The 265,147-nt window shown below is 53.6% G+C and overlaps 5 protein-coding genes across 9 annotated transcripts; 3 read left to right on the forward strand and 2 right to left on the reverse strand.

The window, feature by feature from the left end:
- The first annotated feature begins 24,285 nt into the window (after nucleotides 1–24,285).
- On the forward strand, nucleotides 24,286–41,822 carry LOC142819416 (claudin-16-like). The gene is made up of 3 exons (XM_075906420.2): nucleotides 24,286–27,210; nucleotides 38,920–39,055; nucleotides 39,912–41,822. Exons 1-3 carry the CDS (start codon nucleotides 27,148–27,150, stop codon nucleotides 40,208–40,210), a joined length of 498 nt encoding a protein of 165 aa, XP_075762535.2. The 5' UTR covers nucleotides 24,286–27,147; the 3' UTR covers nucleotides 40,211–41,822.
- Nucleotides 41,823–50,418: 8,596 nt separating this feature from the next.
- CLDN19 (claudin 19) lies at nucleotides 50,419–105,526 on the reverse strand. 2 transcript variants are annotated; one of them, XM_089773058.1, is made up of 7 exons: nucleotides 105,161–105,526; nucleotides 100,715–100,879; nucleotides 65,665–65,786; nucleotides 63,924–64,026; nucleotides 60,388–60,552; nucleotides 55,441–55,632; nucleotides 50,419–52,228 (listed from the first exon to the last, which is right to left on the reverse strand). In XM_089773058.1, exons 1-7 carry the CDS (start codon nucleotides 105,381–105,383, stop codon nucleotides 52,137–52,139), a joined length of 1,062 nt encoding a protein of 353 aa, XP_089629184.1. In that variant the 5' UTR covers nucleotides 105,384–105,526; the 3' UTR covers nucleotides 50,419–52,136. The 2 variants fall into 2 exon arrangements, with proteins under 2 accessions (XP_089629184.1, XP_075762309.2); XM_075906194.2 differs by lacking the exons at nucleotides 50,419–52,228; nucleotides 55,441–55,632; nucleotides 60,388–60,552; nucleotides 63,924–64,026; nucleotides 65,665–65,786 and adding exons at nucleotides 90,705–91,100; nucleotides 95,363–95,509; nucleotides 96,292–96,376 and having other exon boundaries at nucleotides 105,161–105,495.
- An 18,127-nt stretch (nucleotides 105,527–123,653) lies between these two features.
- On the reverse strand, nucleotides 123,654–146,541 carry P3H1 (prolyl 3-hydroxylase 1). 2 transcript variants are annotated; one of them, XM_075906856.2, is made up of 15 exons: nucleotides 146,106–146,541; nucleotides 141,045–141,197; nucleotides 139,372–139,561; nucleotides 138,970–139,101; nucleotides 134,243–134,382; nucleotides 133,284–133,373; nucleotides 133,027–133,079; nucleotides 132,670–132,791; nucleotides 132,401–132,528; nucleotides 131,691–131,786; nucleotides 131,228–131,378; nucleotides 129,623–129,764; nucleotides 129,160–129,235; nucleotides 128,391–128,531; nucleotides 123,654–127,799 (listed from the first exon to the last, which is right to left on the reverse strand). In XM_075906856.2, exons 1-15 carry the CDS (start codon nucleotides 146,496–146,498, stop codon nucleotides 127,656–127,658), a joined length of 2,151 nt encoding a protein of 716 aa, XP_075762971.2. In that variant the 5' UTR covers nucleotides 146,499–146,541; the 3' UTR covers nucleotides 123,654–127,655. The 2 variants fall into 2 exon arrangements, with proteins under 2 accessions (XP_075762971.2, XP_075762972.1); XM_075906857.2 differs by having other exon boundaries at nucleotides 129,623–129,740; nucleotides 146,106–146,540.
- Nucleotides 146,542–146,939: 398 nt separating this feature from the next.
- On the forward strand, nucleotides 146,940–163,367 carry C24H1orf50 (chromosome 24 C1orf50 homolog). Of its 2 annotated transcripts, none has more exons than XM_075906854.2 (5): nucleotides 146,940–147,064; nucleotides 147,481–147,560; nucleotides 152,326–152,412; nucleotides 156,452–156,583; nucleotides 158,374–163,367. In XM_075906854.2, exons 1-5 carry the CDS (start codon nucleotides 147,025–147,027, stop codon nucleotides 158,557–158,559), a joined length of 525 nt encoding a protein of 174 aa, XP_075762969.1. In that variant the 5' UTR covers nucleotides 146,940–147,024; the 3' UTR covers nucleotides 158,560–163,367. The 2 variants fall into 2 exon arrangements, with proteins under 2 accessions (XP_075762969.1, XP_075762970.1); XM_075906855.2 differs by having other exon boundaries at nucleotides 146,994–147,055.
- Nucleotides 163,368–166,482: 3,115 nt separating this feature from the next.
- Nucleotides 166,483–209,686, forward strand: CDC42 (cell division cycle 42). 2 transcript variants are annotated; one of them, XM_075906494.2, is made up of 6 exons: nucleotides 166,483–166,639; nucleotides 185,779–185,921; nucleotides 195,916–195,988; nucleotides 200,913–201,022; nucleotides 201,135–201,332; nucleotides 206,735–207,513. In XM_075906494.2, the coding sequence occupies exons 2-6, from the start codon at nucleotides 185,817–185,819 to the stop codon at nucleotides 206,822–206,824; spliced, it is 576 nt and encodes a 191-aa protein (XP_075762609.1). In that variant the 5' UTR covers nucleotides 166,483–166,639; nucleotides 185,779–185,816; the 3' UTR covers nucleotides 206,825–207,513. The 2 variants fall into 2 exon arrangements, with proteins under 2 accessions (XP_075762609.1, XP_075762608.1); XM_075906493.2 differs by lacking the exon at nucleotides 206,735–207,513 and adding an exon at nucleotides 208,242–209,686 and having other exon boundaries at nucleotides 166,484–166,639.
- Nucleotides 209,687–265,147: the final 55,461 nt, after the last annotated feature.

Here is a 265,147-nt window from a genome sequence, read left to right on the forward strand (position 1 = left end):
CACCTGATGCGGTGCCGAGCGGCAGTCACACCGCGGTGCCGGGGGCGGCACCGCAAGTGGTTAAAAAGGGGATCGCGGCACCGGTGGACCGCAGCAGCTCGGTTCCGCCTAAGGCACCGGAGAGTCTGTTAGCCTCCCCAGCAGTATCGCTGCAGCACTCTCCAATACTGCTTTTGGATGATGATGATGATGATGATCACATCTCCAGGCATTCTCCTGTCGAAGAGCCCTGTGCCATGCCTTCGACGGTACCTACAAAAGCCCAAAAGAAGTCGGTTCCTCGAAGATCGTCCCCTTCGCCATCACCGATATTCTCGCCGGCACCGTCTCCCTCCCCCCGCGATACCATTCTCCGAGGGGACCTCGTTATCATCGCGCCTCACGTTCTCCGCACTACACGCATGTCTATAGGCACCCCATACCACATTTCGAGATGCATACTCCTAGATCTCGCTCACCAACTCGTTCACCTTCGAGGTCCTATGGCAGCAGATACAGCGCTGTCTATTCGTCCAGGAGACCATCTCCTGACGGCTCCTATCGCCATGGAGAGATAGAGACTATTCTCCTTATTCCTACATAAGGTCTCGATCTCCTCCTCATTCTTGCTGTTGCCATATCTCGCGGCATAGACACCAGTCCCCAGCAGGTTCTTTGCAACAACCGGTTCAATCCCCAAAGGTTCCGGTGGCTGCTCCCTCGCCTTCTCCTCAGATGTCTGATCCTGAGGAAGGTCCAAATTTTGGACAAGGATGTTCCTCCGCATGCAGTATCTCCAGCTGACGCTGCCTCATCCTCTCCAGACGAGGCGGTATTTCAAGGAGACAATTCACCCCCGGACGACGGTCGGGAATCCCAAGATCTTCTTAAACGAGTGGCGTACACACAGAACGTTCATATGGTGGACGTTCAGACGAAGCAATAAAAGTTACTTAAGAACTTGCACCCCAAACAACAGTCTAGAGCAGCACTCCCAATTGACAAGGCGATTCTTGAACCAGCCTCAGAAATCTGGCACACCCCAGCCTCTGTCCCACCTACGTCAAAGCGGGCGGAGAAAAGGTATTTCGTACCTTCCAAAGGCTTGGAATTTCTTTACACACCCCCAGCTGAATTCCCTTGTAGTAGATGCAGCCCTTAATCGTGCCAAGAATCTGCAGGTAAGGAATGCGGCAGCAGAAAAAGAGGCCAAAAAATTAGACATCTTCGGGAGGAAGGTCTATTTGTCGTCTACCCTTCTTCGCATTGCCAATTATGCGGCACTGCTGTCCAATCACGGGTTTGACAACATTGCCAAGTTGGCAGGGCTGGCCCAGAACGCCTCCGAAGAGGATAAATCCATTCTTCGGGCAGTGGTACAGGAGGGGTATGCTTGCTCCCGGGCCAATCTGCAGATAGCCATAGATGTTGCGGACACGGCCGCGAGATCAGTAGCCACCGCGATATCCATGCGTAGGGCTTCATGGCTGGTTGCTGCTGGAGCTCTGAGAGACTTGCAGGCAAAAGTTGAAGACCTCCCGTTCAACAAATTGAAATTGTTTGCTGATAAAACGGATGAGGTGCTCCACACCGGAAAGGACTCCCGTACGACCCTTCATACACTAGGCATGTACGTTCCACTGTTCCGCCGCCGGAGGTTCTTCCCATATCAGAGGAGATATGACTTCCAATTCCAAAAACAACAACCTCGCCCTTTTGATCACACTTGATCCAAGCAGAGGCCCCAACCTAGGCGCCCGCAACCATCTAGGGCGACCAACGTTACCACATGCTAAACAACAGGTTTGACTCGTCTGTCAAGGGCGCAGTCGTACCAATCACAGTCGCCATCACTACCAATACCACTCCCATCTTCCATCATCGTCTTCGGCCTTATTATCATCGCTGGGCCGAAATGACCACCGACAAATGGGTATTGGAAATAGTAAAATCAGGTTTCACCATCCCCTTCACTTCTATGCCCCCTACCTACCCACCAACCCCATCCCTTTTCAGGGACCCCTCTCACGATACCCTCTTGTGACAGGAGGTTCTATGCCTGCTGGCCATAGGAGCCATAGAAAAAGTCCCGAAAGAGTTCTGGGGGAAAGGGTTTTATTCCCGTTATTTCCTGACGGAAAAGAAGACGGGGATGGAGACCGATTCTCGATTTGCGTCATCTCAATAGTTATCTGCAGAAAAGGCGTTTCAAGATGGTGACGTTAGCTACAATAATTCCATCTCAATCTCAGCGATTGGTTTGCGGCCCTCGACTTGCAGGACGCATATTTTCACATTACAATCCACCCGGCGCACAGGCGTTTTCTGCGCTTTGTAATAAACAACGACCATTTCCAATACAGGGTTCTCCCCTTTGGCCTGGCGGCAGCTCCCAGAGTTTTCTCAAAGACTCTGGCGGTAGTCGCAGCATATCTACGACGACAGCACGTCCTCATATTCCCTTATTTGGACGATTGCCTCATAAAGGCCCCAACACATCAAGAGACCATGCACATGATATCGTTGGCCAGAAGCACGTTTGATTCTCTCGGCCTGATAATAAACGAACAAAAGTTGGCCATTGTCCCGACACAGAATATATGGTTCATCGGCGCAGTCCTAGACTCCATCACGGCAAGGGCATACTTACCTCTAGACAGGTTCCAAGCAATACAGGAACTGGTAAATGTCCTCTATATCGCTCTGACTGTGTCCATGCATACGTGTCTGCGTCTCCTGGGCCACATGGCATCCACCACCTTTGTGGTTCCGTATGCAAGACTTCACTTCAGAGATCTTCAGCAGTGGTTACGAAAGGTATACTTACCACAGAAACACAGCATCCACAAGACAGTCACTCTACCGCCTCACATTCACGACTCCCTGCGTTGGTGGAAATGCACAGAAAACCTCTTTTCCGGAGTTCCATTCCGTCGTCCTCAGCCTTCTGTGCTTATAACAACAGATGCATCTCTCATAGGCTGGGGGGTGCATATGGGCAACGATCGCATTCAGGGCAAATGGTCCTCCATAGAGAAGACATATCACATCAATCTCCTGGAGTTACGTGCCATTTTCCTAGCATGCAAGCATTTCCTTCCATGCATACGGCACACCGCTGTCAGGATATTCACAGACAATGTGGCAGCAATGTACTATATAAACCGACAGGGAGGTGCCGGATCTCGTTCCCTCTGTGCAGAGGCAATACGGTTGTGGAACTGGTGCATAAGGAACAGCGTAACCATCATGGCGTTGCACTTACCTGGCATCCGCAATGTCATTGCGGACTCGTTGAGCAGACGATTCCCGGTAGACCACGAGTGGGAGATAAGATCAGACGTTCTTTAGTGCATCTTTCGCAGATGGGGTATGCCGTAAGTAGCCCTTTTTGCCACAATGCAGAATGCCAAGTGTCCCCACTTCTGTTCCAGAGCGGGGATCGGAAAAGGATCTCTGGGCAACGCTCTTCTCACTGCTTGGAGCGGATCCCTCCTCTGTGCATTTCCCCTGACAGTTCTAATGCCGAGAACTCTCGAAAATAATACTCGAACAAGCGACAGTCATCTTGATAGCTCCGGCATGGCCAAGACAGTCGTGGTACCCACTATTGCACAGGATGTGGATATGCTCACCATGGACACTCCCTCTTCACCCGGACCTGTTATCTTAGCAGGAGGGAGCTCTCCTACATCCCAGACTCGAGTCACTTCACCTCACAGCGTGGTTGATAACTGGCTCAAGCATGACGAGCACCTTTGTTCACAGCGAGTTAAGACGATTCTTATGAGCAGTAGAAAAGCTTCTACTCGGAAATCTTGCCTGGCAAAATGGCGTAGGTTTCTTCAATGTTGCCGAGATCGAAACATACAACCCGTTGTTTCTCCTCTCCAACACATCCTGGACTATGTCCTTCACCTTCACGCCTCCGGTCTCTCTCTGGCTACCCTGAAAGTTCATTTAGCAGCAATCAGTGCCTTTCATGAACCTCTGCAAGGTTCCCCAATTTTTTCCCATCAAATTACAAAACGGTTTCTAAGAGGTCTAACGAACTTGCACCCACCTCACAGACCCCCTCCACCAGCCTGGAGCCTCGATTTGGTCCTACGCACAATTACGCATCCTTCCTTTGAACCGTTGGCATCAATACCGCTCCGAATGTTAACGATGAAAGTTGTATTCCTACTGGCTATCACTTCCGCATGTAGCGTGAGCGAGTTAGGGGCGTTGATGGCAATTCCGCCCTACACATCCTTTTCAAAGAGCACAGTGACATTGCGCCTACATCCAACATTCATCCCCAAGATCAATACCTCTTTTCATATTAATGAACTTATAGTTTTGACTGCCTTCTATCCCAGACCACATGCTTCTGCATCAGAGACCTTGCTTCATATGTTCGATGTGCGATGATCACTCGCCTTTTATATAGAAAGAACGCGCTCATGGAGACGTACGGACAGGCTACTTGTGTCCATAGCAGTGTTCCAAAGGCAATCCTCTTTCCAGTCAACGGATAGCTAGACTGATTACTGATTGCATTTCGATGTGTCACTCGCTCAAGGGAAGGCCTCTCCCTTCTCAACCTATTGCTCATTCCACTAGAGCAATGGCCACCTCCACCGCCTTTGCCCATCTCACCGTCTCAGCGACATTTGCCGGGCAGCCACCTGGTCCTCTAGCACTTCTTTTGTTCATCACTACGCTATAGTACGACGTTGGGCCCCGGACGCAGCAGTAGCGTCCGCGGTTCTAGCCTCTACGGAGGAACATTGACCCGGTGCGCATCTGGACTACTGCGTTGTAGTCACCTAGAGTGGAGCACCCACGGGGACCACTCGAAGAAGAAGGGGAAGTTACTCACCTGGTGTAGTAACGAACTTCCCCTTACGGGGCCAGCAGCGGGGTCGTCCCGAAGGAGTAGCACCCCGTCTGCCACCCCTTTGACAGCCCCCCCGCCTGGAGACAGCTCATCTATGGTGACTGTGCCAAGACCCCCGGTTATTGGTCTGGGGTTGGGGGCTATGTCCCAGCCGGGCCCAACCTATGTGGACATCTCTGCCCAGGGGGAACCAGGGGCACAGATAGCTGAGGAAGAGGCAATTCCCTCGAGGGAGTTCTTGTCGTCTTCACCAGATGAGGCCCTGGCCGACCCCGTGCCCCAGCTCCCGTCGATGGACTCCAGGGTGCACCAGGAGCTGCTCCGAAGGCTGGCGGTCAATCTTGCGGTCCAGCACGAGGAGGTTCATGACGACCTAGATCCTATGGTGGACATCATAGCGGCAGCGGGCCCTGGTAGAGTGGCGCTCCCACTGAATAAAACGGTGGACAAGCTGTCTAAAACTCTGTGGCAGACGCCGGCTTCTATTGCACCGACCCAGAAGGGGGTCGAGAGAAGGTACTATGTACCCCAGGAGGGGCACGAGCATCTTTTTACCCACCCGGCTCCAGGATCCATAGTGGTTCAGGCCGCTGGGCAGAAGGAGCGCTATGGGCCTCCAGGTCCTACTCCGAAGGCGAAGGAGCCTAGGAGATTGGACCTACTTGGCCGGAAGGCCTATGCCACGGGGGGCCTCCAGCTGCGTATAGCTAACCAGCAACTGATGCTGGGGCGTTATGCTTTTAACACATGGGCGTCTATGCAGAAATTTGCCAGCCAGCTTCCTCCCGAATCTCGCCAGGAATTCGGGGCCCTGACGGAAGAGGGACGAGCAGTGGCGCGTACCTCTTTCCAGGTGGCCTTGGACGCAGCTGATTCGGCAGCCCGCGCTATGGCCACAGGGGTTGTTATGAGGTGTAGTGCCTGGCTGCAGGTGTTTGGCATCCCACCCGAGGTGCAGACCACCATTCAGGACCTGCCCTTTGAGGGGCCGGCCTTGTTTTCAGAGCAGACTGATTCCAAGCTGCATAGCTTGAAGGACTTGAGCGACCCTGAAGTCACTAGGGATACATACTCCGGCGCCTCAGAGGCGCTCTGTCCAGGCTAGACCCTACCCTAGAAGGGGGCAAAATGATAGGGGTCGCAGGAGAGGCCGCAACAATAGCCGCCCTGACCTCTTTAGAGGCAGGCGTAGGGGCCCTCGGTCAGACTCCGAGAGGGGCTCAGGTCCGTCACCTGGTCACCAAACTAAGTCCTCATTTTGAAGGTACACCAGAGAGCAGAGTACCAGTACCGCCTATCTGTCCACCCTTTGGGGACAGTCTTTCCCTCTTTTACCAGGAATGGTTAAAGATCACGTCGGACCGTTGGGTCCTAGACCTGGTGAAGCAGGGATATACTGTCCCCTTCCTTTCCTACCCTGCCTCCCACCCCCCATCCCCTTCCCTTTTCAGGGACCCCTCTCACGAGACACTCCTTTGGCAGGAGGTGTCCAACCTGTTGACGCTAGGGGCCATAGAAAGAGTGCCCCCAGACGTAAGGGGAAAGGGTTTCTACTCCCGCTACTTCCTAGTACCCAAGGCGAAAGGGGGCATGCGTCCCATACTAGACCTCCGAAACCTGAACACCTTTATAAGGAAGACAAAGTTCAGGATGGTGACGCTAGCCTGCATCATCCCATTGCTCAGAAAGGGGGACTGGTATGCTGCTCTTGATTTAAAAGATGCGTACTTCCACATTTCAATTTTTCCAAGTCCCAGAAAATTCCTACAGTTCACGGTGGGACAGGACCACTTCCAGTTTACGGTCCTCCCTTTTGGACTGTGTACAACCCCGAGAGTCTTTACCAAATCTATGACAGTGGTAGCCGCGTTTCTGCGGCGGCACAGGGTCCAAGTGTTTCCATACCTAGACGACTGGTTCATAAGGGGCAAGTCTCGAGAACAGGTGCTGAATCATGTCTCAAGGGCCAGGGTTTTGTTCGAGGGTCTTGGCCTCCTCATAAACGAGGCCAAATCACTGCTAGAGCCCATGCAAGTCATAGACTTTGTGGGGGCCCATCTGAACTCGCCTTTGGGCAAGGCGTCCCTACCGAGAGACAGATTTATGACCATTCGCTCTCTGGTAGTGGGGCTGCAGGAGTTCCCGACTACGACAGCGAGGACCTGCATGAGGCTCCTAGGCCACATGGCGGCGGGCACTTACGTGGTCCAACACGCCCATTGCAGGGGTGGCTCAAGGTAGCGCACAACCCCTTGAGGTTGCCGCTAGACGCGGTAGTGACTATCCCTCAGGACATTCTTCGCTGGACTGGTGGAAGGACGAGGGCACGGTGTGTGCGGGGGTCCAATTCACCAAGCCGTCCCCGTCAGTGCAGCTGGTCACGGATGCTTCGGACGTGGGCTGGTGTGCTCACCTGGGCAACCGCAGGACGCAAGGTACATGGCCAATAGAGGAGGCTCACCTCCATATAAATATCAAGGAGCTGCGGGTGGTCAGGTTGGCCTGCAGGGCGTTCCTTCCCCACTTGCGGAACAGAGTGGTGGCGGTGCTGACAGACAACACTACGGCCATGTTCTATATCAACAAGCAGGGTGGGGCGTGTTCCTCTCCCCTGGGCTGGGAAGCCCTAGATCTATGGGAACTGTGTATAGCCCATGGTATTTTCCTGGAGGCATCTCACCTTCCGGGAACCAGGAACGGGCTAGCGGACAGGCTCAGCCGTTCGATCCAGGCGCACGAGTGGGTGCTAAGGTGGGATGTACTTCACAGGGTCTTCCAAAGGTGGGGGTTTCCCTGCCTGGACCTGTTTGCAACTCTGAGCAACGCCAAGTGCAGGGAGTTCTGTTCGTAGATGGGGCACGGTCTGGGCTCTCGGGGAGATGCACTGCAGGTCAGCTGGCCCAGGGGCCTATTCTATGCCTTCCCCCCCCCCGTTCCCTCTGATCCACGACACACTCCTCAGAGTGCAGAGGTTCAGGGCCCGGATCATCCTGATAGCGCCAGTATAGCCTCGACAGTACTGGTTCACCACCCTGCTGGATCTGACTGTGGAGGGCCTGCTCAGGCTACCCCTAGTGCCAGATCAAATCACTCAGAGCTGCGAGGCCGGGGTGGCACTCCACCCGAGCCTTCCATCTCTCCACCTAGGAGCATGGCTCCTCAGTGGCTCTCAGTGACGGAGCGAGCCTGCTCCAGAGCAGTCCAGGAGGTCCTCTTAGAAAGCAGAAAGCCGTCCACTAGAGCCCTTTACGAGGCTAAGTGGAAGAGGTTTACTTCCTGGCGGGAGGGCAGGACGCTCGCTCCAGGTGAAGGGGCGGTTCCGACTGTCCTGGAATTCCTTCTCCACCTGCGGAAACAGGGCCTGGCCACAGCCTCCCTAAGGGTGTACCTGGCGGCCATAGCGGCCTTCCACGCCGGGGGGGACCAAAGGTCTATCTTTGCCAATCCCTTGGTTAAAAGATTTCTAAAGGGAGTCAACAGGATGATGCCATATGAGACACCTCCGGTACCGGCTTGGGACCTTAACCTGGTCCTGACTGCCCTTATGAAGCCCCCGTTCGAGCCCCTGGCTTCATGCTCTTTGATACATCTGTTCTATAAGGTAGCTTTCCTCGTGGCCATTACCTCGGCCAGGCGGGTGTCAGAGCTTAGGGCTCTCACCTCAGAACCACCTTACACGGTGTTTTTTAAAGATAAGGTGAGGTTGCATCCACACCCGGGGTTTCTTCTCAAGGTGGTCTTGCACTTCCACATGTCCCAAGATATTTACCTGCCAGTGTTTTACCCCAAGCCACACGCGTCGCCCAGGGAACAGGCTCTGCACTGCCTGGATGTTAGGAGGGCGTTGGCTTTTTATATAGATAGGACATGAGAGTTTCATAAGTCAACTCAATTGTTTATTTCAGTGGCGGAAAGGATGTGTGGTCAGCCAGTCTCGGCGCAGCGTACATCCTCGTGGATTACTTCCTGCATTCGACTGTGCTACGAGGGCGCGGGTAGACCACCGCCACGCATAACAGCACATTCCACTAGAGCCCAGGCAACATCGGCGGCGTTCCTGGCCTGCGTGCCAATCTTGGAAATCTGCAGGGCAGCAACCTGGTCATCGGTGCACACCTTTGCAGAGCATTATGCAATCACGCAGCTGGCCAGGGAGGATGCTGCCGTCGGGATGGCAGTTCTGTGTTCTGCAGAATAATAAAATAGTAGTTAGTCACCTTCCGACCCTGCCTCCGGAGGGGGGGCATGGCTAGGGACTCACCTAATCAGAATAGACATGAGCAAGCACTCGAAGAAGAAGAGGTTACTTACCTCGTAACTGTAGTTCTTCGAGATGTGTTGCTCGTGTCCATTCTGCATCCCACCCACCTCCCCGTGTTGGAAGGAGCCGGCAAGAAGGAACTGAAGAGTTGGGAGGGCCAGCAGGGGTATATATGCACCGGTATACCGGCGCCACTACAGGGGGCTCCCTGCTGGCCCTATGGATACTGCTAAGGGAAAAAAGCTCCGGAATCCATGCACGCGGCGCGCGTACACCTAATCAGAATGGACATGAGCAACACATCTCGAAGAACTACAGTTACGAGGTAAGTAACCTCTTCTTCTATAGCCATCCAAGGTATCACAGAGCTGCCCTCCTTCCATAAGGTGGTAATTGGTAGGCAGTTTCAGTGAATAGTATGTAGAGAGGCGGTAACAAAGCTAGTGGTGTCAGCAGCAATATAAAGAGGTAGGAGGGAACCTGCCTTGGGCAAAATCAGAATGGGTATTAGATCCAGAATATAATAATTTGTTTCAAAATTTAGTTTTCTGCTGTGGAACTTAGGTTCATTGTAGTATAAAGTATGTGGGCCTGGATGATTATATCCAATAGTCTGCTATGCACAAAGTCCTCTTTGGTTTGAATGCCAGTGTAAATGGTAGAATCGGAGGCTAAAATAGGAAAAGAACAAATAAAAAATTACTTGAGCCTTGTCTACACTACAGAGGTTTGTCAATGCAAGTTGTCATAATTCAAACTGATATAATTACATTTTAAAGTATATTTCTATCAGCGTGTATATACTTGGGCTATGTCTACACTGGTGTGTTCTTGCACAAGAACATCTTGCGCAAGGGTTCTTGTGCAAGAAGTCTTGCGCAAGAACACGTCCACACTGCCATGTCCAAGAATGTGCTTATGCGCAAGAGCGCCCATGGCACTGTGGACGCTCTTGTGCAAGAAAGCTCCGATGGCCATTTTAGCGCGACCACACTGCTCTCTTGCACAAGAGCTGTTGTGCAGGAGAGCTTACACTTGTAAGAAAAGAGCATAGCTCTTGTGCAAGAAGCCCTCTTACCACGCCATACTGTAAATATTCTTGCACAAGAGAGGGTGGGCAGTGTGGACGCTCTGCAGGTTCTTGCACAAGAACGGCCGTACTTGTGCAAGAACCCGCCAGTGTAGATATAGCCTTGGTGTGTCAACAGAGAACAATGTACTGTGGATAGGTATCTTGCTGTGCTATTTGCCACTTTCTGCAGCTAGGAGCTGTGAGAAGGCAGAGTGGATTGCAATGCTTCATGGCTGTGGACTCAACATCCCATGATGCAGTTTTTTCCATCCCATGGGCTTCTGACTGCATTTTGCAGAATTTTTTCAATAGTCTGTTTCTTGTGCACCTGCCATCTGTCTGAAAGAATAAATCCTACTTGCTCTTTACTGTCATCATCACGATTATGAACAAGTTGTGGATGGTCATACTGTATATCTTGAATTCTGAATCTGAACAAGAATCAGAATTGCCTGGTCCCCCATGTGCCTTGAAAATAAGTTTACTTTGGGCATTCATGAAGCAGCTGTGCTTGGTGGACCATCACTTCTGGGCTTGGGGAAGCAAGCACTGATTGGTGGGGTTGTATCATTCTGATCTGCAATGAAGAGCTGTAGAAAACCACCTTCTAGAAATGATGTGCGGCGCTTGTCTCAGCTTTGCAGTGCCGGGGCACTAAATGGGAGCTGCCCCCTGGGTGAAGTACGTGGCTATCTTTGTGTGCAAGCTGACTCCAGACTGCTCCAGGTTAGTTGCAAATCAGTTTGGAGTTGAGAAGTCAACTGTTTGGGCTGAATTAATAGGAGGCTGTGGCTACACGATAGCCTTCTGGAAAAGCTTATGTTTCATCATGCTTCATTTGCATAATTAATTAGCAGCTGCTTTGCACAAAAGGGAGCTGTGTAGACTGCTTCTTTTTGCACAAAACCCCTCCTCTTGCACAAGAGCCGTTCCTAATTTTTTCAGAATATTTCCCGCCTTGCATCATTTGCATAAGCTTTTCCAGAAGAAGGCTACAGTGTAGCCGTAGCTGGAGTGTGCAGAGCCATTTATCAGATCCGGCTGTGAAGGACTTGATTCTTGGCAATGTGCATGAAATAGCGAATGGCTTTGGAAACGGGATTCCCGAACTGCGGAAGGGTGATAGATGGCATGCATATTCCAGTTTTGGTTCTGGATCATCTTGCAACAAAGTACATGAATAGAAAGAAACCCTTCTCTATGGTATGTCGGGTGCGTGTATATCACTGGGCGTTTCACTCCTATCGATGCAGGGTGGTCCATGATAGTGCCACACATCTTCAAGGATATTGACCACTACAGAAAGCTCCAAGTGGGGCCTTTATTTCTAGACCAGAAGATTTCAGCGTGAGATGTTGAAATGCCTAAGGTGATCTGGGGACACCCAGCATACCCTTTACTCCCTATTACTTGTGAAGCCCTACACAGGAAACCTTCAAGGAGAGCTTCAAAAAAAAGCTGAGCAGGTGCAGAATGACCATGGAATGTAACTTTGGCTGATTAAAAGCATGTTGGTGCTGCCTTTATGGCAGGTTAGACCTAAATGAGGGAACTACAGCCATGGTCATAGCAGCCTGCTATGAGTCTAAAGCAGGGGTGGGGAATAACGTTTTTGCCAGGGACCACTTCAAAAATGTTTGGCTTGGTCCTGGACTGCACTGGAAGGTGCGGGGCCTCAAATAGAAGGAGAGGGGGCATGGTTGGTCTAGGGGGGTTGGGCGCCCCCTTTGCCACTCCTTCCCACTAAGCACCCATGGTCCTGGTGGTGGGAGGAGATTTCCTGTGCTCCCCCAGGCCAATCATGGCCTGGGGTTGGGGGTACATACAAAACCTCCTCCTGCCCTGCCAAGAGTGTGGTGCTTCAAAGTGCTGCATGCTCCTGGCAGGGTGGAGGAAGCTTCATGTGCTGCCCCCAGACCCTAATTGGCCTGGGGGTGGGGGAGCGGTAGGGCCTCTGTGGGTAGGATCAACCTGCTTGGCGGCCTGCAGAGGTCCTTTTGCCCACCCCTGGTCTAAGGGTAAAAAGTTCCCCCCTGATTGGAACTTGGAAGCAGATTGCCAGCCTGCTAAAGTGGGGCAGCCAGATACCAGGGCTGTTGGGCACAACAGGGGACTTCAAATCAGGGAGGTTTTGAGGCAATGTTTTGATAAGCACCGTAATACCTTTCTATATGGCACTTTGCCATGCTTTAACTTGCCACTTGCATGAAAATTGTGATTCCTGACCTGGACTGATAGCAAATGATCAAATTGCCCCTTACAAATTAGTACCTGCAGCAATCACCATGTGTAGGAGACCAAGTTTGGTTCTTGCAAAGAGTTTACTAACTAATGCACAAGCCTTGGTGGGAAGCGAGATAAGAGTGCAGAATAGTTTAAGTCCTCATAGCTGTAAGTCAGTGGTCACCAACCAGTAGATCGGGATCTACTAGTAGATCTTGGAGCCTCTGACAGGTTATCCTGACTAGTTTGGCTGGAAAGCTATCAAGTGCTGGCACTTCAATTGCCCCTCCACCTGTTGCCATGCTGCTCCTGCTCTCTGCCTTGGAGCTGCCCCCCGGGAGCCTCCTGCTTGCTGTCAGAGTTTCCCTCACCCCCTCCTCTCTTGTACCCTATCTCCACAGAGAGAAAGGGATGAAGGGAGCTTGGCAATGCAAATCTGTCACTCACTGTCTGTCATTCTCACACACACACGCGCACACTCTATCATTCACTCCCATCTCCCGACCCGACATGTACATGAGGGATTGTTACTTTTACTGCTTGCAAAGTGGGTTAGTTTTAGTGTGACTGGTTTGTGCATTTCGTAGCTTGCATCTCTCACGCTTACATTGAATTCTTTGAGGAGTGAGTTCTAAAATGCCTAACCTGTCGTCATCCCTGTGGCAGTTGTGCTCTTGGAAATGCATGTCCCTGCAGCCCCTGAGAGTGAGAGCAGGGGGTCTCCACATACAGCCCTTGATCAATAACAGAGAACTGTAGGCTGTGGGGTCGGGGTCTGTAGATGAGGGGTATAGGGTTGCCAGATGGTTTCAGAAAAAATACCAACAACAAAAAAGTTTAAGCAAAAAAACCCACCAAAACCCACTGTGGCCCCTTTAAAAACTGCAGGGTGAGGCTTTTTGGCCCTAACAGGCTGCTGGTGGCCGCCCCCTATCCTGCCTCCCTGTGCCAGGCCGGACAGCTCCATGGTAAGCACCAGGGTTGCTGCCTCTGTATTGAGCCGGCCAGCCTGGCATTTTTGCCTCCTTGCTAGGAAAAAATCAGTGCCATTTTAGGTGTCTGGTATTTTCTGAATTTTTGTACTGGACAGGAGGTGAAAACAATGGACTGTCTGGTTCAATACAGGACACCTGGCAACCTTAGAGGGGCAGCATATGGAGCCACTGCTGTACATGTCAGCTGCTTTGGAAAGGGGGTGGTACAGGGCCAGGGCAGGCGTAAGCCTGCCTTAGCTCTTGCAGCTGTCTGGCTGCTCCCAGGGTGGGTGGAGGGAACATGAACCCACCACTCTGCTCCCCAGGTGAGTGCCCTGTCCCCCCCCCAGGCCACTCCAGAACCTAGTCACCCCATCACCAGTGGGTCACTTATCCTGCCTTCCTAATATGGAAGCCAGCTCCATCCCTGGGGTAGCCTGTGTTGGCTGTCTGGCCACTCCCAGGGTGGGCAGGACTTGAGTACCCCACCCCTGGTGAATGCCCTATCTCCTAAGCCTCTTCAGAATCCACCCCACCTCCCTGCCCTCAGTCTCTTATCCTGTGTTGGCTGTCTGGTTGCTCCCCGGGAGGGCCTCAGAAGTGAGGGGGAAGGAAGCGGGGCGAGGGTATTGGGGTTTGAGGAAGATCTTACATAGCACTTAAAGTGATCTTCTTGGAGGCCGCTGCTGTAAGTCTAGTTATCATTTGGGAAGCTGTCCAAAGGGGTGTAGTTCTGTACTAGCTGTAGGGATGAGGGGTGTGTGAGCAAGCATGTGTTCTGCCTGGAGCATGATCAGGGAATTTCTAGCCCTGTACAATGCACTCCTCGCTCTCCTTTGTGCTGTGCCTTATTTTTATGTTTCTTCAGGGTTTCACTTCAGTCTGTCTGTTTTCTTTTTCTAGCCGCTGGAGAGTGGAGTACCCCTTAGAGCCGCGGTCACCAACCAGTAGATCGTGAGCTACCGGTAGATCTCAGGGGCTCTAAGAGTAGCTCTGATGACCCTCCCATGTGCTCCACATCTTCCTACCCCATCTCATCCACTGCTTTGTCTTCAAGGTGGAGTCCACTGCCTCCCTCCCCTCCCCCCCAAGTATCTGCGGGGCTCTTGCGGGTGGAGGTGGGGTCGCCACCAAGGATGGTATCTTGCTCCTTCTGGAAGCAGCCGCTCTCCAGCCCAGCACCAGAGAATGGCAGTTTGCCTTCTTTGCCTGTTTCTTTCCTTTTCTTTCCATCGTCACTGCTCTGTGTCCTACCCACAGGCCTTCTCCAGCACACTAGGGCTGTGTCTAGACTGGCCAGTTTTTCTGGAAAATCAGCCGCTTTTCCGGGAAAAACTTGCCAGCTGTCTACACTGGCCACAAGTCTACACTGCAGGGGGAAGGATCAGAAGGCTTCTCAAGTTCCCTTCTAGTCCTACAGATCTATGATTTTATAAGTACGTATTGCAAATCAGTGGAGAAAGATTACTCCAATTCTGTCATACTCGATTGGCCAGGTGGGCAGTTGCAACAAAAGTGGGCCTGAATTGTTCATGTTCCCTTGCTGCTGTGACAGGTAATTGACTGTAGCTCACTGTGAATAGGAGCATCTCTCCCATTGCTGTCTCCACCATGGAGGGGTGCTAAGTGTCATAGTGTCTGAGTCCCGTCTGTCTTCACCACCTTCAACGTTAACGGGAGTGCTGGGAAAGCATGCTTTGTATCTGTGCCCCAATTAAGGACCAGTGGATCTGTTACATAGGCTACGTCTAGACTGCAGGGTTCTTTTGGAAAAAACTTTTCGGGAAGAGATCTTTTGAAAAAACTTCTTCTGAAAGAGCGTCCACACAGCAAAAGTGCATCGAAAAAGTGATCTGCTTTTTTGGCAGGTAGCATCGACACTGAATGGACACTGTCTCACATTTCAGCTGTGATTACTATGGACAGAGCAGCCACCAGGGCACCTGTGCTTTTTCCTCTTTCCTCTTCTTTTGAAAGAGCTCCCTCTTCCCCGTCCACACACGCCTTTTTCCAAAAGAGCTCTTTCGGAAATGGGCTTCTTCCTCGTAGAAAGAGGTTTACCCATATTAGAAAAACCTCTCTGTTCTTTTGATTTTTTTGTCGAAAGAATGCTATTGCAGAATGGATGTAAGTGAAGTTTTTTTGGAAAAACAGCCATTTTTCTGAAAAACTCTGTGTAGCCATATAGACATAGCCATAGTGAGTAGCCTCTTCTGCTCTTCAACAGAAATAATGGCACTCACTGTTAAGTCTTACGGCAAACAGGTCGCTATTGGGAGTACCCCAAAGCCTGAAGTATACAGCAGTCCTCAGAGTTTTAATGCCGCCTTGCATAGTAGTGAACACCAGGCTTCTCCCTGTTGGTTTACAGAGAACTTCACTGTCAAGTTGTCTGTGGCCCCTTGAATCGTAGCTCCATGCACCGAAGGGGGGAATGATCTGAGCAAGCACACAAAGAAGTAAAGTTTTTCCCTTCCAGGATGCTTTGAGACCTTGCTCTTGTTTGTCAAGTCACAGGGCCAGGGCCCAACAGGATTGTAGATTTGCTTCAAGACAGAGTCGATTAGGGATCGCGTTGATGGGGGAATGGCACTATATAGGAAAGAGAATGTAGAATCAAATGAATTCAAAATCTTAAATGAGCCAAAATGTTCCATAGAATCTCTATGGATAGTAATTCCATGCTCCAATAATAAGAATATAGCAGTAGAGATATATAATCGCCGGACCAGGACAGTGATAGAGACTATGAAATACTAAGGGAGATTAGAGAAGCTATCAAAATAAAAAACTCAATAATAGTGGGGGATTTCAATTATTCCCATATTGACTGGGTACAAGTCACCTCAGGACAGGATGCAGAGATAAAATTTCTTGATACCTTAAATGACTGCTTCTTGGATCAGCTGGTTCTGGAACCCATAAGGGGAGTGGCTATTCTTGATTTAGTCCTAAGTGGAGTACAGGATCTGGTCCAAGAGGTAAATATAACTAGACCACTTGGAAATAGTGACCATAATGTAATAAAATTTAACATCCCTGTGGTGGGAAAAATACCTCAGCAGCCCAACACTGTGATATTTAAGGAGGACATTAAACAGAAATTAAAAGGTCCAGTGATAACAGTCCAATCTCTTCAAGCTGCATAGAAACTTTTCAAAGACACCATAATAGAGGCCCAAATTAAATGTATATCACTGATTTAAAAAATACAGTAAGAGGACCAAAAAAGTGTCACCGTGGCTTGGCTTAACTGAGCAGAAGAAGCAGAGAGAGATAAAAAGGCATTGTTTAAAAAGTGGAAATTAAATCCTAGTGAGGAAAATAGAAAGGAGCATAAACTCTGTCAATATGCAGATGTCACCCAACTCTATTTCCCTGTGACATCAGAACCAGGTGCGGTGGTGAGTGATCTATACCGGTGTCTGGAGGCAGTGATGGTTTGGATGAAATCAAACAAGCTGAAGTTGAATCCAGATAAGACTGAGGTCCTGAGGATCAGGAGGCCATCTGTTTGGGAATGGCACCTGTTGTAGACGGGGTTACGCTCCCCCTGAAAGAACAGGTATGCAGCTTGGGAGTCCTCCTGGACCCTTTTTTAACATTTGAGAACCAGATTTCTTCGATGGCCAGGAGTGCTTTTGGGCAGTTTCGTCTGATTTGCCAGCTGCGACCCTGCCTGAATAAGCATGACTTGGCCACAGTGATCCATGCTCTTGGTACATCCCGACTGGATTACTGTCATGCGCTTTATGTGGGACTGCCTCTAAAGAGCCTTTGGAAACTTCAGCTGGTCCAGAATGCGGCTGCTCGAGTCTTAACTAATACTTGTTCTACGGAGCACATTATGCCAGTGTTTCGGCAGCTGCACTGGCTTCTGGTATGCTTCTGGGCACAATTTAAGGTTTTAGTTCTGACCTATAAAGCCCTAAATGGGTTGAGTCCGGGGTATCTGAAGGACAGTCTTCTCCCCTATGAATCTGCCTGGGGATTGAGGTCAGCTGGGGAGGCTCTGCTCCGTGTTCCCCCACTTATGGAGCTAAGATTAACATCTATGCGGAACAGGGCCTTCTCAGCCTTTGCTCCCAGGCCATAGAATTCTCTTCCTTGGGATATTTGCATGGTGCCAACGCTAACATTGTTTCAACATCAGGCTAAAGCCACTCTTTTTACTCGTGCTTTTATTAATGTTTGAGTCTGTATGTATATGTTCCTCTTCTCAATATGTTTTTAGCAGGTTTTATGTCCCTCTGGGGTCTCATTTTAAATTTTTACAAATATTTGTTTTGTGTTTAAAATTTTTGTAATCTGCCTTGAATATTTTAAAGTGAGGTGGGGTAAAAATATTTAAATAAAATAAAATGAAGTATAAAACTATAATAAAGCCAAAAAGGAGGATGAAGAACAGCTAGCAAAAACTCAACAGCTGCGTCTAGACTGGCACATTTTTCCGCAAAAGCAGTTGCTTTTGTGGAAAAACTTGCCAGCTGTCTACACTGGCCACTTGAATTTGCGCAAGAGCACTGACGATCTCATGTAAGATTGTCAGTGTTCTTCCGCAAATACTATGATACTCCTGTTCAGGGAAAAAGCCCTTTTGTGCAAATGTATTTGCGCAAGAGGGCCAGTGTAGACAGCTCAGGACTGTTTTGTGCAAAAAAGCCCTGATGGCGAAAATGGCGATTGGGGCTTTTTTGCGCAAAACCGCGTCTAGATTGGCATGGACGATTTTCCGCAAAAAGTGCTTTTGCGCAAAAGCATCCGTGCCAATCCAGACGCTCTTTTCCGCAAATGCTTTTAATGGAAAAGCTTTTCTGTTAAAAGCATTTGCGGAAAATCATGCCAATCTAGATGTAGCCAACATGTAATAGCAAAATGTTTTTGAGTACATCAGAAGCAGGAAGCCGGCTAAACAACCAGTGGGGCCCTTGGATGATCGAGGTGACCCCGTTCTTGGAGACTGGTGGTGGTCAGGGTGGCCTTAGCCCATCTCCAGGGCTGGGCAGCAATCCTAGGGACCCAACCCAGTCATCCCTTGTATGGTGTTCCTCCCTCCTGGGGAGGCTGGGGAAAGTCTCTGGCCTGCTCGCCCGCTGGGCTCTAACTGCTCTTATAGTCACAGCCCCACCCTTCCAGTTCCTGTGGGGGGGCTGGGCTACTCAGGCCCTGCCCATCTAGAGGTCTTATGGAGTGCTTCCCCTTCCGGGACAGCAGGAGGCCATACTAACTCACCACTAGCAGTCAAAGATGATGAAGTCATTGTGGAGCAGCTAAACAAATTCTTTGCATTAGTCTTCATGGCTGAGGATATTGTGGAGATTTCCAAACCTGAGCCATTCTTTTTAGGTGACTGTGATGGGATATCCTCGCCCCGCACGGCGACTCCCACCGAGCAGGCATTGCTCGGCACCAAGGGGAAGGCAGCCCGGCAGTGCACAGGTGGCAGGCTGGGAGCGCGGAGGCAAAAGCGGGGACGACACGGAGGCGTTTTCCCGCCCCATGAGCCCAGCACATTGGGGAGCTGGCGTGGAGACGTCAGCCCCGCCCGTTCGATGATGTCTGGAAGGGCGGATGCAGCGCGGCATTTAAAAACGCTGCCGCCATAACTTGGGGGGTGAGAGAGAGAGAGAGAGAAGGTGGGAGAGAGTGGCCTGGTGGAGACTTAGAGACACCGTTGGGGGAGGGGGGGGAAGTCCCCCGAGAACAGTTGGGAGGCTAGAGACGGCGTTAAGAAGCCGGCAATTCCGGTCCACTAACTCCTTTGTTTGTTGTGTGTGTGTCCGCAGCCTGTCCGCCAAAGGGAAGGTGAGCCTTCCAGTGGCGAGACACCGGGGGCGGGGAAAGGAAGCAGCCCAGGGCGGAACCCACTAGGGTTGGTGGGTTTACAAGTTGCAGCAGGATGCCCCGTCAGCTGGACCGGATCCAGACCGATCCGTGTCCTTAGGGCCCTGGGTTGGGGCCCGTGAGTGAGGGTGGGCCTGGGCCCTCCTTTCCCCCGCCCCACGGCCTTGGTGGAGGAGCCAGTATTCGCATGCCACAGAGAGTACTTTCGCCAAGGCAGGAGGATCGTTCTAGCGGCCGCCAGGAAAGGCGTCCGGATGACATTACTCCCTCCTCCCCCCGCGGAGGGGGGGTCATAGGGATCCACTGGATCAGATGGGTACAGTGACAAATCTGAGGAATTGTCCCAAATTTAGGTGTTATTAGAGGAGGTTATGGAACAAATTGAGAAACTGAACAGTAACAAGACATTGGGACTAGATGGCATTCACCAGAACTCAAATGGGAAATTGCAGAACTGTTGGCTGTGTTTTGTAACCTATCCTTTAAATCTGCTTCTGCACCTAATGACTGGAAGATAGCTAACATGACGCCAATATTTAAAACTGGCTCTAGAGGTGATTCTGGCAATTACAGACCGGTAAGTCTAATGTCAGTACTGGGAAAATTAGTTGAAACTATAGTAAAGAATAAAATTGTCAGAGACATGGATGAACATAATTTGTTGGGGGAAAGTCAACATGGTTTCTGTAAAGGGAAATCCTGCCTCACTAATCTACTAGAGTTCTTTGAGGGGGTCCAGTAGATATAGTGTACTTAGATTTCCAGAAAGCCTTTGACAAGGTCCCTTTGACAAGTAAAAGAAGTTGTCATGGGATAAGAGGGAAGTCCTTTCATGGACTGGTAACTGATTAAAAGACGGGAAACAAAGGGTAGTAATAAATGGCAAGTTTTCCAAGTGGAGAGGTAACTTGCGGGGTCCTTCAGGGTCTGTCCTGGGACCCATCCTATTCAACTTATTTATAAATGATCTTGAGAAAGGGATAAACAGTGAGGTGACAGATGATACCAAAGTGCTCAAGATAGTTAAAAACAAAGCAGACTGTGAAGATCTTCAAAAAGATCTCCCCAAACTAAGTGATTGGGCAACAAAATGGTAATGAAATTTAATGTGGATAAATGTTGGAAAAAATAACCCCAACATTGGAAAAAATAACCCCAACTATACATACACAATACGATGGGGACTAATTTGGCTACAACTACTCAAGAGAGAGATCTTGGAGTCATTTTGGATAGTTCTCTGAAAACATCCACACAATGTGCAGCGGCAGTCAAAAAAGCAAACAATGTTAGGAATCATTAAAAAAGGGACAGAGAATAAGAGAGACAATATCTTATTGCCTCTATATAAAACCATGGTACGCTCACATCTTGAATACTGTGTACAGCTGTGGTTGCCTCATCTCAAAAAAAGATATATTGGCATTGGAAAAGGTTCAGAAAAGGGCAACAAAGATGATTAAGGTATTGGAATGGGTCCCATATGAAGAGAGATTAAAAAGACTGGGATTTTTCAGTTTAGAAAAGAGGAGACCAAAGGGGGGATATGATAGAGGTCTATAAAATCATGAGTGGTGTGGTAAAAGTGAATCAGGAAAAGTTATTTACTAATTCTCACAATATAAGAACCAAATGAAATTAATAGGTAGCAGGGTTTTTTTTTTTTTTTAAAGGAAGTTTTTCTTCACCCAGGGCACTGTCAACCTGTGGAACTCCTTGCCAGATGATGTGGTGAAGGCTAGGACTTTAACAGGGTTAAAAAAAGAGCTAGATAGAGTCCTGAAGGTTAGGTCCATCAATGGCTATTAGCCAGGATGGGTAGGAATGGTGTCCCTAGCCTCTGTTTGTCTGGAAATGGGTGACAGAAGAGCGATCACATGAGGATTAACTGTCTTGTTCCCTTCCTCTGGGGCATCTGGCATTGGCCAGTGTCAGAAGAAAGGATACTGGGATAGATGGACCATTGGTCTGACCCAATGTAGCTGTTTTTATGGGATAGAGGCTAGGTGCAGAAGGAAGCTTGGGGAAGGGCATTGAGGGTATGTCTACATAGCAGCATTATTTCAAAATAAGTAGTGTTATTTCAAATAACTTAGTCCGCATTTATACAGCTGGCAGTTATTTCAAAATGATGTCAAAATACTGTCAAGCTGGAGGACTTCTTACTCTGACTCCTGTAACTTTCATGTATGAGGAGTAAGGGAAGTCAGAGGAAGAGTGCTCTATTTCGAAATAAGTGCAGTATTGATGCTCCCAATTTCAAACTAAGCTATGCAATTGACGTAGCTCCATTTGCGTAGCTCAGTGGTCCCCAACGCAGTGCCCGCGGGTGCCATGGCGCCCGCCAGGGCATTTGTAGGCGCCCGCCGACAACCTGGGCTGGCCCCGCCCCCGGCGCACTGGAGGTGCCGGCCCCAGGCGCGCGACACTCACCGGCGCCTGGTGCGCGGCGCTCGGGCGGCCCCAGCCCCGGGGCACATGCGGGCGCGCGGCGCCGGTGCCGGCCCCAGGCACGCAGCTCGGGCGGTGGCGCCAGCCCCGGGCCCACGGCACAAGGGGCTCGGGCGGCCCCGGCCCTGGTGTGCCCCAGGACGTGCAGCCCTGCCCCCAGGGTGCCCGGCGCGAGTGTGGCCCCGCCCCCGGGCGCCCGGCGCATGTGTGGCCCCGCGCCCGGGAGCCCGTAAAGGTTGGGGGCCACTGGCGTAGCTTATTTCGAGGTAAGCCCTGCTGTGTAGTCTCACTCTGAGATACAGGAGAAGGTGTGGAGTCTGAAGGGAGTTTGGGCAAAGGAGGGGGTTATGTCCTGGGGCAGGGGATTGGGGTGCAGGGTCTGGGAGGGGGTAATGGTGCAGGGGTGGATTTTGGCCTGGGAGACAGGGTCTGGGAGGGAGTTGAGACCTGGGGGAGGAGGAGCCTGCTTTGGGGTCTGGGCAGGTAGGCCCCAGGCTAGATCAATAGGCTTGGCATATGGGATGTGGCCAGTGGGCCATATTTTGCCCACCTCAATCTAGATTGTATTTCACACGTTTATAGGAACGTCATACAAGAGAGTATCAAAAACCAAAGTCTACCACTTCTCCCTATCTCAAAAAAAGCTTTTAGTTGGTTTGACATGATCTGTTCTTTATAATTCTATGCTGATGCTTATTTATCATGTTATCTTCCAGATGTCTGCAAATGTATTGCTTACTTATGTGAACCATTATTTCTCTGGGTACTGAAGTTAAGCTGACTGATCATTTCCCTGTTAACCTTATTCCCCCTTTTATAGATGGGCATTATATTTGCCTTTTCCCAGTCTTCTGGAATCTCTCCTGACTTCCATGACTTTTTGAAGATAATAGCTAATAACTCACATATCTCCTCAGTCAGCTCCTTAGATATTCTAGGATGTATTTCATCAGTCCCTGGTGACTTAAAGACCTCTAACTTGTCTAAATAATTTTTAATTTGTTCTTTCCCTATTTTATTCTCTGATTTTTACCTCATTTTCACTCATGTTCATTAAGTTAGAAGTCCAATTGCTACTAAACTTTTTGGTGAAACACACACACACACACACACACACACACACCCCCCTCTAGCACTTATACCGTTTCCACACTTTCTATTATTGTCCCATCCCCACCTTACTGGGTAAGGAGTTTGCCTTGTCCTTGATTTGACTCTTGCTGATAATGTTTTTGTAGACTGTTTTCTTGTTACCCTTCATGACTCTAGCTAATATCTTGTTTGCCTGTGTCTTTCTAATATAGTTCCTCCACACTTTTGTTATTTATTTATATTCACTCTTTGTAATTTGGCCTAGTTCCCACTTTTTGTAGGACTCTTTTTTGAGTTTGAGCTCACTGAAGATCTCCTGGCTATGCCAGGACGGTCTCTTGCTGTAATGTTTATCTTTCCTATGCACTGGGATAGTTTGTGCCCGTAGTGATTTCTTTTTGAAAAACTGCCAACTTTCTTGAACTGTTTTTCCCCTTATGCTTTCTATGAGTTCTTACTTATCGACTCCCTGAATTTGCTGAATGTTCTACATTATGAGCGCTCATGGTGTTTTATTTTTACTTAACTTTAAAAATGTAAAACTGTACCTAACAATGCCAAGAATGGAGAGAAGGCCTCACTTTGTAAAGCATCAGGGAACTAGAGAGCCTGACATTTTCCAGAGTGAGCAGCCACATGGAGTCAGTGTTGTGCTTTACATAGAAAGCTGTAATCAAAGGCCACGTTGGCTCTATCTATAGGCTCTTCCATGGCTGCCTGGAGTCTCTAACGGCATTGCCCGAGGCAAGCTGCTTTGCAGGCTGAGAGTATCCAATTGGAGCAGAGACACATCCCGTCCAGAACTTCCCTAATCCAGTGGAAATCAGTGACGCAAAGTTAATGTATCAGAAATTAGAGCTAATTGGTGGACAAAATACTAAGAGGGTGGGCTGGTCGGCCCCGCTCTCCTTTGTGGGTTCCTTAAAAGGGGAGACCTGGGTATCTACCTCTCCCCCTAGCTTAGTGTCATCTGTGAACTTTCTGAGGGTGCAATCCATCCCCTCATCCAGGTCATTAATAAAGATGTTGAACAAAACCTGTCCTAGAACCGAACCTTGGGGCTCTCCGCTAGAAACCGACCGCCATCCTGACATTGAGTCGTTGATCACTACCCATTGGGCCCAACAGTCTAGCCAGCTTTCTATCCATCTTACAGCCCATTTATCCAATCCATACTTCCTTAACTTGCTGGCAAGAATATTGTGGGAGACCGTATCGAAAGCTTTGCTAAAGGCAAGGTTTATCACATTCACTGACTTTCCCATATCCACAGAGCCAGTTACCTCAACAGGGTTTAGCTGATCGCCATATTTGGGGTCGGGAAGGAATTTTCCTCCAGGGTAGATTGGCAGAGGCCCTGGAGGTTTTTCGCCTTCCTCTGTAGCATGGGGCACAGATCACAGCTGGAGGATTCTCTGCATCTTGGGGTCTTCAAACTATTTGAGGGCTTCAATATCTGAGATACAGGTGAGAGGATTATTCTAGGAGAGGGTGGGTGAGATTTGGTGGCCTGCGTTGCGCAGGGGGTCAGACTAGATGGTCATAATGGTCCCTTCTGACCTTAAAGTCTGAGTCTATACCATAGAAGCTAATCAGACTGGTCAGGCACAACTTGCCCTTCGTGAATCCATGCTGACTATTCCTGATCACTTTCCCCTCTTCCAAGTGCTTCAAAACGGATTCCTTGAGGATCCCCTCCATGATTTTTCCGGAGACTGAAGCAAGGCTGACTGGTCTGTAATTCCCTGGATCATCTTTCTTCCCTTTTTTAAAGATGGGCACTACATTTGCCTTTTTCCAGTCATCTGGGATCTCTACCGATCTCCATGAATTTTCAAAGATAATGGCCGAAGGCTCCGCAATGACATGTTATTAAATGCCTCCTTGAAGGGCAGGAGTGTAGCAAAAAGATTTTAAAGAATGGCAAGTATCTCGCCCCCTTCCCAACTCCCTCTCAAAACTCCGTTAACAGCCTCTGTTCATAAGCTCCCTGGTTGCTGACTCATGCCTTTATAAAGCCCTGGACTGCCTGATAGCTCCTCCGCCTAATTAAGGCTCACCCCTTCTACCTGTGGCCCCGCCCCCATTCCACCCCTTATGTCTACAGTCAAGCCCACGGCCTCACTCCATTTTGCCTTTCTCCATAGCCCCACTCTGTTCCACCCCACCACTGGAGCCCCACAACTCCTTTGCTCCAGACTGTCCCCACCCCATGACGTTCTGTCTCTCTGCCACAGGCCGGGGGCCTGAGCACGGAGCAAGAGCTCCCTGGCCTGAGGCTGCTGCAGCTGCAGCTGTAGTTGGGGCACTAGGGATTCCCCCAGTGCATCTGCCGGGGAGCAGTGTTGTGGGCTTCCCCTGCCGCACGGAGTCTTCCCCCACCCCACCCGCCCTGCGTGTCTGCCAGAGAACCTGGTTGGCATTGGGGGCTTCTTGTGCAATTTTTCTGCCCCCTCCCCTCCTCTCCCTTCCCCTTCCCCCCCTTGGCCAGGGCCCCTGTGCATGGGCCCCATTAGCCAACTGGCTAGTCTGCCCTGCCCTTGTTCCCTGGAAGCAGCTGCATTGCGTCCTGGACTGTGTCACCCAGATGCTCCTCCTCCTCCGCTCTTCGGCTGGGAGCTGCAGGCTGAGGCCTAGCGTCTGGCAATGCAGCTTAACCGTCGGTTTGTAAATGGCAGCCTGAGGCAGCGCTGGGCCTGTTCCTGCAGCAGCTGTAGCCAGGGCACGGAATCATTAGACTGGCTTAAAAATGATGAGAGAACAAATCAGAGAATAGACCAAAAGTTGGTGCTAGATGGTTTAATCAAAAATACTGAAACTGTCCCCCTCCCCCCCCCAAAAAAAAACACTGGGGAAAAAATTCTGTTGGGGGGGGAAATTAGGGGAGACTAAAGTTGTTGAGCCCCCCCCCCCCCCAAAAGGACTCAGTTATTAAGCAAACAAACAAAACAAACAGCATTAAAACAGCATGGTCCCTTTAAGTGCATGCAGTCAGAATAGGGATAGGAACAGCGTTGTGGTTGAGCACTATGACCCAGGGAAGGCATTGCTTTCCCTTGGTCTTTAAGCATTTTGCCAGTGGCCATTTTGTTTTCTTGATCAAACCAGAATGCAGCTTCTCTGTGGAACCAGATAAGTAGGTGGGCCGGGGCCGGGGGCTGGGCCCAGTTGCCAGTCATAGAGTTGCCAGGTGTCCAGTATTTTTGCCTCCTGGCAGGGAAAAAAACCCAGAAAATACCTGACATTTTAGGTGTCCAGTATTTTCTGAATTTTTTTTACCGGACAAGAGGCGAAAATACTGGACACCTGAAAACCCTAACCAAAAGCCAAAGGTATTTTTCAACTCTTAAGGAAAAGTGCCCTTGCACAAGCTCTCTGCCAGGCTGTCTGTCTGTGTCTGTTTGTCTCCGTGGGGGGTAGGAGAGGCAGAGGCACAGCAGAGAAACGGTTTTGCTTTTGAAATGTACCAGAGCCCCCCCCTCCTTCGGCTCTTTCCTGGTCCCTTTCCCCATCCCAAACATCTGCTTGTTATTACAAGCTCCCCCCCGGCCTGGCTGTGACCAGAAGACCTGCTTTGTGGATGTAGAACACGGGCTGCAAGAGCAAAAGCAAGGTGCAGCCTCCATTGTGTGGAACAGAGGTGACACTGGGACTAAAGTGAGGGCAGTCCTGCCCAATGAGGACCGTTGGAGAGGACTGACCTCACTCCCAGCAGCAGCTCAGCCACAAACCCCTGAGCCAACATGAAATCACAGAACCTGAAACAGGCGTTCACAAGATCCCGCAGGCCAGCAGGATGCTGGCTCCTCCATTTCCGTTGCAGTTTAATCCTCACTTCAAATTTCCCAGGTTTGAGCGGTTTGTCCAGCCATCTTCCCGTTCAGTTCTGAACTTTAAGCTGCTCTGAGCCAGAGCTTCCAGGAACCAAGGATTGTTTTATTAGCCAGAGCAGAGCTGAGGTCTCAGTTGCAGAGAATGAGAGCTGGGGGGGTAGCGCGACCCAGTGGGTGGATCATGACTTCCATTAACTTCGCTGTGTCCCCTGGAAACAAAGGTCGTGATACTTGCCCACCTGTGGAGAGGGACTCTGAGATCAGTGCATAAGCGCACGTTAGCTGGTGATTGCACCGACCACGGGCCCTCCCTTTCCAAGCACACTGCGGGGAGATGAAGGCTTGGGCCTCTGCCTGCTGTAATATTTCCTGGGTCTTTGCTCTCCCGGTGGAAGGGCCCTGTAGCCGTCAGCGAGCTGCCTGCGGCTCAGCTTTCTCGTCGGCTGCCTGGGCGGAGGGGCGCTGCTCCAGGAACAGCTGAGCAGGAATGCCCCCCCCCCCCCCCTCCCGTCGCGGTGGCTGGGGATGTGCTGAGGATGGCCGCAGGAGGCCTGGGTCTCCTGTTCTTTGCCCTGTGCACGGGAACGGATTGCTGGCGGGTAAGTCCCTGGCTTTATATCAGGATCAGGGTTTGTCAGAGGGCAGGAGCGATGGTGAGGGGGGTCTAGAAGGGGAGGGATGTACTGGTGACAGGGATGGGCCTGGCTGTGGCGTGGCTGGGGCCTTGCATTTGGCCGGTGGAAGGGGACTTTGGCTGCAGCCACAGGGGAGCCGGGGTGGGTTTATTCTCCCTGGATAGGCATCAGCGGAGGCAGCACTTGGGTTTGCATGCTGGGGCAGGGGTGTTGTCGCACAGAGGAAAGGCGGCAGCCTCTGAGGGCCGGGCTGGCGCGAATGGGAGTTGCTCCCGGCTTGTTTCTAATACTCGATGCAAGCGTCAAAGTGAGAGCTGATGGTTTTTCTGAAGTGCTGCCCGTGCTTAGCTGCCGGGGCTGGGCTGGATGCAGGAGTGAGCCTCTCTGGACTGAGCTCTGCAGATTAGATTCAAGTCACAGTGGGCCCAGGCTGGCTAGAGCCAGATTTTACATTTTTCTGCGGAGAAGGGAGGGAGGCCCATTTTCTTTGCATCAGCTCCACTCCCGGCTCTGAACGTCTACGACACAAGTGCCAACATCGCTGTCATGGCCCAGCCTGGATTCTGGCTGAGCTGGGCTGAATGAGAAATGCTTGGGGGGCTCTAACCATTGGGCTCCAGGTCGGGGCCAGAGCGAGAGCGCACATGAATGAGAGCACATGCCTGAGAATGACTCTGCAGCCTGATGGTGAGAGGACTCAGCTGCCAGATAAGAGCGGCCAGACTGGGTCAGACCAAAGGTCCTGTCTGCCCACAGTGGCCAGTGCCAGATGCCCCAGAGGGAGTGAACAGAACCGGGAATCTTCAAGTGATTCCTCTCCTGTCATGCAGTCCCAGTCTCTGACAGAGGTTAGACACCATCCCTACTCATCTTGACTAATAGCCATTGATGGACGTAACCTCCATAGAATCATAGAGGTCATCAAATCCAGTCCCCTGCCCTCACCGCAGGACCAAGCACCATCTAGCTCAGCGATTCCCAAACTTTTCAGCATTGCACCCCCGTTTGATTTTTGAGACCCTCACGCCCTCCCCCCCAGCAACAAAACTTAACTTACAGCATCTCAACCCATTTTGCACTAATATTAAGCTTAAAGAAAAAAGACACATAGCAAATTGCTGTGCCAATCAAAAAGTCCAGTGGAATACAGGTCAAATCAAACGCACAACAGATTACCAGCATTAGTTAACTAATCAACCAAAGTCAATGCACCAGTTTCTAAGTGGGAAGAGGGATACATTCTAGGGCAGTGGTTCTCAAACTTTTTGATTTTTGAAAAACCCTCGCGCGCTCCCCCAAAATAGCAGCAAAACTTGTTGAGGGGAAAAAAACCCCAAAACACTGTCAGAGGCAGCAAAACTTGATGGGGGGGAGGGGGAGCTGGATCACCTTGCACCCCCCCTGGAATTCTGGCACACCCCTCAGTTTGGGAACCCATGATCTAGATCATCCCTAACAGGTGTCTGTCTAACCTCCTCTTAAATATCTCCAGTGACGGAGATTCCACAACCTCCCTAGGCAATTTATTCCAGTGTTTAACCACCCTGACACTTAGGAAGTTTTTCCTAATGTCCAACTTAAACTGCCCTTGCTGCAATTTAAGCCCATTGCTTCTATCATCAGAGGCCAAGGAGAACAATTTCCCCCCCTCCTTCCTGTGACAACACCCTTTTAGATACCTAAAAACGGCTCTCATGTCCCCTCTGTCTTCTCTTTTCCAAACTAAATAAGTCCAATTCCTGCAGCTTTCCCTCATAGCTCATGTATTCTAGACCTTTCATCATTCTTGTTGTGCTCTTCTCTGGACCTTCTGCAATTTCTCCACATCTTTCTTGAAATGCGGTGCCCAGAACTGGACACAATACTCCAGCTGAGGCCTAATCAGTGCAGAGTAGAGCAGAAGAATGATTTCTTGTGTCTTGCTCACAACACTCCTGTTATTGCAGCCCAGAATCATGTTTGCTTTTTTTGGAACAGTGTCACACTGTTGACTCATATTTAGCTTGTAGTCCACTATGACCCCTAGATTCCTTTCTGCAGGACTCCTTCCTAGACAGTCACTTACTATTCCCTATGTGTGAAATGGATTATTCCTTCCTAAGTGGAGTATTTTGCATTTATCCCTATTAAACTTCATCCTACTTACCTCAGATGAATTTAGATGAATTTATATAGCTCTTTCTTGAACCCTATTAAAGTCCTGGTCTTCACAACCTCCTCTGGCAAAGAGTGCCAGAGACCGACCGTGCTCTGTTTGAAGAAAAACTTCCCTTTGCTTGTTTTAAACCTACTACCTATTAATTTCATTTGGAGACACCTAGTTCTGATATTGTGGGAATAGGTAAATAACAGTTCCTTATTCACTTTTTCCACACCAGTCATGATTTTATAAACCTCTATCATATCCCCCCTTAGTCTCCTCTTTTCTAAACTGAAAAATCCCAGTTTTTTAATCTCTTCATTCCAATCCCCTAATCATTTTTGTTGCACTCTTCTGAACCTTTTCCAATGCCAATATATCTTTTTTTGAGATGAGGTGACCACATCTGTACGCAGTATTCAAGATGTGGCTGTATCATGGTTTTATATAGAGCAATAAGATATTCTCTGTTTTATTCTCAATCCCTTTTCAAATTATTCCTAATATTCTGTTTGCTTATTTGACGGCCGCTGCACACCGAGTGGATGTTTTCAGAGAACTATCCACAATGACTCCAAGATCTCACTCTTGACTAGTTGTAGCCAAATGAGTCCCCATCATACTGTATGTCTAGTTGGGATTATTGTTTCCAATGTGCATTACTTTACATTATCCACATTAAAATTATTTGCCATTTTGTTGTCCAGTCACTCAGTTTGGTGAGATCTTTTTGAAGCTCTTCACAGTCTGCTTTGGTCTTAACTGTCTTGTAGTATCAGCTACAAATTTTGCCACCTCACTGTTTCTTCAGATGGAAGAGCCAGGATCCAGGCTTTCACAATAGGGGAGACACCCCAAAAGCTCAGTGGTTTGGGCATTCAGCGAAGAGATGGCACATCCCTGTTCCGTTCCAATCCCTTCTCTCCCTCAGGTGAGGGGACACCATTGGCGTCTCCCACAGTCATGTGACTATGTAACCACTGTGCTAATAGACATGGAGACAGACCCATCTCATAGAGTTGGAAGGGACCTTGAGAGGCCATCGAATCAAGTCCAGTCTCCCTGCCCCTATGACAGGACCAAGTACCATCCCGGACAGATTTGCCCCAGATCCCTAAATGGTCCTCAAGGACTGAGCTCACAATCCTGGGCTTAGCAGGCCAATGCTCAAACCACTGAGCTGTCCCTTCCTACTGCCCTGGGTCTCTGCCCTCCCTTCCTGCCCTGGCAGGTGCCCTCCTACCACACCTGCCAGATTGGGCCCTGTGTGCGACTAGGCTGGGCCAACACCTGCCTTCTCTGGTTGGTGGCTAGCTAGCCATGTGACTCGGGGCAAGGTAGTAGCCTGGGTGCCCAGAGGGAGGCAGCACTGTGCATGCTAAGAGGCAGCAACAAACGTGCTGAGGTTATTGGCAAATCTTAGGCACCGAATGTGTTTTGGCACCTCTAGGCGTCAATATGAGTTTTGTGCATCATAGCAAAGCCCAAAACTAGGACTTGGCTGCCCAATACTTTGCGTGTGAGGACTTGCCCAGGGTCACACGGCATGTGTGATACAGCTGGCAAATGAATACAGCTCCCCCGATTCCCAAGGTAGCTCATTCACCCCCAGACCTGCCCTTTCTCTGTGGGCTAGTGCTACTGCTGCTTAACATTATTCTCTCTCCCCTAGTCCGTTGGCTCGGTGATGACATTTTCATGCCACCTCTTTGTGTGGATCCTGAGCAATTCTGAGTCCAAAGTGGGATGCTCATGCTCGTCACTGGTCAGCTTCTTGGTAGCTACAGCAACAGGAGGACACTCTCCGCGTGCTGCTAACAGTAAATTATTTCTGTGCTCCTCAAAGCTGAGTGGTGTACGCCACCAGGCTGATCAATCTGATGCAGCTTTCTCGAGATCACCTGGTTTTGTTGTCCCGAAATGTAGGCTGTTCCTGATCTGGCCTTGTAACACTTTCTGGGCAGGCTTTGTCATGTCCTTGTGCCAATTCGCCGTAGAAAACTTTTCTGGGGAGTCAATGTTCAGACATCCCAGTGCTTGTATCAGCCTGGCCTTGATGCTTATGGCATTTGACTTTTGGTGAACCTCCGGGTTGGTAATTTTGACCTGCCAGCGGATCCCCATAATGGCTTGTAGAAGCCACATATGGAAGGCCTCCAGCTGTTTGGTTCGCCATTTGTCCAGTCTCACAGCCATGGGGGAGAGATGTGAGCACAACAGCTTTGTAAAGTTTGATTGTGGGTGATGGAGAGGGCTGTGTTGGGGGTTGTAGGACTTTGTTACATAGCTTTCTTAGTGCCTGAGCAGCTTTCTGGGTCCTGTCTGCCATCTTTGGCAAGAGCTCAATCCCTGGAGATGTTGCTGCGGAGACAGTCAAAACTGTGAACTTGCTTTAGTTGGATTCCACTAATGGCTACGCCAGGAGATGGACAGAGAGTGAGGAAGAAGATTGAGGCAACACCCCAGTTTCCCCCAGGCTTGTTGCAAGGCCAAACAACTGTGATGCTTCAGTGACACGATCTATGACGCCCTGGCGATCTCGCGCCGGGGAGCCCAATTACCTGCAAAGAGTGTTTCTCTTGTCGATCGTCCGGTGCCTTTTGTTTTGCTTTAAGCCTTATAATGTTGAAGACTGAGTCGTGGGCTCTGTACATGCTTCTGTGGAGCCATGGGTGGCAGCCGGCAGACCCCGGGGGCGGGGCTCGACGGGCAGTCAGAAGATGGCACAGGGCATCCCCGCTATAAGTTGCCCCGGTATACATCGGTTCTGCACTAGCATCATTCACACTTGTAGGAACTGATGCTTTATGAGTCCTCCTATTCCCTGCTCTTCTATCACACCTCCCCACACCAATGTGCACAAATGGAAGTCAGGCGCGGGAAAAAAATTCCCCGCTTGACATCGTTTCGCTGTACATCCACGTTTTTTGGACTGTATCCTGGATGTATAGCTGGGACATCCTGTCTTTGCGATTGTCAGGCTGTGTCCTGCACACTTGCCTACAAGCAGGAGACCATGCTCATTTATTCTCTAAAGCCATTTTGTCCAGCTGTTCTCTTTGCCTGCTCTCGCAGTGAAGTCTCCTAGGGTGATTCGTTTGTTACGTTGGGGTGCTGCCTTGCCGAGCGGAGAGCAGCGCTGTTCCTTAGCATCGGACGGAGCTTGCTCAGGTGGGCGCATTGCATGGGGGAGGGTAGCAAATCATGACTTTCTTAGCAGCAGCTGGAGTTTCACGAGTCTGTCCCTGATGCCCGGGAGGAAGTGCAAGAGTTTGGAACAAGAGTTTCCCCCTCCACAGGGTCTTCCTGTGGGTCTTTTCCCTTCCAAAAGAAGGTGCATCTGCCCACCGGTTCTGTGACAACGCCCTCATCTGCCAAGGGGCCCACTGAGTGCTGCAGAGGCAGGGTTGTACCAGGCCAGCTGCTCGTCTTTCCAACTGAGAAGTATCGTCTTCGTCTGTCGGACTCCTGACGTTCCCAGCAGCAATCTCGGTGCTGCTGAGTGATCTTTGGTTTTTGACTGTGTTGTGGACGAGCTGCCAGCCACGTGAGCTGCCAAAGGTGCTTTGGGAGGCATGTGCGAGGCTCCTTGTCTCGCCCCTTCCCTTACAAAGGGAGAGCAGCGCGATCCTTACAAAGGGCTGCTCTGCCACAGGGTGGCGCTGAGCTTCCCTGCGGCCCCCAGGTCATGGATGTATCACCAGTATCCCAGGCTACCTGTGCGCAGGCTTGTAGCTACGACAGCCAGCGGCAATCTTGCCCTGGAGTTTTGCCGCTCCTCCCACCACTACAGACTGTGGAAGAGAAATGTGCCTGAATGACATGTCCAGGAGGGTTGACTGAAATGGGAGACAGCTTGAGGGGGAGCTGAGTTAGTCTGTAACTTAAAAATTGTGAATAGTCTTGCAGCACCTTGCAGCAGGGGTCTCCAACTGTTTTAACCACAAAGTCACTTTTTCAGTTGAAGTGCAACGTAAGATCTACCTCAAACCAAAATACGCTTCCCCCATTTCCTTCCTTGAGGCCCTGCCCCTGCCCCACCCCTTCTCCGAGGCCCCACCCTGCTCACTCCAGCCCCGAATCTCATTCACTTTCACCAGGCTGGGGTAGCGGGGGGGTTGAGGTGCAGGCTCTGGTCTTGGGCCAAGGGGTTCAGAGTGTGGGAGGGGACACCCTGAAGATAGGTAGGTGGGCTGGGTTCAGAGTGTGGGAGGGGACACCCTGAAGATAGGTAGGTGGGCTGGGTTCTGGAGTGAGCTAGGGGATTTGCCTGGGGAGCACAAGGTGGTGGGTTCAAGTTCCATTCTCCCCCTTGACAGCTCAAGTCCCACCCGTCCTGGGAATGACCAGACAGCCAACAAAGGCTAAGGAGCCCTCTGGAGTGGCTTAGGGGATACTTGGAGCTGTGGGCGAGAGCCGGGGGTCAGGTGAGGGCCAGAGAGGAAAAGAGCCACTCAAGGGGTGTGGCAATTTGACTCACACAAATAGAGCCATCCCTAGGGGGTGCAGGGCCTGGGACAACCCCCTCCTCCACCCCAGGCAGCATGGTGAGAAGAGGCCTTGTGCTGCCTCTGGTTTACCCTGCCCCCTCCACAGCTTCCCCCCAGTCCCCTCCCTCAAGCGATGCTGGGAGCAGGCTGGGGCTGGGCCGTTCCACTTCTCACCACCGCCAGCGTGTGCGGGTCTGACCCCTGCTGCAGGCATCAGGCCCCCCGCTAGCCCCTTGGCTGCCCATGTCCCATGCGTCTGCCTCCCCCGAAGCACCGAGTGATGGGGGCTGCCCCAGATTGTCCTGTGCATGGGGCGGCTCTGTGTGCACCACAACCCCCTACATGCCATCAGGAAGTGGGGATGGGGGTGAAGAGTAAGGGGGCGAAACCTGCGGACGCCACGTCCTTCCCTCACCATATTCTCTCAGCCCAGCGGCATGAGAGAGGATGGGGAGGTGCTGCCGAGCCCTGAACTAGGAGCAATTGACGGCAGGTGAAATTCCCTGCCGGCAAATGCTTGGCAGTGACCATCGGGAGGGAGCATTTCAGCTGCTCCCGCGCGTTGCTTGGCTGTAAATTCCTTGTCACTGCTCGTGGCAAGGACCCAGGTGCCCAGTAGAGACCATGTGCAGACAAAACAGCAACCCCCCCCCCCCCCCGGGCTGCCTAAGCAACGGGGCAGGAAGTGCTGCTGAAAATATTGTCATTAAATCCACCCGTGGTTCCTGATGAGTGTGCTCAGTTCCGAGCCCGTTTGCAGGAGTTCACAGCAGAGGCAGGCAGGCCAGCATGGGGGCGGGGCGGGAGGAAGGTAGTTGCTCCAGGACCTGGTGATTCAAAAGGGCCTGGGACTCCAGGCTGCTGCTGCCACTTCTGCAGCAGTGTTGGAGGCCAGAGCCCCACACCGCTGGAGCGCCCCGGGCTCTGAGCGCCATTGAGGCCAGGCGGGGAGCGCAGGTATCCTGTGATCAGGAGGCTCTGAGGGCTGGTTGGCCCCATCCCAACCACTGGAGCCCTGCCCCTTCTGCCCCCTACCCTGCCCAGGGCCCGGCGAGGCTGTCGGCTCCCTGAGCAGAGGGAGCGGTTGCGAAACGGGTGATGTGCAGAGGGTGGGAAGGTTAGGAAGGCTGGGGTTGAATTCAGGCCTGAGAGAGGGATAACGGCAGAGCGACAAGAACAGAGAGAGCCTGGTGCTCCCATTATCTTCTCATCAGGTGGCAGCCAATGACACTGAAAGGAACCGAATTCCAAATGTGGTGTGAAATGGTTTTCACACTAGGCACAGTGCGTTGCCGTTAGACACCAGTGAGTGCAAGAGGAACTTGCTGGGACTGGGGTGTAGTTATGGCAGAATGGGACACCCAATTTCTCCCGATCCACACTGAGCATGTCAACTTGTAGGCTACGTCTATACTGGCATGATTTTCCAGAAATGCTTTTAACGGATAAGTTTTCCGTTAAAAGCATTTGCGGAAAAGAGCGTCTAGATTGGCACGGACGCTTTTCAACAAAAGCATTTTTTGCGGAAAAGCGTCCCTGGCCAATCTAGACGCGCTTTTGTGCAAAAAAAGCCCCGATCACCATTTTCACGATTGCGGCTTTTTTGCAGAAAACAAATCTGAGCTGTCTACACTGGCCTTTTTGCACAAAGACAAAAGTCAGCTGGCAAGTTTTTCCAGAAAAGTGGCTGATTTTCCGGAAAAACTGGCCAGACGAGACACAGCCGAACTGTTCACAAAGGGATGAAAAATGGTCCTGTTTTCGGGCACAGACTAGGGGTGGAATAGTCCAGACTTAAGAGGTTGAGGCACCTAAGATCCATTTTTTAAAAAGTGACTTAGTTCACTCAGGACCCTGAAGTCCCTTTGGAAATTGGCCCTTAGGAGTGTAAGCACCTAAAACTCAGAGAGGCACTTACGGGACTTACAAAAGCACCAGAACGGATTAGGAATCTAACACCAACTGCAACTGGTGGGAACTGGATTGTCAGGTAGCTCCTCCTCCTTATTCTCCCGGTGATGCCCTGGGTCCCAAACGAGCCAGGCCTGGCCCCCGCAGGACAGAGGAGCCTGCTGACTAGCTGAGGAGGCGTCCCGCTGGCTCACATCCCCTTGCTGTGAAATAAGAAGAGTTGTCATAACAACACTCAGCCCTGATGAAAACAAGCAGCTGGGGGCAGCTGGAGACATTCACGCTTGTTGACCTGTTGCCCGGGTGTAAAAAGCTGGAAATGTCACAGGCCCTTCCTTCTCCTCTGGACGAAACTTTCTGAGAAGACCAGCATTCCTGAGCCCCGCAGCCTCCGGAAACGGCCCAGCGGAGGGTCTCTCCAGCTGTCACTTGCATTTCACCAACATTAACTCCCAAAATGGCAAAATTCCCCTTACGTCTAATGGGGCCAGAGCCCCTACACCCTATGGACCCTGTACTGGCCCTGCTCACTCCTCACTGCCCCCGAGGCTGGAACGAGGCAGCCCCAACTCCGCGCGGAACAGCCAGAGATGGCCTGTCCGTCTCTCTGGAGCCAGGGCAGGACTAACGGCCACGAGCACGTGATGCTGCTGCCACAGAGCTCAAGGCAACAGGACTTTGCTGTGACGCACCCGCCAGCGGGCATCAGCTGTAGTGCTCCTCTGTGTCCTCCGATCCGTTAGCCTCCCGCCTGCTCTCCTGCCTAGGCACCGCTTTCCACCTCCCCTTCCCTGCAGCGGCACGGGGGGAGAGGGAGAGAAATACGGGGGGCAGGAGGGGAGGGGCGTTTGGAGGCTACGTTAGAGTGCAGGGCCTTTCCCAGTTGCCACTGCTCCTGCTTCTCCAGTCCCCGCAAGAAACAGGGAGGCAGGGCTGGTTTCCACAGCTGGGGGCTGGTGTAGCCGGGTTCCATTCAGCACTAGGGCGCCTCCTCCTGGCCGCTCAGGGGATTAGCTTTGCCCAGGTCTGATGCCCCTTCTGCTGCTTGTTGCGGATCCTGCTGCAGTTCTCTAGGTCTCAGGGTCATGGCTTGGCTGTGGCCGGGCCACTCGAGTCTTTCCTCCTCCCCCCTTCCAGGACAACCAAGTCTTTCCATGGCAACTGTCTCTAGCAGCCTTCTCATTTACATGGTTGGAGAGGAGCCTGCAGCATCCTCCCATGTAGCCCTCTCTTCCCGCACTCTCCCCAGTTCGCCGCCTTGTCCGGAGCGTGGCCACCGACTCCCTCACCACGGCCCCTGTCTGCTGATCGCTTCTGGGCTTTATACCAGCCCTGCTTGCTCCTTCTCTGCTGGGCCCACCCCCACTGCGGAAAAATACCAGGTTCAACATGGATCCCAGCACCAGGTGGTATGGTCACATGCCTCTCCAGGGCTACCAGGACAAACAAGGCTGTTTACAAGTCCTTGAGCTGATCAAGTCATTAGGCGTCCGGGGCAGGAGTAACGACTCTGCTGAGCACATTGAAAACCATAAACAGACTCACGCGGCGTATTTCTAACTTCCCACACAAGAGTGGTGCAGACTCCAGAATAGGCGACGCGGACCCAGCAGATTGTAACACGAATGTTGATAGGTCACGTGCGCATCTCCGAGTTATGCATATTTCTATGTTCATAATACATGGGGGGAGGGAGGTATCTGTCACGTTTGTGTTGGAGGGGCCGAGTGCAGGGAAATGGGTTCAGCTGGGGTGGGCATGGCAGGGCGGGGCGGGGCTGGGCTGGTGGGGCTGGCACTAGGAGAGAGGGAAAGGGGAATGGGATAAATCCTGTTTTCTGCTGCCCGGCCTTTCCCATGAAGCATCCCAGGGTTTTGCTCAGAGAAGCTCTCACAGGGACGAGTGCGCTGCTCTTCCCCCCTGCTCCCCAGCAGCCGCTTGCCCAGCCACATGCTTCCCTGGGGCGCTCCCAGCCAGCCTTCTGAGTCTTTCCACTTGGGCAACATGGCCAAAGTGCCAGGGAGGGGGCCGGGGTTGCAGAGGGAGGGGGCCGTGCGCTACCGCAGCCCCACCCTCGACTTTGAACAAGAGCATCAACTGCTGTGCTTGGGCCGCGGGTTCCCAGCTTGTGCCGTGACAGAGCCCCGATGAACGTCCGTGGGTGCAGACCCCCCAGGGCTGGGGTGGTGGCTGTCACGCTCTGCCTCTAGCTACTAGGGCTCCGGCTCAGCCCTCTCCTCGCTCTTACATGATTTCAGCTTTAGCAGTCACTGAGCCGCCATTCTCCACTTTAAATCTGATCAGCACTTACCTCTCCTTCAGTAAGCCTGCCCGAGGGTGCCGCTGGGCTGCTGGCTGGGAGCTGCCTAGACAAGCGCCTCCTGGCAGAGCCTTTGTAGCCCACACACCGGCTGGGGGGGCTGTGCTGTCCCATCTGGTGGCACTGGGGCGTCTTACAGAGAGACTGATGAGTCTGCCCTACAGCCTTTGCTGAGCACTTTTTGCTCAAGCACTAAGCTCCAGAGGTCCCAGGTTCAATTCCAGCATTACACCTGCACCTGCCACCCTAACTCTCTGCCCTAGGTCACCACCTACAACCTCTGCATCCCCTATCTCCCCTGCCCTAGGTCACAATTCCCTCCCAGATCCTGCACCCCTCTTACAACCCTCCCCCAGGCCAGAATCTTCTCCTGCATCCATACCACCTCCTAGACCCTGTACTCCAATCCCTTGCCCCAGGTCACAAACCCCTGCTTCGCCCAAACACCCTCTCAGACCCCCCACACTCTCCTGCACCCCAGTCCCCTAGCCTGAGCTCTCTTCTGTGCCCAGTCTCCATCCCAGACCCCACAGCCCCTCCATATAAAAGTGCAGCCCTGGATTACTTACCAAAATTTGGATTATCCCCAAATAATCGCCCTCCCGCACCCCGCACTAGGCGCTCCAGTCATAGACAAGGCCCTCACTGTGCTGGAACAGAGCTGCTGGGTGATTCAGGCAGGGCCTCCGGGTATGTCTCCGGGTGGGGCCGGGGCAGGAAGGCAGCTCGACCTTCTGCCTCCCCCTGGCATGAGAGGGCAGAGCAGAAATGGGGCCCAGCCCTTGGAGAAACGATTTCCTTCTCCTCTGCAGCAGGATGCCAAGGACTCCCACTCCTCCGTGGGGCTGAGCGCCAGGTGCCGGGGGCTGTGGAGCGAGTGTGTGTTTGATAACATGGCCCACCTCTGGACCTGCGACATCCCCGTCTCCTACCTCGGCAAGCACGCTGGTGAGTGAAGCACACTGCGGTGCCTGGCTCAGGGCGGCCCGGGAAGCCCGCTGAGTTTGACCAGCATTTTAATTGAGAACATAAGAAGTATCCGGCAAGGGGGTGCGTTTCTCTAATGGGTCCATCCCCAGGGGATTCCCAGGCCTGGGATCTGCGCCAGACCTGCAGGAATTCTCTGACGCCCCCCACTCTGGGCTCTTGGGCTTTGTCTACACTGCAGGGTTTTTATGCAGAAGCTTTTTGTGGCAGAGATCTTCCGCAAAAACTTCTTTTGCAAAAGTGCGTCCACACCTCAAAAGCGCATCGCAAAAGTGATGTGCTTCTGCGCAAGAGAGCACCATGCTGCATGGACACTCTTGTGCAAGAAAGCTCGCGTACTTTTTCTGATGGGCTCTTTTGCACAAGGCACCCCTGCGGAGTGTCCACACAAGCCTTTTTGTGCAATAGCTGTAGCGCAAAGAGGAGTTATTCCTCGTGGGGAGAGAAATAACTCTACCAGCAAAAGCCCTCTGTCCTGTGGATTTACTGTATTTTTGTGTGTGTGCAAAAACACACTTGACGTGTGGACGCTCTGCTAGTTTTTGCGCCAAAATCTTGTAGTGTAGACATAGCCTTGGAGGGACTGCTGACCACAGCTAGAACCTCTTGGGAAGCTTTCTGGAGAGGGGACTAGTTTTTCCTTCTATGTGTGGACAGAACCTCGGCTACATTGGCTCTTGCTCTGCTGCAGCACCTGGCCTGGCTCTCCTGGCATTTCCCTGGCTTTCGCTGGCTGGGCGTTCAGTGGCGACCATTCCCTGGTAGCCATAACAGTTGTTAGCAAGGTTCAGACCCTGTGTGACTCTTGTCTTTCCAGCGGCCCTGGTGGTTACTCGTGCCTTGGCGATCGTGACCGGCCTTCTGTGCCTGGGCGCGGTGCCCTGTTTCATCGCGGGAATGAAATGCACCAGGCTGATCAGGGAGCAGAAACATCAGCTTTCCCTGGCTGCCGGGACCCTTTTCCTTCTGGGAGGTAAAACCAGCCCATCAAAGGGGCTTTGCTCTGGTAACTCCCAGGGCTGCGGCGCTGGGGAGGGACTGGGAAAGCGCCGAGCCCTGGCCCCAGGGGGTGTCAGTGGGAGTTTTGAACCTGGCTTCAGTAAGAGCAGCTTTTAGCCGCCCCCTGCTGGTAGGCAGGCCCTGGAATGCCCGAAAGGCATCTCGCCTCACCAGCACCTGGCCTCTGCCTGGTGACAGTGGGAGAAAGCCCAGCCCCCCCTGGACTCGTGGCAAGACTCTCTTGAGGTGAGACAAGCCAGGATTTTACCCAGCTGTGGGCCGGACTCAGCCCCAAGGTGAGCGATCCTGGAGTCCCTCTCGCTTGCAGGTGGCATCACCAGTATGCCAGGACGGGGTGATAGTGCAGCCACCTGACGCAGGGCATAAGATCCCTCCTATTTGCTCTTGCACCTTCTGGCACCTCCTGTCTGCTGCTTTCCTGCTCTCAGCCCCCCACTCCCCAGTACAGACCTTTGCATCCCTCAGACTGGCCCTGGGCGAGTGCAGGTCTCATCTCACCACCGTGTCTCTGGAGGCCCCGGTCAGGCCCTCTTCAGCCAGCGGCGGCTGCAAAGCTGGCAGTTCTCAGGTGTGCGTATTTGCTCTACTTCCTGTTTCTTTTCACTCCCTAGCAGCAACACAACCCCGGGCCACCGTGCAGCTGTGGCTGGTGTGTATGTGATGGGAGCTTAGCGCTGGTCTGCTGGGCACACCACAAGGAAGATTTTTACAGCTAAAGAAAAACAATGCTTGAGGAATGTCTGGCCTCTCACATCTGTGGGTCACGCTTAGCTGGGCCACAGCACATGGCCAGTTCTAGGCATTGCTGTGCCAAGGCTTGGTGGAGTGAATTCTAACCACTGTTGCTCCCTACCTCTATAACCGGAGTGGTCCTGGGCTGTGCTCGGAATAAACCTCTTCTCTTTCTGTCAGGGCATGTCTGCACAGGGGAGTTGCTTTGAAATAACTCCTCTTATTTCAAAACTAGCCAATTAGCCCCTCATAAGACTGGATTTTCAGGTCTCTCCTCCACATCGGTCTTCTCTCCTGAGCCTCCAGTCTCTCGCTCCGTCTCTCTCTCTCTCTCTCTCTCTCTCTCTCTCTCCTCCTACTGCCTCCCCCTCTCTCTCAGCTCTCCTCCGCCTTCTGCCTCTCTCTCCGTCTCTCTCTTTCTCTTCTTCCCCTCCCACCTCTCACTCTCTCTCCGCTCTCCTCTGTCTCTGTTGAGGATGTATGCTCATCCAGGCCCCACCCCGCCCCCCTTCGCCTCCCGCCATGGTTCTCAGCTGACTTCTGTGCCACTCAGCCAGGCTGCCGCGCAGGAGCAAGTGGCACAAAAGGCCATTCTCTCTCTTCTCCTCCTCCTGCCTCTCTCTCCATCTCTTTCTCTTTCTCTTCTTCCCCTCCTGCCTCTCACTCTGTGTTTCTCTTCTCCTTTTCCTGCTGTGTCTCTCTCACTCTCTCTCTCTCGCTCACTGTCCTCTGCTTCCTCTCCGCCTCCTCCATTCTCCTCTCTGTCTCCTCTGTGTCCTCTGTGTCTGCTCCACTTTCCTCCTTTTGAATCCGGCGCCCTTTGCTGACATCAGAGACGCACACTCGTCCAGGCCCCGCCCTCTGGCTGTTCCCTCTGGGCGGCGCTGTTGCCTCCTGCTGTGGCGCTCGGCTGACTTCTGCGTTCCCGCACAATGGCCTGGCTGAGCGGTGCAGAAGTCAACCAAGCACCATGGCGGGAGGCAACAGTGCTGCCCAGAGGGAACAGCCAGCGTTTCAACGTTACAAAGTCACAGACATTGGGCTACTATATATGATAACAAGGTGAGACTAAGTCTAGACTGCAAGCTTCTTTCAAAACAGCGTGTAGACTACAACCAGTCCTTTCGAAAAAGCAAGCCACTGTTTCAGAAGAGAGCACCCAGGCAGTCTGGATGTTCTCTTTTGAAAAAGCACTGTTTGCATTACATAGCGCCTTTTTTCAAAAGAGCACTTTCGAAAAAAGGCATTCTTCCTTGTAAAACAAGGTTTTCCGTGGTCAAAAAAACTGCTGCGTACTTTCGATTTACTGTTGACAGAATGCGGCAGCAGTCTAGACACAGGTAAAGATTTTTCGAAAAAAGGCCACTTTTTTAGAAAAATCCCTGTAGTCTAGACACACCCTGAGAGTCCACACAACGAAGCCTGTAATTTCGAAATAATAATTCCTGCTTATGAAGGGGTACGTCTGCACAGTAGCGAAATAGCTTATTTCGAAATTTGGCGCCGACTACACAGCACTTTTCAAAATAAATCCCTGCATCTCCCTTAGTCCTCATGCAACGAGTTTCACAGGAAGATGGAATAAGAAGCTTGTTATTTTGAATGTATTTTGAAATAGCGGGAGTGCTGTTAAGACACGCAGAATGTTATTTTGGGATAACGTGCGTTATTCCAAATTAGCTGCGCTGTATAGACGAACCCAAGCAGAATAAGCTTATTTCAAAATAGTTATTGTGGGAGTTGGTATTTCAAAGTAACTTATCTGGAAATAACCTGGCAATGTAGACATAACCTCAGAGTGTATTTTTTCTGTTGATGGTAATTCACATTAAGAGCTCTGAGGTCTTGCTCAGTATTGTCCCTCCATCTCCTAATAACCAGCCAGGAAGCCAGACACCATAAAGGATGTTCTGCCAAGAGACATGTGCCTGGTCTGTCCTCTATCACCCTAATCACATGCTGTGCCGCTAAAATAACTGGGATTTTATTACATTTGTTGTCCTTGGTTCTCCATAAACTGTCCACTGTTTCCTATTAGATCCTCTCCACACATCATTTCCCCTTACATACTGGCGCAAAATCTCAGCATGTTATTTGCAAAGGTTTTCTGCCATCTTTCTTCCTCTGAATAAGTGCCCAAATCTTACACCAGTGTGAAGCAATAAGCCTTGATCTCTGAAGCTTGGCTTTTCCCAGGGGTGAGTTGGAGCTGGCCATTCCAAGAAGACGATAAGGGAGATGAGTTGACGACGGGCAGTTGATAAGAGCAGCTGCTCAGGGTCAGGTGAGTGCTCAGGGACAGGTACGTGGTGATTCGTGGACACCAAAAGATGTGATCAAAATTCCACCTGCAATGAGACACCCTGAAATATGGAGGCCCCAGTCGGCAAACCCGGCCCAGTGAAATGCAGAAGGTGAGTGATTGTGTGGTGTCTAGGGCACGTTCAGTGACACCAGGTGTGTGATTAACGAATTGCATTGAATGCTGCCTGCGATGCCTCACTGTGGTGTCTGTGGGGAGCACCCCAGGTAGCGTGTCTGACAACCAGACCTGTGTGTGGACACCCCGGGAAATGTGAGCATGACCACAGAGTCACCTGTGCCACGCAGAGCGCCCTGGACTGGACAGCTCTAGCATCGGAGGGCATAGAGTCGATGGCAGGTGGGTTCTTAGTGCTTTGCAGTGTGGAAACGCTCTGTTTTGCCTGGTGTCAGGGATCGCTGGGGTCAGTGCTCCACCCCTAGCCTGGGACCTGTCTCTTCTGAGCCGGTCTGACACTTCCTTCGTTCTCTGCCTCCTTGACTGATCTTCTGGGGCTTTGGTGATCCTGCTTCACATGCTGAGCTCCAGGCTAGGAGCGGGAGAATGGCATGAGTCCGCTGCAAGAAACAGGCCTGGGACCTAGAAGGGAGCGGTCAGACATTCCAAGACCAGTCTGACCTCCTGTGCAGCACAGCCTGAGAGAACTGCCCCTGTAACTCCTACAGCGTTTACCCCAGTAAATGTATCAGACCTTCCTGGTGCTTACGGCCAGTCCCTTGTACCCCACAGAGCTCACTGGCATCCCGGGGGTGACCTATGAACTGGGCTATTCATACTGGATGGCTGCAGCCGGCGTGGTCTGCACCTGTGTGACAGGAATCCTGCTTATTACGGCCCATTGTCCCAGCAGCCAGACACCCAGATGGGGGAGGAAACATCTACGGGTCTCCTTGCCACCTGCCTCCCAGAGGAAAGGCACCTACCTGTGAGGCAGGAGCCGAGCACTTCACTCCCAGCCAGCCACTGGAGACACAGGCCTTGGCTTTGCACGATGCTCTGCAAAACTGAGAGGAAATGTTGTTGTCCACACTGACTGTGCCCTGCCCCCTTTTCCGACCGGCCCCACTGTACAGGCAGTGCCTCAGGGCTGTGAGGTCCCCAGTCACATGCACCTCAATGGGCCACTTATGCTGGCCCCAGAGGGAGACGGGTTTGCACTCCGGCCCAGCGGCAGCCTCAGGGGGGCACTGCAGGAAATGCAGCACAGCACAGCCGAGCAGTAACTATAAAACTGGTAAGGCTGCAGGTCACCCTGGGGCAGGGGGCAGGCCCGATGTCGGTGCATGGCAGGGCGGTGGGACCATTGCAGGGCACCGTGGGCAGGAGAAGCAGGACCAGCCTGGGGACAGAGGGCAGAGCCTGCACACTGGGTTTCATTTTTCTTCACTTGGGGGGCTGTGTGCAAATGAGAGTGTGTGTGTGAACGAGGGGAGCTCAGCATCTCGGCGATGCACGGATTAGCCTTAGATAAGAGCAATTAGAGCATGCCAAGTAGGCGGCAGCAAGTCTTCATTCAACAGTCCCTTTGTTTTCTGCTCATGCAGCCCTTTTTCATATTCCCCCATCAAAGTTACATTGTTACAGTGCTGGACCCCCTCTTCCTTCCTGGAAGAGAGCAACACAAGGCGCTAGTTAGGCAAGACTGTGGACAGCCGACAGATGGCGCACTTAGGAATGAGAGCAACGTGTGTTCGAAAGGTGGAGAAAAACTCACCGTGCCAGTGCTCCCAGGGCAGAGAAAGACTTGAACTAGGAAACATCACCGTGTCCATGGCACTGTGCCCTAGTGTTTTGTTGTGCATAGTCTCTATTGTTAGCTTAACTGACATGCAAGGAGAGGCTGAGGGATCTGGGCATTTAGTCTGCAGGGGTATGTCTACACTACCCCCCTAGTTCGAACTAGGGGGGTAATGTATGCATACCGAACTTGCTAATGAAGCCCGGGATTTGAATTTCCCGGGCTTCATTAGCATAAAGCCGGCGCCGCCATTTTTAAAAGCCGGCTAGTGCGAACCCCGTGCCGCGCGGCTACACGCGGCATGGACTAGATAGTTCAGATTAGGAAGCCTAATCCGAACTATCTAGTCCGTGCTGCGTGTAGCCGCGCGGCACGGGGTTCGCACTAGCCGGCTTTTAAAAATGGCGGCGCCGGCTTTATGCTAATGAAGCCCGGGAAATTCAAATCCCGGGCTTCATTAGCAAGTTCGGTATGCATACATTACCCCCCTAGTTCGAACTAGGGGGGTAGTGTAGACATACCCCAGAAGAGAAGAGTGAGGGGGGATTTGAGAGCAGCCTTCAACTTCCTGAAGGGAGGTTCCAAAGAGGATGAAGAGAGGCTGTTCTCAGTGGGGACAGAACGAGGAGCAATGGTCTCAAGTTGCAGTGTGTAGGGAGGTCTAGGTTGGATATTAGGAAAAACGCTTTCCCTAGGCGGGTGGGGAAGCCCCGGGATCGGTTCCCTAGGGAGGGGGTGGAATCTCCATCCCTAGGGGTGTTGAAGTACCGGCTTGACAGAGCCCTGGCTGGGATGGTTTAGTTGGGTTGGTCCTGCTTTGAGCAAGGGGCTGGACTTGATGACTCCTGAGGTCTCTGCCCGCCCTGGGATTCTGGGATTCTATGCCAGGCCCCAGGCTTCCCGGGACACTTACCAATGCACGGGTGGAAACCAGTCTGGCCTGGCCTGTACTTTAGCATGATGAGAATGGCTATTAGCTGTGAAGTTGATAAGAACGTGCTGAGTGTTTAGACTTTATAAAATGCTTGTAGGATGCTGCCTAGAGATGGGTCTCACTCGGATCCTGTCTAACCCGCGGTGTAACCGTGCTGCGAGTTTGCACATTGGAATTGTGAAACTCACCAAAAGGGAAAAGAATCAGCGATGAAAGGAACATGCTCACCTTGCATGTAAGAATGGCCCATGGAATGCAAATGATGTACCATGTAGCACCACCAAAGGACAGAGACTTTCCCTCCAGAAGGGGAGACCTCTGTAGGAGCTTGTCCTGTCGGTTCTGGACTCTGGAGAAAAGGGGAGAAAAATCCCCGACAAGAAGAAACTGAATCTCTGTTGTGGTGTCGGTGTCTGCGGGACAAGGAGTCCTAAACAGATGCACCGAGATCCCCACATTCAGTGCTGACAGATTTCTACGTTTCTGTCACTTTTGAAATCACAGACTGAATTCACTTGTGTGTATTTGTCACCTGCTTTAAGCTGTAACTAACTTTCATATTTCTTTTCCCTAATTAATAAACTTTTAGTTAGTGTATTACTGGATTGCCAATCAGTGCTGTCTTCGGTAGGAGATCTAAGGTTCACATAAATCCGAGGTAAGTGACGGGTCTCTTGGGACTGGATGCAACCTGACTATTTTGTCATCTTTGGTGTGAGTGAGTGTTTAGCACTAAATCCAGCTTGCCTGGGTAGCAAGAGAGGCGGCGTGTCTGCGAGTTCGTGATCGAACGTGGTGGCACTTTGAGCATTTCCATTTGATCCTGGGTTGGTGACATCTACACTGCCAGTCTGGGGTGTCTGCCCTGCCTTTAAGAGCCTGCCCCCAGGCTGGCATCCTGGGTCACGAGCCACGACAGACAAGGGGCTCTTCGTTCTAACAGAGCAAGTTAGAATGTGATCCAATGGCCCGATGTCAAAGCTAGACACATTCAGCCTGCCCTAAGGTGTGACTTGTAACAGGAGGCCATTAACCATTGGCACGAGGTCCCAAGGGGCGGGGTGGATTGTTGATCCCAGACCACTTTGAATCCAGGCTGGTGTTAGGGGACTAGCTCTGCTCTAGGAAGAGGTTGGGGGCAGTTCTCCAGCCTGAGTGTTCTGAGGTCAGATAAGAGGATCTCAGTGATCCCTTCTGGCCCTGGAGTCTGTGAATTGACACCAGTGGGAGCAGAGACAGGCCAGATCAGAGCACTGCAGAAACCCCTCACTCCCACCCCCGACTGTACGATGCAAGAGAGGAAAGTCCTTGTGCTCATCTCCATCCCTGGCAGTTTGTGACTCCAGAGCTGATGCTTTCCTCTGAGAGCTGCTCTAGATCATGCAGGAAATAACTCAGGGCCGTGTTAGACAAGAAGCTAGAGACAATGGCCACAGAGCCCCTCTGGTTTTAGATTCGACGAATCATTATAGGCCTGGTGCTGGAGCCCTCCGGATGTCGCGTGGCCCTTCTTATGCAAGCAGTGGTATGAAACCAGTGGGATGGCTCAGGCGAGCAAGCAGCATCCATCACGAATACGGGATGCAGAGCTAGACCCTGTGGTAGCATCTCCGGGGCGGGATACAGAGCTCCTAGTACAAAACACATTTAATGGAGGAAACAAAAGGATCTGGCGCTCACTCCCCTGCATCTGGCCTTAAAACGTGCTGCGTGCACCTGTGCTGGTAGCTCCCAGATGCTGTGCAGATGCAGCACCAGAAGCAGCTCTTTCCTCGTGGTCCGTGCAAACAACAAGGCTTTGCACACTCATGTCTATTGTCTGGACGTGCCTGTGTTTGCTGGGAGGCAGCTGCAGATGGCACGTCCCTGTGCTGCTCTCTGGCCAAGAGCCCCCAAGAACGGGTTAGGTTTATGGACATTCCATGTCTTGGATTCTCCAGCCCTGCGACGAGGCTGGAGGCCCCCCTGGCGGGGGTGAGTGATGTCAGAAAGCCTCGATCTGACTTTATCCTCAGCTGGAGTGAACGAGCACAGCTCCACCAGCACCCTGGCAGCTCTTACGGCGTGTGGCAACGCTCCAGCCGCGTCCTGAGGGGCCTGCACTTTGGGTGGACAGTGTTTGTCTCAGAGGCTCGCTGTGACCCTCCACACAGCCCCTTGCTCTTTACTGGAGGCAGGGGTCATGGCCTGCTGAGCCCTTCTCATCACAGGCTGGTCCATCGTTTGGCGTGAAAGCCCCTCCATAGTCCTAGTCTCCCTGCGCGGGGCAGACACTGCAGTGGTGTGGGAGGGTTGGGGGGAACCCAGGCCCATCCGCTGCTCCGTGTTCTGGCCCAGGGACTGGGAGGCAGCGGCAACAGACAGGGTTTCTTTTGCTCCCAGTTTGGCAGCTTCTACCCTGGACCATTTCCCTAAATGACCCCTCCCAACACAGTTCCTCTGGTCCCTGTGCAAGTCAGTCCTGCTCCTCCACGGCCCTCTGCCTTACTCGCAGGCCTCAGCTTGCACCCAGGGCACCTTCTCACTCTCAGATTTTGGGCTAAATGCCCTCCCTTATAGGCAAGCCCCAGCAGGCCTTAAGGGGCTGAAGATGCTCTGATTAGCCTGCAGCTTCCAGCAAGCTCGTAATTGGCCTCAGGTGCCTCCCTGGTTGAGCTGCACTAGACTCAGCCCTGGTTATTCAGGGAAGAGAAAACTGTTCCCCCAGATCCCGGTATGTCTTCCCTCCTACGGGCCACTGAGGCTCTCCAGGACATGCAGGGGATCTGTCTGCTGAAACCTAAAGCAGCTACCACTGTATTTCTCCAGCGGACAAGGGGGAGCTGAGATGCCGCTGGTTGGGGCAGGGCTACTGAGGCTTCGTAGGGCTCCCGAATCCAAAATTCTGGTTTGTTAGCAACTCCCTTGCCAGATTACCAAAGCCTTGAAAGGCTGGGAGAGTGGGATGGAGAGACTCACATCACCCCACTGAACGCTAGGAAGGAGGGACAGGAAAGAGGTGAGCGGAGATGCTGGATTCACGCTGGGGTTTGGCTGAAGGATGTGAGCATGAGAGAACAGACCTGGCCAGGAAGGGTTGTGGGCCCAGGCATTACACACCTCCCCGTGGGCCCCATAGGCTGGGGAGGGCACAGGCGGCTTTTGCCCTCTCTGCTGGCGTCTGTAAGACAGACTTTTGCAGGCTCTGAGTGAGATCCACAGGGATCCACCCAGGTACCACAAATTCCCATGAGCATCCCTACGGACAGCAGCCTTTGTGGGAGCTGTTGAGGTCATTTGAAGTGTGTGTCAGCATGGTATTGGCCAAAGAGATGTTTTCAGGGTGTTTTGCATAAGAGCCCAGAGCACTGGAGTGACCCTTTGGGGATAGTGGAATGGATTAATTAACCCAGGCTGGATCTCCAAAGAAGCCAGTCAGGTACTCAACTCCCATTGCATTTCAATGGGAGCCAGGGCCTAGATTATCTAAGAACATAAGAACAGCCAGACTGGGTCCGACCAACGGTCCATCCAGCCCAGCGTCCTGTCTGCCGACAGTGGCCAATGCCAGGTGCCCCAGAGGGAGTCAATCGCACAGATACTGATCAAGCGATCTCTCTCCTGCCATCCAGCTCCAAACAGAGGCCAGGGACACCATTCTTTACCCATCCTGGCTAACCTCCATGAATTTATCTAGTTCTCTTTTAAACCCTGTTATAGTCCTAGCCTTCACAACCTCCTCAGGCAAGGAGTTCCACAGATTGACTATGTGCTCTGTGAAGAAGAACTTCCTTTTATTTGTTTTAAACTTGCTGCCCATTAGTTTCATTTGCTGGCCCCTACTTCTTATATTATGAGAACAAGTAAATAACTTATCCTTATTCACTTTCTCCACACTACTCATGAGTTTATAGACGCTATCCTATCCCCCCCTTAATCTCCTTTTTTTCAAGCTGAAAAGTCCCAGTCTATTTAATCTCTCCTCATATGGGACCGGTTCCAAACCCCTAATCATTTTAGTTGCCCTTCTCTGAACCTTTTCTAATGCCAGTATATCTTTTTTGAGATGAGGAGACCACATCTGTACACAGTATTCCAGATGTGAGCGAACCATGGATTTATATAAGGGCAATAAGGTATTCTTCATCTTATTCTCTATCCCTTTTTTAATGATTCCTAACATCCTGTTTTCTTTTTTGACTGCCACTGCACACTGCGTGGATGTCTTCAGAGAACTATCCACGATGACTCAGAGCTCTTTCCTGATTAGTTGTAGCTAAATTAGCCCCCGTCATATTATATGTATAGTCGGGATTATTTTTTCCAATGTGCATTACTTTACATTTATCCCCATTAAATTGCATTTGCCATTTTGTTGCCCAGTCACTTAGTTCGGTGAGATCTTTTTGAAGTTCTTCGCAGTCTGCTTTGGTCTTAACTATCTTGAGCAGTTTAGTGTCATCTGCAAACTTTGCCACCTCACTGTTTAGCCCTTTCTCCAGATCATTTATGAATAAGTTGAACAGGATTGGTCCTAGGACTGACCCTTGGGAAACACCACCCCCTCCATTCTGAACATTTACCATTTATTCCTACCTGTTGTTTCCTGTCTTTTAACCAGTTCTCAGTCCATGAAAGGCTCTTCCCTCTTATCCCATGACAACTTAATTTATGTAAGAGCCTTTGGTGAGGGACCTAGTCAAAGGCTTTCTAAATCAAAGGTATTTAGATCTTTGAGGAGCTGGGCCTATGTGCCTAACCCCCTTAGGCCACTTGGGAAATCCCAGCCTACATGTACAACACTAAAAGCCATACTGAGATCTCTGTCCTTTAAGAAAAAGACAAGTGCCTGGGTCTGGAGAGACCACCTTAACGCCACGTTTATTTCGAAAATTCCTACAGAAGCTAAAGAGCCCTATTGTTCATTCGCTACAGGCTCAGGAGGCGAGAATCAATTTTGCTGAAGTCAGAATCCGCTCAGCGATCATGGACATGGGCAGCTTGGAGGCCTGAGTTCCATCTGGTGTCTTCACGGCTGCGTCTTTACTTGAAAGTCAGCCGGCTGCCCTGAGCCAGAACCGGGGGAGGGTGGGGCGGCAGCGAGGCAGAGAAACTGAGAGGTCACAGGAGTCAGCGGTAAGGAGTGCAGGCTGCTAGCACAGAGAGACTGAGGAGGGCGAGAGGGGGCCGACGGGCAGAAGGTGGAAGGCTGTTGCGGGAGGGTTGGTGGTGCTGTCTCCAGCCAGAGGCAAGGTGGGAATGTGGCAGGAAGAAGGTAACGGGCTGGGAAGGATGGAAGCTGAAGGGATAAAGCAGAGACTCTGCCTCACTCTCAGGGTACAAGTGTGCCTGGCCACCAGCTGAGAGGCTGGCCACTGCCAGTATTCAGCATCCCGAGGGGAATGGTTCATGGTTCGGGAGCAGGCCTGGGCCATGCAGGAGGCGGTCAGGGGAACGCCGGGGATGGGAGCAACTCTGGAGGGTGTGGAAGCTTCCAACGCCAGCCCCCTCAGCACTTGTGCCCTTTCCTCTTCGCAGGTCTGTCTGTGGCTGGGGGAACGGAGCCCACGTCCATTATCCGTTGGGATTCCCCAAGCACTTCACTACCCAGCGCCCCTTCGAGTCTGCACTGGGTGCCTGGTCTGCCTGCAGCAACTGGCACGCTTGGGACCTGATTCTGAACAGTCGCCACTGCTCTCAACGCGGGGGAGCTCAGACTCAGGGCAGGCCCCTTCTCACGAGCGGGCAAACGAGCTTTTCCTGCTGGACTGGTGCAAAATGGAATAAGGAGACCCAATCCGAACTGATGCCCCTCTGGATGGATCGTTATTAAGCAGGCGCCGGCCCGGAATGTCTATCATCATGCTGACACACCTTCTCCAGCACATGCTCATAGCTTGCACGCATGACGCCGGGCTCTGTGTGCAGCACCGCCATGCTGCAGACCACTACAGCAACGCCCATTAATTCCCCTGAAAACACAGCCAGGCCCAGGAAAATGGAGTGAGAGAATTGCTTAAGGTCAAAGACAACTAGAATCAGAATCACCGAAGATCAGGGCTGGCAGAGACCTCCGGAACACGTCTAGTCCAGCCCCCTGCTCAAAGCAGGACCAGCCCCAGCGAAATCATCTACATCTCTGTCGCAAGCTGGATTCTAATACGATGCCTTCCCAGAGAAACCCAGAGAAAAGGAGTGATGCTGCATAGAAGAGCCGGCCTCGGCCCCGCAATCTCAGATGCGTTGGTTGCTTTGGGGAAGCAGCAGACACAGAGAGGGACCAAAGGCAGGTATCCTTGGAGGCACGACTATTGAATTACACACGGGAGTTTATCACATACATCCGCCCGGTGGCAGTTCTCCTAGAGGGGTAGTTGGATCTTTGAGATCTCCTGCGGGGTCTAGCATCTGACAAAGAGAAAAGATTTAAAATAATTTGAGAGAGATTATAACCTAGAGCAGAACCAAGTCAAAGGATTCATTCTTATTTACATGCCAGCAGCTCCTAAAGGCCCCAGTGGAGGTCAGGTCCTTGTGACAGGCGCTGCACAGACACAGAGTGAGAAATGCGCCGTGAAGAACTCAGCGTTCACTTAGACTCCAGTGACACGTCCAACCTGGAGTGTAAAGTCCAGCTGGAGGGGCTGTGCCTGCCCTAGATCTACTCATAGAATCATAGACCATTAGGATTAGCAGAGACCTCAAGAATCATCAAGTTCAAGCCCCTGCCCCAAGCAGGACCAACACCAACGCAATCAGCCCAGACAGGGCTTTGTCCAGCTGGGGCTTAGGGTCCACCACCTCCCCAGGGAACCCACCCCAGTGCCTCACCACCTCTCTAGGTTTTCCTAATATCCAACCTAGAGCTCCCCCACTGCAACTTACATAAGAACGGCCGTACTGGGTCAGACCAAAGGTCCATCTAGCCCAGTAGCCTGTCTGCCGACAGTGGCCAGCACCAGGTGCCCCAGAGAGGGCGGACCGAAGACAATGATCAAGTGATTTGTCTCCTGCCATCCCCCCCCAGCTGTTGACAAACAGAGGCCAAGGACACCATTTCTATCCCCTGGCTAATAGCCTTTTACGGACCTCACCTCCAGGAAATTATCTAGCTTCTCTTTAAACTCTGTTATAGTCCTAGCCTTCACAGCCTCCTCTGGCAAGGAGATCCACATGTTGACTACACACTGTGTGAAGAAGAACTTTCTTTTATTAGTTTTAAACCTGCTACCCATTAACTTCATTTGGTGTCCTCTAGTTCTTCTATTATGGGAACTAAGAAATAACTTTTCTTTATTAGCCCTCTCCACACCACTCATGATGTTATAGACCTCTATCATATTCCCCTTCAGTCTCCTCTTTTCTAAGCTGGAAAGTCCCAGTCGTTTTAACCTCTCTTCATATGGGACCCATTCCAACCCCCTGATCATTTTAGTTGCCTTCCACTGGACTCTCTCTCTGGACATTTAGGTGCCTAACTCCCATTGATTTAGTTAGTTAGATGTTTAAATACCCTAGGACCCAGATTCATAGAGCTATTTAGGAGCCTAGGGGGTATTTCAGTTGCATGTAGGGGCCCAAGTGGAGATTTAGTTAAAACAAATATGACCTGGATGAATGGATAGTAAAGTGGATAGAAAACAGGCTAGAACGGTGGGCTCAGTGGGTAGTGAGCAACAGCTCACTGTCTGGTTGGCAACTGGTATCTAGCAGAATGTCCAAGGGTTCAGTCCTGGGGTTGGGTTTGTTCAACAGCTTCATTAATGACCTGGAGGAGGGGATGGGTTGCACCATCAGCAAGTTTGTGGATGACACTAAGCTAGGGGGAGAGGTAGGTAGGCAGGGATAGGGTCCAGAGTGACTTAGACAAATTGGAGGATTGGGCAAAAGGAATCTGATGAGGTTCAAGGACGGAAGAATCCCAAGCATTGTCACAGGCTGGAGACCAACTGGCTAGGTAGCAGTTCAGCAGAAAAAGACCGGGGGATGACCATGGATGAGACACTGGATATGAGTCAACAGGGCGCCCTTGTAGCCAAGAAGTCTGACAGCACATTGGGGTGCAGTAGGAGGAGCCTTTCCAGCAGATCTAGAGAAGTGATTATTCCACTTTATTCGGCTCTGGTGAGGCCTCAGCTGGAGTATTGCCTCTAATTCTGAGCCCCCTAGTACAGAAAGGATGTGGACGCACTGGAGAGGGTCCAGCGGAGGGCAACCAAAATGATGAGGGGGCTGGAGCACATGACTTACAAGGAGAGGCTGAGAATTTGGGCTTATTTAGTCTACAAAAGAGTAGAGTGAGGGGGGATTTGATAGCAGCCTTCAGCTCCCTGAAGGGGGGTCCAAGGAGGATGGAGAGAGGCTGTTCTCAGTGGGGGCAGGTGGCAGAACAAGGAGCAATGGTCTCAAGTTGCAGTGGGGCAGGTCTAGGTTGGAGATTAGGAAAAACTATTTCACTAGGAGGGTGATGAAGCCCTGGGCTGGGTTCCCTAGGGAGGGGGTGGAATCTCCATCCCTAGAGGTAGTTAAGTCCCCGCTTGACAAAGCCCATCTGGGATGGTTTAGTTGGGTTGGTCCTGCTGTGGGCAGGGGGCTGGACTTGATGATTCCTGAAGTCTCTGCCCGCCCTGGGATTCTATAATTCTGTGAGCCCACATGAAGGCTTCTGCTCAGTAGTCAGCAGCTCGGCCCGTCTAGCCTGCTTGTCCTTTCACTGCTTGACCCAAGGGTGGGGGGGAAGGCATTACGGAGCCTGCGTTGAGGTGCATGCCTCCAAACCCGACTTCCCAACGGGAAGCACTTTTTCTGGAAAAGCGTCTGTGGCCAATGTAGACGCGCTTTTCTGCAAAAAAGCCCCGATCGTCATTTTCGCAATCGGGGCTTTTTTGCGGAAAAGACTACTGGGCTGTCTACACTGGCCCTTTTCCGGAACAGTTTTTCCGGAAAAGGACTTTTGCCCAAACGGGAGCAGCATAGTTTTTCTGGAAAAACACTGACAATTTTACAGTAGATCTTCAGTGCTTTTCCGGAAAAGCAAGCGGCCAGTGTAGACAGCTGGCCACTTATTCCAGAAAAGCAGTCACTTTTCCAGAAAAAGTGGCCAGCTGTCTACACTGGCTGCTTGCTTTTCCGGAAAAAGTGGCCCAGTGTAGACACAGCCCTGATGTTTCTGAGCTTCGCCCTCTAATTTATTTCCCTGCCGAAAGATACTAAATAATAATAAGCTTGTATTAAAGCAGAAACACGGTCTGTGCTCTCGGAGGCATGGGCTTGCCTAGGAAAGGGATGGCTGTGTTCTAATTTAGGCAAATCCAGAACTGTAGGTGGGACTCTACATCGGTCTGGGAGAAAAGGCTGAGTTTACGTCCGATTTAGCTTGCGCGTGGCAGCAAAATCCAACCTACACTCCACCATTTTCCCTAACCCCAAAAAGGTCTCGACCCTGCATGCAAAGCAGCACGGTTAGCATCGACTGATCAGGGAGACTCCCCAGTTGTTGTTTCCTCCTGAATCCGGCTCAAAACATTCAAACTGTGCGTCACTACGTTTCTGAAGTGACTGGCGAGTTTGCAAATCTGTAATGGGCGTGTCGCTGGGAGGCTGCTGTTGCCACGACTGACCTGTGAAGAGATACAGGCAGCAGGTCAGCATGACGGAGGCCAGAAAGCAACCAGTTGAACCAACCATTCCCAGCCAGCAAGACCAGCCGAAGTTGTAGTGGATTCCCAGGAATACGTTGTGTAGCACCAGAGTGGCTCTCTCCACATAGACGTCCACCGCGTACCACACAGAGCCCACCATGCCCAGGACGCCTGGACAAAGAACAAAGTCAGCTGAGAAACAGCAGCACGGAACGCCCCCGGCGCGCATCCACCGGCCACTCTCCTTGCGGGGCCGGGCCAGGCCAGCATGGCCAGAGCTGCCAATCCCGAGGCTTCAAACATCCTGAACCACACTCCAAAAGCCAGGAGATTTTTTTAAAAAGATTCAGTGTTGGGGGGGTGAGAGCAGTAAAATCTCCCTGCACCTCTGGGGCGAGGGAACTGGCTTCCTCTCCCTCACCCTCTGCCTCTCCCACGATTGTCCTTTTCATCCCCTCCCCCGTCTCCTTTGCGGCACCCAGCATCACCCCTGCTCACATTTCCCCTCCACGCTCCCGGCAGGCTCCTTCTCCCACCTGCCCATCAGTTTATTGTCCCGCATGTTTCCCTCCCAGCCTCCTACTCCTCACCCTCTGCCTCTCGGCCCCGGCTCTGCCTGCACCCCGCAGCCTCTTTCCGCATCTCAAGCGACCCCTCACTGCCTCTCTCTCCAGCTCCCCCCATTTCCTCCTCCCCCTAAATGCCTAGCTCCCTATTACACTGTGCAGGCCACAGTGGAGGGAGGAGCAGCTGTGGAGGGTGGAGCGACACCGCACATGTCTGTTTTTCAGCCCCAGCCCGCCTTGCCCCGGGGAACAGCCCTAGAAAGGGCTACATTGCCGCGCTTAGGCAACTACTGGTGGCTCAATGGGGATGCTTCACAGTTACCAGGGTCGGCTGGTCAGGAGAGGGACGTGCACCTGCATCTCTAAAACACAAGGGCTCTTTGCAAAGCTGCCAGCAGGGGGAGTCCTTCCTGATTGCAGATGGGCAATACCTGCCATAGGCCAGGAGTGGCTCTGGGGACCCTTGCTCCAGCGTCACAGCATCAAGGACAGAGGCAGCTCCCAGCCCAGCAGGTGCAGAGTGGCAGGTGAATGTTCGCTTGGTGGACTGAGGAGCCCCTGGCAGTGTGTTGGATCCCAGTGAGAAAAATATCCCACTGGGCAGAGCTGCCTGCTGCGTCCTGCAGGACATCTGTGAGGTAAATGGGGGGGGGGGGAGGCTGGGGGAGGAGCTGTCCCCAGATTGGGGGCAGTGACAAAGTGGCTTTTTGCTGACTTTGAGCCAGCCAGACACCAGGCTTTACCTGTAAGCTATTATTACCATGGAGCTATGTGCTTGAGGGAGCACTTCCGTGGTCAGCCACTGTATGTTCTGTGCTGGCGCCTTCTCTGGCCGGGCGCATTTGGTACCACTCAGAAGGGAGTAGCTCTTGCTATATATTTATCCGTGGGACTGGGTGTCTTCCTGAAGCCAGGACTCGTGTGGCGCTAAGCGTGCCTCTCTGCACCTTGCGCGCTTGGATCGCACCCTGTGTCCTACTGCGTTTGCGGTCAGCTAAAAAGACCACTTGATTATCTAACACGAGAACTTTATTGGGTGGAAATAAGCTGTGCTGAAAATCCACGTGCACCATTCTGCACATTTCTCACCCCTCAGAACGGGGTGACAATTTACAATGAGAGTGGAAGTAAACCAGGATTTCCATTTGACACACAGATGCAGTTTGCTGTGGCTTCACATCCCCGGTCGTGGTGCCCGCAGGTCCGTGTGTGTGCAGCGGTGGGTTTCCTCACTGGCCCCCAGTGTGAAGAGCCAGGAGTGAGAACACACGGCCATGTGGGATGCTGGGGGTACAGAGGAATTATCGTGGTTTTCTCTGGAGAACGCAAAGGCTGGAGAATCCAGGGCGTGGGGGTCTGTAGACCAACTGGGGGCTGCAGCTTTTGGACTTGATGCCTGATAAGACCCTTCATGCCCCAGTGCAATTCCCCTTCTTTGCTCTGCTGGGACCCCAGGGCCTCATTCCTATGCTCTCTCCTTCTCCCATTCTGGCAGTCCCACTGGCACGCCAAGCCTCTGTCCACGGTCCCTTGCAGCACTGGCTTGAAGGGTCTTGCAGAACATGTCCCTCTTGGGCCTCCTCTTCCTGCTCCTCCTCAGAGTCAACATTCGGTGAGCAGAGGGGGCGCCCCTCCTGGCCACCATGCTGGAAGCGACTGGTAGAAACCGAGAGACGCACCGTTGGGTTTAAAGCAGGGCCGGGAACCTTTTCGGGCTTGGGGGCCACTGACCCACCGAAAAATCAGTTGGGGGCCTCACACAAGTGAGAAGCAAGAGAACCCCCGAATCCCTACTGCCGTGGCCCCTGACTGAGAAGGAGACATTCCCCTCGCGCACTAAAGCCTACGGGGCCCAGGCTAGTAGATTTTGTGTCTTCCAGCTCGGCAGGGTGACAGGGGTGGGAAGAGGCTGGAGCGCCAGTGCCAGCTCCCCAATTTTGGGAGGGGAGCCCTGAGCCTTGGGGGCCTGACCCAGGCAAGGCAGGGGCTGTATCCAACTCCCAGGCCTTAGGTTCCCCGCTCCAGATTTAACATTACAAGGGAACGGGAACGGGAGGTTTCAAAGCTCCCCTGGCTTATTCCCACAAACGCTGCTAATCAGACCTGTGAATCGACATGTCAGTTTTGCAGACCCTGGCACAGCCCGCTGCCCGGCCCCAGCGGCGGGGGGTGCGGCCTGCCAGCAAGGAGGCAGGGAAGGAGCAATGGCGTTTCAGTCCCTGCACCATGGGCACAGGCAATGACACAGGCCACTGGCTCTAGGTTTGCCAGACAGTGGTAGCAGCCAGTGTCTAACTCCAGAGGGTCACAAAGGCACAGAGGACAGGGTCACTGCTGGCGTCCCAAAGCTGCCGGGCTTGGCTGGCACTAGCCTGCTTGCTGCAGCGATGCCAGCTGAACTGCTGACCGAGCGGTGTGGGGACCTGTCCTGCCAGGGAGGAGGAAATAAAGCACCCTCCTTAGAAACCTTAGCGGGAGGACGGCAGGGCAGAGCCTCTCAGCCGGAGCAAAGGGAGCCCTAGGCACATGCGCAAGGTGCTCCGGGTTCTCCCCACCCCTCCCGAATCTGAGAGGGGCTGTAGCTCTCGCTCTTCTCCGAGGAGTGAACCAGCAGCACCTCACTGCCTCTGCCTCGTTAACACGGGGACGGGCGACTGCGAACACGGGGGAGATGCCCTTGCAGACAAGTCCCGTCTGCTCACTGCTGGGACCAGCTGGAGACGGGAAGCGTGGCTGAGAGCCCTGCCGGGTCCCTCCTCTTCCTCTTCCTCCTCCTCCTCGCTGGTCATGGCAGGAATCTCTTGTCTGAGGGATCCAGAGCAGACGGGGCTTCTGGAGGGGGCCTCTCCACGCAGGGCAAAGGGGCAGGTGTGCACGGCAGCCCCAGGCCTGAGCTGTTCTCCCTGGCCTGGTGGCACACAGGGAAAACACCTTCGCTCTCCCCCAGCTCTGCTGCGGTCCCGGCCCCGGCTCGCCCTGGCTGCTCACAGTGTCCAGGTTCCTGGGGCTGCGCTTGCAGAACCTCTTCTCCCAGAGGCTCAGGAGGTTCAATTCCTTTGGCTCTAGGCAGCAGCAGCGCCCTGAGCACTTTCCTGCCTGTGTGGAGCTGAGCCCGCCAGCTTGGCTGGGCAGCTGCATGTAACAGAGATAGAGGTAGAGGCAGCTTCTGGTCTCCACGACCCGTGGGCAGGGGCAGGGGTGTTTCAAACTGAGCAGAGCGGTCACTGGCGCAGGGAAAGGGACACTGATGGATACCGGTTGGGGTCTCATGGGTCCTGCCATGTCTACCCTGCATGCCCCTGAGCTTGGCTTTGAGCCCTGCAGGGAGGTGGTTTTACTGCATCACCCTAATGGGGTGCTGACATCAGCCAGAGAGATGGGCCTGGTTTTACAGCAGGACACCTACAAAGCACTTTCCAGCAAGCATTGTTCAGACTGTTTTAGGTGTAACCGCCTGCTATGGGTGGGTGGAGGCCTGGCTGGGAGAGGCAACCCGCCAGCCCCACCCCTCCTTATGAGGCACCACTTCTCCCCCGCAGGGGCAGGGCAGCACACCCCTCCCCACCCCCCCTGGCCTGGCCCAGCCACAACCACAGCCACATTTTGTCCCTAGACTGCCTGGGGCAGAGCATGGGCAGGGCCATGCCTGGTCATTTGGGAAGGCAGAGCCTTCCCCTGCCTAACATACCAGGTGCCTGTGCCGCCGGCAGGTGAAATCAAACCTGTTACCTCTGGAGCTTACTGTAGGCACCCCTACAGCTCGAGCTACAAAGCCAGCTGCTTCTCAGCGGAGGCTGTGGAGTTCCCTCGTTCTTATCGGTCGCTGTTCGTGGGCTAAGTGCCGCTCCATGGGACAGTGACCCGCTCCCACTTCCGCTCGGTGGCTGGCTACATACGTACACTTCCCCCTGACATGTAAGTACCCTATTTCGATCGCAGCTGGTTAATGCCGTGCTTAGATATTGAAAAGGGGAGTCGGCCTCGTCTCAGTAGCAATGTGCGGTGACGCTGCTGCAGGGTTATGTCTGACTTTGAAAGCCAGTAGCTGTGAAGGGAGGTGTAGCGTGGGGGTACACGAGACAAATCAGGCGCTTGAAAGGGGGCCTGGGTCTGGGAAGGCAGAGCGCCAATGCCCTACAGCCATCTGCTCAACGTCTTACTCCCTTCAGATAGCCCACGCCACACCCCATATCCCCCCCTCCTGGCCTGACCCCTTCCTGCTCAGCACTCTTCTAGCTGCCCAGCTCCGCAGCCCCAATGGCGCTCCGCCAGCCCCACGCCCGAGGTCAGTGGCCTCAGAGGCCAGTCACCCCCGCTTTGTCACAGCCCAGGCGGGCGGTGGGGGCTGCGGTTCACTTACTGCCAAGGCCCAGCGTGAAGCCGCCCGCATAGCACATCTGCAGCTTGGTCCGGGGTGCGTCCTTGAGGAACTTGATGCAGTCCAGACCCAGCAGCAGCGTGACCAAGGCGGAGCCGGCCAGAATGTCAGCTGCGATCAGCAGGGCTCGGGTCACCACGATCTTCACTGAAAGAGCAACCAAAGCAAAAAAACTGGACAGATCAGCGAGGCCTGGGCTCCAGAGCCCGTCTGCCCTGCTCGACTGGGAATTCCTGGGCTGCTGGAACCCACCGGCCCCCTCGGGTCCGAGCCAAGGGCACAAGCCTGTCACACCCCAGCGGCAGAGCTGCGGCTCTTCAGCTCATGCAGGAACAGGGGAGCCCCTGCTGGAGAGGGCGGCAGTCCCACAAGAGAGGCCACTGCTTAGCATGCTGCCCATTAGCATCTCCTCCTTTCCTTGCTGAGTCCCCCTAGAGTCTGATACTTAGCTCCGGAGCTCTGATTCAGATTGGCACGGTGCCGACCACCCTGGGCCGTGCCGGGGCCCCCTACTCAGTACTATGAACAATACATATAAAGAGAGGTCACAGCGTGATCCATAGCTGGGTCTCATGCTGCTAGCATCAGCCTCCTCGCTGCTGCAAGGATTTCGCCATTGGGTATGTCTACTCTGCAGAGTTTGTTTGGAAAAACGGCCGTTTTCCCCCAAAAACCTTACATCCCCACTGCAATCGCTTTTGTTTGGAAAACCCCCCCGAAAGAACAGAGGGGCTCTTCCGACATCGGTAAACCTCTTTCTACCAGGACGAAGCCTTTTCCTGAAAGAGCTCTTTGGGAAAAGGCGTGTGGACGGGGAAGAGGGAGTGCTTTTGATAGAAGAGGAAAGAAGAAAAAGCACAGGTGCCCTGGTGGCCGCTCCGCCCATAGTTATCACAGCTTACACGTGAGATAGCGTCCATTCAGTGTGTTTGCTATCTGTCGAAAAAGAAGATGTCTGTTTTGATGCAGTTTGGCAGTGTGGACGCTCTCTTTCTGAAGAAGATTTTTTTCAGAAGATCTCTTCTGGAAACGCTTCTTCTGAAAGAAGCCTGCAGTCCAGACACAGCCCATGTTATTTCCCCTTGCCACCACATTTACAACAATGGGACCGCAAACTTGCAGCCTCAGCAAGTTTGCAGATGACACTAAGCTGGGGGGAGAGGTAGATACGCTGGAGGGCAGGGATAGAGTCCAGAGCGACCTAGAAAAATTGGAGGATTGGGCCAAAAGAAATCTGGCGAGTCAACAAGGACAAGTGCAAAGTCCTGCCCTTGGGACAGAAGAATCCCAAACATTGTTACAGGCTGGGGACCGACTGGCTAAGCAGAAGTTCTGCAGAAAAGGACCTGGGGATTCCAGTGGATGAGAAGCTGGATATGAGTCAACAGTGCGACCTGTAGCCAAGAAGGCTAATGGCATATTAGGTTGCATTAGGAGGAGCATTGCCAGCAGATCCAGAGAAGTGATTATTCCCCTTTATTTGGCTCTGGTGAGGCCACATCTGGAGTATTGTGTCCAGTTCTGGGCCCCCCCATTATAGAAAGGATGTGGAGAGGGTCCAGCGGAGGGCGACCAAAATGATTAGGGGACTGGAGCACATGACCTACGAGGAAAGGTTGAGGGATTTGGACTTACTTAGTCTGCAGAAGAGCAGAGTGAGGGGGGATTTGAGAGCAGCCTGCAACTCCCTGAAGGGAGGTTCCAAAGAGGCTGGAGAGAGGCTGTTCTCAGTGGGGGCAGGTGACAGGACAAGGCGCAATGGGCTCAAGGTGCAGTGGGGGAGGTCTAGGTTGGATATTAGGAGAAACGATTTCCCTAGGCGGGTGAGGAAGCCCCGGGATGGGTTCCCTGGGGAGGGGGTGGAATCTCCATCCCTAGGGGTGTTTAAGTCTTGGCTTGACCCAGCCCTGGCTGGGACGGTTTAGTTGGGTTGGTCCTGCTTTGGGTGGGGGGCTGGACTCGATGACTCCTGAGGTCTCTGCCAGCCCTGGGATTCTGTGAGCCTATGACATGTACCAGCGTGTGTGGCAATCCGTGTAGCAGAGCAGCGTCTGGATGCAAGGGTTAGCTGAGATCCAGCTGGTGCCAGGTGAACACACAATTGACGCAGATGTGCAGTCGTTTGGCACAACTTGCATATTTAGATAAGTCCTTCGTCTGACAGCGAACAGGGCAATGACGACTGACAGTCGGCTAGAACTTACTGTGGCAGGTCCTCTGCTGGCGTAAAGCGTCACAGCTCTGAATGCTGCCATGTCATCTCTCCCTGGCCTCCACTGGAGCTGTGGCAATGGCCACCAGCTGAGTTTGGCTCCACTGTCTTTATCTTAATCTGTCTGGTTGGGGAGCATGGCCTAATGGTTACAGCCACAACCCTTGACTACCAAGCAGGTTGTGGGGTGGGGAGGCCAGGTCTTCCTACTCCACTGAGCTCTGACCCAGGGCCCTTTGGGCTACCAGAGGTTTGGCAACCAAGGCTGAAGTAAGGCAGCCTCCTGGGCTACTTCTAGTCCTCTTCCCAGGTCAGATTAGCCCAAGGCCTTTTCTTTTTGGGGAAGTGCAAACCCAACTCAGTTAAGCGGGGTTACCAATCCTGGGGGGAACCACTGATGGAGGAGAGGCAGCTATTTCCCTCGCTGATTGTCCACACTGCCAAAGCGCAGCGAAAAAGTGATCTGTTTTTTGACAGATCGCAAACACACTGAATGGACGCCAGCTCGCATGTCAGCTGTGATTGCTGTGGACGGAGAGGCCACCAGGGCACCTGTGCTTTTTCCTCTTTCCTTTTCTTCCGAAAGAACTCCTCTTCCCCGGCCACACACGCCTTTTTCCGAAGGAGCTCTTTTGGGAAAAGGCTTCTTCCTCATAGAAAGAGGTTTCCCAATGTCGGAAAACCCCCTCTGGACTTTCGATTTTTTGTCAAAAGAACGCGATTGCAGTGTGGATGTGAGGTTTTTTTTTTTTTTTGAGAAACGGCTGTTTTCCCAAAAAAGCTCTGCAGTGTAGACATCTCCTCAGACAGGTCCCCGTTGGGGAGCCGAGACAGAGTGTTTAAGCTTTGTGCGGCTGGGGCCATGGCACTCGGTCCCGCTCTGTTGCCCGCCTGCGCTAATTCCTTGTCTTCCCAGTCCTCCAGCAGATGGAGCGTTTGCTGCTGGTGTTGCAGGGCAGGCCTGGCTGAGCCCAAAATAACCCCTCACCCCCTTGTTGCCCTGAGTGGCTGTGTAAACCCTGCCCCACAATCAAAGCTTCTCAAACCATCTAAAGGGGACTGCTAGGCAGAGGACTTGCTCCTGTACAGGAATCCAAAGACCTAAGAGGGGAAAAAGGAAATTTTCCACATGACGTTTTACTTCACAGTGAGGTTTTAATGCTTCCGATGTTTTGTGTGTGTTTATGTAAAAGTTAAAAAGGGTTTGTAAAGTGTTGGTTCAAACTCCAAACCACAACGGTGCCATGGTTGTATAAAGCCACCCTGTTCCCAAAGGCCCCTGCTCATCACGCCCGCTGGGACTCACGTGGATGGTCGGCTAAAATGGAATCATACTGGTCACAAGTCCGGATGCCGTCTTGCACGTTGGTGACACATTCCCGCCAAAGCCCCCGGCACTTGAGGCTGACCTAGAAAAGGAAGAAGGAAATGAGACACAGCGACACTGAAGCAAAAAGCATCCCATGATCCTTTGGGGCTAGCCTACCCCAAGAAAGTAAAACATGAGCCGCTAGCTGGTGGAGCTTGAAACCCTGCTGCAGTTCACAAGCACAAAACGAGACGGAGCAGAAAAGAGCCATGAAAATGCTTTGAGGGCTGAAGAAATCCCTGACAGCGTTAGTCTGAGAGCTCCAGTTACTGAAATGCTCAACAACGAGATTGAGAGGCGACTGGTTATGACGCTCAAGTATCTTCACGGGGAGGAAATGCCAGATTCACAAGGGCTCGTTTATCTAGCAAGGAAAGATGTTCCAAGGCTCAGTGGCTGGAAGTTAAAGTCTGACAAGTGGAAATTGGAAACAAGGCAGAAGCGCTTACCAGCGAGAGGGGTTAATGTTTGGAACAAACGACAGGGGAAGGGGTAGGTGTTCTATCTCTTGATGTCCTCAGATCAAGATTGGCTGCTTTTCTGGAAGAAACACCAGGGCTCAACACAGGGGGAACTGGGCAGGCCTGCTGATGGGGAGGGGGAGGCGTAAAGGGGGCAACTGGCCCAGGGCCCGACAATTCAAAAGGGCCTAGAGTAGTAGTGGTGGCAGCAACCAGAGCTTGGGCCCTTTAACTCGCCTCCGGAGTGCCGTGTGGTGCCCTCCACAGGCTTGGGAGAGCACGCCATGGTCTGGGCGGTGCGGAGGGCTGGGTGCTCCAGCCCTCCCCCTTCCACCCACAGCTCTTCCCCTTCTGGGAAGGCAGAGCCAGCCACCCTCCCCACCACCACCTTGCCCAGGGCCCAGTGCGGCTGTCAGCTCCCCTGAAAACGGGTGTAATTCTGTGGCGGGAGCTTGGCAGAAAGTCCGACTTTTAGTGAATGGCCCCTTCTGGTCTACTGCTCTATTGTCCATGTGGCCCATGCGAAATGCAAGATGGCGTGTGCTGCCTGCCCAGCCCCGCCCCAGCTGTGATTCATCTTCAGCCTCATGGGCTGCAGCCCGGGGGCAGAGCAGGGGGCGGAAAGAGATGCTATTACTTGCCTCTCGCTTTGCCCACCGTTCCTGGGATGCTGGCTGTGGCAGATTCTCCTGACCAGGGTTAGACTCGGGACTTAGTGATGGAATGGGCCTATCAGGCCAAGGCAACTGGGGAGAAGGGAACCCTGGGGGCATGTGACCCTGCCCTGAGCCTGGGGAAGGGCCGGGACAACCCCCCTCCACCCCAGGCTCTGTGTCTCTCTGTCCCTGCTGTCCCCTCAGCGCCCCTGCTCCGCCCTCTCCCTGCCTCTTCTTCCCCCAACCGAGTGGCCAGGGCCATTGGCAGCTGTGAACCATCGGCCCGGTGAGTTCATGGGCTAGCCACAATTCTGGCTACATTGGGGAAGATTCTGTGAATTCAACACTTGTGTTTAACCCCCTGACGTTTCTATCCAGTTCCGTGTAAGGCAGGGCTACCAAATCGGCGCAGACCGGTTGTGGCCCTGTCCCGGCCTGTGGCAGGGCGTGCGGGCACCACAGCAACACCATCCTGCAAACAGACCCCCTTTGGCCTTGACACTTCTTGAACAGAAGCATCTCCCGAGTCCCAGCACTGAGCACGGAGCCGTCTCTGCTCACCTCCAGGCTGTCGTCAGCATTGACCATCCAGCAGTCGGTGCAGGTGGCTACGACCAGGAGGAAGGCGGAGAGGAGACCCAGGCCAAAAGCCATCAGCTGGAAAATCGCACCCATCAGGGAGGCTGCAGGACCCAAAGCACAGGGAGTTGATATTGACACATCTGCCTTGAAGAGACATGAACTTGCCCACCCTAGCCTGGTGCTACAGGGCTTCCCTGTCCCTTTGGAGGGGCAGTGTTTATCATTTCTAAGGTCTGTAGCCCCAAAGTTCTGGAACTCTTTGGGAATTTTTGTCTTCCAGCTGAAATCGATCCTCATCAGCATGATAGGAATATTCAATCATAGACGCGTGCGTGTGTGTGTGTGGTGTGTGCAAATGCACGTGTGTTAATATGCATATGTGGGTGTTTGTACTGGGGTGCTCGTGTGCATATTCAGAGGAGACAAGTTTTCACAGCAGAGTTAACTCAGGGGACACAGTACTCCAGATGTGGCCTCACCAAAGCCAAATAAAGGGGAATAATGACATCTCTGGATCTGCTGGCAATGCTCCTCTTAATGCAACCTAATATGCCATTAGCCTTCTTGGCCGACAATCTTTGTTCCAGATGTAGAGGTTTACATTTAGTCAACTTTAAATGCCAATTATTTCCTTGTCCCCGGTTTGCCTAGCAATCCAGATCGCTCAAAATCAGTGACCTGGCTTCATCAGTATTCACCATTTGCCCAGTCTTTGTGCCGTCTGCAAACTTCACCAGTAATAATTCTCTCTTTTCTTCTAAGCCAGCGATAAAAATGTTAAAAAGTGGAAGGCCAAGAACGGATTCCAGGACCCCGCTGGAACACTCCCACACAATGATGATTTCCAATTGACTATTATATTCCATTAGCTAGTTTTGAATCCATTTAATGTGTGCCAGATTTGTTTTTCTCTCTTTCTCTGTTCTTTTAAACAAAAATATCATATGCCACCATGTCAAATGCCTTATAGAGGTCTAAGAATATTACTTGGGCACTGTTACCTTTAGGCTACATCTACATTGGCAGCTTCTTGCGCAAGAATTGTTTTGCGGAAGAGTTCTTGCATAAAAAGTCTTCCCCAAGAGCACATCTACACTGGCATGGGCTTTTGCGCAGGAGATGTGCTTTTGCACAAGAGCGTCTATGGCAGTGTGGACTCTCTCTTGCACAAGAAAACTCTGATGGCCATTTTAATCACAGGGGCTGTGTCCAGACTCCATGCCTCCGTCGACGGAGGCATGTAGATTAGCCAGATCGGAAGAGGGAAATGAAGCCGCGATTAAAATAATCGCGGCTTCATTTAAATTTAAATGGCTGCCCCGATCTGCCGATCAGCTGTTTGTCGGCAGATCGGGAGAGTCTGGACGCGATGCCCCGACAAAGAAGCCTTTCTTCATCGACACAGGTAAGCCTCGTGAAACCAGGTTTACCTGTGTCGATGAAGAAAGGCTTCTTTGTCGGGGCATCGCGTCCAGACTCTCCCGATCTGCCGACAAACAGCTGATCGGCAGATCGGGGCAGCCATTTAAATTTAAATGAAGCCGCGATTATTTTAATCGCGGCTTCATTTCCCTCTTCCGATCTGGCTAATCTACATGCCTCCGTCGACGGAGGCATGGAGTCTGGACACAGCCAGGGGCTTCTTGCACAAGAAATTCATGTTGCCTGTCTACACTGCCCTCTTGTGGAAGAGCTCTTGCACAAGAGGGCTTATTCCTGGTGGGAAGAAGAATAACTAAGAAGCCCTGTTTTACATCACTATCCTATAAATTTTCTTCTGGAACAATGGCTGTTCTTCCGCAAGAAGCTGCCAGTGTAGAAGTAGCCTTAGTGTCCCAACTTTGGACTCTCAGAGGAAGTGGGTTAGTTGGACAGCCACTGGTTTTCAGACTTTTGCACACAATGTTTCATTTGTTGGGAGCACTGCTGCATTCATGAAATGCATCGGGTCCCCTGTGTGTACAAACTCTTGCTGTGGTGTCCAACATGCTAACCACTAGCCACAGGTGGCTATTTGGCCAGCTGAATGGGGCTAGTTGATTCACAAAATTATTTACATTTTCAGAATAACATGGCTTGTCTCAGATCCCACGGCTCTATTTGAAGCAAGAAATTCAGGCAGGGCCCTAAGAGAGACCGTCAACTGACTGATGGCACAAGCTGCAAGTTCCTCCCAACACACACTGATCCCTCCCTACTGGATGGGGCTGTGATGCTCAGATTAGGTCTGGGATTTGCAAAGCCACCTAGGGGCCTGGATCCATCCATCCCTTTCGGTAGGATATGGACATCCAAGTCCTTTAGGCAACTTGGAACCTCCCCCATCCGCACCCCTGGGCTATGTCTACACTGGCGGCTTCTTGCGCAAGAACATCTTGCGCAACAGTTCTTGTGCAAGAAGTCTTGCACAAGAACATGTCCACACTGCCATGTGCGAGATGTGCTTTTGCACAAGAGCATCCATGGCAGTGTGGAAGCTCTGCTGGCAACTTTAGCCCTAGGGCTTTCTTGAGCAAGAACCTCCTGCCGCCCGTCCACACTGCCCTCTTGCGCAAGAGGGCTTACACCTATTAGACAAGAGCGTAGCTCTTGCGCAAGAAGCCCTCTCTTACCACGCCGTACTGTAAATCTTCTTGCGCAAGAGTGGGCAGGCAGTGTGGACGCTCTGCAGATTCTTGCACCAGAACGGCCATTGTTGCGCAAGAACGCGTCAGTGTAGACATAGCCTGGGAGTTTAAGCCTCAAAGTTTCTAAAATGTGCTAACAGGTCCTGAACATTCACCGGCGGGGAAGTGACCCAAGGGTGACTCTGTCTGTGGGAAACGGGAGAGTAGCTGGAACCGAGCACTGAGGGAGGCACATTATGAAACATGTTCAGTGGCCTTAGGAGGAGAGCTCATTCCAAGCTTCTGAGATCTGCTCAGGGGTCACTTTTGCTCCTACTCCTTCATGACTCATGAGCAGGGTTTGAACCTGGGACATTCCATGCTCCCCCACAGACACTTGGAGCACATGGTATTTCTTTGCCATTGGAAGGGACGACATCGCTTATCACTCGTGGGTTCTGGGCTAGACACCAACTCCTGTTGATTTCCCTGACTAGGAGAGTGGATGTCATTATTCCCCTTTATTGATGTCATTATTCCCCTTTATTCGGCGTTGGTGAGGCCACATCTGGAGTATTGTGTCCGGTTCTGGGCCCCCCACTACACAAAGGATGCGGACACATTGGAGAGGGTCCAGCGGAGGGCAACCAAAACGCTGAGGGGGCTGGAGCACATGACTTATGAGGAGAGGCTGAGGGACTTGGGTCTGTTTAGTCTGCAGAAGCGAAGGGTGAGGGGGGATTTGATAGCAGCCTTCAACTTCCTGAAGGGAGGTTCCAAAGAGGATGGAGAGAGGCTGTTCTCAGTAGTGACAGATGGCAGAACAAGGAGCAATGGGCTCAAGTTGTGGTGGGAGAGGTCCAGGCTGGATATTAGGAAAAACTATTTCCCTAGGAGGGTAGTGAAGCACTGGAATGGGTTACCTAGGGAAGTGGTGGAGTCTCCATCCCTAGAGGTGTTTAAGTCTCGGCTTGACAAAGCCTTAGCTGGGTTGATTTAGTTGGGATTGGTCCTGCCTAGAGCAGGGGGCTGGACTTGACCTTCTGAGGTCTCTTCCAGTTCTATGATTCTATGATAAGGGGATGGGTTGATGAGAGAATATGATCTTGGTAACTAATTGACCATTCATTTTCAGTGGGAAATATGTCACTGGAGGGATGATAGGAGTTACTATAGAGAATTTCTGGGTGTCTGGCTGGTGAGTCTTGCCCACATGCTCAGGGTTTAGCTGATCGCCATATTTGGGGTCGGGAAGGAATTTTCCTCCAGGGTAGATTGGCAGAGACCCTGGAGGTTTTTCGCCTTCCTCTGTAGCATGGGGCACAGATCACAGCTGGAGGACTCTCTGCATCTTGGGACCTTCAAAATATTTGAAGGCTTCAATATCGGAGATATAGGTGAGAGGATTATTCTAAGAGGGGTGGGTGAGATTCTGTGGCCTGCACTGTGCAGGGGGTCAGACTAGATGATCATAATGGTCCCTTCTGACCTTAAAGTCTATGAATCTATGAATCTATGGAAGGTGTCAGGCCTGACCTCAGAAAGGAAAGGATTTAGGGCATCATAGATAGTGACGTCATGTCATTATGTTATTTCTTGACCAGTCCTGTATCTCAGCCACCAAACGCATTACAACACAAGCTAGGGCCATTGCTTTCTCAGCTCCAGTTTGGGACTCTGCAAGACTAGCTTGGCTCATGCTCAGGCCAACTGCGACTCATTCTGGGAACTTTGAGGAAAATCTGGTCAGCCATTTGAGTTCTGTGAGCACAAACCCAACCCCTCGCTGAAAGAAACGCTCAGTCTTTGCGCTCGGATAACTCAAAACCAAGTTCGTTTCAACAGCTGCATCTGGGGCTGGCAAAGCTGTCAGGTAGGATGCCAGCTTTGCTGGGTTTGAAAATATTTTGTCAAGGAATGATGGAGTTAGAATCCATTAAAAATCACAGCAGCAACTCCTGTTCCTTTAAAAAAAAGTCTAGAGATAGTGCAAAATGCGAGACCCGGACAATCTTGCACCAACAGCATAGGAATCCAACTTCTTTTGAATGAGCATTGCTTAATGAGTCCTAAAAGCATGTGAAACAGACTCACGTGCGAAGCTAGGCATGCACCGGGCCTGTCTGGCCTCGCTGTCTGACTTGGGTTGTTTTTCTAATGCCCCTAAAGGAAGTGAGTTCCCGTGGCGAGGATGAGCAGAGATGGACGCCATTTCTCCTCGTTGAGGTCAATGGAAGGAGCAGCCAGCTCCGAGTTGCTGCCTTTAGGTCCCTTCTGGTGTTTGCCAGAGGACAGGGATAAATGTTGATTGGTTTTAAATCTGTTTATTTTTGTTTACTCAATCGAGCCACTGGGGGGTCTGAAATCGGCATAAGAAAATGAAAAACCCAACTCTCCTGAATGGCCCCAGTGGCCAGCAGAGTGACTGCGTATCCCCAGGGCCACGGGGAGCTGGGAAGAGGTCCCCCTGCCATCTGCTTTCTCTGTCATTGCGTGACGTCACTGGGCCAGGCCTGTTTCCCAGCAGGCACCTGGGTTCTCCCTCTGCCAGCTGGGAAGGTTTTTACCTCAGGGACGAGGGGAGCAGCACACAGAGCCACGCGTCCGGGCGCTGCAGCCGACAGTCTGCACTGCTCGGGCTCTCCCAGCCACGGGGAGTAGTCCCAGCCCCGACCCTCCTTGGGAGTGGGCCGGGGAGGTGGGCTGGGAGGGGCCCCGGGAACCAGGCGGAGCACGCGGCTGTGCACTCACGATGCACACAGGCGTGGCAGCAGAGCGAGAGCCCAGGCCACTCGGCTCCAGGAGAACGCCCACCCCCTGGCCGGTGGACGTCCCCTGCGGCCCAGCCCTGACAGGGAGACACGGGGCCGCCTACAGAGGACGATGGGTAGGACCCTGCGTGACGCTCCTACCAAAGAATAAGAGCCACAAGCATCTCCCACCGTCCTCCACGCAGCAGACTGCCCTGGTACACATGGACTCCCCTGCCCCCCCGGCCTCTGCTGCACCCCCCACCCCCCCTCAGTGGGCCAGGCACATTCGTTGCATTAGTATTTCCCAGTAGCCTGTAGGGTCCGTGTTCAGAGCAGATGTTTTACATGCTCAGTGCTGCGACCTCCTGGGGCAAAAAATTCCTGAACCCTCAGTACTGAGGCCGCTTTCTAGGCTCCCCAGAGGCAGTCGGATTAACAGACCTGCCAGGGCCAGGCTTTGGCTAACAGGATTAGGTGTTGGGAGGGATAGCGTGTGTGGCGCAGAGCGGGAGAGGCCAGGCCCTGGTGCTGCTACCCTGGCTCCGTGGAATGTACAGTGTGTCACCGCCCCGTTAAAGGGATGACCCCTCCGAAATGGGCAGGCCTTGAGGGGCGTTAATCTGCCGGGAGGGCCCAGAGACTGGGCGGGGGGAGTCCACCCTCGCCCAGGACACACAGTCCGAGAGGTGCTGTAAAGAGCAGGCAGAGAAGGCGAGGGAGGTGAGGGGTGGCTGGCTGGGAGCAGTGGGAGCATCCTCAGCGGAAGATTTCCCGGGAGAAAGCCGCGTCCGACGATGACACATCCGCAGGGACATGCCAGCGGCACAATGCGTGAGGGAGGGGGTCGGTGAGACTCGGGGTGCAAGTGGCCAGGGCGAAGGGAAAAGGCAGACAGTGGGGAGGAGGTTCCCGGGAGGCTACGTGCGGCGCTGTGGAGGGAACCGTGCGGTGCAGAAGGATCCTACTGTCGGCTCCTCCAGGTCCTGTTCCTGCTCAGACCAAAGCAGGTTCAGTGTCCGGCCCAGCAGAGAAAAACGTGCACAGAGGGGAGTGCTTCTTGGGGCCTCTTGTGAGAACGTTAACAGGGGCTCAGGGCACCAGGGTTCAGTTCCTGCTTGTGCCACACGCTCCTCGTGCGACTTCAGGCAAGTCACTTGGGATCCATCCCACCCCATCCCTGAGGGCAGGGCAGATCAAGGGAGCAACTGCCCCAGGAGCTCCTGGCTGCTGTCGCCGTTGCCATAGTAGCAGTGGCGGCCAGAGCCCCGAAGTGTCTGGGGGAGGGGTGGCACCCCAGCTCCACCCCTTCCACCTGAGGCCCCGCCCCTTTCTGGTGGCTTCTAGCGCAAGTATGGCTGTTCTTGCGCAAGAATCTGCAGAGCGTCCACACTGCCCACCTGCTCCTGCGCAAGGAAATGTACAGTAGAGTGCGGTGAGAGAGGGCTCCGTGCGCAAGCGCCACGCTCTTTTTTAACAGGTGTAAGCCCTCGTGAGCAGGAGCTCTTGCACAAGAGGGCAGCGTGTTCCATTTCTTGCTCAAGAAACCCCTATGGCTAAAATGGCCATCAGAGCTTTCTTGCGGAAGGGAGCGTCCACACTACCATCGATGCTCTTGCACAAAAGCACAGCTCGCACATGGCAGTGTGGACGTTTTATTGTGCAAGGCTTCTTGCACAAGAACCCTTGCGCAAGATGTTCTTGCACAAGAAGCTGCCAGTGTAGACATAGCCACTAACGCCCACGTTACCCGACAAAACGAGTGCGGCGTGAACCCTCGCAGGCCAGTGAAGCGGAGCAGCCCCTGCCAGGGATCTCGGGCGAGAGGCCCTGCTCCCTGGCAAGAAACACAAACCCCTCCGGAAGCTGCCAACAGATTAACGGGAGCAACCGGAGGCCTGCTAGGCACTGATAGCAATTCGCAGGTTGCCTGGGTCTCCTAGAGCCCAGGTGCCCATATTATACCCAGCCTGGGCTGATCACGGGACTAGCTGCTGGGGCCAGAAGTCCAGACCATAGCTCACCCACCTTCTCCCTCTGCTATCCTGGGACCAACGTGGGTGCAACAAGCCTGCAAACAACAACAGTCCGGCAAGTTGCTTTTGTAGCCCTGAGAGCCCAGGGGGCCTGCTCATCCTGTGCCTGGCTCTGAATCCCCCGGCGCTAACTCCACTCGCCTCGCTGCAGGGTGACGCAGTATGTACTAGCTCATTGTCCCCCGGAAACAAAGGGCAAGCAAAGCTTGTTAAGTCAGCCGGCTCCCTTACGATGGGGCTGGCTTGCATTATGGCTGTCTATGCAAGCCGGGAGTGACTGAGCACACGTTTAACTCCTTGCTGATCTCGCAGGGGAAGCTACTGAGCACTTTCCCCCAACCTCACCAGTGTCATTTAAAGCCATGCACAAGCCTTAGGCTAATGGCTCGCTTGCCTCAGGGAGCCTGGCCAAACAGAGGTCAGAGAAGAAGCTAACCCAGGCTGGTCCCACCGACAGGCACACTCCCCGTAGCAAGGAAGAGGAACTGAAGAGAGTTACCTTTACCGAGCGCGAGCCAGACTCATCGCTGCTGTTCCCTGGCGGGGGATGGAGACACCTCTCGGGCGAGGCTAAGAGAGTTTGTTTCAGGAAGTCAACAAGGCAAAATGAGTTTGATCCAGAAGACTCGGTTGGGGGCCTGGAATCACCTGATTGAGTCTGGAGAAGGCAGCGCCCCTGTGGGCCTGGCAGCGATGAAAGCCAGCACCTGGGTTAGGCTCTTTTCAGTCTTTCCAAGTCATGTCAGATGTGCTTTGCACTGTACGATGTGATATGCGGCCTCGTAATTAACACGGTAATGGGTCAGAAATCAAGTGCAATGCCCATGTGCCGGGGGCTGCCGGAGCCTAGCTGCAGGTTGTGGGGAGTCTCAACCCCGAGCTAAAATCAGGTTCTTCATCTCCCCAACATTGTCATTTAGTCTTTGTAAGTGGCCAACGCGTGTTAGACAGCGAGATCCGTGCCCCAGGGAGGAAGACAAGGCCTTTGCCACGGGGGCTGCCAGTCCCATGTGGGAGGGGCAGGGCACGGGGTGGGGGAGGGATGAAGACTGTCCTTATAAGAGTTAAAGGTGTGTCAGTTGCAAAGTCATGGATTTTAAGACCAGAAGCACCAACGTACTGAGCCCCTCGGAGGCCTGCGCAGCCCAAGCCCGGCGGCGAAGGCCCGTTCCCCACTCGGGGACACCCTGCAGAGGTGGTGTTCATTGCTGCAGCCATCGCATCGCACACACCAGAGAAGGGCGTGAACGAGAGGGAGGGGCCTGAGCCGTGTTCTGAATAATCCAATTAGTCCTCCCTAAGGCACTAGGTGCCAGTTGCCCCAGGCGATCATGAGCCTCAGAGCTGGGTTCACCCCCCCCAAAGCTGTGTTTTCAAGCACCAGGTGAGGCCACCAAGGACACGACTGGGCTTCCCTCTGTACTATTTGCCTGGCTGTAAGGTCTGAGTGCCTGACCATCTTCCTTAGCCCCCTGCGAGGTAGGGAAGGGCTGTCACCCCATTTACAGGTGAGACGAGGGCTGTCACCCCATTTATGTGGCTAAGCCTGCCACAAGACAAGGCCCAGGCTAGAACCCTAGGCCTCCAGGAACATCCTTCCTCACCCCATGAGAAACCCAAGTGTTTGAGTGAGGCAAAGGATCTCAGAAAAGAGAGCTGCCTACTAAAAATCTTACATTGCAGGGAAAACTTCCTAACTGTAAGCACATCTGGACGACGGGCCAGGTGCCCAGGGCGGTGGTGGAATTGCCTTCACTGGAGGGCTTCAAAAGGCGGCTGGAGCCATCAGCCTTTAGACACAACAAATCCCGCAGAGTGGCAGTGAGTTAGACTGGATCCGTGTTTCTCAAAGGACCAGTCCGTGGACTACTGCTGGCCCCTGGGATCTCTCTGATGTGCTTTACGAAAGCAGCAAGTCGGTCCCTGGTATCGAACTTGTTCTCCTTGGCCTCTGAGGTAAAGTCAAGAAGCAATGGACTTCAACTGCTGCAAGGGAGTTTAGGTTGGACGTTAGGAAAAAGTTCCTACCTGTCAGGGGGGGTTAAACACTGGAATAAGTTGCCCAGGGAGGTTGTGGAATCTCCATCTCTGAAGATATTGAAGAGCAGGTTGGACAGACACCTGTCAGGGATGGTCTAGACGGTGCTTGTTCCTTCCATGAGGGCAGGGACTGGACTTGATGACTCTTGAGGTCCCTTCCAATTCTAGTCTTCTATGATTCTAAGGTTGACAAGTCCTGGACGAGGTGACCCTTGCAGTCCCTTCAGGCCTGCGGGTCTATGGAACTGTGAGTTGGTTGGTTTCTCAGCCCCAGGTGGTAGAGATGTGAGCTCTCAAACAAGGGTTATGGTGAGTGCTGTAATAACGTCCCTGGCTCCAGCCAATGCTCAGAGCCTTGCTGGGTTCTGCAAGGAGAAAGAAACAATCAAGAGGAAGAGCCGAATAGTTCTGTATTGCAACCTTGTTCATTTACAAAGACCGTCCAAAGTCCTGACCACAGCGGGACCAAACAAGAGCTGGCAGTTCCAAGCCGGCCCTAAATGCTGTGACTCAGATTGGGTGCCATCCTCTGCCCTGCTCCTTGGACTAAGCAGTCCAAAGGCCAGAGAGGACTGTCTGTCCAGCCACCGAGCTCCGGCTGCCTCATTCACACAGAAACACCCCAAGGTTGTTTGCACCCCACCGTTTCTGACTGCCCCGCCCGGGATGGTGCATGCTGAAGTAGACAGAGTCCTTGCCCTCAGCAGTTGGCAGGCTGAGGTATTGCAGCAGCGCATTACCTGTGCAAACAAGAGAAGGGTTCCCGTCCACCTCGCTGCTCCGTCCCTGGAGAGGTGGTCGCTATTTCTGCACCCTCATTTACTGCAGGCCTTTGGTTGGCTTAACTGTGTCACTCGGTGATAGTGAGAATGACCCAGTTTCCTAGTGTTGCCTCACAAAATACTGGCAAGTTCTTAAATACAGTTTTATTCCTAAGCTGCCTCACACACAAGCTAGTGTCAAAACCAACCTGTGTCAGTGTCTATGGGGTGATGTCATTTCTCAGGCTGGCAGAGGAACTGGCAAGTTGATGTACTTGGCAGAGTTTTTTCCCCAAAAGGAGCCACCTCCCATCTTTAGTCTCCATAAATACTTTGCTGATTCAAAAATTGTCAAGGTATCAATGAGGAGATTAATCTGAAAAATGGAAGGCTGCAGGATTTCTACTTTTGGAGGTACAAGAAGGAATAAAATCAGCTTTCTATGATAAGTCACGTGTCTGTGGATGGGGACCTAAACCTGGCTCATAAACATAAGAACGGCCATCCTGGGTCAGACCAAAGGTCCATCTAGTCCAACATCCTGCCTTCCGACAGCGGCCAATGCCAGATGCCCCAGAGGGAGTGAACAGAACAGGGAATCATAAAGTGACCCCTCCCCTGTCAGCTGCAAATCCAGCCCCGACAAACAGAGGCCAGGACACCATTCCTGCCCATCCTGGCTCATAAGTATTGATAGACCTCACCTCCATGAATTTCTCTAGTTCTTTTCTGAACCCTGTTAAAGTCGTGGTCTTCATAACATCCTCTGGCAAGGAGTTCCACAGGTTGACTGTGCACTGCATGAAGAAAACCTTCCTTCTGTTTGTTTTAAACCTGCTGTCTATTCATTTCATTTGGTGACCCCTAGTTCTTATATTATGGCTCCTCTACTTAAAAGAGAAAAGAGCTTTAAAATAGCAGTTGACCCTCATTGTCCTGGTTACTCCTTTTTCTTGAGCTGGTATGGCTCTGACTTCACCTCTTTCTTGAGCTGGTATGGCTCTGATCTCAGCCTGTTTGGCTTGCTCCTCTGTCATTTATGCATATTCATAAGCATATTTCCATAAAGAGTATGAAATACACCAACACACCAAGGTGAGGGTAGACTGTAAAAGGGAGAGCAGATACTTGCAAGACTGGTGAGTAACCCTGAAGCTAAAGCTCCCCACCAGTCCCCAAACTGTGCTCCTGATTGCCTCACTGGTTAAAGAAGAAATCACCCCCATCCCTCCACTTTATCACACTCCAGAGCTCCGGCTCCTAATTAGCAGCTAAGTCCAGCACAGTGAGATGTTATTTAAAAAACTCCGCTCATATGTGCAAAATGTTCTTCTGGCCACAAAGGATCAACCATGTTTCCAGGTCAGGATAGGTTTGGATCTTACCTAACATACCACGCAGCCAGCCAATCCTTAGCCTCTAAACCGAACGGTTTATTATAAAGAAACAAGAATGAACAAGAAGGGAGTTGTTAAATGGTAAAGCAGCCACCTACATACAAAGACTTCAAAGTGCATATCTCAGATTCCTGGAAGTATCAGTGATTTTTGCTGGCTTGAAAGTCCCTCTGGAACACATCCACAGTTTCAGGGGGTGGTCAGAGTGCTGACAAGAACCCCTCCACCCTTCCTTTGTAGAAAGGTTACTCCCGAGTTAAGAAGCAGGACTGATGACAAAATGGAGAAGATGCAGCTTCCCTTTTATAGTCCTTTGCCATGCAGCTTGTATTTCCTTTGCTCCAAACACCAGCTGCCCAGCACGTGGCCTGGAAACCTTAGGGCTTTGTCCACAGGCCCGCCCCTATGTGCGTAGCCAAGTGTAGCCCTGCACCCTGCCAATGGTTTCATCGTACAGCTGATGTTCCTTGATAGGCATCAAGCAGGCAGTACTGATGCCAAACTATCTGGTGGTGTCGTCCCGAAGCATAACCCAAGTGTGAGCTAGCAACCCAGCTACACCTCACAATACACAGAGGATACAAAGAAGATCATCATACTTGGCAAATTATAACTGGTTTGCCGATCCCTTACATGGCATATCTGGCACAAGTCATTGCAATTTTACAGTATTGGTGTTCACGACTTCCCAAAGTGTCCCTCGGATTCCATCGCAGAGGGAACTCCCGTTAACCGGATACAGACCTGGTTAAACAAATGCAAACAAAGGGTAACTATGAATGGAATGAGGTCAGCGGGGAGGGAGGTTCATGAGGGATCTGCCCTGGGCCCAGTGGTATCTAATATCTTTCGTAATGACCTGGATGTGGGTATGGAAAGCACACTGATCACGTGTGCAGAACACAAAGCCAGGGTGGAGGGGTTCTGTCCTCCAAAGCTAAAATTCAGCGAGATCTTGCTAAATTGGAGAACTGGGCTACAGGCAACCAAATGAAATTCAGCAAAGGCAAGTGGAAGAAAAACCAGATGCCCAAGTCTAGGGCAGAGGAAAACGTGTGGCAGCAGCACTACTGAGAAGGATGTGGGAGTTGTTGTGGGTCACAGCCTTGACAGGAGCCAGCCACAGGATGCTGTTGCAAAAGCAAGAGCAGTTTTCAGGTTGCATTAACAGAGCATGCAGGTTCCAGGGCTGCTCTACTCCACCTGGGTTAGGCCTCAGCTGGAGCAGGTGCCCAGGTTTGGTCACTGCTGGGCAGATAGGATGTAGAGAAACTGAAAAGGATTCAGAAGTGAGCTAGCGTCGCACAAAGGGAATTCATCACTTTGCATATAATGTTGCTCCATACATTTCACCGGGGTATTGTGGACCAGCGCGTTATTAATTTTCAAGTGCTACTTCACTCACAGGGCATATTTTGGTAAAGGATGTGCAGGGTGTGACTACCGGGGTACTTTCAGTCACCCCTTTTCACTTGACGTTTTAATAGTTTCACCTCATTGAATTATGTTTAAAGTCTGTATAATATTGGGTGTGTGTTTGCAGTTCACTGAATGCAAACGTTCAGGCTACAGCTACACTGCCATTTTTTTGCGGAAGAGGATATGCAAATCACACTCTCGTTTGCATATCTTCTTCCAATTCTTTTTGCGGAAGAGGTTTTGCTGCTAAAAAGCCCCAAGTAGATGGGGCCATTTGTCAGAAAAAAAACCCTTTTTTGCAAGAATCCTTGTTCCTCAAAAATCGAGGTTTACAGGATCTTGTGAAATAGGTTTTTTTTGCCCAACAAATGGCCCCTTCTACACGGGGCTTTTTAGAGGCAAAACCTCTGCCACAAAAAGAATCGGAAGAAAATATGCAATTGAGAGTACAATTTGCATATCCTGTTCTGCAAAAAAAAATGGCAGTGTAGCCCTAGCTGCAAAGCACAAACCCAAGTACTATTTTTGGAGACTCAGTGTATTTATTAGTTCACAACAAACATTGTAGCATAAGTAGTGGCTGCCAAGAAATCAATCAATACTTAGAAATGCACAGCAAGAAGCACAGAATTAATATAATTAGGAAAACACCCAGCCATATATATAAATATACAGTAATCACTACACAATTCATAAAGGCATTGTGGGAGCGTGTGATAGAATACAGCCTTCCCACTATTATAATAATCTTCACACTAAGCATACCTTGTATGGTATCTTTGGAAAATTCATTATTAGCTGTTCAGTATCGTCCTGATAAAATGTGTGTGACGCTTTGTATGTGGAGTTAAAGATTCCCCGGACTGGTGTTGTTAACTGTCATGGGGTGGGTATGTTCAGCCCCCATGGTGCAGGGCACAACAGTGCTCCTCTCTGTGTGCAGCCTGGTCCCTGTGGCTCAGGGCCAATAAATACACCCTGTCTCTAATGAGGCAGTCCGGCCTAGCAGCCAGAGTCAGTAAAACACCGCCTCTCGGAGGTTAGTGAGGCCCAGTGGCCAGAGTTCGTAATCATTCCCTTCCCTCAGGGAAGTGAGGCCTAGTGGCCAAAGTCAGCAGCAACACTCCCTGCTCTTAGGGCAGTGAGGCCTAATGGCCGCAGTCCCAAAGTCTGAATCAACCCCCTTTCACACAGGGCAGTGCGGCGTATCAGCCCGAGTTACCAATCCCAGTTTTATGGGGGTAGAGTAGGGGAACCCAGGCCCACCCGCTCCACTGGGTCCCAGCCCAGGGCCCTGTCAGTGGTGGGGTGGCCCACTACTAGCTCAGCAGGGAATCCGCCCAAAACACACTGAGCTCTCATGGATCTATCTCCCCACACTGGGCAACTTCCTGCCAGACTCGCCGAAGGAGCCTTCTTTGTCACTTTCCTCCGGACTGGGGGCTTCTCCGCTGTTTTCTGCTGACCGGCCTCTGCAGTTTGATCCATCCATAGCGCCAGAGCTCGGACAGCAGCTCCTTCCCCAGCGCCGGTCAGTCCGGACTGAGCTCCTCCACCCGCATTTATATCGGTCCCTCAGCCGGAGCATGGCCAGCAGGGCTGTAGGGCCAGTGCTCTCTCGGCCCAGTAACCCTGGTTAACCCTTACAGGTCCAGGGCAGGGTTGGTACACTTCATCACATTAACACATGCTGCAGAACTCACAGCCCTGCCCAAGCAGAAGTCAGGCCTATTGTAAGAAAGGCTATGTCTAGACTGCAGGCTTCTTTCGGAAGAACCTTTTTCCGGAAGAGATCTTCCGAAAAAACTTCTTCCAACAGAGAGCATCCACACACGATAGCGCATTGAAAAAGCCATCTGCTTTTTCGACAGAGAGCATCCACACAGAATGGACGCTCTCTCACATGTCAGCTGTGATTACCATGGGCAGAGTGGCCAGCAGGGCAGCTGTGCTTTTCCCTCTTTCCTCTTCTTTCGAAAGAGCTCTTTCGGAAAAAGGCTTCTTCCTTGTAGAAAGAGGCTTAGCAACACCGGAAAAACCCCTCTGTTCTTTCAATTTACTTTTGGAAGAACGCGATTGCGTTACGTGGACGTAACTCAGGTTTTGTCAGAAAAACGGCTGTTTTTCCGACAAAACCCTGTAGTGCAGGCATACCCCAAGGAAGGACTGAATGCTTGTCTTAATTTGCATGTAAGAGGCAACCAGAGTAATCAAGCAGGGAGAGAAAACAAAGGAAGTTCAAGCAGGTTGAAAAAACCCAGCAAGGACTATTCTTCCACACAGGCTCTTGAGCACCCAGATCTCAGCCAGAAATGTTTCCCAAGAGAGAGACTGAAATTATAAAACAAGACGGACAAATTCCAAGTCAGTCCTGTCGCTCTCCCCTCTACCTATTGCATTCTCAGTACTTAAGAAGACAAAGGGAAACAGCAGTCAGCCTTCAGGGGAAGAGGTCCTAACCTGAGGAGTTTGGAAAAACTTAAAGAACAACAGTGATAGAAATGTAGCCGTGTTAGTCTGGTGCGACTGAAACAAAATACAGGACTATGTAGCACTTTAAAGACTAACAAGATGGTTTATTAGGTGATGAGCTTTCGTGGGCCAGATCCACTTCCTCAGATCAAATAGTGGAAGAAAATAGTCACAACCATATATACCAAAGGATACAATTAAAAAAATGAAAACATATGAAAAGGACAAATCACATTTCAGAACAGAAGGGGGATGCAGGGGGGGGAAAGGAAGGTAAATGTCTGTTAATATCATTAACTCACTGACATTTACTTTCCTTCCCCCCCTCCCCCCGCATCCCCCTTCTGTTCTGAAATGTGATTTGTCCTTTTCATATGTGTTCATTTTTTTAATTGTATCCTTTGGTATATATGGTTGTGACAATTTTCTTCCACTATTTGATCTGAGGAAGTGGGTCTGGCCCACGAAAGCTCATCATCTAATAAACCATCTTGTTAGTCTTTAAAGTGCTACATTGTCCTGCATTTTGTTAAAGAACAACAAACAGTCAAGCAGCACCTTAAAGACGAACAAAACATGTCGATGGGCTCGTGAGCTTTCGTGGGCACCGCCCACTTCTCCAGATGACTGGAGTATTAAAAGTTCAGTTCCAAAATAAATGGGGGGGGGGAGCGCTCCAGCCAGGCCTCTCCTGCGCTACAGCTGGAGCGAGAGGGAGGGAGCCTTTCCTCCCTTCCAGCAGCCTTTATTCATACAGCCCTTTGCTGGGCCCTACTTGGCTGCTGCTTGCGGCAGCTGCTGGCTCCACAGCCCAGCGTGGGATTTAACCCTTCTTAGGCCAGTGCGGGGCAGACGCCCCATCACAAGCTGGTCTCATTTCGGGCATAATCTTCAGGTCAGACACAAACTCTTGTTCCCTAGCCTGGGTCTCCAGCCCTTTGGATTCCTCAAGGGCTGATTGCTTCCCCTTGCTTCCATGGGAAAATACCAGGTGGCCATGGAATCCCAGGACCAGGTGGCCTGGTCACCTTTGGGCTTACAGGATGAGCAAGTCGTTCTGTTGATTACCTGTCATTCAGGCTTCCCAAGGGGGGCACCAGTAATGGCTCATTAGCACTTGTCAATCTATAAACGCTCTCACACTTGCTAGTTCTGGCTTCACAGCTAATGCCAGCTCCAACTCTGGGGAAGATGGAGGTGGCTGCTTAGCTGGCTGGTACCTGGGCGGGTGGCTTGCTCTGGGGCAGCAGAGCTGCCCGGTTCAGCTCTGGCACGTGACCGGGGGGAGGGGCTGCCCAGCTGCTCCTGCCCTGGCTGCATCCCCTGCAGAATGATCCCTGCACCAGCATATGATGTACAGATCCAGCAGCTAGTAACATTACAGTGGAGAGGTCACATGAGGTGTTTTGTCTACTGCATCTTTGAGTCATGCATATTTATATTCATAAGCCACATTTCATAAAGCATGGGGGAGGAGAACCGTCACCCCCCCATGCCAGACATCATTCATCGTACTGGATTCATTAACCGCAGCCACAAGTGCGGGGAGTGGCAAGGTACAACAACATCTAACGCATTCGATTTTTTTTTCATTTTCAAAAATTGAAATGAAAAATTTGATACAAAATGAAAATTGTGATTTTTGACATTTCGGGGGAGGGGGAGGAGGAACCCGAGGTTCTTCCACCAGTTTCCGTGGCATCTCTGAGGCCACTAGCAAAGCCCTTGTAAGTCTCAATCCCAAGGCGCAGTTGCATCCAGCTTCTGGAGGGGTCGTGTGTGCTGCCTGTGATGGTCATTTGTAGTGGCAGTTCCTAGTGATCGGTGCGGATAAAACGTAACCCCTGGGGTGGGAACAAGTGTTTGGCAGACTCTGTACCTAGCTGGGGAGAGTGACCCACGTTCAGGTCCCTGTGGCTGTAGCCCTGTTTGTGCAAAGAGGAACGGCCTGAAAAGCAAAGCCTGAGAAAGCCCCTCCCCATCCCGAGCCCAGCCAATGGCTAAGGAGAGAGACCATGTACGTTCCAAGACCATTGTGGGGGGAGGGACTTGAACATCAAAAAGCCTGGAAGCTAAATGAAAACGTTCGCGTTGGACTAAAACAAAGGGGTTCGTTTCAACCTGACTTGACCGTTTCATCTTTTTAGTTAACCAGAATTTTCAAAAAAACCTTCATGTTTTTGGTTCAACATGAATCGAGACTTTGCCTTTGATGTGGCAGAACTGCCTGGAAGCTGGAGAACCCCCAGTCAGCTAGTCCCACGGGCGCCCGCTGCCTAGGCCGGGAGACGAGGGGATGTGCCCTTGTCAAAGGCAGCCCTGTTCCAGCGCTGGCCACTGGGAAACCCCAAGTGCGTGCGTCTGGGTCTCACGTCAGCCAGTCTTGCCTTGCACAAGCGCCCGGAGCAGTAAAATGTTCCTGCTCTGTGTAGTGCCGCACCAGTGTATTGTTATCATTCCTGGCCCGATCATGCCCCTTTGAACGCTTGGCCAAGGCCCCGACGCCGAGGAGGCTGCTAGATGCCCTGTCCGATATCTTGTTTGGGAAGCGGAGCCTTGAACCAGCCCTCCGTTTTCCTCTTTGTGCTTTGCGGGATGGCCCTCAGCCAGTCAGTTCCCAGCCAGGTCAGCAGAGCTACATGAGACACATTGTTGTGAGGGCAAAGTTCTTAGCAGTGGTGCCTCGGCGGAGGGAGAGGGTGAGAGGGGGCCTTTTTCTCAGGACTTCCCTGCACTTCCACTGCTTGCCCAGGAGCCTGAGTTCCCAGGGCTGTGGGTGTTGTGGGGACTTCCTCACTATCGCACTGATTTGCTACGGCTGACTTGGGAGTCACTGGGGATGTTTTTCCCTTTTGCTCAAGCGTCCATTGTAATATTCACGTGTGTACCGGGGCTGTTAGCTTTTGCTTTGGCCAGGGTAGAAAACATTTGCCAGGCCTGAGGCCTTGGTTCTCTCTGCTATCCCCAAGGCCAGCAGATAATCGCTGAGGCCCAGACCCATGAAGGTACTTAGGTGCCAGGAACCCAGATTCTGGTGCTACTGCAGCTGTTAAAACTGCTGCCCAGCTGTCTCATCCCGCGGGTGCTTAAATGTTCAAAATCAAAGTTCCAAGTGTATCTGTGTTTCTGCCTCTGCACGCTCATGCTGCTGCCTCCCTCTAGGCACCCAGCGGCCTACGCTCCAGCGTGAGCCACAAGCCGGGGGGAGGTGGAGACCCCTTTGCCTATCTTGCCCGTGGGGCGTAGCTGGTGCACACGCTCAGAGCAAGCCTCCAGCGTTAGGACCCTTTCAAATGCTGCGGGCGAGGTCAGGCTGCCTCTTTTCTAACATGTCGAGATCTGCTTAGAGCCTCGCCCAGTGTTTTAGGCCTTGGTTTGATTCCCTTCCCTTCCTGTGGGGACGAGCATGAGAGGCCTGAACCACTGGGCCATATGGGATGCTCTGAGCCCTCGTCGCTCCAAGTGAAGCTATTACACTTGGGCTAATATTTACATTGCCAATGGGGGGAAATGTCTCCAGAATCTGGTGGCGAGAGCACCCATGGTCCAGTCCCGGCTCCAGTAAAAGCTGAATTATTTGTACCCAGTGGAACAGCTTCAACAGGAGACATGGAGGAAGTCCCAAGGACATTTTGTCAGACCACGGTGCAAATTCCTGTCTGTAGTTTTCAGAAGCTACTGGGACTTGCATGCAGTGAGGCATGCCACAGCTGCCCCCCAGAAGCAAACAGTCGGGGGGAGAGATGTAATGGAACGTTGAAAGTGATGCTGAAAACGCATGTCACTAGATGAAAGAACGACTGCATGCAGAAATGCACCCCAAGAATCTACTGGTGTTCACCCCTTTGATCGCCCAGCACACCCACCCCCATCACTGACCACTGAACCTCACCCTCCCTGCACATTCAGTGTGTGGTGAGCAGGATCCAGACAGCAGCAAGATCTGCCAGAACTAATGCCCTGGGGTGGGGGGAGGGGGAGACATAAAATACGGGACAATTTGCCCATTTTTAACAAAAAGTTGGGACACTTGCAGGAGGGCTTAAAAATGGGACTGTGCCTTTAAAACAGGACAGCTGGCCACCAGTGTTCCCTCTAAGATTTTCCATCTGTGCGCTTGTTTGGATGGGTGCCACCCACCAGTTACTAACAACTATCGCTAATATAGTTGTAAACGTTATGGAAGAAAGAATACTAAAGCACGGGATAATTAACAGCTTTAAATAACTTTAAATAATATGAAAACAAATAAATAAAGTTAATGCTGCTAAATTTTCAGTAGCCACGAAGGAAACTACTTGTCTGACAAACAATGGGACTTATAAATCTGTTCAGTCAGACGTGTCGATTATCTTACATTTCCTGATAATGTGACTCAAAATCCTATAACTGAAAACAGTTTACTTTCAACTTTACTTCCTTACTTTCAACATCAAAGAAGCTATAATTATGAATAGAGGGAGATACTCCAGCTATTGCTCTCCTGAGCAGTGCACTGTTTGATACGTGTGTTTGTTTACTGCTCTCATACATCTACCTACCTCCATACACACCCCCAGAAATGCCTCTCTCCCTCTCTCTCTCTCGTTCTCGCTCTCGCTCTTTCTCACGCTCTCTCTCTCTCTCACACACACATACACATATTCATTCATTGATTTTTGTGCTGGGGATTGAGTTTGCATCGCTGAGTCATGTGTTTCAGTGATTATCACTGATTTTGTAAGGAAGTCGTTTTTAAACGTGGGGGTACACAAGCTAAACCAACCTCCTAAAAGGGGGGTACAGCAGTCTCGAAAGGTTGAGCGTCACTAATCTAATAGTCCTTTTTGGGCTTTTGAATTTGTGAATTACATGCTTGATGGTTGGCATTCTGATTTCTTCAGCTATTGTATCTCGGGCAGCCCTGACATCAGTTATGGTTGCCTTGCTCTATGCTATGTCTTCCTCATGTTGTGATGAGTCAGTAGATTATGAGTTAGAAGTATATTCAGAAAAGATACAATTTGTTTTACAGCTTTGATTGTAACTTTTGACCATTTGAAAATGTTGCATTAAAAGTGCAACATTAAGTATGATTTTTAAAAAATGTAAAGGCAGGCAATCTGTCCAGTTAAAACTGACCCAAATGAGAGAGCCTACGGAGTTTGACATAATAATTTAAGAAATTCAGCCATTTTAATAGAACCAGTTTGTTAATTAAGACAAAGAATACAGGGCAACTCAAACCACCGCGCATTTGAGTTCGAGTGATGTCCTCATTGAAGTGTAAGTGATGACCCACCTGCCGGAGCTGGAACCGGAGCCGGTAACACGGCCCCAACCAGAGCAAAGGGGACAGCCGCCCACTGCCACATTCCATTGCCGGAGCTGGAACCGGAGCTGGTGAGGCTGCCCCAGGCCAGTAGGGACTGCTTGTCTCACCGTGCATACCCCAGCTCCAGCCTGCGCAAAGGAGGCAGCCGCTTACTGCCACGCGGTTGGCCAGAACCCACCAGGCCGCCGGCACCACCGCTCACCTTCCATTACAGCCAGAAAGTGAATGGTGGTTAGTGCAGGTGTGCACCCCGCTGCCCCCCAACTGTACCCCCTAGAAGTGCTCCCCCCTGGCTGCCCCGCTAAACCTTTAATTCTCCCACTAACCCACTCTCATTTAAAATCAACCCTAATTTTACTATTGTGTTTGAAAAGAAGGACGTTATCACCATCGTATTCCTGAGAGAGGTGAAAAAACACGTGGAGTAGTAAAGGGAGCCAATGGATAGATACTAAGATGGAAAATATCATATTATCCCTATAGAAAGCCATGGCACACCCGCATCTTGAATACTGTGTGCAGATGTGCTCTTCTCATCTCAAAAAAGAAATATTGCACTAAACAAATACAGAGATGGGCAACAAAAATGACTAGTGTTATGGAACAGCAGTCTGGACTCTCAGGCTATGTCTAGACTGCAGGCGGATCTTTCGAAAGAGAAATCCGCTTTTTCGAAAGAGAGCACCCAGCGAGTCTGGATGCTCTCTTTCGAAGACGGCCTCTTTACATTGAAGAACGCCTTCTTTCGAAAGAGGAGCTTTCGAAAGAAGGCGTTCTTCCTCGTGAAATGAGGTTTACCGCCATCGAAAGAAAAGCCGCGTTCTTTCGAAATAATTTCAAAAGAACGCGGCATGAGTCTGGACGCAGGGGAAGTTTTTTCGGGAAAAGGCTACTTTTCCCGAAAAAACCCCTGAGTCTGGACATGGCCTCAGAAGGGCTGGAGCTAAGAGACAAAAGCAGAGACCCCCAGGGTCCCACTGGCTTAGCCATGAATGGCATTCGGTGCTGGGAGATTACTACAGCTCTGTCACCTTTTGGAACCATAGACTGTAACTCACTCATGCCTGCTTTAACCTGTGAATAACTTTCCCTTACTTTTCCCTAGTTTATAAATTCATGGTTAGTTTACTATAGGATTGCCTGCAGGCATTGTCTCCGGTGTGAGATCTAAGGTACAAATTAATCTGGAGGAAGTGACTGGTCACAACCTATTTTGTGATCTTTAGTGTAAAAATGAGCCGTTATCTCAAAATCCAGCTTGCCTGGCTGATGAGACAGAGGTGTGCCTGTGACCCCACAATACGATTATCGAAGTACTTTGGGAGTTCACATTTGTTACCGGGTTGGTGAAATAAAACATAGCACCCATCTGGGTGTCTGCCTTGGGGTTGGCGCTCACAGTCCATGCTCCAGGCAGCATGACACGTGCTCTCTCCACATCGCAGAATCCCAGGGCGGGCAGAGACCTCAGGAGTCATCGAGTCCAGCCCCCTGCCCAAAGCAGGACCAACCCCAACTCAAGCATCCCAGCCAGGGCTTGGTCAAGCCAGGACTTAAAAACCTCTAGGATGGAGATTCTACTAGGGAACCCAGCCCAGCGCTTCCCCACCCTTCTAAGGAAATCATTTTTTCTAATACCCAATCTAGACCTCCCCCACTGTAACTTGAGACCACTGCTCCCCCCCACTGAGAACAGCCTCTCTCCATCCTCTTTGGAGCCCCCTTCAGGTAATTGAAGGCTGCTCTCAAATCCCCCCTCCCTCTTCCATAGACTAAACAAGTCCAAAATCCCTCAGCCTCTCCCCATCAGTCATGTGCTCCAGCCCCCTCATCATTTTTATTGCCCTCTGCTGGACTCTCTCCAATGCATCCACATTCTTTCTGTAACAGGGGGGCCAGAATTGGACTGATACTGCCCATAACTGACATAGGGAGCTAAGCACTTGAAAACCTGATGCTTAGGGCATGTCTACACTAGGAAATTATTTTGAAATAATCACTCCCAAAATAACGGTTTGAAAATAGCACGTCCACACTACGGGGAAGCCTCAAAATTAGTCCGAGGCAGGCCCCCTTAATGTGGACACGCTACGTCGACTTACAGCCCTAGGAGGCACTGGGGAGTAATTACTTTGAATTACTTTGGGGAGTCGTTATTTCGAAATAGCAGCCGTGGCGCATCCACACTTCTGCTATTTTGAAATAACCATTTTGAAATCAGCGTTATCCCTCGTGGAAAGCAGGAATTATTCCTAAGCAACCAGCCCGTGTTTCGAAACAACGGGCTTGGTAGTATGGACGCTCCGCTTGTTATTACGAAATAACGCCCTCGTGTAGACCAGGGCTTATTGTCCTGCATGCAGCAGTGTCCAAGGCCTCGCCCCCTGACAACCTCCTGGGACCCTGGTCCCTTGCTGACCTGAGCTCTCCAAGCTCTGCTTTACTTTGCAGGTGGAGCTGCCAAACAGCCGCAGGTGGCAGATGATTGGTTAGTGACGTGGCCAGCGACCATCAAGACAAGCAACACTGCCTCCTAACCAGCATTGCAGCCTCCTGGCACAGCTGATAGGACAGGGCTTGCTGGGCGGCTGAACCTATGGCCCAGCGCACAGGAAAAGTCCGTTTAAATTAGCGAAGCCCAAAGCATCACACCCAATTAGGCACAATCTAAACTGTGAACTGACTGAACAGATGTTTTTATGCCCCACAGCTTACAGGCCACTGCCCTGGCAGCCTCTGTTAATTAAGGCTTCGTTTAGCCACAAGGCTGAAAAACGTAAGTAAACAGGGAATGAACATTCTGGCCAGAGAGGCCAGCGAAGGGAACAAAGTCCCAGGAAGAAGGAGTCTGGGCTGAGCTGAGGGTCGGTGTCAAGTCAGTGAGCGGAGAGGAGACGTAGTGTCAGGATCCTGAAGCCAGGGCCTGGCTAGCTACAGGCCTCTGCTCCCACCACAGATCTTCTCTGCCTTCCCGCCTCCCACCGGTGCTCGCTCCCCTTTCCTTCTTTCCCCATACAGCTCCCACCGGCTCATTGCTCTGCCGAGCCCCCTCTCTCGCCTGCACAAGTCCAGAGTCCTGGATCTCTTCCTCCTCCACCATGGACAGGTCTGCCCCGCCTGGAGGTGCCTTTGTCCCCGTCCTCTCTGCGCCTTCCACCCTTCCCGGATACCTCCACTTCTCTCTGCCTCCCACTATAAGCCCAAACTTCTTCCCAGGCTGCCTTCCTTTACCCCAAAGGGTTCCCACGGGGGCAAATTGCCCCAAACCACTCCGTCCTCCCCGGCCTTGCCAAATCAACCAGCTCAGCCTACATTGGTCCTCTGGGCCTGCTCCTTCCCCAAACCTGGGGAGACCATATTCCCCTAAACTCACGTGAGTCCAAAGGCAATCACTCGTACAAAGGTTCAAATCCACACCGAGCTGACTGAGCCCGTTAAAAAGAAACACTGCGCACTCGGGATCTTTTCATTTATCTTCTGATCTTTAAGGCTCATGGGGAGGGGTAACAGATCCCCCCCATATCTCCCCTCATGGAAAGGGGTGACAGACATGGGGGGATGCCTCCCCTCATGGGGAAGGGTAACAGACTTCCCATGCTTCCCCACATGGGGAGGGGTGACACACACACACACACACACACACACACCCGTACTCCTCTGTCCCCTGGATTTCTTAGTGACAAGCTACCTCGCTTAGGCCCGGACCTCCGCTGACTTTCAGTGAGGCTCAGGGCTTATCTATATGGCAGGTTAGCAAAAGCCAGGCTGGGGGATGAGTCAGACACTAGCCTTATGCGCACTGTTTGTGCTACACATGGGCACCGACCCCTCATTTTAAAAGGCCCTTGGGCTTCCAGTGGGTGAGTCACTTTTGAAAATGTGACGATAGACTAGAAACACTCAAATGATGGTTTGAAGACCCCAAGATGCAGAGAATCCTCTAGCTGTGATCTGTGCCCCATGCTACAGAGGAAGGCGAAAAACCTCCAGGGCCTCTGCCAATCTACCCTGGAGGAAAATTCCTTCCCGATCTCAAATATGGTGATCAGCTGAACCATGAGCATGTGGGCAAGACTCACCAGCCAGACACCCAGAAAATTCTCGATAGTAACTCAAATCATCCCGCCTGGTTCAGAGAGGGTCAGAGCCTGGTTACAAGAATTTTCTGGGGGGCTGCATAAAAGGAGCTGCAGTGTTAAAGAGTAAAAGAGAGACCAGCAGTTAGAAAGATGGCAAAGAACACAACTATTTTAATAACCTCCGAGTTGTGATTTTTAGTATAAACAATCAAAAGACATTTGAAATTCCAAACAGTATAATTCCCCTTAAGTACATTTTGGACCATAGAAAAGTTAAATGGTCAGTTTTAAATTAAAAGAATAAAAATGTTCATATACACAGTTCTGTACTCTTTGTAACAAAAGACCTTGCAGAAAATGTATCACAGCTTTCTCGTCAAATCCTTACTATACTTATTTCACTTAATTATTTTAGACTTTTTTGAAGGAAACATAATAAGCTGGGTTCAGACAACCAGCCACTGTTCTCCCCAGATGGGTGACGATAGACTATAAACACTGCTCTCCCCTGATGGGTGAAGAAGACATTTTTACATTGGGTCTGAAATTCAAAAGAGAGAGAGGCCATTAGTGCAGAGTTATGTAGAAAAAAACCAAATAGCAAATAGGGCAGAAAGATCATCCTGCTATGTTCCCTTCTGATCTTCAGTGCACTCAGGTCTCCCTAAAACACCTGAGAGTTTGGCAACATTTAGCTTGAAAAATGAATTTGGATTTGGCATAGATGTAAAAAAAAAAATCTCTCCTGTGGACTAAAAACTGGCTGCAACCCAGAGACAATAAGAATTTCATGCTACTTCTAAAAGCTCGGAAGACTGATGTTATAACAGTCACTTGAAACCTCCTTGCAGGAGGAATAACAGGTAGTTCGAATTAGGGCTTTAATTCGAACTATCGGGTCTCTGCTGCGTGTAGCCGTGGGCAGTTTGTCCGGACTAGTGAAATTTCAAAATGGCGACCGGACAGGAAGATATAAATGAAGCCCAGAATATTTAAATCCCAGGCTTCATTTGCAACTTCGAATGCCTACGTTAGCCTCCCTAGTTCGAACTAGGGGGCTCGTGTAGACATACCCTCACAGATTACATGCGAGATAGTGTCCATTCACTGTGTGTGCTCTCTTTTGAAAAAGCAGGTCTCTTTTTCAATGCGTTTTGGCAGTGTGGACGCTCTCTGTCGGAAGACGTTTTTTCAGAAGATCTCTCCTGAAAAAAGTTTCTTCCGAAAGAAGCCTGCAGTCTGGACACAGCCTGAGTGATTCACAAGTGATGCAGAGAGCGTTCCTGCAGTCTAACGGCGGTGGGGCTCTACATGCAATTGTGCTGAGTGATCACGGCCCCCGGAGGGGGCTGCTGCTTGTCACTAGCAAAGCAGTGAGAGAAACAGCCCCGGCTGGGGGTGAAAGGGGCAGAGTGGCCCCACAGTCCCAGCTGCACCCTGGGATCCTGTCAAAAGCATCACTTTCAAAATGCAAAGTAGGCATGGGGGGCGGGAGGGAAATAAATCAAAACATTCCATGGGAGCCGATTGGCTCCCCTAGCACAGGGAGGTGCTGGCCATAGGCCAGATGTTTAAAGGTATTTAGACACATCAAGATCCATGTAGGCACCTTGGTAAATCCTACTAGTCACCCGACCCCCATTGCTTTCAATGGCATTATCTCAAGAGCACGTTCTACCCGAGCGATTCCAGATTCCAGAACGGGGCCCTACATCCGGACCTCACAAGCTGTTTGGTGTCTATTTAATGGAGCAACTTTTGCATTTCTCAGGTGAGCTGGCCTCACAGACCTTGTGTTACTTTTCCAGAGTATTAGATGCACTTTTTAAAAAGAAATATTGTTCTGCTGTTTCTGTGGGGAGGAGGGATCAGTAGAGAACTGACACTTGCATGTGACCATTTTGAAAGCTATCGATAGATTTCTAACTAGGCAGAAAAGTGTAACACTCAGTTTGCTGAAGGCTGGCAGAAAGGTATGTGTGTTTCCAAGGGCTGCGAATGTTACTGTGTTAACTATTGTATGCATTAACACCGCTGACCATCATTGAAAAAGTCAGTGGTGTAATCTAACCCTAAGCATTTATCTACTTTAGGACATTTTCAATATTATTCTGTTGTTAGACATATACAACAGCTAATATAGGGGAGTGTCACATATGCGGAGACTTTAGTACATAGTAGTATAAGAGGCTACATGTATATCTAGGGGGTTAGAAAAGATAGGCTATGATACAGTAGTTGCTTAATAGTACTTGACATGGTTAACACCTGTATGAATGTACATGTATAAGGGGGCAGAGTTAAGGTTAAGGTTAAGTGCACAGGCACTTCCTCACTTAAGTGCTCAATTGTGCAAACTTAGTGACATTCTCCTAATGCGGGTCCAACTCCAGGACTTTAACATTGCAACTACCAAAACACCCGTAAGAAACTTGTGCTTATCCTATACCCTTGAGCTGTTTGCCCTCGGAATACTGACATTCTTCTCTACAACTAGGGATGTAATAGTATAGTCGATTAACCAAAGCTTATAAGTTGATGCGACAGGCTACACACATTTCCTCCCCACCACCTTTGCCGGTACACTTGTTTGCAGGTTTGCCAGCAGCCCGGCTCAGTTCTGGCTCACACTGGGTCCAGAACCTGCTCCCGCTGCGGCTCTGCATTTCAAGTGTATTAGGAGCCAGGCAGGCAGGCAGCCCAGCTCACTTCCAGCTCATGCCGGATCCAGGAGCTCAGACCCGCCTTAGACAGGGGCTGCTGCCACCCCATGCTGCTGCCTTTTTATCAGAGGCAGCAGCACAGGGTGACAGGCAGCCAGTCCACGAGGGGAGCTCTGGTCTGAAACCCTGCACTGCTGCCTCTGATACAGCAGCTGCTGGCCCCGCCCCTGAGGACTATAGAATAGTCAACTAAGCAATAAGAATTCACGAGGTCACTCGACTATTCAATTAACGGATATTTAACATCCTTGTCTACAACCACCAGAATCCAGTTGGCTTGACCAAGAGCTGCCAGCTGCTGAGAACACCTGCTCTATATTCTTTCTGATGCTCCTTCTGTAGCCTGGATGTGCCCAGATGTCCTGCCTGAAGATCTACCGGGACCACTGGGGCTTTGGCAGGAGGGGAAGGGACCTGCTCCGCTGAGTTCCTCACCTGTGCTAGGGCAGAGCCCCTGCTGTGCTATCAGACCTCAGGTGCTCCCCTAGTCAGATGCCTTTTCCATTTGCGGCTCCAAAGCCAGTTACCAAAGTGCAAAGGAGACTCTCCAGCCACTTTGCTTTGCCAGCTCCTAAGCTCGGTCACGTGGCTCTGCTCACCTCGTGCCTCCTGAGCTAGCTATGCCAGGCCCTGGGTTTCTGGAACAGCATGAAATTCCCTGGTTGGCTTGGAACAGGCACTGGATCAAAAGCGTTAGAGCCAGATTTGAGAAGTGATCCAGTGTTCTCCTGTGGAGGGACAGGACCCTCCATTGTTCCGGGGGAGCTGGTGAGTATAAACCCCCTTTGAAAGTCTGACTCGGCGCTCAGCGGGTTCCACCCTCCCTGGGATACGTACGGAGCAAAAAAAGGGGGAGGAAGGATTGTACCAATTCAAAACCCCATTTTTGAGTGCTCAGAACTCAGCCAAATCAAACCCTTTTCTCTTCCTCCCCAGGCCGGCTACTCCTCTCTCTGGGCTGACCCCGGCCAAACTTCAGCTGCCCCTCCACAGGCCGCTCAGCTCTGAGACTCGAAAAAATAAGTTTTGCCGGGATTTTTCCTAAGTGCTCAGATGGCACCAAACGCTGCCGAATTTCAGTCTGAGAGACAGAAGCTTCAGAAATGTCCTCTAGCTGCCTGTGAACAGGGTGTGTAAAGGTGCAACCTTTGCATTGTGGACACTGCTGTGAATGCCGCTATGTAAATCGGTGGCAAACTCTCCAGAAATGCTGCCGTCAGGTCCAGCCGGGCCATCCCGAGGAGGGAGGAAAGAAGGAAAAAGGCCAGAGAAGAGCAACAAAACCTTCAGAGGCCTGGAAGGCCTAGGAGGTAAAAGAGGTGACCTGGTAAAAGTATCTTGAGTGATGACTGGCCCAAGAACCTCAGCCAGACCCTCCCGTTTGGCCTCTCTGACCCACAAGGGGCAGGGGAGACCCAGGGAAGTTAAAATACAATAAAATGTAAACGAAGCAGAGAGACTCAATGTTACACAACACGAAACCAACCTGTGGGACTCAACGCCCCAAGATACCAAGGAGCAGGAGAACGAGTTACGGTTTTTGAACACGTAGCTAGGTAACAGCTGCATTTGTATATAGGAGGAATCAACCCGTATCTGGCAGGAATGAGGAAAACCCATTCCCAGTGGGTTCTGGCCATTCTGGGACTTGCCTCTGTCACACACAGGGTGCTGGCCTGGCTGGGCCCCAGTCTGGCCAGTCCTGTGTTCTCACTGGTGGGCTGGCCGGCATGGCTGAGGCCAAGCAAAGCTGGCATGAGGATACACCTGGCCGTGAGACCAGCACAGACTGAACTAGAAGGAGAAGAACCTGGCAGTGGCTGACGCAAGAGCTATGTGGAGAAACACATTTTAGATGCTTGTGCCGCGAGTGTAGCTGCCCTCAGGCTATCTGAGACACCCCTGAGACGTGTGTGTTTTACAGGAGTCAGAGTTTCATGGGAAGGGCCCTCCCCCAAGGCTGCAGGGGCAGCACTGGCAAAGGACCCAGTGTCTCTCGGGAACACCCCGGTCTCTAGCAGGTGCTGGAGCAGGAAGGGAAGCGTTGGGCGGCGGGTGGGAGGCCAGGGCTCAGACGTACTCCCTAGCTGTCGAAGGCTGCGACTGCCTGTAGTACTGCTGTCCTTGCCTCTCCTCGGCGGGGCAAGAGCAGCACAGGAAGGACCCTCCCAACATCATCAGGCTGGCAGACGCCCAGCCGACAAACAGGGCGGAACCAAATTCATACCTAGAGCAAGAGAGAAAAGAGCTGGTGGAGACGCGGGAGCACGTGGAGGGGCCATTCACCGACACATCACCCGGGGCCCACGTAGGCACAGATGTGGCACATGGCCCCTGCCTCTCGGGAGACTCGCATTCACCCCCTCAGGCTGCTGGAGTAGTGGGCGTTCTGGAGGAAGCCAGGCCAGATGGGTCCCAGAGCCAGCGTGCGGCCGGACCGCAGGGTGGACAGCTCTCCAGAATGGCTGGGGCTGGGGGAGGAGGCCGGGCTTATTCACCATCTTCATACATGGCAAATGCCAAGCACTTCTGAGGGGGCGGTGACCCACCTGGGCCCCGCTGTCTGGCTCCCCAGATGGGACGGGCCCTGTGCTGATGGCACAGGAAAAAGGACTTGGGAAGCAGGCTGGCCAAGGGAGAACTGGGGCATTGACACCGGCAGGGGGTTGCTGCCAGCTAGTTTGACAAAGTGATGGAGTCTCCTGGAGGACGTATGGGGGCCTACGGGCCCTGCTGTGGCATGAACACAGGGGCAGGCGCCCAGAGGAGCGAGAAGGGTCATGTGAGCCATGGCGGGAGCAGACAGGGCCGTGCAGGGGGTAGGACTGTGCATACCACTTCTTTACTTGTGTCTCAGGAGGCCCAGGGGCAGTGGGGCTGAGGCAAAGGGGCACCGGGCTCTGAGAACCATGCCCAGGGCTGAGCACTTTTGTCACAATGCCACCAATGAGCTACAACCCCAGGAAAACAGCTTCCCCCCGAACTGCCGATTTATGGAGAAGATCTTACCGGGCATTGACTGGAGTGCTGGGGTTGAAGAACTCGTAGGTCACCTGCGTGGCATACCATGAAACAGCTGTTAAGGTGCACAGACCTGGGGACACACAACCAGAGCCCAGGAATCAGCCCCCGGAGGCCTTTCCAGGCGTTCTCCCACTGTCAGCATTACAGTTTAACACACTCATTGGCTTTGAAAAGCTCTCTGAGCCCTTTAATAGTCTGTTCTTATCCTCTCTAACTAATAAGTTCCATTGGTAACAGCAAATTGGACTCTTGGGCTATGGACAAACATGACCCAAAATAACAACAGGGGTTTCAACAGCCTTTGGGATTTCGGTGCAAGTTGGGATGCAGACCCACCATCCCACACGTAATACGCGGCAGGAAGGGACTTTCCAATAAAGGGCTAAAACTGTCCCCATGCTACTTAAAAACAAGGAGGAAGCTTCTAAGAGGCAGCTGGCCAGGCAGGAGCAACAGGTAGTTAATGTGACCTGGCTAAAACATGCTTTCAGTTTACATACATGAATAAGAACGGCCCTACAGGGACAGACCAAAGGCCAGTCTAGCCCAGGGTATGTCTACACTACCCCGCTAGTTCGAACTAGCGGGGGTAATGTAGTCATCCGCAGTTGCAAATGAAGCCCGGGATTTGAATTTCCCGGGCTTCATTTGCATGAAGCCGGCCGGCGCCATTTTTAAATGCCGGCTAGTTCGAACCCCGTGCCGCGCGGCTACACGCGGCACGGAGTAGCTAGTTCGGATTAGGCTTCTAATCCGAACTAGCTGTACTCCTCGTGGAACGTGGAAGCCTAATCCGAACTAGCTACTCCGTGCCGCGTGTAGCCGCGCGGCACGGGGTTTGAACTAGCCGGCATTTAAAAATGGCGCCGGCCGGCTTCATGCAAATGAAGCCCGGGAAATTCAAATCCCGGGCTTCATTTGCAACTGCGGATGACTACATTACCCCCGCTAGTTCGAACTAGCGGGGTAGTGTAGACATACCCCCAGCGTCCTGTCTTCAGACAGCGGCCAATGCCAGGTGCCCCAGAAGGAATGAACAGAACAGGGAATCATCCAACGATCCCTCCCCTGTCACCCATTCACAGCTTGGCTACGTCTAGACTGGCATGATTTTCTGGAAATGCTTTTAACAGAAAAGTTTTCCATTAAAAGCATTTTTGGAAAAGAGCATTTAGATTGGCACGGAGTTTGCAGTATAACGATGCGCTTTTGCGGAAAAACGTCCATGCCAATGTAGACGCGCTTTTCCGCAAAAAAGCCCCGATCGCCATTTTCGTGATCGGAGCTTTTTTGCAGAAAACAAATCTGAGCTGTCTACACTGGCCCTTTTGTGCAAAAGTTTTGCGCAAAAGGGACTTTTGCCTGAACGGGAGCAGCATCGTATTTCTGCAAAAACACTGACAATCTTACATGAGATCGTCAGTGCTTTTGGGGAAATTCAAGCGGCCAGTGTAGACAGCTGGCAAGTTTTTCTGGAAAAGCGGCTGATTTTCCGGAAACACTGGCCAGTCTAGACACAGCCCTTCTGACAGAGGCTAGGGACACGATCCTGCCCAGCCTGGCTGATAGCCATTGATGGTGCTGTCCATCATAAAGGTAGCTAAGTTCTTTTTGAACTCAAGTCAGAGGAGATACTCGGTGTGGAACTGGGACCCCAGTTTAGGCCCCATTTTCAAGAGACAAGATCCCTTTGAAGCAGGAATAAATATAAGGTGCAAAACAGTCAAATTAGTTCTCTTTCCTGCTGCGAAACGGCTATAAACAAAGAGGATCCCAGACCAGAAGAAGTGATTTGTCTCCGGAGTTCTTAAGGGTAGCTATTTAACCATGGAAGACCAGGGAAGTTTTCCCAGACTGGATTCAAAGCCCAGGGGTCGGAGCACAGATCTGGACTCTGAAGGCACAGCAAAGGAGTCAGTCAGAGAACCTTTGCTGACATTGTTAATGAGGACTCATCGGTAAGTAGGGATGTTCTAGTCTAGTGACATCCCACCGGGACCTGTTCTTGGCCCAAGGCTATTCACTGTCTTTAATCTGGAAATAAGACAGGGTTGGAGATGACACAGAGACTGGTGGACTGGTAAATAATGACTAGGATGGTCATTGAGACGGGCCAGTCTGATCGCTTGTTACCTGGGTGCAATTAAACAACATCACTGAATTTAGCCAAAGACAAAAAGCGCACAGTCGGAAACAGACTGTAGGGCACACTTTATGGCTGGGGGGTTGTGTCCTGGCAAGCCGTGGTGCTAAGTGGGTGCCGCGGGGAACTGGTGCTAACAGGATCCTTGGCTATATAAACAAGGGAACACAAAGTAGGCGTTGCAGGAGTGACCATAGGATAGGGCCGGGCGAGATCATGAATGACACTGTCTTGTGCGGGTACTCAGCTGTGGTGAATGGGCCTACCCGTGTCCCCTAATTGTGAGGTAACTGTAAGAAGCACGTGTAGGTGCCTCAGATGTCACCAGGAGCTGTAATGTTGCTGGGAAAGTTATTGTCACTAACAGATGTTATAAACAGCTGCAGGAAAATGAGACAGAGGATGGATGAGTCCAAACCACAAAGGCCTCCGGATATTACCCAAGCATTGCGCTGGTCTCATGCCTGGTAGACAAGAAAATCTGGGTCTGAAAACTGAAGAACCAAGATCCATGAGTCAGACACAAGCCCTAATCAGTGGGCAAAATAACGAGGGGCTGGGCTACTCCGCCCACCACTCCCATTTCATGCCCTTAAGAGACTGGGAGGAGGGAACACACGGAGCCTTGGGGAAGCCAAATGGCTCCGCTGGAAACAAGTGCCACTTATCTGAACGCCCCTCAGCGTACACTTTCCCACATCCCCATAGTTAAAAGGGGAGGCCCCCTTTAGAACCACTAGCTGGGCTGGAGAAGTGGAGATCATAGAATCCCAGGGCTGGCAGAGACCTCAGGAGTCACCGAGTCCAGCCCCCTGCCCAAAGCAGGACCAACCCAACTCAATCATCCCAGCCAGGGCTTGGTCAAACACTTCTAGGGATGGAGATTCTACCTCCTCCCTAGGGAATCCAGTCCAGGGCTTCCCCACCCACCTAGGGAAATCATTTCTCCTACTATCCAACCTAGACCTCTCCCACTGCAACTGGAGACCACTGCTCCTTGTTCTGCTATCTGCCACCACTGAGAACAGCCTCTCTCCAGCCTCTTTGGAACCTCCCTTCAGGTAGCTGAAGGCTGCTATCAAATCCCCCCTCACTCTGCTCTTCTGCAGACTAAATAAGTCCAAATCCCTCAGCCTCTCCTCGTCGGTCATGTGCTCCAGCCGCCTAATCATTTTGATTGGCCTCTGCTGGACCCTCTCCAGTGTGTCCACATCTTTTCTGTAATTGGACGCAACACTCCAGCTGTGGACTCACCAGTGCCAAATAAAGGGGAATAATCATTTCCCTGATCTGCTGGAAATGTTCCTCCTAATGGACCCCAGTATGCTGTCAGCCTTCTTGGCTACAAGAGCACACTGGTGACTCATACCCAGCTTCTCATCCTCTGTAATCAACAGGTCCTTTTCTTCTGTACTGCTACGTAACCAGTCGGGCCCCAGCCTGTAACAATGCTTGGGATTCTTCCATCCTAAGTGCAGGACTTGTTGAACCACATCCGATTGTTTTGGCCCAATCCTCCAATTTGTCTAGGTCACTCTGGACCCAATCCCTGCCGTCCAGCGTATCTGCCTCTCCCCCTAGCTCAGTGTCATCCGCAAACTTGCTGAGGGTGCAATCCAGCCCCAGGTCATTAATAAAGATGTGGAACAAAAGCAGCCCCAGAACGGACTCTTGGGTCACTCTGCTTGATACCGACCGCCAACCTGACATCGAGCCGTTGCTCACTACCTGTTGGGCCCGACGGTCTAGCCAGCTTTCTATCCACCTGACAGTCCATGTATCCAACCCAGACTTCCTTCACTTGCTGGCAAGAATCCTGCGGGAAACCGTATCAAAAGCCTTGCTAAAGTCAAGGTATATCACATCCACCGCCTTCCCCATGTCCACAGAGTCACTTAACTCATCATAGAAGCTAGTCAGGTTAGTCAGGAATGACTTGCCCTTGGTGAATCCACGAGGACTGTTCCTGATCACCTTCCCCTCTTCCAAGTGCTTCAAAATGGATTCCTTGAGGGTCCCCTCCATGATCCTCACAGAGGCTGAGATGAGTCTAGTTTATTAAGTCCCTGGAGGAAATCACACGCTCTCTCTCCTGAGAGACATATGACACACTGGGTTTGAGGCTACTTGCCCATTCAGAAGCTGTGGCGAAGTCATCAGAGCCGCTGCCCCATGTTTGTGCTCCCCCACATCACGCAGACCAGTTCAGACGATCCTCGGATGGTGGAAGTTTGTGGGTACAGGGAGCCCCAGACTTTGACTTACCTGCGAGGATGAAGAAGATGCCGCCAGCCACAGCAATCCGGCTCTTGACAACAGGGTTCTCGTCCGCCACTTTCGTACATTTCATCCCCACCACGCTGACAACGACCCCCACAAAGCCCATGAGGGTGGAAACCACCATGAGTGCCCGGGAGGTCTGGAGATGAACTGAAAAGCAAATGAAGTGCAAGTCACTGGTGCTGTAGAGCAGAGGAGCAGAGCCAGACACGAGAAGGGGCGTTACTGGGGAGTAACAGCGCCCCGATTCTCTGCGCTGGTGAGTGCACCTATTCGTGTCCCTAAGTCGTGGGTGCCAAGCAGCCATTCCCCACGGTCACCTTGTCTGGTGGGGTCTCCCAGGCTTAGTGCTCCCTGGCTCTTCACTGAGGAGCCGTTCTGCACCAGTGGTCACATCGTGACCCGTCCAGGAGTGGTTCTCCCTCAAACAGGTCACTTCCCAACCTCCGGGACCCTCCTTCTTGCCAGCCACCCCCCCATCTAGTGTCCACAACCCAACCCCCGCTCGTCAAGCTCCCAACCCAAGGTGGAGGCTTCGGAGGCTGGCGGGGCGGGGGAGGGGGAATTTAGCCTCCAGCTCCAGTTCTCCCACCTCGCCAAGGCACCATGACCAGCACAGCCCCCAGGGTGCCATGTATCCCACGTGCCATGGGCTGGCTTGTTTCCCCTGACTCACTGATCAAATTCCCCTTGGCTGATTTCTCTCACAACAGGTGTCTTTGGTGCAACCTCCCTTGCTTACGTTTTGGCTCTGCCCTACCTTTCCACCTCTGTCTCTGAAGGGTTTTCAGGGGGATGTTTCCATTCTATTTATAATATTTACGTATCTTGGGCGGCCCTCTTGGAGTCCTCAGGTCGGGGGAGAAACAACTTTCCAAATGGATTATCCCTTTTGTTTTCCCCGTTCTGTCTCTCATGCTGCCTGTTCATTTCACTGGCCTGTGATATTGGGGAAGGGGGGGGGCGGAGTCAGTGTCAGCAGCAACCTCCGTCCATCCTGGGGTGGGAGATCTGAGAGTCTGGAGTGTGAAGTGGCTACTAGAACCTTGCAGCGATCCAACACACACTCTGGCGTGGGACTGTCAGCCGCTGTAACCTGAGTTACGGAGCTACCCACCGAGTGGCTTTGAAAACCCTCAGTGTGGGCAGCAGGAAGTCTTCGGCGGCAGACATCTGAGACTAAAAAAGCCACTGAACTTGCCCAGTGTGGCCACCCCCCTGCCATCTTCCAGCCTTGTTCCCCAGGGCTGTAGGGTGTGTGGAGTCAAGAGCCGCCCAGCTGTCTGGGAGCAGAAAAGACACCAGCTGTGGGAGCACTGAAATTGTGGCCCCAGAGCACTGGGCTTGGATTTGATCCATACACACAGTCTCACACGAGCCCAATGCTCAGTGCTTTAGACCAGAGGTGGGCAAATACTGGCCTATGGGCTGAATCCAGTCTGCCAGGGTGAGCTCCTGGTGGGCCCCACGACCATATTTACCTGCACAGACATGGGCCATCACAGCTCCCATTGGCTGTGGATCATTGTTCCCAGCCAATGGGAGCTGCAGGAAAGGATATCCTGGTCCACACTGCTTCCTGCTGCTCCTATTGGCCAGGAATGGCGATCTGCAGCCAATGGGAACTGCAGTCTCCGGTACCTGTGTCCACGCAGGTAAATGTAACTGTGGCAGCCTGCTGGGGGCTAGCTCTGGCAAACTGCCGCCATATTATTACCACCCCTGCTTTAGACTCTGTTGTTTTAGCCCCTGGAGCCTGGGATAGATTTTAAAACCTGTCTGAGTGAAAGGGACAGAAGAGGACAAAAGGTCACCCTGAGTCATCCCTTACGCAGGCCATGTAAAACAGGTGACAAAAATAAGCGCAATTTGGCCAGGAAGGAGCTGCATGCACTGAGTTAGTTAAGGCTAAAATACGAGGGTGAAAATGCCGCCAAGTACTTTATATCCACTTGTGACCCCAGAAAAGATGGACAAGAACCGTCTTAAGACAAAAAGAAACGTGGTCTGGGGTGTGGGAACGGTCTTAACTGGACAAGTTGGCAGGAAAAAGTTGCCGACGCCATTTCCAGGCATTTTGTGAGAGAAACACAGTGACCTTGTCAGGGGACAACATCGCCGCCTGTAGGCTCGGGGAAGACTCCTGTGGACATCCAGGTGTGACGTAGTGGGGGTACTTGCTGGGCTGTGGTGACCTCTGCTGTCTGGAGCAAGACCCAGCAGGGAAAACCTCATTATGCAAAGGTGACGCCAAACCTGTTGAACCAGACACCCCCCATGGAGAGGAACAAAGGAAGGGGGAATGCTGCCCTGGCTGGGGGGCAGGGCTGGAAGAGTGTTGGTTAGTTGCTGTCTGGGAGCATGGAGGAGACAGCCTAGGGAAAGGGGCTGGAGTTTAGGGGCCCAGTCTCCCCCATCTCAAGGGGGCCTGAGGCATCCTAGCCCAGCTCTGTGACCAGATTCCATCTGTGCTGTGCTGTATCCTGGAGAGGCAATAAACTTCCTCTATTCCACCGGCTGGTGCAGTCTGTTTGTGCCATTTCGGGGAGCAGGAGACGGGGGACCCCCAACGCGCCGTCACACCAGGTCACCCTAGCGCTAGCAAGAACAGCAGGCCGGCTGAGCGAGCTCCCTACGCAGGAACGCCTCCCGCCTGCCACTCATTGGCCTTTTGACAGGTGAAGAGGGGAAAGGAGCAAGTAGACGCCCTTTATGCCATGCAAGCAAAAGAACGCAGCCCGGTGCTGCTCACACAGAACCGTGAGCCTCCGGCAGGAGCTGAAATTTGGACGCTGTGTTGGACTCCTCACCGAACACACACGTAACGTGGGGCCCTGAGGTCCTGGTCACTGTTGCACTGAGCCTAAAAATTCTTCGTCTGGGACTAAGGATTTATTACACCAGCCTATTGAACGCCATCGTGTGCCAGTGGCAAACAAGGCATGTGGCCTCCTATCCCCACAGCTCGAAAACCAGGGTGGAAAATCCCTCAGCAGGGCAAAAGTGAGAGATCAGGGAAAGCTCCGTGAGCGGGGAAAAGCCCAGCCCTTCGTGTGCTTTGAGTCCCACTTCATGGCGTGATGCTCCTGCTCAGTTGCACAATGAGCTCTTCCCAGCAGGAATGGGAGCCACACGCTCAGCTCAGACACCTGCCTTCCCTCGGGTTCCAGCCGGCTGAGCATTAACGGGGCTCCCCAAAGCAGAACGCCCCTTCCCGTCCTCAGGGCCTGTTTTCACTCATTTACCTTCTGCTCCCACATTGTAACAGGCCTGGGATGCTGCCTCTCACCCAGCCGTGCTACAGGCAAAGGACGGAGGTCCCAGGAGCGGGATGTGAGCTCCCTGGGCGTGTAGACTCCTCTCCAGCAAACTGGCTCATCTCATTTCCCACTTGGCTTCAAATCCCCAGCAGCAGCAGGCAGCGTTTGCTGGGTATTTTTAAGCCAGGCTTGTGGTAGGAACCAGGGCACCTAACTCAAAGGTGTTAAGGCACCTAACTCCCACCAGAGGACCAGGTGCCTAAATACGTCTGGGGAGCCGAGCCTCAGTTTCCCTTCTGAACAGCCCTGCCCGCCCCCCCCCCCCGCCGATGTGAGGATAAAGGCATGAGTAGTGCGGCGCCGGGACACTGCGGGCACTGGGCGATCAACCTGCCTGCGCCTCTCACACCTGGCGAGCGAGCGCCCGTCGGCAGCGCGGTGCGAGAGGCAGGGGATGCGGGAACCCACCGCCCCTCGCTCCCTTGGCGTCCGGGAATCGGATGGAGCCAGCCGCGTCCCGGAGCGCACGGCTGCTCCCCGCCCCCCCCCCCGCCCGAAATGGGCCCTTGGGTCCCCCCCGGCCGGACGCCTTGGGGGCCGGACACAGAGCCTGGGTTGCACCTGCCCGGAGCGCCCCTCGCCCCGCATCTCCTGCGCCCCCATCCCCGCGGTTCGCGCCTCCCGCTCCGCGTATCTCCCGCGGTCCCCCGGCTCCCGCGCTTCCCGTTCCCCGTATCCCCCGGCGCCCCTCGCCCCGCATCCCCCGTGCGCGGCATCCCGGCAACTCCCAGGTCCCATATGCCCCGAGGTTTTCCGGCTCTCGCGCCTGCTGCTCCACGCATCTCCCGTTCCCCGTATCCCCCCCGGCGCCCCGCGTCCCGCATCCCCTGCGCCCCCATCCCCGCGGTTCCCGGCTTCCGGACCTCCCGCGTCCCGCATCCCCTGCGCCCTCATCTCCGCGGCCCCCGTGCGCGGCATCCTCGCAACTCCCAGCTCCCAACCCCGCCCGGTTCTCCCGCTCCACTTATCTCCCGCGCCTCGCATCCCCCGGCGCCTCTCGCACCGCATTCCCCACGACCCGCAGCCCCGGTGCCCCTCGGCTCCCGCTCCTCTCGCCCCCGAGTCCTCTGCGCCCCGCAGCCCCCCGGCTCCCCGCGCGGGCGGGACGCACCGTCCAGCGAGAGCAGCGAGTCGTGCATCTTGCACTGCACCTGGCCGGTGCTCTGCGCGGCGCAGCTCATCCACAGCCCCTCGTACAGCCCCACGGCCGTGATGATCGCGTCCCCCGCGTACGAGCTCTGCCTCCACTGCGGCAGCGCCGCGCTGCACAGGGCGCCGACCCAGCCGCCCAGCGCCAGGAAATAGCCCAGCAGCTGCAGGCCCGCGCTGGCCATGGCGGGCGGCTCCGCTCCCTGCCCGCGCTGCGCCGAGCCCGAGCAAGCGACCGCCCCGATCCCACCCGACGGGGCGGGCAGCCGCGCGCGGTGCCAGGGGCGGCCCCCGCAGGGCAGGAGCCGCCCCGAACCGGCCGCCGGGCGCAGAGAGGCGGGGCTCGCGCCTGGGGGCGGCAGGGGGCTGGGCCCGGGGTGGGGCCCGCTCAGAGGGGGGGCGGTGGGGTCCTGGGCTGGAAAGTAGCCAGAGCCCCTCGGGGGCCAGGACGCCTGGGCAGAGACCCTGTGCCCACAGAGGCGCCTCTCTCGCCCCTTTTCCGGCCCCTGAAAGCCCGACCCCCTCCCATGCTGCGCCCGAGGCAGGTGGTGGGACCCGATCCGAGGGCAGAAGCGGCCGCAGCGGGGCTAGGGACGGGGCGGCGGGCAGGGGCGTGCCGGCCGCCGGGTCAGCCTGGGGCTGGGTACAAGCTGCGTTGGACCTGCGCCTGAGACTGAGCAGCCAGGACTGCAAACCGCTAAGAGCTGGCGGCCGGACGGGCCCACACAGCCCAGCTGCTGCAGCGATGTTTTAAGGAGCCCCTTAAAATGTTGCCACGTCAGCACTTTGACGTCGCTGACCCTTCCCCCGACGGCAGCACCACCAGGCCCTACCTGCAGTGCAGCCCACGGGGGGGAGGGGGAGAGCCCCAGACCCGCCCCTTCCAGGGACCCAGAGCCACGCCCCACCTTGCCAAGGACTCTGGGGTACCAGTAAGTCCTGGCAATTATTTTCCCCCATCTAAGGACCTGTCTGCAGAAATCTGGGAGGAAGAGAGGCAGGAGACCACGCTGGCTGCTGGCAGAACTCTGCATCCAGCCCCAGCATCATGAGAGAGCCAGGAGAAGGGACGTCGGCCACCTGCAGTCCAGCAGCAGCACCCAGGATCCAGAAGCTCTACCTGCCCAACCTATCCCTGCCCTACAACATATCTACCCCTCCCCCTAGCTTGGTGTCACCTGCAAACTTGCTGAGGGTTCAATCTTGACTAGGGGTGCGAAGGGTGCCTAACAGGAAGAAGCAGCAACGGGGGGAAGAGGAGGGTACTTCAAAGCTTGAGGCCTGAGGCCAGACCCTGGGCTCCACATGGCGCTGCCGCTTTGAAACACTGTGTGCAGCCGGGGGCCAGCAGGGGTGTCCCCAGGCTGCACACGGTGTTTCAAAGTGTTAGCGCTACGTGGAGCCCAGGATCAGCTGGTGAGTCCCCTGGTGACCATGGGCTCTGTACAGCGCTGGTGCTTTGAAACACCGCGAGAAGCCCAGTGTCAGCCTCCATGTGGCGTTTCAAAGCGGCAGCGCCCTGTGGAGCCCAGGATCAGCTGGAGTCCCCAGCTGATCCCGGGCTCCATGCAGCCCTTTTGCCTTTCTGTTGCTACACTCACCCTATAAAATGCATCGACTATTCGATTAGTTAATCCATTGATATTTAACATCCGTAATCGCGTGTTTGCATTTATTTGTGTGGCGTCGGTCCTTGAGACTCAGGGCTTGGAACGAAACCTCAGCTGGACTCTGGGGGCATGTCGCCTGGCGGAGCTGCCCACATAGCTCAGCACTGAACCCTGCTAATGCAGGTGAGTTCTTAGTGTCCCAATGAGGAAAGTGCCCAGCAGAGCAGACGCTCCCCCTTGCTTCCCGGCTTCCCTCCGCCTGCCCCAGGCTTCACAGGGGACAGAGCAAAGGGCCTAGATTACAATGGTGTCAAAAGTGAGGGTGTGGGAGGGGAGCTGGAGCCAGCAATACAGCCTACTGGCAATTCTGGACTGACTCCCCTAGTGGTGACAGTCAGTGGCCACCTCGCCTAGCGGAGGGATGCAACGGCTGCGTTGTCCAATGGTGGGAGTTGGTGGCCAGGGCTGGGGCGGCCCGTCCATATAGGTGAACTAGGGGTCGCCTAGGGCGCCACGTTAAACGGGGCACCAAATGGTGGTGCAATATTGTTGAGGAGTTTGGGGGGGGGCGCCGATTGCAGGGTTCGCCTGGGGCGCCAGTTACTGGCAGCTAGTCTAGGGCCGCCCCTGGGCCAGGGTCAGGGGAACACAGGCCCTCCCTGCACCACCACATTCCAACCCAGGCCAAAAGAAACAATCATTCAATTGTGCCCCACGCCTGCTCCCTGGGCCACATCCTGCCCCAGCTCCAGATCCTCCGCTGCTCCCACCAGACTCTCTCGGGATCCCCTTGGAGAGCTCGCAAGCTACTTCCCAGAGGTCTCCCCTCAGCCTTGCTTCCCGCCTTCCCCCATGGCTGAAGGTCACTTGACTGCAGGGCCTGCTCCCTGCCTGGGGAACTTCTGCAGCTTCTCTTCAGGAGGCTGCAAGTCCCTCCTGCTTTGCCTGCACAGACCGAGCTGAGCCCTTCCCTTCTCCGCTCTGCCTCTGCCGGAGCCACTCCTTAACCCTCGCCTTGCCAGGGCCTACCCCTCCCAAATAGAGCCGGGGTGCAGAGTCCCTGGGACAAAGCTGTCCAGGTCCTGCTGTTCTGTGTCAGAGACACTCTGAAAGGGCTGGGGATAAGTGCAGAGCAGCTGGGTCTGAATCCTTCATTCACACTCCCGTAGACCAGGAAGAACTCCTTGGAAGTCAATGGAGTCACATCAGGGCAGGAGAGATCAGAATCCAGGCCCATATTGCGGACGCTCTGCGCACTCACCGCGCCAGCAGAAGCCGCAGGGAATTGCAGCAGCTCAAGATGAAATCGGGGCCCCGTGTTTCTGTTTCACAAGCGGCCTGGTGTCACTGAGGCCTCTCGGGAATTTGCAAGGGCTGAACCCTCTTTGCGCCGACTGCAGGAATTTGTTTCCCTTGGACGCGCAGAGAGAGCCAATGAGATGCATGTTAATGAGTTTAACCTTTGCCTCGCGTTTGCATGTGTCCAAGAGCTGCTTTGTGCTGAGGCCGGCTCTGTGGGCGAAAGTGGCATTCGGGATGGAATCCGGGCGCACCGCATTTGTAAACAAAACTCTCCTTGACGCAAGACGGGTTTGATCGTTTTGTTCTTAGGCAGAGCCCCGGGAAGTTGCCTGGAAAATCCAAGTGCTCCTTCCCTGTAATGCTGCCGGGCACCTGCGCGGCTACATTGGGGTAACCCGGCCCACCCTCACGCCGACATGCTGGAAGGGGACAGAACCAAATCCCCTCAGAAACTGTCCAGTAACTTGTAGGCATGGGCAGTGGGTGAAGGTAGGGCTGGGGGAGGCTGTCCTACAGCCCGGTCCCTCCCCGCCACTTCTGCTCAGGCCACCCCCCCCATCACGGAGAGGTGGGGCGGTGCTAGGCCCGCGCCTCCCCGCCCGGACCACTCTTGTCCCTCAGAGCGGGGGTGCACTGTGATAGTCACAATCGCTTCTGCTCCCCTGTGCTCCGGGAGTCAGGAGGCGTCACCCCCAGAGCAGGGGGAGAGCAGGTGCGCGGGGTCAGCAACACTCCGCCCAGTGCGCCTATTGTGGGGATGGAGCCTGGATGGGGCCAGGCTGGTGGTTTGGGAAGGCAGAATCCTAGAATCCCAGAGCTGGCAGAGACCTCAGGAGTCATCGAGTCCAGCCCCCTGCCCAAAGCAGGACCAACCCAACTCAATCAGCCCAGCCAGGGCTTGGTCAAGCCGGGACTTAAACACCTCTAGGGATGGAGATTCCACCCCCTCCCTAGGGAACCCATCCCGGGGCTTCCCCCTCCCCCCCGCTTAGGGAAATAGTTTTTCTTAATATCCAACCTAGACCTCCCCCACTGCAACTTGAGACCATTGTTCCTCAGTCTGCCTTCTGCCCCCACTGAGAACAGCCTCTCCCCATTCTCTTTGGACCCCCCTTCAGGAAGTTGAAGGCTGCTCTCAAATCCCCCCTCACTCTGCTCTTCTGCAGACTGAACAGACCCAAATCCCTCAGCCTCTCCTCATAGGTCATGTGCTCCAGCCCCCGAATCATTTTCATTGCCCTGCACTGGCCTTCCTCCAATTTGTTCTCATCCTTTTTGTAACGAGAACATTATTGGGCCCAAAACTGTACACAGCACTCCAGCTGTGGACTCACCAGAGCCAAATAAAGAGGAACAATCACTTCCCTAGATCTGCCGGCAAAGCTCCTCCTAATGCCCCTAATCTGCCATTAGCCTTCTTGGCTACAAAGGACTCATATCTAGCATCTCGCCCACTGTAACCCCATGTCCATTTTTGCTGAACTGATACTTAGCCAATCAGTCCCCAGCCAGTAACAATACTTGGGATTCTCCCGTCCCAAGGGCAGGATTTTGCACTTGTCCTTGTTGAACCTCATCTGATTTCTTTTGGCCCAATCCTACAATTTGTCTAGGTCACTCTGGACTCTATCCCTGCCCTCCAATGTATCTACCTCTCCCCATAGCTTAGTATCAATCGCAAACTTGCTGAGGATGCAACCCATCCCCTCATCCAGGTCATAAAGAAGTTGAACAAAACTGGCCTTAGAACCGACCCCTGGGGCACTCCATTTGAAACCGACCGGCAGCCAGACATTGAGCCGTTGCTCACTACCCATTGGGCCCGACAGCCTAGCCAACTTTCTATCCACCTGACAGTCCATGTATCCAATCCATACTCCCTTAAGTTACTGGCAAGAATCCTGTAGGAGACCGTATCAAAAGCCTTGCTAATGTCAAGGTCTAGCGCATCCACCGCCTTCCCCATGTCCCCAGAGCCAGTTACCTTGTCACAGAAGCTAGTCAGAAGGCAGAGCCTTCCCCCACTAGGATACCGGCCACCTCGGCTTGTAGGGGGAAAGGAAACATGAGTCAGGCCAGGTCTGGGCTGTGGCTGCTCAAGGTCAGTCTGAGAAAAATCTCCTGCAGAGTTTCTGCCCTCTTAGAGGTTGTGTTGAAAATGAATCCCAGGACAGGGCAATGCAGGGCGAGCAGCAGGGCCGTTTCCTCCTGCGGCTCAATAACCACAGCTCCCGGGGGAAGTATTTTTCCTTCCTGCAAAAATGTGGTAAAAAATGGTCAAGTTTTCATTGTCACCTGCATTCACTGTCGTCTGCAATAGGGGCTGGGTTTGCAGCAACTCCTTTGGGCTGCTGGGACCAGGACGGGATTCTGGACAAACCCCCACAACTCTGTGTCTGAAATGGACCTTTCCCTGGTTTCCTGTCCTTTGACCAAAGTACCCCCAACCCCCGCTAAGTTTGTTTAAACAAAAGTTTAACCCCCTCCCCCAACTGTTCCCTAGGTCTGTTCATAGCAAGAATAAAAAGAAACTACACAAAATTTCCCATACAGAATAAAGACAAAGAGGGACGGATGGTTCATTAGTTTGAGCACTGGCCTGCTAAACCCAGGGTTGTGAGCTCAGTCCTTGAGGGGGCCATTTAGGGATCTGGGGCAGATCTGTCAGGGATGGTGCTTGGCCCTGCTGTGAGGGCAGGGGACTGGTCTCAAGGGCCCTTCCAGGTCTATGAGCTAGATCGAGATCCCTGCAATTCTTGGGGCTCAGGCTCAGAGGGCTATTTAGCAGTTGGGTTTTCTCCCCCTTTCTACACTGCCTGTGGCCTTTTCCAGCTGCTTTGGTGCCTGCATTATGGTAGAAAGGCAAAGAAATACAAAAATCTCCATGCCAGGGAGCCCTCCGCACTCAGCCTAGCCCTTCCTTAATCCCATCCCTTCACTCCGACGTATTCCTTTGTGGGTGGGGGCTGCCATGGCTTTGCACAGTGGTCATGGGGCTTCCGTAAAGCAAATCACTCATGAACAGCTCCTCTCCACCAGCTGGCTTCGAACCCGTTCCACTCTGCCGGCTGTCCGCATGCCCCAGCTGGTGCTCAGGTAGCTGACACGTCTTTCGATCTTTTCATCTTCCTGCCAGTCCCCTGACGCTGGTGTGACGTAGTGGGGGGAACTTGCTAACTCACTGGCCACTGTCTGTAGCACCACCGAGCAAGACAGGTGATGAGTCATTATGCAAAGAGGCCCTCTCAACCGGTCCAACCAGCTAACCCCCATGGAGAGGAACAAAGGAAGGTGGATGCTGCCCTGGCTGGGGGCAGGGCTGGAGGAGAGGGAGTTAGTTTCTGTCTGGGAGCATGGAGGAAGCAGCCTCAGCAACAGGCTGGGGGGTTTAGAAGCCGAGACCCCCCCCATATCAAGGGGGGCTGAGGCATCCTAGGCCTGCCCTGTATGACATCTGTGCTGTGCTGTATGCTGGAGAAGCAATAAACCACCTCTATTCTACTGGCTGGTGGAGTCTGTTCGTGCCATTTCGGGGGTGCAGGAGGCGGGGGACCCCCAACGTGTTGTCACAGCTGGTGATTCCTTCTCTTTCTGGCATCGTGCTAAGCTCTGAACCCGGCACTCCAGCAGCGGCACCGCCTTTCGAATAGCACAGAGCCAGACACCGCTGCACTGCCCTCCTGCCCCTCCCCTTTCCGCACCCCCTCTCCCCCACTGCTTACTCTCTAGCACTCCCACTTTCGTTGGGCTGGCGCAGTGGGGCCGGGGCTGACGGCGTTTGGGTGCAGAAGGGGGTTCCAGGCTGGGGGTTGGGGTGGGGCAGAGGGGCAGCGTGTGGGCTCCGGGAGGAAGTTTGGGGGAGGGAGAGGACTCCACGTAGGCCAGGGGGTTGGGGTGCAGGCACCTGACGGCATTGAATGTGGTTCCCAGCAAGTGGCTCCAGGTCCCCGGCACCTGGGTGGGCTCGGAGGTTCAACGTGTTGCCTTTGGGCCTGTAGGCACCGCCCCACAATGGCAGTTCTCAGCCAATGGGAATGGAGAGCCAGTACTGGGGGCGGGAGCTGCATGGAGGAGGCCTGCCTCAGTCGCACGCCCCCCAGCGCTGCCAGCCAGACTTTAACGGCCCGCTCCGCGGTGCCGACTGGCGCCGACAGGCTCCCTTTCCAGCGGCCCAGTGCAGGCAGCCTCTGTTCCCGGGGCTGCCGCACCAGAGGGAGCATTTGGGGCCCAACTGCGCATTGGCCTGGTCCTCGGCTGTCCAGTCTCCGTGTCGGAATCCCGCGTCCGTCTCTCCCGCCTGCGAGGAGCCGTGCTCCGGGGTGTCCTGGGATTTCAGACAGCCAGGGAGGGGCACGGGCTCCCAACCCAACGGGGGCTCAGGGCAGAGCCGCTTCTCCTGCAGGGGGCCAGGGAAGGCCTGGCAGGCAGAGGGCAAGCCCTGCAGCTGCTGAATGCTGGTCAGAGGCAGCAGGCCCGACTGGCCAGTGCACCCCTGGAGAGCAGCGTTTGCGCCCGTGGGCTGGCAAACGGGGGGCTGTGATCTTACACCGACGCCTGACAACTCCTCTGGGCCTGACCTTTTTGGACCCTCCCCCCAGATTTCCCCGGAAGTGGCGGTTTCCAGACGCTCCCTATCCTTGCTGGGGGGGGGGGCGGGGGGGTGATCTGGGGCAGTTGATTTCAGTTTCCCCGTTTCATGATTGGCCTCTCTCCTCTCTGCATTGCCGGGGTTTGCGCAGCCCCAAGTGACAGAGAGCCCGGTGCCGCCAGGCCTGAGCCTGATGCCTTCCAGTTGCAACACCCTTTCTCCTTTCCGAGTCTCGGCCTGCAGGGAGCCGTGCGGGAGCTGCACCTCCTGCCATCACAGGCCTTGCCCAGGCCTCCCCACTCCACAAAGCTGCAGCTAATCCCTGCCGTGGTCTCTGCTCTCTCCAGCTGCCAGCGTATGCTCGGCTGCTCCGCCCAGCTGACAGGGCTCCTGCCGTGCAGCTGGCAGGGCTGAATTCCAGGCTGGTGGTGGAGATCAGAGACTCGGGCGCAGGCGGTAATACCGAGGCAGGAGGTGTCGGGGCGAGTTACTGTCACGCTGGCTGCCAGGCAGAAACCGGCTGCTCATTACAGATTTCCTGCTGAGTTCCTGAGTCGACCCAGCAGCGCTGCTGGGAAGGGGCGGGTCCAGGAGGGGGCATGGAGTGCAAACTGGCCCCCGGGAAGAGGGAGACTCCAGCCCCTGGACACAGCTGGAGGAAGTGGATGGAAGAGGGATGTGCTGTGAGTGCTGCGGCCAATGTCACTAGTTCAGGTACCGGAGAGGTGGGCTCTGGCTGGTGCCTGCAGTTCTGCCCCGCTCCTCCTTGGCCATGGGTGGGTGCTGTTGGGAGGATGTCTCTGTGACGGCGCGTTGGGGGTCCCCCGTCTCCTGCACCCCGAAATGGCACAAACAGACTGCACCAGCCAGTGGAATAGAGGAAGTTTATTGCCTCTCCAGGATACAGCGCAGCACAGATGGAATCTGGTCACAGAGCTGGGCTAGGCTGCCTCAGGCCCCCTTGAGATGCGGGAGACTGGGCCCCTAAACTCCAGCCCCTTTTCCTAGGCTGTCTCCTCCATGCTCCCAGACAGCAACTAACCCACACTCTTCCAGCCCTGCCCCCCAGCCAGGGCAGCATCCACCTTCCTTTGTTCCTCTCCATGGGGGGTGTCTGGCCATACTCGTTTGCATAGTGACTCAACCTGTTTTGCTGGGTCGTGGTACCCACGGCGGCCAGTGGGGGTTACCCCAGAGCCAGCAGCATAGAAACCAGCCAGGTACCCCCACTACGTCACAGTCTCATGGACCCCCAACCTGGTCACATTCATATCAGACTCGGCCAAACCCCACCCCACTCTCGTGTGCCTTTGCTGCCTGGTTTCCTTTGCCACCCGGTCCCCGAGGGCGGGGAGTCGCGGAGTAAGAGCCCTCAGGGCCTGGTAACTGGTTAAAAGTCAGGAACCAAAGGGTAGGAAGAAACGGTCGGTTCTCAGAGTGGAGAGAGGTAAGTCGAGGTGTGCCAGGACCAGTCCTATTCAATGTATTGAGAAATGATCTGGAGAAAGGGGTAAACGGGGAGGTATGAAAACTGCTCATGATAGTTACGGCCTAGCCAGACCGGGAAAAGCTTCAAAAGAATCTCACAAACCTGAGTGACCGGGCAACAACATGGCCGATGCAATTCAATGTAGAGAAATGTGAGGTAGTGCCCATGGGAAAACATCGTCCCAAGGATCCATCTACCGCCACGGGGGCCGAAATGGTCTGTGACCTCTCGGAGGGGGATGTTGGAGTCCCTGCGGACAGTTCTCTGAAAACACCCACTCAATGTGTGGGGCAGGCAAAAGGGCCAGCAGACTGCTGGGACTCATCGAGAAAGGGACAGGGAATGAGACAGGAAATGCCTCTGTGGACATGCACAGGGCGCCCGCATTTTGACTCCTGTGGGCAGATGCGCTCACCCCGTCTCTAGAAAGAGCGAGTGGGAGTGGAAAAGCTCCAGCGAAGGGCGACACACATGAGATGGGGTTTGGAACAGCTCAGACCCACGGGAAAAGCTCATGACTGAAGGCCTAATTCATTATCAGCTGTTGTGTCCGCTGAGCCAGCAGCCGTGGGGCAGGAGTTAACGTTCCCTTGTAAGGACAAGGCCCTTTTCTGGAGGCATCTTGGAAGGCCTGAGGCCCAAAGCCTTTATCTGCAGCCAGATTAAAAGAGCAGCAGCCATTAGCTGAAGAGCGGGACGTTGCAAATTCACATTCCATTTCCATTGCGTTCAAATGGTGTCACACCAGACTGTGCGGAGACCCGGCCCTCATGGCCCCCACTGCCAGCAGATCGAGAAGCAGAGCTCAGGGTCGGTGACAGCAGCTTGTCTGAGGAGACACGGCTTCGCAATCGCTGGGCTGGAAACCCCCGTCCTCCATTCTGTCACCATGGTTCCCACTTTTCCCCGTTTGTCTGGAGGGTCTGGCTGGTTTGTAATGGGGTTTCTCTGCTGTATAATTACGTTGCTTGGTGGAAATCAGTTCAGGAAAGGGGGTAGGGTTGGTTAGATCGGGGCAGGGAACCTAAGGCTGGATGCAGTTACACGTGAGTCCCCGGAGGGGTGAAGGGGGTGCCTGTCTTAAGAGGGTAACCCCTGAGCCCTGGGAACAGGTAAGGGTAGGTGCCCCTAGAGTGTGAGTGACAGATGTTTGTGTGGGTACCCCCCAGGCTCTGCGTGGTGCGGGCAGCGGGGCGGCGGGGGTTGGCCCCCCAGAGCGCAGGCCTTGTGTTAATACCGAAAGGAAACACGGCCGGTGAAGCAGCAGCTCATTCGTCGATTCAAGTGGACACATGCAATGGCCGTTCAAAACTACTAACTAACCCCCCCGCCCCACCCCCGCCCCGTTCCTTTGTTACGTCAGTCTGGGCCTTGCACCACCTGCACAACCGCCCGGGGCACAGACGGGCTGGGGAGGGGGGCACCTGCCCTGGTGCTTCCCCAGCATTTACAGAACTGGGATAAACCAGCATGGAGACCTTGGGACGCGGAGGAGGCCCCACCCAGGCCTTCCACTGAGGCACCCGGGAGCCATTTCCACTGGCTGCTTCTTCAGCAGCTGGAGCAGGCCAGGGTCTCGTGCCAGGACTGTAGGTCCAGGCCACGCGGGAAACAGCCCACGAGAGACCAACCGTGTTCCCGCGGTGGCAGCTGGAGAAGTCGTCGGGGTGCCAGGCCCTGTCAGGCACGGGGCTCCTGCGGGCCCTTCAGCCAGACCTAGGTCCTTGGCTTGCAGGGCAGCCCGTGTTTTCGGGCCGAACGGCTGTGGGGCGGGGAAGGGGCGGAGGCAGCCATGCCCAGCACGGGGCAGGCAGTGAAGGAGGCAGCTGGAAGGGAGACGAAAACCCATGGGTGTTGTGGGTGTGGGGCCGACTTGACCCCTGACAAAGAGGGGAGGCGGAGGAGGGAGCCCCTCTCCATGCAGTGCCTCCCCTGGGCCCGCGTGAGCCCTGCTGCTCTTCGTGGGCTCTTCCTGCCCGGTCCTCGGGGCTGGAAATGTTTAACGCGCCTGCAAACGCTCATTAGCAATCTGCTCACACCTGCATTCCTGAGCACACCTGGGCACCGCGCTCCCCTGCACGGTCTCCGGGAGGCCATCACCCGAGGGCGGGAAACGCTCAATGGACTGAGAAGGGAATTGCACCTCGGCTGCGCTCCAGCCCCTCACCTTGAGATCTCCCGGCCCCAGGAACCGACCCCTCCCCGCAGTGCCCCTCAGCTCCCCGGCTCAGCGCGAGGCTGTCCCAAAGGGCCAGAGTCCTCCGCAGCGCTCTGCTGCCCCCCACCCTGCAGCCTCTTGTCTGTGCGAGGGACTCGAAACCCCAGCAAGCGCTCCAAGGCCAGGCTATGGGCCGAAGCGGCTGCACTCTGGATGCACAATGGAATACCCTCGGGGAGAGAGGAATTGTCAAGGGGGTCAGAGACTCCAGGCCAGGGGTGGGCAATAATTTGTGACCAGAAGCCCCAGGCCGGCCTGGAAGGGGCGGAGCCTCAGGTGGAAGGGGCGGGGTCAGGACACGTCCCTGCTCCCCCTCCCACAGACCCTGATTGGTGAGTAGGGGAGCGCGTGAAGTCTTTGTCCCCCCCCCCAAGAGAACCGGCACCCGTACTCCTGGCAGCGGGAGGAGACGTCACACATTGTCCCCCAGCCGGTCCCCGGGCCACTCTGGGTTTGGAGGGGAGTGTGCAAAGTCTCGCCCGTCCTGCAAGGGAGCAGCAGGGCCTCCTCGGGCCGCACCAACCCACTTGGCGGGCTGGATCTGGCCCGCCGGGGCCCTTTGGCTCACCCCGCTCCAGACCCTCCTCCTGTGACTATTTCTAGCAGCAGCGAGGGAGACCCAGCCCAGAACGCCCCAGTGCTGGCTGGGGAGCCCCTGGTTCCAACCCCATCTCGTGGGGTTAGGCGTGCGCTGCGGCCCCCCCAGGCACCGCGTAGATGCCTGAGCTCCGGAGCCAATTCCCAGCTCAAACAGGAGGCAGCAAAAGCCCTGAGCAGGGCAGGACCCCCCTGTCCTCGTAGGCTGGACGGCAGCTCCGGGCATAGCAGACTGGCGCTTGCTGATCCTACACCCAGGGGCCATCTCCGCCACCCACTGTCCATCTGCCTCGGGCTCTGCCAGTTCCACAGGGCGGGGCACTTGGAAGCCAGGTGCTGACTTGGGCCTTGCAGTGGGAACCCTGCACCTTGGCCCAGCCTCACGCCCAAGGGGGTTTCTGTGACACTCCAATCCCAAAGCCAAGGGAAGGAAAACCCGCTCCCGGCTCCGACCGGGCTCCCCACGCGCCCCCCGCCCGGCCGTGTGACAAGCCGGGTTTGTTTATTAAACTCTTTCTTCCGTCTGTCTAAATATTATTCAGCTGCCCAGCGGGGCAGTGGGGTGGCGCTCGCTCTGCGCTCACATTCTCCGGATGACTATGCTAATGCCCAGAGCTGCGGCCCCAGAGGGAACAATCCTGGCCCCTGTTCGGGCCCACGGTGCAGAATGTTCCCCTTGTTCCCGGGGGCGGCGGCGCCCGCCTCAGAGCTGGGGGCGCAGGGTGGAAGACACAGGCTGGGGCTGCCCTTGCCCTGCCCGTGCACACGCTGATCCCCAGGGCAGGCCGCCCGCCTCCTCAGCCCGGCCACCCTGGCAGCTGCTGTGCCCAGGGCCCGGCTCCCTGGGTCCCTTTCAGCCTGGGGCGGCAGGGCCTGTCAGTACGGGGTGAATGGGGGCCGGTTACATTGGCAAGGCTCAGAGTGCAAAAGGCCTGGACCCTCCCGGGGTATCCAGACGGCCCAGCAGCCCTGCGCCAGGCTCAGGGGCGGAGTCATGCTTGGTGGGCCGGTGCCAAACACATCGGTGGGCCCCTGCAGTCGTTACGGCGCGGGTCTGGTGTGGCAGCACTACGGGATCCCCAGCCGGGCTGACACCATGGGCCCCTGGCAAGGTGCGGGGGAGGGGGAGCTGGCTCCCTCCCTGGAAGGGGCGGGGCTTGGGCGGAAGGGGCGGGGCCAGGGCAGCCAACCCTCGGCGCCACCGGGACCAGTGGCCTGAGCATACCCAGTACTGTGTCTCGGAGGCGTTTTCACTTTGATCACACCCCGCTGCAGGATGGTACCTGCCCGGCTTCCTCAGCCCCCTCGGTCTCATTGAGCTCGTTTATCGGTGTCCACAGGGAGCAGGGGAACCCCCCCCCCTTCATCTCCCTCCTCGTCCAGTCTAGAGCCCTGTCCCCAGCCCCAGCCTGCGCCCGCCTCAGCCCAGGAACCTTCCCCAGCCAGCAGCTCCCGGCTCAGCTCTGCCATTTCCTCCCCCAGCGCCCAGCCTGCCCCGGGAGCCAGCCAGCCCCACTGCCCCCAGTGAGCGCTGAGCCCCTGGGAACCCGCTCTCCCCTGCCTCTGTCCCCCTGCTCCCCTCCGCCTGCCAGTCCGCACCCGGCCCCGGCGTTCGCCTCCCCGCTGCTTGGCCCTGCTCCCCCTTTCGCCCCCGCCAGCCTGGCCTGCTTCTGCTTGCCCACCCGCAGCGCCTCTGGCTACCGCCAGGGCCAGCCTCAGCCAGCTGCAGCCACCAGCCACGGACGGGGCGGCCATCCCGAGACCGAGCAGGCCTGGACCCGGCAACGGCTGCACTAGGGCCTGACCCCTCTGCGCCGGGCCTGGGCGGCTGCAGACTCCCCACTAGGCCATGGCGTTAAGCACCTGAGACGCCTCTCACCTGCAGCCGGGCCCCGCTTCCCACGGACTCTGCCCCCCCACCCTTAGCCTGGGGGAGGGCCCACCTCTTGCTGCCCGTGTCTCACCCCGCCTTGCCCATCCCCCACCCCCACCTCACCCCTTCTAGCCGCCTCCTCACCCCCATTCTGCCTCGTGCCTCATCTCTGCTTCCCCCCCACCCTGCCCCACTCCTGTCCCCACCTCACCCCCACTCCTGCCTCTTCTCGCCCCCAGCCCACCCAGCCTCCCCCCACTTTGCCTCTTCCGACCCCCGCCCCTGCCCGCCCCCGCTGCACCCCCACTCCGCCCATTCACGCCCTGCCGCACCCCTGCTCTGCCCGTCCCCCCCACTTCTGCCTCCCCCCACTCTGCCTCTGGCCTTGTTTCCCGCCGCTGCTAGGCCCCAGGGCGGTTGCCCCCAGCCGGGCCTGCTCTGTCAGCAGCTGGCCCCTTGCCCCATCCCTGCCCAGCATTTAGGGAGCCCCTGCCCTTCTGTACCCCCCACGATGCCCCGGCTAGCGGGGAAAGTGCCGGAAGGCAGCGGGCTCCCTTGAGAAGCCCAGGCGAAGGGCTGGGCCTGGAAGCCGACGCAGCTTCTACTGTCAGCTGGGAGCTGATCCAAACCCTCCTCGGCAGCAGCTTGTTTGGCGCCGGTCGAGCTGGGCCCATCCCTCCAGCGCCTGAGCCGAGCTGTAGGCCCTGCCTGCCACGGCCCACTCCCAGCAGGCCCCCTGCTAGTGCAAACACCCCTCCCTGCGAACAGGCGCTGATGCCAACGCCAGCTGTGCGCCCCCCCCCATTCATCTCCCCGGAAGCCGGAGAGGCGCAGAGACTCCCCGCTGCGGCTGGCTGCTCGGCGAGCATGCGGGGAGAGGACAGGGTTGTCTGGGGCCCAAGGCCCCCCTTCCCACGCGCTCAGCAACGAGGAGCCGGCTGCGTGCCAAGTGCGGGGGAGCCCCTGACTTTCCGGGCTGTTCATTCTAATAAAAGCCTCTTGCTAACTCTGCGTGCAGCCCGTTAGCACAAAAGCAAGCACAGCTCCCCCACCCCCTCAGCCCACCGCCTGTGGGGAAGGCAGGGCCTGGGCCCTCGCTGCCGGGCCGCCAGGGTCACCTTCTGCCAGGTTCAACCCTTCACATGCTCCCAGCCAGCAGGGCACGAACCCACCCCCAACGGCACCAGTACAGCAGGGACCAGACGCAGTGAGAGCAGGGCCAATCCTGAGCAAGGGAATAAAACCAGCCAGAACTCTACCCTGGAGACCCGCTGCTAGGCAGAGCGCGCCAGAACCCACGGCCCCCACTACGCGCTCTCGCCCCTGCCCCCAAGCCTGCTCCTTAGCGCCTCTCTCGGCACAAGTCAGCGTCTCGACTGACGCAGCCGGCAGCTGGCTGAGCAGGAAGGCAGCACAGGGCACGCCTCCTCATCCCCCCACCCGTAGCTCTACCCCCGGTAAACCCAAACTTCGGCACTGGGCATCGCTCTGGCTGTTCCAGGCAGCAGCCAGCTAAGTCTAGGCCAGGGCCTGTGCTGTAGGGTGCAAACAGGCGGATATGAATTACAGCTTCTGAAATTCACCAGCACGCCTGCTCTCTATCCCACACTGGCTACCACTCTGCAAGGACACAGCTGTCAGCCCTAGGTGAATGGACTGTCAGGTGGATAAAATGCTGGCTAGATTGGTCAGGCTGAGTGATCAATAGCTCCACGTCTGGCTGGTGGTCGGTATCAAGTGGAGAACCCCTGGGGCCCGTTTTGCTCAACATCTTTATGACCTGGATGGGGTGCATCCTCAGCAAGGCTGCAGTCGATACTAAGCTAGGGGGAGAGGTAGATACATTCCAGGGTAAGACTAGGGTCCAGAGTGACCTAGAGAAATTAGAAGATTGGGCCCAAAGAAGTTGGATGAAGTTCAACAAGGACAAGTGCCGAGTCCTGCCCTTGGGACGGAGGAATCCCAAGCATTGTGACAGGCTGGGGACCGACTGGCTAAGCAGCAGTTCTGCAGAAAAGGGCCTGGGGACGACAGTGGATGAGAAGCTGGATATGAGTCAACAGTGTGCCCTTGTAGCCTAGAAAGCTAATGGCAGATTAGGGGCATTAGTAGGAGCGTTGCCGGCAGATCTAGAGAAGTGATTATTCCCCCTTTATTTGGCACTGGTGAGGCCACATCTGGAGTGCTGTGTACATTTTTGGGCCCCCCATTACAAAAAGGATGAGAACAAATTGGAGAAAGTCCAGTGCAGGGCAATGAAAATGATGAGGTGGATTTAGCACATGACCTATGAGGACAGGCTGGGGGATTTGGGCTTATTTAGTCTTCAAAAGAGAAGAGTGAGGGTACGTCTACACTACAGCACTAATTCGAACTAACGATTCCAGACTAAAAAACTAGTTCGAATTAGCGTTTTGCTAATTCGAACTAGCATGTCCACATTAAGTGGACCCTGAACCGGGGTTAAGGCTGGCTGGAAGCAGTGCCGGCAGCGCATCAGGGGAGGACTTAGAGCGTGGAGCTGCTGCCTCAGGCTAGCCGAGGGCTGTGCTTAAAGGGACCCGACCCCCACACTGGACAGACAGTTCTCAGGGGTGCCCCGCTTGCAAAGCAGTCCTGTCTTGGAGTGCCCTGAGTGCCCACACTGGGCATATCAGACTGGCTGCACTTGCCGCAGGCTGCCATCTGGGGAGAGGGGGCAATTGGGGGGCTGCAGGAGAGCTTCCACCCCCAGAAGCCCGCAGAGCCAGCCCAGTCCCCCCCATAGGGGGCTCGTACCCCATTCCTCCTTCCACTCACCCTTCCCTAGCCCCCCTTCCTGATGTACAAAATAACGAAAACGTGTGGTCAAAAATAGAATCTCTCTTTATTGAACAAAACTCGGGGAGACTGGGAAAAGGAGGTGGGAGAGGGGAAGAGAGAGGGTGGGAGAGGGAAGGGCAACTAAAATGATCAGAGGTTTGGAAGAGCTCCCATATGAAGAGAGGCTAAAGAGACTGGGACTTTTCAGTTTAGAAAAGAGGAGACTGAGGGGGGATAGGATAGAGGTCTATAAAAGCATGAGTGGGGTGGAGAGGGTGCATCAGGAAAAGTTCTTCATTAGTTCCCATAATAGGAGGACTAGAGGACACCAAAGGAAAGGAATGGGTAGCAGGCTTCAAACTAGTAACAGAAAGTTGTAATTCACAAAGCAAAGAGTCAACCTGTGGAACTCCTTCCTGCAGGAGGCTGTGAAGGCTAGAACTAGAACAGAGTTTAAAGAGAAGTGAGATAAAGTGATGGAGGTTGGGTCCATGGAGTGGTATTAGCCAGGGGGTAGGAGTGGTGTCCCTGCCCAAAGTTTGTGGAAGGCTGGAGAGGGATGGCACGAGACAAATGGCTTGGTCACTGTCTTCGGTCCATCCCTTTCAGGGTCCCTAGGGTTGGCCACTGTCAGCAGACAGGCTACTGGGCTAGATGGACCTTTGGTCTGACCCAGTACGGCCATTGTAAGCTCAGGGCTCAGGTTCGGGGGTCTCAGTGGACCACCTTGAGGGTATGTCTACACTACCCCGCTAGTTCGAACTAGCGGGGTAATGTAGGCATACTGCACTTGCAAGTGAAGCCCGGGATTTGAATTTCCCGGGCTTCATTTGCATAAGCGGGGAGCCGCCATTTTTAAATCCCCGCTGGTTCGAACCCCGTGCAGCGCGGCTACACGGGGCTCGAACTAGGTAGTTCGGACTAGGCTTCCTATTCCGAACTACCGGTACACCTCGTGGCGGCTCCCCGCTTATGCAAATGAAGCCCGGGAAATTCAAATCCCGGGCTTCACTTGCAAGTGTGATATGCCTACATTACCCCGCTAGTTCGAACTAGGAGGGTAGTGTAGACATACCCTGATTTTCATGCACACCTGCTCCTGGGTGGCCAGGCTGGCAGCTCTCCTGCCCTAGACGGCCACTTTCCTGTGCCTAGTGCGGAGGTCGTTGATGAGGTCCATGATGTCCACACTAGACCAGGCGGGTGCCCGCCTCTTGCGGTCCCGGTCATGGTGGCTGGCTTGAGCCGTGCCAGGTGCAGGGTCTGCTAGCTGGGTGCTGGCAGGCTTGCACCTGGCATGGGCATCGTAGCCAGCCTGTGCCCCTTTAAGGGGTCCGGGGCCGGGAGGGGGGCATAGAGTTTCCCTGGTGTTGGCCAGAGAAGGGGCTACACACCCCTTCATTCGAACTAGTAAGTTTGAACTAGGCTTAGTCCTCGTGGAATGAGGTTTACCTAGTTCGAACTAAGCGCTCCGCTAGTTCCAATTAAGTTCGAACTAGTGTAGCGCTAGTGTAGCGCCTATCAAAGTTAATTCGAACTAACGCCCGTTAGTTCGAATTAACTTTGTAGTGTAGACATACCCTGAGGGGGGATTTGAGAGCAGCCTTCAATGTCCTGAAGGGAGGTCCAGAGAGGCTGGAGAGAGGCTGTTCTCAGTGGTGGCAGAACGAGGAGCAATGGTCTCAAGTTACAGTGGGGGTAGTCTAGCTTGGATATTAGGAAAAACTATTTCCCTGCGTGGATGGGGAAGCCCTGGGATGGGTTCCCTAGGGAGGTGGTGGAATCTCCAGCCCTAAAGGTTTTTAAGTCCCAGCTTGACAAAGCCCTGGCTGGGATGATGTAGTTGGGGTTGGTCCTGTTTTGGGCAGGGTTTGAACTAGATCAGTGTTTCTCAACCAGTGGTATGAGAACCCTTAGGAGTACTCGAGAGAAGTCGAGGGGAGGAGGAAAAGGGGGTACGTCAACACAACTGAAAATTGGAGAAAATGGAATTTTTATTTTAAGTTTTACAGCACTTTATTATTTTTGTACTTTTTACACCCAAAAATGTAATCACCTGCCCAGCTATGATTAAGCTGTTTAAACAAATGTGTTGCAAAGATAGAAAAAAATGGTGTGTGTCTGAAAACTGTAAGTACTGGGGGGACTTTATAAAAAAAGGTTGAGAAACTCTGAACTAGATGACTCTTGAGGTCTCTTCCATCACTGTGATTCTATGATCAGTCATAACCCTCCATGCAGTTTAAGGGTACTGGCCTTGGGCTGATGTTTTGAGGCAGCTTTCTGAGCCAGCACAGATGTTAATGGGTGGCTAAGGCAACCACTAACAACGCAAGGGGCTGGATCCAGCTCTGCCCTAACGAGATGTCTACACTGACTTCTCCCACAAACCTCGGCGCAATATTTCACTGGAGCAAATACCAGGATTGAGCCTCATAATCCAGCAGCCTCTGGTTCTTGCCAGCTCCCGGATTGAGGTAGCGCAGGAAGTGAACGTTCCCCAGAAGCGTTCTGGATGGACCCGTGAGACCGCCCGGAGCCCAGTCTGACTCCTCCACGAGTGACAAGCGGCTGGGAAGGGAGTGGCCGGCGCTGACTGGCCGGCGATTGTTCGCAAGTGAAAGTTGTGGCCACGCTCTTAGCCTCATTGAGCGTACGACTCCACTGATGGAGGCAGGGCCTGGCTGAGCGCGCTACCCGCATCACTGCGCCTGACCTGTCCCCGGCCCTCTCACGGCGGGAGCAGCGCAGAGCACGACGGCAAAACCAACCCACATTTACTTGAGTCCCCTTCCCGGAGGGAAACAGTCGCTGTGGCAGGAGCCACTGAGCTCGCTCTCCATTGGGCTGACTCCACCCTGTTTGGAAACCCCCTTCAGGGAGCTGAAGGCTGCTACCAAATCCCCCCTCACTCTGGTCTTCTGCAAACTGAACAAGCCCAAAACCCTCAGTGAAGAGGGAGAAACAGTAACAGGAAACTTGGAAATGGCAGAGGTGCTTCATGATTTCTTTGTTTTGGTTTTTGTCAAGAATACGGATGATGACAGGATGCCCAGCATAGTAAGTGGTAGTGGGAAGGGGGTAGGTTTAGAAGTTAAAATAAAAAAAGAACAAGTTAAAAATCACTTAGAAAAGTGAGATGTCTGCAAGTCACCTGATGAAATGCATCCTAGAATACTCAAGGAGCTGACAGAGGAGGTATCTGAGCCTTTAGCTATCATCTTTGAAAAATCATGGAAGTCAGGAGAGATTCCAGAAGACTGGAGAAGAGCAAATCTAGTGCCCATCTATAAAAAGGGAAATAAAAACAACCCAGGAAACTACAGACCAGTCAGTTTAACTACAGAAAGATAAGAGAGCAAGTAATTAAGGAAACTTTCTGCAAACATCTGGAAGACAATAAGGTGATAGGGAACAGCCAGCATGGATTTGTAAAGATCAAATCATGTCAAACCAATCCGATAGCTTTCTTTGATAGGATAACAAGTCTTGTGGAAAAGGGAGAAGCGGTGGATGTGTTATACCTAGACTTTAGTTAGGCATCTGAGACGGTCTCGTATGATCTTCTTATCAATAAACTAGGCAAATACAATTTAGATGGGGCTACTATAAGGTGGGTCTATAATTGGCTGGATAACCGTTCTCAGAGAGTAGTTATTAATGGTTCACAATCGTGTGGAAGGGCATAACAAGTGCAGTTCTGCAGGGGTCTGTTTTGGGACCGGTTCTGTTCAGTATCTTCATGGATGATTTAGCTATTGGCATAGAGAGGACGCTTATTAAGTTTGCAGATTATACCAAGCTGGGAAAGGCTGCAAGTGCTTTGGAGGATAGGGTCATAATTCAAAATGATCTGGACAAACTGGAGAAATGGTCTGAGGTAAACAGGATGAAATTTAATAAGGACAAATGCAAAGTGCTCCACTTAGGGCGGAACAATCAGACTCACGCATATAGAATGGGAAGTGACTGTCTAGGAAGGAGTACAGCAAAAAGGGATCATGGGGTCATAGTGGACCACAAGCTAAATAAAAGTCAACAGTGTGACGCTGCTGCTGCAAAAAAGCAAACATGATTCTGGGCGGCATTAACAGGAGTGTTGTGAGCAAGACACGAGAAGTCATTCTTCCGCTCTACTCTGCACTGATTAGGCCTCAGTTGGAGTGTTGTGCCCAGTTCTGGGCACCGCATTTCAAGAAAGATGTGAAGAAATTAGAGAAAGTCCAGAAAAGAGCAACAAAAATGATGAAAGGTCTAGAATACATCATCTGTGAGGGAAAACTGAAAGAATTGGGCTTGTTTGGGACCAGTTCTGTTCAGTATCTTCATCAATGATTTAGCTATTGGAAAAGAGAAGACAGAGGGGACATGAGAGCAGCTTTCAGGTATCTAAAAGGGTGTCACAAGGAGGAGGGAGAAAAATTGCTCTTCTTGGCCTCTGAAGACAGGACAAGGAGCAATGGGCTGAAACTGCAGCAGGGGAGGTTTAGGTTGGACATTAGGAAAAACGCCCTGCCTGTCCGGCTGGTTAAGCACTAGAATAAGTTGCCCAGGGAGGTTGTGGAATCCCCATCTCTGGAGATGTTTAAGAGCAGGTTGGACAGACACCGGACTGGGATGGTCTAGAATTGGTGCTGGGTCCTGCCATGAGGGCGGGGACTGGACTCGATGCCTCTCAAGGTCCCCTCCAGTTCTAGTCTGTGATGCTCTAACTCCAGCCAGAAGGACCTTCAGCCAATCAACCCGGAAGGGACCTTCTGTGCCAGTGCAGCTTCCGCCCAACCTGCCTGCTGAGGCTTTGACCATGGAAGGGTTTTGATCCCCAAAGGCAGCTCCCGCAGGCCCCGTAATCCCCAGGCCGCCCCACTGGCTCTGAGCATGGCAGGGAACAGGAGGGAGCAGTCGAACAGCGGCTCTGGGGCCACGCAGACAGGTCGCAGAGCTGGGATCCTGAACCCTCCTGCTGCAGGGACGCCAGCGTGTGCGGCGTGCACGGGGGCCCCAACGCTGCGCACGGGGGTGGGCAGGTCTGGCCTGTGCTCCACGGGGTGAGACTAGGAGAGCTCAACGGGCCCTTCTCGCCTGGGAAGCCAGGGCCCTGCGTGCAGCCCTCTGCAGAGCAGCAAGGACAGCGGCTGCAGGCACGAAGCCTGGCGGGTGCAGAGGAGAGTCCCGCCTGGAGGGAAGCAGCAGACAGAGGAGAATGGAGACAGGCAAGGGAGGGAGGGAGCCGGGGACACGGGCATGGACAAATCACAGGGCAGCTCCAGATGGTGTCTTGGCAGCAGGAGCCATTGGGGGGCCAGGGCAAGGGGGGACAAGACCTGCAGTGGCTTCCCAGATACCCCCCATCCAGGCCCTCTGGGGGGAGTACAGTGCAGAATCCACAGCTCTCTAGCATGAACCCCAGGTGCTGCGACCCCCATCTCTGCAGCCTCCCGCAGTGCCCGGCGCCAGCCAGGGCCCGCCCGGCAGCCTAGCCACGCAGCAGACACACCCCACAGACACCAGGCTGTGGCCTGGGGAGGGAGACACCAACCGATTAGAAAAGAACCCTTTATTCCCGACTGCCATTGGCACGTGTTCAATCCAACGGGCTTTTCGGGGTCCCCGAATGTCCCCTGGATCCAGGCGCCCACGTCCGTCCAGGGACCCAGAACGGTGCACCCGCCACGTGTGCGTGTCGCACGGCGCAAGGCTGGGCCACGGCGGGAGACGGGGGGCAGGACGAGACTGGCGTCCCCGGGCACTTTGCAGGTGTGTGGCCCGGAGCTAGCCCAGAAAAGCTTCCTCCCGGCCCTGCTGCGCCTTGGCCCGCGGGTGCTGGAGCAGGCCAAGGAAACCAGGCTCCTGCCCAGGCCTTGTAGGGAACTGGCCGCTCTCCGTCCCAGGCCCGTTGCTCTGCCTCCACGAGCGGCGGTTCCCAGGGGTCTGGGTCCAGAAACGCCATCGCAGTCCCACTCCTGGCGCCTGCGGCTTCACAGCTCGTCCTTCCCGTCCACGCCCTGCCCAGGGACACCCGCCGTGGCAGGCGGCGCCGCTTCCGGCCCCTTCACCTCCGACAAATCCACCTCTTCCGTGCTGAAGAGCATCTTCACCAGGTCGTCGGCCTGCACGCGCTCCTGCAGGGCACGGACCAGTTAGCGCCAGCCCTCGTGGCACTGGGCGGGATCCCCGGGGAGGACACAGGCCTCGGCAGGACCTCCTGGGTCAGCGATTCGGCCCCTGCTATGGCAGCAACCCCTTCAGAAAAGCCCGTTCTCTCCCTCCTCGGATGGCCAGAAAGCGCCTCCCATCCGGCCCGGGGTCCCTCCTCGCCTCTCGTGCCCACTCCCTTCTGCAGCCGCGCTAGCGCCCTGCTCCGCTCCGCTAGCCAGAGCCCACAATCCGCCCCCCCACCATCGGCTTCCAGTCCCCAGCAGCCTTTCCTGGCCTCCGCCCAGCACAGCGCCCCTCTCTGGACTGTGGGCAACCAGAACAGCACACGCCGCTCCAGATGGGCCTCATGCAATGCCCCCAAAACGTCCCAACCTTAGAAACACCCCCCGCCCCCGACTCAGCCCAGCCCTGCCATGCTCATCCCACAGCCTGACTCTTGCACGGCAGCTGCGGAGGGAAACCCACGTCCCTGGAGATCCCAGCCTGCCGGCTCCCGGCCCCAGAGCCCGTCCCAGCGCTGGGGAAGGGGCGGTGCCGAGGGGGGCAGCGCTTACTCGTTCGCTGTGTCGCGGGTCCAGAGTGAACCACAAGGCGATGGCGCAGCGCTGGCCCTTGGTCACGGCCTTCACCCCATGCGGGTTCTCCGAGCCGGAGGAGAAGCCGACCGCCCGCCCGCACTGCGGCTGCACCTCCGCCTGCCGGGGACAGACGTGGATTAGGCGCCCGCCATCTAGGCAGCGGCGAGTAACGAGAGGGGGCGGGGAGAGCCAGGAGACAGGCCAGTCGATGGGGGGACGGGCTGCTCGCCAGCAGGTGTGCAGCAGGGGAGGGAGCCCGGGGGGCCGACATCCTGGGGCACTCAGCGTCCCCATGCGGGACAGCCGGCCCCTACCCCTGCCCGCCTGGCTCCCGGGAGGAGGCTTCGCTGCCTTGCCCCAGGGAGCTGGCCAGGCGTTCAGCTTCCTCTCCGCCCCAGCCCTCAGCAGAGCGCAGCCACCCCCCAGCCGGGTAACCTGCGCGTGGGCCAGGCCGGCTCAGAGAGGCAGGGCCCCGTCTCTGCACCCCTGCTGCGCCAAGGGCGAGTTCGTCCCGACTGCCGCCCTGCACCGACGCTAACGGCCTGAACTCACCCGGAGTCAAGCGTTCTGGAGTCAGAGCATCCGCACAGGGAGCGGTTAACGCACTTCGCGTTCACACCCGACCTCACTCCGGATTAACTCTCCTGTGCAGACAAGCGCGGAGGGCGAAGCCGGAGTGCCAGCCCCGGGCAGGGAGGAGCAGGCGCTGGGGGACTCTGAGCCCCGGGGCAGACAAGCGACTTACGGTCACCGTGGTGGCGTCCAGCTTGGTGAAGTAGAAGGCTCCTCCTTCGAAGTCCCCATTGAGATACAGGATGGCGCTGGAGGTAGACAGGGCAGAGCAGCCGGTCACTACCCGGCGGCCGAGGGCTCAGCCTGGCCCCTGCCCCCAGGCTGCCAGCAGGAGAGGAGACGGCATCAATCCCCAGGCAGGCCGGGGCCTTTCTGCAGCCCAGCTGCTAGGGACTCCGTGCCAGAGCGCCCGTCGCACGCCCTGGTGCCAAGGAGCAGGCAGGGCGATGCTGCGGAGATGGCTCTTGGTAAGGGCCCTGCAGGGCAGGTGCCGGCAGCCTGCCTGTTACTGGGGCAAACGGGGTCCCCCGAGGGGCGGGAAGGCAGAGATCGGGCGACCAAAGGCAACCAGGCAACTGTGAAGGGCAGGGGGACTGAGCCTGGCTCCAGAGCGTCTCGGCTGCTCTGGGCTGTACCTGTAATCCCGGAAGGTGTACGCCGGCGGCTCCTTGACACACACCATGGCCTCGGCGTTGAGGATGCAGTTATCCACGTGCACGGCGTGGCTGGAGTCCGTCCGGTCCGCCTGCTTATCTGAGATGGAAGGCAGAGCCGGCCCTGAGACACAGGGTGTCCTCTGATAGTCACCAAGCCCTGCACCCCAGGGCGCTCGCAGCAAGGGGGCCCCACCCCCAACACCCTCTGGCCTGCGATGCCACCGGTGGGCAGCAGCGGCTGGCAGAGCGCTGGTCCTTTGTCCCCCGGCCTACAGGGAGCTGCCCTGCTCCAGGGGTTAGGGCTGCAACACCCCAAAACCTGCCCGATCACCTCCCTGGACCACACGAGGCTAATTCAAACAGTGTCCCATTAGAACCATCCCACTGCGCACCGGCCACGTTCCTGGGGTGGGGGGCAGCCCCCAGAATTCCCAGTCACGTCTGCCCTGCCAGGAGAGCAGCCCCCCCCAGATATGTAAGGGTACGTCCCTGCAGCAGGGCTCAGTGTTGCAACGGCTACCTGATTCAGGAGCCTAAAGCCACTGGGATGACGGTGGCTCAGTTCCTAAATCTCTTCGGAAAACAAGAGTCTCCTAAGCCAGCTAGGCTCTGCAACAGCATCACGTTAACAATCCCGGCCAAGAGCTTCCGGCGCCTCCGAACGCTGGAACCTGAATTGCGTCCCTCGTCTCCCGCCCCTGCCCCTCGTCTCCTCTGCATCCCTCCCCCGCCGCCAGCCCTGGGGCCGCCCTGCGCGTGGCAAACGCAGAGGTATTTGGGGACGGACACCGCTGCGAAGTCCAGGGCTGAGCTCTGCTGAGGCGACAGGGCTCAGCTTGCAGGGAGCAGGCAGGGCCTTGGTCCTGTCAGTACTGATTAGCCAGGACAGGCAGGGCGGTGCGCCTGGTCTCTGGCTGGGGTCACGTGGTGATGCCCTGCTCTGTTCCCTCCCCCTGGGGCACCTGGCCTTGGCCACTGTGGGCAGACAGGGCGCTGGGCCAGAGGGACCTTTGGGCTGGCCCAGCCTGGCCGCTCCGACGTTCCTGTTTAGGGCACACGGCCGACACACCCACGGCGCAGCTCTGCTCTAGCAGGGACTATGGCTGGTCTCCACTGGGCCGGGGGCGAGCTGCAGCGATCCATCCACCGTCCGCTTAGACGCGATCAACTAACGGCCGAACTCCTCCCGTCCAGCCACAGCGCGGCCGGGACGGGGGAGCCGCCGACCCGACTGCCGCTAAGGACGTCGATTTCAGCTCCGCTTTTTGATTAGACCCACGAGGCCTGCGACATCATCTTCTGCCACCGCGCAGCTCGCTCCCCACAGCCCCTGCGAGCCCTGCAGAGCCAGCCCGGCCCAGCCCGGATGGGGCAGCTGGGTTCCCCCCGCCCGCACATCAGGACTGGCTCAGAGGCTGCTGGGCTGCAGAGGGGGCAGAACCCACGTTCCTGGGCAGAGGGGGCCAGGCCGCCCACCGGAGAGTCCCCCGGCAGCAGCCGCCCAGAGGATAAGGGAGACGTCCTCTCCCCGGGGCCGTGGGAGGGGCCCTGCCAGCAGCAGCAGCACCCAGGCCAGCTGCTCACCCTCGATGGCGGTGCGGCACACCAGGTGAGAGTAGGAGAAGTAGAGCGGCGAGTCCAGGCGGAAGTAGGACTCGGCCAGGCGCCGCACCTTCTCCGTCACGTTGTAGTAGAGCCGGGCGCTGCGCATGGGCACTTTGCCCTCCTGCCCCAGCTGCGGGGAAAACGGAGCATCAGCAGCAGCCTGGCTGCTCCACCCCCCCCCCCGAGGCCGGGGCTGGAGGGAAGGGCAGCAACGGGAGTCGGGGATGGGGGCAGGTCTGTCGGCTCCCCAACTGTGACTCTGGGGTCCCGGAGGGGCAGGGCACGCACTCGGGTCCCCCATTCCCCACACTGCCCTTCCTCGGGGCTCCCCGCATCCGTTCACACCTCCGGGTGAGAGAAGAGACGGGGGAGAAGCATCTTGCTAACGCCCCCTTCCGGCCCATCCTCCCCTCCAGCCTTTCTGCCCTGCCCGCGACCCTACCTTGAGGGCCTTGAGAACCGTCACGCCATAGAAGGTCTCGCTGGGAGTGTGGGGGGAGGTCTTCCCGCGATACCCATCCCCCGCAGACGCGGCTTCCTGCGAAACCGAGGGGCAGATGTGAGACTGGCTCCCGAGGAAAGGGCAGGAGCAGGCTCCGGGCAGGCCAAGCCCTCAGAGCCCCTCGGCAGGTTGGATGGGGCTGGAACCCGCGCCCTGGAAAGAGCACTGGGGCCTGGCCCCACTGGAAACCACAACGTGGTCCCAGTGAATCCTTCCGGGGCCCTAACCCCTCACCGTGAGCCACAGCCCCCCCCGCCCCGCGCCCGCCTTCTCACCCACCCCCTCACACCCTGGCCTGGCCCTGCTATGGGCAGGAATCAGCCGCCCTCATGCTGCTGCTCCGAGGCCCCACCCTGCAGACCCAGCCCTGCCCCCGCTGGCCAGGTACCCTGGGAGCCATGCCCTGGGGGTGCCCTGAGCTGGGGGCGGGGGACAGGAGAGCTGCCCTGGGGAACTAAGGTCCTGGCTTCACTTCAGGGTTTAATTCCTCCTAGGGGTTCTCTCTGGTTTGCATTTTTAAACAGGTGGCAGCCTGGCCCCTCCCTGCTCTCCACACTCCAGCCCTCCCTGGTCGCCTTGCCGGCTCCCCCCCAGCTCGAGCCGTCCTGCCCCAGCCTCCCCGTCTGCCCGGCCTGCGACCAGCTGCTCACGTTGGTGAGTTTCTGGAGCTCCCGACACTCGTCCTCGGAGATGACGCCGTCCACCACCACTCGCTGGGAGCCGTTCAGCTGCCTGGAGTTCATGGTGACGCTCAGCCCCTCGTACAGCAGCGGCCCCCCTGCAGGCCAAGGGCGAGACTGGGGTCAGGTGCCCGCGCGCAGAGGCGGCCCCAGCTCCGGCAGCGTCGAACGCCCTGCTCCCTGCGCGGAGCCCCCAGCTGCGGGCCGCAGGGGGCACTTTGCACCACGCTCCCTCTGACCTTCCCGCACGAAGCTGCTCACGTCCACAGACTCCTTGGTCTTCTCCTCCACCAGCGTCTCGATCTCCTTCATCAGGTTGCCGATCTCCTCGGAGATTCGAGCGGCCGTCTCGCGCTCCACCCTGGGCAGAGACGCTGTGAGAGCCTGTTCCGGCCCCCGGGGCAGCCGCCTTAGTGCCTGGCTGGGGGCTCGGCAGCCTGACGTGCCCAGGCCACCTCCTGGCGCAGTCACTCCAGCCCGAGCGCCGTGAGCCGCCGTTACCAGCCTCCCCCCGCTGGGCACCTCCCGCCCGGCTGGCCGAAACCCCCCGAGCGACCGCCCACGCCAGCTGCCAGGGCTCCCGGCACAGTGCTCACTTCTGCTTCTCGCGCAGCCTCTTGGGGATCACCTCCTCCGGGGTCCACGTGTCCTACGGGCCCAAAGAAACTGGCGATGAGGAACCGCGTCCTGGCCCGAGGCACCCTCCCCTGGCTCGGCTTGGGGCAGGGCACTGAAAAGCAGTCAGCCCGTCACAGCGCCACCTCCTTCCAGCACGGCTCCTCCCGCCACTGCCCCACGGACCCCACCCCTGCCCCCCGCGGGTCCAGTCCCAGGCCAGGGGAGCCGCACTCACCGGGTCCACAAATGGGATCCCGAAGGCATCGTAGCTGAAGAAGAGCAGCTCCTTCTCCAGCAGGCTGCGCTGGCGATACCACTGGATGTGCTGAAAGGGGGCAGAGGCGGAGGGGTCAGAGCAGCCTACACGGGGCTTCCCACTAGGCAAGCTGGCCTGGCCGGCGCAGGGGCACCAGCAGGCACAAGCCCAGCTAGCAAGAGTAGCAGAGCCCCGCGGCAGGGATGAAAGCGCAGGATCCTGCAGCGCCACGGCTCGGTCCCGCTCAGTCCGCCCCGGCCCCCTCCCGAGCGCCAGCCCTGGAGACAATCTCCGGTCGGAGAAACGTACAAGTTGAAAGCAGAAAGCTGGTCCCGTCTCACCCAGATGCTCCGCAACCCCCCCCCCCCATTAACGTCTACTTTGTACGGGTAGCAAATAAAGCCAACGGGTTCCTGGGGCAAGAGGGTTTCCCGCCCCGTGGGGCCGCATGACCCCCCAGGACAGGATCCTGTCGCACGTCAGCCGTTCGGCAGCAACGTCCCTCGGAAGGGTCTGCTTCGGGCTGGCGGGACGCTTTCCTTTCAGCCACTTTGGCAGTTTCTGCAATGCCGGGCAGGCCCTGGTGTTTCCGAGGACGGGGCGGGAGCCTGGACCGGATCAGCACACGTGGCCGGGACAGGCTTCTCCCTAGCCCTGCAGCGAGCACCTGGCTGGGCCCCGGGGCAGGAGGCCAACGTATGCTTATTTCTGGCCCACAGAAATCTGCCTGGGCTGAGCTCTGATCAGGGCCCCAGTCCCCTCCCTGCAGCGGCGCCTGGAGCCCACGTGCGAGGAATGAAGAGGGCCAGTCCTAACGCTGACCGGCCATCTGCCCTCCCGCCTCCAATCCCGGGACTGCAGATGCTGCTTCAGCAGGCCCCTGAATCCCTGGAGAGCAACACGGGCAGAATCCCGGGGACCGGCTGGAGCTCACTCACTTCTCGAGGGCCGATGGGCGCAGCCAGGCCTTCCCCCAGGACAGCCGTGTAGTAGGCCAAGTTCTGATTCATCACTTCGTCGCTCGGGAAGAAAAGCAGGTAGGTCTTGGCGCACTCGATGGCCTTCTCGTAACTCCCACCTGCCAAGAGAAACCCGCTCTGGAGAGCAGCCTCCCCCGTGCTCTGCGCTGGCAGGGCGGGTGCTGGATGGGAGCAGCGCTCGGAGGCCTTCCGGTGCGACCCAGGCTCTGCGTCAGACACGTGACCAGCCACACGGGGCAGGCCGAAGGTCCACCCCGCCCAGCGTCCTGGCTGCCCACAGGGGCCAGTGCCAGGTGCCCCAGAGGGCAATTATCCGGTGATCCATCCCGTTGTCCTGTCCCAGGCTTTGGCAGTCAAAGGGCAGGGAAACCCGGCACATGGGGCTGGCTCCCTCAACCACCTTGGCTAAGCACCTGCTGGGCCCAGCCTCCACAAACCTGCAATGGGAAACCCGGGGTTCCACTCCATTCCTCTGGATAGCTACTCACATTCAGCCTTACTCCCAGGGCTCGTCCGATTTCCTTCACTTGCCTCGTCTCCCGCTTCACAACCACGGGGAGCAATCCCCCCTGCGCTGCAGACCCCTGTGATGTGCAGCCGTCCTAGTGCTGCCCCCCAGCGCCCAGCCAGCAGATGAGGCCAAGCGGCTTGCCATGTACTCCCCCACGGGAATCCCTCATGCTGGGGGCACAGCTCTGCAGCAGGAACTGTCCTGGCTGCGCTGGAAACGGGAGTCTCTCCACTTGTGATTCTGCTCTTCCTCCTCCTCCCCCAGTCTAGACACCAGGGCTGTGCACGTCCCTCTTCCCAGCAGAGGCTCCCTGCCCAGGGCTGGCAGCTTGCCCCGGTCGCTGCTCTACTTTGCAATGCCAACAGAGCCCACCTGGGAAGGTAGCAGAGCAGAAACCAGCCCGGAAGCCACAAAGGGAAGCAGACAGGAGCTCAGAGTAATCGGAGGACACCCAGAAACGAAGCCGCGCTGCAGCCCGAAGGGGTGAAACGATGCACCTCTGTGTGTGTGCACCACGGGAAGAGATCTCGGTCCCTCCTCCTGGGCCTGGCCAGTCTGCTCCGGACACAGGAGACTTCTCCTGACGTTAGAGGAGTGAGCCCTGGAAACGCCTCCCTCGGTCCTGGAAGGAGCTTTCAGGGAGTGTCGAGGGAGCGCACAGCGGGACGGGAAAGGCTGCCAGCATCGGGCAAGACCCTTGTTGGGGGTCAGCAAGGGGCGCCCATGCCCCTGAACCGCTACGGCTCGTGCTGGTCCCGCTGCCTGTGTGTGAGGAAGGAGGGCGGGGTTGGGGGGGATGGGAGGAGACCCCATGGTAGTAAGTTGAGGGTCGGTCACCAGTGTTGGCAGTCAGGGTTTCAGGGTTGTCCCGGTGGGTTCCTGACAGGTCCTGTGCTCCGTCAGTGATGAGAAACTCTCGGCTGCCTGCATGCGCTCCCTCTATCTAAAGCGCTAAACCTTGAGCCCCTGGGTCAACACAGCAGACCTCAGAGAGCCCCTGGAAACGACAGATTCAGGCAAGGATGAAAGCAATCAAGCAGGTTCGTTGCAAAATGCCAGGTATTAGCAGTAGTTAGCAGACTGTGCATTCTGCATTGGCTACGACGCCCTCCTACACAGGCCTATTGCACTCCCCCCCCCCCGGTCGGTCGGCGCTCACTCGTTGTGGTGCCCTGTTAGAGACAGATACAAACCAGTTACATCACTTCTTTTGTACCAAGTTGCCACCCTCTGTTACCTAGTTACCACCCGTCACCTTGCAGGAGGGGGGCTTCCTTACTATCCCTCATGCTGTCAACATCCACCCGGCCCTGAGCCTCGGTCGGTACGTCCACTGGATTTTGGGGAGTCGGTCAGCACCACGACGTTTCTCCTTGAGATGTTCTGCTCCGCCCCTCTGGCTTGATCGGCACCCGGTGCCTGACTTGCACAATCATGCGATTCTCAATAGGGCCTCTTTGCCGTGTCCCTGAACCAAAGTCTTGCTCACGCGATTCCAGGCCTGTTGCGGTTTTCATGTAACAGGCCTTTATCCAGGCCTGCCGACTCCGTGTCCCCACCCCCGACTTCCTGCAGCGAGAGGCAGCCCCAGTTACGCAGGCGGCTGGCGCTCCGGGTTGTGCAAAGCTTCGAGAGGAGCAGGGTGGAAGGGGTCTGGAGTCCAGGGTCCCCACGCAGCCCTGGGGTGAACGCCCTTGCCAGACGCGTGGCTTGCCCCCCCCCCCCCACAACTAGCCTTGCTCAAGGTTCCACAGAAACCAGCTACTGACGCGCGTCTGGGCTTTGTGGCAAGAGCATCCCTGGGCTTGGCTGCTCCTGTGCCCGACAGGCTGCTCCAGGGAGGGGAGGAGCCCTGCTGGACCTGCCAAAACCTCCCTGGGATGGCTGCCCGTCACCCGCCAGCCTAGCAGAAAGGAAAGTGCGCCACCTGCTGGGGAAAACGAACGGCACGCCAGGGTGCGGTGGAATCCCGCCACGCTCACGGGCTGACAAGCAGGAGCCGTTCTAAAGCACCTGGAGCAATGCAGAAGCACCCTGCCGGGTGGTTTCCTAGACCCCGGGCGGCTCAAAACAGGCTGCAAGAAGGAACTCAGTCAGAACGGGGAGGAGAAACACTCAAAGTCGTGAAGGGCCCCGCCCGGAGACGGGAGCGACAACGACTGGATGTTACCAAAGCAGGGGCCACACTGAGCTCTAGGAGGGGCAGCGGACATGGAGGCTCAGCCCAGCTCCATATCATCGGGCAGCACGGCTGCAGGACGACAGGCTTCCAGGCTTAGCATGCCCCTGTAAGCACTACTTCCTGGCAGGCACGGAGACACCCACACGCTCCATTATCAGCGGCTGCTAACCGACAAACTGTCCGTTGGAACTGAGGTTTTCCAGGCTTTGGCTCTTCCCGGGGCTGATTTTTCTGGAAAGCGTGTGCAGCAGCTGAGGGGCAGTTCAGCGGTTCCTGAGGAGACTGGCAAAACTGCCCATTTTTCACTAATATTCAAAAAAATCCCAACTGTTTTCTGAATTCTTCTAAGGCACCGAGGTTTAGAGCAGGGGCCTTAGGAGAGGGGGCAGCCCCAGGACCAGGAAGGGGCCTTTCATCTTCCAGATTTGGCCAACGTAGAAGCCTCAGAAATTCACTGCCACAACCCTATCAGGAGTGGCTCAAGATTTAGCCCTTGATTTCCGGAATGTTCCAACTGTGCTGGGCCTGACACCAGCCCCCCCGAGCCTCCTGCACCCAGCCCGTCTGGTGAGCTAGTGCCCCAGGTGGGATATGGACCAGAGAGAGGATGAGCCCCCGGAGCGGCTACTTTCCTCCACCAAAGCAAGTGTACCTTGGGCCAAGGGCAGGTTCCCTGGTCAGGAGACCACAAGTTCTAGTCTCACCTTTCCCCCGAGTGAGCTTAGGAACCTGGCACTTCAAGGCTTCTCAAACGCCGTCGTTAACAGAGGCTCCTGCTGGGCCCCGGGGCGGGTATGGATAGTCCCTCCCAAGGTACACGCGAGGTAACCCAGCGACAGGGAGTACAAGAAGGGGCGACACCAGACCTGGGTCTGCCAAACTCAGACATGCGGCCTGAGGGCGAAGCAACCCAATCTGTGACGTTAGCTCAGTGACGTGACGTGGCCTGGCTGGGAAACCACCATGCAGGTGAGGCCGCTCAGGCAACCGCTGGGAAGGGTTAGGAAACAACCCGAAATATTCACTAGGACCAGTCCACTGCTTACAGGACCGTCAACTGGTCGCCTCCCCCCACCCTCCTGTCTCTATCAGAGAGAGGCAGCAAGGCGGGGAAGGGCCCTAGGGCTGTTGCTACACTTCAAAGGCGGAGGCGCCCTATCAACTAATCAAATAGTCGATGCAAAAATGCATCGACCATTCGATGAGTCAGTGATCCGATACTTAACACCCCAACATTAGCCTAACTCCGCAGCATGTTGTGCTGTCTCCGCCCCCTCGTTTGTTAGGCCTAGGGGGTCCCATCTCCTGTCCTTGCTTTGTACAGCCCCCAGCACGACGGACCATCACAGCCCAGGTTGGACCCACCAGGCTATTCCTGGCTCTCCGGCTTGCTGTATGAAACTGGGCAAGTCACTTACGGGTGCCCGGATGCCATTTGTCAGAGGGGCCGCGGACCCGCAGCTTTCACTGACTTCAGCTGCAGCTGGGAGCGTTCAGTGCTCCTGAAATCAGGCTCCAGGCCTCCAGTTGCTCACCTGGAACCCGGGGGCACGTGGCCTTAGTCTCTCAGAGGCTCGCCCACTGGAACGCAGCTCCGGGTGCAACAGAAAAGCCCAGGAAGGAATAAGAGACTCCGCAGCCACAGTGGCAGCTGGATAACGAGCAGGAAATCAGGCCGGGGGCTGCTCAGCAAATGAAAATACTGAACAGCCGCCTCCTTCCCTTGCACTGCCCCCCGGACACTGGCCGACATGAGGGCAGGACGGTGGGATTTACGGTTCTCTCGTAATGCACGTCCACAACGGGGCAGAAAGTTGCCTGGACAGCGGCAGCTCCGGCCTTTCCCGACTCCCGAGTGCCCCTGATCATCTTCTCCAAGGCGGCTCTACGGATCCCGCCGCTGTCCGTGCAACTGGAGGAGGGACCGAGGCAGCCAGGTTGGGAGTGACTCCCGGCCCCTAATGGCAGAGAAACACGCGACACGCTGCTTACTGTTGTAATAGGCGAACTGCAGGTAGTTGAAGTGGGACGGAAGGAAATCCTCCACGGGCTTGCCCTGGCCAGGCTGGGAGGCGAGTTCGGTCACACAGCTCTGCTTGCAGCTGAGAACCTGCACGTAGTGATCTGCGAGAGAAAGACAGCGTGTTCCACGGACCCGGCGAGACCCGCCCTGGAGCCGCAGTCTTCAGCCAGGAGGCGGCTTCCCTCAGGGCCAAGAAAAGAGGGTTGGGAAGTTAAACCCCACTCAGCCCAAGCTTGTACTGTCTCCTGAGCCAGCAGACGCCCAGCTCTTGGGCAGAAAGTGCCCCCCAACCAGACCCACTCAAAGGGGAAGCCACGTCAGTCACTGGAGCACGCAGGGGCTCAGGGCAGGCACCCTCATGCTGCACCCACCCGTAATGGCCTGGACCAGGTCAGCATTGTATTCCAGGTAGTTGTAGCCTTCGTAGTCGTAGGGCCCCTCGCAGAGAGCGCGACATTCGGCGTCAGCTACGAAATATTCCTCCAGCGCCTTCTCCAAATGCAGAATGGCCGCTTGCGGCTGCTCCTCGGTGTAAAACTTCACCCCCAGGCGGAACTCGCCCTGCAAAGAGCCAGGAGCAAAGTGAACCCTGAGCCCAGCCCGACACATTCTCCCTGGGGTTCAGCACTCGCCCCCTCTCAGCACGGAGCCCAGGGGCGGTAGAGTGTGGCTGCACCACTTCGCAGGGTCCCTCACTCAGAGAGCTCTCCAAGCAGAGGCAGGCCAAACACCCCCCCACCCGCCATGGGCCAGACTACACATCAATACAGCAGCTTTCAGAGCAACACTGCCCAGCCGGCGAGGGGCTCCGCTTTCATGGGCCAAGGGGTCAACCCCGGCCACTTGGGCATGGAACCTTCTGGGTCTCCCCCGATGGGTCTAGGGAGGGGGAATCCCCCACTCCAGTACTTGCTGGGCGTGTCGCCCTTCCACATTCCGGGTATTCCCAAAGACGGGTCTGTGCGTGCGCACGGGGATGGGCTCTCGGGTCAGCAGACTGGCCCAGGCACGGTGCCCTGCCACGCTGCTGCCGCGTGGCAGAACCCTGCTCTCCCCGGCCATGCTACGGCTGCCCCAGCACACGGAACTCTGCTCATTCGGCCGGCCAGTCCCAGCCCCACTAGCCCGGCCCCGGGCAGTGGCACCGCGGGGTCTCTTGGGACGGGGGCAGCGCAGGCTGCAGGGCGTAGGAGCCCCGGGTCCAGGCCTTTTCAGTCACGTTAAAGTCATTACAATCCACATTTATATTCTACCCACTAGAAAACCTCCTTGGAGGATGCTCCTGAATATCCAGCCCCCACCACAGTCGTGGGCTTAGCTGCAGACTGACACGGCAGGAGGGAACTGGGGGCGGGATACCAGGCTGTCACCACCTCCTCTTGGGAGCCCTTTTGCTACAAGCTCACAGCCAAGGCCTGAGTGAGACAACCACAGCCTCAAGCCTGGGGGGGCCGGCTTAGGAAATAGGTTTTGGGCCTGGGCCCTCTGGTCCCTTACGTGGGGCGTACCCCGAAAGGCCTCTCCCCCATCCCTTCCCGAATCGCTCCTAAGAACGGGTACGGTCTCCTTTGCTCTTCTCTGGCTTCAGCTGAGCTGAGGGGTGGGGGAGTCGAACCTGTAACCGCGACACCCTCTCTCCAGCATTCACTGGGCCTCGGCAGCGGCAGGGGTGTTTCAAGGTCGCAAAAGGCTGGAGGTTTTACAGCACGGAGCCTGTTACTTCTCAAGCCCTCGGCGGTCACCTCCGTGCCACAGTCTGACTCAGTCTCCACCACCAGGCAGGACCTGCCCTTCCACCATGGAAGCAGGGCCCTTCCTCCAGCCTCTTACAGGGTCACAAACCAGCACATAGGACATCCTTTTATGCTAGGCCAGCTCCAGGGGCCCACCTCGCCCCGTAGGTGCAGAGGGAGACTTTGCTCATTCAAACGCTCCTCTCAGACTCTGAGTGCCGAGGAGAGGCCGGTGCTGGGCTGGGAGCAGAGGGCGGAAGCCGCGGCCGACGGGGGAACCCAAACGCTTGGTGGAGAAGGATTCTTCCTACCATGTGGGGCTTGGCCTCCAGGTCTGTGAAGTCCGACTCTTTGACTCCTGCCATCATCTGGTAATACTCCAGGTTCTGCCGCATCTCCATGTGGTCAGGGTTCCCCACGAAGAAGGTATGAGCAGCAGCCACGGCCTTAGCGATCTTGTGAATCTAAGCAAGGAAAACGTGGGGAGAAGTGAGACCAGACTCCCCATCGCACAGGGACAGTGTGCGCAGCCCCCCGGGGACATGATCTCCCAGTGCTCCATCAGCTGGGCATCAGTCCCATCCCCTGCCCAAGGCAAGGCCAATCCCAACTAAGCCATCCCAGCCAGGTCTGACAAGCCGGGACTTAAAAGCCTCTAGAGAGGGAGATCCCCCCCGCAAAGGTTACCCATCCCGGTGCCTCACCACCCTCTTTGTGAAATAGTTTTTCCTAATATCCAACCTAGACACCCCCCCGTCCCCCACTACTGCAACTTGAGCCCATTGCTCCTTGTTCTGCCCACACCGAGAACAGCCTCTCTCCAGCCTCTTTGGAACCCCCTTCAGGGAGTTGAAGGCTGCTCTCAAACCCCCCCTCACTCTTCGATTCTGCAGAGTAAACAAGCCCAAATCCCTCAGCCTCTCCCCATAGGCCATGTGCTCCAGCCCCCTCGTCATTTTCATTGCCCTGCACTGGACCCTCTCCAATGCGTCCACCTCCTTTCTATAATGGGGGGCCAGAACTGGACACAATACTCCAGCTGTGGCCTCACCAGAGCTGAATAAAGAGGAACAATCACTTCCCTAGATCTGCTGGCAACGCTCCTCCTAATGCTCCCAATCTGCCATTAGCCACCTTGGCAGTAAGGGCTCCCTGGTGACTCACATCCAGCTTCTCATCCACGGACATCCCCAGGGCCTTTTCTGTCCTCCCAGCATGCCTCAAGGCAGCCACTCTCCACAGGCCCTGCGCATGCCCACACCAGTTAACAACAGGACTGCTAACCTCACACACCTCACCCCTCCCACAAAAATGCCATTTCTCTGTGCCCACCAGAACTCCAGGTCAGGCACCTAGTCCGGGGGGGCCCTCGGCCTGCTCTGTGGGGCAGGAACCACTCCAGGTTGACAGATCACGCCGGGACCTGCCTCGCCTCCCTGCTTCCTGCTGCAGTCACAGCCAGAGGCAGCGGGGCTCCCTTGCCAATAGTGTCCTGTGGGCTTCATAAACATTCCCTGCTCCCCAGGGACAACGTGGCAAGAGGCAGCAGGACAGCCCTGCGGTGCGGGAAGCAGCACGTCAATGGAGCAGGTTTCGGTGTTGTGGCTTGTTTTGCTCTGTCACGCTGACTCTTTGGAGCGAGCAGACAGGACGCTGAACTGCACATTGCCTGGTTTCCTAACATGTGGGTTGGGGGTCTCGCCCCACAATGCTCAGATTGATCTGGGCCATAACTAAGCTGCTTGGACACGAATCCATCACCCAGCAGCAAAAAGGGCAAGAGCAGAGTTTGGTAAATATTACAGGTCAATGCTACACAGGGACCCACAGCCTGACGCACACGTAAACCAGCCCGTGATGTTGGGATGCTGGAGAGGGGAAAACCCACAATGCTTTGGGGCTATGCTAGGGCCAGACAACCTAAATCTACTGGGGAAAAGCAACTGGCTACTTCAACAGCTTGGGTACTAAATACACAAGAGCACGTCCGTTCAAGACAAAGGTGTGTCCGACCCGCTTTCCCTGCAGGGTGCAAGGCCGCCGACTCCCCGGGAACATGTCTCCAGGACCCAGACTGAAAGAAACTCCATAAACTGCCAGCATCCCTGCTGGAGATCATTCCCACTAACCCCCCAAGCCTCTGCTCTCTGGCTCTGCACACACACTTTACACCTCGCATCGAACATTCCCCTGGTGTTCCAGAGCCCTAGGCTGGGGGCTGACCTGCAGTAGCTAGGCCCAGCTGTCAAAGTCTGTCCGTCCTGGAGGAGCAGCACACACTCTAAACATTCTTGGTTCATTCCCAGATTTCAGGAGGCTTTGCCCAGGCTCCCTTATTTCAGAGTTTTGCGGTTAAGGCACTGGACTGAGACACAGGAGATCTGAGTTCAGTTCCAGGCTCTGCCACAGACTCTTGGTCTGATCTTGAGCCAATCTGTGAGCCTCATCTTCCCCGTCTGTAGAAAGGGAATATCGCTCTTTCCTTCTCCCACCGATTATGTCTCTTTAGACTGCTACATCTTACATGTACCATGTGCAGCACTTAACACTGTGAGGCTCTGATGTTGGATAGGGTCTCTAAGTGCGACAGTCATTAAAAGGATAATTTAATACGAGTCTCCCAAGAGACTTTCCCTTTCAGGGAGAAGAAAATGGAGAAACACCATATAGGATAAGCATGTTGTTTAATGCATCTCTGGAAGGTGCTTAGATACTACATTGATGGGCTCGGTATGAACACCTGAACGGAACATACTGGGCAGTAGTGAATACCGTTTCCTAGGTTACTTAAAATGGGGCTAGACAAAGCCCAGACTGCACCATAGGGACCAATCCCGCACTGGCAGGGGCTGAACAAGCTGGCTCAGTAGGTCTCTTCCGTTTCTGCCTTTTGTGATTCTATGAATTGCACCTTATCCCAAGAGTTTAATTTTCATAAGAACTTAAAGAAGGACCATCCCGGTGAAATCGAATACCAAACCAAACCAAAGTGAATCGAATAGTTTCAGGTTAGGGATGTAACAGTGCAAGTGTAAATGATTAATCGATAAACATAAGGCTATCGAGTATCGTAACAGTTACACAGCAGCTCCTGGCTCTGTTCCCAGGAAGCCACCTGGGCTACGGGCTCTGCAGTATAAGCTTCATACGGCAGAGCACTAAGCATGCAACCGTGTAACCACTAAGTTGTGGGGTTTTTTACGGTTTCTCGGTTACCTAATTAACCCTTTTTAACATCCCTGTTTCAGGTTCTGCATCTATGGAAAGTAGCCCTGCCAAACTTTTAGTTTTTTAAGTGACATTTTTCCACTTTAAAAATATTTTCTCTTGCAGTGTAAAAGACAAGTAACACGAGACACCAACGGAGTATAAAGCTGAGAGTGAAACTGTCAAAATGCACAAAGTAAACTGATTTTTTTCCTCTCATAACTTTCTGGTACTAGCTGTTACTTCTAATGCCAGTAGCTAAAACTCCAAACAGAAGTGTGATTAAATTGACAGTTAATTAACATGAGCCAGTTTTTTCTTTAAAGCTTTCTTGGGGACAAACAATTCCTACTCTTGGGTTAGAGGAAATTTCCTGTGCCCCAGAGAGTCAATGAGATCAATACAATACAAAACTCCCCAAGGAGAGGGATACCGCAACACCGTGTAAGAACATTCCTTGACGTTGTTTCCTTTAAGTGTCCATCGGAGCACAGCGTTAGCTCTAGAGCCCGTGTTTCCCAACATCACGACTAAACACAGACCGAATGGGTGTAAACGCACTTCTCAGTAAGATCACTGACTGAGAGACACACAAGCAGCAGGGAAAGGGCACATACAAAGAGGCTGTTTTTTCACTTTTCTGAAATGTGAGACCCTCCTGGCTCATGTTACAGTGGGCATGACGGATGAGACAGCCCCCAGCTTACTACGTGGCATTTCAGCTTCTGAAGAAGGAAGTTTCTTAGAGGGGGTTGGGCTTTCAGCTGCAGGAAAAGGAGGGGAGAAATTTGGAAGCAGCTGGGACTGCACATGTGGCATGAACTCTATGGCCCTGCCGTGGGGAGAGTGAGAAAGGAGGATGCAGAGCTCCTTGGCTGGACTCTGATACACACGCTCAGCTGGGAAAAAGGGAATGTGCTAAATACAAAGTAATGCCTAAGGGATGGGGGGGATGTTCAATTCACTGGCAGGGGGTGTGCATGTGATGCTGGGGCCAGAGATCTCCCCTCACCATCCAAGCCCACTTCAGTCACAGCACAATGTTGGCCTTATACTAAATCCCAGAGCCCTCTTCTGCCCACCTCTAGTGCTACTCCATGTTCCCTCCCGCACTCCTTCAGTCACAGCCGCACCTTCCCCAGCCCCTTCCCCGCAGCCTCTCTCCTCCCTCCAGCCTGTTCCCTTGCTGGATGCAGCTGCCTCCTTTCCTAGCACCATCCAGCACCCCTGCTCAATACAGCTGCACGCAAGCCCTCCCTGGGAGGAATATCCCTGCTCCAAGTGCGGGGCACAACTCCTCTGGATGGGTGCCTAGGGAAAGGACGAATGGGCCTGCATGCCCTCTGTTTTGACCTGTTAAGTCGCCCAAAGTGAGTAAGGGAATCTCTTTTATGGGACCAACCTCTGTGGGCGACAGAGACAAGCTTTGAGCTTACACAGAGATCATCCTGGGGTCTGGGAAACACATGCAGAGTCACAGGGAGAGACCCAGGGCAACAGACTGTTCAGCATGACTAGTTAACACGTTTCAAGGGACCAGTCAGGTCTGCACACTCTTCCCAGATGTCACCCAGCCCCGTCTAGACAGCCCTGAGAGCGCGCACGCCAAGTGTGGCACGGACAAGGGCTTTGTGCTGGGCCACAGCTCACTAAGACACCCGACTCCACCGTCACTAGGAGTGGATGCACTGGGTGGTGTCCGATGGGAAGGGAACTCCCTTCCTTACTAGCTGGTAGCAGACAGACCAGATATGGTGCTGCAGCCTTTCCGCTGGACACAGAATTGAGTGCCTGCATGTGCTAAGGGCTCTGCTCTGCCCATGGGCTTGGTTCTTAAACCCAGAGGGCCTAGTGGCTGCGAAACAGCCCAGTGCTGCTGCTGCAGCTAGTGGGTGACGTGTGAGCGCCCAGCTCTGGGGTGGCGCGGAGCCCCCTGTGCATCCCAAGGCAGAGCACCGGGACCCTGCCCCAGGAGACGCTAGGCTTGGATTCCCACCTGCCTGCAACCTCACCTGGGCCCCGGCCCATCCCACCCCTGGGCCCCCAGCCAGGCTCTGCCTCCGCTCCCTGACTGTGTCCCGGTGCCTGGGGCGCCGCATGGAGACAGCGCCCTGTGCAGTGGCGGGGCCCGGGCCCTGCCCCTCGCTCTCCGCCCCGGGGCGCACCTTGAAGTAGGCGACCTGCAGGTAGTTGTAGGGGCTGCGCTTGCGGAACTCGAGCTCCAGCTCCTCGCCCAGCAGGTAGCGGGACGGCGCGCCGGGGGCGCAGGCGCGCAGGCAGGCGGCGCGGCGCAGCAGCTGGCGGAAGAAGAGCAGGTCGCGCAGGGCGGGCGGCTCCGCGGGCCAGGCGGTGGCGTTGGCGCAGCGCAGGCGGCAGCGCACCAGCTGGGCGCGCAGCGCCGCCCGGGCCCGCAGCGCGCGCTCCATGTGCAGGATCACGGCGGCCCAGTCCCCGCGCGCGTAGGCCTCGGAGCCGGCGGCGAACAGCGCGTCGGGCGGCTCCGGGGGCTCCGCCGCGCACGGCGCCAGCAGCAGCAGCAGCAGCGCGGCCAGCGCCATGGCCGAGCGGGCAGCGACAGACCGGCCCGCGGCGGAGCCCCGCCCCCCGACAGAATCCCGCCCCCTCGGGCCACGCCCCCCGACAGAATCCCGCCCCTCGGGCCCCGCCCCCTCAGCCCTCCGCCCCGCCCCCCCCGACAGAATCCCGCCCCCCAGCGCCCCGCCCCCCGACAGAATCCCGCCCCTCGGGCCCCGCCCCCTCAGCGCTCCGCCCCGCCCCCCCCGACAGAATCCCGCCCCCCAGCGCCCCGCCCCCCGACAGAATCCCGCCCCCTAGGGCCACGCCCCCTACAGAATCCCGCCCCTCGGGCCACGCCCCCTCAGCGCTCCGCCCCGCCCCCCCCCGACAGAATCCCGCCCCTCAGCGCCCCGCCCCCCCGACAGAATCCCGCCCCGTCAGCGCTCCGCCCCCTCGACAGAATCCCGCCCCCTCGGGCCACGCCCCATCGGCACTAGAGCGCAGGCCTGGGGCGGCCCCACCTCTCGCCAGCCACGTCCCTCGCGCCGAGCCCCGCCCATCGCGGCGATGGCGGACGGCCGGGCTGAGGCGGCCGCAGGTGCGGCGGGTGAGTGAGGGGGGCGCGAGAAGGGGGGGGCGCGGGCCGGCGGGGGGGCGCGGGAAGGGAGCATGCCGGGGGGGGGCGAGGCGGGGGAAGGGAGCGGGCGGGGGGGGAGCGGGGGAAGGGAGCGGGGGGGCGGGGGGAGCGAGGGGGGGGGCGGGGGGGCGGGGCGGGGGGGGGCGGGGGAAGGAGCGGCCGGGGGGGGGAGCGAGGGGGCGGGCGAGGGGGAGCGAGGGGGCGGCCGGGGGGGGGCGAGGGGGCGGGGCGGGGGAAGGGGGCGGGCGAGGGGGAGCGAGGGGGGGGGCGAGGGGGCGGGGGGGGGGGGGGGGGGCGGGGGAAGGGGGGGGCGGGCGAGGGGGAGCGAGGGGGCGGGCGAGGGGGGGGCGCTCGCTGACGGGCTGGCGGCCGCGCTGTCTCCGCAGGGCCCCTGGTGGCGCGCGGTGCCGGCCGCCGCAGCGCGGAGCCCGGCGATCTGGTGGCGCTGGCGCAGCAGGTGCAGAAGGTGAGGGGGGGGGGGGTCGCAGAAAAGTGGCCGCAGGGCTCGTTATTGTTTTGAAACTGGAGGGGAGGGGGGAGTTTTAGGAGCCACCCCCCCCCCCCGCACATTCCCGTTGGCCGGTTTCTGGCAGTAACCAGCCGATGCAGCTGCTTGGTGGGGTGACAGGCAGCTGAGACAATCACACCCCCTCTCCTGGGCTCAGTTATTCACGAAGCACATGGCCTGGCAGGCTGGGAAACATTTTGAGCTTGCCAGGCAGGCTAGTTTGGCAGCTGACAAGTAAGTTTCTTGGCCATAGCCTGCTTCTGGCACTGCAGCCCTTTTCTGTCTCACCCCCCCCACCCCTCTCATACCCTTCCCCCCCAAAAAATCTTTTGTCCTTCTCTTACACCTATACCCCCAGCCCCTCCCCCCTCCAGATCTGGCACCCCAATCTCCTGCCTCAGATCACAATCCCCTCCTACCCTTGGTCACATCCCAAACCCCTGCACTCCAGTTCCCTGACCTAGGTCACAACCGTGTGCTTCATCCCAACTTCCTCTGAGGCCCGTCTCCCTTCTGCACCACACTCCCTTACCCCAAGCTCCCTTCAGCATCCAACCTCCATTCCAAACTCCCACATCTCCATTAATATCACAGAAGAGTGTGGCCCTCGACCACTTTTCAGAATTTTGGAGTGACCCTCCTATCTAAAACTATTGCCTACCCCTGGCATAGAGAGACAGAATATTTTATTGCCTCTATCATTAAACCCATGGTACATCCATATCTTGAATACTGTGTGTGTAGCTACCACCGGGTTGCTTTGAATCTGGGACTATGGAGCTTAGTATAGCAGCCTCCATGGCTCTCAGCTTAGGCTGAATAGCTCCCTTGTTCTTATCTCTTGCTGTAAGTGGTCTAAGTGCCACTATAGAGAACAGTGAACCACACTAGGTATGTGGGTTATATATGCAGATGTGGTCATCCCATATCAAAAAAGATATATTTGGAATAGGAAAAGGTTCAGAAAAGGGCAACAAAAATGATTTGGGGGTATGAAACAGCTGCCCTATGAGGAGAGATTATTAAGACTGGGACTTTTCAGCTTGGAAAAAGATGCCTGAGAGGGGCATATGATAGAAGTCTATAAAATCATGACCGAGTGAATAAGGACAATTATTCCTTCCTGTGGCACAAGGCTCAGGGATCACAGAATGAAATTAATAGGCAGCAGATTTGCAAGCACATAAATAAGGAAGTATTTCTTCACCCAACACAGTCAGCCTGTGGAACTATTTGCCAGAGGATGTTGTGAATGGCAAGATTATAACTGGGTTCAAAAAAGAGAAATTCATGGAGAACATCAATGGCTATTAGCCCGCCTGGGCAGGCGTGATATCCCTAGCTTCTGTCTGTCAGAAGCTGGGAATGAGCAACTAGGAATAGATCACTTGATGATTACCTCTTATGTTTATTGCCTCAGGGGAGGCACCTGGCATTTAGTTGTTATCGACAGACAGGATACTGGTTTAGATGAACTTATGGTCTGACCTAGTATGGTCATTCTTATGTTCTACAGTCTGCTAGTATCATTTTGAATTCTTACCCTGTCCGCCACATTCCTTGCAACCCTTATAGCTCAGTATTCAAACAAAACAAGAACTGAAAAGACCTTGAGATGTCATCGAGTCCAGTCCCCTGCTCATATGGCAGGACAAAATTTTTCAAGGAGGCACTTGGATTTGAACCAAGGACTACTTAATCTACTGTCAAAGGCTCTGCCACTGAGCTATATCCCCATACTGTTGCTTCAGCCCCTCTTGTTAACCAGAACTGGTAAGCCTCAGTTAATAAGGGTGAGGCTTACCTGTTTAACCATTCACATCCCTAATGCTGTCATACTGTTCAGCTCACCACTGCCTACCACAGGATGTTTTGGGAAGCATCTGTGGTGCCCCAAAGAGGCAGGCTCTGCATCTCATGATGCCGTTTTATACATCTCATCATTCCATGGGCATCATAGTACATTTTGTGCTGCTTTTCAGCAGCCCTTGTCACTTGCATGCCTGCCCTTGGTGTCAGGAAGCATGGACTCCGGATTGCTCTTCGGTATTGTCATGAACACGGTGCACCTGAACCTTCAGCATTTCATGAGCTGCAAATCTGATTCTTCTGCTAGCCTGTGCACTGCAGTAGTACCCGCTGAAGTAATTTCCCAGTAACGTGGCAGTGTCTTGATGCAGCAGAAGAAAAGAGGCAGCCCTCCTCAGAGATCTTGGGAGAAGACTGCAGAGTACCTCCAGGAAGGGTTCCTGGCAATCTCTATGGAGGCTTCACAGGACTGCCTGGTGTCCATAAACAAACTGTTGTGCCGGGCCCTTTTTTGGTTAGCTGTACAGGGGAATGAGAAGCAGATAGCAACTCTTCCTGTACTGGTTACTTCAGGACCTTTTCTAGCCTGATTAAAAAAGCTTAAGTGTCCCTGGAGTCTTGGAGCAAACTGAGTAATTACCTAGCCATTGCCTCCCCTGTATCAGGCTCTCTAGACCAGGGCAGCTGGGCATGACTAGTCTGCTCAAAGTCCGAAAGGGCTGCCCATGCCACTGGGTCTCTGACGCCTGCCCTCATCCTCATTTGCCTCCACTTGCTCATTCTCTGGATTTGCTCCAGTGGCCAGTGACTCAGCCCTCCCAAAGTATCCGCGGGGCTCTTGGCTGTGCAGGTGTGGACTGTGTAGACAATGGCATGCCCCTTCTTGTAGAAGCAGCATGTCTGTTGCTCTGTACCAGAGCGTGTATTGGCTTCCCTTGCCTACTGGTACTCCTGCCTCAGCGCCTTGATGGGCTTTTTTATTATTATTTTTTTTACACTGGGTATTGCTGTCAGAGACCTTGTTCTCCAGGCCCTGAACAATTTGACCGTCGAGATGGAATCTCCTGTGACTGAAGCAGGGCTGTGGCAGCACAAACTCCTTTCCCTGCAGACCCAGGAACTCTGCCACCTCCAGTGTACTCCAGGCTACCCAGGGCCAGCTTCATCAGTGGGGCAGCTGCTGCTGTTAGCTCTCCATGCCAAGCAAACAGGAAGAACAGTTTCAAAACCTCCCAGGACTTTAAAAGGGGAGGGGCACATACCTGAGAACCTGGCTGCAGGACAGCAGAGTCCAAACCAGTGAATCCCAAGAGAGGGACAGTTTCTCAAGTGACACCATAATAGGACTGATCATGTCAGCAGTTATTCACCTGCACATCTGCTCTTGTGATCTGTGCCAGCAGTGCCCCTCTGCCATGTATATTGGCCAACCCAGAGAGTTTCTATGCAAAAGAATAAGTGGACACAAATCAGACACCAAGAATGATAACATACAGAAGCAGGGAGGAGAACTCTTCAACTCCAGTCTCCCTGGACGCTCAGGAACAGTTGTAAAGATGGCCTCTTTCAACAGGAAAACTTCTAAACCAGATTTCAAAGAGAAACGGCAGAGCTACAATTCATTAGCAAACTTGCCACCGTTAATCTGGGTCTGGCTGGCTCAGTACACAAGCAGTTTTCCCTCTCTTGGGATTCACACTTCCTCCTCACTGCTGGGAATGGGCCACATCTGCTCTGACTCAATTGGCCTAGTTAGTACTGGTCTTCCACTTGAGAAGGTAATTCCCTTTCATGTGCTAGTACAGTGGTTCCCACCCTTTTTATGCCGTGAGCCAGCAAACCCATTCACAGACGTTTGGCAGACTGGTAACATTGTATTTGCATATTAATTGTGCAAATAATGAATATGAATAAAATGTTACCAGCTCACCTAGCCCTAGCCCAGTCCCTTGCTACCTAGTGCCTGACACCACCATGCCCTTTGACCCTTTAATCTCTGACCCCTGCAGCCCATGCCAACACCCTCTTGCCCCGTGATCCCACCACACCCTCACCTATCACCCCTGCACTCCCTAGAGTGAGGCTCCCCTCTCTAGGGAACATGGCTACTACTGATGTGTGGGAAAGGGGAGTGACCCTCCTCCTTTGCACCCCCTCCCTCCCCAAGCACGTCTCGTATCCCCATGGATGCAGTGTCTGGAGCCCCGACTGGTCACCGTTACTGAGGGGAAAGGAGGGTGGGAAGCACCTCCTGTTGCATGCCATTGGCAGCATGCACCTCCCTTCCTAGTGTGGGGAAGGGAGGGAGGGAGGCTCCTGCTGCTGCTACCTGAGCCACCACAGCTGCGGGAGCTGAACCGCCAGGGTAGCCGGCTTGAGCTCTGGCTGCCACCATGGCCCGGCAACAGTCTGCGGCCCGGCAGTTGGGAACCGCTGTGCTAGTATATTTATCCCTGCCTGGGCAGTCTCTACTCCATATATTAACAAAGTGGGTCTTTGCCCATGATAGCTAATGCCCAGCTAAATCTGTTAGTCTGTAAGATACTGCAGGACTTCCTGTTTTTAAAGAAAGAATAGATACCTGCAAAGGAAGTGCATCTTCAGCTGCTACTTTCCTGGCTCTCAGTTCCTGTTTCAGCGCATAAACCTCATCATGCAGTTTCAGAAGGTACTTGCACAACGCAGGCTGTATGTGGCAAGTTTTCATACTAGTCTTTAGATAGTGGTGCACACTGTGTGGTTTCTAGAACATTCCCTGGAATAAGCAGCTTGAGTTTTGGTGAGGTCACAGGGCAAGATGGTGCGAGTGGAGCTGGAGGCATTAAACCTGTAGAAACTAATCTCTCTGTAGAGGGTGAGATCCAGTCAATTTCCCCTAAAGTCTGCTTATTAAAATTTCCCTCTTTCTTAACAGGGAGATGAATTCATCCGAGCTAATGCCTGTAACAGATTGACTGTCATAGCTGAACAAATCCGGTATCTGCAGGAGCAGGCCCGGAAGGTAAGGAAGAATTTAACATAAGTGCTTATCTGTCAACCCTGCAGGTTAAACAGATTCCTAGTACCTGTCGGAATGGTACATGGTTTGTAGTTGTGTATCCATTTCATGGTACAGAGAGCAGGGAAAAACCAGACAGCAGAACAGTTGTACCTTCTGAAATGCGTTCCATCTGTCCAAGAAATGTTTCTCTTTCCAGGAATAGTGAGAAGTGTGTGAAGGCCAGCTAGCTGATTAGCAGAGCACCCACAGCCAGCAGCATGTGTTTCTATTGGTGGTGCACATCTGCACATGCTTCAGTGCACTCCATGTATGCCATACATGGATGGAAAAAATGTATTCCACACATGGATGGAAAAAATTGAAGTAAACGCTGTTTGTGACATAACCTCCCCTACCACAGAACTGTGCTCCAGTATGTAAGCTAACGTTGTTGGTGTTACGGAGGAAGAAGCAACAAGGTTTGCATGCAGCCTGAATGTGTGGCGTGCGGGAGAGAGTAGTCACTCGCAGACTGTATTGTCAGGTGACAGAAAGGGCAGTAGTAAAGAGAGTTTGGGAAGCTCGGTTTTAGCTATATCAAGTTAATTTTGATTACAGAATCCTAAATCTTCCCCTGGATATTTTGCAGAGTGGAGAACTAGACCTGTCCTCATAGAATCAGAGAGCTAGAAGAGACCTCAGAAGGTCATCAAGTCCAGCCCCCTGCCCAAGTCAGGACCAATCCCAACGAAATCAACCTGGCCAGGGCTTTGTCAAGCTGAGAGTTAAAAATCTCTAGGGATGGAGATTCCACCACCTCCCTAGGGAACCCATCTCAGTGCTTCACTACCCTCCTAGGGAAAGCGTTTTTCTTAATCTCCAACCTAGACCACTCCCACTGTAACTTGAGACCATTGCTCCTTGTTCTGCCATCCGTCACTACTGCGAACAGCCTCTCTCCATCCTCTTTGGAACCTCCCTTCAGGAAGTTGAAGGCTGCTCTCAAATCCCCCCTCACTCTTCTCTTCTGCAGACTAAATAAACCCAAATCCCTCTGTCTCCCCTCATAGGTCATGCGCTCCAGCCCTTCATCATTTTGGTTGCCCTCCTCTGGATCCTTTCTATAGTGGGGGGCCCAAAACTGGATACGCTACTCCAGATGTGGCCTCACCAGAGCCAAATAAAGGGGAATAATCACATCTCTGGATCTACTGGCAATGCTCCTCCTAATGCACCCTAATATGCCATTAGCCTTCTTGGCTACAAGGGCACACTGTTGACTCATATCCAGCTTCTTATCCACTGTAATTCTCGGGTCCTTTTCTGCAGAACTGCTACTTAGCCATTTAGTCCCCAGCCTGTAACAATGCCTGGGATTCTTCCGTCTACACTTGTCCTTGTTGAACCTCATCAGATTTCTTTTGGACCAATCCTCTAATCTGTCTAAGTCACTCTGGACCCTATCCCTGCCCTCCAGCCTATCTACCTCTCCCCGCTAGCTTAGTGTCATCCACAAACTTGCTGAAGATGCAATCCATCCCCTCACCCAGGTCATTAATAAAGATGTTGACCAAAACCAGTCCAAGAACAGATCCTTGGGGCACTCCGCTAAACTGACCACCAATCTGACTTTGAGTTGCTGATCACTTCCCGTTGGGCCCAACAGTCTAGCCAGCTTTCTATCCATCTTACAGTCCATGTATCCAATCCATATTCCCTTAACTTGCTTGCAAGAATATTGTGGGAGACCGTATTACAAGCTTTGCTAAAATCAAGGTATATCACATCCACCGACTCTCCCAAATCCACAGAGTCAGTTACCTCATCATAGAAGCTAATCAGATTGGTCAGGCATGACTTGCCCTTGGTGAATCCATGTTGCCTGTTCCTGATCACTTTCCACTCTCCCAAGTGCTTCAAAATGGATTCCTTGAGGATTCCCTTAATGATTTTTCCGGGGACTGAGGTTAGGCTGACTGGCCTGTAGTTCTTTTCCCCTTTTTTTAAAGATGGGCACTACATTTGCCTTTTTCCAGTCTTCTGGGTTCTCTCCCCATCTCCATGAGTTTTCAAAGATAATGGCCAAAGGCTCTGCAATGACACTTGCCAACTCCCTCAGTACCCTCAGATGCATTAAATCCGGACCCATGGATTTGTGTATGTTTAGCTTTTCTAAATAGTTCCTAACTTGTTCTTTCCCCACCAAGGGCTGCCCACCTGCTTCCAATACTGCGTTGTCTAGTGCATTTGTCTGCGTGCTGACCTTTCCATGAAGACAGAGGCAAAGAAAGCATTGAGTACTTCAGTTTTTCCCACATCATCTGTCACTAGGTTACCTCCCTCATCTAGTAAGGGCCCCACACTTTCTCTGATCACTCTCTTCTTGCTAACATGCCTGTAGAAACCTTTCTTGTTATCCTTTACATCCCTTGCTAGCTGCAATTCCAGTTGCGCTTTCGCCTTTGATAACTCCCCTGCATTCTCGAACAATATATTTATACTCCTTCCTAGTCATCTGTCCAAGTTTCCACTTCTTGTAAGCTTCCTTTTTGTGTTTAAGCTCACCAAGGATGTCCCTGGTAAGCCAATCTGGTAGCCTACCATATTTGTGTTTCTTGCTGCGCATCAGGATGGTTTCTTCCTGTGCCTTTAAATAAGGCTTCTTTTAAAATACTGTCAGCTCTCCTGGACTCCTTTCCCCTTCATGTAAGCATCCCTTGGAATCCTGCCCATCAGTTCTCTGAGGGAGTCAAAGTTTGGTTTCTGAAGTCCAGGGTGTGTATTTTACTACTCTTTTCTTCCTTTGGCCAGGATCCTGATATCTACCATCTCATGGTCACTGCTTACCAGGTTGTCACCCACCTCTACTTCCCCTACTAGTTCCTCCCTTCATTTAAAATGCTAAATGAAGCCATGTGAGTAGATAGATTTCCAGACAGGATGGATGTTAAGGGAGAAGAGGCTTGGGTTTAGGATGTAGGCCTGGGGTGCCTGTAGAGAATAGGAGGGTGGTCCATCAACGGAGATACTGATTGAATGACCAGACAGGTGAAAGGTGACACTATTATAAAAGCCACTGGAGGGCCAAGTTTTGTGGTTGGTATGACTGTGTCAAAAGTAGCAGCAGTGTCAAGGATGGGTGTGTACCATGATTTTCACAGGGGGGATTTTGTCTGGCTGGTTAAGAACACAGTTTCTTATAGATACCCACCATAGTAGATTTGATCTCAGCTCCTTGACTGATTTATGATCCTGAGACAGATTTGAACTCATGTGAAAGTCAGGTGCTTTGTCTAGTAAAGACAAAAATCTGTGTGGCTTCCCTGAATTCTGTATCCATGAGTCTTTGGTGATCTGTTATTAGCAGTTACTAGCCCAGAGGTGCCATTGTAGACTCCTAGGGAAGCCTCAGAGTTAACACTTATTTTCCTTTCCCTCAACTTCTAAGAAGAAAGTGCTGGAACTTTTACTTTGGAGCCATTGAGCCCCGTGCTCACTAATAAACCCGTGGCCTTTTTCTAGCAGGTCCCTTAGATGGAATCTAGTTCGGTTGCTCCAAGGGAGGAGTCACATTAGCACAAATCAGCTCACATTGTTGAGCAGGCCTCACTGAGAGTACAGCTGCACTATGAACTTTTCTGGAAGAGGAAATGCAATTGGAGCATTCATTTGCATATCTTGTGCTCTCATTTGCATATTCTTCTCGGATCCTTTTTGCGGGAGAGGTTTTTGCACAAAGGCGCCATCTATACAGTGCTTTTTTTGTGCAAAAACCTCGTCTGCAAAAAGGATTGGAAGAGATTATGCAAATGAGAGTGCAAGATATGCAAATGAGCACACAATTTGCATTTCCTCTTTCGGAAAAAGTTCATAGTGCAGCCATAGCCTGAGGAAGGTTCTTCCGTTCCTTTCCACATCTGCAGCCTACTGCTCTTGGTGAAGAATTGTTGCTGTTTGGGTGCATGTTCTAGAGTCTGAAGTGTTTAGTGTTGCATTTTTCTTTTCAGCTGTGTTGATTTCAGAGGGGGCTCCAGGAGTCTTATAATTTTGTTGTGTATAGGTTTTGGATGAAGCTACCAGAGATGCTGATCTGCATCATGTGGCCTGCAATATTGTGAAGAAACCAGGAAACATCTACTACCTATACAGGCGGGAAAATGGCCAGAGATACTTTTCCATCCTATCCCCTCAGGTACATGGGAATCAGAGTGAGCATGAGGGGTGTGTGGCCAACATGTGTCGGGGGCTGGCTCTGGGGTCTCTCAGTGAAGGCTTAAGCTCTTCGTAAGCATAGTTTTTGTTGGTGACTTCATTTGTGCTCATAGGTTGGCTTTGGAACTGGACTGTGAAATAGCCTTTGAGAGAACCTGAAAAGAGTTTGTGGCACCTTATAGATTATATATGCATCTGATGAAGTGGGTATTTGCCCACGAAGTCTTATGTTCCAATACATCTGTTAGTCTGTAAGATGCCACAGGACTTCTAGTTTATGCAGATTCAGATTAACACGGCTACCCCTCTGATACCTGAAAGGAGTTAAGCTGTTTAGAATGCAGCTCTCACCCCTGCAAAAAAAAAAAAAAAAAAAAACACCGAACCCCAAAACCAGGGTGTCCTGAGAACTGACTGGAAGATTTTGAGAAGTCCCCTCCTGGAGGAATTAACTCTCATGCTTTCAGGTCCAACTCCTCTGAACCCCAAGTCAGTGAATCTCCTTGGGACAACCTTTGCCAGTGGTTAAGCCCACAACTTGATTCACTGACTCCTCATGATTCAGCATTTCATGTGTTCAGAAACTGGGGCACTTAACACTTAGTGTGGGGGAGAGGGTGTCTCGGAGAAGCTCCCCTGGTCCAGCCAGCCACAGCTGCCTTTGCTGGGGTCTGAGCTAAAGAAGTTCTGGCGTTTTCATGAAATGTGAGGTTGAGGGTTCTTGTCTCGTAGCAAGAGGGTTACCTATGACATGCTGTGCTATGATACACTATCTCTGCCTTCCTGCCCCGTTCCTGGCAGCAGCTTTCTAAGTAGGCCCCTTTCTGAGTGCAGCTCGTTACACACCTGTTTGGTGATTTCTCAAGTACAGATCACAGCCTGCTGGGGCTTTGCTCATGATGTTGTTATTCTGATAGACTTCCTCAGAGAGAGAGCACAACTCTACCTCAGAAGTGTCCAATATCCATTCACATTCTTTAATAAAAGCAGATTGTAATGGCACAGTCTTTCCTGTAGTAAGTGAGGCCTATGGCAATAAATGCCTCCAGTTAGCTAAGTACTGCCCTGTCATAGAATCCTAGGGCTGGAAGAGACCTCGGGGGTCATTGAGTCCAGCCCCCTGCCCAAAACAGGACCATTCCCAACTGTCACGTCAGTTCTGTCACTGTGCAGAGCTTGTATTGGAAAATATGGTAATGGGTCTTACCAGTTGCCAGCAGCATTGCTTAATCGCTCGTACCTGGGTGATCACAGGCTCCAAGTAGCCTGCTATTTGGTGTAAGTTTTTGAAACCAGCATTTGGGTGTTGCAGCACTCCAAACCAAACTGAGTTTGCTTGACTCCTCTAACTCATATGACTCTGGTTACCTGTCTCTTCCCTCCTACCTCCCAATAGATGTCTAGGCAAAATCCTGTGTCCCATCCTCCCCTCCCCGATATCATATGCATAGTTATTCTATGCTTTACTATTTTAAACATACACCTTCCGTTTGTATTTGCTTGCTATTGTCCACACTCTCAAACGCACTGTATTTGTGCCTAGGTACAGCTTTTTCCTTTGGAGGGTTATTAACCAACCAATAATGCCACAAGAAGGAAACAAACTTTCAAAACTAGACCAGGTCCTCTGTTAGAAAGTGACAGCACTCTGAATACTAAAATCTTGCAGTGCCGATAGAGCTAGTATACAGACCTGTGTGCAATCTGTGTAACAGCTGAATTTCTTGGGAGACCAAATCTTGACTTGAACATGTCTCCTGTTTTCTATAGGAATGGGGGGACAGTTGTCCTCATGAGTTTCTTGGTGCCTATAAGCTTCAGCATGACATGTCCTGGACTTCATCTGAGAACATTGAGAAACGAGATGCTGAAATTAGCATCCTTGACAAGCTGCTGAACCAGCAGGCAGCGTTACCACAGTGTACGGAGCCCAACTTCCAAGGTCTCACCAAGTAAAGTGGCCTTGCTGGAGCGGCGAAGGCATTCTGAGCAGCTGTGGAAGAGGATGGGTTGTCCTTACCTGACCACTACAAAAGGAGTTCCAAGAGTAAAGACCAAGAAATGAAAATGGACTTCAGCAGCTCAGTTCAGCTGCCCCTCATTCCAGTCTTTCATGTAAAATGCTAACACAAACCATTTCTGCTTTGTCCCACAGCGTCTGATAACCTGTAATTTGGTTAATTATCAGCTCTAGGAACAGACATCTAGACATCCTCTAGCATCTTCTCCCATGATTTACTTGGGCCTGGTCTGCACTACAGAGTTAGGTTGATGCAAGGCAGCTTATGTTGATCTGATTGTCAGGGTCCACATGATAGCTTTGTTCCTGCTGATGTAAGTGGCCTATTACACGGACATAGTAACTGTACCTCCAAGGGAGTGTAGGGCTTATGTCTGCATAGTTAGGGGGAGAGAGACTACAGGCTATTTACGTTCGCTGTTGGCTGTCATTCTTGTCAATTCCACAGTTCCCTGCTGGAGCCAGAAATTGACAAGAAAGCTGATCAGAGTTTGGCCTATCACCCTAGGACAGATGTGGGAGGCAGGGGGAGGATTCAGCTAGATCTGGCAGCTCTTTGGGTTCCCTGCTCACGGCTGTGCTCCTGTCTGCTGCCCCTGGTCTCTGCTGTCTGTCATGCTGCCCTCTACTTCCCTCTGCCCTCAGCTCCCCCACCAGGAACTGGGGAAGCTGCCCCTTTTCTGGTAGGTAGTTGCACAGAGTTGGAAGACTGGGCTCTCAGTACCCCACACTGCCCCTCTAAACCAATGAAAGAGCTCTTGGTGGGGATGCACATCCCTAGTCCATGCTAGCCTAATTCTGTTGGTGGTGTAAGTGACTAGTCGACAAACATTAGCTTATTGGATACTTGATAGTGACTCAACTAGTCGCTTTATGGCTCCGCAGTTTCCCCCAACTAATTGACAAATTCCATTGACTAATTGATTTAAATGCAATTTAACATCTAGTGTGGACACAAACCGTTGCATAATTGGTGCAGTGGTCATAAGTTGACCTAACGAAGGATTAGATCTCTACATGTGAGGCTTTGATAATGTGGTATCCCAATCTTCTGTTGTTTCTCTGTAACAGCTTTTGTAATTATACCACTTTGCCCAAAAGTCTTAGGGCTTATTTCCCTCACCCATTAACAGCCATGCAGAAAAGGCCAAGTGTGACTCTAGTTTTCTTGAAATTTGTAGTTTCACTTGTGCCAGATGGTATTGAGGTCCGTAATATCCAGCACAGTGAATGTAAGCACTTTATTCTTGGAGAGGTCCCACTTCCTCGCTGCTGAGCAGATTCCATCTGGCCTCATCATACATGAGCCAGACTCAGGAAGGAGTAGGCTACCAGAGAAGGTTCAAGAAACTAGGCTCTACTGGGCACCTTTTGTCGATGCCTTCAGGAGGATGAAGCCTGGGCAAGTTGAGGAGGTGCCATTCTGACCAGGAAAAGAAAAAAAATGTAAATAAAAACTAAGGTTAAAATGATCAAATACTTGGGTTAATGAGGATAGCTGTTGCCTGCATAAAATGCTTCAATTATCCAAAAGTACCAGGTTTGGTTTCATGTCAGAAAATGCATTTAGTATGTAATCTAGAACTCTGCAAAAATACTTAGAATGACCTTCCTATGGATCTGCATGGGGCTCTCTCAGCATCTAATGACTGGATGCAGGTCTCCTAGGTGCTCAGATAAGTGTTATCAGGGTTTCCTTCTGTAAGAGAAAAATAAAATTTGCTCCATCACAAAACTATTCTGGCAGGCACTGGGAGTCAAAGCACTGGTTTAAATCACAGTGCTTATAGGATTTCTGGCAGGAGCAGTAGGTAACAGTGAAGATATTTTTCTCTTATTTCACTTCTATAGAAATTGAGAAGTGAAGTAAAATATTAGGACTTAACTGCAAATTGTTTATTTCCTCCAAGGCCATGTCTACACTGCAGGCTTCTTGCGCAAGAACTGTTTTACAGAAGAGTTTGTGTGCAAAACGTCTTCCACAAGGGCACATCCACACTGCCATGAGCTTTTGCGCAAGACAAGTGCTTTGTGCAAGTGTGTCCATGGCAGTGTGGATGCTCTCTTGCGCAAGAAAGCTCTGATGGCCATTTTAGTGATAGGGGTTTCTTGCACAAGAAATTCATGTTGCCTGTCTACACTGCCTTCTTGTGGAAGATCTCTTGTGCAAGAGGGCTTATTCCTCAAGAGGAGAGGAATAACTCTTCCGGAAGAAGCCCTGTTTTCCAACGCTGTACTGTAAATGTACTTGCGCAAGATCACGTGTGCACTGTAGACGCTCTGCAAGTTTTTGCACAAGAACAGTGGTTCTTGTGCAAAAAGCCTGCAGTGTAGACATAGCCCGTCTGTCTTACAGGTGATGCAATATTGTTTACAGAGAGAGAAGGTACACATGGGATTCACTACACAGACTGGAACAATAGGTCTGTGCTCTGGCTACTTGCCAATCTTTTTAAAAAATCACTTCTATCCAAAGTTTCAATCATTGTTAAAAGAGTCTTAATGATTTACGTCAGCCAGTTGCATGCTAGTATTGATCTCTGCTCACTGCACAGGAGACTGGCGCATTTCCTGCCCAATTGGAGAGTCAGGAGCTGGCTGCCTCTGGCCATGCCTTACAGCACCTAGGCTACGACTACGCTGCTGGCTTCTTGCACAAAAGTGTGTCCATACTGCCATGTGCTCTTGTGAAAGAGATGTGCTTTTGTGCAAGTGTATCCATGGCAGTGTGGATGCTCTCTTGCGCAAGAAAGCTCTGATGGCCATTTTAGCCTGTTCCTGTCCACACTAGCCTTTTTGCACAAGAGCTCTAGAACAAAAAGGCTTATTCCTCATGGGGAGAGAAATAATTCTTGTGCAAAAAGCCTGCTCTTCTGATGAGCTACTGTAACCTTTCATGCACAAGAATGGGCTTGTAGTGTGGATGCTCCGCAGGTTTTTGCACAAGAACAGCTGTTCTTGTGCAAGAAGCCTACAGTTAAGACATTGCCCTATTGTTCATGTGAAGTATGGCTCCTGCCCTGGAGAAACATTTAACAGTGGGAGCCCCCTCGAACCTGGGCTATGATTAGAGTCTCATGCACGGACTCTGCAGAAAGCAAAGGAACGGTTTTGGGTTTCCCTCCCAGCCTGTGCCCAGGCTCCAGTGGGTGACTCCTCCCTGTTTCCATGCGGTGGCAGCACAGAGCATTTCTTGCTGGGAGGAGTTAGCTCCTTCACAGCAACTTTGAGTGGCTTTTAAAAGGAATGTGACTATTGTGGTCTCAGATACTAGTGGCCTCTTTAAAGCATAGGTTTTAACCTAGAAAGCCTTAAATGTATCCTGTCTTGAACACTTGCAAGGCTGGCCTGCCTCCCTGTGCTATGGCCGGTAGCGCAGACAATCCAAGCTTAATTCTCCCCGCCAGGGGCTGCCGAAACAATGCTTATAGTGAGGGGCCTGAAAGCCATTGACCCCACTGTAAGTCCTGTATATAAATAAGGGGAACTTAATTCAGTGGGTGCAGCAGCATCTGTAGCTCCTGCACCTATGGCCCCAGCCTATTCAAAGGGAAGGGAGGTGGAGGGATGTTCAGAGAGGCCACGGAAAAGGTGGAATCTGCTTCAGTTTCCTGAAGTTTTGAATCTTTTGCTGCTCAGAGCATGTGGCCAGGTCCGTTTGCTCTTGTGGTGGCTTACAGCTGAGCTGCTAAGAGAACTCCCATCCCCTTCCTTTGGGAGCTGGGGTTTGGGTGAGAAGTTTGTTGGGGGACCCTTGTCTTCCACTGCATGTGAACTGAATGTGTGTCCCTAGAGCACTTAACTGGGCACTGCAGGAAGTGAAATAAATCAGTTGTGTTAAATAACTAACCATGTAAGCACCTTATTCTTGGAGTGGTGGCTCTTCCTGTCAGCTGAGCAGGTTTCCACTCTCGTGATTAGGGATCTGAGAAATCCATTTGCTGTGGGGAAAAATTGGCAAAATGTGGAATTTGCATTTTTACAGAGAATCTTTAGTTTTTACATTTTGTGAGAAGAAAAAAAAACTACACTGTAGAACCTCGATTTGCTGATCTAATTGGGACTGCAGCCAGATCAAATAATCACAAATTGGGATAAAAGGGAGAGTTGGCAGGGCTTGGACTGTCTGCTTATATTTATTATTTTTATCTATAAAACACTGTTTGACAGATAACGGTATATAATGTGGCTCGGGAAATTGCAGGAAAAACAGTTTTGCTCAAGTGCGTTTTGTCCATGAAAGCTCATGATACTGTATATTCTTGTTAGTCTCTAAATGCCATGGGACTACTCCTGATAAAAAACAGAGGTTCTTATTTTTTTAATTGGAGAATTTTGGGGGGTTTATTATGGAAACGTAGAATCACTGCTGATGGTACATGAGCCAGACCCCATGGAGGGCAGCTTGTTCCTGCTTAAAGCTCAAGAAATTAGGGAACTTTTCATCTGGTGCCTCTTTCAGGGGAGTGAGGCCTTGGGGGAGTCCAACTGGTGCTGTTGTTGGGTTTGTTTTTTGATTAGAAAAAATTTTTTTACTCTAGAACTCTGCCAAAACCCTTCAGTGCCATTTACCATATACTTCCCTGGGTTTGCAAAGTGTCTAGTGACTTAATTGCAGGGTCTTCTGGATTTGTTTCATTCAGTCTACATCCACCTAGAACTGAGTTTTGAATGTGCTTCTAAGCAGGACGTTCATGTGTGGCCTTTCTTTGCTCCAGGAGGTGAAATAAAGTGGTAAACGTTACTGTTTAGTGCCATTAAAACTTAATTCTGGGTTTGACAGAGCCTCATGCTTCCCTCCTAGCTAATTCAGTCTCCATGCTTGACTAAGGAGGCTAATACCGGTGCTGTGTGCTTATATAACTAAGAGTATTGTGCACACAAGTGTGTTGGTACCCTAACCAGATCGGTGCTGTGCCCTGCTGCCTAAGCCATTCTGTTGCCAGATAAGAACGTACTGGAGATCAGCTTTGTTTCTGGAGACAAACTTTCGGTGTTGTCACTGGTAAATCACTTAAACTCAGGATCAGATTCTCAAAGGTAATTAGGCTCCCAATTTACAAGGGAATTCAATATCAGACTGCAGCATCTGAGACTCTCCCAATATTTACTGTACTTATTCTTCACCACCCCTGAGAGGCAGGCCAGGGCGAATATTTTCTGTGGCACAGTGAGAGTAGGGGTATGTCTACACTACCACTCTAGTTCGAACTAGGGTGGTTAATATAGGCAACCGAAGTTGCAAATGAAGCCCGGGATTTGAATTTCCCGGGCTTCATTTGCATCTTGCCGGGCGCTGCCATTTTTAAATCCCCGCTAGTTCGGACTCCGTGCCCGCGGCTAGGTAGTTCGGATTAGGCTTCCTATTCTGAACTACCAGTACACCTCGTTCCTAAGTTGCATGCCCAAAGCCACAAAGGGAAGCTGTAGCCAAGCGAAAATGTTAACTGCTCTTTCAAGCCCCAGGTTAGTGTCCTAACCATTAGACCACCCACTGCACAAGGGCCCTCACCAGTATCTCTTAGAGAAAGTTGTTGGGATAAGAGGGAAGGTCCTTTCATGGATTGGTGAGAACATAACAAAGGCCATCCCGAGTCAAACCAAAGGTCCATCCAGCCCGGTACCCTGTCTGCCAACAGTGGCCAATGCCAGGTGCCCTAGAGGGAGTGAACTGAACAGGTAATAATCCATCTGTCTCCTGCCATCCATCTCCACCCTCTGACAAACAGAGGCTAGGGACACCATTCCTTACCCGTCCTGGCTAATAGCCATTAATAGACTTAACCTCCATGAATTTATCTAGTTCTCCTTTAAACCCTGTTATAGTTCTAGTCCTAGCCTTCACAATTTCCTCAGGCAAGGAGTTCCACAGGTTGACTGTGCTGTGTGAAGAACTTATTTTTATTTGTTTGCCCATTAATTTCATTTGGTGGCCCCTAGTTCTTATATTGTGCAAATAATAAATTCTTATTCACTTTTTCCATACCAGTCAAGATTTTATAGACCTCTATCATATCCCCCCTTAGTCTCCTCTTTTCTAAACTGAAAAGTCCTAGTCTCTTTAATCTCTCCTCATATGGGACCCTTTCCAAACTCCTAATCATTTTAGTTGCCCTTCTCTGAACTTTTTCTAACGCTAGTACATCTTTTTTGAGATGAGATCACATTTGTACGCAGTATTCAAGATGTAAGCATACCATGGATTTATATAAGGGTAACTTGTTAAAAGACAGGAAACAAATGGTAGGAATAAATGGTAAATTTTGAGAATGGAGAGAGGTAACTAGTGATTTTCTCAAGGGTCTGTACTTGGTCCAATCCTATTTTACCTCCAACATTTTCAGATGATACTAAAATGCTCAAAATAGTTAAGACCAAAGCAGACTTTGAAGAACTCCAAAAGGATCTCACAAAACTATGTGATTGGGTAACAAAATGGCAAATGAATTTTAATGCTGATAAATGCAAAGTAAAGACATTGAAAAATACATTGGAAAAAAGATTCCTAACTATACGTACAAAATGATAGACTAAATTAGCTATTACCACTCGAGAGATCTTGAAGAGTTCTCTGAAAACATCCACTCAATATGCAGCAGCAGTCAAAAAAGCAAACAATGTTAGGAATTATTAAAAGGGTCTGGAAAATAAGACAGAATATCTTTTTACCTCTGTATAAGTCCATGGTATGCCTACATCTTGAATACTGTACAGATTTGGTTGCCTCATCTCAAAAAAAGATGTCTTGGCATTGATTCAGAAAAGGGCTACAAAAATGATTAGGAGATTAGAATGGGTGCATATGGAGAGAGATTAAAAAGACTGACTTCATTTTAGAAAAGAGGAGACTAAGGTGGGGTATGATCGAGGTCTATAAAGTCATGACAGGTATGGAGTAAGTGAAGAAGGAAAAATTAATTACTTATTGCCATAACCAGGGCTTGTCAAACCCCAGCGAGAGCCGCTCGCCAGCTCTGCACTGCGCATGCACCAGACCGGCACTGCTCGTGTGCAGTGCCGGTGAATGGGGCACACGGAGCGACCGGCTGAAATCTACTCGCCACGGGTGAGTAGATTCAGTGGTTTGTCGAGCCCTGCCCATAACACAAGAACTAAGGGGTCACCAAATGAAATTAATAGGTAGCTGGTTTAAAACAAACAAAAGGAAGTATTCATGCAATGCAGTCAACTTGTGGAACTCCTTGCCAGAGGATGTTGTGAAGGCCAGGACTTTTAAAAGGGTTAAAAAAACCCCCCATAAAAAACAACTAATGGTCCAGTGACCTCTTAGAGGGTTAAAAAAAAAAACAAAACAAAACCCCAAACCCTAGATAAATTCATGGAGATTAGGTCCATCAATGGCTATTAGCCAGGATGGGTAGGAATGGTTCTAGGCATCTGTTTGTCAGAAGCTGGAAATGGATGACGTGGAAGGGCACATCTACACAGCAGGGCTAAAGCCTAAATAAGTTACACAAGGTGATCCATGTCAATTGTGTAGGGGGATGGGCAGGGCCCTATAGCCATGTCTGCAGTGGGGCGGGAGGGGGGATGGGCAGGGCCCTATAGCCATGTCTGCAGTGGGGCGGGAGGGGGGGATGGGCAGGGCCCTATAGCCATGTCTGCAGTGGGGCGGGAGGGGGGGATGGGCAGGGCCCTATAGCCATGTCTGCAGTGGGGCGGGAGGGGGGGATGGGCAGGGCCCTATAGCCATGTCTGCAGTGGGGCGGGCAGGATGCCAGGCGATGGGGCGGGCAAGGGGGCGGGGAAGCGTCGCGGGGCCGCGTGTAATGGAAGTTCCTGGACAGGCGGGGGGATGGGCGGAGCCGTAAGCCTCAGTGGGAGGGCGGGGCGGGCAATGGGGGTGGAGCTAACTTCAGGGAGGCGGGGCCAGGACATGCAGATACGCCACGAGCCCAGCCCACGGCTCGTGCGCGGTGACGTAGCGTACGTGCCCCTGCTCCCCAGCGCAGTAGACCCCGCGCAGAGCTGCCAACGCCCGGCGGAGACTCTGAGGTGAGGGACTGCGGCGGGGACCGGGACCCCGCCAAGCCCGGGGGGAGCCGCGACCCGCGCTCGTCGCGGCCCGCAGGAGCCCGGCATCTCCCGCGCGTGGCTGGGGGTCCTGCCCCCGGGGGCGGGCCGGGCCCTGGGGTGTTCGCGGAGCCGCCCTTGGGGCGCGCCCCTCGGGCGGCGGGGTCCGGGCCTGCCGGGAGCGGGGCCGGTGGGCGGGGGCCGCTGGCTGCGGGCGGGCTGCGGTCTCCGGGCCCCGGGTAGCGGCCGTTTCCGGGGGCAGCGGGCGGATGCGGGGCGCCCCCCCCCCCCGCGGCGCTGACTTCCTGCTTGTGCCGAGCCGCCGACATTTTGCAGCGCGAGAGGGCCGGGGAGCCGGGCCGGGCCGCTCGCTCCTCGCCCCCGGCCCTGCCCGCGGCCGCTGCCTGGCCCTGCGCGAGCGGCCCGGCTGCCAGAGATGCCCGAGGAGCCCGCCGGGTAGCAAACCGCTGGCCATGGTCTGTGCCCGGCCCCCGCACGGCAGCCTCAGGCCGAGCCCATGGGGGCAGGCTGCGGGGGGGCCTTGGCACAGTCCATCACCTAACTGCTGCGAGAAGGGGCACAGACCATCCCGCCTGTGTCAAAAGAAGATGCCAGGCACCCAGCAGCCTCCTAATAACGCTGGTGCAGAGCGGAGCTGGCCTCCTATTCCATTACACGCCTCGTCCTGATTCTGGTTCATTGAAATCTTATCTGTAACGTGACACTAACTTTTTTGTATGCTTCGTGGCAGTGGGGTGCTCAGAGGGGTGGGGTAGGGTCCTGTGGCAGTGGGGCATGACTATGCTGAACCCTGTTATGGGTCCAGCCTACTGGTCCACGATCCCGTGCCAGAGAACATGTGGCTACAAGTTTGTCTAAAAGAATTTATTTTACTTAAATAATGAACAAAAGGAGAATGAATGAATGAAAGGAAGTAATTTCCTACCTAGAAGCACTTGAGATGCAACATTGAGTTCTTGTGAAAAGAACCAGTAGTTTCATTGTAAGCTTGCTTCTTGATTAAAAATAGTCATTGACTCTAAATCACAGACAGACTGGAAAATCTTGGTTCTGATTTGTCCATGGAAGCAGTTTTCTTTGTCTTGTTCTCGCTTGTAGCTCAGTTGTGGGCTGTGTCAGGTAGTGTAAAAGCAGGTACACATAGGCTAGCATACTTTTCATTATCATGTACATTTTTGAGCACTTGTATTCTTTCATTTTTTATTTTTTTTGGCTACAACTATCAGTGAATGAGATTCAGTGCTGTTTGGTGGACCTTTTATAAATCTCCTTTACTCCTTTCAAACCTCAAATGCATTGTGGAAATGATACTTATGAACAATTGTAGTGCAAACTATTCCCCTGTTGGTATTGAAAGTGTTCTTTGGGCAACTTAGGTTGTGCCTGCCTTAGTTCCTTTTTGTATATGAAAAACTTCATGCTGTGTTGGGTATTTCTAGTACCCAACAGTGGAAATACTAGCATAGACAACACTCCAAGCCTTAGCCTTTCTTCAAAGTGCCATATAGTGAAAACTCTTGGAGCAGATCTCCACAAAAGAATGGCAAAAAAAACCTGTTGCTTTGCATACAGTAACACTACATCCAGTGAAGCTTCACCAGTGTTAACAATGCTGGGAATTTTTTTCTGTCAAAAGCATGATGTCAACAAAGCGTAAGTGAGGAAGCCGTGTTGGCTGACAGTAGTACATTTAAATAGTTTAGTTTGGGCCATTTGTGATCCGGTCCTTTTGTGTCTCAGGTTTACCTGTGGATATGGCTTGCTTCTAGGAAAATGAAGTACATTTAAACTGCATGGCATTATAGATTGCAGTGCACAGGAAATCTTTTGTTTTTGAAAGTGGGTTTGAAAAAATGGGTCAAGAAATATGGTATTGCTTAGAATAATGCAGTGAGTGAAAATAAGGTAGTGCTGAACATTTTATAATCAGTAAAAGGTAGCTTTTTCATAATAGAAATTATTTTTACTGTTCTAAAATTTATATTTCTAGCTTCTGGTCACTGAAATACATGAATATGGCAAACTTCAAGGTGTGACTTATGCTAAACCTTTTTCCTTTGAGCGTGCCGATGAAAAAGCAGTATAGAAAAGTCTGAATAAAAGAGCACATTGACATAAACAAGATGTTTACATGTACAAGCACGGAATTGACTCAACATGTTGAAACCAATAGATCAATATTTTGATTAACTTTTTCTGTAAAGAGTAGAGACTTTTAAAACAGCTGCATAGAGTAATTGAACAGAGTGGTGACAAACATGGCTTCTAATGCAAGATGGAACATGTCCAAGATTTGTTAATTTGCTTATATGGTGAAACTTTGACAGAGCTGTATGTGCATATATGTAATGTCTTATGCGTGTGTGTATTCCTGACGTGTAACTGATGCATTTAGTCTGATTACCTTATAGCTGGGTGTAGGGTTGGCATGTTAAGAATAAATTTGTTTGCCCTAAAGTGACAGTTTATTGCAGGAAGTCAAACTAGGTTTTTTCATTGCTAATACTGTACAGATTCCCTAGAATCTTTCTGGTACACAAAATCTGTTACAGGACTGTGATCATGAAGTAACTCTGCCTTACTGAGGTTTGAAATGATTAGTAATAAATAATGTAGCTGGCAATATAATTTTAAAATGGGCTCTTTTGCAAGATTAGAAGCACACTGAGAACTAGAAATAAGGAAGATAACATGATTAGGAGACCTATTCGTTATTTTGTATGATTATTTCAGAGGAGGTAATTGGGGAATTTTTTATTTGCCCGTTATCTTAGTACAACAATGAATTGAAAAGGGACTAATAAAGAACTAATTACTTGAGCATGTGATTCTATAAGTATCCACTATGGAGTATTTTGCTCCTTGTAAAATATCTATTATGGGTCACTGTCAGAGAAAGATACAAGACTTAAATGTGTTTCTGAATAGCAATCACTTTCTTCCCTCTAGATCTTTGACCTGTACCAAAGCTAAAACACCTTAGATCTTGTTGGCTATCCTAAATTTATAATTTTAAATATTCTAAATTTAACTTTCCAGGATTTGAATGTATGCATCCCTGCAAATCAGGAAGATTTGTCCTTATCAAAGCTTCAAAACATGCTAATAATATTGTCAGAGGCTCTTGACCTTTCCAGACCACTGTCTTGTCTTGTATACCCCCAAGTTTCATCTCATTTAAAAACTACTTGCTTATGAAATCAGATATTTAAAAAACCCAAGTGTCCCAGTACACTATTACAGACAAATTACTTTCTCATTTTATACCATGTAATTATAAAATAAGCCAATTGGAATATTAATGTAGTGCTTACATTTTTGTGTATAATCTATAAACATTCATTGTATGAAATTTAGTTTTTACTGTTCTTTGCTAGTGCTTTTTTTAATGTAGCCTGTCAAAGGAGGCAAATATCTAGATGAGTTATTGTGCTCCTTAGACCTCGCAGTTGAGAACCACTTCTATTAGTGATGCATTATCACAATAACAGTAGTCTACATGCATTTTGTTCAACTGGCTTGTAATATCTTTTCGATTACTTTCATTTAATTGCCCTTGGATCACACATACTTTTGGTTCCCTTTTTTCATCCGTTTTGATTGCCTACATCCCAAGATCTTATTTTGTTTGTTTTTGGCTCAGATGGCGTGATCTTCAATTTGTTTTTGAATAGTAATTTGTAAATAACAATTTAATATGAACTCCTGAAAAGATCTGAAGTAAATTCACTTGGACTTGAAGACTAAATATTTAAAGACAAAGTTAGGGAGTTGTCAGATTTAAGTACATAAACACAGAGTTGTTTGTAACTAGACCTTTAAGTAAACTGTCAAGAGGCAAGGACTTTTTTTAACACCGCATGGAGGTCTAAGGTAGCCCTGTGATAGAAATGTAGCCGTGTTAGTCTGGTGTAGCTGAAGCAAAATACAGGACTATGTAGCACTTTAAAGACTAACAAGATGGCTTATTAGGTGATGAGCTTTCGTGGGCCAGACCCACTTCCTCAGATCAAATAGTGGAAGAAAATAGTCACAACCATATATACCAAAGGATACAATTAAAAAAAAAAGAACACACATGAAAAGGACAAATCAAATTTCAGAACAGAAGGGGGATGCCGGGGGGGTGGGAGGGAGGTAAATGTCTGTGAGCTGATGATATTAGAGGTGAAGCTATCTTTGTAATGGGTAAGATAACTAGAGTCTTTGTTGAGACCCCCCCGCTCAAAGTGTCAAGTTTTAGCATGAATAACCGTTCAGAGGATTCCCTTTCAAGTGCAGTTTTAAAAAGGCTCTTGAAGCAGGATGCAGGTAATTAAGTCGTTGAGACAATGTCCTTTCTGGTTGAAATGGCAAGAAACTGTTTTTTTCTTTGTGATCCTGTCTGATATCTGTTTTGTGGGCATTGATCCTTTGGCGAAGTGTCTGAGAGGCTTGTCCAATGTACGTAGCAGACAGACACTTTCGGCACGATAGCATAAATTATATTTCTGGATGCGCAGGAATATGTGTTCTTGATCTTATAACTTGGTTAGGTCCAATAATGGTATCAGTAGAGTGAATATGTGGACAAAGCTGGCAACGGGGTTTGTTGCAAGGGAAGGTACCAGAGTTGGTATTAGTGTGGTATGCCCTGTCTTTCTGGATCACATGGGTGTCAATGACTAGTTTAAATGTACATTATCTTTTCTGAGATAATGAATTACCAAACTCAAGAGTCTCAACCATGTACCTTTATGCAGCATATTTCAAAGAAACCTTAGTTAGGAACCCACATTCCGTTGAAGGAGAGTTGGCATCTAATTTCTTTAAGCTCCTTTGACAATCCCAGACATAGTGAATGGGTCCTATGCTGTGGTAGCGAAAGGAATCAGAGGTAAGGAATTGCTACCAATTCTGCTGAACTGTGATGTGTATTGTAAGGTTTAAATCTGGTGCAAAAATGTTGTTTTGACTTAGCCCAGCCCATAGCCTATGTTAGCGTCTAACGTGGTGGAGGCCAACCTGCAGCCTACTTCATGTGGCCCTTCTTGTTCTACATGTGGGTTGCCAGATTCTGCTGGTTTCTGTCTGCATAGGTTTTTTTTTTTCTCACTGGTATTACTAAAGTGACACTCATGAAGTGAGGTGCATGCTGATTACACACAACGCTGACTGAATGATGGGTGTTCTTTTTGCATCCAGTCAGAGCGCTGCTCCAGTTCATTTGCCAAGCCCTGCAAATTCTAGGCATGCAAATGCAGTTAGCTAAACTGCCTATCCCAGGAGACAGTCTTGCAGCCCACTGAGATAAAGGAAGGCCACTCCTGCGTCCCACTCACTAGCTTAGGTTGCCCCTCACTGTTCTAGCACATCTCTAAAACCCACATTACTGATGGGAGGAATGTAAGTTCCCGTTTAATTGGTTAACCGGTTAAATGTTAAAAGGGGGGGTAGGGGTGAGTGGTTCCTGCCTACAACGCACCTGGGCCCCTCTGTTAACGGGCTGGTCCGGGTGGCTGGAGAGCCACTTTTCTGTGCTTTGAAAATTTAAACTAGGGATGTAAGCGACTAGTCACTTCACTCGCCTCCCCAGTCCTGCCACCTCTATCAGAGGCAGTAAGGGGGGGAGCTGGTTTATAAGCTGGTTCGACCAGCATCATTTCCATGGGGGGAGGGGGACAGAGGCATGCCTGCTGCTGCGCCTCTCCCCTTCTAATGTACAAGAGCCACAGGTGGCTCTTGTACATTTCAAAAGGAGAGGTACAGTAGCAGGGACCCCCTTGTTGTCTAATCAAGTAGTTGATGGAAATTCCATTAGCTACTTGATTAATTGAAATTTAACATCCCCAATTTACAGCAATGTAAAGAAATCTAGAAATTCCAGTGTACTTTTGCTTAATATTGGCAAAGGTGTAGAAGGCCTGGTTCCTGCTCCAAATAGCTTGCCAAAGATATAAGATGAGACTTTCCATATTAATGTAACAAAGTGGGAGAGGACTAGACAAGGGACTAGAAGAGGATGACTGTAGCTGTGCACACAACCTTACATACAGTTCTGAACTGAAACAAATCTTCTGTCTTTCTATATAATCTAGCAGTAACAATGGCCAAGGTTGTCTGTTACGTCCATTTTAGCCATCTTTCAAATGGATATTTTACTGTGCCTGGTTTCTTTCCAATAGTGAAATTGTGCTTGGAAAAGACAAGCAACATTTTTTGTGAAATTAATATCTTTCCCTGTCCAAACTACTTAAATCTGCAATTTTAAAAAACAGCTTTAGGCTTATAGAAGCAGGTGAAGGAAGTTGAAACTTTTCATGGGATTAGTCCTTAAGAAGCTAGCTGCTTGGTAAAAATCGGTCTTGATTTGGTTGCTTTTTCAAGCTTTTGTTTTTGTACAGTAGAGTTGATCTGAGTTAAGCAAGCTTGAATTGCAAGTGCAGTGTGGCCATGCTGTGGAAATGCCAGATCATCATGGAAGTATAAGCTTAACTCCTTTCTCTTCTGACCTGTTGTAGAGATTTCCAAGCAATTGTCAGAAACATGAGCTCATAAAAATTTCTGTTTCTCTCCTTGATAAAAGGCCTTTTTTAGCTTATGCAGCAATTCTCAAACTTCATTTGCACCATGACCCTCTTATGACAACAAATGTAGAGCAGAGCCTGAGCTGTCATATCAAGCATATGTTGGGGGTGGGGAAGGGAAGGCAGAGCCCGAGCCCTAGCCCTGCCAGCCTGGGCTAGAGCCCTTCAGCTTCGGCTTCAGCCAGGAGTGATGGGATTCAGGCCTGGGCTTTGGCTCTGGGCCCACCAGCTCTCGCTGACCCTGGAAATCACATTTAAAATGGAGTCATGACCAATTTTGGCATCCCAGTCCACGGTTTGAAAACCACTGGGTAATGAGCACAAAACAGGGAGGCAAGATTTCTTCCTCTTTCTGGCATCAATTGCTGTTCCTTCATTAGGGTAGCCTCTGCATACCTACTCCTGGGATAAATCCTGGGTAAACTTCTGAATCTCATCAGGCCCTTGTGCACCATGGCACTTGAATGGTTGACACCTGGTGTTGCACAAGGGAGGCATGACTCAACTACTTCACTTCCTTCCTGTGGTTAGGCTGCATGGAGAGGAATCTTTCTCTTAGACTGGCTTTGCCCAGCCTTCTAGCCCTCTTCAAATTGAGTTGCTAGTTTTTGACCATGTTAAATTATGTTTAATAGTCTGGTGCTTTCAAGATACTTTTTAAATTCTTGAGTGAAATCTGACGCCACTGTTCCCACAGAAGGAGGCACATATGTCATTTTACTTATGGGCCTTCAGTTATCTCGCAGATATCTAACATCCTACTGTTGCTATCGTGTAATTGAATAATTGTGTAACTGCATGAAATCTTAGCGGTTACATGACTATTCAATAGTCCACAGGGTCGGGGCTGGCAGCCAGTGAGTTCCTGGCCCCACTCCCGGGGAGCCCTCTGCTACCCTGCACTGCTGCCTCTGTATTAGAGGGTGCTCCACGACAGCCTCTCCTGCCCCCTCTCCTATTGCTGCCTCTGATAGACTGCAGTGTGTGGGGAGCATAATCAGCTTTTAAGGTCATCCCGCCCAGCCCCAGCACTGGCTCCTGCCTTCCTCTATAGGAGGCAGTAAGGTGGAGGGGTGGGGGGGGAGGTCCATGGTGCTGGCGCTCACAGGGAGTCTTCTTGAAAGCCAGTTCTCCACATGTACTGGCTCCAGCCTATCCTCCTCACCCTCTGCACTACTGCTTCTCTGTCAGAGGCGGCAATGTGGGGGAGGGCAGGTGGATCCAGTGCTCCTGGGGAGCTGTCTTTTAAGCAAGCTTCTCGTGGGCACTGGCTCCTACTCCCCACGTATGTATCGGGCAGCAAGGGGGAAGTGCTTGTACTCAACAAGATTAAGCAGTACATCTAGGCTTATTGGTTAATCACGTAGTTGTCTACATGATGACATCCCTAACCAATGCTGCCTTATGATGGAATAGAACAGTGCTTTTTTTAAAGAGAAAAGGTCCTGGTACTCCAGGCTCAAAGTTGTTGAGCGCCTCCCCCTCTGCCCCCCCCCCCCCCCCAAAAAAAGCCACGCCAGGGGCCGAAATGCTGTTGTGGCCCCTTTAAGAGCCACATGTCCTGGGCACATTTCCTTTGGGAGCCAAGCCCCCCCTAGGAAATAGGTACTGGTATGCCAGAGGGTAATCCCATTCAATTCAAGTAAGATGGGAAAATAGGTGCCGGTGCGCCGTCCCAGGGCATACAGTCACAAAAAAAGCACGGGGATAGAATGTCTAGAACAGTGGTTCCCAAACTTTTTGGCATCACACCCCATTTTTGAGAAACCCTCACGCCCTCCAGCAAGACTTGTTGAGCCCCCCAAAAATTGAACCGACTAGGGCTGAAAAACAAAAATAGCAGCAAAACTGGGGGTGGGGTGGCCAGATTGACTGGGGGCTGGGTCGCCTCGTGCTCCCCTTGGAATTTCTTCAGGCCCCTCCAGTTTGGGAGGAAGGGTGATCAGCTGAAACCAATTACATAGGCATAGTCTTAGCAATGCTGCAAAAAACGTGTGCACAGCCAGTGAGAGGAAGCCAGTATATAACAGTAGGGCACTGGCAGAATTAAACAGTGTTAGCTGCCACAGTTATTAATGATGTTAACCATGGTTTAAGCAGACACAAATAATGTCAAGAGCCAGACCAGCAACTAACCAGACTAAGGATGTTAAGAAACAGGTAATTATCAACTAATCATGTACTCGATACTAATTGTATCGAGTACGTGATTAGTCAAAGGGTCCTGCTGTGGCTCAGCAGTTTAAATGTAATAGGAGCTGGGCTGCCTGCTTACCTGGCTCCTCCTACATTTAAACTGCAGAGCCGCGGCAGGGTAGGTTTGGGACCCAGAGAAAGCTGGGACTTGACAGTCACAGCTCATGCTGGGGGTCTGACCGCAGTGCCTCTGCTGCCTCTCTTTCTCTCCCTCCCCCTCCCCCCCATACCGCAGAGATGGTGCTAGAGGGAACAGGCTTTTAAGCCGTCTCTCTTCTCTCTGCCCCCCACCCCCCCAAGCTCCTGCTTCCCCTTGCCGCCACTGCCTCTAATAGAGGCAGCAGGGAGGGGGGAGCAAGTAGTCAGCTAATCAACTACTTAGTCTACATTCCTAAACCAGACTAGCTCAAAAAGTTGTGAATAGGTATTAGAATTAGTAAACAAATAATTACATCTACAAATTGTAAAAGTACAAAACTAATAAAAGGTTGTTTTTACTGTTGTTGGAATTAACACCAGATACCACTTTAAGTTAAGAGGCGAAGCATTTTAATTTTTATTGTATGCATGGTGTGTGACAGCACTTCATTTATGGTTAGTTTCTTCTGCCTTTCACATAGCAGTAAGGCAGAGAGAAAGCTCTTTAACACACACAAAGAGAATTGAAGGAATGTGTACAATATGAAATTACTTGTCTATCTTTGGGGAAAGGAGTTGAGTTAATGGAGGTGGGAGAAGGGGGTGTTTAAGGCACTGAACAAGCATTTATGCCATTTTACTATAGCTACTATTGTTAATGATAAACCTCTGTTTCAATTTTTTGTGGCTGCTTGTAAACTGCTGAAATTTTCCTTGCTTGGTTTCAGTTTAAAAGGCACTTCTTAAAGGGAGTTTTGTTCAAATTAGCTCTAAACCAATTTTAATCGTCTGGGGGAAAATACTGTTTGTTTTTTGGGTAGCTTTTTTTCATGCAAAATAGGGATGTAATAATGTAGTCAATTAACCAATAAGCTTCTGCAGTAAAATTTTTTAGCAGGCTGGCCAGCAGTGGGGCTCAGTCCTGGCTTGCCCTGTGTCTACCCCCACTGCAGCTCTTCATTTAAAGTGTATTAGGAGCTGGGTGGGCACGCAGCCCAGCTCACTCCTAGCTTGTGCCAGGTCCAGGAGCTCAGACCCCTCCTGGACAGGGGCTGCTGCTGCCTCTGATAGAGGCACCAACATGGAGTTACAGGCAGCTGGTCTGCAAGGGGAGCTGGTTTTTAACCTGGCTCCCCTTGCGGACCAGCTCCTGCCTGGCACCCCGCGTTGCTGCCTCTGATACAGAGGCAGTGGCACAGGATGGCCGGGGGCTCCTTGGGAATGGGGCTGGAGTGCACTGGCTGCTGGCCCCAATCCTGGGGGCTATAGAATAGTCTAGTAACAATTAAGAATTCACGAGGTTACTCAAATCAGTTAACTGAATAGCCAACATCCCTAAGGAAAAATGTCAATATCAGAAGTCTGCTGGTAAGAGAATTGTTGGCTACTTTGTGAACTTGCAAAACAAGTACCAAAAGTAACAGTGGTATAGCTTCCCAGCAAAATGTGTTTCTGTGCTTAACTTAGCTTGGCTTTAAAGAACAGTGATGCCATGGCACCTTGGCTTTTAGCTCTCCTTAGCTGCTAAAGGTAAAGCCTGGAGGGGAGTGAAGGGAGGGGAGTTGAACTTGAACTGCCAACAATGTTCCCTCTAATTTTTCCTTAAGCATGTGCAGAATTAAATTTATGTGCAGCATCACAAAGGTGATGTATGGTGGTGCTGGGGCTGAGGAATTGGGGCCCCTCTCCCTGCTGAAGCCCTGAGCACATGGCACTTAGTAGACTGCTGTGAGATTAGAGGAACTTAAACTGCTGGTTAAGACTGCTGGTTAAGGGCAGTTGCCTTCACTGTTGTTTCATCTTAAGGTAGGAATGCTTTTGGGATCAATGTGATTGCATTGTGTCTGAGTCCATGCATTATGAAGCAAATTTAGCCTTGGTTGCTAGAAAAATAATACGAATGCTGGAAGTTGGCTGAGAAGTCATTTAAAATACAACTTTGCATCTAAAACCAATTTAAAAGACCATTTCCCTTTGTTCTAATGTGGACAGGGCTCTTAAACTTATTGAAATACCAGCAGACTTACTCGGTGTGGCCTGGATCCTTTAGGGCAGTGTTTGTTTTGTTTTTTTTAAAGGTAACCCTAGCGGTTCTGTGGCCAAATAAAATTGGGAAACACTGCTTTATGGGGAGTGCAGGAGTAAGGGCCCCCCTGGCTGCCAGGGGGGTTTTCTTCCCGTGCCAGGCTCCCCCTCCTTCCTGGCCACCAGGAGAGTTTTCTCTTCCTCCCTTCCCGGTGCTGCAGCCAAGGGTTGAGAGAGGGAGGAAAGGGTTGGGCAATGGGGTTATTTACTAGGTGTGCTGACAGGCAAGATGGTGGAGCCCCAGCCCTGCTGGCCATTCCCTTGTTAGTACAGCTTGCCACACTCATGTTGTGGGCCTTCAAACAGCAGTCCCTCCCTTTGCATGATAGGGAAAACAGTCCTTTTCCCTACAATCATAGGGCTGGAAGAGACCTTAGGAGGTCAAGTCCAGCCCCCTGCCCAAGTCAGGACCAATCCCAACTAAATCAATCTAGCCAAGGCTTTGTCAAGCCGAGACTTAAAAACCTTTAGGGATTCCACTACTTCCCTAGGTAACCCATTCCAGTGCTTCATCACCCTCCTAGTGAAATAGTTTCTCCTAATATCCAACCTGGACCGTCCCACTGTAACTTGAGACCATTGCTCCTTGTTCTGCCATCCCTCACTACTGTGAACAGCCTTTCTCCATCCTCTTTGGAACCTCCCTTCAGGAAATTTAAGGCTGCTATCAAATCCCCCCTCACTCTTCTCTTCTGCAGACTAAACAAACCCAAATCCCTCTCTCTCTCCTCATAGATCATGCGCTCCAGCTCCCTAATTTTGATCGCCCTCCTCTGGACCCTCTCCAATGCGTCCACATCCTTTGTGTAGTGGGGGCCCAGAACTGGACACAATACTCCAGATGTGGCCTCACCAGAGCCGAATAGAGAGGAATAATCACGTCTCTGGATCTGTTGGCAGTGCTTCTCCTAATGCACCCTAATATGCCATTAGCCACCTTGGCTACAAGGGCACACTGTTGTCTCATATCCAGCTTCTCATCCACTGGAATCCCCAGGTCTTTTTCTGTAGAACTGCTACTTAGCCATTTGGTCCCCAGCCTGTAACAACGTTTGGGATTCTTCCATCTCCAGTGCAGGACTCTACACTTGTTTTTGTTGAACCTCATCAGATTTATTTTGGCCCAATACTCTAATCTGTCCAGGTCACTCTGGACCCTATCCCTGTCCTCCAGGGTATCTACCTCTTCTCTCCCCCCCCCCCCCCCCCCCAGCTTAGTACAAGACTAAGACTTATTACAAGTCCAGAGATGCAACAGTGTAGTTGATTAACCTATAGGCTACGTCTACACTGGCCCCTTTTCCGGAAGGGGCATGTTAATTTCAGAGATCGCAATAGGGAAATCCGCGGGGGATTTAAATATCCCCCGCGGCATTTAAATAAAAATGTCGGCCGCTTTTTTCCGGCTTTTAGAAAAGCCGGAAAAGAGCGTCTACACTGGCCCCGATCCTCCGGAAAAAGCGCCCTTTTCCGGAGGATCTTATTCCTACTTTGAAGTAGGAATAAGATCCTCCGGAAAAGGGCGCTTTTTCCGGAGGATCGGGGCCAGTGTAGACGCTCTTTTCCGGCTTTTCAAAAGCCGGAAAAAAGCGGCGGACATTTTTATTTAAATGCCGCGGGGGATATTTAAATCCCCCGCGGATTTCCCTATTGCGATTTCAAAAATTACCATGCCCCTTGCGGAAAAGGGGCCAATGTAGACGTAGCCATAAACTTTTGCTTAGTTTCTATAGCATTAACCAATTTGTGCATTTCTCTTCCCTCCCCCCCCCCCCCCACCAGTAAATTTTTTAGCAGACTGGCCAGAAGCCCAGCTGCTAATAGAGGCAGCAGCACAGAGTGCCAGGGGGCTCCTCGGGAGTGGGTCTGTAGCACACTGGCTCTTGGCCCTACCCCTGGGAACTATAGACTAGTCGAGTGACGAATAAGAATTCATGAGGTTTATAGACTATTCAATTAACTGGTATTTAACATCCCTAGTTCGCATTTACCTGTAGCGAATTCATTCCATGCAATGAAATGGCTGCTGTTACGTGGTCACATAAAAGAGGAAGCTGTGATGTAGCTGTCGCTCAACAGGAAATAAATACAGGATGTGTTCACAAATTTGACGTCTCAGTTTCCTCAGACAGCTGTATGTACGTTTACCTAAAGAGGTATTAATGCAAGTGTAGGTTATCAAACTACTTTTCCATTTTCAGACTTGATTCTGTCTTCCTTAGCCATTTTAATTGCTCATACTGCATATGTCCAGGTAAAAACTTTATAGCTTATAGAATCAGATTTTAGGGCTAAAAGGGATTACAGTGTTTGCCTGTGTGACTTGCTTTATTTTTTGCTAATAGCACATCTTAACTAGTCTGCAGTTTGTGGCTGACTGACTGCCTAATGAACCTTTTACTTTTAAATTACTGATATCTAAGAAATCAAGGCATCTAGTTCTGTAACTTTCAGCTGCACATCGGCCTGTTTTGTGTGCTAATGGAAACTAGGTGACGCTTGAATATTCCTGTTCACTGAAGCTCCTTCCATAGGCATCTAGTAGTTTTGTCAACCTAAGGGGATGGACATTATTAATGTTCTTAATATACTTTCTAATTCATGGAGCAGACAAATGATCTTTAAGTAAAACGGAAAAAACTAGAGATGGACTGTGTAGAAAGCATGGAGAAGAGGCAAACATAGGAGGGGAGATTAACTAAATGAAGATGAAATGATCACCATCCAGTACCCCATCCTACTAGATATGTGTACACACATGCTATTGCTACCTTGAGATATTATGAACAAGTATTTCCCTGATTTTTTTGTCTGCAGATAATGCAGTTTTTGTTCAGGGTGAAGAATAAAGCACCTCATTGTATTTAATACAAGCTATTGAAATGAGTTATTTCCAAGTTACTTACATGACAAATATTCAGTTACAGGTTTAAATTCCACAAAGGAATTTCCTTTATCTTTGTTCCCTGTTGTATTTCATTACTGCACTTGTTATCTTTCAGGGCAAGTGATGTTGGAACTCTTCACTATCGCTTGTGCCTCACTCGCCTGTCTAAGGAGATTAGTTCACTACCCATTTCATGTCACTGAGGCTACAGAGTTTATAATTAAGTAATGTGGAGCTTCTTCGAGTGTCTAACATGTCTAGTTGTAGAAACAAAAACCATGAGTGGCCTTCAATGGAATTTGGGAGTAGGATTCCAAGGAGAGAACTACCTTGCAAGGACAGAATGGGAGGTAAAGGAAATGAAGGCCTGGAAGCTGCCCTTTGCCACAGTTTCGTTCTGGTGCTTGTGGGCTGTCACCAATAAGTGGAGCACTGTGAATGGAGAAGAGCTGTCTTGTTCTTAATCTTAGTATTGTAGTGGCTGTCAAGGATGGCCAGGAAGAGTCATTGCAGAGGAAGCCTTGCTGGGTGGGTGGATAACTGAAGCTGGAACAAGCATACAAAAAGCAGAAGCCATGCAGCAACATGCATTTTCTTATATTTTTAAACTTACCCTCTTAAAAACAGGAAGTAAGTTCCACGTCTCACCCAGTCCCTAGCCAGTCTCTACCAATGTGGTCCAGCCACTCAGTTTGAGAGCCTACTCGAGAGCAAATCCAACAGGAGAATACCGCTCAACCTGTCTTCCTGATTAGATCCCATTGGAGAGTTAGTGAGTTATTCATAATTTAGATCTGTTTTAAATTGGTTTATACTTAGTATTTGAACTCGTCGTTGGACACCTGGTGTCACTTTTGAATACACAGAATAACCTAGATGGAGTCTTATACTCAAGACTGTTCCAAAATTAGGATCCATTTTGGTCAATTTCACTGTCAGGAAAATTGTAAATTTTATGATTTCAGCTATTTAAATCTGAGTTGTCAAGGTGATTATAGGGGTCCTGAGCCAGAAAGGAGTTGTAAGGGTTTGCACTGCTGCTATCCTTCTGCACTGCTGCTAGCTAGGAGCCCAGCTTTGAAGGCAGAGCCACTAGCAAGGCAGAAGTAAGGATGCCATGGTATGGCATTTCCACTCTTCTGCACTGCTGTCTGCAGAGTTGAGCTCTGTCAGCAGCCACTACTTTCCAGTGGCCCAGCTCTGAAGGCAGCACAGAAGTAGGATGGCAGTCCCTCACTCCCCTAAAATAACCTTGTGACATCCACCTTTTGGGTCAGGACCTCCCCTTGCTGGTATACCTCATGAAATCTGTATAATATAGTGTAAAGCACACAACCAGATTTCATGTTTCATGATGCATTTTTCATGGCCACAAGTTTGTCTGCACCCTATTTATACTCTTTCCCTTTTTCATATAGAAATTGAATAAAATGAGCCAGTAAATATCACTAAAGCTTAGTTTGTTCACTTCATTTTAGGGATGTAATAATATAGTCGAGTAACCGATAAGCAAAAGCTTATAGGTTAATGCTATAGACTACACGCATTTCCCCCCCCCCCCCCCCCGCCAGTACATTTTTTAGCAGGCTGGCCAGCAGCCTGGCTTGTGATGGATCTGCACCCTACCCCTGCTGCGGCTCTGCATTTAAAGTGTATTAGAAGCTGGACGGGTAGGCAGCCTGGCTCCATTTTGGTTCGTACTGGGTCTGGGAGCTCAGATTCCCCCTCCCCAAGACAGAGGTAGCAGCACAGGGAAACAGGCAGCTGGTCTGTGAAGGGAGCTTGTTTTTAAACTGGCTCCCCTTGCAGACCAGGTCCCACCTGGCACTCCATGCTTCTGCCTCTAATAAAGTGGCTGCCACTCCCGCGGAATATAGACTAGTCGACTAACCGATAACATTTCATGAGGTTACTCAGCTATTCAGTTAACCAATATTTAACATCCCTACTTCATTTCCTACACAGCTTTCTCTTGTCCCTTATCTTCTCTGATCTTCAGCTTCTTCCTTTGCCTTATTTCTTCAACAGCTAACCATTGGGTATGGTATTGCCAGCAGTTACAATGGTGTTGCTTTTGCATCTGAGTCCATGTATGTCCATAATGCAATTCTGCATCCTAGATTAAATGAATCACCGTAAATCAGTGGTTCTCAAACTGTGGGTCAGGACCTCAGTGTGCTGTGATCCTATTTTAATGGGTTCACTGGGTTGCTCTTGGACTTGCTGGGTCTTAAGGCTAAAGCTGGAACCTGAGGACTTCAACCATGGGTTTCAGAGCTCAGGCTTCAGCTTTGGCCCTGGGTAGCAGGCAAAGTTCCTGCTAAGCTGCCTGTCCAGGCAGCTTTTCATTAAGCCCTATGCAGGGGCTCAGGGCCACAGTGGGGAGAGATGCCTCTCCCAAGCACCAAAGATGCTACTGCAGGCAGAGAGGGATTCCTGCCTGCCAGCCCCAGCAGGAAGCAGCTGGGGCAGCTCTGTGATGGGGCCAGCAAGGAAGCGGCCAGTGCAGCAAGTCTGGCTCCTGGGGAGGAGGAGCAGGACCATGGGGCTCTGCATGCTGCAGAGCCTCATGCTTCCCCCTTCTCTAGGAGTCGGACCTGCTCGGTCTTTCCAGGGTGCAGCACAGTTCCCTAGCATAGGCAGAGAGACCAATGAGCAAGAGCCACCTCCCACAAATCCCTCATTCCTGGTCCCATGCCAGAGCTCTCATGCTCTCCTGCACCCCAACCCCTACCTTAGCCCTGCATGCCACCTGTGTTTCCTCTAACTTTTTCCATTCACGTGCTGAATACATTTTGTGTACCTAGGCGTGCATGGACATGCACCATCAGTAGAAATGCATGCTGCTGACTGTCAGTGCTCTGCTAATCAGCAGGGTGGCATTTGTAACTCTCCTGAATGGCCACTCAAGTGCTCAGTTTATGGGGAACACTATAGCCCCTCTGTTCCAATCCTTTGGGTTCATCCCCTAGCCTGAACCCCTCTCCTGCACCCCAACCCCATATTCCCAGAGCACTTGCATCCCATCTGTCTGCTCCAGGCTCGAGCTCCCTCCTGTACTCAGAACCCCCGGCCCATTTCCCACTATATGAATTTTATGTGCACCAATATGGAGGTGATGTGTTGCACATCCCTTCTATAGTGTGCATAAGAAATTCATTCTGCTAAGGGATGGGGAGAAAATAGAGGGAACCCTGGTGTCAGGGCTTAGGTTACAGGTCTCTGCATCCAAGATGGCAAAGACTTCATGTGCTTCCCCACCCCCAGGCCAATCAGGGTTTCTGGGAGAGGGAGCATAGAAGTGTTCTGGCCCTGCTCCTTCTGGGGTGGCCTGGGGCCACTTCAAAAATTAGTAAAGTCTTTCTCTCTTCTCTTCCCCCCCCTCCCCCAATCTAAAATTATTGCCCACTCCCGTGCTAGTCTCTTAACCTTAACCTCAGCTATATGTAGGCAAATTGACCTGAATGAGAGGACTAAATCCATCAATAATCATTTTGAACACTAACCCTGCACTTCCCTCAGGCAAAATTATTGAAACTAAGTATTGAGCACATCAGTGGAGTATGGTTTGTCATTAGATTAGTTGTTGGCATTTTTGCTGCCTATGTATGTTTCTGATTTTATCACGTCTGTATAGGTTAGCTAATTTCTATTTCTTTGGTTTTTTTCCTTTTCTGGTACTAGCCAAAGAATGATATGGAGTAGAGGATTGATGTCATTGTCTAGCATGCCTACATAATTCTTCCAAAGAGTAGAGTTTAAAGTGTATGAAAGAAATGACAGTGTAGGAGTGAAAAGTCAGATGTTTTACATCTTGTTCTGAGTATATCTCTATCATTTCCTAAAATTGGCTTAATTGTTATGCACCCATGACAGTTGGCTCAAAAGATAAGGTTACAGTGAAGATCCCATTGGAAGCCTTATTTTTACTAATCACTGAAAATGTTTGATCTACATTTTTCCAGATCTATTCAGAAGACAAACATTTGAAGGAAAACTTCATTACTTTCACACTGATGAAGAATCACATTATGAAAATGCAGAGTGCATTGAAATACTCAGTTCCTTTCAGTTATTTAAATTCAATCCATCTAAACAGAAAAAAACATTGACTCCCTAACTAAGGCTGTGTCTACACTACAGACCTTACAGCAGATGACTGTACTGATGAAATGTGTCCCTATCAGGATATCCTGCCAACATAGGACTGTCCACTCCTGTACTTTTCCCAGTGAAACTTGTTAGTTGTGTGTGTGGTGTGTGGTGTGTGGTGTGTGGTGTGTGGTGTGTGGTGTGTGGTGTGTGGTGTGTGGTGTGTGGTGTGTGGTGTGTGGTGTGTGGTGTGTGGTGTGTGGGTGGTGTGTGGTGTGTGGTGTGTGGTGTGTGTGTGGTGTGTGTGTGTGTGTGTGTGTGTTTTTTAAAATACCCTGACCAAAAAAGTATTAGACAGAAGTGGTAGTGTAGACCAGCTGTTCTCAACCTTTTCTTTTCTGAGTCTCCTTCAACATGCCTTTAAAATTTCACACACCATCTGTGCCGCCACAACTGGATATGCAAAGACACAGTTGACTAAAAGCTGGGCCTGGCAGTAGATGGTGGAAACAGGGCAACTGTCCAGGGGGCACTAGGAAGATAAATTGCTCAGGCTTCAGCTTTCTGTTTTGGGCCTCATTGAGTTTAACCAGCCCTACTCTCTGGATTATTTTGGCTGACCCCCTGAAATCTGCTCACAGCCTCCTGGAAGTCCCAAGACTGCTGTTTGAGAACAACGATGTAGTTTGTAGACAAAGCATAAATTAGTTCTGTCGTGGTCCAACCCTGTACTCTTCAGTTAATTTGCTTTGCTATGTAGGTAAGTAAAATGGATCTCTGGACATGCTTCTGAGAAGGCTGCTTTTCAGACTCTCTCCCATGTGCGCCCCCGCTTTCATGCTCCCTCCCTCTTTCATGCTGTTTGTCACCATTTGGAGGCAAGATGCCATCTAGCACCTTAAATTGACCAATAGGTGTGCTGTATAGAACACTTTTAATCTTAGTCCAGTGGATATTGTCTAGCATGGTTAAATCAGTATCTTCTGGCCTATTTGAAGTTTGTGTGAAACTGAGTGGCTACAGTGCTTGGAGATGCTCGCTCTGTTGTTGAGTCTGTTCAGTGAAACTGGGTTGCTAATGACAGTGCTTTTCTGTTAGAAAGTAAGCAAAAACTCTATTTTCTTTTATTCCCTTAGATTCATTATCGGATTTGATATACTAACGGACTTCAGCTATGCAGACAATTAAATGTGTAGTTGTGGGTGATGGTGCTGTCGGTAAAACATGTCTCTTAATTTCTTACACAACAAACAAATTCCCATCAGAATATGTACCAACGGTGAGTATAAAGGGTGACCGTTTCATTGTTTTTTTTGAGTGTTCAGCGTGGGGGGAAGGAAAAGCATAATTCCTGTAGTTAATGTATAATTTATATGCCATTATGTTCATATGCTCCTCCCAAATCTTTCTTTATCGCATCTCTCTCTCTACTTGGTACCTGGATCTGACCTCTCATGACAAATTAGGAAACAATGTGTTCAAGGCACATTCTGCTTATAAGCAAAAGTTGCAGTAGCTTCTGTATTGCTTCCCTGTGTGTGTGCGCGCGCACGCATCTGAATGATCTGTTCTTGCTGCATAGCCTTCACCTGACAACTAACCCTCTCATTGTTTGACAGTACAAGTGGGAGCTGTATGTGGATTATTTCAAACTCAGTAACTTTATGAGCAGAAAGAGCACATGAGCTCTTAAACTAAGAATGGGGAATTTATGGCAAGCCTTGAACCAGCCTGCCAGGCTTGAGGCTCCCCCTTTTCCCCAGTGGTGCGGGTGCTTCAACCCCGTGGTGAGTTTGAGCCTTGGCACATCCCTGAGAGACGTTGAGCATGCTTCTCTGTTGGATGCCAGGTCAGTGAGGGTTTTTCCCTCCTTCATTGGAGGGCCTTGTCAGTGAGATTTTTATCTCCTTCTGACCTGTGTGTGTGGTCCTGACCCCCAAAAAGATTCCCCACTCCTGTCTTATACAGAGACAAAACAGCAACAATTGTTTGTTTCCAGTCTTTGGAGACCCCAGACTTGTGAGAGCATTCTTGAAGTAGTTCTCCTTAGGATGTCCATCTTCGCAGCTGTGCAGGAACATGCATTAAGTGGTCATGAATATTCCAACTGCCATAGTTTCTTGCAACTGTAATATGCAGACCTGGACCCCACTGCCTAGTGTCTTGATAGCTTCCTATATTTTACCAACTCTGCCTGTAAATTGTACCTTTTTGTAGTATTGGTACTTTAGGGTAGTGTTGACTTGCTAAACTGAAGTTTTAGAAACTGCAGGCCTCATTCACAGAGTTCAGACAAGGACTGACATGGTGGTTCTATGTGCTTAAAATAGGGATATTTCCAGGTCATTTTTTCCAGCCTCAAATCCACATGCTCTCACAGTGAGCATGTGCATTTGAGGCTGTCTTTTTGGAGTCATACTCTTGAGTCCTATTCAGTTTGCAAGATCTTGAGTCTGAGAATAGGAAAAGAAGCAGAACCACATACAGGCTCTCCTACTGCAAGAGATTTTGGCAAGCAAGTCTTATGGTTCTGAGGCTTTCATTACCTTATTTTCTCTGATGGACTCTTTACTCATCTGGGGGCTAAGATGTGGTAGAGGTAGCCAGATGCTTAAGATTCAGGAATCAAGGCAAAAGAGTTTGACCAGCAGGATTCAGGTATCCATATAGTTCCATCTCCAGTTTAGATTCAGAAGAAACATTGAAAGGTTGTGGCTGCAGAAGATCTATCTGGTAGCCGTAGTAAGGGTTGTCTGAGTGGTTCTAATCCCCTCTCTGGTCCTGAAATCAGAGCTGAAGGAGGCATCTAGAATCCCTTCTTCCTTTCTTTTGGAGGAGGAAAAAAATCACTAATTGAGAGTGCAGAGGTAGCAATACAAGCTTCTGGTTCTGTGGGAACTGTCTACCAACCCTCGGTTTGGATTCCTAGTTCTCCTTCAAGTGATGGTGCACACGTACATTCCATTGTAGATATGTGCACACACAATGCACTTGTGTTGGAGACTTGTCAGGAGTATCACTAGTCAGTGCATGTGTCCCTGTTCTCCTTATGCTCCCTCTCTTGTTCTCTTACTGTTTGTGGCAAGAACTGGGGCTCCACTTCAGTGTAGCTTTGGTCAGCCAGCTTTAGAAAACTTTCTGTTCAGTTATTACACTAAGTGTAGTTTAATGTCAGTAGTGTAGTGTAGAATAGTATAGTTAGACACTATTACTACCAGAAAAATTTACTAGGAAGAAATCCCAGGTTCTAAACATTTTGCCATGCTATCCTTATCAGGTGGGCTCGAGTTGTCAGTAGGAGGTGCTTTTCCATTGACTTCCCATATGCTTCTCAGAGGTGGAACACAAACTAGTGGGAGTGCGCACTCCCATTGATTTAGCATGTTTTCGCCAGACCCACTAAATCAACAATGCTGCATCAATAGCAGTGCCAGTTGAGCTGATAGTGTAGACATGGCCTGAGAAGCAGTGAGAGTATCACTTTAAGGCACATCTTGTGCAGAAGGCAATAAGGGCAGTGTTGGACATATTTCTCATTCATGGTCCAGGGATCACTGGATTGAGTTAGTGTGCTCCTTTAGCTTCATCTGACTCTAAAGATAAGTCTGGGAGTGAACACAATGTTGTCTGGGTTGCAGGGTTCTAAATGATCAGATGCCTGAAAGACCTCTAAGTCTAGGGCCTCTCTTCTAGTAAGTCCTCCAGTACCAGTTCAAAGCGTCACAACTTGAAGCACTCACTAGTTTGGTCAGAGATGGCGGCATCGTCCCCACCGCCATAATGGCGGTTGGGGGGGAGGGGGGGGAGGAGGCGCAGCAAAGTTGAAACCCAAAGACTTCAGTCCCAGGTGGGTGGCCTGTAACCTAAGCTTGCCACTCAGGTCTGAAGCCCCAGCTTAGGCAAATTTAATGCCAGTCTTGATGATCTCATTAAAATGGGGTCATGAACCACTTTTGGATCCCAACCGACATTTTGAAAAGCATTGCTCTAGTCTAGATCCTCTTTCCAACTCGCATCAGTTTCCCCATAAGAAAGTGACCAAGATGTCCTATCTTTGATGTAGTGGGCCTTTCTCATCAGACATCTTCAAAGCAATCCTTTTTGACATTTTGGTCAAGGACCGTATACCAACAATATCATTTGGGTCAGATCTCTCCCATTTATACTGTGCTTGATAAAACAGCATCACATCAGACAGGTGTATGTTCACCATGGTTAAGGACGGCTATGCTATCAGTTCCTTTTAAGGACCCACATTCCTGATCCCTCTTCAGAGACCCCCGTCATGTTCAAGTGCAATGGTCTTTTCTGGAACTGAGAGCAATGAAGAAATTCCTTACTAACAGGACAGGAAAGGGTTCTATTGCTAGTACTTTCTGATTTTGAAGAAATCTGGGCTTCTTAAAGAAGAACAGATGCATTAAAAATATCATGTTCAAGATGCTTGCCATTGCTTTTGTCTTTCCTTGGTAGTTGTCCTTGATTTGTGTTTTAACAAGAAGTATACTTGCACACTGTGAGATGCCCTTCCCACATTAATTGCTTTCAGTTTGCACTAGGGACCAACCGCTTACCAGTACACAGTGATCTATTTTGCTTAGTCATAAGTCTCAAGGGTTTTCACTACTTGTACGTAAGTGTTAGCCGCATGCCTGTCATTTGGGCATTCAAACTTTCATACCTTGGACAACTGGTTGATGTGGGCATCATCAGGAGACCAGATCCAGAGTCCTAGTCATAAATGACTGTCATGGTCACATCTTTAAGCTGTATTGTTTCAGACAGACACTAAACTTGAAGAGGTCTTAAGGTGCAGCCCACTAAATGTATGTCTTGTACAGGGGCATGCCTCAACAGCCATGGTCTACCTCCGTCTGGAAAGGTCTCAGTTTATAGCATCCCTTTCCAGTGACCTCAGATCTAGCCATATAATGCCTGCCTGCAGTCCCTAGGCTATGTATCCTTGTGCATCTAGGAAACTCCTTGCCAGATTTCACTATCTCTGTATGCAAGCCTGGCTTCCATTGGTATATTGTCCTACCAGGCATTGTATAAATATGCAGATATGCGTACCTGTCCAGGTTCTTCACTTCTGGACTGTTTGCAAACAGATTTCCCTTTTCTCCTCCGAATCAATATTGACCTACCACAGTCCCAGTCCCATTTTAGTCACCTTCAAACACACACTCTTTGGTCATGTGACTAGGCATCCCTCCAAATAAACATGTTGGAATTTGGAGCTGTTTGTCAGGTCTCTGAAGTATTCAAGCTCTCCATTGAAAACCAGGTTTCCTTTGCACAGACAACAGCACTGCCATGTTTTATCTGAATAAACAGGAAGGTATAAGATTGATTCAATTAGTCCAGCAGGCAGTTCTCTTTTGGAATCTGTGCATTCACCAGTGTTTCTCTGAAGTCGGTTCACCTTCCAGGTGTCAAACACACAAGCAGATTCCCTTAGCAGGATTTTCACAGCCTGTCAGGCCTTTCTGACATCCTCTCCCGATTTCCACTGCCTCCTCCCCTATGCTGTAGGCACATGGTAGTGGACTTGTTTGCAGCCATCCTTCACAACAGATGCATGAGTTTTTGCTCAGACAGGTTCGATCAGAGATGCATTTCTTTCTCATTGCTTTTATTACCACAGTTTTCAGGAACCAGAAACAGGACAAAACATTTCACTGCTGTGGCCAAGACCAATGTTGGTACATGGATTGCCTCTCCACAGGCTCACTGATAACGTCACCAATAGTTGTACATGTTCTTCACAGAACTAGGGTGAATCTGTGTATTCAAATCTCTCTCTCTGCCTTACTTCATGAATGATCCCAGGTTGAACACTCATGAGAAACTATGATCCTAGTAGGTTCAGACTCTTCTGGTGAGTAGCAGAAAGGAGCTTGCCAGAGCTACATTTGAAATTAAAGTTGAGATTCCCCCTCCCCCCTTTGGGATCAGGCTTTCAAAATATTGCTGCATCCTAGTCCAGCTGTGCATAACTGCAGTATCTTCTACATTTGAAATCCTCTGGTTTCTTGGCTCGTTTGAGAGTTTACTTGGCTTCTGTTTTGGTATTATCTGCCAATATGTGGGTTTTCCATTTTTTTCCTTACTTTTTTGTTTTGAGATTTTTTTTCAAAAGGCCAAGTTAGTACTTACCTTCCATGTCTGCTCTGGTAGCTATGAGCTTCCCTATCTGTATTGTCTGTGAAGATCACATTTTTAGTGGCAATTGCTTCCATGAGGAGGATTTCAGAATTTGAAGTTCTTCTTGCTGATCCTCCTTTTACAGCCTTTCGTAATGACAAGGTGTTCCTTAATACACGTCCTAAGTGTATGCCTATGGTAGTGTCAGCCTTCCATCTAAATCAGACTAGTAACCTTCCAATGCTTTTCATTAAATGGCATTCCTGTAAGGCTCAGGAAACTCCATTGGATGTTCATAGAGTTCTGGCATTTAATTTGGGCTATACTAGATCCTTTAGATCAGGGCGACTCAACTTTGGAAGCCCCGGGGGCCACAATGATACTCACAGCACATGCTGAGGGCCATAACTTAAGTGTGGTTGCATATACATACAAATATATATGCAAATAGCTTATATCACACTGGGGTCATGAATACAACAATTAAGGCAAGATTACACAACACACAGGTCCCATTTAAGTCAGTTCTGCTGATATTAATAAAATGCAATATTTACCAGATTTCCACCCATATGACAGCCCAGGAATTTAACTACTAAAATGCATATCAACTGAAGACCATTATATTGACTACATTTTTTTGTCTCCCACCTGTGGGCCACGTCTTGAGTCCCACATAAACCCAAACCACACTGCGGGCCGCAAACAAATGTTGAGTAGCCCTGCTTTAGATCCATAGAGCTGGAAGAGCCCTCAGGAGGTCATAGAGTCCAACACGAACTAAATCATCCCAGCCAGGGCTTGGTCATGCTAGGACTTAAAAACCTCTAGGCATGGAGATTCTAGCACCTGTATAGGGAATCCATTCCTAGTGAAATGTTTCCTAATATCCAACCTAGATCTCCCCCACTGCAACTTGATCTTCAAGATTCTCTGTAGCCTTTGTTGAAAGCCACAGATCACCCTCGATTTTGAGCCTGACCTCCCAACATTTCAGATTCACATTGGATGTCAGAGGCTGGTCTGGCGAGCCTCAAGGTTCAAGGTGAAGAAGGCAAGAAAAAAGTAGAGAGCCCTTTTTGCTGGCTGTGCTCAAGGAGAGGCATATAAAGCAAGCTGACAAGATAGAGTAGAGCAAGAATAGTCGATTTATTTTTCCCACTCCTTTTCACTTTACTGCATCTAACCAGCTTTCATTATTTCCCTCTAAGAGCATATTATGCAATGAAGGAAGGGAAAATTGCAGAGAAGTCCAGGGTATTCACTATCTCTTGATAATACCTTGGCAGCAAAGGAGCTATAGATGTATCCTTGAGGAGAACTGGGGGAAGGTCAGGGTCTCGGATTCTACCATAGGTGTTAGCCCTTCTACCTACAGTAACAGCAATCTGAATCTGAGATGGAACAGATCCATCAAGTCCCTCAAGTTCAGGATGCTGAGCTTGAGCAGTCCTATCCTAAGATGGTTAGGCAGGTCTTCATCTAAAAATACTAGCCTCTCCAGAGCCATCTGACAATTGCACCAGAAAGCTCTTGACTGTTGGGAAAGATTTTGTTGGTACAGAGGGTAGCCTTTGCTCTATCCATGGCACCAATGGTGTTCAAACTGCTTATCTAATGTAATTCTGTATCTTACCCTACCTGTACCTCTGGCCAATTCAAGCATGATTCAGCCAGGCCTTTGCTGAATGACATCATGTTCTCTGTTGCAGATTCTTGGTCTGCAAATAAATTGGGGTGGGGAGAACTTAAACAGTTGTATGTTGGAGAAAATCCTACAAGGAGCAGTAGTTCTGGACCAGTCTCTGGCAGAAGCCTTTCTGCTAGAGCCGCCCTTCATCCCCCCCCCCCCCAGCCCCTCCTGCTGCCGCGAGGGAGGGGGCAAGCCCTGCACTGTTCTCTCCCTCTTCCCTCCTCCCCTTCCCCCCTCCGTCTAGCCACAAGGAGGGAGGGGGTGAGGCCCAGGCTGGAGGATTGCACTTTAAAACTCTGGCAGTCACCCACCACGTGGAGGGCAGCTGCTGAAGGTACAGCCAGCCCCGGGGTATCTCTCAGTTGGGGGGGCCTCTTCACCAGCCCCCCATTGCTGGATCCCCACAGTTCCCCCCTTCTCCCCCCCCAAGCCCACCAGCAGCAACAGCTTACCTTCAGTGCTGCTGCTGCTCAGGAACAGAGTTACGTGATTGTTCCACAGAGGATCCTTTTTATGTATATAGGAAGATATCCTCTGTGCAGGGAAAATATTTCTGGTGAATACTTTCCTTGCATTTGAAAGAGGAATTCCTTCCAACTTGGCTCATTCCTCTGGTCATTGAAAAGATAACGTTGAGAGAGAGCAATTTTTTTCATTTCTGCCAGCGATGCCATAGCCATCCTGAAGATCAACTTTATAGAGCAGTCACGTTGTTCGTGTTTGTTTGTGTAGTGCTAATACCTAGAGGCCAGGACACCATTGAGTACCATCCAGACAGATTTTTTTTCCGCAATTTCACAATGTAATTGTAAGGATCATGACCCAAAAAGGAGTTGAATATGGGGATTGCCACAAGATCATTGTAGTGAGGGCTTGTGTACTGTTAAGCTTCTATGCTGCTGCTGGTGGCTGGGCAGTTGGAATGGCAGTGGCTGGCCAGGAGCCTAGCTCTGAAGGAGGAAAAAGAGCGCTAGCAGCAGTCCTGAAATGAGGATGGCGTGGTATAGTATTGCCTCTGACTTCTGTGCTGCTGCCTTTAGAGCAGGATCTTCTGTCATCAGCTTCACTCTCTGGCCGTGGTGCTGCCTTCAGAGCTGAGTGCCCTGGCCAACAGCCGTCATTCTCCAGCCATGGACCTCTGAAGGCAGCACAGAAATGAGGGTGGCAATAGCCTTACAATGTCCTTGCACCCCTCTGACGCTCCCTTCTGGGTCAAGACTCCAATTTGAGAAATGCTGGTCTCCGCATGAAATCTGTATAGTATAGTTTAAAAGCACACACAAGACCAGATTTCATGATCCGTGACAGGTTTTTTGGTTGTGAATTTGGTAGGACCCTAATTATGGAGTTAACTCTGAAAATACTCAGTGGTACACTGCTTAATTGCTGACTTTTTGAATCCTATGCATACCATAATTCACCTAGGAGTTGTACTTGACTCCAAAGGATGAATTACTTGGCTGCCAGCAGTTCAGATTTCAGAAACTCCATTTCATCATAGAGAAGAATTTCCTGGACCTTTATGGAAAATATGGTTATTGTAGCAGCATTTTCTGTTCACCTAATGGCCTGATAAATGTTCCTTCATAGAGAACCTGTTTCATATCTTTGACTCAGGAAAACTCACCTCTGAAAGAAAGGTATCTAAGGTTTTTGAAAGGATCTAGTAACATATCAAGGCAGGAATGCAATTGAGCAGCTAGTTGCTACCAAAGGAAGTGTGGCGTTCACATCCAGTTCAGACCTTTAGCATGATGTCTTCTGTGATGGGCACTATCTTAGGAGAATGAGAATATCACGAGGAATCTCTGGACAAGAGAAAGTTCAAAGAGTATACATTTTCTGCAACTGCGACTGGCTGTGATTGTCGTGATGCCAGTCTGTTGGGGGAAGAGCTGCATAAATGAAATTAGGTAAACACGAGAACAAAAGTTCATAGGGCTACAGTAGTTTGAGGCCAGAAATGATCAATCCCCTTGTCATGTGTCCTGAACCCTGAAATTGAGAGACAGCACAGTTGTACAGTACTTGGTCTTAATAGGCATCGCTCAGTTGTTGCTTTCCCTACATTTTAAAATTTCACCTCAGAAGCTTAGTTGAAAGTGTGGAAACTACATTGTAGACTTTGGGGAGGTGCTGGATATTTTGACAGTTGGATAGGACAATTAAATAAGAACAGCCATACTGGGTTAGACCAACAGTCCATCCAGCCCAGTATCCTGTCCTCCAACAGCGGCCAATAGCAGATGCCCCAGAGGGAGGGAACTCCACTTGCCTCCAGAGAAACAGAGGTTAGGGACACCATTCCTACCCATCCTGGCTAATAGCTATTGATGGACCTAACTTCCATGAATTTATCTAGGTCTTTTTTTTTGAACTTTATTAAAGTCCTAGCCTTCACCACAACCCTGGCAAGGAGTGCCACAGATTGACTGTGCGCTGTGTGAAGAAAAACTTCTGTATGCACTATTCAAGATGTGGGCATACCATGGTTTTATATAGAGGCATTAAGATATTTCTGTCTTATTTTCTCTCCCCTTTTTAATGATTCCTAACATTGTTTGCTTTTTTTGACTGCTACTGCACACTGAGTGGATGTTTTCAGAGAACTATCCACAAAGAGTCCAAGATCACTCTTTTGAGTAGTTGTAGCTAAATTAGTCCCCATCATATTGTACATGTATTTGGGATGATTTTTTCCAATGTGCATTACTTTACATTTGTCAACAGTAATACGTCTTTTGGGTCCTAAAGTGTAGGGAAGGATGGGAATGTGTAGTGGCAGGGTAGATGGGCACTGAAGCTTGTGGTATCTGAGAGGTGTATATTTCCCTCCCATTTGGGGGTGTAGTGACTCTCTTGAAGTGAAGTGCTTTGAATGCCCTGCTTCCTTTGTAGACATCTAGCTGCCCAGTTGCACTCCTGTCCTGATATCTGCCACTACATCCAGCAATAATGGAGGAGCACATTAACTTAATTCTGCCAGTGATTACAAATGAAATCGCTAACATTGATATTTTAAATTGTTCCAGAACTCTCACTCCATTGAGATCCTGTTTAGAGCTGCATGCTTAAGTATCTCACTCTATTAATTTATGCCCTGTTCATGTTGGGAAGGATTTCTTGTATGTATATGGCCTTAACTTTTTTAAAGGAAAGGTGAGATTGTTGATGTACTGTTTTGTGACAACTTAAAGGTAAGTATAGAAATACTTTGCTATAATTTCTCATTTGATAAGATGGGCATGTGTCTATTTTTTGTTCTAGGACCCTTACCTAAAAGGAGTTTGAAAAATATTGATCTTATTTTAAAATTAAATATTTCTAGAGCAGCAAATTGAGGGGATCTGAAATAGGAATAGGATATCCTATAATGGACAAAATGGCTTGTTTTCAATTCATATGTTGCTTGCTTTTTTCCTCCCTTCTCTAGGTGTTTGATAACTATGCTGTAACAGTGATGATTGGTGGGGAGCCATACACTCTAGGCTTGTTTGATACTGCAGGTAAGACTGTTAACTTTGGCCTCAATCGTTATGAGGGATGGTTGGGACACTATCAACCTAATATTCAGTGAAGGTGCAAACAGCTCTCTGTGTGTAGATTCCTGTTATTGCCATTGATTCTTATCTCCTTTGTTTTAACTACCCAATCGTCAGGTGCTTGCTATTCCCAGTTCTCTTCCTGTTTTTTCCTTTGATATTTCCATACCCTCTGCTCCTTGTTCTCCCTTCTCCCCCCCCCCCAATTTATTTTGGGTCTGCACATGCTAAACTCAAAACTCCAGTCATCTGAAGAAGTGGGCTGTGCCCACGAAAGTTCATGATCCCATCAACATATTTTGCTGGAGACCAGGGAGACGGGCCCCGTTCGTAACTGCAGATCCGACGTAAGGGGACTGCCTGTAGTCTTTTCTAATATCCAACCTGGACCTCTCCCACCACAACTTGAGACCATTGTTCCTTGTTTTGCCATCCATCACTACTGTGAATAGCCTTTCTCTAGCCTCTCTGGAATCTCCCTTTAGATCCCCCCCCCCCCGTTCACTCTTCTCTTCTGCAGACTAAATAGACCCAAATTTCCCCAGCCTCTCCTCGTAGGTTATATGTTCTGGCCTTCCGCTGGACCCTGTCAAATGTGTCCACGTCCTTTTTATAATGGGGGCCCAGAACTGGACACCATACTCTAGATGTGGCCTCACCAGAGCAGAGTAAAGAGGAATAATCACATCTCTGGATCGCCTGGCAATGCTCCTCTTAATGCAACCTAATATGCCATTAGCCATTAGCCTTGGCTGGACATAACTGTTGACTTATGTCCAGCTTCTCATCCACTGTAATCTCCAGGTTCTTTTCTACAGAAGTGGACCCAGGAGACCTGGGAGGGAACACAGCCTAGAGTCTGTATATGGGGCAGGGAGCCCAGGGCTGGGGTGCAGGTTGGGGTGGGACCGAGGGGCACCCGAGGGACAGGTTGTAACAATGCTTGGGATTCTTCCGTCCCAAGTGCAGGACTCTACACTTGTCCTTGTTGAACCTCATCAGATTTCTTGTGGCCCAATCCTCCAATTTGTCTGTCACTCTGGACCCTATCTTTGCCCTCCAGCATATCTACCTCTCCCTCTAGCTTAGTGTCATCTGCAGACTTGCTGAGGGTGCAATCCATCCCCTCATCCAGGTCATTCATAAAGATTTTGAACAAAACCAGTCTCAGAACCGAACCTTGGGGCACTCTACTAGAAACCAACCACCATCCTGTCATGGAACCGTTGATCACTACCCACTGGGCCCGACCTTCCAGCCAGATTTCTATCCATCTTACCGTCCATTTATTCAATCCACGTTCCCTTAACTTGCTAGCAAGAATATTGTGGGAGACCGTATCAAAAGCCTTGCTAAAGTCAAGGTATATCACATCCATTGGCTTCCCCATATCCACAGAGCCTGTTACCTCATCATAGAAGCTAATCAGATTGGTCAGGATGACTTGCCCTTTATGAATCCATGCTGACTATTCCTGATCACCTTCCCCTCTTCCAAGTGCTTCAAAATATATAGTTCCCTGGATTATCCTTCTTCCCTTTCTTAAAGATGGGCACTACATTTGCTTTTTTCCAATCATTTGGGATCTTTCACGATCTCCATGACTTTTCAAAGATAATGGCCAAAGGCTCCTCAGTGACGTTTGCCAACTCCCCCAGTACCCATGAATGTATTAAGTCCGGACCCATGGATTTGTGTACGTTTAGCTTTTCTAAATAGTTCCTAACCTTAGCTTCCCCCCCAAGGGCTGTCCACCTTCATCCCATATTGCGTCACTTAGCACATTAGTCTGGGAACTGACCTTGTCCATGAATACAGAGGCAAGGAAGGCGTTAAATACTTCAGCTTTCCCCATATCTGTTGTAGGACTCCTCACTGTAAATGAGCAAATATGAAGAAAACACAGAGAAACGGGGGGATGTTGCCCTATAACAAAGCTAAACTGATTCTTCCCACTTATGTTCTTCACGAGCCTAGGATTTCAGCACAGAAATTATATAGTACAAACTAGATTGAACTACTTCTCATTGCTCCCCAAAATACACAATTGTTCAGATTCAGATAGTGGGAACATTAATGACACTTTATGTTAAATGACTATTACTAGAAATAAAGGGAAAGAGGACTGCTATTATTCAGATCAGCTTATGGGGAAAGTTCAATGCCATTAATGCTATAAATGCTTTACAGTTGTAGAGCAAGTCTTTGCATGTCATGAGAATAGACGAGTCTGTCATGAGAACGACCATATTGGGTCAGACCAAAGGTCTATCTAGCCAGTATCCTTTCTTCCAGCACCAGTGCCAAATGCACCAGAGGGAGTGAACAGAACAGGGTAATCAAGTGATCATTCTCCTGTGATCTGTTTCCTGCCCCTGACAAACAGAGGCTAGGGACACCATTCCTACCCATTCTGGCTAATAAGTATTGATGGACGTAATCTCCATGAATTTATTTAATTTTTTATGAACCCTGTTAAAGTCCTGGTCTTCAAAACATCCTCTGGCAAGAAGTTCCACAGGCTGACACTGTGCTGTGTGAAGAAAAAGATAACTTTTCATGTTAATGGGATAGACAAGCTCAACTCTGTGACGTAAATTGTCAAGAAAGTTATAATCAGTCATTTGTACGTGTTGCAAAACTAAGTATAACTGATGTCATTGTTAAATATTCAGTGGGCCTCAGAGCACTGTTTTGCCACTAGAGGGAGCTCCATAAACTAGTTTGCTGAGTATGCATTTGTTGTTGCTTGTTTGTTACAACTATCCAGGGATAAACAGGTGACATTGTTCTCTAAATCTGAATCCAGTACCTTTCCACACTTAACTATCTTAAAATCCGTCTTTAAATCTGCACCGCATGTTCCAAGGACAAGGCTAGGAGCTTAAATTTGTAACTTTGCTAGATGCTAAGTCATGATCTTGATAGATAAATGTAATGACTGTATGGCTAATTACAACAGTCTTTAACCCTTAAACATGTCTCTGTCCAATGAGCAAAGGGATGTTAATGGGCACCCTCCCCTTAAATATTTCCTTTAGTTTAGCATTAGTAGTTTGAATATATTCTCTGTTCAACCTTGTATTATCTGTGCACCTTTTCCAGATCTGAGGATGGGCTCTCTGCAGCTTGGAAGCTTCTAGCTTGCCAACAGAAGTTCGTCCAACAAAAGATATTAGCTTGTCCACTTTGTCTTTCTAAAAAGGCAGAGAGATACTGATCATTAAGTACCAAGCTATTGAGTTGGACAAAGTCTGAGAATTAACTTTGTTTGCCCCACAGAAAGGGAGGAACTACTTCATAGTTAAGTTCCCTTTAAGCTGCATGGCCACGCAGCAGCTAGGATATGAATGTTTAATCTGTTCACCTCACTCTTAATGGGTGAGGCTTGTGGGTTAAGGTTGACTAGTGGGAGCTGGAGCAGCTCCCTGTCTGCTATGGGTAAGGGGCTGCTTCCACCCCACGGATGACTCACTGTGGACAGGGGCTACTCCAGCTGGGCTGGTACATAGGGAAGTAAAACATCAAGTGGTTGGTTAAGGGTATTTTCAATTGAGTGTTTCTGTGAAAGTGCAGCAGAGCCCTGTAGAAACTGGAAAAGTTCTCTTGGCTTCATATTATAATTTGGGTTTCCCCAACTTACACTTTGGAGTAGGCTAACTCTAAGTTTTTACAAGTGCAGGCCTTAAGTAACCGGAGCACATGAACACATAGCTTTGGCTTTTGAAGACAGACCCCTGCTTCAGAGAACTTGCAAATGATGCGAGGTGTTCTGTAAGAAGATGGACTTTAAGTCAATTGGAATATTCTGAAGAGCCAGAACTATAGCAGATAGCAAAGAATTGGCCTTAACAGTTTTCAGTACCTCTCCCCAAACAAATTTTGAAACTTTGACATGACAGGTTAGAACAAGGGCAGGCAAATACCAGCTATGGGTTGGAACCAGTCCGCTAGGGTTTACTCCTGGCAGGCTCCCACCGCTGTATTTACCTGCACGGCCTCAGGGACCAGTGATGGCAGCTCCTATTGGCTGCCGATCACCATTCCCGTTCCTCTTGGCTGCTGCTTGCACTGTTCAGCCTAGCTGGGTCTGCTTGGGAGAAAGTGGGACTCTGAGGCTACATCTAGACTGCACTGCTAAATCAGAAAAAGATACGCAAAGAGGCTCTTTCTTTCGCAATTTGGCACCTGTAGACATGTCAAATTTCGAAAGTGCTCTTTCGAGCCATCCCTTATTTCTCGTAGAATGAGGTTTGCAGGGATGGCGAAACAGTGCATCCGTTCTTTTGAGAGAAATTTCAAAAAAGCAGACGTGTTCCTTCTACGTGGCATTGTTATTTTGGGATCCCTCCGGGGGAATCCCAAAAAAGCCAATGCAGTCTAGACATAGCCTGAGTCACCTTTCTCCCAGCACCCATTGCACCATCTGATCTCCACCCACCCGCTATTACTGCTACCAACCCCATCAGCTCTGTCTTCACTGTCTGTCTGCAGGATCAGGATTCAGGAGGAGACACCTGATTAGTAGAGCCCTACTGCTGGGCTCCAGTAATTAGGCAGTGCACACCTTTGTTCTCTGATGCATGCCTGCGCAGCCACGCACTTTAGAGGGAGCTATGGTCTGAAGGCTATGCTTTCTAAAAATTGTTGATTTGATTGCTATATAACCTGTATGATGTAACTTGACTTCTCCCAGAGAAAGGACAGTGGGTGGTGGACTACTGATGGTTATCTAATGGTTTAAGGTAAAGCAAAATGTCTTATTGGAATTCAAATTGAATATGCAACTCTTCAATGTATTTGTTTTCTGACTGAAAGGGAATCCCTCTCTAGGAGACTTCTGAAGGCTCCCCTTCTAATGCTGCTGTTCCTCTTTTTTTTTTTTTAGGACAGGAAGATTATGACAGATTACGGCCCCTCAGCTACCCACAGACAGATGTGTTTCTGGTTTGTTTTTCAGTGGTTTCTCCCTCTTCATTTGAAAATGTGAAAGAAAAGGTTGGTCAGATGTTACTACCTGCAACTGAAGTTGTAGCAAGGCTTCGAGCAATATTATTTGAAGTGACCTCAGGGACTTGAATAGTAACCATACTTGTTTTGTCTCCTTTAGTGGGTACCTGAAATTACTCACCACTGTCCAAAAACCCCTTTCCTGCTTGTTGGGACCCAAATTGACCTCAGAGATGACCCCTCAACAATTGAGAAGCTTGCTAAGAACAAGCAGAAGCCCATAACTCCAGAGACTGCTGAAAAACTGGCCCGGGACCTGAAAGCTGTCAAATATGTGGAGTGTTCTGCACTCACACAGGTGAGAATTGTCCATGAAACCTCTCTTGTGGCTATGTTCGCTTCTCACTTTTCTTTCTCCCTCACAGCTATGGAATACAGCCTGTTCAAAAGGTAAGGAGAATACACTTTCTGCTGGTACAGATGCAAAATGGTTGAGTAGAAAGGAAGTTTCTGAGGAATTAGAAGTGGCATAAAGAGAATCCTAGCCTGGAGAGTAAGCGATATCTAGAAGGGAATGGGAAATGCGTGGTTGGAGAAGGCATCTCATGCCTGGCTTGTTTTTTGTTGGAGGAACTGCAGTGTAGTGTTAATCACTTTGAGTCCTTTTACATTTGGACAGCGTGTAGATTAGGTACAGGATGACTTTTATCATTTAGGAAAGCAGAGACTTATTGCCAAGGCAAGTTTTATTTAGGGATGCAAAATCCCATTTAACTGGCTAGCGGGTTAATCATATTGTTTAACCAAGAGGGGACAAGCGGAGGGGCTGCTCCATCCCAGTGGGGGTAAGGGGTAGGCCACTCCCACTGAATGACTCCTGCTCACTGTTAGGGAGGAGCGGCCCTCCCACCACAGGCAGGGGCTGCACTGCTTGGGCCACAAGCAGCCCCTGTCGGTGGCAGGCCAGGTCATCCTGCAAGCAAGGACTGCTCCAGCATCCCGGTCTGAGCAGCCGCTGCCTGCAGGGTGCTTGGGCCTGCCGTGCACAAGCTCCCGGAATGCCAGAGCAACCCCTGCCTGCAGAGTGCTTGGGTCTGCTGTGGACAAAGGCTGCACTGGTGAGGATTGGTGAGCCATTAAGGACGAGTCTTCTTGCTTGTGTTCCAGCTTTGTGTATGTGCGGAACTGTAGAAGGATCTGAGATAAGAAATACTAACTTTTCTCAGTTCCATGCATTGCCTTGCCCAATATCTAGAGTCTGCAGCCTTGTCTGTTACACATTTTGTAAATTCCACCTTACTGTCAGATTTATTGAAAGCTTTCAAGGGCAAAAGGGAACATTATGGTCATTTTGTCTGACCTCCTGTGTGACCCAAGTCATAGGACATCCCCAAAGTAGTTTATAGAGCAGATCTTCAAGGAAAACCACCTTTATTTAAAAAATGCAGCAATGAAGAATTTACCTTGACCTTTTGTAAGCTATTCCAAAGTTTAATTACCCTCACTAGAAAGAAAGATTATGCCTTCGTTGTTCAGCTTTCAGCCTTTGCTAGATCGAAAAGTCATCAGTTACCCTTTGTTTCCTGTGTGGGTATTTACAGGTTGTAATCAAGGCCCCCCTAACAAGCTGTCACAATTGGGCATATTTTTAACCCTTTCATCATTCTTGTGGCACTTTCCTGAACTCTCTCCAGTTTATCAACATCCTTGAATCGTGGTCACCAAAACTGGGCACTGTGTTGGAGCAGCAGTTGCACCAGAGCCAAATGCAGAGGTAAAATAACTTCTGTGCTCCTACTCAAGTTTCCCTTATTTGTGTGTCCCAGGATTGCATTAGTTCTTGGCCACAATGTTATATTGGCAGTTTGAAGTTCAGCTGGTAGTGACTCAAATAGGCTGTGGTAAACAGTTTCCCAAGAAGATTTAAATCAAGGTTTTCTACTTGCTACTGGTTCTACAGCATGTGAACCAGGTTCTAGTGCATTCTTGCTGAGCTGTATGTCCCAGGAACTTTTTCTTAACCGTAGCAGTGAAATGTAGGCAACTCTCCTGAAATGACCTTGAGTTCTTTTACTTACATTTTGCAAGCTTTGAACAGATGCAGCATAAAGTCGTTGTTTTTAAATTATATGGCAGCACTAGAGTTGTTGGAGCAAGAACTCCTTTCTTACCAGATTCAGCTGTCATCAGTTCTGTTCAGTATGCTCCAGATATTGAAATAGTAGCGTTATACTCAGATTTGCAAGAGAAGACATTTCTGTATTTCCTGGGGTTCTGTTTCTTGTTTTCCATATGTTCTAGAAACAGTAGGTTAGTTTGTAAGACACTGACTTTCCGATCATCTGAGAGCTTTATTCCTCAGGGGTTCCCCTTTTTTTAGAGAGCATCAAAATATGCATGAATAGCAGTCTGGAGGTGAGAGCAAACAAGTCTTTACTTCAGATACCCAAATGCATGCACAGTGGATCCATAGCGTTCTTGTTATTCAATATGAGGCTTCAGATTCATGCCCAGTAAGAAGCAGTGTTGCCTAATGCATAGAGTAGCAGCCTGGGGGATCTGAGTTCCTGGCTCTCATTGGCTTGCTGGGTGACTCTGGGCAAGTTGTTTTTCCCTTATAATGAAAATACAGAAAATGTGAATGGCCTCTTGTAAAGCACTTTGAGATCTATGGATGAGAAATGCTACATAAGATATGGTGGTATTGTGTTGACATTCCCATCAATAGATAGAAACCTTTCATGCCTCATTTCCATGGATTGCTGTTCTACTGACTGTCTGCTCCTTTAAAGTGAGTAGTTAGTGGTTTTTTCCAGAACTTTGAGAGAAAGGGGATGGGTAAATATCTCTAAATGAAGCTGCTCCCCTGTGCACTAATATCTTTTTCACCACAGTTAGTTGGTGGTTAGCAGGAGCAAACAAAGTGTTTTCTTAAGGTCTTTTGTATGACCAAATATGCTTTCTTGTTATGCACCTCTAAACTTGTCCAAGAATTCTTAATGGAAAAAATTGTAGGTCCATCACGTTTTTTCTTCTCTCTTCCCCATCTTTTAAATTCCCCATTATTTTTAATTTGCTACCATATCTTTACTTTTTTGTTCTGTTTTTTTCTTGATCAGCAACAGCCACTGAACAAAAACTTACCCATCGGCAGTCTGCAGAGGGAAGCTGAAGTTCCTGGTTAGCTTCCACCTGCTGGTCTGTTGTCTGTAAGCTAAATGCAGAGGGAACCTGACTTCACTTGGTTAGGATTAGTCTGTTCCTTTCCTTAAGGGAAACTCAGCAAATCTGGCATCAGGGACAAATGGATTAGAATTGCGTAACCCTTGTTGGCTTCCCTTTGCAGTGGATTCTATATGTAAAGCGCTTCTCCACTGTTGGCAGTGTATCATGGCTAGTGACATTCAGCTAACTGGGAATCCTAGTGGAGTTGCTTCCATGTGGCTGACACAATGCTTGATGAATAGGATTTAGTCGTTTGAGGGGAAAAGTACGTTTTTCAAGCTCCATTGTTTCCATCATGGTGGAGGGATAGCTCAGTGGTTTGAGCAGTGGCCTGCTAAAGCCAGGATTGTGAGTTCAATCCTGGAGGGGGCTGTTTAGGGATTTGAGGCAAAATCTGTCAGGGACAGTACTTGGTCCTGCTGCGAGGGCAGGGGATGAGGCTTGATGACCTCTCAGTATCCCTTCTAGCACAGGGATGGTCTAGACAGTATTTGGTCCTGCCATGGGGGCAGGGCACTGGACTCTCCCTTCCAGTTCTAGTATTCTGTGATCAGAGCAATAGTGAATTCCAGGCAGATAAGTTCTGGCACTTTGTGAAGATAAATATGCTTCTATCTGGTACGCACCTTGTGTTGCCTGGATGAGTCATCTGTATAGCACTGGAGATTCAGTAACAGAATGTGTCATACAGGAGGTCCATGGTCAATTCTCAACCGGTGCTTGGGTGTTTCTCCTGATTCGAGAGGAGGATAATCGTTTGGTTAAGACTGTTCCTAACTGGCATTAGACAGCTCTTGTTAATTCAGTGTCTCAGTCAATCTGTAAAAAGCGTGGAATACGTCCCTATGTCATAAGAGGTACAAATCAGTGAGGGGAGAAATGATTTTTGTCTTGGGTGACTGAATTTCTTCCCTATGCACAAATGGTCTCCGTGAAATGAATTTTACCTTTTGTTTCTCTGTTTCTTACCTTGTAAACATTTCTTTGAATTTCTGCAGGTCACACTCATGACAGTAGGGTTAAGCAAGTCCAATCAGTATAAACTGAGCAAGGTTTCTCTTCTGGTGCCCATGTGTAATTTCTTAGAATTGTATGGCAGTGAGAATATGTTGTAGAATTCCGGTTTCCGTAGAGCAAATGCGGTGGTTCTCAAACGGTGGGTCAGGATCCCAATTGAATGAGGTCACCAGGGCCAGCATTAGACTTGCTGGGGCTCAAGGCTGAACCTCAAGGAAGCCCCTTCTTGCAAGGCTTGGGTGCCATCTCAGTCATGTAGTAATTTTATTGTCAGAAGGGGGCTGCAGTGTATTGAAGTTTGAGAACCGCTGAGCTAATGCATGCCTTGTGCTCAAGTGTAACCCTTGCTAACTTCTTAAAGCTTTTGACTGCTTTCTTGATGCTGGATCCTATAGTGTCAAAGCAGCATTCCAATTCTAACACTATTTTCCTGTCTCCCTGTAACTAGGGTTGCCAGATGGTTTAACAAAAAATACTGCCACTCCCTCCTCCCCCGCCCCCCCTCCCCAAAAGAAAGAAAACCGGGGAAAAAATTCTGTTTAGCAAAACAAACAAAAGCCTAGCCAAGCTTGCTGAGCAACCCAGCAAAAGTTGTTGAGGGACTGACGGGCTGAAATACAGTTGCGGCCCCTTTGATTCCCAGCCCGCTCCATCCTCTCCCACCTAACTCAAGCTACACCGCATGTCCCGGGAGCTGGAAAAAATACATGTCCGCTATTTTCTGATATATTTTTTTTTAAGCCAGGCAGAAGTCACAAATACCAGGCTGTTTGGGTTCAATACTGGACAGCTGGCAACCCTACTTGTAACTGGAGTGGTTATGATACTTACTTTAGAAACATGGCTGACTCTGAAATATGATTTCTGTAGTTGGCTCTGTCAGAATGATAGCACGGATAAGGCATTGCCTAGGTGTTAAATGCCTGAACCCTTACTTTGGAAGAGTGATTTACCAGACAGAAATCCTGCTTCCATCCCTGTGTGAACATGGCCAGCAGTCTGTGTTGGAACTCTTCATTTATTCAGGGGCTGAATTCACATAGCAATCCAGTAATTTGAAGGTACCACTTAGCAAAATCAAAACTCTGCATATCTAAAATGCTAATGTATCTAATATGGATAGGAAAGGTATGTACCTGACTGTCCAGCACAGCCACCTGGGATGAGCTGCTTTTGTATCGCTGCTTTTTTTCGTATGCAAAAGTCATTGGAAATGTTCAATCTAATAGGTGGCAGCAAAAATTGTTAAGATTGTGGTATTCTCCCTAACGGTTTCATCCTTATGGGGTGTAGATGTTTCATCCAATTCTGGCTTTCTGTACATTTGCCTTGTTTGATCTTCTGATCACCTAAATAGTGACAATGATTTTCTCCAGGATCTACTTTGTAACACCAAAGTAAATCTGCTTGCTGCTTCTGTGAACTCAGCCACCTTACCCTGAATGCTCTTTTATCTGCTTGTTTTTCTCTAACCCTCTAACCTGGCTGCTGTTTTTTCTCCTCCCCTCTGTCTTGTAGAGAGGTCTGAAGAATGTGTTTGATGAGGCTATCCTAGCTGCCCTCGAGCCTCCGGAAACTCAGCCCAAAAGGAAGTGCTGTATATTCTAAACTGTTTTCTCCTTCCCCTCTTGCTGCTGCTTCTTCTGTCCCACTTCTGTAGAAACTTGGTTAAAATGAATAAAACCATCTTGACTGAAAGCTTCCGTGTCTCTGCTTAACATCTTAGAGCAACCTCTGTATTAGCTTTTGGACTGAAAACAATTATACAGTTCCTTAGTCAAACATTTGTAACTGTGGAACGTGAACCTGGACTCCCTTAACTCTCTGCTGCTTGGGTTGCCAGATGTGGATAGCTTTACAATTTAGGCTGTTGGGGAAAAGGCCTTGAGTGTGTCATTTAAAATAGAACAACAACAAATAACCCAGAAATCATGTTAAATCTTCCTGAGCATTAAATGGAAAAAATGCACACTTCATTTTCTATTTGAGTCTATTGTTAACTGTAGTTGCATGATAAAGATACATGAAAATGATCTGCAAGTAATGGTGTCATGTGAAGGATTTTCTGGTTCTCCTTTGTGCAGTGAGACTTTCTGTTGCTACTGCTTTGGCTGTCTGTGCTGTAGTGGAGTTTTGTCAGTCCTTGGGGAAGGAAATATCAATGTATCTGCTACTGCTTTACAAAGATGTTAAATTCTTGCTTTTACTAATACCAGTAGACCTCTTCATTTTAATAATTGATTCTTAAAGCTTGTTAATGTAACATGTAAAGTTTGCCTTTTAATTTCATGCTTCTGATTTTTGTCTTAAGGGGAAAAATTTCCATTGTAGTTACTTACATTTTGGAATTAAAAATTGTAGTTGTTTGTATAAATGACTGATGAAGCTTTATTTCTGTTTGCACTCACTGGCTTCAATTTCACATTTATACAATGTGTAATACCCATTTTGTAACTCTTCCATTTGAATTCTGTAATGGATGCACAGCTTCTGAATTCTACCTGGCTGCTGCTAAACATTTGGTGTGGGGAACAGAAGCTTGATTGAAATATACCAGATTGTGGTCCATCTTTGCATGCTTACCTCCTGTATAACTCAGGTGTCATTGCACCATGTTCTGGAATCATTACCACTTTGTTCCAGATCAGCTGATTCATCTGAATGCAGTAATTTTTGCTTTGTCATTAGCATGTGAAATTTGTGAACAGCAAACTAATCATAAAACGTCCATTGATTGAGGTGGTTATTTCTGTATTTGTTTTGTTTATGAAATACTACTCTGCAGAAAATTGTTTTCAAAGGACTACTGTACTATTCTGAATATCAGATACTCTGCTAAAGAACTCCTTAATGCAGCACCACAATTTGAACAAAGCCAAGTTTAAACAGAATTACTTTCTGGAAATTGTAGATCTCAATATTCTATTCACCATTATTGGGATTTAATTCTGTTTTGGTTTTATTTTTGGTTTTATAATAACCCAGAAAATGAGACCCCCCCTTTTCTCTCTCTGCCCCTTTTCAGAAAGGCCTAAAGAATGTATTTGACGAAGCGATATTGGCTGCCCTGGAGCCTCCGGAGCCGAAGAAGAGTCGCAGGTGTGTGCTGCTATGAACGTCCCTCCACAGCCCCTCTGCAAAGCTGATGTTTGATGTCATACTAAAAGCAATGTTTAAATCAAACTAAAGATACAAATTTTAAAATTTGTTTTTGCAATAATGACAAATGCCCTGCACACCCATCTCCCCCACACTCTCCCTGTATGAGTTGAGAATGTTAGTGTTCATTCCCAGTGCCCTTCCTAATTCAGTTAAAGACTAGTTAATTTTGAGTAATTATGTATTATCAGAAAATACTGATCAGTACTAGTTTTTTATTTTGTTTACTGTTTCTAATTTTCGTTTAAAATCCAGGCATGCTTGTGACGACTTTCTCTATAACAGACTAATTCTAGGCTATGTTAATGAAGTCTTGTCCCAAGTTGGCAAGAATCAGATTCATTGACTTTCTGGGGCTATATTCAGTCAGCCTGGGTGTGAGCATATTTCAGTCCTCAGAACTGAGTCGGAAACTAATATGTCCCAAGCTGGTGCTCCTGCTTTAAAAATTGCCTTGTTACCTCTCCCCCTCACTTTTCCTCTGAGCAGGTCAGAACTTCCTACCCTGTCCCTTAAGTTATGAAACCTTTGAATTGTTTCATAGGGAAGTGAATTGTTCCTTTATCTATGAATGCACCATCAACTTGTATTTTAAAAAAAATGGTCAGTTATAGGGGGGGAATGGGCCGTTTTCTCTCAAACGTGACATAAGAAGTTTTCATCAAATGTGAAGAGAGAACTGTGCCTTTTTTTAAGCACACCCAATTTATAGTTTTTTGTTTTTGGTTTTTTGTTTTGGTTTTTAACAAAACCCTCCAAATAAACTTACTCTCAATCAGCGAATTGTTTGGCAGGCTTACAAAGTACCAATATGGTGTTGCTAGGACACTTCTAAAGAGCCTGGGATGTATTACGGTGATTTGGGGAAGTGGTGCTGGTGGATTCACATCTTACAGAATAGTTCAGCATCCTTTGGGGGGGGGGGGGGGGGGCGAGGGTGGAAAAGTAGACCTGCTTCAGTAGGAAAGAATTGTAAGGGAGGGGGGGCATGTCTAGTGTTTGGTATGGCACCGTAGGGACCACTTACGGGAAACCTCTTGATCTGCATCGTGCATGTAAGTGACCCTGTAAGATGGGTTCCAGTCTACTAAGGATCATGTATGAGATCTTTAGACTCCAGTGTTAATAGGGTTTTTACCAAAACTGTTTTGGCTTGCAGATCCAAATTTTTGTAATACATGGGGAATCCTCTCCACTTCCCAAATTCCTAATTCTTGTAGACTCATTAATGTTGAACCAATGCTTTTTCATGTCTGAGTTCTTTGTATATGCATTCTTTTCAGATGTATTAAACATAAAATATCTTCACAAGCCCGACTAAGGGTAATTTTTCCTCCCTCACTCTCAGTATGGTTCTTTAAAAGCTTGCAAATACAACCAACTTATCCCTTTTTAGCCCTGCTCTCCAGTTGGGAGTGGTTTTTCATTCCATTCTTTCCACCTAGTTGGAAATATTTATCCTGTCCTTGCTCTCCTCCTCCACAAAGGACCTCATTTCTATCAAGCTTGCTGTAATGTTCAAAAGTAACCCTTCCGCATCAGAAAATTGTCAAGGTCAGGCTTGGTAAAGAGAATGCACACTATTCTCTTAAGCTTAGGGCTGTTGAGATTTTTGCCCTTTAGTGTTTCACGTGTTCACTTCCAAAATCTTTTGTAAGAGATAACATCTTCAGATTACTGTTGCTGGAGAGAGATGCTGTTCTATTGCAGAAACTCCATGTTGCTTTCTGCCTGTTCATAGATCTCAGGAAACAAAATTGTGTCGATCCCCTATCCAAGCACACATTTTGGTTTTGTTAGCAGTTTGCCTCAGCAGTGGAGATCCATTAAGTCTTGCGATGTGGAAGCTTTATTTTGTATTAATGATTAAAACACTTGCCACAGAGCTTTGTTGAAAATTAATTTTGTTTTAAGAAATTGAAGAGAATTGTACAACAGTCTTAAGTAGCCAAGCTTAAAACGTGTGTGGCTTCCGCCATTGAGCTCTGCCATCTGTGCTGCCACTCAGCACTGTTCTTGAAGCATTCAGCTTCTCTGGTTGCGTTCGTGGTAAGTTTGTGTCTCAGGCTTTCAGAAGCCTGCATCCCCCAACCTTTGGTGGCTATTAAGGCCGATGTTTCAATGTCCTTGACAGACTTGTATCTCTCCTGCTGTTCCTCAGATCCCAGAGCTGGCTGGACTGCTGCAGAACATGCCAGTTTCCCTGTTGGATTTAGATAGCCATTTGCTTCAAGGCAGGTACTAAAGCAGCAGTGCCCAAACACTTTCTTGTGCTTCCTCCTTCCCCTTACCAGTAATGGAATCTGTCCACGCCACCAAGGTTTCCTCAGCAGAGGGGCTTGGGCTGAAGGCAGGTGGTGGGGAGAGAACTGGTGATGGGTGGGGCTGGGGATAGTTTGGCTGGGGCCAGAGTGTAACTGCGACTGCAGTCAGATCACAGCTGGGTGGCGCTCCCTTCCTGCTCCATGGAGGCTGGTGTGGGCCCTTGGCCTTGCTCTTCAAATGTTCCTCTGTGCCTGCAGAGGGGTGTGCCCCACGTGTTTGGGGACCATGCATTCGGATGGCTTACTGGAACAAAGCTTGGGACGGAGGCAACTCTTTTGTTTCCTTGTTCTTCCTGAAGTAGCTGCTTTACTCTCCACAGCTGTTCCTCAGAAGCGTCTCACTTTTCACTTGTGTACATTCTCCTGGAGGACCTGTGTGTGCAGCTAGTTGGCTGGTCTGTCTCATTCAAGGAACAGTAATGTACCTCCTGTTACAAGGAGATTCTTAGAAGGGTGTTCACCACAGGTTTATTACCTTATACCTTCCCCACTTCCGCTTCACCAGTAGTGCTCAATCCCCACCCACCCCTGAGTCCGGCCCCTGGACCCCTGCCTGGGTGGGTGCCCGCCGATCCCCACAGACTCTCTTGTCTCTCCGACACAACCTTTTAGTCCTTCTGAGTCAGAGTCCCCGTTTGTCCACAATCCTCAGCCCCAAGAGGCAGAGTAGGGGGGACCTAGGCCCGCCCTCCTCCTCAGTGTCCTGTCCCAGAGCCCTAAGGTGGGGTCACAACGGCTCCCCTGCCTGTTTGACAGGGAATCCTCCCGAAACACGTCAACCTGCATGACATAAAACACCCCGCCCTGGACCACTTCCTATTCCTTGCCCTCGGCTTGGTCAATTCATTATACATGGTGTAGTCTTACCCTCAGGGCATCTCGGTGCGGTTCTCATTGCAGAAGTGGCTCTGGAGTCTCATGCCTCTTCCCCAAGTCCACTCTTATTGGGGTGTTCACACCTGGGGCTGCAGGGCCCGTCTCTCCATCCTCCTGAGTGTCCCGCGGGTTTCTCACCCGCTGGAATCTGACGCAGGCACCCTGGCGCGGTGCAGATGTCACGCCGAGTCTTCTCCCCCTTCCCAGCATCCGGCAGGTTTAAATCCCCCGCCAGGATGTCCCACAGGCATCGTGTCACAGCGTGAGTGCCTTGCTCCATGCTGCCCGTCCTTCCCTGTGGCTTTGGGAGTCTTCCTCCGCAGCTGGATGCCTGGGAACAGGTGCCGCACTGCTTCCGCCCCAGCGTTGGTGCTCCTCCTCTCCCCCCCCCCCCCCCCCCACGCCAGGACAAAACCGGCGTGTGAGCGCCCCGTCACACCGCCTCCCTTTCAATGTGGGATATGTTAACCCAACCCAGGAACATAGCTGGGAAGAAGGCCTGCAGTTCAGACTTCAGTGAGTGCAGGGCCTCTTCCCTGGAGTAGCATCTCCTAATATGTTGCTCTAAACCAGCAGTTCCCAAGCTTTTCCAGATGGTGACCCAGTCTGACAATTCAGGAAGACTTGGTGACCCAAGGCAATTCAAAAACGGGGGGAGGAGGGAGGGCAGAGCCACCTGGGGAGACACTTGGCAACCCTTTTGAAATGTAATGGTGACCCATAAGTGGGTCCCAACCCATAGGTTGGGAAACCCTGCTCTAAGCATATCCCCTCTTTAGAAGGGGATGAGATCCTGGGTAACAGCAGCAGCTTAATATCTGGCTTTGATAACAGCTGCTCCCTCTTTCTCTTACTTTACTTGCACTGGTGCTGTGCGCTGTGTTTTTTAGGATGGATATCAGAGCACCAAGCCTTGTCACCTGGAATTGCTACAGGTAGCTTCTTGCATTTGGCATGACTCTGAAGGCTACTTGGACCATCTTCTCTTCCTCTGCAAGAGGAAGATGGGAAAAACTGTTTTGCTTAATCGTAATCGGTTCTCTTTTGGAATGCAGCTGTCCTAAAAATCTGCAATGTGCCCCCAGTGGCTAGCACTGACACTAATGCCATCGTTCTGGTAGACTAGCACCTTGCATGCTGAGGGCTGCAACTTAAGTGTGGTTACATACACATACAAATAGCTTCTTTCACACTGACTGACATGAATACAAAGGTTAAGGCAAGACTACACAATGCACAGGCCCCATTTAAATCAGTTCTGTTGATATTAATAAAATACAATATTTACTTGATTTCCACCCATATCACAGCACTTTTAATGAGCAATGACAGTCCAGGAATTTAACTACTAAAACACCTATCAACTCTGCCCCGCGGCCTGCAGCCAAATGGGCCGCGTGTTGGGTAGCCCTGATCTAAAGCAATGTTCATGCTCTTTCTGCTATTGATTTCTGATAATTTACTATTTTAAAGGGTTTTTTTTCCTACAGCTTTACAAAACTGTTGCAACTAAGGGCTTGTCTACATTGGCATCTTTTGTCACCAAAAACTGCCTTTTGGCAACAACAGTGAGAGCGTTTACACTGCAATGTGACTTTTGTTGGGGAAAAACCCTGAGTTTTGGTGACAAAACTTCCACCTCTGGGAGAGACTTTTGTCTCTTTCCCTCCCTTTGTTGTCTACAAGGAGCCAGAGTGGACTCTGCTGTTTTGTTGAGAGAGCTGGCTTCCACCAGTCTCCCACAATGGCTGTGCTCAGTGTTTAGTGATCTCTATTGCCCTGAAAGCATGCACCTCTCTCCTGTCAAAGCTCCTGGGTGAAAGACCTGCTCCTGTGGTGGACAGACCGCCAGTCTTTGGAATGCTTCTGCCTTGCTAGGATCACAGTGGCCGGCATGCTGCTGCTGCAGCAGCGGGGTGAGGGCTGCAGCGACAGTTGATGCTTGGACATTCCTCAGCACGGAGAGCTCCCAGAGCTATGAGAGGCTCCCAAGAAGCGCAGGGATCGGCGCAGTCTTCCCACTGCACTCCCGAGGTCAGGCTGAGGTTAGCCTGGTTGTCCCCGTGCAGTCTAGGCAAGCATGGAACCCTTACTGCTTTTAACTCTTCATCCAGCAGTCAACCTGCTGTGCTTCTATGACTTCCCTCTCACGATGGCAATTGACTGGGTCACGCTGCTGACTCATAGGCCTGGAGCTCACCTGTGGGTGCTACGGGCGTTACTAAATCGCAGGAAGGAATCGACTCCAAGTATTTACCTTAACAAGTGGAAATGATTTGGCTGCTGGTACAAATAGCAGGAAACTGGCCCTGACACTGTCTCTGCTGGGTTACCGACTGCACTTAGAGAAAGTTGGTTGCTCACTTGAAGGTTCATCTGGCTGCCGTATCTGTGTCCTTTCTCTGGGTACAGGGCTGGGGCTTTGCCTTCAGGCTGCATCTGCTCTACAAGTTTTTGCACAGAAACCTGCGGCGCGTCCACACCTCAAAAGAGCTCTTGCGCAATTAAAGGGGCAGTTAAATGGCAGAACAGGGCTTTTTCCGCCGTAGGTAAGCCTTTTCTGAGGCATAACTGCTTTTAGCACTACAGCTCTTGTGCAAGAAGGCAAGTGTGATTGCACCAGAGGATGGGAAAAAAGCACAGGTGCTCTGATGGCCATTCTGTGAATGGCGATCAGAGCTTTCTTGCACAAGAGTGTCCATGAAGTGTGGAGAGACTCTTGCACAAAAGCACATTGCGATGTGCTTTGAGGTGTGGATATGCTCTTGCACAAGAAGTTTTTGTGCAAAAACTCTTGTGCGAAAGGCTTCTTGTGCAAGAAGCATGTAGTGTAGATGTAGCCTCAGGCAGAAAGCCTCCCTCTCTATTAGGGGATCTCTTTGGCACCCGGGGTGACTTTGTTGTACATGCGCAATCCAGAGGTGCCCGTCTCCTTCCTCGCAGTGGAGCAGAGCTTGGCTGTAGCTGTGACACTAGGCCGACCTGCTCCCTGCAGCCCTGGGAATGTTCCCAACACTTTGACTTAGAAGCTTGCAGGGTGCGGTTCAGGAACATGCTTTCACCGCAGAGTTAAATACACGGCTCCTTAGACTTGGCATGCTGGGGGCCACAGCTGCTTCTCCTGGCATGCTTTAGGCCCTGCAGAACAGCTTCAGGCAGGATGGGGGGAAAATATTAGCAGACTTTCTCCTAGTGTTCTTGGGTAAAGTGCCTGCTCTTATTTGCTCTTGAATGCTGACCAGCCAGCAGTGCTGGGTCTTGCATCATGCCAGCACAGCTGCGTGGAGACTGCACAAAGTGCTGGGCATCTTTTAAGTCTTCTCTAGGAGGGGTAAATAATTGCCCTGCAATTGAGAACGGGGTGGAGGAAAAGTGCATGTGGTAACTGCCGCCATGCAGGAGGTGCGACCCTACCTGTCATCCCCTCCCCTGCGTGGCTTGGCTGAAACCCCTTCTCCAAAGCCGTGGGGCTGCAGGAGAAGGGGCCCTGTCTGCCTCTGGGGCATCTTACTTCTTGGTTTAAAGTGCCAGAGGACATGCCAGCTGTTCTGTGCTTTGCTCCCTGGCCTTTGGGTTTGAGATGCCTCATCGGTTAGGAGAGAATCCTTCCTGGATCTGCTCTTCAGTTTTTTAAGCACTTCTGTTCTTTGGCTGTGCTGGAGCAGGTCCTGCAGGCTCCGCCTTGTAGCTTTTTCTTTGGTCTGGTCGCTCACTGCTGAGTCAGTGGAAGTGCACACTGGCCTAATTAAAGTCATTTCAAGAGCTTGAGTAGCGCTTTGGTGCTGGGCTCAACGGGCTGTTCCAAGCCGCGTGGAAAGGGCCCTGAGCAAGCTTGTCTCAGAAGGAACCAAGCGACCAGAAAAACAATTGGATTTCAACAGCCCCCTTGAGCAGCTTCTCCCACCCCTAAAGCCCCTGGGCCCTGTTCCTTGGCTGGGGGGAGTGTCCCCTTAGTCCCAGCGCTATTGCCTGTAGGGATGTAAGAGAGGGGTCAACTAATCTAGTCAACACCCCCCGCCTGCTGCCTTTGTGTCAGACTGCCCAGTTGCTCCTGGGGCTGGGGGCCCCCTGTATCCCTTTTCCTCCCTTCCCCCTCACTGTCCTCCAGCTCTGAGCCCCCTGCCCCATTGTCCCCCTGCTGGCTCCCCACGTGACACTTTTCACCCCCAGCACCCCACTCCCTGCAGACCCTGGGCCCTGGTGGCAGTTTCCCTCTGCCCCAGATGGGGACTTGCAGCCAGCCCTGTGGGGAGCAGCCTGGAAGAGCCCCTGCCCTGCGCACAGGCTGCCCTGGGAGCAGTGCAGTGGGGGCGTAGGTCTCATCTTCTCCCCGTGAGGGGGGAGGTACTGCCTGGGAGTTAGGTTCAGGACCCCAGCCGGGTGCAGGGAGGGGCAAGGTGGAATCTCTGCACGGGGGGAGAGTTGGGGAGTGGTGCCATAGTGGCACCCAGCCCAACAAGCACCCATAACCACACTATTGGGGCGCAAGACAAAACTGACTCCGCTTGTGGATGAAGAATCTTAGCGGGCAGGCGGGTGGTGTCCCCATTTTGCAGACAGGGAGGTGAGCCACTGAGGGGTTACGTGGTTTGGCTGACGGCGCTGACCAAGCAGGACTTGAGCCTAACTCTCAGGTATCTCCGAGGAACCGCTCTAGGCACTGAACTGTCCCTTTCCATGTAATTGTCCTGAGCAGGCCAGGACATCTCCCGCAACTGACCATGAAATGCTTCCCCCATCTGAGTAGAGAAACCATCTGAGCATCACCTGGACAACCCCGCCTCCTACAGGGAGTAACACACACAGAGCTTGGCCCTGGTAAAAGCCTGGGCCAAAGGGTGTTGCACTGATGTTAATTTTGGAAAGGGGAAGTAGACGAAAAGGAGGAGGTTAATTACACAGAAATTAAAGGTCCAGTGACAACAGTAAAACCTCTGCAAGCTGCATGGAAACTTTTCAAACACACCATAAGAGAGGCTCAACCTACCGTAAATTAGCGTATATAACTGCGCACGTGTTACCCGCACCCCTGTATAACTCCTGGGTTTTCCTGATTGTGTAAAAAAAGTCTTAGATAACCCGTGCACGTGTATAGCTCATGGGAGATGAACCACGGGTACTGTTAATGAACGATAACGAGGGTAATTAACTCAGGCATCAGGGTCTGAGCCTGTCGCACAGAAGCATTTGAGCTCCAGATACATCATTGCATAACTGCCAAAGCGCAGAGTAGATGGCCACAGCCCAGCAGGGCAGCCCGGCAGTGTCACAGGAGGCTACATGGGAAGGGAAGGTGACTGGGCTTACCCCTCGCACCGTCTCCAACCTTCCCCAGCTGCCTTCTGCCCATGCTGTGCACTTCCCCGGGGGTGAGCTGTCTGCCCCAGGCAGCCAGAGCCAGGAGCTGAGCAAAGGAGCTGTGTCCTTAAACAGAGCACACCCCCCCTCCCCCCCACACACACACAGAGTCAGCCACGTTCAGACAGATGCATCAGAGGGAAGAAGATCGCAGGGTATTCCCTGACTTCTCATCCCCCTCTGCTCTGCCTGCTTGGTCCCTCCCTGTGACAGCTGCTCAGGCTACCATGGTGATTCTGATTTGGCACCTCAGCTGTCACCGAAGTAAAAAAGAAACTTGTATAACACACGGACGAGTATAGCCCGCCGGGGGGGATGGCATTTGTAAAACTTTACATAACCTGCGGGTTATATATGCTAAAACACAGTAAATGTATACCCTGCATTAAAAAACACAGTAAGAGATGCAAAAAAGTGCCACTGTGGCTTCACAATCAAGTAGAAGAAGCAGGGAGAGATAACAAGACATCTTTTAAAAAGTGGAAGTCAAATCCCAGTAAGGAAAATTGAAAGGAGCATAAACATTGTCAAATGAAGTGTAAAAATATAATTTAAAAAAGCCAAACAAGAGTCTGAAGAACAGCTAGCCCAAAGCTCACAAAGCAATAGTAAAACGTCCCTCAGAAGCAGCGGGGCCCTGGGATGGGGGAGATGCTGAAGGAGCACTCACAGATGTTAGTCATTGTAGAGAAGCTAGAGGAAGGCTCTTAAGTAAAGTAAGTTGTCATGAGATAAGAGGGAAGGTCCTTTCATGAATTGATAACTGGTTAAAAGCCAAGAAACAAAAGGTAGGAATAAATAGTACGTTTTCCGAGTGGAGAGAGGTAACTAGTGGGGTCACCTAGGGTCTGTCCTGGGACCCATCCTAATCAAATTGTTTATAAATGATCTAGAGAAAGGGGTAAACAGTGAGGTGGCAAAATTTGCAGATGACACCAAACTGCTCAAGATAGTTAAGACCAAAGCAGACTGTGAAGAACTTCAAGAAGATCTCACCAAACTAAGTGATTGGGCAACAAAATGGCAAATGAAATTTAATGTGGACAAATATAAAGTAAGGCACATTGGAAAAAATAATCCCAATTATACATACAATATGATGGGGATTAATTTAGCTACAACTAGTCAAGAGAAAGATCTTGGAGTCATTGTGGATAGTTCTGTAGGGGTCAGCAAATGAAATGAATACGTTTAAAACAAATAAAAGGAAGTTCTCTGAAAACATCCATGCAGTGTGCAATGGCAGTCAAAGAAGCAGATAGAATGTTAGGAGTCATTAAAAAAGGGACAGAGAATAAGACAGAGAATATCTTATTGCCTCTGTATAAAACCATGGCCCGTCCACATCTTGAACACTGCGAACCGATGTGGTCGCCTCATCTCAAAACAGATGTATTGGCATTAAAAGGGCAACAAAATGATTAGTAGTTTGGAAGGGGTCCCATATGAAGAGAGATTAAACTTGGACTTTTCAGCTTGGAAAAGAGGAGACTAAGGGGGATATGATAGAGGTCTGTAAAATCATGACTGCTGTGGAAAGTGAATAAGGAAAAGTTATTTATTTATTCCCACAATATAAGAACTAGGGGTCACCAAATGAAATGAATAGGCAGCAGGTTTAAAACACAAGGAAGTAGTTCTTCATGCAGCGCACAGTCAACAGGTGGGACTCGTTGCCAGAGGATGTGGCGAAGATCTTTAACAGGGTTCAAAAAAGCTGGATGGATTCATGGAGGTTAGGTCCATCAATGGCTCTTAGCCAGGGTGGGTAGCGATGGGTCCCTAGCCTCTGTGTCTGGGTGACAGGAGAGGGATCACGCGATGATTGTTGTGTTCCCTCTCTCGGGGGAACCTGGCATTGGCCACTGTGGGCAGACAGGATGCTGGGCCGGATGGACCTTTGGTCTGGCCCAGTCTGGCCATTCAGGCAGCCATGGTGCTGAGCAGAGTCTGTAGAAATCACAACCACACTGGAGGAATTCTGTAGCACCTGCTCCGCAGCTCAGGCAGGTGCAGCAGCCCCACCCATGTCCACTCACTTGGGCTGGGTTCAGAGCTGATCCCAGCCAGCGTCAGCTTCCCCACCCTTTATCCTGGCTGCAGCTCAGCAGGCTGGGGTAGAGGGCCGGCACACAGACCCAGTCTGCGGGAGGAGCCCCTGGGACTGCTGCTGTTTCAGTGATGGACAGTTACATCGAGACTCCTCCTTCCCCATGTGTCCTGGGTACTTCCCAGAAACAAGCCAAGACTGCTTCCTGCCGCAAGCCGCTTTCAGTTAGCGCCATGAGATCCTGTCTACATGAGGCACAAACCGTGGGACCGGGGCTTGGTTCCACCAGTTCCTGTGATTTACATAGGGCCTAGCCCCTAGAACTGGGTGAGAGCCCACCTGCAGAAGAGCCAGGCCTTTTGAGGCTCCTGTGGTGCTGCTGAGCCAGCAGGGTCTGGTTCCACCTAACCCAGCAAGAAGTGTGAGGAGCTGGCAGTGCCAAGGGGCTTCCTGGCAGCTCCGGCTGGTTGCCAGCTGTGATGCCCGAGGGGGGGGGGAAGGAATCTCTGGCAGCCCACAGCTGGCTGATCAACGTGGTTCAAGGCGCCCTCTGGTGGCTTCACAAGAAACAACTGGGCTCCCAAGGAAGCGACTGACAGAATCGAACCGAAGAGCCCGGGGCTGAGCGAGGGGTGCGGCTGAACGGGACAGGGCAGGCTCTTCCCCACGAGCAGGTGTCATGCTGGGAATCTATCTGCCAGGCCTCCTAGTTGACGTGGCCAAGGGTGGGTCGTGCTTCAAGGGAACCTCCTTCCCATTGCTGTCGGGCGTAGGGGTGGCCAGGCTGGCTCAGACCTGTGGGTCACTATGCCGTCTGCATGAGTGGCCAGAGCCAGCTGCTTCATTCATCCAGTAGTGGACTGGCTCTTTATCCAGCATCAGTGAGCATTTAGAGCACAGACCCCATGGCCTGGGCGGCTGAGCAGAACTATCGGCTCCTGCAGCCCAAGCCTGGGCCAGTCACTCTCCCATGCCCTCCCGTACACAGACCTCGCTCCCCTAGCTACAGCTGCCGACTGCCAGCTGAGAACCCAGCCTGAAGGGGATCCTAGGAGAAGCCGGCAAGTCTTGACTTTCCCCTGCCCCTGCCAACGCCAGCTGGGCATGCAGTTCTCTCCATGGGCAGCGGCTGGGCAGGGGAGTATGGCTGCTCCTTCCTTCTTGGTTTTCCCAGGCTCTGCACTCCCTTGGGAAGTGTTCAGGGGACATCATGACAGAGGAGCCCTGGCAAGGAGTCTGCAGTTGTGACCGGGGTTCCATGTGGACAGGGGCGGATGAGAGTGCCGTGGGGCCCAGGGCAGCGAAATTTTGCGGGGCCCCTCCTTTGACACCTCACATGCGCGGGACCTCGGGAAGTGCAGGGCCCAGGGCAGCCGCCCCGCTCAGCCTGCCCTAAATCCGCCACTGCATGTGGAAATTTCTCAGCCTTTTACGTCACTGCCCAGTGCTGGCACCAGCAGGCGCGTGTCTGCATGTCCACGGCGGGAGACAGGGAGAGGAAATATTTGTAGTTGTCAGTTCGGGGGTCTCCCTGCCACCTTAATCCCCTTCCCCAGGGTATGCCACGCTCCCCAGGGTGAAAAGCCTACAAGAGCTGCGGAAGGTGACACTCGATTGACTTACGTGTCTGGGTGAAAGTGCCCTTTCTGTCGGTGCTTTTGTCCAAAGGAGCGAGGGAAGTGCTGTTCTGATCCCAGCTGGCCCAGCATCGACCTGGCCCCGGCCCCGGCCCCGATGCTGTGTCGTGTTCCTGCTTCAGTACAGGATGCCGCGGTGCCATCGATACACTCTGCCTGTGGGCATCACTCCCCTGCTCACCAGCTGGGGACCGCACCATGGCACTGCTCCTTATCTCCAGGGCAACGCACATGGAAGAAGCCAGTCGCTTACCAAAGCTCTCAAGTGGGGTGCGCTTGTTTCCGGTCACCCACAGGCTGCACTGTAGCTCCCAGGGCTGGCTCTGTAGTCGAGTCTTGTTGGTCTCCGTGTCTCAGGAAACCTGGAGGACGACACCAGCCACTCATTGATGTGCAACACTTTTGAAGCTGCGAGAGACCTCACCGCCATCCCCGGCTTGTCCAGGCGCCGTTTTGGCACTGGAGAGATTGTACCCTTGTGGCTGCAAGGACCAGCATTGCTACCTCCCAGTTTGCCAGGGGTGCCAACACGGGCACTGCACATTCCGGTGTTTGTGGCAGCGATGGCCGCCCCGCTGCCTGCTCAACGTAGGGGCAGGCCCCTCCCAGTACTGCTCTCAGGCGCTGTCGGGCTCAGCGCCTCGGTGGGCCAGCCCAGAATTCTCTTCTGGCTCTGGGGAGACTCTTCGGTGTCCTCCTGTGGTCAGTATTGCTCTTGTTCTGGGCACCACAGACCACAAGATGCCCCGGCAGGCTCCAGCACTTTGGACCCCCAGGGTCTGGGCACACAGACTGTGTCAGTGGGGTCAGCGCGGCAAGCCACCGCAGTACCAAGATGGGACCTGAACATGGAGCATGGTCCCTCACCGGCACTGTGCATGGGTCTGGCTTTGGCAGCTGTCCCCACGGAGCCCACGCCTCGCTCTGCCACAGTCCTCCCCACACACTGCTTCGGCCACTGAGCCCCCCACGAGCGAGCTTGAAGGAGAGGAAGCCTCCACCAGGGCAGCCATTTCCGGAACATGCTTCCAGGCCCTTCACCTCCTCATTGAGAACCTGCCATCACCTCTCAGTGCATCTAGGCATGGACCATGGCCTGCATCTTGAATCCTGCGGGCAGACATGGTCGCCTCATCTCCAAAAAGATATTTTGGAATTGGAAAAAGTTCAGAGAAAGGCAACAAAAATGATTAGTGCTATGGAGCAGCTTCTGCGTGAGGAGAAATGACTAAAACCGGGACTTTTCAGCTTTGAAAAGAGATGACTGAGGGTATGTCTACGCTACAAAGTTAATTCGAACTAATGGACGTTACTTCGAATTAACTTTCATAGGCGCTACACTAGCGCTCCGCTAGTTCGAACTTAATTCGAACTAGCGGAGCGCTTAGTTCAAACTAGGCAAACCTCATTGTACGAGGACTAAGCCTAGTTCGAACTTACTAGTTCGAATTAAGGGGTGTGTAGCTCCTTAATTCGAACTAGTGGGAGGCTAGCCCTCCCCAGCTTTCCCTGGTGGCCACTCTGGCCAACACCAGGGAAACTCTATTGCCCCCCTCCCGGCCCTGGACCCCTTAAAGGGGCACGGGCTGGCTACGATGCCCGTGCCAGGTGCAAGCCTGCCAGCACCCAGCCAGCAGACCCTGCACCTGGCACGGCTCAAGCCAGCCACCCGATGCCCCCCAGCCCTCCCCCTCTTCCCGGGACCAGGCTGGCGGCTCCCGGGAGCTTGCCCGGGACCGCAAGAGGCGGGCACCCGCCTGGTCTAGTGCGGACATCGTGGACCTCGTCCACGACCTCCGCACTAGGCACAGGAAAGTGGCCGTCTAGGGCAGGAGAGCTGCCAGCCTGACCACCAGGAACAGGTGTGCATGAAAATCAAGGTGGTCCACTGAGACCCCCGACTCTGAGCCCTGAGCTTACAATGGCCGTACTGGGTCAGACCAAAGGTCCATCTAGCCCAGTAGCCTGTCTGCTGACAGCTGCCAACACTAGGGACCCTGGAGGGGATGGACCGAAGACAGTGACCAAGCCATTTGTCTCGTGCCATCCCTCTCCAGCCTTCCACAAACTTTGGGCAGGGACACCACTCCTACCCCCTGGCTAATACCACTCCATGGACCCAACCTCCATGACTTTATCTCACTTCTCTTTAAACTCTGTTCTAGTTCTAGCCTTCACAGCCTCCTGCAGGAAGGAGTTCCACAGGTTGACTCTTTGCTTTGTGAAGAACAACTTTCTGTTACTAGTTTGAAGCCTGCTACCCATTCCTTTCCTTTGGTGTCCTCTAGTCCTTCTATTATGGGAACTAATGAAGAACTTTTCTTTATGCACCCTCTCCACCCCACTCATGCTTTTATAGACCTCTATCCTGTCCCCCTTCCGTCTCCTCTTTTCTAAACTGAAAAGTCCCAGTCTCTTCATATGGGACCTGTTCCAAACCTCTGATCATTTTAGTTGCCCTCCCCTCTCCCACCCTCTCTCTTCCCCTCTCCCACCTCCTTTTCCCAGTCTCCCCGAGTTTTGTTCAATAAAGAGAGATTCTATTTTTGACCACACGTTTTCTTTATTTTGTACATCAGGAAGGGGGGCTAGGGAAGGGTAAGTGGAAGGAGGTGAGGGAGGACTGCTTTGCAAGCGGGGAACCCCTGAGAACTGTCTGTCCGGGGTGGGGGTCGGGACCCTTTAAGCACAGCCCTCGGCTAGCCTGAGGCAGCAGCTCCTCGCTCTAAGTCCTCATCTGATGCCCTGCCGGCACTGCTTCCGGCCAGCCTTAACCCCGGTTCAGGGTCCACTTAATGTGGACATGCTAGTTCGAATTAGCAAAATGCTAATTCGAACTAGTTTTTTAGTCTGGATCCGTTAGTTCGAATTAGCTTAGTTCGAATTAACTAATTCGAGCTAAGTTAGTTCGAATTAGCGCTGTAGTGTAGACATACCCTGAGAGACTATATGAGAGAGGTCTATAAAATCATGGAACAAGTGAAGAAAGAAGACAAGAATTCGAGAACCCCAAAACACAAGAACTAGGGGTCTCCAAATGAAATGAGTAGGTGGCAGGTTTAAAACAAAGAAAATGAAGTATTTCTTCCCACAACACAGTCAACCTGTGGAACTCCTTGCCAGGGGATATTGTGAAGTCCAAGACTATAACAGGGTTAAAGAAAGAGCTAGATAAATTAATGGAGAATAGGTTCCATCAATAGCTATTAGCCAGTATGGGCAGGGCTGGTGTCTCTGTCAGAAGCTGGGAATGGTGACAGAAGAGGGATCATTTGATGATTCCCTGTGCTGATCATTCCCTCCAGGACACTGGGCTAGTTGGACCTTTGGTCCGACCCAGTAGGGCTGTTCTAATGATACAAAACAAGGGATGTTGCCAATACTTTGAAGGCTAAAGCTAAAATTCAGAGGGATCTTGTTAGATTGGAGAACGGGGCTCTGGGCAGTAAAATGAAATTTGACAAAGGCAAATGTTAGGTGTTATTCCTGGGGAAGAGAAACCAAACCGAGAGCAGGGGGCAGCAAACTTGGCAGCAGCACTTCTGAGAAGGATCTGGGAGTTGTTTTGGGTCACGACCTCGGCACGAGACAGCAACAGGATGCTGTTGCAAACGAAGCAAGTGCAGGTTTAGGTGGCATGCGAGTCCCGGGAGGTGACAGGGCTGCTCCACTCAGCGCTGGTTAGGCCTCAGCTGGTGCATGTGTCCAGCGTTAGTCACCGATGTATAGAAAGGATCCAGAGTGGAGTGACAAAGATGATCCAAGGGTTGGCCTGCAAGTCAGGCAAGTCAAGGCGAACTGAAGTAGCTGTGCTTAGTTGGGCAGAGAGGGGAGTACGGGGCGAGATGGGAGTGGGAAAGTCGGATACCGGGAAGAAATGCAGAGAGGAATGAACAAGAAAGGGAGGCCCCTGATTCGAATGGAGAAGGTAGGGCGATCAACTGGTTATCTGAGGTGTTTGTATACTAATGCGAGAAGCCTGGGAAACAAACAGGAAGAACTGGAGGCCCTGGCCCAGTCCAAGAAATATGATTCTTTCTGCCCAGAGATGTCATTATTCCCCTTTATTCGGCTCTGGTGAGGCCATATCTGGAGTATTGTGTCCAGTTCTGGGTCCCCACTACAAAAAGGATGTGGACGCATTGGAGAGGGTCCAGCGGAGGGCAACCAAAATGATTTGGGGGCTGGAGCATATGACTTATGAGGAGAGGCTGAGGGAGTTGGGTCTGTTTAGTCTGCAGGAGAGAAGAGTGAGGGGGGATTTGAGAGCAGCCTTCAACTTCCTGAAGGGAGGTTCCAAAGAGGCTGGAGAGAGGCTGTTCTCTGTAGTGACAGATGGCAGAACAAGGAGCAATGGGCTCAAGTTGTGGTGGGAGAGGTCTAGGTTGGACATTAGGAAAAACTATTTCCCTAGGAGGGTGGTGAAGCACTGGGCTGGGTTCCCTAGGGAAGTAGTGGAGTCTCCATCCCTAGAGGTGTTTAAGTCTCAGCTTGACAAAGCCCTGGCCGGGTTGATTTAGATGGGATTGGTCCTGCCTAGAGCAGGGGGCTGGACTTGACCTTCTGAGGTCTCTTCCGGCTCTATGGTTCTATGATTCTATGAGATGGGAGTGGGCCCGATCCTGCCATAGAAAAAGGGGAAGAAAAGCTCTCTTCTCTTGCCATAGGAGGCAGGGCAGCGGCAGTGGCTCCAATTCTAGCAGAGCAGAGTTAAATGAAATCTGAGGGAAAACTCCTTGATGTAAGACCAGCAGGACACTGGGACAGGCGCCCAGGGAGGTTGGAGTTTTCAAGAGGAGGCTGCAGCCATCTGCCTGGCATGGTTTGGACACAACACGCCCTGTATCCGGACAAGGCCTGACCCTCGGGGCCTATGGTGCCTCCTGGCGGAGAGGGAAAGTCACCCTCAGCTCTTGGCCGTACAAGCTTTGTTCTGCCCCGGGCGCCACATTCTCCACATGGAGAACGTGCACCTGAGTGAGGGGCGCAGTGCCCAGTGAGGGGGAGGTATGAACTGTGAGAGCACAAGCAAGGAGTAAAGCACTTTGGGGGGGATGTGTGAATAGATACAGTGTGAGTGCGTCTGTGAAAGGGCACGTGCGAGAGCTGGAGCGCAGTGCTGGGGTGAGTGAACACACAGGTACAGTGCGTGTCTGTGAAAGGGCACGTGCGAGAGCAGGAGCGCATGGCTGGAGTGTGTGAACACAGATACAGCGAGTGTGTCTGTGAAAGGGCACGTGCGAGAGCAGGAGGGCAGTGCTGAGCGAGTGAACACACAGGTACAGCGAGTGTGTCTGTGAAAGGGCGCGTGCGAGAGCAGGAGGGCAGTGCTGGGCGAGTGAACACACAGGTACAGCGAGTGTCTGTGAAAGGGCACGTGCGAGAGCAGGAGGGCAGTGCTGGGCGAGTGAACACACAGGTACAGCGAGTGTCTGTGAAAGGGCGCGTGTGAGAGCAGGAGTGCAATGCTGGGCAAGTGAACACACAGGTGCACGCGCCCTTTCACAGACACACTCGCTGTACTTGTGTGTTCACTCGCCCAGCATTGCGCTCCTGCTCTTGCACGCGCCCTTTCACAGACACACTTGCTGTGAGAGCAGGAGCGCAGGGCTGGGGCGTGAACACACAGGTACAGCGAGTGTGTCTGTGAAACTGCCTCAGTGCTCTGCAAAGCCAGATACGTACGAGGTAGCCCCTCCTCCCTACCTCTTTTCCATATTTTGACCGTGGTGTGAGCACGAGCCTGAGCCCTTCAAGACCTTGGCTCGTTGTTACCCTGGGCAAGGCACCAAGAGAGCGACACCGAGAGAGAGAGCCCGGCCCAACCGGAAACCAGCCCCCTTGGCTCCATAGATTCCCGCCTTTATCGGTGTCTAATGCCAACACAAGCAGAAAAACAGCTTGGCACCAGCCCTCCTGCGGGTAAGTGTTGGAAAAATGCAGAGGCTCAGGCTTGGGCTGTTGGCGGGGGGTGGAGGGAGGCAGGAGAGGAGCCAGCAGAGGTCAGTGGAGAGAGGGGAGGGATGAATGCAGCTGTGGGAGGCGGGAGAGGAGCCGGCAGATGTGTGGGGGGGGGGAGATGAATGCAGCGGCGGGAAGCGGGAGAGGAGCCGGGGATGTCTGGGGAATAGGAAGGAGACTCAAGATGCATTGAAATAAACAACCCCACTTGGGTGCTCTCCCCCCACCGTGCAGCCGGGGGCGGCGAGGGGCCCTGTCCCCGCAGGGGGGGCGCATCGGGAACGATGCTGAAGAGAGCTGAGGGAGGGGGCACTGCGGCGGAGACAGGACAGTCTCCAGGACAGCAGGTCCCGTGAACTTCCTGCGGGCTCCACCCCCCGCCCTGGGAGGTCCGAGGCGAGCGGTGGGAACAGACCTCTGGCCTCTTCCCTGCCCCAGCCCGGGAAGGCGCATTTGCTCCCGTGCTCACGGGGGTGTCGGGGATAAAGGTGCTGGCTCAGCAGCCCTGGAGACACCGGTCGGATCCCGGCCCGGGCAGCAGCCCAGCTCCGTGGCTGAGAGGCGTGGTCCGGGCTCACGGCCCAGGGGAGCTGCTGCCACTGCCAGCTGGAGGGGCTGACTCAGGGTTTTTGATCTCAAGTTTGGCAGGGCCCGTGGGCCCGGCCCGATGGCAGCAGGGCTGAGCTGCCAGCCTGCCTGTCTCCCCGGCTGGGCGGGCGGAGCAGAGGGAGGCTGGCTGGACAGGCCTGGCCTGCAAGGAGGTGACAGAGCTTGGTCGCCTACGCAGCAGCAGCCCCGGGTCTTTCCCCACTGAGGATGTGGGAGAGGAGAAGGAGGAGCGGGGGAGGGGAAGTGGGTGTGCCCGGGGGGGGCAGAGGGGGTGCACTGCAGCGGGAAGCTCTCTGGCATCGCCGCGTCCAAGGGCGGGGGCTGAGCGCCGCTGGGATGGGGCACGAGGGGCCAGCAGAGACCAGGCGCTTCCTGGGTGGTTAATAATGGACTTGGACCAGGGCTGTACTCATCTTGTCCAAGGGTACTTTGGGTCTTCAGACAGGCGGTTGCTAAGCAACAGGTACAGGTCTGACCATGCGAACAGCTGCGGCTGTATTTGCTGCTTGAGCCTCCGGCGTCATGGGGGTGTTGGAGGGAACGACCACTTCCGGGACGCACAGAACTGGCCACAAACATGGGGCCACCCACAGAGGGAACTTGCACACACGAGGGTTCAGCCTTTCTCTGCGGCCATCAGCATCCCGCCCTCGCGTTAACGGAGCCGCCCCGAGGAGCTGGGCCACGAGGCCACGTTTGTAAGTGGACGAATCTCTGTCTAGCAGCTCGGGCTGGAAAGCAGCTGGGAAGCCCCCGGGCACACGGGCTGCAGAGCCCCCGGGCAACCTGGCCCGGGAGTGTGGGCGGAGGAAAGGGAAGGCACCGGGAGCTCAGGGCTAGAAGGCTCTAGCGGAGCCGCTGTGAACCAGCAGGAGGCTGCCCTCAGAAAATGAGGTTTCGCGGGAATACGGGGGTAACAAGCCACCTCCACATCTGGCAGGGTGCCAGCCGGAGGGACGGATTCGCTGGGGTCTCTGCATTGCTGCAGGAGACCCCGTCCTTAGGCTGCAGTCCGGGAAACACCTGCCTGGCAACGCAAGCACATGGCCACGCAGAGCTGCAATGGCTGCAGATCCGCCGTTGCGTGGCCAGGGCAGCGAGGCCACACTGTGCGTCACAAGAGCAGCAGTGACGCAGGGCGCGAGAGTCCAGCTGGCCCTGCCCCGCGCAGTGTTCCCAGCAGGCAGAAAGCCGGCTCGTGCCAGGCTATCGGGTGCGTGGAGGGAAAAGAGGCGGGGGGGGGGGGGTGGGCCGCAGCCCTGCCCCCACGCTGGTTCTCTGAGAACGGCCACGCTGGCCCAGCAGGCTGCCTGCGACCCTCCCACCCCCCACGCCGAGGCTGTGTGGGCAAACCAGGCTCAGTGGCCGGAACAGGGCAATTCCGGAGAGATCCCCTCCTCGCCTCCCACTTGCCGGCTGCCCCAAGCCTGGGCCCCCATCCCTGACCGTCCCGGGTGACAGCTACCGATGGACTGTTCAGTTAAGTTCTTTGAACCCCAACATCCCCCAGGCCTGTTATGCTTTGTGTGCCGGCTTGCTGGGGGTGTGCTGGCACTGGGGCCAGTCCCCCCTTCTCCCCAGTCTGCCACCCGCGGGAGTCCCCCTGTTGCTGTTTCTGTCACGTTCACACTGCGCCGAGGAGGAAGGCGCATGCGGAAGGAAGTGAATCCAGGTAAATTGTTGCTGAAAAGTCTCCAATCGCTTGGGAACATGCAGGGCCCAGCCCTGCCGCGGTTCAGCGTGGCTCCCTGCTCGTGTGCTGAGCGCCGACGTCTCGCTCTCACTGAGCACATAAGAAAACGATCCAAACTGGCAATGGTTCTGTTTGCCGAGAATTAAACCCCGAGTATGTGAAATAGGACGCTGCTCCTGTGAGTCTGTAACAACCGGCCCAGGGAGCAGATCGGGAGCCCAGCGCTGAGTGATTTTTAAAGCCCTGTTCAAACAAACAGTGAAAGGTTTGCACAATTGCATTCCCTTTGTCATTTGAGAAGTGCAGCCCCGGGATTTAGTGGGCAGCCGCATGCCAGAGACGGCGATTTGTGTCTCCCTGCCGCACTGGGATGGGACCAATCTGGGATTTCTCATCTCGGCGCAGCACATCGGCCCGTTACCGCCCGTGTCGCCTCGTTCCCCGTCGTCCCAAACCTGCTAGAGGGTCCCCGGAGAACTGATGCCATTTTCCCACAGTCCAGACCCTGCATCGCTTAGAGCAGCTGCTTCATCTTCCCCTCCCTGCCCCGCCGGACTGTGGCTCCAGGCAGTGAGATTCGAAGCTCAGGGAGCCTTGGGCCCTTTTGTTAAGGCTGATGGCACCTGCTGATCATCGGGGGACACGGGACACGCTCCCGCTGCCAGGTCAGGCGTGTTCTAAAGCAGTTCCACGGTGCCTGGCCACCTCCCAAGCCAATGGGGAGCGTGGGCAGGTCGGGTGTGCAGGCTTCTGGGTCCTAGAGTGGCCATGTCAAGGAGCTGGATCACGTCTGTTCGGGAGAGCAGCAGTGCTGTGAGTGGAGATCCTGGGAGCAGGTTTAAACTGAGACATGCCTGTGCGACAAGCCCACAGAATCCCAGGGCTGGCAGAGACCTTGAGAGTCATCGGGTCCAGCCCCCTGCCCAAAGCAGGACCAACCCAACTCAATCATCCCAGCCAGGGCTTGGTCAAGCTGGGACTTAAACACCCCTAGGGATGGAGACTCTACCCGCTCCCTAGGGAACCCAGCCCAGTGCTTCACCCCTCTCCTAGGGACATGGTTTTTCCTGCTATCCAACCTAGACAACCTCCCACACACAACTTGAGCCCATTGCTCCTCATTCTGCCACCTGCCACAACGGAGAACAGCCTCTCTCCAGCCTCTTTGGAACCCCCCTTCAGGCTGGAATTGCAGCTGGCAAGGGATGTGAAGGGGAACAAGAAAGGCTTCTACAGGCATGTAGCAATAAGAGGGTGATCAGAGAGGGGGTGGGGCCCTTACTGGATGAGGGAGGTAACCTAGTGACAGATGATGTGGGGAAAGCTGAAGTACTCAATGGTTTCTTCGCCTCTCTCTTCACGGACAAGGTCAGCTCCCAGAGTAATGCGCTAGGCAACGCAGTATGGGAAGAGGTGGGCAGCCCTCGGTGGAGAAAGAACAGTCAGGAACTCTTTAGAGAAGCTGGACATACACAGATCCATGGGGCCGGTCTAATGCACTTGAGGGCACTGAGGGAGTCGGCAAATGTCACTGCGGAGCCTTTGGCCATTGTCTTTGAAAAGTCGTGGCGATGGGGAGAGGTCCTGGCTGGGTGGGGAAAGGCCAGTGCAGTGCCCATCTTCAAAAAGGGATGATTCCCCTTTATTCGGCACAGGTGAGGCCACATCTGGAGGGTTCAGGGAGGTTAGGTCCGTCAGTGGCTAGTAGCCAGCATGGGCGGGGGGTGACCCTAGTCTCTGTTTGTCAGAGGGTGGGAATGGCAACAGGGGAGGGGTCACTTGATGATTCCCTGTTCGGTTCGTTGCCTCTGGGGCACCTGGCATTGACCGGACCCCGGGCGAGAGGGGCCTTTGGTCTGACCCAGTCCGGCCGCTCTGATATTCCCTTGGCCAGCAGGGGCCGTAGCTGCATTTCTGCTTCCTCCCCTGCAGGGAGACAGGCCCGGTGCTGTGTGTACAGAGGGTGAGTCCTTGCAGTGGCACCCAGCATCCCTGCACATGGCTGAGCATGGTGGTGCTGTTAGTGTAAATTGCAGGGGTGGGGGGAGGGACACACCTCTGCAAAACCTACCCCTGTCCTAAGGCACTTGGTGCTGATTTATGCCCCCGTCAGTCCTCTTGCCACAGGACACGTGTCCATTCCTAGAACCCTTGGGCCCATGACCATGTGCTCAAAGCAAACTTGCCCTGGAAAAATCCTTAATCCAAACCCATCCCAGCGCCAACGCAGCGGCCGGGTGGGCTGGGGGGACCGGCAGTGTCCCGGGCAGACACCGGTCGTAGCCACTGGGTTTCCATGGTTTTAAGCTGGCTTTGTTTGAGATGGAATTTTCCCTTTGGATTTCCAGGCTTCCCAAAGGCTAGTGGCTGTTCCTGGTATTTTGTGTGTCTTACATGGCAACATGGCTTTAAGGCGTTTCCCCCCCAAAAACGATTAGTGTTATGTTTGTTCAACCTTAGCTGCAGCTGAACAAACTTATTTTTCTGGGAATTATTATTATTAGGGTGAAAATTAAAGCAGTTTACTTGTTATTGCAATTATGTAATATCGTTTATTTTTCTTTCTCCTCATCTGACAGTCTTTGTTTTACAATTCCAGAGCTGCTCTGACTAGCTAACAATAAGCAATAGGTCAGCAAAGCTTTGCGTGGCCAACAATTTGCCAGTGAACACAACCCAACGCATTATTAATGTATGTCCCAGCCAAGTGGTTCCAGAAACAAGTCCCCGCCCTGCCTGCTTTGCAGTCTAAATAGACATCCCTCCCCCCATATTGATTCTACACATAACCCTGAACAATTCGCATCTTCTGCAAACACACAAGCCTCTTCCCCCCATAATGTAAGCGGGAGCCTCATTGTACGGTGGGGGCAAGGAGGCGGAAGGGAACTGGGCTTTGCTGCAGGCGTCCCTGTGGAAGCTGAAAGCGAGAGCTTGTATACAAATAACTCCATGTCCGGATCTGACATTTGCCGACGGTTAATTTGCAGCCCATGTAGCAGGTGGCCGTGGCAGCAGGAAGGGGCCAGGGCCTGTGCCTCCTTTCCTACAGTACAGGGAACTATGGCCCGTTGCCCCCCACCCTGCCCTCTCTGGGGCTCTGACTACACTCCAGAAGTTTGTTTGACAAATAGCCGTTTTTCCAAAAAAAAACCTTGATTTACGTCCGCACTGAAATCGCATTCTTTTGACAAAAAACCGAAAGAACGGAGGGGTTTTTCAGACATCGGTAAACCTCTTTCTACAAGGAAGAAGTCTTTTTCTGAAAGAGCTCTTTGGGAAAAGGGGTGTGTGGACGGGGAAGAGGGAGTGCTTTTGGAAGAAGAGGGAAGAGGAAAAAGCACAGGTGCCCTGGAGGCTGCTCCGTCCATAGCGATCACAGCTTCCATGCGAGAGAGTGTGGACGCTGTCTGTCGAAGAAGCGATCTGCAGGGTGGATGTTTTGGCAGTGTGGACGCTCTCTTTCAGAAGAAGGTTTTTCGGAAGATCTTTTCTGGAAAAGCTTCTTCTGAAAGAAGCCTGCAGTCTAGACACAGCCTGAGCTGCAATTCTACTTGGGGAAAATAAAACGAACAAACCCTCCACTTCTCCCCGTGGCCAGCACTTAGCGGCCTTGGGACATGAAGCGAGAGGATCTTAGGGGCAAACGTCAAAAGAAGCACGAAAATGCCAGCCTGAAGAAACCGAGCACCCACCCGCCTGTCCCGCACGTAGCCGGTCTGCAGGACTCCACTCCCCACAGCCCCACCCGTGGGTTGACTTACAAAACAACAAACGGTCTGGTCGCACTTTCAAGACGGACAGAACTTGTAGCTGGGATCATGAGCTTTCGTGGGCAGAGCCCGCTTCTTCAGATGAGTTAGTCCTGGTGGTAGCCCCGGCCACCCGAGAGTGACTCTCCTCTGCTGAGCTGCTCTTGTCCCAAGGGCCCCTTGCTCCAGTGGACCCACAGCTGGAGCACGAGCATCGCGGGGGCCTGGCAAGTTCCACGCCACTCTGAGCGTCCGGCCCCCTGTGAACAGGAAGGGGTGCGCGGCTGGAGTGAGAGCAGCCCGGCTCCGCTATGCCCGGCACCCCCATAGCAACACCCACTCAGTCTCACAGATCCCCCGAAAGGTGCATCAGCCCCCAGCAGGCAAAACCTCCTGAGCCCTGGCTTTGCCACCCAGCCAGTCTCAACGTCGCCCCTCGGCCAGGGACCATCCTGCACCAGCCCGAACCGCATGAGAGTCTCTTGTCGCATTTACTCATCAAACCAGGAACCAGTCCTGGCCAGGGCAGCCGAGCCCTGTCGGGGCCGTGGGCGAAGTCCCATTAGAACCCAGGCCTGGAATCCCTGGGCTCCGTTGCGGCTGCCTGGCTCTGCCATTCCTGGGCTTCCTGCACCCTGGACACTCCTGGGGCTGGCGAGACCTCGCATGCACCGCGCACGGGAGAGCGCAGCAGTGGGGGTGGGGCACCCCGGGCTCGTCTCCCAGGGCCGGCGGGGGACAAACCCGAGCTCAGACTGGCCTTTGGGCCTTAAACCCAAAGACTCGAAATGAAACTGCCCACGTCTGGCTGGTCCCCTCCTCCCCAGCAGAGGCAGCAGAGCCCCTGGTCCTGCTGGGGCAGCCCGTCCCCCCGCCTCGCTAAGGCCTCCCGTCCCCCCGCCTCGCTAAGGCCTCCCGTCCCCCCGTCTCGCTAAGGCCTCCGTCCCCCCGCCTCGCTAAGGCCGCCCGTCCCCCCGCCTCGCTAAGGCCTCCCGTCCCCCCGCCTCGCTAAGGCCTCCCGTCCCCCCGCCTCGCTAAGGCAGCCCGTCCCCCCGCCTCGCTAAGGCCTCCCGTCCCCCCGCCTCGCTAAGGCCGCCCGTCCCCCCGCCTCGCTAAGGCCGCCCGTCCCCCCGCCTCGCTAAGGCCTCCGTCCCCCCGCCTCGCTAAGGCCGCCCGTCCCCCCGCCTCGCTAAGGCCTCCCGTCCCCCCGCCTCGCTAAGGCCTCCCGTCCCCCCGCCTCGCTAAGGCCTCCCGTCCCCCCTCCTGGCTAAGGCCTCCCGTCCCCCCGCCTCGCTAAGGCCTCCCGTCCCCATGTCTCGCTAAGACCGCCCGTCCCCCCGCCTCGCTAAGGCCTCCGTCCCCCCGCCTCGCTAAGGCCTCTCGTCCCCACGCCTCGCTAAGGCCGCCCGTCCCCCCGCCTCGCTAAGGCCGCCCGTCCCCCCGCCTCGCTAAGGCCTCCCGTCCCCCCGCCTCGCTAAGGCCTCCCGTCCCCACGCCTCGCCAAGGCCTCCCGTCCCCCCGCCTCGCTAAGGCCTCCCGTCCCCACGCCTCGCTAAGGCCTCCCGTCCCCCCGTCTCGCTAAGGCCGCCCGTCCCCCCGCCGCGCTAAGGCCTCCCGTCCCCCCGCCTCGCTAAGGCCTCCCGTCCCCCCGCCTCGCTAAGGCCTCCCGTCCCCACGCCTCGCTAAGGCCGCCCGTCCCCCCGCCTCGCTAAGGCCTCCCGTCCCCCCGCCTCGCTAAGGCCTCCCGTCCCCCCGCCTCGCTAAGGCCTCCCGTCCCCACGCCTCGCTAAGGCCTCCCGTCCCCCCGCCTCGCTAAGGCCTCTCGTCCCCCCGCCTCGCTAAGGCCTCCCGTCCCCACGCCTCGCTAAGGCCTCCCGTCCCCCCGTCTCGCTAAGGCCTCCCGTCCCCACGCCTCGCTAAGGCCGCCCGTCCCCCCGCCTCGCTAAGGCCTCCCGTCCCCCCGCCTCGCTAAGGCCTCCCGTCCCCACGCCTCGCTAAGGCCGCCCATCCCCCCGCCTCGCTAAGGCCTCCCGTCCCCCCGCCTCGCTAAGGCCTCCCGTCCCCACGCCTCGCTAAGGCCTCCCGTCCCCCCGCCTCGCTAAGGCCTCCCGTCCCCCCGCCTCGCTAAGGCCTCCCGTCCCCACGCCTCGCTAAGGCCTCCCGTCCCCCCGTCTCGCTAAGGCCGCCCGTCCCCCCGCCGCGCTAAGGCCTCCCGTCCCCCCGCCTCGCTAAGGCCTCCCGTCCCCACGCCTCGCTAAGGCCTCCCGTCCCCCCGTCTCGCTAAGGCCGCCCGTCCCCCCGCCTCGCTAAGGCCTCCCGTCCCCCCGCCTCGCTAAGGCCTCCCGTCCCCACGCCTCGCTAAGGCCTCCCGTCCCCACGCCTCGCTAAGGCCGCCCGTCCCCCCGCCTCGCTAAGGCCTCCCGTCCCCACGCCTCGCCAAGGCCTCCCGTCCCCCCGCCTCGCTAAGGCCTCCCGTCCCCCCGCCTCGCTAAGGCCTCCCGTCCCCACGCCTCGCTAAGGCCTCCCGTCCCCCCGTCTCGCTAAGGCCGCCCGTCCCCCCGCCTCGCTAAGGCCTCCCGTCCCCCCGCCTCGCTAAGGCCTCCCGTCCCCACGCCTCGCTAAGGCCTCTCGTCCCCACGCCTCGCTAAGGCCGCCCGTCCCCCCGCCTCGCTAAGGCCTCCCGTCCCCCCGCCTCGCTAAGGCCTCCCGTCCCCACGCCTCGCTAAGGCCTCCCGTCCCCCCGCCTCGCTAAGGCCTCCCGTCCCCCCGCCTCGCTAAGGCCTCCCGTCCCCACGCCTCGCTAAGGCCTCTCGTCCCCCCGCCTCGCTAAGGCCTCCCGTCCCCACGCCTCGCTAAGGCCTCCCGTCCCCCCGTCTCGCTAAGGCCGCCCGTCCCCCCGCCGCGCTAAGGCCTCCCGTCCCCCCGCCTCGCTAAGGCCTCTCGTCCCCCCGCCTCGCTAAGGCCTCCCGTCCCCCCGCCTCGCTAAGGCCTCCCGTCCCCCCTCCTGGCTAAGCCCTCCCGTCCCCCCGCCTCGCTAAGGCAGCCCGTCCCCCCGCCTCGCTAAGGCCTCCCGTCCCCCCGCCTCGCTAAGGCCGCCCGTCCCCCCGCCTCGCTAAGGCCTCCCGTCCCCCCGCCTCGCTAAGGCCGCCCGTCCCCCCGCCTCGCTAAGGCCTCCCGTCCCCCCGCCTCGCTAAGGACTCCCGTCCCCACGCCTCGCTAAGGACTCCCGTCCCCCCGCCTCGCTAAGGCCTCCCGTCCCCACGCCTCGCTAAGGCCTCTCGTCCCCCCGCCTCGCTAAGGCCTCCCGTCCCCACGCCTCGCTAAGGCCTCCCGTCCCCCCGTCTCGCTAAGGCCGCCCGTCCCCCCGCCGCGCTAAGGCCTCCCGTCCCCCCGCCTCGCTAAGGCCTCCCGTCCCCACGCCTCGCTAAGGCCTCCCGTCCCCCCGCCTCGCTAAGGCCTCCCGTCCCCCCTCCTGGCTAAGGCCTCCCGTCCCCCCGCCTCGCTAAGGCAGCCCGTCCCCCCGCCTCGCTAAGGCCTCTCGTCCCCCCGCCTCGCTAAGGCCTCCCGTCCCCCCGCCTCGCTAAGGCCGCCCGTCCCCCCGCCTCGCTAAGGCCTCCCGTCCCCCCGCCTCGCTAAGGCCTTCCGTCCCCCCGCCTCGCTAAGGCCTCCCGTCCCCCCGCCTCGCTAAGGCAGCCCGTCCCCCCGCCTCGCTAAGGCAGCCCGTCCCCCTCCTCGCTAAGGCCTCTCGTCCCCCCGCCTCGCTAAGGCCGCCCGTCCCTCCGCCTCGCTAAGGCCGCCCGTCCCTCCGCCTCGCTAAGGCCTCCCGTCCCCCCGCCTCGCTAAGGCAGCCCGTCCCCCCGCCTCGCTAAGGCCTCTCGTCCCCACGCCTCGCTAAGGCCTCCCGTCCCCCCGCCTCGCTAAGGCAGCCCGTCCCCCTGCCTCGCTAAGGCCTCCCGTCCCCCCGCCTCGCTAAGGCCGCCCGTCCCCCCGCCTCGCTAAGGCCTCTCGTCCCCACGCCTCGCTAAGGCCTCTCGTCCCCCCGCCTCGCTAAGGCCTCCGTCCCCCCGCCTCGCTAAGGCCTCTCGTCCCCCCGCCTCGCTAAGGCCTCCCGTCCCCCCGCCTCGCTAAGGCCTCCCGTCCCCCCGCCTCGCTAAGGCCGCCCGTCCCCCCGCCTCGCTAAGGCCTCCCGTCCCCCCCGCCTCGCTAAGGCCGCCCGTCCCCCCGCCTCGCTAAGTCCTCCCGTCCCCCCGCCTCGCTAAGGCCTCCCGTCCCCCCGCCTCGCTAAGGCCTCCCGTCCCCCCGCCTCGCTAAGGCCGCCCGTCCCCCCGCCTCGCTAAGGCCTCCCGTCCCCCCGCCTTGCTAAGGCCTCCCGTCCCCCCGCCTCGCTAAGGCCTCCCGTCCCCCCGCCTCGCTAAGGCCTCTCGTCCCCCCGCCTCGCTAAGGCTGCCCGTCCCCACGCCTCGCTAAGGCCTCCCGTGCCCCCGCCTCGCTAAGGCCTCCCGTGCCCCCGCCTCGCTAAGGCCTCCCGTGCCCCCGCCTCGCTAAGGCCTCTCGTCCCCCCGCCTCGCTAAGGCCTCCCGTCCCCACGCCTTGCTAAGGCCTCCCGTCCCCACGCCTCGCTAAGGCCTCCCGTCCCCCCGTCTCGCTAAGGCCTCCCGTCCCCCCGTCTCGCTAAGGCCGCCCGTCCCCACGCCTCGCTAAGGCCGCCCGTCCCCCCGTCTCGCTAAGGCCGCCCGTCCCCCCGTCTCGCTAAGGCCGCCCGTCCCCCCGCCTCGCTAAGGCCTCCCGTCCCCCCGTCTCGCTAAGGCCTCCCGTCCCCCCGCCTCGCTAAGGCCTCCCGTCCCCCCGCCTCGCTAAGGCCTCCCGTCCCCACGCCTCGCTAAGGCTGCCCGCTCGCGGCGTTTTGGCTTCAAGCGACCCAGCCTGGCTCCACGTTGGTGGACGGGGGATGCGAAGTTCTAGGCGGGTGCCCTCCTCTGCCTCCTCCCTCCTGCCGACGGGACACCACGACCCTAACCCCAGCCTGGTGCAGAAGGGGGGTGAGGGGGGCAGCTGGCTCCTAGCAGCGAGGGCCTGGCCCCGGGGCTGGCGCAGGCTGGGCAGTGGCCTGGCTACCGCGAACGTGAGTGATCCCAGCACCAGGCGGCTTGCTCTGAGCTGGCCCCACCTCAAGACCGAGTTGCTCTGGCATCACGGGGTGGGGCCGGGCCCTTGTGTGGCCACCCCGGGCGGGGGTGGGCTCCGGACTGTCGCTGCAGGTGAGTGCGAGGCAGGTTCGGTCTCCGACCCCACCCCCCAGCCGCCCTGCTGCATTGGGTCTGCAACACACCTGCACCCGCGCCACCCCCATGGGGGGCTCAGCCCACTGCTTGTGTGGGCACCTGCGGGGGAGGGGGATCCCACCTTGCTCCTGCCAGGGAGGCTGCACCCAGACCTGACCCAGTGCAAGGACCTGGCCTGCCCCGGCAACACCCCAGGTCCTGCCCCTCATAGCAGGTGTGAGCAGGCAGGACCTCAGTGTGGAGGGGCTTCGTGTGAGGGCGTCCAGAGGCGGGTCGAGAGGGGGGCAGTCTGGGTGTGGGGGGGGCTGGCTGCGCGGGGACTTGGTGGGTTCTGGGTGTAACAGTGATGGGGCTCTGTGGGGGGGCAGGTGGAGACAGTTGTGGCGAAGTGGAAAGGGTCGGGGTCCATTCACTGAGGGAGCAGGGCTGGGGGGGCTGGGGCCCAGTGAAGTGGGAAGCCAGGAGCAGGTGGCTCACGGGGGCAGTCCAGGGGCAGGGCCGTGGGGCTCACCGGGGGGTTCTGAGTCCAGGGGGCTGAGCCTCGGCGGGAGGGTCTGGGTAAGAGGGGTCGGGATGCACAGGGGTTGGGCAAGGGGGGGAGCAGCTCCCCCCACAGGAGACGGGGTTTTCAGAGCTGCTGTAGTGGGGGGAGAAATCTGGGGGTGGGTCTGACCCTCCCTGGATGCCGTGCAGGGGGAGAGAGAGTCCCGTCCTCCTCAGCCCGGCCAGGACTAGCCCGGAGCCTAGCGCAAGGCAGGAGCCTCCGGCAAGGTCTTCCCTGGCCCTGCTCACTGCCCCATAGAGATGGCTGCCCCGGGCCCCTGAACCTCTGCTGAGGGCCCGGCTCGTGGCTCCCCGTTGCTTCCTCAGACAGTGGCGTTCCTGGCGCAGCACAGGGATGCCTAAGCCGCGGAGTCAGCCCGCCACGCGGCTCTGGGCTCTCGTTCCCGGAGCGTCTGCTCAGGCCAGCTCTGAACCCAGCCGCCCGCCGCCCGCCCGCTTTGTTCTCCAGCGGGCCCTGGGCCTGCTCCCCTGCCTGCACTTGGCCTGGCCTCCCCTTGTCTTTGTGTTTCAACCCCTGAGCTGGGCGGGTTTCAGCCAGACCGCGGTGACCTGTTCTGCCCCAGAGAGCCCTGCCCTGCTCTGCCCTGAGAGCAGCCCCCCCCACGTGTGCGTAACACAGACGGGGGGACGAGGCGCACGCCCGGCGCCAACGTACGAGCAACGTTCCCACCTGGACACGCCCTCGCCTGGCACCGAAGAGCAGCGCCCCAGGGAAGGCGTCCTAGGCCCTGTCTGTGTGGGGCTGGAGTCCGACCCACCCCTCAGTCCCTGCACCCCCTCCAGGCCACACACCGGGCGGGGCAGGGCCTGCTGTGAACTCGCTGCTCCCGGCTGCCCCCAGCTCCGGCCGGGGCTCGTGACCGGCCGACTTGACTCCTCAAGGTGCTTTGCTGCCCTGGTGGGGGCCTGTGACTGGGTTCTTGGCCCTAGATGCTGGCTGCTGCTTGACCAGGGGCTGGGAGGGGTCTTGTGTGGCTCAGGGTGGACACCGGCCCTTGTGGGGTGCCTGGCTCCTCCCCTCAGAGCCCCCCATGGGGAGGCAGGGCTGTAACACGTTCACCTCATGCCCTGCGTTGGGGCGGATGAGAATTTTGCGGGGCCCAGGGCTCAGGGCCTATTGAAGCGTGGGGCCCGGGGCAGCCGCCCCGCTCGCCCTGCCCTATATCCGCTGCTGCCCTGGGTCTCCCATGGGTCCCAGTCCAAGGAATGAACCAGCACAAGCAGCTGGCGCGAGAAGTTGTCTGGCTGAGACGCGAAGGGAATCGGGTGATGTGCTGGTGCTGCTGGGCTGTCCCTGGGCTCCACTCGCTCACCGACGGAACGTGGCAGAGCCCCTGACACACGAGGGGACCTGCTGAGTCCCAGCCCTGTGGGAGGAGCCTGTGCTGGTGTGACGGCGCGTTGGGGTTCCCCGTCTCCTGCACCCCGAAATGGCACAAACAGACTGTACCAGCCAGTGGAATTGAGGGTGGTTTATTGCTCCTCCAGCACAGCGCAGCACAGATGTAATCTGGTTACAGGAACTGGGCTAGGATGCCTCAGGCCCCCTTGAGATGGGGGAGACTGGGCCCCTAAACTCCAGCTCCTCTCCCTAGGCTGTCTCATCCATCCTCACAGACAGCCAGCCACCAACTCACTAACTTCCAGCCCTGCCCCCCAGCCAAGGCAGCATCCACCTTCCTTTGTTCCTCTCCATGGGGGGTGTCTGGCCACTGGTTTGCATAGTGACTCATCCTGTTTTGCTGGGTCGTGGTACCCACGGCAGCCAGTGGGGGTTCCCCCAGAGCCAGCAGCATAGAAACCAGCCAGGTACCCCCACTACGTCACAGTTCTCCCCCCTCCGAGAGCGAACTGAGCAGGGTCACTCCGCTCGTGACCTAGGGAAGTTCGGGTCCTCTGCGTGGGAACCCGCCCTGGGGACATGGGTGCTCCCCTTGACTCGGGCCGGCCGTGGCTAGGCCCCACATGAATTGGCTTCCCTCTGTCCACTCGCCGCCCCGCTCCAGGGCGACTGGCATAGGCCTGTCCTCGGGGGTCACACCCACCCTTCCGCTGGCCTTGATCTCTGGCCAGGGTCTCTCGGGCTGGGGCCATGATCCCAGCGAGCCTTCTCTGGACAGCCAGGGCGGCTTCCACCCCCGATGCTCCATCCAGGGAGGACTTCCCCTCCCATAACTCTCTCAGCAAGCCCAGAGGGTCTATCTGGGGTAGAGACCCCCAAGCCGCTTTCCTCCTGTCTTGGGCCTTCCCGCCCCTCTGGCAGGAGTCACAGGACCGGCAGTACCGCTGCACGGTTGTAAAGATTCCCGGCCAATAGAAGTGCTGGAGCAGCTTCAGCCGGGTGCTCCAGATCCCCCGGTGGCCCCCAACGGGGACATCGTGGGCCAAATACAGCAGCTCGAGGCGATACTTTCGGGGGACGACCAGCTGCCACTGGACCCTCCATGCCCTCGCCTTCCTGGGGGGGAGCCACTCACGGAACAGGAGCCCACGCTCCCGCAGGAATCTCTCCTGGCCACCTCTCCCCCGGGGCTGAGCTGCACGGAGGCCAGCCTGGTCCCTCAGCCTCTGCAAGGAGGGGTCTGCCTGCACCTCAGCCTGGAATTCAGCTGCTGAGGCAGGGATCGGGACCTGTCCCCCACCTCTGCCTAGGTCCGGAGTCCCAGCCTGGCTGGACCCCGTGTCCATTGGGATGGGACCCTGAGGACGCTGCCAGGAGTCCTTCCCTGGACCCACGTTGTCAGCCCCCCGCTGGCTCTGGCTCCGGGTAGTGACTAGAGCCCGCTGGGATTCATGGGGCCACTCCTCTAGGTCATTCCCCATCAGCACCTCGGTGGGCAAGTGCGGGTGCACCCCCACTTCCTTGAGGCCTTCCTTCGCCCCCCATTTCAGATGCACCCGGGCTACAGGCACCTTAAACGGGGACCCATCTATGCCCTTCAGGGTCAGCTGGGTGTGGGGTAGTATCCGGTCTGGGGTCACTATGTCGGATCGGGCCAGAGTCACCTCTGCCCCCGTGTCCCAGAAGCCCGTCACCTTCCTACCATCCACCTCCAGGGGTACGAGGCACTCGCTCCGCAGGGGCCGTCCTGCCCCCACCCGGTACATGGAGAAATCCGCCTCCTGAGAATCAGACCTCCCAGGGGAGGTGCACTGAGCATCCTTCCCCTCTCTCTGAGCTGAGGTTTGCCTGCCAGCCCCTGCCTCTGGGGCAGCCTGCCCTTCCTCCCGCCCCAGCCAGTTAACCCTGGAAAGTCCCCGGTCCTGGGACCTGGTGCACTGAGCCCTCTTGTGGCCTTTTTGCCCACAGCGATGGCAAGTTAGGCTTTGGGCTGTCTCTGTCCAGGCCCTGGCTGGTTCTCTGGGGCGCAGACGACCTGTTCCTTGGTCTCGCCCCGTAGTTGACTCCCTCCGTCGCTCAGCCGAGATCCGGTCTCTGCGCGGTTCCCTCTCTCTCCGGGACTCCCGTTCACACCCGGACCGGCTCTCCGTGAACTCGTCCGCCAGTCTCCCGGCCTCCTGGGGGTTCTCTGGTCTCCGGTCCTTGAGCCACAGCCTCAGTTTGGGTGGGCACGCTTCATAGAACTGCTCCATCATGACCAGCTTGAGCAGCTCCTCTGCGGTCTGGGCTCCGACTCCAGACACCCACTTGCGGCAGTATTGCGCCAGGCGGGAGGCCAGGTCCACATAGGTCTCCCGTGGCCCTTTCTGTACCCCCCGGAACTTCTTCCTGTACATCTCGGGGGTCAGCCCGAACTTGTGCAGCAGGGCCTCCTTGACTCGGTTGTAATCCCCTGGCTGTAGGTTCTCCAGCTGACTGAGCACTCCGGCCGCCTCCTGGTTCAGTGCGGGGACGAGCTCCTGCAGCCAGTCAGCCGGGGGGACCCGTTGCAGTCCACAGGCCCTCTCAAAGGCACTGAGGAACCCGTCTATGTCACCCATGTCCTTCAGTTGGGCCACCACGAGCCTCTCCAAGCGTCTGGCAGTCCTGGGACCCTGGGGCCCATCCGCACTTGGCGCAGCCGGTGCCCCGCCGGTTCTCCGCTCTGCCATGGCCAGCTCATGCTGCCGCTGCCTCTCTCGATCTTGGCGCTCCTTCTCTCGATCTTGGCGGTCCTTCTCTCGGTCCTCTACTTCCAATTCCCTGATCCGCAGCTGGATCTCCAGGCGCCGCAGCTCCGCTGGGCTGGCCCCTGCCCTAGATGGGCTACGGCTTGCAGGCCTCCCGGGAGACGCTGTCTCATCTCTCCGTTGGGTTCCAGCGCTCCTCCCTCTCTCTGAGCCTGACACACTCTCAGGGGGGGTCTGGCTGCTTCCCCTGGGGACAAGATCCTGGCCCTGTGGCTGGTCATTCTCTTCCAGCTGGGCAATCAGCTGGGCCTTGGTTGCTTTCTGCACAGGCAAGCCCCTCTCTCTGCACAGCCCCACCAGCTCTGCCTTCAAGAGTCGGGCGTAGGCCATCTGCCCGCTGGGCCCCTCGGTGCAGACTCACCAGTCTAGTGCTGCAGCGCCCCACGATTCCCAGGAACCGCTTCGCTCCGTCTCCAGCACGCCTGGCTCCAGGGCTCTTGCTTCTACTGCGCCTTGTCGCTTGCCGCTGGAAGCTCCATCCACGGGGTGCAGTGCATCCCACTTCTGACACCAGTGTGACGGCGCGTTGGGGTTCCCCGTCTCCTGCACCCCGAAATGGCACAAACAGACTGTACCAGCCAGTGGAATTGAGGGTGGTTTATTGCTCCTCCAGCACAGCGCAGCACAGATGTAATCTGGTTACAGGAACTGGGCTAGGATGCCTCAGGCCCCCTTGAGATGGGGGAGACTGGGCCCCTAAACTCCAGCTCCTCTCCCTAGGCTGTCTCATCCATCCTCACAGACAGCCAGCCACCAACTCACTAACTTCCAGCCCTGCCCCCCAGCCAAGGCAGCATCCACCTTCCTTTGTTCCTCTCCATGGGGGGTGTCTGGCCACTGGTTTGCATAGTGACTCATCCTGTTTTGCTGGGTCGTGGTACCCACGGCAGCCAGTGGGGGTTCCCCCAGAGCCAGCAGCATAGAAACCAGCCAGGTACCCCCACTACGTCACAGCTGGGTGCCCTCAGTGGCAGCCGCGACTCACAGCAAGCAGCACGCGGAGGTTGCAGTAGCGTCACTGTTCCCCTGGGCAGCCATGTGCTGGCTCATTACCTGGCAATCCCCGGCCCCGAGTGCAGCTCAGTGGCCTTGGATGGATCCCAGCTCAGGAGCCAGAAGAGCCCCAGGCAGCACGAGGCCTTGGCTGTCCTGCTGCGACCACACTGAACAGCAAAGTCAGATCCAAGCGTCCCCTAAACACAGGGGGCAGGGGGGCCTAGAGCCGCATTCCCGGGGCGGGGCAGCTTTGCTTCCCAAAGGGCCCGTAGCCAGGGAGCCCCACGGCGTTTGCCGTTTCCAGCCAAGGGGAGCTGCGAGGTCCCTGGCTACGGACCCTTTGGGGAGCAAAGTGGCGCCGGCTGGCTCGCGGCTTCCCCCAGCAGCCCCAGGGCCCACCCTGAGCAACACTGCTCTGTGGGGCCCGAGAGCCGCTGCACCAACCTAGCCCCATAGCTGGGGAGACTCACTTCACCCCCCCCCGTTCCAGCGGCTCTGACGTGGGGCGACGGCTGGGCCTGGCAGCCGACCCAGAGCCCCGGGCCTTTGGGGAGACGTTCGCAGCTCTGCCGAGAGGCCACTAGGTGGCAAACGTGGACCAGCTTGGCCCCCTCAGGGCCCTGCAGCCAGTGCCAAGGAGCCGGCCGGAGGTTCAGCCTGAGGCTGCTTCCAATAGCTCCATCGCTGTGGTTTCCAGCCCCTGCTCCAAAAGCAGCAGCCTCCCGCCCGGGCGAGCAGAGCGCAGGTGCAGGGTTAATTCTGACCCCCCCGGCTCACACCGAGGCAGGAGGCAGGGAACGGAGCTGGGGCGGGGGCTCTGGCGGGCGACTCGTTTGCAATGGCAGCCCATGCTGAGCAGCCGGGACCCTGGCGTCATGGGCTCTGCCAGGCGGTGGCTGTCTGTAGCGCCCTGTCCCCTCGTCCCACCCGCAGCCCGGCTCCCATGACAGCAGCGTGGGCTGGGTGGGGCGTGTGCCCCGGAGCAGAAGTGCTGGGCCCCCCATTTGTGGGCATGTGAGGGCGGCACCACTGCCCGCAGGCCCCGCTCCCCGTTTGGGGCAGATCACCTGGCCTGCGTCGTTCTTGGTGGGCTCTGCAAGTCCTGGAAAGTGACCCAGTGGGACCACCCGGCTCTGCTGCCGATGCCTTCGGGGGAAGGAGCCGGGGGCCAGATGACCCAGAGCTGCCTGGCAGTAGCCCTGGGAGCCACAGTTCTCACTGGCGGAACTTGCTTTCGAGGGAGGCAGCGAAGGGAGTCTCTGCTCTGTAGCGGTGAGGAGGAGGGTCACCAGCATGAAAGCACTACGGGCCGGGGGACAGGCCGAGCGACCCCACCGAGACCCGCCAGTCACTGTGTCTGGGATGGGACCGGTGCCTAGGGCTGCCAGACGGTGTCAACAAAAATAGCGGACACACTGCTATGACATCACCATCGACATCCCAGCTGCGTTAGAAAACACCCGACAGTTCTATTGTCTCAGTTCTATTGTCTCCATTTGTTTCCCGACCAGAAAGCTCAAATTCTGGACTGTCCGGTTCAAACCCGGACACCTGGCAGCCCTGGCCAGCACCCGATGCACCAGCAACCTGCAGGGCGAGGCACGGGGGGTCTGCCCCCGCGTTCGGGCTGAGCAGCCCTGAGCAGGAGGGTTTCCTGTCCCACCCACGCCTTTATTAGCAGCAGACTCCGGGGACTTTGGGTCTTCATGGCCACAGGCCTCCTGGCTGGTGGGGTAGGCCCAGGCACGGCTGGTTTCTTTAAACCATTGCACCAGTTCTGCACAGACTTCAGGGGAGCAGCAGATGCCCCTGCCGTAGCTCCCAGGCAGGGCTGGTATCTTGCATCTACCACGCCCCTTCCAGAGAGGCCGCAGGGGCTGAGCTGCCCAAGGGCCGGGACACACAATTGCATGGTGAGGTGGCACGTCACAGAAATCCTGCCCCTCCCCTCTCCGCAGCCCGTGACTCTCAAGCCACGTGCCAAAGGAGGGAAAGGCCCAGTTCTCGGCTGCCTGGAGCGAAGAGGGGTGTTGACAGCTGCCTGGCACCCAGGGGCAGGCCCCAGGCCCAGGGGGAACATTATCAGAGCGGCAAACGGGCTTGGAGCCTGGGGCCAGGTTTGCAAAGGTGTTTTGCTGCCAAAGCTCCAGAGCCACCTACCGAGCTTTGGAAAACTCCCGCTAGGCCTGAGAACCTTCACACTCCGCCCCCCGAGGGGAGGCAGCATGGCGGGGCCTCGTTCTCCTTCGGCGTCCATGGGACTTAGGCCGGGCCTACGCTTGCCAGGGGAGCAGCACCGCCGCACGGAGGCAGAGCGCTCGTAGGGCCTCGCCCGGCTCTCCCGGTGCCAAGCTACCGCCAGCGAGCCAGGGTGCCCCGCCCACACGCTCTGCGCACACAAGCACCGGTGTCGGCAACACTCCTTTCGCTCAGGGGCTGCGGGAGAAAAGTTTTGCCGACATCAGCATGAGTGCAGGAGGGACCCGAGGTTCCTAAATCACTTTGGTGCTTTGGAAAACGAACCCCCTTGGCTCCTATTGTTGCTCCCAGCAGGCCAGAGAGCCCTGTCTGCTGCAGGTGCGTGCCGTTCCATTTGCTCCATATCTGGGCTCAGGGCTGGTCTAGGCCCTGCAGTGATTTTTATTACTCCCCTACCTGTGTCCCTGAGTCCTCCCCATGTATACTCCAGGGCCCCCTCACCTGCCCCAGGGCCCCCTCACCTGCCCCAGGGCCCCCTCACCTGCCCCAGGGCCCCCTCACCTGCCCACGGCAACGCCCCCTTTAGTGACATTAACTTTTCCCAGTTGGGTTTACCTCTCTCACTTCACTTGTTATAAGAACCACTGACCCCGTCCCCGGGTTATCCTCCCCACCCCCGCACAGGATGGCCATGCATTCTGGGCCCATCAGCCAGGGTTTCTGGGCCACAGATCAGGTCAGACAAATTATATCCTTGTTATGCCACCGTTGTCAATAGAGGTGAGGGAGGTCACCAGTTACCCAGTTAACCTTCCTGGCTGATGCTTACTCGTCACCGTTAACCAGCAGCCCAGCTGGGCTGGAGCAGCCGGGTTCACCATGCGGCACCACGGGCTGTGGGCACCCCAGTCTGGCCAGGCCCCCTGCCCACGGGATCCCGGATAAGCGGTTAACCAGTGAAACGTAATGTTTAACCGATTAACCGAGTAAACGTAATTTTACATCCCCAGTAAAGGTGGCTGTTGTGCTATGATGGACTTACCCTCTGTAAGGAACATGAGTGTGTGCTGCATTACAGAGCTAGCCTCCTCCACACTGAATGCAGCGCACGGGAAAACCGACTAACCATGGCCAACTGGTAGATCTCAAAACCAAAACCCATCATTGAAAGACGGTTTCCTCAGAGAGCTTCCCGGAGCCCTGCTCTTTCAGCTGCTCCTCAGTATGGGCTTCGGTTGAACCTGCCCCTCGAACACGGCCCTCCGGGGGATGGCGAGTGAGGCTAAGGGCAGCTGCGTTCCGCGGGGCTCTCTGGAGCAACGTGCGTTTTAACCCGGACCGAGGACAGGCCTCACGCCTGGGCACAAGGCTGGGGGACTGTGTCCTGGAAGCAGTGACTGGGAAGAATTTAGGGATTGGAATGGGAACCAGCTGCCTGTGAGCTCCCGATTCCATGCTCCGGCTGCAAGCGCGACCGTGAATCGCGGCTGCACGAGCAGGGAAAATCAAGGGGGTGTCGGGACAGGCGGTAATCGAGTCCAGTCCCCTGCACTCAGGGCAGGACCAAGCACCATTTGATCATCCCTGATAGATGTCCAACCTGCTCTGGAATATCAGCTCCCTAGGCAATTGATTCCAGTGTTTGACCACCCTGACAGGCAGGAAGTTTTTCCTGATGTCCAACCTAAACCTCCCCTGCTGCAATGTCAGCCCATCGCTTCTCGCCCTGTCCTCAGAGGCCAAGGAGAACAATTCTTCTCCCAACTCCTTGTGACCCCCGTTTAGATCCCTGAAAGCTGCTCTCATGTCCCCGCTCAGTCTTCTTGTTTTCAGACCCAACCAACCCGATTCTTTCGATCTTCACCCAGTGTCCAGCCTTCGGGGGCGCTCCGTGGCAGTCGTGATGGGCAATAGGGCCGCTATGTATTACATCAATGAGCAGGGAGGAGACGGGTCATCGTCCCTTTGTACTGAAGCCCTTCACCTGTGGGAGTTGTGCAGAGCCCCCTCTATTTACCTGCCCCCTCTATTCACCTGGAGGCGTCTCACCTGCCGGGGGTTCAGACTCAGCGGGCGGGCGGCCTCAGCGGGTGCTTCTTAGCCCTCGGCTGGTTGCTTCGGCTGGGTGCCCTCCGCACTGTCGGCCAAGCATTGGACTCCCCCCAGATAGACCTTTGCCGCCCGGGACAATTGGAAATGCCCACAGTTGTGCGCCCTCGGGGTCGTTGAGATGCATAAAATACAAGGCCTGGCAAAGTTCCTGGGCTGATCAGCCACTTTCTTAGGGGAAAAGCTTCGGGCTCCCGGCCTGCTGGCCCCTCCCGGGGCCTGGGCAAAGTTTCCCTGAGCCTGGGCAAACTCACATTGCAGGCTGCCCCCCGAACCCCCAGAGACACTAACTGAGGAACATCATCGTACAACTCACCGGGGCTCTTCCAGCCTTTCCACTGCCAAGCTCACGGGGCTTGGGGCGGGCCTTGGGGAGGGTGGAGCAGGGGTGGGAAGGGGCGGCAGGAGGGTGAGCCTTGGAGGAAGGGGAGGAGAGGGGGGCAGGGCCACGGCAGAGCAGGGCTGGAGCATCCTTGGGGAAAACGAGAAGCTGGCGCTGTGCCCAGACCCCCTCCCAAATAACAGGGACTCCTCCCCCCTCCCCCGCTGAGCTGCCTCATCTACTCCAGACGTCAGTGGGGATGGAGCCAAGACCCTGCCTGCCCGGGGAGCCGGCCGCCTTTTCCTGCCGTGTACCTGGACTCGGGGGTGGGAGCAGCCCACGGCACCGTGTGGTTGTTAACGCCGCCCACTCGGGTGACTGGATCCGGCCGCGGCTGGGACCTGCTGCCCCAGGGGGAGGGGGGATTCCTCGCTCAGCCCCCGGCCGAGTCCAGAGCCAGCCATTTACCTTTTGATTCTCACGGCGACATTCACGGGGAGGGCGCTGGCTCCGCCAAGCTAACCTGCCTGGGCACTCAGCCGCCCAGCGGCCCCCTGCTTCCCGCCTGGGCTGCGCCGGGCGTGTGTGAGCGCTTGCTCCAGCAGGGCCCGGGGCAGCGAGCGCACCCGAGGGTGCCAGGAAAGGCACAGGCCTGCCACACGCGCGGGGTGGGGCTTGAATTCGGTGCCCTGAAAAGGTAACATTGTCCAACACCCCTCAGCGATGTGGGGCCCAAGTCCCATTTCCCAAAGGGACTTAGGCGCGCGGGGCTGGCTGCTCGAAGGGCGTTAGGTGCCTAAGTCCCGTTCTGGCACCACGGTGACGCACACGGCCCTCACAGAGCCCTGTAGGAGCCAGCCTCACGGGGTGTGCACGGCTGCCTCCTGTGAGCATCCAGGCCCCACCTCCCCCGCCCGGGGCAGCCAGGCTCTGTCCCATCCCGACCCCGGCCGAGGGGGCAGGTCTGGGCACTGTCCATCTCACCACCTGGCTGGCGAGACCCAGGATCAGGGTCGCCGCTGGGGCCGTGTCCAGACTCAGGGGTTTTTTCGGGAAAAGTAGCCTTTTCCCGAAAAAACTTCCCCTGCGTCCAGACTCAAGCCGCGTTCTTTCGAAATTATTTCGAAAGAACGCGGCTTTTCTTTCGATGGCGGTAAACCTCATTTCACTAGGAAGAACGCCTTCTTTCGAAAGCTCCTCTTTTGAAAGAAGGCGTTCTTCAATGTAAAGAGGCCGTCTTCGAAAGAGAGTATCCAGACTCACTGGGTGCCCTCTTTCGAAAAAGCGGATTTCTCTTTCGAAAGATCCGCCTGCAGTCTAGACATAGCCTGGGTGAGAAGGGGACAAAGGCTTTGATGCGCCTCTCTCATCCCTGCAGAACCAAGGTCGCTGCTTCCTGACTGCTTCCCCTATCTCCCCCACACACTCCGGCCAGCCCGCTCCAAGCCATGGTTGCAGGGCCTGCCAGCCACGTCCAGCCCATCTGAGGTGCTGAGTGACGGCTGGGGCAGTGTCCTGTCGTGTCCCAATTGCCCTGCCGTGACCGCAGGAAGTGTAAACACCTGACACAGGCACCCTGCCAGCACCCCTCCCCGTACCCACCAGCACCCCTCACCATATCTGCCAGTACCCCTACCCGTACCCGCCAGCACCCCTCACCATATCTGCCAGCACCCCTACCCGTACCCACCAGCACCCCTCACCATATCTGCCAGTACCCCTACCCGTACCCGCCAGCACCCCTCACCATATCTGCCAGTACCCCTACCCGTACCCGCCAGCACCCCTCACCATATCTGCCAGCACCCCTCCCCGTACCCACCAGCACCCGCTCCCCATACCTGTCAGCATCTCTCCCCGTCCCCTCCAGCACTCCTCCCTGTACCAGCCAGCACCCCTCCCCATACCCACCAGCACCCCTCACCATATCTGCCAGTACCCCTCCCCATACCCACCAGCACCCCTCACCATATCTGCCAGTACCCCTCCCCATACCCACCAGCACCCCTCACCATATCTGCCAGTACCCCTACCCGTACCCGCCAGCACCCCTCCCCATACCCACCAGCACCCCTCACCATATCTGCCAGTACCCCTCCCCATACCCACCAGCACCCCTCACCATATCTGCCAGTACCCCTCCCCATACCCACCAGCACCCCTCACCATATCTGCCAGTACCCCTACCCGTACCCGCCAGCACCCCTCACCATATCTGCCAGTACCCCTACCCGTACCCGCCAGCACCCCTCACCATATCTGCCAGCACCCCTCCCCGTACCCACCAGCACCCGCTCCCCATACCTGTCAGCATCTCTCCCCGTCCCCTCCAGCACTCCTCCCTGTACCAGCCAGTACCCCTCCCCATACCCACCAGCACCCCTCACCATATCTGCCAGTACCCCTCCCCATACCCACCAGCACCCCTCACCATATCTGCCAGTACCCCTCCCCATACCCACCAGCACCCCCTCCCCATACCCATCAGCATCTCTCCCCGTCCCCAGTGCTACAAACCCCATTGCTACGTACCCCAGTGCTACAAACCCCAGTGCTACATACCCCAGTGCTACGAGCCCCATTGCTACAAACCCCATTGCTACGTACCCCAGTGCTACAAACCCCAGTGCTACATACCCCAGTGCTACGAGCCCCATTGCTACAAACCCCATTGCTACGTATCCCAGTGCTACGAACCCCAGTGCTACAAACCCCATTGCTACGTACCCCAGTGCTACGTACCCCAGTGCTACGAACCCCAGTGCTACGAGTCCCAGTGCTACGAACCCCAGTGCTACGTACCCCCTTTCCTACGAGCCCCAGTGCTACGTACCCCAGTGCTACAAGCCCCATTGCTACAAACCCCATTGCTGGGGAACCGTGCAGTGGGCCTGGGTGCTCCAGGCGAACAGCCCACACTTCGCTGTCCTTAGAACCTGCATTTGCTTTGGGCTCCTCAGGCCAGGGAGACGCCTGCAAACCGGAGGGAGTTCGGAGGAAATCCAGCACCGCTCGGAGTTCGTTCACGTGGAATCTTCCAGTCAGGAGCCCCCACTCCAGCAGCGCGGGCTCCTGTCTCCCACTGACAAGTCCAGCCGGGCAGGAGAGCCTCTCTTAGCAAGCACCCCAAACAGCGCCGGGCCAAACAGCAGGCCCACCTGCTAGTCAGTTCAACGTGCAGGGAGTTGCAGGGCGGCAGAATGTAATTACGTCCCTTGGCGGCGGGCCAGGACGCTGGGCTCCGCACCCCTAAGCTCGTGCACAGAACACGGGGGCGGGAGGACTGGGGGGCAGCCGGTGCCAGAAGTGGCCTGGGCCAGGTTTTATGGATCGTCAGGAAAATGACACTGCCAGCCCCAGTGTCCCTGGCCGAGGGCTGGGGGTTCTCCCTCCCTTCAGCAGGGTTTCCAGGGGATCTCGTTCCACACTGGGCAGTCCAGTGCGGGGGATTTCTTGGCCGCAGCTGCTCTCCAGGGGTCGGCCACTAGCTAGAATACAGAGGGAGAAGACCAGCCCGAAGGGACGGAGCCTGGCTGGCGTGGGCCCCCTCCGCACACCTGACAATTGCTCATCTGTCATTCGCAGGAGCATCCGTGCCTCCCCAGCAGGGCTTGCCAGGCGCGCAGGGCGGCCCCGTTCCCGGCAGCTCGGGAGCTGGGGGCACGTGCAGGGGGGCCTGGCCGGCCCAGCCCAAAGGAGGCACCTCCCTGGCCGGTCACTTGCACTGCTGTGATGGGCGGTCCCCGCACACGCCTCTTCGGCAGCGGTTCCCAGCTGTGGTACTGCGGGGGGGGGGGCACCGCCATCTTCCTGCGGCACTGCTGGGTGGGAGCGGTGCTCTGTCACTGCGGTACTGCGGGGGGGGGCGCCGCCATCTTCCTGCGGCACTGCTGGGTGGGGGTGGTGCTCTGTCACTGTGGTACTGCGGGGGGGGGGGGGCGCCGCCATCTTCCTGCGGCACTGCTGGGTGGGGGCGGTGCCCTGTCACTGTGGTACTGCTGGGGGGGGGGGGGGCGCCGCCATCTTCCTGCGGCACTGCTGGGTGGGGGCGGTGCCCTGTCACTGTGGTACTGCGGGGGGGGGCGCCGCCATCTTCCTGCGGCACTGCTGGGTGGGGCGGTGCCCTGTCACTGTGGTACTGCGGGGGGGGGGGCGCCGCCATCTTCCTGCGGCACTGCTGGGTGGGGGCGGTGCCCTGTCACTGTGGTACTGCGGGGGGGGGGGCGCCGCCATCTTCCTGCGGCACTGCTGGGTGGGGGCGGTGCCCTGTCACTGTGGTACTGCGGGGGGGGGCGCCGCCATCTTCCTGCGGCACTGCTGGGTGGGGGCGGTGCTCTGTCACTGTGGTACTGCGAGGGGGGGGGGGCGGCGCCGCCATCTTCCTGCGGCACTGCTGGGTGGGGGCGGTGCCATGTCACTGTGGTACTGCGGGGGGGGGGGCGCCGCCATCTTCCTGCGGCACTGCTGGGTGGGGGCGGTGCCCTGTCACTGCGGCAGTGCCGGGGGGGGGAGCGCCGCCCCACCCAGCAGTGCCGTAGGAAGATGGTGACGCCCCCCCCGGCAGTGCCGCAATGACGTGGCACCGGCCCTGCTGCGATGCCCTGTCACTGCGGCAGTGCTGGGGGGTTGTGCCATCCGGCTGCGGCACGGCTGGGGTGTGTGTGACACTCTAGGGTGGCCGTGTCCTGGTAGACAGTGAGGGCTTCAGTCTGGGGACAAGGTTCCAGAAGCGTTAATACCCCAAGCGAAGGCTCCGGAGGCCCTGGCGCGGGAGGGGAAGCGCCGGGGCGTCCGGAGGGTGGGCGCAGGCGCCAGGACCCTGTGGGCGTCGGGGGTTTGCTCTGCCAGGCCGCAGGCAGAAGCGGGTGGGTGCCGGAGGTCACAGAGGCCCTGAGCAGGGTTTGTGGCGGGGCTGAGGGCCATGCTGGCGGGCCTGGCCACAAATGGCATATCCTGAGCAGTCTGTCAGCGCGGCTCCCTGACAGGCCTGGCTCCCCGCACGCCCCCTGGGCTCCAGCCAGCCCCCCGCTGCAGCGGGTCCCCTGAAGTGCTCCCTGGCCATCGGTCCCGGGGCGCCACGTCCCCCGCGCTGCGCCCGGCTGGGAGCAGACCCAGTGGGAGCGAAGGGCCGGGCAGCCCCTGTCCCCGCCCGCTTGTTATTTCAGCTGCGGGAGGCGAGCGGGCAGGCGTGGGCCTCGCACCAACACCGCCCAGGTGCTGTTTGCCGAGTATTTATATCCGCTCCCAGCCCTGCGCCTGCTCCGCACCCGGGGCCGGGCAGGGACCACAGGTTGTGACTTCTCCATGGCCCGGCCTTCTTCCAGAGCCTTCTCCCCCGCCCCCCGGGCCTCAGGGGACGCCCCTGGAATACACGATTCCTTGTTGCCTGCCTTCCCCTCCTTCTTCTCGCCCCGGGCCCGGGAACAGAGGCTGCCTTTCTGCCGGCTGCGTGCGGCGGAGGGGACTGCAGTGTGCGCGCTGGCCAGCCAGCTCCGAGCCTCCAGGGCCGCCTCTTAACCTGAAGACGCACGGGGTGCTCTGTGTTGGTTTTGGCAGGCCGGGGCTGGCCCTCTGCAAACAGAGAGGTGAGTGTGCATGGAGGCGCGGAGCGGAGCCAGACCAGCCTGTTTGTCTTGGAGCCGCTGCAGAGGGAATTAGTTCAACTCAACTGCTAATTGCTTCTGAAGAGCAGGACTGCGCGGGAGACACAATAACACGCGCTCCGCGCCGGCAGCGGCTGCTGTTTGCATGGGCCCGGCTGCGCTCCGCGTGCCCCTCGGGCTGGCGGGGCCGGGGGGGACCCTGCACCGCCAGGCCTGTCCTGGCCAGTGGGCCCGTTCTGCTGGCGCTGCCTGGCTGGGAATCGCGAGCCGGGATCGGAAGCAGGCCCAGGGCCGCGGGGCCAGGCCAGGCCACTGGCGGGCGCCACGGGATGCCGAGGGATGCGCCAGGTCAGGCAGAAAGCATCGCCTGTGCCCCGTCCCTCCGACCGGCTCCAGAATCAGGCTCCCCGCTGTGCCCGTGGGGCCGACTCAGTGACATGGGGGGTGGGAAGTGCCCGGCTGGGCCTAGGACACGAGGAAGCCGGGGTGTGGGGAGGGGAGGGGGGTTCTCGCCGGTGTGGAGCTAGGGAGGGGAGGCGAGTGGGTAGGAAACCCGACAGGCGGGTTCCTGGGAATACAGAGGGGAAGGGCCTAAGGGCCCATGCAGGGGGAGCAGGCTGGAGGGCTCGGGAGGGGCCCCACGCCGCAGGGAGGGGAGCAAGAGCCAGACTCTGGGGCGCGCTGTGCACCCCCACTGGCTGCTCCCACTGCTGAGTGTCGTTCCCAGCTGCATGGCGGTGCCCAGAGGCCCAAGGCCGGGGGCCAGGCCGACAGCTGGAGGGGGCAGGGAAGGGCGCCCACGATCTCGGCTGGGAACGGACCCCAGGCTGCTCACGTCTCAGGCCCGCGGAGCCCCCCAGGCCCTGGGGTCACTTGCCCCATTTTCCACAGTGCTCAGCACCCAGCAATGCCCACCTAGAGGATGGGGGGTGAGGGTCCATCGCTCCTGGTGGCGGAGGGGTGCAGGTGTGCATTGGGTCCCCAAGGCGGGGGAGGGGTGCAGGTGTGCGTTGGGTCCCCAAGGCGGGGGAGGGGTGCAGGTGTGTGTTGGGTCCCCTGGGCGGGGGAGGGGTGCAGGTGTGTGTTGGGTCCCCAAGGCGGGGGAGGGGTGCAGGTGTGTGTTGGGTCCCCTGGGCGGGGGAGGGGTGCAGGTGTGTGTTGGGTCACCCCCGGGTGGGGGAGGGGTACAGGTGTGTGTTGGGTCCCCTGGGCGGGGGAGGGGTGCAGGTGTGTGTTGGGTCACCCCCGGGTGGGGGAGGGGTGCAGGTGTGCATTGGGTCCCCTGGGCGGGGGAGGGGTACAGGTGTGCGTTGGGTCCCCAAGGTGGGTGAGGGGTGCAGGTGTGCATTGGGTCCCCTGGGCGGGGGAGGGGTACAGGTGTGCGTTGGGTCCCCAGGGCGGGGGAGGGGTGCAGGTGTGCATTGGGTCCCCAGGGCGGGGGAGGGGTACAGGTGTGCGTTGGGTCCCCAGGGCGGGGGAGGGGTGCAGGTGTGCGTTGGGTCCCCAGGGCGGGGGAGGGGTACAGGTGTGCGTTGGGTCCCCAGGGCGGGGGAGGGGTGCAGGTGTGCATTGGGTCCCCTGGGCGGGGGAGGGGTACAGGTGTGCGTTGGGTCCCCAGGGCGGGGGAGGGGTGCAGGTGTGCGTTGGGTCCCCAGGGCGGGGGAGGGGTGCAGGTGTGCGTTGGGTCCCCAGGGCGGGGGAAGGGTGCAGGTGTGTGCTGCCTTCAGTGGGTGCTGCTGGGGGCTGTGCTCACTGAATCTCTTGCCCCAAAGAGGCCTGTCAAGGGCCCTCTGGCAGAGCCCAGCCCCCGGGGTCACCGTGTGCCCTCCCTCCCTCCCTCGGTGGCTCCGGGCGAGTTCCTGGGGCAGAGAGGTGGGGGAGCCTGAGGAAGAAGAGCGAGGGGGACACGGGGCTCCCACCAGGCCAGGCCCGGCCCAGAGGGACTCAGGAAACCAAGGGGCCGGAGGGGCCGATGGAAGGGGCGGCGCCGGGGCAGGGGGCGGAGGGGATGGGAAGTGGCCACGTCCGAGCGCCTCAGGCCCTGGCTGTGCCAGCCCAAGCCCCAAACCTCCCCCGGAGCCCGGCGGCTTTGGGCTCGTTCCTTCCCCATGGCTTGAGTGGAAAGCTCCCTGGGGAGGGTTTGCGGCTCCCCAGGCTCCCCGCTGACAATGTCCTGCCTCCGCCCGAGCCCGCCCCGGGCAGGTGAGACTGGGGGGGTGCTAACCCCCCCGTCCCCTAGCAACCGGCTCAGTGCAGAGCCTCCCTCTGAAGCCCCCTGCAAGGAACGGCCGCAGGGCGGGTTCTGGGCTGAGCAGTCTCAGGACGGCTCTGTCCGGCCCGCGTGGCCTGGCTCCCCCAAGCCCTGCTGGGGTGCCGGGAGGCTGCCTGGCCCCGCTGCCAGCGCCACTCACTTTTTCCACCGTCCCCTGCCATATTTTTGCCTCCCCTCCGGGAGGGAGCTAATGAAGTGTTTCCTTGAGCACGTTTTCTGCAGCCCGTGGGCTGAGTCCCGGAGGGCCAGGCTGGCTCGGTGACCCGAGGAGCAGCCCTGAACACAGGGCTCCCTGCCAGCCTGGCTAGGCGGGGTGTGAGGGGCGAGGTGCCAGCCATGACCCGGCTCTGGGTGGGAGACGCCTGACCCAGGGCTGTGCTCGTGGGCGGCTGAGCTGGGGACAGTGCTTCTCGCCAGAACAGGGCCGGGGCCAGGCCGCTGGGACTCCTGCGAACGCAGACCTGTTTCCAACTGGACTGCCCCTGCCCCGTAGGGACGAGCCTGCTGGCTTGCTCGTCACACGCTGTCCTGCTTAGTTGCTGCTTGTGTGATGCTGGCAGACCCCAAGCGTCTGCGGGCGGAATCGAACTGGGGACCTCTGGAGCTGAGCGCACGAGCCGCCACAGCATGAGCCTGGGGCCCGCTGCCTGGCGTGGAGCCCCGCTAGGGAATGAGTGACGCTTGCCGGGCTGGTGCAAGGGGGCCGGGACCCCAGAGCCGGGGAAGACGTTCCAGGGAAACGCAAGGCTGCTGGGCCACGGGCAGGCCTGGGGACCAGGCGCAGCGCTAAGGCCCAGGGCTGGCTGCAGCTTGCGGGGTAGGTGCACAGCACGGCGAGGGGGGAGCAGTCCTGTGCCAGTCCAGGTGTGTTCCCTCAGGCCTGCCCCAATGGCCCCGGCACATCACGGAGCAGTTTGCCCAGCTCTGCCTGCTCCCTTGGCCCTGTGGAGAGCCAGGCTGGGCCGGGCCCGGGGCAGCTCTTTGGTGTCTCCTCTGGCTGCTGAGTGAGGCCTTTGCTGCTTCCCTGTCGCGGCCTGAGCCCACGTCCAGCGTTTGGCCGCCGCAGGCCTGTGCCCCGGCGTGGGCGTTGTGCGCCCCTGGGGACTCTGTGGGGCTGGCCAGCAGCTGCCTCTCCGGGCCACGGGCCTGCTGTGCCACCACGTGTGTGCCCTGCCCTGTGCCTGCCCCCACGGCTCCGTCTGTCCTCCCTTCCCGCCCCCTCCCTGCCTCAGCGCTGAGTTGCTGCCAGAAGCCTGCGAGCCGGTTGTCCAGGGCAGCATTAGGCACCATCTGTGAAAACTCTGAAGGCCGTGAAGTCACTGGGAGGAAATGGATGACTCAAAGGACGGTTGCGACACTCATCAGCCGTGACCCCAGAGCAGCAACGGGAATCGCTGCGGAGACGCTGGTGTCTCCCCGCAGCCTGGCTGGGGGGCAGCCTCAGCCCAAAGGGAAAGCAGGGTCCCCTCGCCGTGGCGGAACAGAAACGTGGCGCGGGGCCACGGGAAGGACTGAGCCCCCGAGAGCTAGCGAGCCCTGAGGAGCCCCCCGCCCAGCTCCGCACATTCTTACACCAGCACCGGCATCTCCAGGCCTTTTCCCTCCAGCTCTTCACACTCCCGCCGCAGAGAGGCCGATCTCGGGACGCCAGTCAGCCCGCAGGGAGGTGTCGAGGTTTCCTGCTGACCCTGGCCACACGGCTGCGTAACTGTAGCAGCTGAGTCTTCCCATCCTGGCTCAGAGAAGCGTATTTGGAAGACCTGACGGGAGTGCAGAGTGAGGGACCTGCCATGTCCCTGGCCCTGCAGGCCCCTAGGGAAGGGCGCGCTGTCCTGAGGAGAGACCCTTGGTTTGAGGCTCAGGGATCTAATTCCAGCTCTGCCCCGGCTGCTTTGTCCCGCGGGGCCAGTCTCTTTCCTCCCCACCCTTAGTCTGGACGGTCTGTGGGGCAGCACCTCTCTCTGGTTGTAAATAAGAATGGGGAAGGATGGATACGGATGGCTCAGCTGTCCTATGGTCCCCTATACTGATGTTAGCTGAGGGGCCCAGGGCGGCTGGGGGGATCACCTGGGGAGCCTGGCATGGGGCAGCCGCTGGCAGGGGACCCATCCATATAGGCAAACTAGGGGTCGCCCAGGGCGCCGAGGTAAATGGGGCGCCAAATGGTGGCGCAATATCATTGAGGAGTTTGGGGGGCGCCGATTGCAGGGTTTGCCTGGGGCACCAGTTGCTGGCAGCTCATCTAGGGCCGCCCCTGGCCGCTGGGGTCTTAGAATCCCAGAATCCCAGGGCGGGCAGAGACCTCAGGAGTCACCAAGTCCAGCCCCTGCCCAAAGCAGGACCAACCCAACTCAATCACCCCAGCCAGGGCTTGGTCCAGCCGGGACGTAAACACCCCTAGGGATGGAGATTCCACCCCCTCCCTAGGGAACCCATCCCAGGGCTTCCCCACCTGCCCAGGGAAATCGTTTTTCCTAATATCCAACCTAGACCTTCCCCATGGTGGCGGGAGCTGCAAGAAGCGACCCAGCCGCCTGCTCCGCTCTGCCGCCATGGCCCGGCCAGGTTGCTCCGCGTCACTGCGGCTGTGGCCAGCAGGGCTCCCTGGCCCCAGCCCGCTCTGCGCCCCAAGTGATGTGGCTCGGGGGCAGTCGAGCGGAGTGAGCTGGGACAAGGCACTCTGCTCCCACCGGCCCAGTGAAGTGGAGCAAGCCAGCTGGGAGCCGGGCGGCAGATGGGAGGGAGCCTCCCCCGGGATCTCCGGGCAGTGAGCCGCCAGGACGGACGTTGGCCATTTTGACCAAGACGTGGGGAGGGGCCGCAGCACAGGGCTGGGAATATTGGAATGAAGCTGACGATGTTCCTCCCAGCAAGGGGTAGATGCGTATCCGAGGGTGATTGCTCAGCACAACCCTGGTGACCTAGCCACAGGCCGCCGAAAGCCAGGAGGCTGGAATGCTTTGTGTGAGCCGGCGGGACACGCAGTCCCCACCGTGCTGCGGGGACTGGGCATGCGAGAGGTGAGGCCCTCAGCCTCCCGCTGGAGACGCGGTTTTGCATTTCATCGCCTCTTTTTATTTAGGGAGGGTTTTTCGAGCAGAGGAAAAGAAACGGAAAGGCGGAGCGATCCCAAGGAGGCAGCTGCCCGAGGCGCTCTCCTGTCCTCGAATCTCCACCAACACGCTGCGATGGCAGCCCGCAGGGAAGCAGCGGCTCGAAATCCCACCGGCCGCCTGCACATCCTCTGTCGCAGGAGCAAACATAACCCAGCAGAAAGCAGATCAAGCCCCTTCTACGTTTAAAGACTAAATGTCGACCTATGAACCCCGACAACAGTGCAGAGCCCAGGCTGAAATGAGCGAGAGCTGGGTCAAAGACGTCTCTGTCAAGGGGATCCGAACGTGCAACGAACGTCCAGCGGAGATCAGGCAAATGCAGGGTCCGACGGTCGTTAGGAAAAGCCGCTAAACCTTCCTCTCAGAAAAGGCCTTTCCACCATCAGAACGACATTTGAGGGTCGATCTCCCTCCCACTCCCCGATTCAACAGACATGTAAGGGATGAATACAGACTTTAACCCTACCCCTAAGTCTTTAAAAAGTCAAACACAAGCCCTACCCCATGCAGCGAGCAGGAAGAGGTGCCGGCTCAAGCCGATGACGTTTGTGAGACAGGTGCTCCGACTAGATGAGCTAAGGGTCCCTCCCAGCCTCACCTGGGACTTGACCGTGGCTATTGATTTGATGGCTGTCGGCTGGGGACAAGCGCAGGGGTCTGCTTGTGACACATGCTCACCTGCTCTAAGCCAATGGCTTTCTAGCACGCGGGGGCTGCTGGCTTTGTGCTCACCACAGCCGCTCTCAGGCACCGTGGGCTGCAGCGTTTCAGCGCACGGCAGTCTGGGTCTAAGCGAAGGATGTTAAGGACTAGTCGATTAGTCAAGTCAACTAGTCACCCCCCCCTTTCTGCCTCTATCAGATAGGGTCAGCAACGGGGGATGGGAAAGGGGTACTTCAAAGTGGCAGCACCACACAGCTGATCCCCGTCTCAGCTGTGCGGTGCTGCCCCTTTGAAATGCCACCTCAGCGTTTCAGAGGGGCAGCTGAGACGTAGTGGGGGGCTGTCTGTTCAGTAATCTGGGGTTCCCCTGCGCTGGGCTGTGTGATTCCCACTGACTCACCCACATGTGGATTGACCCAGACACCTCGTCCCAACCTGAGTAGTGAGCAAAGCTCTTCCCAGGGGGACAGACAAAGGGAGGCGGAGACGGACACCTGGCTGGGGGCAGGGCCTGGGAGCTGGGCAGTTTCTGGCTGGGAAACATGAAGGGAACAGACTAAGCAGGGTGCTGAGGGTTGAGGGGGCGATGGACCCTGCCCCAAGGGGTCTGAGGCATCCTGGTCCTGACTCCTGTAACCACATCACGTCTGTGCTGGGCTGTATCCTGGAGAAGCAATAACCCCTCTCTCTTCCACTGGCTGGCAGAGTCTGTTCTGGCTGCTGCAGGGGTGCAGGATCGGGGGATCCCCGACATGCTGCCACAGCAGCGCTGGGTGGAGCCCAGCTGACCCCGGGCTCCATGCTGTGCTTCTGCTTTGAAATGCACAAGAGCACCCACTGGGGACGCTTGCGCATTTCAAAGCTGGCACCCGCGTCGGCCTGGAGTCAGGGGGATTCCTGCTGGCCCCGGGCTGCAGGCGGAGTTCCGCATCCGTCCTTTGAAATGTACAAGAGCCCCAGCAGGAGCCCAGCAGCGGCACTTGTACATTTCAGAGGAGGAATGCGGACGTGTCTATCGACTAGTCGAGTATTGATGGAAATTCCATCGACTACTCAACTAGTAAATTACTCGATATTTTACATCCCTGGTCCAAGGCACCCACCCAGCATGAATCGGGCAGGGGATCGAACACTCCTGGCACCAGGCTGCCTCTTGATGTGGTCGAGCAAGCAGGCGAGTGCACCTGCTCTTCGCAGCTGAGACACTCACACCATCCCGCTGCTCCCTTGGCGCGGAGTCTGGCAGCCATCTCTCTCATTTAGCAACCAGGACATGGCCACGGGGCCCTGTGTGGGCTTTGTGTGGGCCCTGCGTGGGCTCTGTGTGGGCCCTGCGTGGGCTCTGCGTGGGCCCTGCGTGGGCCCTGCGTGGGCTTTGTGTGGGCCCTGCGTGGGCTCTGCGTGGGCCCTGCGTGGGCCCTGTGTGGGCTTTGTGTGGGCCCTGCGTGGGCTCTGTGTGGGCCCTGCGTGGGCTTTGTGTGGGCCCTGCATTGGCCCTGCGTGGGCTCTGCGTGGGCCCTGCGTGGGCTCTGCGTGGGCCCTGCGTGGGCTTTGTGTGGGCCCTGCGTGGGCTTTGTGTGGGCCCTGCATTGGCCCTGCGTGGGCTCTGTGTGGGCCCTGCGTGGGCTTTGTGTGGGCCCTGCATTGGCCCTGCGTGGGCTCTGCGTGGGCCCTGCGTGGGCTCTGCGTGGGCCCTGCGTGGGCTTTGTGTGGGCCCTGCATTGGCCCTGCGTGGGCTCTGTGTGGGCCCTGTGTGGGCTTTGTGTGGGCCCTGCGTGGGCTCTGTGTGGGCTCTGCGTGGGCCCTGCATGGGCTTTGTGTGGGCCCTGCATTGGCCCTGCGTGGGCTCTGTGTGGGCCCTGCATGGGCTTTGTGTGGGCCCTGCATTGGCCCTGCGTGGGCCCTGTGTGGGCTCTGCGTGGGCTCTGCGTGGGCCCTGCGTGGGCTCTGCGTGGGCCCTGCGTGGGCTTTGTGTGGGCCCTGCATTGGCCCTGCATTGGCCCTGCGTGGGCCCTGTGTGGGCTTTGTGTGGGCCCTGCATTGGCCCTGCATTGGCCCTGCGTGGGCCCTGCGTGGGCTCTGCGTGGGCTCTGTATTTCCTCCAGCGTTTCTGTCCAACCAAGGCTCGGTTTTGGGTTAGCCATTCAGAGAGGCTTTAGCTCCCTGAGCTGTCCCCCAGCTGCCTTTCAGGGCCTGGTGGGGGTGGCGGGGAACTGGGGGCTAGCAGGAGCGCACTCTGATCCCATGGCCAGACAGGAGTTATCCACTGCAAAGAGCCTGCCGTCAGCTCTCCAGCCGTCCTGTCTGCAGCCTGTTGAGCCTGGGGTAGGAGCCGTCCTCCAGCTCCTGAGGCTGGAGAGGGATAGAAATGGCTGGTTCCTTGGATCCTCTTTCCCAGAGAGCCTCATTTTTGCTGTAACCTCCGGTGTCTCTTCCTTGGGTTGTCACAGGCCTGTCCCGAGCAGGCCCAGTGCTGACCTATGCATGTCCGGCCTGCACCACCTGGAAAGCTTGGTCTGACTCACACGTGGAGGCATTTGGGCTGCTTCCTGCCAAGCACACTCGGTCACAACCAGCATGGGACTGACACAGGAACCTGTGACCACGAGCCCTCTATTATGGGGCCAACTTGTAGGGCTAATTGGGAGGGAGAGGAAAGGCACCATCAGTACATATAACCCCACATAGCCTGAAGGCACCAGCTCGTGTGGAAAGCAGTGCTGGCAAACAGCCCTCGTGCGCACACAGAACGTGCACTGGTTTCACGAAATCACTGTTTACATCAGATAGGCAATGCTGGTGCAAACCCTCGCGTGGACACACTTGGTTCAGTTTCAAACTGGTTTAGGACCGAGTGTAATGCGGTAGCTAGGCAAAAACCTTTGCACTAAACCAGATTAAAACCCGTTTTCGTTAAACCAGCACAGCTTTGGAGTGACCACGGCCCGAGAGGAGGGAGAGAAGACTGGCCAAGCAGAGGGGAGCTGAGTCGGACAGAGGCGAGGGCAGGGAGCCAACGCACCGCAGGACAGACGCCGCAGTGAGAGCCCCGGAGTGCCCCTGCCGGAGGCAGGGAGAGACCCTGGCGTAATGGAATGCCCTGCAGGCAAGGAGTCACTATTGTCAACTCTCCAGGGTTTCCCTTGTTGCTCCAACAAGCGATGATCCAAGAAACTCAGCTCAGTCGAGAGAAGCAGGCTTCCCGTGTCCATGGTCGCAGGGCAAAGCCTGAAAGCAAGAAATGCTGCTGAGGGAGGACCCTGGGCCTCACTGAGGAGGGAGGCAGGCGAGCTGCGGCCTGTGTGAGGACGGGACAGTTTTTCAGTCAGGAGGAGACGTGTGTTTAATGGTTCGGCGCTAGGCCGGGGTTCTGCAGGAGCGCAGGCCATGCGGTCCCAGGGCTCCGAGGACTCGCTGAAACGGGAGGCGCCTGAGCGGGCAGACCCAAGGGAGCGGAGGGGGCCGTGGATCTGGGTTGTGGAGAGTCCCAGAAAGAGGCTTCTCTTCTGCCTTCCCATTCCCAGGGCCTCCCTCCTTACCTCTCCCTCCCTGGGGCGTGGGGTGGGGGGAAGGGCTGGGAACACGGGGCTGGGAGGACTCCATGCTCCAGGGGAGGGGCCGGGCACCGTACTGCAGGGCGTGGCTTGCCCCCCGTGAGTCATGGCATCTTGGCTCCTTCGCTTCCTGGGCTGGTGCTGCTGCCTGGGCTGGTTGCGCCGGGATGGACGGGGAGGAGGTTAGGCCCTACCTAGGCTAACCTCTTGCATGTTGACAGCACTCCGGGAGCGTGGCGCTGGGTAGATCGGGGAGGGAGGGCGAGAGCTTGGGGTTAGTGCCTTGAAGAAACAGGAGCATAATCTTCAGAGGGGACAGTTGGAACAGGAAATACTAGCATTAGGGAGACAATGTGCACTAGTCAAGGCGTTGCTGATTAAGCCGGCTTTGCACAGCGCGCAGTCTGAGCTGGGCGGTTCTAATACCCCGAAATGACTAGTAGAGCACAAGTAAAATGATCGGAAGGCAGCGATAAGGTGGGCAAGATGCAGGTCTGCTTAATCCACAACAAAGAGAAAAAGAAACAAATTTCCACTCTGAAGCTGGCAGCTGGTTCAGTTTTTCGCGACAACCAAGGAGTTAAAGTGGTAGCCGGAGTTAGTCGTGTTGATCTAAAAGCAAAGGGGCAGGTGAAAGGGATAAAATATCCCGGATCCTAAAGCAATGCAATATGCTCGAATTATCCAAGGATCAGAAAAGGAATTTGGAAGGTAATATTGGAAAGCAGGAAAGGTTAGCTGCAAGACAGAAAAGCACCAGCTTTCGACAACTTTCCTCTTGAGTGCTATAAAAATGGTTGGACAAATTAGGACTTACTGAGTCTGTCCAATGAAGGGGATTTTTGCCATTGCTTTATGGGGGGGAGGGGACTCTTTATTGTACTTTTAAAACTGAACCAAGCCCCTGAGGCACGACAGGCGCACAGTGCCGGGCTGTATCCCTCAGCCACATTTGGATGCAAAAATGTTGGCACAGATCGCTGCCTCTTCTAATAATATCTCTGAGGCAGGCTTTGTGCTGGGCCCGTCTATAAAATAGAAGAGGGCGGGAGATTCTTTGGCCTCCGTTAGCTCAGTGCGATGAGGTGCTCAGCTCCCTGCAGGAGTCCAGAGACTGGCCCGGCTCATAGTTACGCAGTGCTGGCTGATGAGGGAATGTGGGCGACAGGCCGGAACCTTCCATTCCGTTGTGTGGCATTTCCTTTATTTTCAGTCGGACTGATCTCGAGGCTGGGGGCGAACGCTGGCGGGAGAAGACTGTCGTAGGGTGAGTCTGTCAGCAGAGAGAGAACAAACCTCCCCCCCTGAGACTGCAGCCGGCACCCGGCGTTGCTCCTGCTTAGACGGTGGCAGCTGGGAATGGCTCAGTCCTGTCCTGTACGTGGAAGTTCCGGAACGTGCCGGGACGTGGCCCCTGGACCCAAAGGACGTGAAGAGACAAAAGGGTTGCACTGCCTGGGTTACAAACGAGAGGAATCGGGACTGCTCATTCGGGAGCATAAAGTCAGTCTGGTTGGTCCTACTGAATCCTGGTGGGATGATTCACGTCACTGGCAGGTGAAAATCATGGGTTATAATCCATGTAGGAAGGACTGAGTGGGCAAAAGGGAGGGGCAGAAGCAGACCACACCAAAAATGGCATCACCTGTTTCCAAGTCACTGATAACTTGGAAGAAAATGATCCTGGATGTCTATGGCTTA

Source organism: Pelodiscus sinensis, chromosome 24 (genome assembly GCF_052426305.1).
Source record: "Pelodiscus sinensis isolate ZL-2025 chromosome 24, ASM5242630v1, whole genome shotgun sequence".
Lineage (NCBI taxonomy): Eukaryota > Metazoa > Chordata > Testudines > Trionychidae > Pelodiscus > Pelodiscus sinensis.

Coding starts and splice junctions, on each gene's coding strand:
- CLDN19 (XM_089773058.1), bottom strand. CDS start 105,383: ATGGCCAGCGCGGGCCTGCAGCTGCTGGGCTATTTCCTGGCGCTGGGC. Junction 64,027..65,664: donor ATGCTGACGACAGCCTGGAG/GTGAGCAGAGAC, acceptor TTCCTTTTCTAG/GTCAGCCTCAAGTGCCGGGG. Junction 60,553..63,923: donor CATTTTAGCCGACCATCCAC/GTGAGTCCCAGC, acceptor TTGCTCTTTCAG/TGAAGATCGTGGTGACCCGA.
- P3H1 (XM_075906856.2), bottom strand. CDS start 146,498: ATGGCGCTGGCCGCGCTGCTGCTGCTGCTGCTGGCGCCGTGCGCGGCG. Junction 139,562..141,044: donor TGGAGGCCAAGCCCCACATG/GTAGGAAGAATC, acceptor GGCTCTTTGCAG/GGCGAGTTCCGCCTGGGGGT. Junction 132,529..132,669: donor GAGCAGCTTCGTGCGGGAAG/GTCAGAGGGAGC, acceptor CTTGGCCTGCAG/GGGGGCCGCTGCTGTACGAG.
- C24H1orf50 (XM_075906854.2), top strand. CDS start 147,025: ATGGCGGACGGCCGGGCTGAGGCGGCCGCAGGTGCGGCGG. Junction 147,065..147,480: donor GGCGGCCGCAGGTGCGGCGG/GTGAGTGAGGGG, acceptor CTGTCTCCGCAG/GGCCCCTGGTGGCGCGCGGT. Junction 156,584..158,373: donor TTTCCATCCTATCCCCTCAG/GTACATGGGAAT, acceptor TGTTTTCTATAG/GAATGGGGGGACAGTTGTCC.
- CDC42 (XM_075906494.2), top strand. CDS start 185,817: ATGCAGACAATTAAATGTGTAGTTGTGGGTGATGGTGCTGTCGGTAAA. Junction 195,989..200,912: donor AGGCTTGTTTGATACTGCAG/GTAAGACTGTTA, acceptor TTTTTTTTTTAG/GACAGGAAGATTATGACAGA. Junction 201,333..206,734: donor AGTGTTCTGCACTCACACAG/GTGAGAATTGTC, acceptor TCTGTCTTGTAG/AGAGGTCTGAAGAATGTGTT.
- LOC142819416 (XM_075906420.2), top strand. CDS start 27,148: ATGGCCGCAGGAGGCCTGGGTCTCCTGTTCTTTGCCCTGTGCACGGGA. Junction 27,211..38,919: donor CGGGAACGGATTGCTGGCGG/GTAAGTCCCTGG, acceptor TCTCCTCTGCAG/CAGGATGCCAAGGACTCCCA. Junction 39,056..39,911: donor CTACCTCGGCAAGCACGCTG/GTGAGTGAAGCA, acceptor TTGTCTTTCCAG/CGGCCCTGGTGGTTACTCGT.